The sequence below is a fragment of the Natrix helvetica genome, assembly GCF_964273705.1.
Source record: "Natrix helvetica genome assembly, chromosome: 2".
Taxonomy (NCBI): Eukaryota; Metazoa; Chordata; class Lepidosauria; order Squamata; family Natricidae; genus Natrix; species Natrix helvetica.
Window position 1 is genome coordinate 263,064,933 of NC_138552.1, and position 288,358 is coordinate 263,353,290.

At 39.8% G+C, this 288,358-nt stretch overlaps 1 protein-coding gene and 2 long non-coding RNA genes across 6 annotated transcripts; 1 reads left to right on the plus strand and 2 right to left on the minus strand.

Annotated features, from left to right (window-relative positions):
• Positions 1-14,580: 14,580 nt before the first annotated feature.
• BCL11A (BCL11 transcription factor A) lies at positions 14,581-207,519 on the minus strand. Of its 2 annotated transcripts, XM_081942360.1 has the most exons (4): positions 207,069-207,519; positions 200,182-200,511; positions 31,973-33,700; positions 14,581-18,713 (listed from the first exon to the last, which is right to left on the minus strand). In XM_081942360.1, the coding sequence occupies exons 1-4, from the start codon at positions 207,121-207,123 to the stop codon at positions 18,640-18,642; spliced, it is 2,187 nt and encodes a 728-aa protein (XP_081798486.1). In that variant the 5' UTR covers positions 207,124-207,519; the 3' UTR covers positions 14,581-18,639. The 2 variants fall into 2 exon arrangements, with proteins under 2 accessions (XP_081798486.1, XP_081798485.1); XM_081942359.1 differs by lacking the exon at positions 14,581-18,713 and having other exon boundaries at positions 27,522-33,700.
• Positions 207,520-223,279: 15,760 nt separating this feature from the next.
• On the minus strand, positions 223,280-229,868 carry LOC309386691. The gene is made up of 3 exons (XR_014174471.1): positions 229,789-229,868; positions 228,948-229,041; positions 223,280-223,523 (listed from the first exon to the last, which is right to left on the minus strand). It is a non-coding gene; the product is annotated as an uncharacterized lncRNA (long non-coding RNA).
• On the plus strand, positions 226,708-274,877 carry LOC309386690. 3 transcript variants are annotated; one of them, XR_014174468.1, is made up of 5 exons: positions 226,708-226,815; positions 228,731-229,677; positions 258,936-259,191; positions 266,054-266,134; positions 273,652-274,877. It is a non-coding gene; the product is annotated as an uncharacterized lncRNA (long non-coding RNA). The 3 variants fall into 3 exon arrangements; XR_014174469.1 differs by lacking the exons at positions 226,708-226,815; positions 228,731-229,677 and adding an exon at positions 232,071-232,185 and having other exon boundaries at positions 273,652-274,870; XR_014174470.1 differs by lacking the exons at positions 226,708-226,815; positions 228,731-229,677 and adding an exon at positions 253,405-253,558 and having other exon boundaries at positions 273,652-274,870.
• The last annotated feature ends 13,481 nt before the right edge of the window (positions 274,878-288,358 follow it).

A 288,358-nucleotide genomic window follows, 5' to 3' on the forward strand; every position in this document is an offset into this window, starting at 1 on the left:
TCGTTTTACCATAAGCAAAAGGAAATGCAACTTATTTGCGCTTCCCTGCCCAACCTTGTTATACTAGAGATAACCTGAGAATTTTCCTCTTACCATTCCCAGATGTTTGGCTATAATAAACATTGCTGTTTCAATTCAGTACATTAGTTTATATAAATAAAATTATTTGGAGAGTATGTAATATGTAACGGATAATGGGAGATTGTGCTTTCTTTCAGGCTTTTGCTTACTACTATTTCTTAGTATAAGTGCCTAGATTTTAAAAAATCCTCAAAGAACCCAAGAAGCTGCAGTGTTTGACTTATTATTGAATTATACAACAGTATATTAGAAAAATAGGAACCACCTTGTTGGGAAGGTAACAGTGCTCTGTGCACCTTCAGTGTTTAGTCATGCTGGCCACGTGACCATGGAGACATCTTCTGACAGTGCTGGCTCTTTGGCTTTGAAACAGAGATGAGCACCAGCCCCTAGAGTCGGGAACAACTAGCACATATGTGCGAGGGGAACATTTACCTTTACCTTTACCTTTTAAGAGGACTCCGATTCAGAGGATGAGCATCCAGTACAGCCAGTACAGTGGAAATTGATCTTAGTAATTGCCCAATTCTATCTTAGAATCCAAGAAGTTTCAACAGCCTCAAGGAAGGATTGCTCTTAAGTGCCAGGTTGGTATGTAATAATACCTTCCTTATCCATGATTTAATTATAGATGAGACCTGACATGCATAACAACCTGATATGCATAAGAAAAACCTGGATCATTTCCACTCAAAGAATTGTCTGCCTCAGTTTCAAGTTTGGCATCAGCCACAACTTCAGAGAGGGGCAGTTCCCATCCAGGAGACCTTGAGGACTTTTGAGGTCCTTTTCCACAGGCATGTCAATGTGAAACTCAAGTGGAAGTTGGGTTCTAGCGAGTAGTTGGATTTGTTGCTGTTGCATTGGTCTCCTTGTTGTGCTGAGATATCCTTGCTGAGCTACTAAGTCTCATTACCTTGTTGGTGGTGGAAGAGCTGAGGCGTATGGTTCTTGGGCACTTCAGTCTCCCATTACGTGACACTGAGTTTTGATTAGCTGAAGAGTTCCTACCTAATATGGTGACCATGGACCTGAGTCAAGTAACTGAGAGCTCAAAACATACTAGAAGTTACATTCTAGATCTAGTTTTTATCTTGAGGCAATTGCGACGTGATATGGATGTTGAAAATATTACTATCAATCCATTGCTTGACAAATTACTCTCTAATTGCTTTTAATTTTAATGGTGCCACCTTCCCCTGCAGGGAGGACCTATTGCACTAGATTATTTTTCTCCAGGTGACTAATAGATTCTGTTAGATTCCAGAAGGAACTTCTCCTGAAGTTTTGATGGGTGGTTTGGCAGAAGTCTTGGTCTCAGCCTGTAATAGGCAAGTGATGATGGGGCCTTGGACAGGACTGCTACCATATGGACTCCGCCCTGATTCTAGATTGCTCCTTAATTTTCTATGGTTAGAGAGCATAGAATTTAGCGAGTTGAAGCACCAGAAGAGAAACTTACAGCACCATTGGAGAAATATGACAAATGAATCCAACTGAGCATGAGTAAGAAACTATAGGTAGGCCTCAACTTACAACAGTTCATTTAATGACCATTCAAAGTTACAACAGCACCAAAAAAGTGACATGACCATTTTTTACACAACCATTGCAGTATCCCCCTGTTGCATGATCAAAATTTGGATGCTTGGCAACTGACTCATATTTATGATGGTTGCAGTGTCCCGGGGTGTGTGTGTGTGTGTGTCACACAATCACCTTTTGTAACTTTCTGACAAGCAAAATCAATGTGGAAGCCAGATTCACTTAACAATCATATTATTAGCTTAATAACTACAGGGATTCACTAAACTGCGGCAAGAAAGGTCATAAAATGGGGCAAAATTCACTTAACAAATGTTTTATTTAGCAACAGAAATTTTAGGCTCAATTGTGATCATAAGTCAAGGACTACCTTTATATTAGGAATGCATCAGGATGATAAGAGCAAGTTATTTGTATTTGGTATGTAGTTTTATCATGTGCACATATAGCTGACTAATGGCCCGTTTTAAAATGATCTGTTCCTTTCTGCGAAGTCAGAAGGGCCATTGGGAGGAATATTGTACACATCTGGCAAATGAAGTGGCTGCAATTTGCCAACTGGGGAAGTCCTATTGAGATAGAAATGGAATATATGTATGATTAACTAGCATAAATTTAAGGCAGTAACTCATGAAGAGCTAAACAGGATTCTTGGATCTACCAACCAGACCACTTATTAGATCTGTGTTTTCCTGGTTGGTAAAGGCCATATGGGAAATGTAGTTGTGTCTACATTTGAGTATCAGCTTTCTTGGCAGGGATGCGTGTGTGTTTGTGTAAGTGTATGTGTGTGTATGTGTGTTCTGCTACTTAAAGGAGGTAACCTTTTAAAAATAAACAAACAAAAGATTGAATTTTATCAATTTTCTTTCCTAGGCAATCACAAAACTGTGTCTCACTTACTTTGGCCATGTCACGTGGGAGAATTCACTGAAGAAGGCAACTTTGCTGGGAAAGGTTAGTGGTAAAAGGAAATCAAGCTACCACAAAACATGATGGCTGGATACCATCAAATCTGACACCAGCCAGAGCATAGAAAAATTCAAAGAAAGGCAAGATCAGAAGATGTGGAGAGATCTGGCCCACAGAATCACTAAGAGTCGGACATGACTAAATGGATAAAATCAACATCATCATCACAGTAGGCAGTTCACTTGGAAGAGACTTACTGCATTGAGAAACTCAAAGTGGCCAAAGGCCTTCTGACTTGTTTCCACAGTGCCAAACAGGTGCTGCTTCTTAGAAACCCATAACTACTGTGTGAAAATATCCCTCAGTTATTCTGCATGAATATATTCAATGACAGCCAGCTCACATTTCTAGGCAGCATTCAACATACAGATTGCCACCAGACCAAATGGTCTGAGCGTACCAGAATATTAGCTCAGAATTGGGTGATTTCTCCATGCCCTCATAATAAAGAAAAAGAGAGACAGAAATCCGTGCTGGTGCAAAGAAAATGTGGGATTTGTGCGAGCAACAATTTAAAATGGCTTCCTCACAATAGTTGTTTAACAGGTCACCAGTCCTAAGGTTTGAATAGTAATTGTTTTCAAAATTTGAAAAATAAGGCAAATCAGGTTTGTAAATTGCAACTTTGATTGTATGAGTTGGGCATGAATCCACAAACAGACCAAAACTCCGTTTGAAATAGGGTCCCTGATATCCGTCTTTGAGGTAAAAAGTTGAGGGTTTCTCCTCTTTTCAACAATCTCCCTTCCCCATCAATGATGTCCTTTAAAAAAAAACTTACTAGAGAAATGTGAGTTCCTTAATCTCTAGCAGGGGTGTGAAACTGGAGGCCTGCAGGCCAGATGCATTACGCTCAGAGCAACCCATCCCAGCTCTGTGAAGGGAAAAAAATGTCATGAAACATCACATGACGGCAATGTAACCCCACAACTTTGATACCCCTGCTCTAAAGCAACCAGCTATTTGTCTCTTGTCCCTAACTATGTGCAGGGGTGTCAAACTTGATTTCATTGAGGGCCACATCAGCATTGTGTTTGACCTCCGGAGGCAGGGTGGGGGTGGCTAGCTATACGTCACTCATGTCAATAGTGCCTGTGGTGGCCCGAGAGCTCTGCCAGCGAAAAAGGGCTGTTTCCAGGCTGGCCCTGTATGTCAGATCTAAACACACCACAGCCCAGATCCGGCCCCCTGGCCTTGAGTTTGTCACCCTTGGCCTAGGAGAACCCTAGGTAGATTTTTCCCTTTTCCCCAGTACTCTTTTAGAGCAATTCTTGGCTTTTCAACTCTCTATGGAGCCCAGGGGTGTCAAACTGGGCCGGATGCATCACACACAGGCCACACCCACCCCACCTCCGCGAAGGGAAAAACTGTCACGATACGTCATGTGATGGCAATGTCACACCGCAAGTTTGACATCAGTGACATAGACCAAACAATTTCATACTCTCTTTATTTCAGCACTCTATACCTTGTATCCTTTTCCTTCATACTTTGGCCTTCACTGTTTGGCAAACAATCAAGGTCAAATGCAAGAGACGGGATTATGTTATTTTATAATGTTTTTTTTTTAAAAAAAAATATTTACTGGTCGGCCCTAAGAAGGACCACTGCCTTGCCTCCTAGTATAGCTTCCTTCTTATTTACAGAATATCCCTGATGAAATTAAACGCTAGAAGCACCAATAGGACTTTCAGCAGAATCATGATATTTTCCCTCTTCTTCAGGCTTCCTGAATCATGTTCCAGAAACAGCTGCAATTTTGCACTACCCAAGGCCATCCCATCCCATCCCAATGAATAACACAAACAGCTGTTCGAATATTGAGAGCTCTTACCAAGCAGATCCTCCACCTCAGATTTCTCTTAATTTGTGAACTCCAGATGTTTAAGATATCAACATTCACTGGCTGGGGCTGATGGGAACTGTGATCTAAACATCTGGGGAAATGTACTGTAGATTGAAGTATCTACTCCGCTCACTCCTATCATTACTACTTTGGTAGATTAAAATAATAAGAATAATGACAATAAATGACAGCAATTACTTTTACATAATCTTTCTGTTCTTGCATAGCCTGTGCAACTTTATGTAATTTCCATAATTTCCACAGCTCGCAAGATTCTGTTTCTTTCATTCCCAGAATCTGAAGCACTTTGGTGCAAAATCACCATTGTTTTAAAGCAAAGCAGCTAGTCTGTCTCGCAATTACCAAGAACAAAACGGATATCGGAGCACAGCCTAATTACGGGAACTTTTAAAAAGGATAAAGTCTGGTAGAACAGTCTCTTCGGATGGGAGAGGACAGGGATGTGTTTCTCCTCACTGCAAACCCAAAAGGCTGTCTGAAGACAAGCCCTCCATATATGGCATGCGCCTATGCACAAAAACCATACCCAGGCCAGCTTGAGTGTTATTCCCACAAGAAAAATTAAACACTCCTAATGCTTTTTTGAAGTGAATTGCGCCACCCAACCCCTTCATTTGCATCTTATAATAAGGATGTTATCATTCTAGTTTATAGCTCAGCTCTTTAGTTGCTATCTCTCGGGGGCTTAGATTGCTCCTCCAGAGTTCAATATCTGTCTGTGAACGAAATGTAATCTTTTGAAAGCACTTTCCTTCCGTATTAACGTTACAGCTCTGATGAGTTAAAGGTTTTTCACTTTTCCAAGGTGTACAAGGTGTTTTGCTATTCCGGAGCGAGCCCACCAGATAATGGACTTGGTTGTACCACCCTCATTCAGCAGACGCGCTGTGTGAGCCGGCTACGAGCTGAGAAACCCTTTTCACCTCTTTATGCTGAGCCATAATCTCCAGTGTACTCAGTCTCTTACATTTAGATTAATTATAAAACCTTGTCACTAGGATATTAAAATGATGTTTAATACACAAAAGGGAATAAAGGAAAGGAAGGGATGGGGGTGGAAAAAGAATGTATTATTTTGGCCCCATGACCTGTTTCACCAGTTGCATGCAATATTGGCTTCAAGTTTATTTTCTTCCTGCATTTCTGTTTCATAACTATTCTTTCAATGGCACTTCGAATAAAGGGCTTTTCCCTTTGAAAATGCCCAAGGCCACATCTACCTGAAGTGTATGTATATGCTATATATAGTCTCCATACCAGCAGAGGTGGTAAATTCAAGAATAACTAACCCCTGAAAAGGAAACCATACAGAAAGGTTATTCTCCCCTCCCAACATCCACCGCTCCTCTTCTCTAAGAATAATTACCTTGGCAAAATAAGAATAATAGTAATAATAATAATGGAGCCCAAGAACATGACCTCAGAGAGAGAAAAGGGGCCATGAGCATCCAATAGGATCTGCATTGAGCGTTCAGCTCTTGCTCTCTTGCTCTCTTTCTTTTCTTTTCTTTACAAACCCAAGTTTTCAATGAGTCAGGTTAAATACTCCAAATGAATATTCAGGAAAAATAATGAATATTCAGTGAAATTGTGACAGATCTCTTCATAGTTTCATTCCAATTTTTTTTACTTGAAATCTACAAAACATCTATCAGAAACTCTTCTCCCTGACCCATCCTCCTCCTCCCACCCCCACCTAATTGTGAACTTGCCTGAAGTTTACTTTGATACCTGTTGGTTTAAAGCCTACCATGATTACAAAAAAAGCAGATTAGCCTCTATGGTGAACAGCAGATAGTCATAGAACACATCCCTCCCATGATTGTGAAAATGTACCTTTGTGTAACATATGAGAAGCTGTTAAGCTCTAATGGTGATTAAATCTAACTAGCTATTCTTAAATCCTTAAATCATGACCACAAAGTCAATGGGTGCATTTATTTCTGGGTATGATAAATAAATGACCTGCCTCAAAGAGTTCTTCTGAAAGTGGATAGAAAGAGAGATGCTTGAGAGAAGATGATAGGGGCAAAATAAGATACATAGACCATTGCCATGATCACCAACAACACTGTCATCTAAGTAAAGAACTATATTTGTTTGTTAAATTACTGGCCCACCCTTCAGTACAAGCATTCCCCAAATTCATGCAAAGTTACACAATTAAAAATAATTCTAATATTATTTCCAACAATATTATATAGTACATAAAACAGCTGTGATAAAATCAACATTATGTTAAAAACTAAAAGCTAGGGGAAATATAAAGGAATTTGCCAGAGTCTAGGATACTATAAATAAAGTGGCACCACTCAGTGGTGTATTAACCATTAAGCAGACTAAGCATGAGCTTAGGGCACCAGGCCCAAGGAGGCACCACAAAGTTGAGAAAGAAAAAACCCAATGAAGATTTGTACAAAGGAGGGGGGCACCAAAATTTGTCACTGCTGAGGGCCCCAGTGAGCCTTAATCTGCCACTGGCACCATTAAACAGTTGCCTCTGCAACTTTGTCATTACCTGGTGGAGGAGGACATGTTTCATGGAAGTAAACACTTTTTTGGTAACCAAATCCCAACAGGTGAAGAGTTTTAAAGATACGGTACATTTCAGTAGTTTGTATTGTGTTTGAGAATGGGCCCATAAACTATTTAGAGATTGATCAGACACATTTCAAGCTATTACACTTAGCCCTTCTGGAGTTGAGGTCTTAATGGAAGATCCTCCCATGCTGTTTCATAATTCACCCCATCCTCCAGCTCCTGTTGCTCCTATGTCCTGTTCATTCATTATCCTGGACACATGGTGACATAGGTGTACAAAGTTCTGTTATGTATAATGGGCTCCCCTGTATGTACACAGATTTAATTCTTTATGAAGTGTGACAGAATGATTCTTGTGTGTGCTCCGTGTGACCATATACATCAATAATATATACAACTCTTTGTATGAAAGCTGTTTATGTGAACATCCTGAAGATGTGCTTAGTTGCAAAACATCTACTTTCAAAAGATATTTCAAAAGATACAGGCATTTGTCTTTCTATATAACCGGTATTGTGTGGAGCAATAGGGACCAGAACCTCTGCTCCAACTTCTTGGCCTATATCCCTCATCCCCTGCTGCCACCTGGCTACTCCCACGTTGAATGATGTGGATGGGAGCCAAATGCTGGACTTGCTTAGACTTCACCTTGTGCAACTTACAACCCTGATTTTCCAGCTTCAAAATAATGTGAGGAGAAAACTTAAGTACTTGTGATGGGTATCTGGGCAAGCAATGTTGTTAACTCATCCCTTATTAACACTGCAGAAAATCACATGGTGTGCTAGTACAAAATGAGCTCCAAATTCATCTTGTAGCAGCCACTCATTATTTTTCCCAAATATCCAAATATTATGAATTGAAACCATGGATGGAGGGGGAAATAGCAGTTTATTTCAGTAACCTTTTGTGTTTTAACTAATTTTTATTACTCTTGGATGAATGATAGTGGTAAGGGTAGGACATTGATTGAATGGTGCCCTTTGCCTTCTCCTGATATTCAGCTGACAGTGAGCACCAACTGAGCCATGGTTTTTCTTGCATGTTTGGAGTGTGTTAAGTTCAACAGAACAAAAAAAAAAAAGAATGCAGGTTTGTTTCAGCTAGCTTTGAGATGTGTTAAGGAAGGGAGCCGCATAACCTTATGTGGCAACAAGTATTAATGAGTAATAATATGCAATTAAAAGAAATTTAAAAACAATGTGGAAAATGAGAAATGCTCATCATCCTTGCCACCTTCTTCTCATCTTACCAATGCCCCCAAACCTACCCCAAGGTTTTGGAATGCATTCATTTGTTCTGAGTCAGAAATTTGGCAAATCACCAGGAAGGAAAATTCCAGAGCTGTAGGGAATGTCTCTGTATGATGTCAAGAGGTAAAAGGATTTATGCCATAGATAAGAGACACGATTAAATTTTATAACTTTGAAATCTGATGCATTTTAAAACATCGATTTAGTCTTTTAAAACAATGATTTTTCTGTAATTTCTACACTTGTATTTCGAACTATGCAAAATGTCAACTCCCACCACAACACTTTTCTAGTAGATGAGCTATATTTATATATAATACTAAGCCAGAGGCAATCAATGTTTTGCTGGCCAGAGCAGCAGGAGGTGGAGGGGAGAGATGCAAAGGGCACCAGTAGGCAAAGTGATGATGACAGAATTGAGCAGGGCTCTGTCATGGAAACACAGGTCTGGTTTTTCTTGCATCGGGGAAGGAGATATTTTATTTATGTTATTTATGTTAAAAGGCTATTTGTAAACTTAAATTTCTATTTAATTCTACTTCCTTCCCAAAATGTGAAACAAACCAACTTGCAAATGGACTATCCATGGGTATATTTGGAGAGGGGGGAGAGGGAGGAGGAGAAGGAGAAGAAGAGAGAGCTTTTATGTCATCTGTAATCCTTCAAAAAGGCTTGGACTTAAGGGAATGTCTGCATGCCCTTAGTAGAGATTCTTGGCTCCTGGCTCCTTGGGTCCCACCAGAGAAATGGAGACATCAATTCCAATCAAGCCAGCTTGATTAAATAAAAGAGTTCCAATGCAGAATTGCTGGCACACCAGTATTAGGCGTTGGGAAAGCAAAAGAAATGTATTGTCTTAGCACTGGTAGAAAACTAGCAGTGGCTTCTCTTTTACTTTTGAACAGGAAGAAAAGATGTGTGAGGAATTACAGATCTCAGTCAGTGCAAGAAGTCTGACAGGTGAACATTTATTGGCTGATAGTTCTTCGTGCTCAGCTATTGGTCAGAAAAGGCAAATATTGATTAATGGGTGGTTGTCTGCAAGCATTATTCAAAAAGATAGAAATGTGCCTGTGCTCTTAATGTTCTGGATTTGAATGAATTGGAAATAGTGAAAATACAATATATCTTGTCTTGCCCTCAGGTGCTTTAGAGAATAGCTTGACTCCTTCTTCTTTGTGGAAACCCTTGAGATATTGGAACACTGCTATCATGTCACCCCTAGTCCTTATTTTCATTAAAGCAGATTAGGGCTGTCCAACTCAATTTCAAACACATCAGGGTTGTGTTTGACCTTGTGGGCAGAGGGGTGGCCATGGCCAGGGTGGCCATGGCAAGCTCATTGTCACTCATGTTGAGGTTGCCCGTGGTGACCTGAGTGTTCTGCAGAGAAAATGGGCTCCCAAGCTCTATTTTTGCCTGCGAAGGCTTCCTGAAACCCTGTGGCACCACAGGCCAGTCCTTTGCTGTTTCCAGAGCAGGCACACGGGCCAGATCTAAGCACCCCATGGGCTGGATCCAGCTCCCGGGCCTCCCACCTAGACATACCCAATTCTAGTAACCGTTCTTTTATGTTTTAGCCTCCAGTCCCCTAATCGTCTTTGTTGCTCTTCTCTGCACTGTTTCTAGCATCTCAACATCTTTTTTACATCATACTAACCAAAACCAGGTGTGGTATTTCAAGAATGGACTTACAAAGGCATTATAAACTGGTATTAACACTTCACATGATCTTGATTCTATCCCTCTGTTTATTCAGCCTAGAACTGTGTTGGCTTTTTGGCAGCTGCTGCACACTGCTGGCTCATATTTAAGTGATTGTCCACTAGAACTCTGAGATCTCTCTCTCAGTTACTATTATTGAGCAAGGTACCACATATAATGAACCTGTACATTTGGTTTTCTCGTGCCTAAATGTAGAACCTTACTTTTTTCACCACTGAATTTCATGTTGTTAGATAGTGCCCAATGTTCAAGTCTGTCAAGATCCTTCTGTATCTTAAGCCTATCTTCTGGAGTATTGGCTATTCCTGACAGCTTAATGTCGTCTGCAAATTTAATGAGTTCCCCATCTATTAGTTTCAGTGAAGGCTTCAGTCCAATGCTCACCAAAGCACCTTCACTAATAGTTGCAGCATTCTATTTATTGTTGGTTGAGTGGAGCACTTGTGATGCTTTGTTTTGGCAAAAGTGAATTTTACAGAAGCTGCTTCTGTAAAAAATGAAGCAGCCAATGTGATCAATGACTTGCCTCCACTAGCTCTTTTGCCATTATGAACTGATTGATGCACTTCACTGAAGTGTATTGATTGGGTTCCACGTCAACCTGTGCACTGTCACAAACCACCCATTTTTCAGAAGGCATCTGGTGAGGAAGCTTGCCCTCTTGTTTCTTCCACCCTTGAGGCAGGTGGGAATAATGGCAAAAAAAGCATTCAAGACTCAGTTTGGAAACAAGTGTTATGTTGGAGAGCAGTGCCTCATTTTCAGCATGACATCATTTCCCCATTTTACAGAACTACAAAAGAAAGTAACTGCAGAGGAGCAAGAGAAGTGGTGATGCCAAAGGAGATACTGATGCCAGTATTGGTCCCCATGAGATCTTGTATTGCCTTTACTGCTGCTGGTGTTGTAGAACTTTATCTAATGAATCTCAATGCTGGTGACTCTATGTCTTTCCCAGAAATTTTTCCTACAAACCTAACAAGGAGACAGACCTTCTGAAAGATTCTGGAGACAATTTTTTTGAGCAAGCACACAATATTGTCACTCAAAAACTATTGAATTATTGAACTATTCAAAAAAGCTTCAAACTTGTAAGTCAACTGTCATTAATTCATGTGAGTCCTGTATCTAAGGTCTGGCTTCAGAACAAACTGGACAAAGGTATTTGTCCCCTTACTATAGTGGGTATGGACAAGTGGGTAAGATGAAAAGTCTCTGTGGTATCCATGCAACCATTCTCCCCATCCTATTGTTTTCATCCCACCAGCAAGAGCTTTGATTGCTAGTTTGCAAGATCACAGAATTATTGGTTAAGCTGGCAGGCAGCTCTTTTTATCATTGTTCCTTTTTGGTGTTTCTGATAAAGTTCTTGTAGAATCAGATGCACTGACCGGCTTCTAAGCTCAACAAAAGCCTCTAAGCTCAAAAAAAAAAAAAAAAAGCTCAACAACAAAAAAAAAATAAGAGAACATTTCCCACAAGGAGACCGTTTCTCAGATTCAAAAGCATTTCAGATAAAGCACTTTTCATCAAGAAAATTTTGAAAAAAAAAACCCTGTAATGATCTGTGTTCATTATGAGGAGTTAAAAGTAGGGCTTATTACTCAAACAATATTAGGTTTTACATCATGGGTCAATGCATTTTTCAATGTTATAGAAGTGTTTGCATTTTAGTTTTTCATATGGATGGTTTGTGGCTTTGCATTATGATCTCCTGACAAAAAACGAAACATACAAAAGAATTGGAGGAGATGGTTTCTTGGCTCCATCCTCAAAACTGCCACTTCTCTGTTCCATCCTCTGTAACATCTATAATTTAGGCAGAGAAAAGCTTTTATAAGTATTTCACATATGGAACCTTTATTCCAAAAGCACGAAATGTTACTTAGAGATGATAAATGTGTGTCTTCAGACAGCCATATTTCCAGAATATGCTGTCCCACCTTTAAAATCAGTAGTTAAGTATGGACTGTTGTAGATGTTGCTGAACTCAGTAGTTCCAATCAATATGGACATTTAACAATTCATGATACTACACAGCCCAATCAACTAGTCAGATGAACCCTGAAACACCAGAATCTATGTATCAGTCTTTATTTCTACTCTGGGACTTCCTTGTCATTTCAGGTCACAGTCAAAATGTTGGTGGTGCAAAAACGTTGGTTCCTGCTCTATCTCCTTATGAGCTATTGCAAATATTGCATATTTGTGGTATGCATGGATTTGAGAGCTTGTGGTTCTTATTATGTTCTTCTGGAAACTGGGACCAATACCTTCAGGTCCAAAAATGTTGGTTCCTGCTCTATCTGCTTATGAGCTATTGCAAATATTGCATATTTGTGGTATGCATGGATTTGAGAGCTTGTGATTCTTATTCTGTTCTTCTGGAAACTGGGACCAATACCTTCAGGTCCACCTGGCCATTTTCTGGTACCTGCGTTTGTTGAGACCTCAGAAAAATATCTGTTGCAAAACCATATTAGCTGAAGTCCTCAAAATGATGTCCTGTGTTTCTGTGCAATAAGATGCATGGTTTTTAAGGTGTTATGGTTCCTTCTCACATGTGAGAATAGTCCCAGCAAGGCTGCCTTAGGATGGAGCTGCAGAAGCACGGAAGTGGCTTCCACAGTGGTCTGTTGGATTTATAAATTGGGAGACTTTGGCATATAATGAGGGCCAATGGCATGGATGTTGTCCACTTGAATGATGAGAAAGGTAGTGAGTCTTTATATTTCACAAAACATCCCTCAAGAGAAGAGACCTCCCTCCCATTGGAGAAAAGTATACCTGCCATAAAATTCTAGCATGCCATGTGGTCAAAAACATAGCAAGGACTTACTTTAAACTCCAAGAGTGCTTAATAAATGACACTTTAAGCAGAATATTTAAAAAAAACCAAGGAAGGAACTCATTTCAATTTTCCCTGTGTTAATGGTCACTCAGCACATTGAGAACTAAATATTCTAACCATCAGGCTTCAAGACTTATTAGGTATTCAGGTTATTCAACAAGTTCCAATGTGAAGCTGGCAGAATAATGTATGTGGCTATGTATCTTTCAAGTTCCTGTTCTGGAAATTCCTTGTGAGCAACTGAATTCAGTGTGCTTTAATGAGCAGTCTGCTGTTCTATTAGAATCCTATAAAAATTATATCAACCGCCAACAGCTTGTGATGACTTAATCAATGGAATTTTTAAGGTGGGGGTGGGTGGGAAAGGAAAGTGTCACAAACAGTTAACTTTTGCTATATTTTATTGCTAAGAGACTCGGTTACTGCATGTAGAGACAAGGATTCTAGAACCAAGGTAATTTAATTAAAGAAATACAGTGGTGGTGGTGTATTAGGGGATGGGGGGGAGGCTGCCAATTTATTTTTATTTAATCTTTCTGAACCTTGTTGTGAACTGACCAATTTGGGGAAATGAAATAGATATTTAGGACCCAAGATGCAACAAGATGTGATTGCTATTAAAAAGGGAAAACATTATGACTTAAGAACTTGACATGTAATAAAATTTTGTCAATGTTAAAGTACTTCTTTTCTTCTTTCTTTCTTTTTGCATATTTACTGTGCTTTTTCTTGTTTGGGCAGTTGTGAACCAAACTGATTTTCTAATGAAAACAAAACCTTTCAATAACGTTCAGTGTAACTAGTTAAAATGCTTTCCCACTCTTTTAACTTGATGAGCTTAACCATGCTTTGATACATGTTGCAAGACCAATGTGTCTCATTAAATTTCTTATGTTTTTTTTTTCTAAATTTAGAATTGACTTGGATTAGAGTTCTATAGCTTCATCCCCCATTGCTCCAGTTAGCTAGTTGTGTAGGTAAAGTTGTGTAGGTAAAGTAACGTGGAGAAATCCATGCTTATGAGAAAGTGGATCAGGAAATTGCCTTGGTATAATTCCCTTCCCATGTGATTCCACTCACCTTCATTTTTTAATGGAATTCTGCTAATGTAGTGATCTATGTGAGAAAGACCTGTTGCCCACGTTGCTCTCCTAAAAGAGGATTCAATTCATTTCTAAGACAATAATTAAAAACCTTACATAAGGCAAATGGGGCATTAAAATAGGAAAGGGGAGTTGTCCTGTCTGTAGCATATGGCTTGGCTTATTCCAAATAACGTTGGGTGTCACAGAATCTCTTCAGCCACATCAATAGTTTGGTCCAGAATATGTAGGTCAATTGGCCTCAATTAAAGAATGTAGGTCATTCCAGCACCAATAGTTTCATTTTCCAGATCATTCCTTCCATGTTGTCCAGTTTCATTCAGGCTCATAAGAATTATGTGATTGTTTCCCTTCATCCCTCTATTCAAATCCCAAGGTTTTAGGTTACTAATATAATCAAATTTCCATATGAGAGTGTCTAAGCTAGCTAGTATTTCTTATCTCAGTGAAAACTTTTTGTTACTTTAGTATTTTCCTTGAATAGTTTTAGCTTCCTTGATAAAATAGAGAGGGACTCTAAGAAGTATATTAATTTTCTTGTCACTTGTTTTCCCCCAAAGAACAAGTTGTACAATCACAGTCTGACACAAACACCTCTTAGATTTCATTTGTTTGTTATTTTTCCAAACAAAGTAGCCCACCCATCCCACTGTCCCCCAAAATACATACTTAAGCAACAGAAAAGCAATACATCACAATAAGCATCACTTAGTTGCACACAAATAATAAATTAAGACAGTTGGAAATCCCACACAGAATTAGGCAAGAATATCAATGTGATGACTAGAATATGGAATTGTAATAATGATTTTCAATACTTCTGCAAACATATGCTGTCTAGAGCCGTAAATTGGTAGGATGGGAAAATATAAGTTGTTTCTGGTTTAATCTGATTTTAAAAACTTATGATAATTTAGAGTCACATGGCTAGTCACATGGCTCATAGTTCAGTTCTTGGTACTTTCAGTTAAAAGGATTAGCATTAGATTGGACCTCTGGAGGAGAAACACAGTCACTTAGCATAGCATTGACAGTAATCAACATAAACCAATGAGCTGGCTCAGTATAAACCAACCAGACTCCTTTACCTCCCCCCAATTGGGGCAACGATCAGTTACATTCACAAACCTGGCTTAGCAACCCATGCATATACAAATTTTTGAGGGAGGGCATATATAAATCCTGTGCACATCCCAAGCCCTCCTCTGACACTAAAAACTGACAAGCATGGATGATAACAAGAAACATACTGTAGCCTCATTTCCTCTGCTGTGACATCCCCTTATTTATCTGCATGATCTGAAATGGAAATGTAGCACATGTAGCTGAACTTAATTATAAAGCTTTCACTAGCAGAAATTTTGATAAAGTTCCTGATCATGCAGTTCAGCTGAATACCCAACACATCCATTTGAGATCTTTCAGATACACATACTGGAGACTGATGGTGATTGGGGGAGGGGGGGCACAGTATCTTTTCCCAGCATACTCTGTGTTCACATATCCTAACACTTATCTATCACTCCTGGTCTTGTGTTGGAGGACTGTTAAAATTTCGTCTCCATTCTCTCTACAAGTTTGGTTCAAAAAACAGTAGATGGGTGCAAAGAAATCACTTCCAGAGAGGGGAATATTTGTGCCAGATATACTTTTAAATAATTTTATTCTCTCCAGAATTTTTTTAAAACTACAGTGTCTTTTAGGCCTATGTTATAGGCAATTATGTTAAGGTTCACCAGGTTATCAACCAAGGTAACTGGCTCCCAAAAAACAGCTATTGAAGCTGTGCAAATACACTATCCAGAGATTTAATTTGGAAATGGTTCTATAAATTTAACTTTGAAATTGAATACCACGGTTGACTCAAATTCATTTTTCAGATTGGTTTAAAAGTTTGAATCCAATCAATTTGACCTTTTAGAAGTAAGAAGTTTGAATCAGCACAGGGTTGAATAGCAAATTCCTGATGCTACTATTTGCATGAGTAGAGAACTCTCTTTGTTACCAATGGGGACCTCCTTCTTAATATAAACAACTGCCAATGGCCTTCTTCAAATCAGGAGAATGGCATCAGCAATGGATTAATCTCTTTCTCCTGCCTATTTTTTTTTAAGCAACCACAAATTTAGCAATGGTATGGATTGCTGTAAATCTGTTTTGTGCACAAATCCCTTTCACAAGAGAAACTGAGTGTCTGTTTGGAACTGGTACAGAGAAAAAATAGAAAATCCTAATAGTTTTTCGAGATGAAAAGAATTATGTGTCTATCCTTCTCTAGACCCCATGTGCTATTTTATCATCTGTCAGAACTATCCTTTCCCCAATTAATTTAGGTTGCAGGAAAAAATAGTAGTAATGACCCAGCTTCACTTGTCCTTTGAAAGAGCTGCCCTCTGTGGGAAAATTAACTGCCAGAAAATAAGATTTGAGTATACAAAATTCCTTGCTTCTTTCTCCAGTACTCAATCCAGACTCTTTGTAGACCCTAGGCATGGAGTAAACATGTACCAATCAGCTATAACCAAGAGCAAGCAAAACTTTGAAGTAGTAAATTTGGGAGGATCTCCAGATAAAGTTAAGAGAGACTTCCTCTGAAATGCCAAGTTACGTTGCCTGTCAATATAGCATAGATACCAAAATTACTGGATCAATGATAGGGATCAATGATTTGTAATTAATAATAATTGGAATTCAAAGCTTAAGGACTATCAAAAGAAGATAGAAAAGGTATATTCCATGTTGGTCAAGGCAGCACAACAGACTTATCATGGAGGATGACAGATTTCAGTTCTACACTAGTAAAAACCTCTTGTCTTTAAGAGAAGCTTGATAATGGAACCAAGCATCTGGAAGGTTAGTGTTTCTGCTTCACTGGAGGCCTCCAGATAGAGGGGAAAATAATCTGCAGGAGTTACTTTGGCTCATAATTTCTTACATCACAGGAAATTGAATTAGTTGAAGCCTTCCTTCAAATTCTCGGATTCCAAGCCCATTTTATTTCTGTCCATCTATTAATTTTTCAACAAGGGTTGACATATTGCTTCTCCCAAATATTTTAGCACTTCCTATCAGCAAAGGATGGTGGGAATTGTAATCAAAAATATTTAGAGGACATCAGCTGTCTTCCCATACCAGTTCATGCAAAGAATTGGTATGGGAAATGATACCATAAGAAAAGATCAGGCTCCAAATGTATTTCAGACCCCCAGATGTTCAGGATTTGTGCCATTGCAGTGGCTGCTTCTGCCAGCTTTCTGCTTCTCTTTAAATCTCTTCTTGTTCAAACAATTTATAGCACGTATCTTATGGGAAAAGCAAAGCTATGGGGCTTCACTCGAAGGAGGAAAAGCACTCTAAAGGGAGTTGCAATTCAAATATTCCCTTAAGAAACACTGGGATGTATTCTGTGAAAAGAAGATGGCCATTTCCATGATTGGACTTAATGTTTGATCATATTTAACTAACAGGCACTTGATTAAAACTTTCAAAGAGCTAAATAATAGTATTCCACTTCTACTAGTTAGGGAAGACATGTTGCACTATGACATGTTGCTTTTACATTGAGTTTTGGCTAGTAGTATGCACAAAATAAACCAGCAGAAATCAATGGGAGCAATTGTTCCACGTGTGACATCAACTGGCACACCATTATGTCATTGCAAGCATTGGCTATGTTAGATGTTGCCACAAGGGTTCCTGTTTATTGTGCTCTCCCTTCTGCCATTCTCCATTAGTGAAGAATAGGTGTTAAACAAAGTGGATAAAAAGTTCCAGTCAGATATTCCTAAAATTGGCCTTGAAATATTCAGCATATACTTTAAAAAGAGAGATATCTCTTTATGCTGTAGTAAGTAAGTCAAAGAAATTATTTTATATTGAACCAGACCTCATAAAATTAATCTGTCCAAGTCTTGCAACTTTTCCATGGCCAAGGACCGTGGTTTTTACAGCTGCAGTGGATTGCGCAGTAACATAATAGCATCACCAGAGAAGAAAGATTTTCTGTTGGTGGGAGGGGCTAGGAAGGATAAAATTTGATCAGTGCATTAAATCCATCAGAAATTAATACACCTATTTTTATGAATTCTCATTGAGAATTGGCACCATCATTATTGGTAGTTTCCACCAAATGTTGATTGTATAATCTTGACAGACTCAATAAATTGCAAAAAGTGGACTTGGGAGTCACATGCAACCCATAGGGTGCCCACCCCAACTCAACTACAGTCTGCTCTGTGACTCATGTAGAAGTTCAAAGGTCCAGAGAAAAAGCCTTCCTGAACTTTAAAGGTTTTTAAAATGTGTGTTCTTTCAGGCCTTGGACATCATAAATGAGAAATGTAGATGTGCCTGAGTAAAAGGTAATTTGATTTAATAACTCCTTGTTTATTGGATCACTCTATTATTTTAGGTGGCTTTCCCATTGCCATTCTAGAAACAAAATGGCATACAAGATTGTCAAATAAAAGGAATATATATATAAGAAAGCCCTTGATGAAAGATTTTTCCCCAATGATGTGGTTTGCTATTTTGTTAAAAATATATAAATAGAAAGTCTTCTGGACAGGTGGCAGAGGGGTGTCTGCAAAGATCCTGCTTTTGATGCTGTTCAGTCAGGTAGCATCACAAAGCTAACCAAACAGCCAACCCCAGTTGGATGTCACATACGTGGCGCAAATCCCCATTGCGTTTCAAATTCTCTCAGAATTTAAGCGTCCTTGAGCTTCCATCCGGAATTTGCCATACATCGGGAGTTCCCTGGGCACTACGCCAACCTAGAAAAAAAATGGGGACAGAGGAAGGAAAAAAGAAAGGTGTAATATGGACTGAAAGTCAAAACATTTGTGTTTACAATTAAGAGGATGCAGCACACTAGGCAATACTTTACTTGATCACCTTGCACCTCCCAAGTTAACAATCTCCTATATTACCTAAGCTGAAAAATACAGTGCCTCAATCCAGCATATGTACCTAGTCATTCACAACAAAAGATCACAGATCAATATGGCCATTGGTCAATTTTGTAAAGAAACACATTCAGCCACTTTTATGGCCAGAGCACATTTTGTGGTTTATGCATATGGATTCACCACAAAGAAGCCTGTATTCATGGAGCAGTGGTGGCACAGTGGTTAGTATACAGAAGTCCGGGCTAACTCCCCTAACTTTTGCCAGGAGTTCAATCCCAACCAATTCAAGGTTGACTCAGCCTTCCACCCTTCCAAGAAGAATAAAATGAGAACCCAGATTGTTGGGGGCAATAGGTGCCATAGGTTTATAGCTCTTAGAAAGTGCTATAAGAACTATGAATCAGTATATAAGTCTAAGTGCTATTGCTATTCATACCTGAATCTCCTTTGCTGGATCAGGGCATTTAAGTCTACCCTAACACATAGCATAATCTCATGACAACACAAATTGTCATCAAACCAGTCCTTTTTCCTTGAGAAATGCTGACATCCAAGCCCATTAGCAGTTCCCATGATGTGAGACATGGGCTTACATGTTTGTGCCCTTCAAACTTTGCTGACTTTAGTAGAAGCTGTGGATGTAGAATCCAGAATCGGAGAATTCCGTCCATTATTATGGTTCTTGTAAATGATGCTTTTACTGTTCCCCCACCCAATAGATTGGTTTTATCCAACGACATTGGTGTAATCTGATGCTTTGTCCATAAAGATCATCCGACTGATTGTACCGAGGTGGATACTTGGTTATGTATTAGATGTGTTGGAAGCATGGAATGTTCTCCACTCATAATGCTGGAATATACAATGAACTGCACCAGAAAGACATAGCTGATCATGTGTGCTGCTTCCCTTATTAAACAACACATAGCAGTTCCTTACTTAAAAGAGAAATCTTATGATACATTCTCATATCTTAAAGTCAATCACAACAATGTGTTAGTGTCTATTACACAGGATATGATTCTGATCAAATACATGAAAAACTTTGGTAGTTCTGATAAAGACAAGCCATTTCTTTATGATTTTAAGGGGCTCTTCAATATCATTTCTAGCATGAAATTTCAGTGATATAGTTTTGAGAGTTGATAATGATATAATTTCTGCACAGGAGAAATACTTCAGCAATAATGTTATGCAAACATTGATATGTATTTTGTATATAGGATCATACAAGTATGACTTCTATTCTGCAGCATGAAGTGATATAGCCCAACTGAAATGTATCTGTGGGAATCAGGGCTATAGCATAAAATCATTTTCATTTGAAAATTGCAGTAGGATTGACACAAATTTTCTGAGAAATGGCTTGCCTTTCTGAGATTCAATGCCTTTCAAATGTTCACAAGTGACGTTATTATATTATATATCCGCCCACTTGAACCACATTGTTCATTATTTAGTGGAAGTTTTTGCACCAGAAATAAATATCAAAAGATTTATTAAGCCTGCCAGTCAAGCTTGTATAGAATGTTGGCACAACTTCAGAATGCATTATGGCTACCATTAAAATTTGCTTTCAGGAATCTAGCAAATATTAAGTAGCCTCAATAGTAATGTTTTTATAATGCCATTAATTCATCACACTTCTAGAAAATGTCACATTTCACATGACTTTTTTTTTTTTTTTTTGCTTTGGCTTTCAGGCCACAATACGCTGTCTTACAAAAACTTTTATTATTCTACTCTGCTTGGTTCCTATCGATCAGCTTCCTTATCTTTTCTGGTTACTTAAATACTATGAGATCTTGAAAATGCGGACTTAATTTCCACGCAGCTTATACATGGGAAGCGAAGTCACAGTATAGAAATTCCATGCCAGATATGAATTGTTCTTTAAGTCTTTGAAACTGGATTTCTAGATATTGCTGAACAATTTTAGCTAACACAGCTAATGATTAAGGAAGCTGAGATTTGAAGAAAAACATCGAAGGCTCACAGCTGTTTCAGTCTGTTTAGGTGGCATTGTGCTGTTGTTTTCCATTGTCTTATTGTCTCCAATAGACCTAACCCTCTACATCATGAAAGTAATTCATAACTGACACAGTAACCGTATTTTCAGATTGTGATATACAAAAAAAGTATGACTGAAATTTAAAAAAAATCTTCATTTTAACCACATTCAGTGTTTGAACAGTGTTGTTATTATTCAGGTGTGCACTGTGCAGATATTAGTATCCTATCCAACGGGCTCACAACCCAACTAATAATAATAAATGACTTGAAGAAACAAATCCTGTTATTTTACTTTGTAGTGAAGGTTCTACTTCTTGTTCTTAAAAGTTCTATCATGTAGTCAAACTGAAATGACCACAACGCTGGCTGGCTTCACTTATCCATTAAGAATGGTAAAGGCTACTTCAAATTACATTTAACTCCTAGTTAACTATGAAGATGTTCATGCAGTTGTCCTTCCAACAGTAGGAAAGTTATTTACTATCCCCTTCTGGAATACTTTTACTTCCCAGAACAGCCTACAGTGATCTCCCAGTGATTTCTCATTTAAAGTACTAACTAGAGTTGCCCCTACTTAGCTTTCACTGAATCAGCCAAGGGCACTAGGTGTTGTCACCTGCTGTACTTACATATTCCACATGAAAACAGCAGGTTCTTTAACCTTAGGTACATTGTGAATTTGCCAGGTTGTCTTTAAATTGTTGTATGGCTCTGGGCTTTCTACTTCCCTGTGCAAACTAAAACACAAGAATGGGAGTCACTTTGTTAAGGTTAAGTATGAGAAATCTGAAAGGCCCTTGGAATTCTAGTTTAATGAAGTCTTTGTAAGAAAACCTTTGGGAAAAATTATTTTGTTAAACAACATAGAAAACAATGGTGAAGGAAGAGGAAAGTGCCTTGTTCCATGCAGCCAAGTTAGCGTGTGATGGATGAGACGAGAACCTAAATGAATTAACTCTTGTGGAAGGTCTGAATCCTGAACTTAATGGTTTTACGCTGCCTTCATCAATGATACAAAAAGAGGTATCATTGAGATGTTATCGTAATTGACTTGGCTTGGAAAATTATAAGAGTAAAACTATAGAGCAAATGTGAATGTTATAATTAAGCTTTCAGGATATTTAAGATATGTTTATATTCTCGGATGGTCCAAGCCAATTCTCCTATTTGAAGAAAATATGGTTGATTAATTATTTCAAGGCATCATGTTTACAGATAGTTTTAAAATATATGCTATACATACATACATCAATTAGCCTCAGAAATGAAGACAAGACATACAGTTTGACAGTTTTCTGTATCACATTCTGTACATATGCAATGTGCAAAGTAATGGAAACTGAAATAATGGCTGTTTCACAGCAGATGACCAATGAAAATCTTTACATTCATAAAAGCCAGTACAACATATCGTTGAAATCTTTAATACTAGTACTAAAAATAGTAATAGAACTGATCAGTACTGAAGTCTTCAAAGAGCATTGCCATTTTGATTTCAGTAATCTGCTAGCACTCAGATTATTTTCTTTTTGAGGTGAAGCTAAAAACATGGTTCTGTGGTAAAGTCTGAGACAGATATTCCATACTGAAACCTGACCAACACTTCTCCCTCATAAAGTAAGGAAATTATGCAGAATTAATCTCTGTATTAAATTCTGAAGGGAATCTGTACTATCATACCTTATACATTTAGTGAAGGAAAACAGGATGTTACTCTTGTGCTGCAGTAAAGGCCTATTTTTCCATGTCAGGATTACACACAATATTACCTACCTATTTTGTAAAGCCCAGGTTAAGAGACAGTCAGTTACATATATTCCCTATGGCTTTCATACAATTTACTAAGTGTCTAATCCACCAAACATGAGTAAATTGCAGCGCTATTAATCTCCAGCCTCTTTTCTTCAGGCTCTCAGTGTGCTACAAATAAATAAATAATACAGGGGGAAAATATAAGCAAGGGATCTAGAAACATTTGTAAGCCTTTGCAAGGCTAAAACAGCAAGCAGGTCACCATATCCACGTCTTCATTTAATGGTCCAATCCACTGGTTCTCCAGTCTTCTGAAAGTTTCTGGTCTTGTCAGTTTCAAATTCATCAGGCTCACCTTAACACCATCATGACAGTTAAGCTAGCAGAAGTCTTAACTCCATAAAATAAATCATATGCAATTACTCCCAATTTTTAATCCTCCCTTACTTCTCCATCATTTTCTCCTTTGTTGCTCATCCCCAAGTTTCTAAAGGTCTGTCTGGTCTGCAGGATTAAAGACAATTTGTACTGGAACCAAAAGGATACAAAAAACATTTTCCCATCATTTTTGGGTAAAGACTTTGAATAATCTTCAGTGAATGGTGTGGAAGATCTATAGGTTCTAACAAATGCATGATGTAACTCACAATGCAGGAATAAGCACCATTTGGCACTGCAGGAACATGAGTGGATGAGTCAACATCACAAATGGATCCTACAAAGAACTTTTATGGACAACACCTGAAAAGAGTAATAAAGACATTCCACCCCCAAATCCTGCAAAAGATGTCTCAATCAGAATAGAGACTAACGTAAGACCTAGTGTTTTCTATACCCACGTTTGGATCAAATCTGTATTATTTGTTTGGATCACAGAACTGGATTAATTCTGCACTAACATATGGAAATACAAACTTAGATAAATCTTAAGATTCTGCTGTAAGTAGACATGAAAAATATAGTCTGAAAATGTCAAGAAGGTGAAGATAAATTATGCATCATTCTAAAAGTCAGGACAAAATAAAACTACTGAAAGTTGTGCTAATAGAAGGGGGAAATTCAATAGACTTGATCTAACATAGTGGCAAGATAAGTGGAAATAAATATTAGCCTAGAGATTTGAGGTGGGTGTAAGGTTACAAAATTTGTATAACTTTCAAAGTTAGAAAAATTAGGAAGAACAGAGGTTGATTGGCTTGAATTGAGAAAAGTAAGAAAAAAGAAGAGAATTATTTTTTGGCTACCTAAAAGTGGTTTTAGGAATTCAAATGTAAAGTGCCAATTAGAAAAAACAAAATTGATATAGGGGAAGGGAAATCAAAATACAAGAAACTGGATAGGTAAGAAAGTCAGAAAGACTAATCAGCCAGAAGCCCAATAAACCAGCAACAGGAAGAGGATACCTTGAACCGGATTAATGCCCAGACAAGGGGAGAGTATAGATTACATTTCTGAAAACCTGTAAGGCTTGAAGATGAATTGATGGAGAACCATTACTGTTATCAGTGACTAAACAATACCCTGGTTTTGGCAATTGGCTTCCCTATGTAAACATTGTGTTACTTAGTATAATTTACTATGTCAATCAAGACTGTCACCTTATGTTTACTTTGACCTCAACCTGCATCAATGTTTAGTGGTTGGGGAGATACCCAACGTATGAGGATATTGTTTTGATTCGCTTGCCGAGTTACTTTTAATTCAGATAATTTGCCCAGGAACTAGGGATGTCAATAGTTGCTGGTGAGCATTACATTAATCACTTTCCACTTGAAGACCTTGAAAAACAATTAAAATAGAATATTAAGCAACAGTAAATGAGACCATTTTATTTTTTTTAATGTTAATACAGCTTTGAACATGTTTTAATTAATGTACGAGTTGAAACTAAGTAATATATGATAAAGAAAACATATCAGGAAATTATGGTTGTTATTAATCCTCTAAGCAGTGCTCCTAACTACATGACACATGATTTAGCAGCTCCAAAGTGTCTTAGGATACTACAAGTATCTGTGAAGAATTTTGTGCCGAGCTAATGATGTTTGCTTGCCAGATCAGAAAAGGGAAAGTAGGAATAGGAAAATTCATGGCTTCAGTTTAGTACCACCTTCCTAGAAAAAATAATTTTTGGATCCTGCATGTTAAAGGAGTCAGCAATCCAATACAGAACGGACTGCTCTGGTAACTCTTGTTGACATCATCAAAATGTGTCCTTCATTTCTATAATATATGCTCAAATTTTGAATCAATAACAGCTCAATTTTATTTACCTCTCTGACACACTCTAATCAACCTTTAGCTACCATGCTATAAAGGTGAGGGGAAAAAACAAGATAGCATGAAATTAGAAAAGCTTAGCATTCCACTCTAAAATGGCAATAATGGTATACTGAAATTGAGAATAGAAAGATTGATCAAATTTAGAAAATGGGGGAACTGAAGGGAACACTAGAGAAAAGTTGAAATATGCCGAATGGGACCTTTAGGCTACCACTCCTGGCCATGCCTCCTTCGCCTCCAGCCATCCGTCTCAGCCCATTCACAGCCAGTTTTTATCCTCCACTGGCCATCTCCCAGCAATTGTCCCTGGCCAATGGGCCTCTGACCCTTCAGCTAAGCCCATTCGCTGACACATCATTTGTCCTGAGAGTTTTGTTCCACAGGACAAAATGTCACCAGCCAATCTGGTGGCAGGCGGTAACAATGGAGCTGGGAAGGGTGGCCAAGGGGGCTGTGATTGGTGACAGGTTACGGAAGAGATCAAGCGAAGGCAGGCAGGAAAATGCTGCTTACGTGCTGCTCCGGGGGAGGGGGTCTGGCTTAATATCAAACTGGTAGGTCAGTTTCCCCCCACACTGTGCACACCATTTGACCCCAGACACACCAGCAGCCCCTGATGCCCTGCCACCATCCCTAGGCCCACAGGAGTAGCGCACAAGCATTTGCCTGCTTTTTCCTCCCAGCACCAGTTGCACACAGGAATTTTCCTGCCTGCCCTTCCCCCAGCCCCCCAGGAGCAGCATGCAGGCATTTGCCTGTTTCCTGCTCCCAGAACCAGCACGAGCCGTGCACAGGCAGCATTTGCCTGCCTTCCCTCTCCCCGTTGCTCTCTTCCGTAACCTGATATCAATCACTTCCCACTTCTAGCCCCTTCGGTCACGCTTCCCAGCCCCATGGTTGCCATCTGCCACCTGATTGGCTGGTGGCCTTTTGTCCTATGGAGCTAAACTCGGCCAAGCCAAAGGGCAAGAGGCCCATTGGCCAGGGAGAATCACCAGGGGAGTACCAGCAGACGAAGTAATCTGGCTGTGAATGGGCTGAGCCGGTAGCTGGAGGTGAAGGAGGCACGACCAAGGGTGGGAACCTGAAGGTCCTAGACCCGAAATTTGAAGAGAGAGATTGAAGAATGAGCAGCAGATAACTAAGATACTGGAAGATAAGTATGGTTTGCTCAACTACGGTTTATGAAATAACAATAATATGCTAAGCCACCCATAGTGATTCATATTAGCATGCATGTACAGTATAATACTCACTGAAATAAAACTGTATTGAAAACCTGCCTTAGAAAATTGGTAGTGGAACATGTTAAGGGAAGCAGCAGAGGTATTAACTAACAAGTCTTTCAGTAAGATGTAATACAATATATCTGTAGTTCTTCTGTACTTCTGCTAGCAACAACCTTTCTCAGTTCTCACAACTTCTGAAGTCCTGTATAAAATTACTCCAGTACATATATGGATTTCTGAAACTAGTTTAGTGTGATGGTTGGAATTGTAACAGGTGAAGTCCTCGAGTGAAACTCATGCAGTTATCAATTTTATGTAAACCTTTTCTAATTCAAACCTATTCTACTGTAAGATGCAAGATCACCCCATCCTGTGAGTCACCAGGATGTGAAAATAATAATAATTTTCATCACCATCATTAATGCAGTCTCCTGCATTAATAGAAATAAAAACTCTATTATTCTCTTCCATGTCAGGGCACCATACTATACCAAAAATGGAAGCATTAAGAACTCTCCTTTCCCAGCAAAGAACAGCAAACATTTATGCTTCAAGTATACCTCACAAATCCATAGGGTGTTAGATCCATGCTTATGTGTATGGCTGGACTTTGATTGAAAATTTCAGCATGAACTGTTTTCTCGCTATAAAACTTAAGTCTCTCTGGCAGATGTTTATGTCTGGCAGGTGTGTATGTATGTACTGAGTGTGTATGTGAGTGTATACATGTATGGGTATGTATCTGTGTGTACACACACAGAGATACACGAACCTTGTTTCAAAACTGTACCCTTGCATTCTATATTTCTCTCTTTATTAAAAGCAGCTGTTGGGTTCCCTGAAGTAGCACAAATCGGAAAAAAATATAATAGTTGGCAAGCTATTTTATACTTCGGAATCCGAGTGGAGGAATCCCAGGTTTTGATCTTGTGCTGCTCATTGGTGTCATTTGAACAGCTTGATAGCAGAGTGATACCTGCCAAAATACAACTGATCTGGGACATTAAGAGTTCTTAAAAGTCCTTTAAACATAGGTCATGGGCAGTTTTAAATTAACCCATGAAAAATCCCTAGTGTGAGCTTTAGGGAAATTAGTTTAATAGTTATTTTAAAACCAACATCTCAAGGATTTAAACTAGTACCAAATTGCTAATGAACTGACACCAAAGTAAGCTTTAAAATAAAATTTAAACAAAAAATATACAAGAGATTTGTGTAGGAAGAGCAAGAGACAGTATCACAGAGGTATGTGTTTTTAATAAAGCAAATTGATGCTGCAACATGCAGTATTCGTAAAACTTATATATATATATAATTAGAACCAGAGTTCAGATATTTAAAGACAATATATATATATACAATGTATTGATAAAACCTATCAACTGTACAGTCTATATAAAAAGAGCAGCTCCTATCCCAGTCTGTTTTCCAACTGGAGAAAGTATCACAAAGCAATTTTCCAAAATGTTGAGTCTGGAAGATGCAAACTTGGAGGGTCTAGAATGTGCACCCCAGTACGTTTCAATGTGCATTCTTGCACATCCTTAAATGTTATTGCCTTTGCTATATTAGATTGCATAGCAGAGACCACATATTTCCAATTCATCTATCACATGGATCTTCAGTTGATTTTAAAGTTGGGAAAAAGAAGAGGGAATTATGGGAGGTCACCTTACAGGGTTGCATGACGTTTTATAACTTGGTATGTTAGTGATTGTGTGCAACAGTGCAAAACAGAAAGGGGTATGGGAGTGGCCACTATGATAGACCCTCTCACAGACAAATATGAGCATCACCAACTTGCTCATCTTTTAGTCTTTAGCTATGCATTCTTAGGAAAAATCAGAAAGGTGAGAAGGAAAACATCTAGATGGAAAATAAAATAAAGCTCTCCTCATTTCTTTAAAAAAATTCATCGTAATATAAAACCGAAGAAGCATTTTCTCAGGGGCAAAATATTTTATTGTAGTATAAATAGGAAGCTTTCTGGGTCTTTAGGTTAGTAATATATTAAAATGCCCTGTGAAGAAAACCCACTGGGCTTCTCTTAAAAGTTGCTTCTCTCACTGAGGGAAATTTACAGAGTGTGTCAAATGAGGATACGCAAAGCTTATGGTATGTACTTTAAGCAATTTTTTTTTATTTTTTTTCAGTTTAGGGACAAAATGGGTGAATGAACAGGGTAATGCAGACAACTACCCAATTAAAAAAGGCCCTCCCTCCCAAAACACAGACAGTGGTTTTCCCAATAGAACTTAACAAAGACAAAGGAAAAAAATACAATAAAAAGCCAGGTTGCCAATGACCTTTGGTCATCTAAATAATAAAAAAAAACCAAAAACAAAGATCAAATTTGACGCCGCTGTTCTCAACAGAGCGTGTAAGCAATAATAAATAGTGACTTCCATAGTAAAAGATAAAATTTCAGGTTACGACAAACAGCTTTCATTACAGGAATAGAAAAGGCTGATAATAACAAAATATTTTGCATTGCCATATACAAAAAAGGTATCGACTCCAGCGGGGCACTCTCTCACTCTCTCTCTCTCTCTCTTTAATATGCTTTGCATATGAAATTCTTTCCAATCTAAATATATAAAGCACCATTTTAATTTATTTTTCTTTTTGGCAATGGGGAAAAAAGCCTGCAAAACTTTATTTTTTCCTTTCATTCTATTTTTTTAATTTTTTTTTCTTTTACTGCATATGAAGTTTAAGATGCTGGAATGTAAAAGGGTAAGAGAAAAAAAAGGGACCAGAGCACACTACAGAACAAACCAACATCATCACCTTGCATTACTGCATACAATATGGCAGCAAAAAACAAAGAAACCCCAAAAGAACTTTGATATGTACAACCATCAGAGATGCTCATTTAGTGTGACATTCAAACAGGTTTTTGTTCCCCCTCCCCCAAAACAGCCATTATATGGCCTCTTATCTGTACAATGTCACACTTTCCTTGTCATTATTTTTTGAAACATACAAATATTTTGCACTATATTATCCTGCCAAATTAAAAAAAATATATACTGTGGCAGCCTATTTGTTTTTTGTTTGTGTGTATGTGTTTTTCCACTACCAAAAAAGGTAACTGATACCCTTTTTTTAAAAAAAGAGAAACAAGCAACAGTTAAAAATACAAGCTTCATTATAAATACTATAGTGCCTACTCTAGGTGAACATTAAATTCAAATACCATTCTAAAAATTACAGAAAAAAGAGACCATAAATGTGTTTTTCTTCTTTTCCATTTGTTTGCTTTTCCTCTTCTTAGCATAGGAATCAACAGGAGTGTGCATTTTCCTATATTTAAGTATTATATATTGTTAAACTTTTTTCCAATGTATTTATTTTACAACCTGAAATGTTGTCTGTATATCCAAGGCTTTTTAACTATTGGTTTTCAATGAGGAACAGGTCTTGTACGCCACCAAGACAATGAATTCTAAAATACATTTTCCCCTAAACATAATTAATTTTTTTAAAAAAATCATAACATTTATATTTTTAAAAGTTTTGTACAAAATAACCACTTCTTTGCACTGTAGGAGCAAGACCAATCTGGGTTTTTTTTAACATAACTGCAGGACTTGTTCCCATTTACAGCGCCATAATGTTATGTCCCACTCATTAGTCAAGTAAAATGGCAAGCTGGCAGAATTATTTATATGTTTATCATGAGATCATGCTCATTAAAAAAACATTAATCTTGCAATTTTTCCCTTTAAAGTATAGACCTGTAAACTGGGAAAATTGTACAGTGCATTTAAATTGTCCTATCTGAGCAGTCTTAAAAAAGTTTTTTATACTCAACCTGTGTACCTCTGATTAAAAGAAACAATACAGACACAACAGGCAGAGTCAAGTGCTATGTGAACTTCCCGCGGGGCAGATGCTAGCTTAATCATAAAAGCAATGAATCCTTTTTTCTTGTCAATACAACTAGCACATAGCATATGATTAAAAAAGAAACAAAATGAAGAACAACTTTTAGGGAGCACTACTACTCTTTCTCTCTCTCTCAGAATGTCATACATCAAGGCAAATCTTAATAGCTCATAGTTAATCATCATATCAATATTAGCTTATAACCTGTTCTTAATTTTAAATGGCAAACAGTGCTAATAAATCACTATATATATTTTTACACTTCAGTAAAACATTATTGCCAGACTGTTTGTTTATATACCTTTCCTTATAGAGAGGGAAATCATAGATTGATATATGATACACACGTTTGTGCATTATTAATTTGATTGTCAAGTTGACAATCAATTAGACCTGCACTTAATAGTTTCTGTTTTTACTGTTAAGTTTTATTTTGTGCCAGGATCACTAAGATATATTTTTTAAAATCTTTATAACGTGAATTTTCTCCTCACGTATTTAATCATCTTCCAAGGCCTTCTACACAAGTCACATTCTTTTTATCAAATAAAATAATTTTAAAATGGAAATGAGGGGGAAGAGAAGGGGAAGGGGAGGGACTGATTACAGGTTAGTAATATTTTAACCTGAGAGAGAAGCATTCCCTATGATAATGATGATTGCTTTAAACTCTCCTAGAGCAAAATAAACTTCAGTTGTACGATCACTCTTTTTTTAAAAAAAGGTGGACTGAGGAGGGGATCGAATGATGATTAACTCGGATTGGTTGGGTTTCTTTGTTTTTGTTTTTAGGTAGCCACTGTTGTGAAAAATATAATACAGAGTTATCGGCTAGGTCCTAAAGGACTCATTTACATTGCCCAGTGCGAAAGTTGTCCTACAAGTTTAGAACAAGTAGTTGCCACCAACATGGCTTAAATATATTCAAGGCACTCAGATTTCCATTTTAAACCAAATGATAGTACAAATTTATCTTTTTGCTCTCGTTTCCTCATTTTTCAATTAAAGACTTATCTCCCCACCAAAAATTAACTGATATTGTCAATGTTTTAAAGACAGAAATCAAAGTAACAAGGAATGTTTTCCCCTATTCAGTGTTATCTGTCTATCCATAAAGGGTTAATTCAAACCACATTTTCATTTATCTGTTAAAACACAAACATGGATATGATATATTACAGAATGTATGCAGCATGGTTGGTTGTTTAAAAATACTTGTTTTGCTTTTCTCTCTCTCTCTCTGTTTTCCTGGAACATCACTGGAAACAGCCATGGTGCTGTGCATGTGTGTGAGAGATCTTTTTGTCTGTTTGCTCAGCAACGAATTTTGGGGACATTTTTTTTTAGAAAAACAGCCATAACATACCATACATGCTGTCTAATTTTTTAAAAAATTAATAAACATACACAACATGTAAATTATTGCACAAGAGAAAGGCTCAAAGTTTGCGTAGTATTGCCCCAATACAGATCATGCATTCAAATGATGAAAACAGAAAAGAAAGGAAAAAGAAACAAAACAAAAAGGAAGATGAAAACAGGTGTGCTGGTGACAAGCACTTTCTGAATATCATTCTTAGCTTCCAATATTTTACTCACAAGGGACTAGAAAATCTCTACACAGGGGGCCAGGAATAAATTGGGGGAAGGAAGGAGAAGGGGTCAAGTTAATATACCTCTATTCAGTTTTTATGTCATTATTCAAGACTCGATCACTGTGCCATTTTTTCATGTGTTTTTCCAGGGTACTGTACACGCTAAAAGGCATCTTACAAATTTCACATTTGTAAACGTCCTTCCCCACCTGACCATGCGTTTTCATGTGCCTGGTGAGTTTGCTACTCTGGGCGCAGGCGTAGTTACACAGCTCACATTTATAAGGCCTTTCCCCAGTGTGGCTTCTCCTGTGGACAGTGAGGTTACTACAGTTCTTGAAGACTTTCCCACAGTACTCACAAGTGTCGCTGCGTCTGCCCTCTTTTGAACTAGGCCTTCCAGGGCCTGGACCACTAATATGCGGGGTGCTCCCTCCACTTCCTGTACCGCTGCGGCCTGATATCCCTCCATCCATCTCCCCGGGAGGCGTCGAGAAGCGTAAACTTCCATTTTCAGAGGAGTGTTCTGAGGAGGAAGCAAAAGGCGATTGTCGGGAGTCTCCAAAGTTGAGGAATGGATCTTTTAGCTGCCGAGAAGCAGCATACCCAGCTAGCCACTGGGAGTAAACATTTTCAGTGTTAGGCATAGCTGTCGTGGGAAGGTCAAACTCCTTCTCAAGTTTGATGCGTTTAGAAAAAGGACTTAGGGAGCTTGGGCTACCCAAGAGCAGCTTTTTGGACAAACCTCCGGAGGCAGATTCACCAGGGGAACACCCCCGACCATTAATAGCACCATCATCGATGCGATCAGATTCACCAGCTACTGAGTCTTCATCACATGTATCTCTATGCACCTCAGATTCAGATAAGAGCCCTCGTTTATGTTTCTCACCAAGAACCTGATGGAAAGCCTCACTGAAGTGCTGCATGGAACTCAGGACCATCCCTTGCATGACATCCGGGATAGAACGATTCTCCTCAATAGACCGGGAATTGTTTTCATGGTGCCGAGCTGCTTCTAGATTGATGCCAAACCCATAGTCTGGCCTTTCATTTTCAGTCAAATCCTCCTCCTCTTCTTCTTCCTCCTCTTCCTCCTCCTCCTCCTCTTCTTCCTCTTCTTCATCCCCATTTTCTGGAATAATATTGGAATCATTCTCACTTTTAAACTTAGCCACGACAGATTTGAGGGCACTGCTAGCACTGCCAACAAGGTCACTGGTTCCGGGCTCTGGGGAACTGGCTGTTGAGAGGCCATCATCTGACTTCACAGTCATTGGGGAGGATTTGTGCATGTGTGTTTTCATGTGGCGTTTTAACTTGCTTGCTTGAGTGCATGCATGGTCACAAAGGTTGCACTTGTAGGGTTTTTCTCCAGTGTGGCTTCTACGATGGACAACTAAGTTGCTCTGAAATTTAAAGGTTTTCCCACAAAATTCACAGGACTTGGATTTGATAGGAGGCTGAGAAGGAGGAGGAGCAGACTGAAGAGGAGGAAGAGGAGGTGTTGCCAGAAATGGTGGCTTGCTGCCTGGTTGGAATGGTTGTAGTAACCTTTGCATAGGGCTGGGCCGGTTCGGTGACAATGGTGGACTAGAGGTGTTTCCAGCTAACTCCCTAAGCCGCCTGGAGAAATCCATAGCAGGAGGCTCCATGGCCATGGGGTTGAGTCGCAGCACCCTGTCGAAGGCACTGGGGTGATGGGTTGCAAGAGCCATTTCTTCAGCACCTAGGCGTTCTATGCGATGTGGATCCAAATGATGTCTTGGAGGGGGACTAAACAAAGGAGGTGTGGGAGGGAAACGCCCTTCTCCAAGACCTGATGCTTCTCTCGCGACTGACCCAGGTATTCTAAGAAGATTAAAAGGATTATTGTCTGCAATGTGAATCCCATGGAGTGGTGGCTGAGAAGGGCATTCTGCACCTAGTCCTGATGGGATACCAACCCGCGGTGTCAGAGGACTTCCATGTTCACTTTCTAAGTAGATTCTTAATCCATGAGTGTTCTGTGCATGTTGCAAGAGAAACCAGGCGCTGTTGAATGGCTGTTTACATGTTGTACACGTGTAACTGCTGGGTTCATCTTTACCTGTAAAACAACACAATGGTAACATCAATCTTTTAATTATCAAATTATTTCTAATATCAAAACAGAAGTTAATTTTTGATGAATGAAATGCTAAATTCATCTAGTGTTTAATTCTGGAATTTGTAGTGGCTATTACGTTACCTTCAAAGCTATATACTGCTATAACTGATTCCTTTCAATTAGACAAATCCTCTCATATGGATTTGTCTAATTTTGTTCTAAAGCCCCTGAAGACAATGACCATTTACTGAGGCAACAAATCCCATCAATCATTCTTCTGACATTTATGAGAGAAAAAGTCACTGCTTGTTTTCTGTATATCCTGCATAATGAATAACTCTGGTTTCATGCATCTAATGATAAAAAAATTAGATACTTATCTCCTTAATACATTTCTTTGTCTACACTGTTAAAAAATATCAATTACTGAACCAAAGGTGCTTTTTCAAGAGGCAACTGGATTTTCTGATTTTTCTTTGAAGTCGTTTCACTTCTCATCCAAGCTTCTTCAGCTCCAATAAGCTTCTTGAATGAGAAGTGAAATATCTTCAAAGAAAAACCAGAAAGTTCAGTTGCCTCTTGAAAAAGCACCTTTGGGACAATCATGACCCGGATGACTGAGAATCTCCATAGAGATCAATTACTGAATACTCTATACAACCATCAACATCAATGATTAAGCTATTTGTCCTAGACCAGCATAAACGGACTTATCGTGCATACAATCCTATATACCTGAGAATAAGTTTCTTATACTGGAACTCACATGTTTGTGTAGCATTGGATAACACTACTAGGGATTGTAGTCTAAGCACAAAAATAGCATTAATTCAGCTACATTTTCAGTTAACTTCAAACATTTTAATGAGACTAATTCAATATAAGCTTTACACTATAAATTTGGTTGTGCATTGCTACAGATTTGGTTAGGAAGAAATATTTTGGATCATCTCATTAAAACAGCTGTGATTTATTCCAGGATCACATGACTACTGAGGGGACATTTCTACCATAATTGTGCAATCCTGCAAGCAAACATGGCTACATTAATTGTGACTAAATGTGTTGCTCTGGCTTATTCTGAAGCAATTTTCCCCAGTCAAATCTAAAATATTGCACAGCCTTAACTACAAAGCTTACTTTAGAATAATTTACTATTATTTCAGTGAAATGTTGTTTTAAGTTTACAGATGCAGCCATCTGCACTTATGCTTACCTGAAACTATGTCCAACTGTTTTCAGTGGATCCTACTCTTGAGTAATTATGTCTAGAAATAATTATTGCCTATAGTTGCTTTATAAGCATATTGATTTTAAAACAAATATTTTTGAAATAATATAGAACTAAATTCTGAGAGTACAGATTGTTAATGACATAGGACTAGAAATTAATTACTTATCAGTATTCTTTTGCAAACATATGAACATTAAAAAATAAAAATCAATTCCATTAAAATATCCCCTTATTATTAAGAGTGATTAAACTGTCAAAATAAAACTGTTCAAAATATATGATACAATAGAAGGTTTTTTTTGTTGGGGGGAGGGTGTTGAATTGATCTATAACATAAACATAACCTCTGATAAAAGGGCAAATTACATATATGCTAGGAATTTTGAAATGACAAATGTAAGTAAAAATATATTTCAGGTAGTTCAATTCCCACATTTGACTGAAAAATTAGTTGTCTATCTAAATTTAGTGAGGTGAACAAAAGCAACTATTGAAATTGCAATTTTCCTAGAAAATATTTGAGACTGTAAATGTGAATTTAATATTTTAAAATAGTTTCATATGTTCTTTAAATATATGAGTTGTTTCAATAAACATTTTAGTGGGCATCCCTCTACTTATTCTTTTTAATTTCATTTTTAATCTATTGTCCTATAAAGGATTCCAAGTGCTCAACAGTTCCCACCTTTTATATTCAGAATAATCCTGTTAGATAGATTAGGTTGAATGAAGGTAGCTGATGTAATATCTTCCACTAATCCTTGTGACTGAGAAAAATTTGGACATTTTAATGCCTGGTCTAATATCTCCTGCAAGCCTAGTGGTTCTCAATCTAGAGCAGCTTAAACTATCAATTATTTTATAGATGTGTGTGTGCACACACGCGCACACGCACATCCAGCATCAACAAGATGTGTATGTGGTGCTCCTGTGTTTATATGCAAGTCGCTAAAATAAAATGATAAAAGACTGCTGGCTTGTAATCTATATCTATGTCTCTCTGTCTGTCTTGGGGCACAATGGCTAAGCCGTTAAAGAAGCTGAGTTTGTCAGCTGGAGAGCTGACAGCCAGGATTTGAGACCCAAGCTTTGTGCAACAGAGTGAGCTCCCTTACTTGTCCCAGCTTCTGCCCATTTAACAGTTCGAAAATCAAACCTGGCAGAAATAAGAACAACTTCATCCTTGATGAGTTGATTTAACCCTTGCATCTAGCTTGGTAGTTTAGTTTTCTTGAAGTTTTGGGTAGTTTTCTAGGAATCTTTTTGATATACTCTAACTTTTCTGCCTTAAATTATTTTACCACTGTTTTCCTAGTATTTCTTATACTGTAGTGAACAGGCATCCTTAAATACACCAGTGCAGGATATGGAACCTATGGTATTTCATAAACTAACAATTCCTCTGGTAAGGAAGAGATTAACAGGAGTCCAAAATCTTTACAAAGATTGGGGGAGAGGTGTCAGAATATACAGTCCCATATTTCCAACAAATTTATTTTGAAGTAAAAAAATGAAATCTGCTTCTACTGATTTCATTAATCTTGTCCAGTAATGCTGAGGACACAGTCCACACACAAATATTATGAAACCCTGATATACAAACTCAAATGGCTAAGAACATGTGTCTTACTTTACAGGTTCTCTGAAAAAAAGGATTGCTGTGTGAACATAATTGTCTCATAAACATAGAACTGATGGAGCAGAAAAGTGAAGCCTGAACAAGGCCAACTCCATCACTTTGTAAAATGAAGCAGATATTTGAAGGTGCAGATGGGCAGAGCCTACTTCCCACTTCCTGTTCTCTCAACTGGCTGCCCACAATAGTCCTTTCATTTCGTCTAAGACAGGGGTGGGAAACTATGGGCCTTTTTTGACTTGTGGACTTCAACTCCCAGAATTCCTGAATCAGCCATAAAGGGATCATAGTTCCCTCTCGTCTAAGACAAGTAGATCTCGGGAATGGTTTACTGTCCTACTAGTTTCCCTTTAGCCACTACTATAAGATGGACTTCAGAATGACATACAAGAGGCATCTGTAGTACTTGTGGATAGTCAACGTGGCCACCTCACAAGGTCACTTGGAAGACTCCTTCAAAATGATGTATAAAGAGCAGTTGGTCCTGGGTGCAACACTGCTGCTAAGGAAGAAGTCTATGAGTGCAGCAATTTCTCTGTTTCAGGGAGTAGGTCTTCTGATATTACAACTGAACCCAAAGGCTGTACACATTCCTCTGCTTCTGCAGGATCTGACTCTGCAAACAACCAGCATACAGTCCCTGGCACTGCTTCCCTATAGCAATATCCATCTCAACATGAAAAAGGGTCCCCCAATTCTGTAGTTATAAAAATGCATCTGATTATTAGGGCATAGTCCAAAATCTATTTTCCAGCAATTCTCTATAGTGTAAAGAATTTGCATTACAGGAAACACCTTGGCTGAAATCGTTGAAAATATGCTAGTCAGGAACAGAGAGTGTTGAGCAAGACATGCCAACAGTTAAAATCTGTATAAAGTTGCATTATATGAGCCGATTGTGAAGTTGATGACTGGATTGTTTTAATAATGCATAAATTGCCAAAAGTTAAAAGGTAATAGTGGTGGATTGCAGGCGGTACGCCCCGGTATGGGCGTACCGGAGCCTGTCCGGAGCACTGGATACCATTCCGGTACGGTGCTCCAGAGGCCTCACCCGCCCTCACAAGCTCCTTACCTCTCCTTTAAAGCCTTCGGCGCTTCCACGCACAGTGTGTACACCACCTGCGCGACACTCTGACAAGCAGCTAGACCGTCGCGGAGGCTTGCGGAAGCGTCGCTGGCAGCTACAATGCATGCACGTGCCGGTTGGAATGGGATCTAGAACCCACCACTGGTAATAGTGTATGTTCGTGTGAGGAAACAAGAATATGTATTTTGTTGAATGCCCCTACAAATGCATATTGTATTAATTTTTGAAGAACAAACTAGATTTACAATGGTATTTGACTGCAATATGTACTTCTGTAATTACCTCTAATTTACTTTTTATCAGTACTTATACTAGCACTCAATATAGCCCACTCATAGGCAAGATTAGAGAGTAAATGCCAAAATGAGGTTTCCAAACACATGCTTAATATATGTGCAGGTGGAGAAGAGGGAGAAAAGCATGAAGTGGATGTATTTGATCTTCATTGTTCTTGTTTTTCTCCTTTCTTCCATGATGAAAAAGCAGTTTTATAAGGGGATTTTCATTATGTAAGGTACTGAATAAATAACTTTGGAAAATGATGGGCAGGCAGCATTACAGAAACATCTACTGCAACTAAGACTGTGTGTGTGTCCCCCCCGCCCCCCAAACCTTCTTTAAGTTTCAGTTTCTGACAATTTAAATTAGGTGATTTAAAAAATGAGAATCAGGCACTGCTGGCAGGTGTTTAGCATTTTGGTTGCTTAAAAAAAGGTTTTGAACAATATTTAACATTTCATTATTTTGCCAGTGCCAGCATTTTAATGAACCATGTGTGGTGTTTAGCACAGGGGCATTGGAGACCCTGGCAAATGAAAGGATACATCTTCTGAAAAGAGAGGAACATGAGTGTGATTCCCATAAGCTTGATGGTAAGATTTGGGCAAGGCTCTAGACCCGTGATGGCGAACCTATGGCACGCGTGCCACAAGTGGCACGTGGAGCCATTTGTCAGGGCACACGAGGCGCTGCCCTGTCAGCTGGCCAGCGCGCATGCAGGCGCTGGCCAGCTGACTTCACCTTTTTAAAAGCTATTTTTCGCCTTCCCCAGGCTCCAGAGGCTTTATAGGAACCTGGGGAGGGCGAAAAGAGCTTCCCCTGCCCCCCCCCCTCCGAGGCTTCAAGGACTGTCCGGAGGCTTCCCTGAAGCCTTCGGAGCGCTTAAAACCACCCTCCGAGCAAACCGGAGTGACTTCCGGGTTGCTCGGAGAGTCGTTTTAAGCGTTCCGAAGGCTTCAGGGACCGTCTGGATGGCGGAGGGAGGGGGGACTCTATAGCCTTCCTGCCATGCGTCCCGCACAGGAATCCATCCCCTCGGGGCTTTGTGCGGGTGTCGCAAGGATTAAGTGGAAAGGGGGGGACGGGGAAAGCGAAGGGGGCTTTGTTGTTCTTCTTCTCCTTCTCCTCCTTTCCCCTTCTGGCTCGAACGCGGCGCCGGGGCCCGGCAGGCAGCGAACGAGTCGGAACCTGCCGACTGGAGGAAGAGGGTGAGAGGCGGGTCCTGTGAACGGCGGCAGCAGCGGCGGCAATAGTCGCAACTCGGCGGCGGGCTGCCCCGGCTGGGAGACAAAGGAGCGGAAAGGCGGCAGGCAGCCGAGTTGCGACTATTGAGCGCGGCGCCGCCTGGGGCCGGGATCGAGGCGGCTGCGTGGCCTGCCTGGCGTAGCGCGGCTAGAGGAGGAGGAGGCGAGGGCGGCGCGGCCGAGGCCTGACGGACTTCCCTTCGGCCGAGCCCGTCCTGGCGAGTGCGCAGAGGCTGGGCGGAGCGGCGCAAGGACACCGGCCCGAGGCGCCGCGCGGCAGAGGCGATCCAGGCCCAGGCGATGGAGATGCACGTCTCGTGCCTGTTCAGGGACTGTCTCGAGGCTTCCCTGAAGCCTTCAGAGCGCTTAAAACGACCATCCGAGCAACCCGGAAGTCACTTCCGGGTTGCTCGGAGGGTGGTTTTAAGCGTTCCGAAGGCTTCAGGGAAGCCTCGGGACGGTCTCTGAAGCCTCCGGGGGCCGGGGGAGGCTCTTTTCGCCCTCCCCAGGCTCCTATAAAGCCTCTGGAGCCTGGGGAGGGCGAAAAAAGCATGCAAAAATGGGCGCATTGTGCGCGCATGCGCACTGGGGGGGCACATTGCATTATGGGTGCGGCATGCCCGCACACGACTCCCCCGCGCTCCCCCCACTTGTGGCACGCGAGCCAAAAAAGGTTCACCATCGCTGCTCTAGACGAAAGTAAGAAGAGCAATCTTAAAATTAGGGAACACAATGTAAAGGCAATGGGCAATGCAACTAATTTTATTTTTCTACTGAAAACTAGTTTCTTTTTTAAAAAAAACCTCTTACAGCAAGTGATGCCATTAGCCTCCAGTCTACTAACAATACAATATTCTCCTGCTTAGCTGGTTTATGTATTAGTTCAGTGGAAATAGCACTGTGTCTTATAATGAGGATACAACACAGTTTTTGTAATTGCATTTTAGCATTCCCATCAACTAGATATTCTGGATCAGAAGGGCAGCTGGTATAATCATAATGTCAATGAGAAAGGCTGTTACAGCAGAGAGTAAAGATTACATGGGGGGGAAAAAGCAGCTTTGAAACTGGTAATTATTACCAGTCCACTAATAGCAAATGATGCATTACAATTTTACCGTATAATCTGTATTTCATTCAGCTTCTTGTCAGGGCAGTAGATTGCATTACACTGTTCACAATGCCAAAATTTCTAACCTACAGTCATCAATAAAAATGTTACGTTTCATAATTCAGTAAATGGCTTTCTTAACAACATATTCAGCTGTTCTAAAAGCTAAAGTCAATTTTATATCACATTTTTAAAAAGTGCCACTTATTTACTAGTTTAAACATAAAATATATTTCTTTAGTTGCTCAGATTAAAAAAATTCTCATATTTTTTTTGCCATTTCTGCTTGGTGAGGGAGGTTTTTTTTGGGGGGGTAGAGTAGAGGAAGAGAAAAAATATGTAAGTTGGGACAGCAAGGCAGTTTAAATTCATGGGTGATTTACCACCTGCTTTGAAGAAACACAATTTCTAATTTGTCTATTAGTAGTTGATTAATTATGAAAGCTATTGACTGACCATTTTACCTCCTGGAGATATCTCTACCAGTCAGTGAAGGATTTCTAATGCATTAAAGATTAGAAGAAAAATCCAGCTAAGGCAAATGCAGCAAAGTTAGCAAGTTTGCACTAGGTTGAAGACAAGGTGCAGCTGCAATGTTTTGTTTGCACCTCTTTTAACTTTCCATGCATGTGCAAAGTACAAAGGGACAAAATATTTGAAGGTTTATTCCTCTGTTCATCAAATAGTAACTCCACAATCCTCCACTCCAGTGAGAAACAGACACAATAAATAAATACTAGAATTTCTCAGCTTTGGGGAATTCTGGGAATTGAATTCCACACATCTTAAAGTTCCTGAGTTGGAGAAATATTGCATTACATAAGGAACACAACAAACTACGCCAAAGGGTAAGATATCAGAAAATAAGAAAGTCAGAATGAAGATATGGGCAGCGCCAATACAAAGATTAAATTTAATACATTCCAAGTTCCATTAAATCAATTTAAATATGTAATATAATTATTGCCCAAGAAAATAATATTTTCTTTCTTTTACATTAACACTTGTACCTAGAGGAGCCCAGTGAATTTTTGGGGGGATAGTATACATGCAGCCCTAAGGTCCCAAGTGAATATATCTGCTATAGGTTCATGGAAAGGTATAGAAAAGACTATAATACTTCTGACTAGCTCCTAATGAAATTCTACAAATATCAGAGTTACACAAACATAACAAATTGCATGGCATTCCACAAAATTTTTGGTATGTACCGTATTTATAAAGTACGAGGAAAGTGGTCTAACGATATTTGCACTACTGGAAACCCAAGTAGCAGCTTAGATAAATGAACACCATCATGAATACCATCAAGTTTGCAATCTCGCCAATAATTGTCAGGTGACATATTCAATAGGACTCCCAAAAATTTAGCATCTGAAGGTATTTCTGGTTGTGAATAATAGGTCACTGGCTTGAAGACTTATTGAAGGAGGTGTTACCTAGCAAAGGTGGCTGTTTCAGAAAATGTACCAAATTTTGTCCCATTTGGCTGACAGCCAGCCCCCTCTAGTCCCTGAGTCACTAAAGTCCAAGCTTGGTCAAGGTCCACTGCACAATTTTAAATTATGACATAACTTACATAAAATCCTATTTAAGATTATCATGGCTTCATGTTATTTGTATTCTAGCATCTGTCGTAGGTGAAAGACTGAGTCAAAAGCTGGGGACTATTGGTAACAGAGGCGTGTCTTCACAACTCTGACAGACTCATCCCAATCAGCTAGGAGACGAGGACAACCCATTTCTGGATTCTCTCGTCAGCACACTGGAGAAACGCATCCATCTCAATAAAAAAATAAGCTCCTAATTATTTCCTGGAGTAAAGGAGTCTTCTATACTTTAGTACACAAATTTGAGGTATAATTTAAAGACAATAAATTCACTGCAGTTATTATGAGAAAACGTATACATAGGCAAGTACTATTTGGACTTCCTTAGCAACACCTTAGAACTGCTTCAAACTGGCTTGCTACCTCAGATATCTCAGACAAATTAAACACAGGAGATATAATTAAAATGATACTCTTAAATATACTTCAAATATATTCAGCTTATAATTGACTTCTCCTTTGGAAGGAAAATATATGTGGTATAAATCAAATTCATATTTGCATTGACAAATTCCTTGGATCCTTGGTGAAAACCTATATGAATTTGATTGCCAACATGCTAAACAATAGAAGCACTCATGCTTCCACTGCCTCCACAGAGCAGTGTCTTTTTTTCAGTAAGATTTTTGTGGCATAGATGTATACTCAGACCAAGTGACAGTGTATTGTCGTTCAACAGAGGCTGTATGTATGTGCAATACATGTACACACACACACACCCATGATGAACTAAGGAAGGATAGTATGCATATGCATTTCCATGTTCCTTCTTTTTCCTTATTACCATTACTTGTATTCAACCATCAAGAAGACCTACACAGGGTTACTGACAGAATATCTGGGGGGATGCCTGGTTGAAAAGCAACAACCACTTATATTCTCCATCCTTCTGCTCTTGAATTAGATATAATCTCAATGCAACAGTTTATTTTTTAACTAAAAGACTTTTTGCATCGTTAACATACTGATCAACAGGCCTCTGTATTTTTTACAGTTCCATGTAGGGGGCAGAGAAGCCCTGGAAGTATTGGATTCACAGCCTGGGCGTTTCAGCTTACCTTTAACACAAGTAAGTTTTTATCTCTTAAGGATTGGAGAGATAATTTTGAAGAATTAAGTCCCAGAATTACCAAGATAAATTTCAGAGTTTTTAATACTTAAAAGGCTTCAGTACTTTGCATAGTGCCTTCCAACTTTCTCTTGTAAGCATGGACCCTAGTCTAGACACAAAATATCATCATTTGACATCAAATTTATATTGCTCCATTTGGTATTTTTTATGCACTCAAGCTATGAGCCCAAGATGATGTTATAGGCAACAGTTTCAAGATAACCTTCAAATACTAGCGCCTTCAAATAACAGTGTCAGCACTGTGTGGTATTGATGTCATTTTGCTCAAGTGCAGAATTTGGGAATGGGCCAAGAATTCAGTACTAGTCCATAAGGCTTCGGAAGCCAACTGTGAAATTTTTTTGATCTACGAGAGGAATTATATTACAATTTCAGAAGACTATATGTTCTCACTTTTAAACCATTTGAAGCTTTTTATACCCCCCTGGAATGGTTAGAAATCATTTGGGTTAATGGGGGGGGGGTCAATGAGGATTTAAGCAAAAAGAACAAACATATGGACATTCGCTTGTTTTATATAATTTAAACAGACTGAAGGATTCAGTTTTTCTTCATGCACTGTTGAATTATCTCAGCACATTTTTATTTCATTTGATTATTATTTTTTAATTAAGCACTCACATACACAGAGCCCTAGGAAAAAAGCAACCTAAGTTCCTTAACGCTACATGTGCAGTGGTGCAGATTATTCCACTATTTGAAAATAAAACAATAGGTTACAGCTAAGAGACAGCTGGAACAAACCCAGCACAAGCATGATCGAAGACTATCCTATTTAGCAAAGCATGCTAATTTAGCCAAACTGAAGCACTGTGTTGCCAAGATTCAACAGACCTTTACTATGCACTACGGATGGAACTTTTTCTAAAGTGCCTCAAAATTGCCACCAGCATGAGGTTTGGCTTATAAAGAAGCCTTTCCAAAGTCTGTCAAGGAAAAAAAAACAATTAAGTGTCTTTTATTTATTTTATTTGTTAGATTTATATCTCAAGTTGGTTTCAGGAGCTCTTGGCACCATACACAGAGCTCTCTCCTCCCATTTTTCTCCACACAAACCTGGGAAGTAAGTTGGGCTGAGACAGTGTCACTGGCCAGCAGTAAGCCAGTTATTTTATTGGTTCGTCCAGTGAAATTCTAAGGATAGATCAAAACCAAAGTCTCCCTGGTGCTAACCCAATATCTTAACCATTATTAAGCAATCACCCTAGTCCTCTGAATTCTACTAAAAAATCTCCTATATGTATCTAGTAAGCCTGGTTCTCACAAAGAACAGAGCAGTGGATCTATCTGCATTTATTCTATCATATTACATATCTGAACAAATATATCAGTCCTGACTGGGGTAGGAGAATTTATCAAAGAAAATCCCAGGCTATATTCTATAGACAAATTAATGTGTTAGCTTTAGTGCAGGACTCATCTGAATCACTGCTCGCAAATACAAAATGGTGTACTTGAAATACAAATCAATTTCCTCTTTTGCGAACATGTTAAAACTGCCTGTAAAATGCCTATATTTGCCTTTCAGCAGATAATACTCTAACCTAATATTTATAAGCTCTCTTTGGGGCTTGGGAACAGTGCAGCTCAATAAGAAGACAGTTTTAATACCTTCTCACTTTTTAAAAAAAATCATCCCATGCCAATTATTCACTCTTCCCACCTGAATTCAACAATATAAAGATTGCTTTCATCTCAACATAAATGAGAGCAACACATTAAGGCGTTTAATGTGAGCAAAGGAAAGTAGTAAAGTGAGCTTCAGCTGTCATTTGTAATTACTTAGACTTACTTTCAGCACATTCAACATAGATACTCCCCTCCACCCCTTGCATACAAGATAGAAATGCAAAACAACTTTGAAAGGGTGTAAATAGTTAAGTAGTGCATATCAAATCCTAGTACTACCAGTTTCTTTGATTCACTCTTTAATTTTCATCCCTTACTAAAATTTGCAAGTACCATGAGTTAGCAGATCCAACTTCTGAATGCAGGTACTGTAGAGTACAATGTTTGACTGAAGCCAAGTAAGTGGGAGCAACTATCAAACTAGGCTACTTCTAGCATTCATGTCACATGGCTGCACTGTTCTAGCAAGACTGGATCAATGGGCGAGAGCCACCTGGTTTTTTTCTGTGCCCTGCCAAAGTACCAGAAGGAGGAGGGGGAGAAACACACGGTGTTTGCTCCTAAGAGCCAGGAAGGAAAACAAGAACATGGAGCAGAGAGTGGGCCAGACAGAAGGGCCCCTACTGTGCCACCTCCTTCCCTGCCCTGCTGTGCATACAGACCTGCCAATTCTCTGACTTTCAACACAAAATACAAGTTTTAGAGTATCTCCCTCCCTCTCCCAAACTTCATTGGTTTGCCTTTATTCTAATATGTTTTATCTACATGAAACCATAATCAGTTCTTGGACATTAAGTTTTTCAATATATTTTTTTTTGTTTTCATGTTAAAACAAAACAAGCATTCTGCAATTAAAACTCCTACATTATCTTCTCAGGGCTCTGAACTTCCTTGCAAGTTTAAAAAGTATAATAATGCTGTTAGGACAGATAGATGATAAAGTTAAGAAACATTGGCATCTCACTTAATGATAAATGGAACCTGTACTCAAGTTTCTAAGTTTCTTCCTACTCACACAGACAGGTCTGCAGACTGCAATCTGAAGTGGGAATTGTGGCAGAGTTGTGATGTGACAGTAAAATTTCAGAGAGTGAGAAAAGAATCCTTTTTCTACATTAAAGGGGAATGGGCACCTATCTTCTAAATAATAGTCTTTAAAAATAAGAACATGTTTTAATTGAGCTCAGAAACATTTGTAATCAGAATAATTTTTCCAGTCATTTTTTTTCTATTTGTTTCCAATCAATGGTTTAACTCCTGTATTTTATCTGAAGAGTCAGAATTTGAAAAAAATACTGATTTTGACCATTTCGGACAGGAGTGATGAATGGAATAACATAGGAGGATGAATGTATGACTAAATGATACATCATTAATAAATGGGTATGGAGAAAGAAATTCTGACAATGGGATGAATCTACTTTTCTGACACACAGTTTACTATCACTGGATTTTGTAAAAAGAGTTTGTATTGGAACCTGCATGTAATTATGAAGACAAATAATCTCGTAACAAGATCATTTTAATGAATGCACAAAATAAAGCAAATTCAATTGCTAGAATGCATCATCTTCTCAAACATACTATCAGACCTGATTGTTTTTACTACTTTAACTCATTTATTTTTTATAACAGCATTATACTCATTTATTTTATAATAAAAGATTGACACCACAATACTATTCATTGATCTCAGTAGGGCTCTTTCCAAATAAGTTGCATGATGATCACATGCAGCTTCAATTTGCTGTCATGTCACTAAACTCGGTGAGATGTTTGTCAGTAGATATGTATAAAATTATCCAAACATAACATTCGATTCAGTTTTACTCAAATGACTATTTCATTCAGCTTCTCTAGACAATTCCATGCATTATTCTTATAATGACTCAATAGGCCTAATAAAACTTCAGTTGCTTTTCTGGATCTGGGAAAGCAGGCGTAGTCAGAATTAGCCAAGCATTTATACAAATTGTATTCGGTTTTGTGGGTCACAATTGTGTGTGTCTTTTTCAATGATCAAATAAGTGAAGAACTAATCCATCCATAGCCTTAAGAAGAGATTAAAAAAGAAGAATAGCAGTCATTGGTATAGCTAGAATCCATAGCAGGGCCAGCTGGGAAGAAATGATACAAATTACATGCCATGGAAGGGAAAGCTATGGGGATGGAAGTGAGAGGGTAAAGTATTTAAGCACTTAATTCTGCCAAATCAGTAATGGAATGATATGTTCGCCAATGTGCTAATAAGCTTTGTGAAAGCTTTCCTTGTTTGTAATAGTAAAGACAATGTCCAAAATATTTTAGTATTTGTACACAATTGGTGTTTTAGGAGAATTAAAAATGTAGCATTTCTACTGCTACATGGCTTCTGTTATGCTAGTCCAGAAATGTCAGAGTTCCAACCTGTATAGAATGAATCAGAGAAAAGACTTGTACCAATGTGTGTCCTTCTAAGAAGTGAAGGAAATGGGAGTAGGAAACTTAGTCATGAGAGCAATCCAGGTTACCTTACTAAGAATATGACTGTATCTCTAGAAGGCTGAAGTATATCTATTGCTATTGAGGCTCTGTCAGAATTGGGTCCAAAGGTCTTTCTACCTAGGGTTCAGGGGACAAGCATGTTTTTCACTGTATAAACCACAGTTATAAAGGAACTGTGATCAATTCCTTCAGCTGGAAAAAAGAAAGAGGGATAACCCTAACCCTAACCCCAAATCCACAATCTCAGAAAATTAGAATATTACATGCAATCAATAAAACAAGGATTGTACAAAGAAAAATATCGGACCTCTGAAAAGTATAAGCATGCATATGTACTCAGTACTTGGTTTGGGCCCTTTTTGCAGCAATTACTGCCTCAATGCGGCGTGGCATGGAAGCTATCAGCCTGTGGCACTGCTGAGATGTTATGGAAGACCAGGATGCTTCAATAGCGGCCTTCAGCTCTTCTGCATTGTTCGGTCCCATGTCTCTCATCTTTCTCTTGGCAATGCCCCATAAATTCTCTATGGGGTTCAGATCAGGCGAGTTTGCTGGCCAATCAAGCACAGTAATCCCACAGTCATTGAACCAGGTTTTGGTGCTTTTGGCAGTGTGGGCAGGTGCCAAGTCCTACTGGAAAATGAAGTCAACATCCCCATAAAGCTCAGCTGTGGAAGGAAGCATGAAGTGCTCCAAAATCTCCTGGTAGACGGCTGCGTTGACCCTGGACTTAATGAAGCACAGTGGACCAGCACCAGCAGATGACATGGCTCCCCAAATCAACACAAGACTGTGGAAACTTCACATTGGCCTTCAAGCATCTTGCAGTGTGTGCCTCTCCATTCTTCCTCCATACTCTGGGTCCTTGGTTTCCAAATGAGATGCAAAAGTTGCTCTCATCAAAAAAAGAGGACTTTGGACCACTGAGCAACAGACCAGGTCTGTTTTTCTTTAGCCCAGGTAAGACGCTTCTGACATTGCTGTTCAGGAGCGGCTTGACAAGAGGAATACGACATTTGAAGCCCATGTCCAGGATCCGTCTGTGTGTGGTGGCTCTTGATGCACTGACTCCAGCCTCAGTCCACTCCTTGTGAAATCAAATCGAATAGATCCAACATCGTAATAAAGATTGCAGATGACACAACAGTGCTGGGGCTTATAACTGGAGGGGACGAATCAGCACACAGGGAAGAAGTCCAGAAGGTACCCACATGGTGTTCAAAAAACAACCTACATCTAAATACTAGCAAGACAAAGGAGGTGGTGCTAGAGAGAGGAACCTGCCCGATTGTATATCAGGGGGGGGGGGGGCATGTGAAGAGGGTTTCTTCTTTCAAATTATTGGGAGTGCTCATTAGTCAAGATCTCACCTTGGAAAACAACACGTCCCTGGTGGTTAGTAAAGCTCAACAGAGACTTCATTTCCTTAGAGTCCTGCAGAAAAATCAGGTGGAACAATGGCTGATGACTTCTTTCTATAGAATGTGTCCTCATATACCGTATAACGCTATGGTACGCTGGTTTAACAGTTGCGGACAGAAAGGCATTACAGGAGAGTGATCAATTTGGCACAAGAAACCATTGGTTGCCCTCTAACATCACGGGATGACATCGCCAGGTCTCGCTGTTTCAGCAGAGTAAGGAAGATACTTAGGGATAATTCACACCCTGGCCAATGTCTCAGAAGACACTGAAGTATAGTCAGCTGGACAAATAGGTTTAAAAACAGCTTCTACTCATGGGCTGTCAGACTCCTAAACACAATCACAATCACTCCATATGGAAACTTATGACTAGTTTTTCACTCCCTCCCCCCAATTACTTGTATAAGGATTATTTCCTATACTATTTATGTTGTCTTGTGTTTTCTGTTATGGATTGTACCATTAGAGAGTAAACCAATTTTGTTGTATACCTGATGTACAATGACAATAAAAGCAGCTGCTGCTGCTGCTATTATTATTAACCACCACACAGGAAAACTGATAGATTTTAAATGAGAGAGAGAGAGAGAGAGAGAGAGAGAGAGAGAGAGAGAGAGAGAGAGAGAGAGAGAGAGAGAGAGGAGAGAAAGAGAGAGAGAGAGAGAGAGAGAGAGAGAGAGAGAGAGAGAGGGAGAAATCATGATAAAATTAGAATGAAGAATTAATGAGTAGGTGAAAGAAGTCTTAGCCATTCCAAGGTTAGTAAAAATGTACACTGGTCAGCAAATAAAAATTTTAAAATGTGATTTGATTAAAAAGACAAGGGGTTTCAAATTTAAATGAAAAGATATAATGAAAAATATTGTCTTAGTTTGCCAAAACTAAGAATAAAATGTCATTAGCTGGGTTTAGGTAAGCAGACATGTTATTTATGTCAATTTATAGATAAGATTATTAGAATATAGTCATTTTGTAGGGCCAAACCAGAAATTGGTATATTTAATGTCAAAGCCATAAAAACTGCCTAAAAGGGATCCAACTATGGCTGTCAAATCTGTCTCATATCTAGGTAATGGGTTTTGTTTCATTCTAGGACCCTCAACTAATCAACATTTGAAAAATGAAAAATTTGTAACAGTTCTTTGCTAATGTAATTTCCTAATTGCATCCATCCTTTCCTTGATCATTCTGTGGATTCATACCTGGTTCTTTAATGGGTATGGGTCAAGTACAACTTCCAATGAGAGTTACTAAAAGCCTTGTTAAGACAGATGTGCAGTCTAGCTAAAGTTAGTATATTATTTCTTTTTGTGATATGCTTGATATTCTAATAAATGTGTTTCAACATTACTTCTGAACATGAATCTCCTAATCTTTTACTTTATTTTTTTTAGGAAAGTAAAATATAGCTATTATAAAAAACCTTCAAATGGCAGAAATAATTGCTAGAGGGACCATGTTGTAAATCTGACATAGTGAGACTGTCCAAGATATTTCAGATTTGAAGCAGAAACTTCAATGGCACCTTTTCACACTAAAATGTAAACTGAATAATTGACAATCCAATGTCCCCAAATCTGAACTACTGCAACCTGTCTAATGTTAGATCTGGCTCCTCTTGACCTTTTGCCACTTAAAAATAATTATATGGTTCTTTTCATAACAAGGTTATAATTTTATTTACTGCTCCAGAATAAAATTTTGTTTCTGTTGTAAACTCCCACACAGCATGTGTGCATCTTTTGTTACTAGACACGCCTGCACAAATTCAAATGCCAGGGAATGAATCCTCCTTTCCTTCTCCTTTCTCTTGCTATCAGGAGAAAAAATATATTGGAACAGCAGTTCATAGCTAAACTAGGAATTTCTTTTTTATTCAACTTAAATGTCAAATGAATGCTTGTCTTCAGACATGACAATATTGAAAGCAAGGCAAAGTGAGGAAAACAGAATGGGAGAATAATTAATTGTTACCACTTGCTCTAAATTCCCCATTTTCTCCATCTGGCCTGTAAAAATGTGCACAAGGGCCTAATCCAGCCAAAGCTAAATGCTTAGAAGTCCCATCTATTTCATTGGGAGATAATTAAGAATGTGCTTAGTTTTCTAGTTTAAGTTATAAAAGCTTAATTTTGGTCAGATAAATTCCAAAATATTTTGCTACCTTAAAAAAATTCATCTTCTTTGCTCAAGATTAAATAAATGAAATTATATCTGTTCACTTGCCTCTTGCATCCTTGTCAGTTCTAATGTTGCTTACTGAATCCTTCTTTCCACCACTATGTAATATTAGTGATTAGATAGCCCGTGGAAGTGGATAGCCCCTGGAAGTAGAATTACTTCCAAAGTTAACATAAATAGCACTAACTTCTGTGAAAAATCTCAGAACAACCAGGTAGCTTCCAAAACAAACAAAAGAGACCTGCGAAATTCCAAAAATAGAGCTCACTTCAGTCATTCACAAAAAATAGACTTTGTAGCCATAGGAAGCCCTGCTCACCTTTTAAATTAACTAGTTTATTGTTAGACTAAGAATGAGGAACTGCAGAGCGCCCTCTTTACTTTACTTTGACCAGTAATACCAGGTTTTTCATTCATGGAATGTTGCATATTTCGCAACTTTAGCTGTTTCTCTTTGTCATATTGTGTGGCTCATCACATGTAAATAATAAGACAACAAAATGTATGATAAAGTTGTAGGCAGAATTTTATTATACACACTGAAATATAGAATATTAATATAAATAAGGAAATAAATGCAAATATGTTTGAAAAATTGATAAAATAATAGGATTAAAGTACAAATGAGCTGATATAGATTTGATAGACACTCAGCTTTAGAACAAAGAATGTTCTCTCCATTCAACTTTGTAATAATTGTTAATTAAAAGTGTTTCTCATCTGGCTATCAATCAATACTCTTTGGATGTATTGTCACTGCTTTTTAAATTGTGGGAAAGAGATCCAATAGTTTATGTGAATGCTTGAAGAGCTTTATGATTTCATTGTATTTATTCCTGCAAGAAACCAGGAGGCAAGATTTGGTTCGTTTAATTTTTACTTGATTCACAGTGGTTGTGGGGTTACTACAATGCAGTGGTGGTTTGCAAGCAGTTTTACTAATGGTTCAGGTGTGCTCCCACGCGTACTCCCACGCACATACAATATATATTGCATATTGTATGTCTATATATACATGTCTGTATATCTCATCTAGCTAAAGACAGGTTCATATACTTCTCAAAAAAACCACATATGTAGTCCAGTATTGTTGCTCTCCAACAACATATATTCAGTGTCATAATATGTCTGAATCCGGAAATTCCACACAGTGATCAGTTTTAATCACTGATATAGCCAATCTGCTATTTTTGATTTTTATATTTTTATCCTTATGAAAGTGGGTTAAATAATAAGCCTCTACAACAACCAGCAAATCTAAAAACAAGAGGGTAATAATTAATGTATAAAATTCAGTTCTCCTGAATTGAACAATTAATGATATTATTTTGTCAGCATATACTAGACAATACTCCTCTGTGTAAGTCTTCCTTGTAAGCAAACCATGCAGATCATTTGGGTGCTATGCTTCTTTTATATTCCATGTCTGCAATATAAGGCCCAGAGTAGATCAGAGTAATTATTACAACATCTATTTCAATAGCAATAGCACTTAAGACTTATATATCACTTCATAGTGAAGCCCTATCTAGGTGGTTTACAGAGTCAGCATATTGCCCCCAATAATCTGGGTCCTCATTTTACTCATCTTGGAAGGATGGATGGCTGAGTCAATTTGAACCACTCAGAATCAAACTCCTGGAGTGAGCAGTGAGTTAGCCTGCAATGTTGTCATTACCCAATAACTACCATGCTATGCGGCAAGTGAATTGACCTTCCTTCCTTCCTCCCTGGGCCATTGTACAGAGTACACATTCTACCCATTACAAAGCTCTGTCCCTGAGATAAATTATTATTTTTTATTTATTTTAATCACATTTGGTCTCCCTAGTTCAGGCACTTTTTGTATTTTAAGAGAGGCTACCTGAAATTTTAAAATAACCCTACCTGCCCAGCACATGAAATACTCCCTATATTATATACTTTTACTAAGAAAATATATCTTAAATATATCTAAAACAAAAATGGAGCCTGCGGTGTCTGATCCAAAATCACTGATATATCATTTTAGCAATCATTTTAATGTAGTTATAATTAATAATTCTGAATTATAGCAAGAAGATTATGTTTATCTTTAAATAAAAAACTTCAAAGACCAGTTTGAAGCCTCTACCCTCATTTTATGACAACAGCTAGTCAACCCGTAGGCTTCAGACTGTCTACAACTAAATGATCCACTGATGCACATATCACAATTTTTCTGTGTGTCAGTTGCCTCTGAAGCAATCCATAGTAGCTATTTAGACTATTCTGAGCTTTACATCTCTGTTCCTAGTTTAAAAATCACACCTTGAGGATTCTGATAGAGTAGCAATATTATAATTAAACTAATTCAGATTTATTATCAGATATGCCCTGGTGTGAACACAGCTTCTTTATTCATTAATTCACATATTCAGATTCATAAAAAAACCTTGACACTTTTAAATAAGCCTGTGGTTAGTCATGTATGTGCTGCTTTTGATACTTATATAAACTTCAGAGAGTAGGTACAGGAGGGAATATCTTTTTATATTATTTTTTACTTCTAAAAAACATCTACTAACAGGAAACAGTTCTAAGCTTGGCAAAACAGAGATGGATTGTGCTGTCCCTCAGAAGTCTAGCACAGCTGCCAATCAACTGTCATTCTTTTATTGGACTTCACAGAGTTTGGCGATCAGCCCCCCTCCACAAACTTCTGTCTTCAAGTTGGCAAGTTAATTTGTCAGTCTGGAAGTAATTTTTAAAGGCTTAATGCCAGGATGTGGAAAGTAAGTTAAAAGCTGTCCCTTTTGCATTTGAACCAGACTATGAGAAAAGAATTGGAAAGGGCTAAAATTGGTGGCAAATGTTCAGTATTGGATTCAGTTCTTGAATGAAACTCTCCAAACATAGGAGAACTGATCACACAGAAGGATGAAAATTTTAACTAATCAAGAACCTTCCTCCTATTAATCAACAAATTCATAAATAAGAAAAAGAGGGGGGGGTGTTTGTGTGTGTGTAAAATGAGATTTGCAGTTAAAATGTGTCAATGGTATAACAAAAACTGATTTAAATATATAATAAGCATCGTACCAGAATAGTTATTATGTGGTAACAATCTATACCTGGACATCATATCACCCTCCCCCCTTTCAAACTTCTTTGTTTATGATCTCATAGACATGATAAGCAACAATCCCTTAAAATCTTTGGATTAAGGGCATAATAAACTATTCAGAACTACTAGCTACTTAATGGTAAAGCATTATGTTTTACTTGCAGGAAAAATCTCATCTCTGCTGCCATCAGACTTTTAAAAACTACAAGAAGATGGCAGAGACAATACTCCTCACAAGTACAAAATACCCTTGAAGCAAATTTTGATTGCTGAAACAAAAAGAAAAACCTTATGATTCACCTAGCCATCTTTCTCATTTCAAAAAGTTTTGTACTAAGAATGTAAGTGACAAGAAGTTGCATGATTGATTCTCTATGATGTACTCATTTTATACAGGAACAGCTACAAGAATCTTCATTTTTGTGCAGAGATCCAGCAGGGGGAAGTAGTGTGTTTAACCCATTTTCTAGCAGTTTTTCTTGCTTTCAAAGACCCATTCTCTTCCACCTTCTGTTTATAGAAAAATATATTTAGAAAAACTGCTCTTTTGATCTGAAAATTCTGATTAAAAAAAAGTTGAATAAAGCAAAATAGCCTTTCCACATGTCTCCCTATCTCTTCTATGGTAGCCCTCAGTTTAGAGGAAAACATACACATATGAGAAAAAGAAACAGACATATTAACCCTCTCAAGTTAGTTTCAACTGTGATCAAGCATTAGAATGACCGTTTAAAACCACTGGCCATATCTCCCTGTATGAGTCATCAAACCTCAAACAATTACAGCTAAGATACCAGTACACATAATCCTAAAACAAGAAACTACTTCCTTTGGAACCCATGAAGGTGTGTCTCTTCCTCCACCCCCAATGTACATTCTGACCTCCGGTCATTGACCTCTTCAAGCTACAATGTCTCAGCCCAGCTATGACCTACTAGATCAAAGGTCTTTCAAAGCAGGTGCCCGACAATTCAGGTAAACAATAACCTTGTTTCAACAGTCCATAATTATGTATTTACCTGCTGGCCGTTAGGGACAATTGAGTTAATCATTCACCTTATAAATGCAGTCAGTAATTATAGAGTGCTAGAGAGAAGTTCAGAACTACTGGCAGTGATTCTCAGGCACTATTTTTCAGGTTACCAATTGCTATTTTTCTACCCAAATCCATTTACATATAGTGATTTTTATTCTCTCCCTTTTTCTTACACTATTGGTGAAAGAGGGCAGAAATGTGCCAATGCAGAAAATAATGAATATAAAGTATTCTTCAAAGAAAACATTTCACTGTCATGCATTGCAAGAGTGAGTTGGAGATTTAGGTATAGGACGTGATGAAATTCACCACTCTGCAGCTTGACTGCAGAGTGGTGCTGTTTAACTACTCTGGCAATGTGGTTTAAACATCTTAATGTCTGTGGTTGTGATTCTCAGTCATCCAGGTCATAATTGTTTCAGAGATGCTTTTTTCTTCAAAAGGCAACTAGACTAGTTTTTTTTTTTCTGTTGAGGAAAAAGAAGAAAACATTTCACTTCTCATCCAAGAAGTTTCGTGTGTATGTGTAAGGATAGGTACTGATAATTGAGACTGGGTGGTGGTGGGATGAATATTTCTTTGCAGTCATCTGGTCGTTAGCACTCTCTAAGTGCTGCTTCTTCATTTCTTCTTCCTTAAGGGAAAAAACAGTCCTGTTGCCTTTTGAAGAAAAAAGGACCTTTTAGACATCTTAGTACTTTGGATGCTAGGATCCACAGTGCAGTCTTTCAACTACCAAAGAATAAAGCAAACCAATAAAAACCCTGTTGGTCGTACATAAAAACTCACCCAGAGTTGAAAACTCCTCTTATCGTACATATTTTGGAATCTACCTTTTTGCATCTCTGCAGCAAAATGTCATTACTGCCTGTCCAAATCATTGTTTATGCATGACACTGCTAGGTGTTTCAGCTGGAACAAGAAAGCACACACTGCTTTCATAATGTGTGACGGAACCCTTTCAAGCACCAAGCCAACAGCTAGAGCAACGTATCATCTCAACCCAGGTTCCTAAAAGGCCTTCCAATAGCAAGAGTAGAACTACAGACAGTCCGTATATAGCAACTGATTCAGATAGCACATTTCTCAGTTACAATAGTGATGAAAAAGTAACTTTGTGTCTAATGCCCACATTTATGATCTTTGCAGCATCTTTCTTTCAGTCATCTTTGGCAATATAGACAGTTAGTACACAATATTGATTGTCTCTGTGGTGGAACACATCCCTAAAAAGGGCTAACAGCAAGTTAACAAACTCAGCTCTGTGACTTTAATTAATTGCTTACATTTGGGGGGGGGGGGGGTTGGCTGCCTGAAATGGACCATACTATAATCAGTTTCACACTAAAGGCCTCTATTTACCTCCTAACTGGTTTACTAGACAAACAGCCATTGCTATTAGATATCTTTGGATGTGTATTCACCATTAATAATAATAATAATATTTAATGCTTCTAGACCGCCCACTCTCCCGCAAGGGACTCGGGCGGTGTACAGTTCATACAAAATATAACAGGATACAATAAAATTAAATTAAATATGTACAGTTGACAATTGACATGGAAGAGGTTAAAATGTAGTTAAAAGAACTGTACAAAGCAGATATAAAATAAATTCAAACCCCTAAAAACAAATACAGTAAATTAAAAAGCCCCTAAAATAACCAGATATAATACATTTGCCAGGAGGGACAGTTGAATTATGCCAGGCCTGCTAATCGGAACAGGTGGGTCTTCAGTTTTTGCCGGAAGGAGCGGAGGTCAGAAGTGGTTCTAATGTCGGGGGGGAGGTCATTCCAGAGGGTTGGGCCCATCACAGAGAAGGCCCTACTCCTCGGTGTCGCCCGCTGGCATTGCCTAGTGTGTTCTTGCTTCTTCTCTTGTAATCCCTTTCTCTCCAATGAATGTAAATACAAACAGTTCTCTTTTTGCTAATAATTCCAGCAATAGAATGAGTATCCCAAAGAGTAGGGAGTAGATTTTTTTAAAAAGCTATAACATTTGCCCTTTTACCCAGCTTCCTTATGAATCAAGTTCAGAAACCTTCCCTACCATTTGAGCACATCTAGCTGGGGACATGTCCTTCTGACACTGAAAAGCAAAGAAAAGCTGAAATAAAATCATCAATATGGTCATGGTCACAATTTTTCACTTAATGACAAATTCACTTAACAAGCAAGTTGTTGGTCCCAATTGTGGTTGCTAAACATGGGCTACCTGTATATTTAATTTCCAACTGGACAATTAGTTGCAATTGATTAATTGATACAAACTAGAAAATTAGAGCTTTGAACTCAAACATAGGGAAATAAATTTGTATATTCCATATATTATTGGTTTAAGGTTTGAACAAACATTTTTCTCACTCTGAGGAAGAGGTAAAAAATAGAAAGCTGACAGTCATAAGCATTTCCTCATAATCATTTCCCAAGGAAGCCTGAAAGAGTTGCTTATCCAAACTGAAGCTTTAAAATAGATCAATACCTTACTATTAATAAGGAAACCTTATTTCTAACATTCTGTCACATAATTTTTTTGATATACTGGTAACTAGAAATCAAATAGGACTTTGCAGCAAAAGTATAGCCTTAATTCTGGATTTATCTTTAATTGCAAATTCTCTTCATAAATGTGCAGTAAATTGTTTCATACCAGAAACAACAATGTATTGCCATGATATCCTGAAGTTAAAAAACATGCTGTGATAAGAATTCTATAGAAAAATAGGTGACTCACTAGATGTCAGTGGAGAAGCAGGATAATTTATAGTGAGAATTATGTACTTGTTTGTTTGTTTGTTTATTCAATCGTATTCTATAGCCATCCATCTAAATCCAATTGATGGGGAGGGGGATATTTTTTTTCTTGTTGGAAAGTGAAATGTTGAAATGCCATCCTAACATCAAAAAACATGTACAGTATTCTGTCAAATGCTATTTACCGTAGTTGCCCTTTATGCCCTTTGAGTTCAATAATCAAGGACAAAATGGAGATGGTCTTACCTTTTCTGTCCTGAAATAATCTCTGAATGATTATTTTGATAAATAAACTTGGTTCCTGTCTCTTGTATTCCAAGGCTAAGGTTCTCTATAATTGGCTACCAATTCCTAGACCATAGTCAAGAAGTGTAACAGGCAAGTTTCAAAAAAGCTTTTTGAAAATATCAGCACTTGATCCTGCTGACATTTTTAGAGTTCTCTGAAAGTGACAACAGGTAAATGGATACAAGTGACTGCTTGCAATGCAAACATTATTTACTTAAGGGTTACAAAAGGTCTAAAAAATGCCTCCCTTGTGTAAAAGCAAGCAAATATAAGGATACATAGAGAAGTTCTCTTATCAATCAGTAGCAAGTTGAAAGAGAAAAAGAAAAGAAGGAAAACCTGCAAAGTCTCTGAAGGATCCTCACTAAGATTCAAACTTGTTTATATCTGGAATACTCAACAGTTAAATCTTGATATATCCAAATTTCCTGACAATACACCAATAATGTAGTGTAGCTGAAATAAAAATTAATAATGAACAGTTTGTCTATTTGAACTGGCGCAATGGGCTTCAATAGAGCAAATTCAAGTCAATGCAAAGAAGTGTAAAGTAGTGCACACTGGGACTTTAAAAAAAGCTTATCTGATTGGCCATCTCTTCCTGGTTAATAACCCATGCACCTTGGGATTATGATGGCAACTGGGATTCCACTTACTAGTGACGCAGTCCCATAACATCGTGCTTTTCGACCACATGGCATAGTAACTGCAATCCCAGTCCCAATTGCAAATTTATTTGCTTTATAGCCAAATACTATAAGGTGATCTAATGTCAGCTAAGATATATGAAGGGAGCTTGTCCATCTGTTTAGAGGTTTTTCCTCTTAATTTGGAAATTTAATATAATTACTTGTGAAGTACGTTTCTCTGATCAACTACACTTTGGATGTTTTTCATGAAGCTATTTCTATGAGCTCATAGCTTATTAACTGACAGTCTGGGGCCCAGATTTCATGAGCGTTAGCTCACAATTTCAGACTTGAGGAAAATGCCACAAAGAAAGGAATTGGACATCATTTACTTCTTGAGATTAACTAACTATAGATGGAATTTTAATCTGAGTACCACACTAACTATAGTTTTCAACATAGCATATTTGAAAGGAGTGGTTTTATGAAAAAGAGAGGTAATTTACAATGCCTAGTCTTATGTTGTTGATGTATTTCTCCCTTTTTTATCTAATTGCAATCATTTGAAACAAAAACAATGGTTTAATTTCAAGAGATGTAATTTTCTTGAAAGTAGGCTAGTTTACACTAAGTTAGTCTAAAGTAGTTTCTAAATTTCACCTTTTTATATAAGTTAATCATTTAAGATTGTATGTTACAAAAAATGATCCAAATTCTGAACTACAAAAAAAAAAAAAGAGTTAGCTATCCTATACAAATTATGATTATACTACAATTAGTATAATTAGCTATGACACAATGTATTTTTAATTTCCTACCCCCATCCGCAATTCAGTTAAAGATGAAACATAACTAGTCTTTCAGTGCTGGGTCGCAAATTGACCATTGGCTTACCTGAAGGGTCATTTTCTGTGTGCTGTGAGGAGAGTCCAAGCATGGGTTAAACTCAGCCAATCTGCCCAGGACTGAATTGAAACTTTAGCCATGCCTCTGATGTTGCCTTGACTTCCAGTTTTTTCAATGAAGGTGTGGAACCGTTGCACGTTGAAATGTAGACCAACTAAGTCCATAAAAACAAAAGGTGTCAAAAAACAAGGTCTGTAAGTAATAGTGGAGAAAGACCCCAGGATGGGGTTAGACTCTCCTCGCAGCGCACAGAAAACGACCCTTCAAGTAAGCCAATGGTCATTTTCCTGTGCGCTGCTTGGAGAGTCCAAGCATGGAACATACCCAAGATAAATGTCACCAGGGTGGGAAGATGATGAGTCCAGGGTCTTTCCGCTGGTATGAATGCCCTGAAGAACTCGCCTCCCAAAAGCCCCCTCCGCAGAAGCAAATTTGTCCAATTTATAATTCCGAACAAATGGAGATAAGGAAGTCCAAGTTGCCGCCCTGAAGATCTCCTCTATTGGTGCCTGGGTAGCGATTCTTGTAGACTGTGTGGTGATATGGTGCGGCACTGGTTTGGATTGCAGGATGTGAGCAAAGGCAATGCCAACTCCCGATAGTAGATGAAGAAACCTTGCGGCCTTGGGATGCAGGTTGAAAAGACACGAAGAGCGACTCGGAACATCTGAACGCTGCTGTGCGTTTGATGTATTTGCGTAAAATTCTCTGAACATCGAGCATGTGCCATCTTCTTTCCTTTGATGTTTGGGATGCGGACAAAAGTCTGGTAGGATGACCTCCTGGGCCCGGTGAAACTAGGAGTTGATCTTGGGAATGAATGCCAAATCCAACTGAAGGACAACCCTGTCAGAATAAACTAGGCACAATTCCTTCCTTACTGACAAGGCTGCCAACTCTGAGATTCGCCGCACAGAAGTGATGGCAATTAAGAAGGCGGTCTTGAATGTCAGATGTTTCAGACTCGTGGACGGTAGTGGTATCTATGAACGACCGGGGGTCTCAGATGGGTGGCGCCCCAGAGAAAACTGACTGATGGGATGGCGACCAAGGGACAACTGTTCTTCAGGTGCCAGGATCATGGACAAAGCAGCCACCTGAGGCTTGAGAGTGTTAGGTGCCAGTCCCTGATCGAGTCCATCCTGTAAATAGTCCAGTACCTGCGGGATGGTAGTGGACATCACACACACTCCCTTCGATGTGCACCACTTGTCGAAGGCCCTCCAGGTGGGGTCATATATCCTGGTCATGGATGGATGCCTGGATGCCTGAATGGTCTGGATGACCTTGGTAGAGAGGCTGCCCCTGCTCAGGAGGTCCCTTTCAAGTGCCAGGCGGCCAGTTGTAGCCACTGGGGCTCCGGATGTGGTAGAGCCCCCTGGCTGAGAGAGGGGGAGAATGCGCCATGGCGGATCGACAAAGAGACTCACAAAGTCGGCGAACAAGGTTTGTCTGGGCCAGAAGGAAGCCATGAGCAGGAGTGCTGCTTCCTTCGTCAGGATCTTCTGAATCACCCTGGGGAGAAATGATGGAAATGCATATAGCAAACCAGGTGGCCAGGGACAGTGAAGAGTGTTGACCTCTTCTGCTTGCAGGGAGTGGAATCTGGTGAAGAACCTGGGAAGGTGTGTGTTCTCTGGGGTCGTGAACAGATTGACTAGCGGTCGGCCAAACTTCAGCGACAGTTGGTGGAACAGGTCTGGATGCAGACGCCACTTCGAGTGGTTGACAGTGGCCCTGCTTAGCCTGGATGTTGTTTACCCCGGAGATGTGCTCCACCTGAATCGAGCACAGGTGCCTTTCCACCCACCTTCCCAGGGAGTCGGCCTCCAACATCAGGGATCTGGTGCGAGTGCCCCCCTGGCGGTTTATGTGCGCATTGATAGCCACATTGTCCATGAGTACTGTCACGTGATGTCCCTGTATGCTGCTGTGGAAGTGGAGTAGAGCAAATCTCGCTGCCCTCAATTCCAGCCAATTGATGCTGTGTGCCGCCTCAGCTGCCGATCACCTGCCCTGCGCTATTTGGTTGTGGAAGTGAGCCCCCTAGCCGAAGAGGCTGGCATCCGTCGTGATGGTCAGATGGTCCATCTCCTTGAAGAGGGTGCCCTTCACCAGGGTGGAGGACACCTACCACTGGAGGGAACAATGCACCCAAGGGGGGACCAGAATCAGAGCTGGCGAGTTGCTGTTGTTGGCACGTTGGTGCGGTAATAGATGCCACTGGAGCTGCTGAGAATGAAGCCTTGCCCAAGTTATGATGGATAGGCAGGATATCATTTTGCCTAAGAGCTGGGACAACTGCACAATCGAAGCTTGACATGATTGTTGTACTTGTTGCACCAGAGTCCTGATGCTCGCCATCCGCTCTGGAGAGAGAAAGACCTGACAGGTCAGTGTCTATGATGGCGTCGAGATGCTGCAACCTGGTGGTCGGCTCAAGATGGCTTTTTTCTAGGTTGAGAGAGAACCCGTGATCTCGGAGGATTCTCATTGTGTACTGAAGATCTTGAGTCACTTTTTGGCGGGACAACGACTGGATGAGAATGTCGTCCAGGTAGGCTTGCTGCCGCATTGGACGGGATCTGAGGAATGCTGCTACCGCTGCGAGGATCTTTGTGAACATTCTGGGGGCTGATGACAGGCCGAACGACAGAGCCCTGTACTGAAAGTGCTGGCCTGCATAAAAGAACCTCAAAAACCTGTGGGGAGCCCTGCAAATTGGGACGTGCAGGTATGCCTCTTTAGATCTATGGAGGTTAGTAGATCTCCCGGCCTAATGCAGCCTAGAATTGACTGGAGGGACTGCATCTTGAACCTCTTGTATGCTAGATGGTAATTTAGCTTTTTTAGACCAGTATTCCCCTCCACCACTGAGAGTTCTTTGGGACAAGGAATAGAATGGAATAAAACCCTGTCCCCTCCTGACCAGGCAGAACACAGTTCTATGGCCCTGATTTCCCTGAGATGAAGGATCTTCTGTTCCATGAGAGCCTCCTCGACTTGGCAGGCGGGGGTTGGGTACCGGATGAAATGACGAGGTGGAGGTGAAATGAATTCTAGTGTCAGACCTATGCGAATTGTGTGTAGAACCCACTGGTCTTACGTGATTCACACTCATTGGGTGTGGAACAGTTGAAGACCCCCTCCAATGGGAGTCGTCCATTGGTGGTCACTTACACTGGAGGGGTCTGGAGCCCCCCGCAAAAGGGGCACTTGGAAAAATTATATTGAAGGCCTCTGTCCCGAAAGGACTGATGGTCCTGGGGCCTGTCAGCACCCTGGGAATAGGGGTGCTGGAAGAAGCCTGCCATAGAGGGCTGCTCTGAGGAGCAAATGGACTGTTTCCTATAAAAATTGGGACCCCTACTCTCTGACCTTTTAATGACCAAAGTCATGACCTTCTTCTTGTCCTTGTTTTCTATAAGGACGGGGTCCAAGGCCTCACCAAAGAGTTTGTCCCCCTTAAAGGGAGCGGACATAAGCTCATGTCCACATTCCAGTGTCTAAGCCATACAAGACAACGGGTGGTGACGTTGGAGGCTAAGGGCCCTAAACCCAAACTTGGCGGCATTCAACGTGGCATCAGCCATGTATTCTGTCGCTGCAATGATCTTGTTGACATCCTGCCTAAGCCTGCTGTCCCCACTTGGAAGTTTGGTGAGTAACTGTCTCATCCAGAGAAGAGAGGCTCTGGAGAGAAAAGATGTAGAAGCGGATGTCTTAATCGCCCAGGCAGCCGCCTGATGTGTTTTGTGGCAGGCCATCTCCGCTCTCTTGTCTTCCGCCTTGAGCCCCTCAAGGAGATCAGGTGAAAGGACAGAGGAGGATGTGAGCGCGTCCACGGCGCGTCCACAGGAGGCAACTTTAATAAGTCATTCAAACTAGCATCTACAGTGTACAGCTTCCTGTCACTACCACTGGGGATGACAAGGGTACCAGGCTGCGCCCACTGCCTCTGCGCTACATTGAGGAACAATTTTGGAACAGGCACTATTTCCTGCAGTTAAACCAGTTCCTCAAGAAAGACCTCACTGAAGTCCGTGGGATCAGGAGCTGCCTGATCAGGGGTGGAAGAACCCAAGCAGGTTAAGGCTTTAGCCTTACCTAAGATAGTCTTGAAGTTGGTGTGTTTGAACAAACCAGCAAATGTGGGTTTGTCAAGGACAGTCCCCATATCCCCCGGAAAATCAGGTTCCGGGCCCGGAAGGACGTCCTCCTCCCAATCCAAGAGGGGAGATACTGGTCTCTGGTCCTGGTCTGCATTCTGCAGGTCCAAGGGACCTGGGGTAGACCTAGGGCGATGTGCGCGCTTGGTCTTGTGCTGCATGCCAGCCTCAATTCTCTGAGAAATGGCCCTGGCAATGACCTCCTACAGCTCTATGGAGAGCTCGGGGCCCCAATCCTCCACGGGGCAGGCCCTTTTCGGCGGCAGGGGTAAGGCCTGTTGAGGAGCTAAGAGTCCCGTTGATGCCACCTCCTCCTCTGCCCCCAGATGGCAATCAAAAAGATCTACATGCTCAGTCATTGAGGGTCTGGGGGAACCCGTTGTGACCCAGAAAACCTCAGGGGAAAACTCCTATTCCCCATCCTCTGAGATAGGTGGAGTGGGCCTGTCCTGATCTCCTGGAGAGGCCTCTCTGGCAGGCTCCTGAGGAGGGACTGTAGCCTGTCTGGGCCTTAGAGAGTTGTTTCTCTAGTGCCTTCTGGTGACAGATGGTATCTCTGTCATGACTCTGGGCCTGCATCCTCCCTGCCTGGAAGAGGGCAAATTAGCCTTAAGGGCCTCCCTAGCTGCCCTGCCAGCTTGCCTGGAGAAGTCCCTGCTGGTAGAGTGGCCCAGCTGCTCTAAAACCTCAGGACCTTGCTCTGCCATCTCACTCTGGTGGGGCTCTTGCAAGGCAGTAGGTAGACCAGGGACTGAACCACTCACCACCTGCTACCACAGCAAATATGAGGCAATGGAAATATTGAGGCCACAGGGTTGAAGCAAGGCCAAGGGCAGTCCGAAGGCAGAAGGTAGGAAATAGACCACTCCCAGCACGAGCGCAGAGGAACTTCTGAAGGGGTATGACCAGGAGAGGCCAAAAAAACCCTGTCGCCCAAGTTGTTTGTCCGGGCTAAGGAGCAGACCCGCCGAAAGGATCCAGACAGGAAAGCTCCCTGTGGCAATCTGCGCAGAGCTAGGCGAGCTAGTAGGCTATTCACAATAAAACGCGCCAAAAAACATTAAAATAGCCACTGCTGCAAAAAACGACTCCAAATGTCTGTTGCGCCAAAAAAGAGACTTTAAAATGGCCACCACGCCAAAAATAAGGATTCAAAATGGCCACCACACCAAAAGGAAGGCTCCAAAATGGCCACCACCAGCAAAGGAACCTCAAGGGACCCCTGATGCCAGCAGCAACAACCTTTAAATTGCCACCGGCAGAGGCTACAACCTCAAAAACAGCTGATTTAGAGTGTGGGGGTCCCACAGCATGGAGCACACTCCTCGCCTCCAATAGCCTGCTGGACAGTAGCAGGCACCCAAGTAACCACAGGACACCTGAAACCGCATTGGTGAGAAGAGAAAAACAACAAAAAAGAAAACTCACTAAGCCTGCTCTCTGGGGAAGGAAAAAATAAAAAAGAAGAAAAATTTACAGTAAAAAACACAAAAAAGAGTTCAAGCAATCTGCCAAGTACTGAGAGAAAATGAAAACGTTTCCACTGGGCTTTGACTGAATTGAAAAAAAAAAACTGGGAGTCAAGGCAACACCAGAGGCGTGGCTAAAGTTTCAATTCAATCCTGGGCTGATTGGCTGAGTTTAACCCATGCTTGGCCTCTCCAAGCAGCGCACAGGAAAAAAACAAATTCTAATTCTAATAATGATGATGATGTTCAGAGAAATTTATTTGCAAAATGCCTTCTTCTATTGGCAGTGCTTCAGAACATGTGTGTATGTGTTCATGTATAGTGTATCTCTGAGCAACATGATGAAACATTTTCCTTGCATTACACTGTAACTCTGCCATTCCTGGAAAAGTTACTCTTGCTTTAAGATGCTGCTAACAGATGCTATATGAGCATGTTTTCCCTTTCAAATTTATTGCTATGCACAGCTAGCCTTTTCACATGGCCTCCAGAAACCAATACAGATCAGATGTAACTAAAAGACAGTTGGGTGTCATCAAAGCTCAAATATATGGATGACTTTCACAGTACATTTATTTGACAAAAACCCTAAAAGTTAAGGGAAAATTCTGCAACATCCAATATACCTCTTGCCATTAAATGAATCCTTACTTTCTTGAAATATTCCTCCAGGAGGGAACAGAGATACTGAAAAAAAATTCTGCTCAGTCAGTTTTGATTTATGGATGGAAAACTATAATTATATCAAACTAAGGATACTACAGAAATATGAGGAGTAGAAAAATGCTTCCCAACTTCTTATTAATAAATACTTCCCAACTTCCTATTAAGTTTCATAAAACATTTTCATTTGAACCCAACAAATGAATTTTAGGAATGAAATTGGTGCAACTTTTACAGCATTAAAAAAAATAAATTTTCAGATTTAAAACCATTGTTTGTTCTCAGCATTTGATAACCACACACTTAAAATTTATTACTTTAGTTCCAGTAGTTTATATAATGATAGTGTTTGTACTTCAGCATTTTTTTTTACTGGGTATTTATGTATGTGCATTATACAGTGCCTAATAGGATTATTTAATAATGGATACAATGAAATATATATAGTTCTTACAAATAACACAAACAAAAAATAACAGCAATTAATATGCAGAATATGACTAAATTGCAAATATAAAGATAAGACTGCTATTATGGTTGGCTATTGTAAATTTCAGATATTATAACTGTGAGAATGAAATCTCAAACCACCAAATGCATATGTAAGTCAGATAGATAAACAGAAATAAATATAGGGATGGAATCAAGTATTCTCTCTCTCTCTCTCTCTCTCTCTCTCTCTCTCTCTCTCTCCCCTCTCTCTCTCTCTCCCCTCTCTCTCCCTCCCTGTGTGTGTATGTGTGTGTGTGTGTAGAACTTGTTTGGAAATGTATCTTTTCTCTATTGTTTAGATGTACATCCTACAATGCCAGAACTGGCTGCAGTTAACTGTTAACTTTAGTTTGCCTATGAGCATTGCTTCAAATGGCCTACATGGTATCATTAGCATTAAGATTAATCTTTCCCTAACTCCTGTTAAACTGACCATTACCTTGCCTACATGCTGGCTAATCTGAAATTCTACTGTTTAAATTGCACTTGTTTTACTCGCATTAGTTCTAGCGAGCTTGCTGGTTGCACATTTGTATAATGAAATGTGCTGTGATGTTATTTATCTAGGGTTGGATCTAATTGCTCTTGGAAACTAATTAAAAAAGGAAAAGGTGTGGGAAGCTTAAGAAAAATATGCCGCTTATAGATACTGAGAATTGTTCTAGGATGCACTTATGTTGTCCCTCCTTCCGATCAATTCCTTACTGATTGACTGTCCAACTTGCATATCCTGAATCCTATAAAAACTGTAAACAGACTATATTAATTTAGCACTTAACAAAGTTTATTTATTTCAGAATGCAAATCCAACAGTAAGCAATTGGTCATAAGTAGAGGATTACCTGTATGTAAGTCCTGCAATTAAAAATAAAGGAAGATGAGCAAAATGTACATTGTGATATTCTGGATTTGAGTTACGGTACTGTATTCTCCTCCCTGGGAAAAAAGGGGGAGGGGCTATTCCTGCCTTTCCGCCCTGTAACAAAAAGGTATGTTACTTCACCCATAGGACAACAGGCAGAGAAACTAGATATGTCAGAAGTCGTATAAAATTAATCTCCAGCTTAAGACTGCAGAATTATTGGTCTGCTGGTTTACACAGATGGAATATAGCCATTTGAGAACTAGAAAAATAATACTGCACTAACAGTCTTTTCTCCTGTAGGTGATGTCTTTTAGCGTCAAGTTACTCCTTAGCTGGCAATCTAAAAACTCAAAGTTTTTAAACATTCCAGTACATCAGGTTAATTATTTCATAACTACACTCTCACATAGCACTAAACCAAAGCCTAACAAATTCAATTATGGATTAGCGCAAGGTAAAAATCCTGTCAAGCCCAAAACCAAGAATGATATGGTGATTCTTTCAAGCTGAGCTTTTTTTATTGTTTTCACACCTACCGACAAAATCTTGCCAGACTTTAAGACTCTCCTATCTGCATCTACAATATACTCTGCAAACTATTGGGCGAAGGGTTGTCTTCACCCTTTTTCTCTCACACATAACATCCCAACTGAGTTGCCTCTTACTCCTCTAGAATGCATTCCTGAGAATCCACCTCCTTACTACATAACATCACAACCCACAATACACGAATGCTACCTTTTCCTACAAAGTGATATCATCAAACTGATTTTTTCCTGTACCCCTCCCATACTAAAATTGGAAAAGCATGAACAACATGAAACACCCAAGCAGCATAGTTTTTTCCCTCTCATAAAAGTAATATCTGATAAGGCATTATTTTTATGACAATTCTTCATCTCAAGAACAATGCCCACCTTGTTGTAAGGCAACAGATACATTTCTTAAACCACACTGCAAATAAAAAAACCAATTCAATGATTTGAAACTAATCCACTCTTTTATTAAGCTTAAACTGACATGATTTTCTGTACATAGGAGCTAGAAAGAGGAAATCTGAGATGCTGAAGATGCTATCAAATAAATGTTGTAAGGCCTGAACCAATGCAAAACTATTTCCTCGAGAGTAATCTAACTGATTTAGTAGACTTACTCTGGGATATGAGATTTAGCACAAAAGCTTGTAGGTTTTTTTAAAAAAATTATGATCATTTCCTTACAGTCCCCCATGTAATAAATCAAATAGTAAATAATCAAACCAGGGCTATTTCTTGCTGGTGTGTGCACATGTTGGTGGCCAAAGCTTTCACAATGATAGATTTATCTGCATGTTTTTAAGGATATTATTCTTGCAACCTGATTCCTATCTTTGGTTACTGGGCCATATGGCAAGGGGTTTAAAAACAATTTACAAAATGCCCAAGAATATATTAACTTTGCTGTAACCAGATGATACATTGAAGCATAAATTACATTTCCCAGTAAGGTCCTGCCTGACCCAGAAGAATTCATCCCAAGGGATGCCAGGCTGAAATAGCTTGACTTACCCAGTGGCAAAGCACACTCTTCCAATCACTGAGAAAAAAAACCTGTTATATATAAGATGCAGCACTTCATCATCCACAACACATGCAAATTATTACTTTCCTGTCATATATAAAGGTAGAATGTTGTTGGTAGAAAGTCAGAAAAAATGGAACATCTTATTTGTTTGGTTATTGTAATTAGAATCTGCTTTTCACTCTAGAATAATGCTTAAAAAAATTAATAGGTTAAAAATGCAATAAGAAACAAATTAAACAAGCAAGATCTATATCATTAAAAAGATCTACCTAACTCAGCAGCCAAACCAGTTTACACATTCAGTCTTCTTGAACAGAAACATTTTTGCCTGCCAGTGAAAATATAAGAGAGGACCCTAATCAGCCAAACTGGATGTTCCAAAACCAGAAAAAGGTGCTCTCATTACTTCCACCAAAAGTGTGGGATAAAAAGAAGGATTTATTTCAAAGTTCTTAAAACATAGCAAACCTATAACAAAAAATACAATCTTTTAAACTGTCTATTATCAAGCCCCACAGGCCCTGCATTTTAGGATATCGTATCAATTTTCAAGACTAGAATTAAATAAAAGAGTTTACCTCTAGTCCTGATAGTAATCACAACTAGATCAGCTAATTCTACTTTACTGTAAAGCTAGATTGACAGAAACTTGCAGGTCCTCCCACTCCATCCAGATCTCCTTTCCAACCCAAAAAGTTAGGGTTGCCCCACCCATTATCCAGTTGAGGGCTAGGCTGCCTCTTATCTGACTATTCCCTTGGCAGCATCTCTGCCCAGTTTCTCAGTGATACTGAAAGTAGAAATGGGAAACAGATAGTACAATTGTTTATTTTTGTACTTCTATTTCTTTTCAAATTTCTGCCTTCTCCCATTCTTGTTTCCTATATATTTCAGACTACCAAGGAAATTGGGGTCAATAGATATCTAGCATGATAAATGTGGAATGGAAAAGAGTCCAAAGAGAGGACATTTCTACACCTAAATACGCAGGATGCACCTATTTTTCATTTAAAATTATGAGCATTCATGGATTGATTAAAAAGAACTGATAGCATCCCATCAGGGGCAGTAGGAGAGATGTGTTGTGGATTCTGTCCACTAGGGAGTTCCATCTGATGGAACCCAGAGAGACAACCCTTTTCTGCTGTGGTGCCTCAACCCTTATTGCCTTCCAGAAAGCCCCCAACTCTGTATGTGTGTGTGTGTTTATCAAGCATGAGAATCCCTGACATCAAAGAGTCCATCCATTTTATGTAACCCTCTCATAATCAGTTTTATTGATTATTTGTTTTAATAGGTTTTTATATTAGGTTTTAATACTTGCTTTTATAGTACACTGCCTAGAACCACCTTGTATGAGATGTCCAGTCATATAAATTGGTAACTGCATACATACATATGCAAAGTCATTTGGCAACACAGGTTACTAACTCTGTATCAACGAAATAGTAAAGTTCTATTGCTATCCAATGCAACTCTTAGAATGATGGGAAAGAAGCAGGACACATATCTAATACAACTTTGTAATACAATTAATTTAAAGGAAATGGTTTTTGAAAAGGAGGAAGCACAGATATATCTATCCCTGACTATGCGATACTGGAAAGTGATCTTAGCTTTCGTTAGCCACTGCTAACATTGTTAGTGTAAAAACCATTAAAGAGATATCTGCCTTTATACACTATTAATAATTTGACCATTGCTAACAAAAGCTAAGTGAGCAATATACACAAATCCATCAGGTGCTTCCCCATTGATCCTCTGGTGGGTGAAAGTCACAGCTGGTTTTCCAGAGGAAAATAATTGCCAACAATTGCCGCTCTAGGACGCCGCACTTGCTCTACTTAATTGCCCAGGCTCTCCCTTCCCATTCCCATGACATCACAAACAATTGATGCTGTAGGACAGTGATGGCGAACCTATGGCACGCGTGCCACAGGTGGCACGCGGAGCCATTTGTCAGGGCACGCGAGGCGCTGCCCTGTCAGCTGGCCAGCGCGCATGTTCACCCTTTTTTAAAGCCATTTTTCGCCCTCCCCAGGCTCCAGAGCCTTTTTAGGAGCCTGGGGAGAGCGAAAAGAGCCTCCTCCCTCCCCGAGGCCCTCCAGAGGCTTCATGAGCTTCCCTGAAGCTTCCGGAGCGCAAAAAAAAACCCAGCCCTACGGGCAAACCGGAATTTCAGGAGCGGACTTCCAGTTTGCTCGGAGGTTCGTTCTGACTGCTCTGGAAGCTTCAGGGAAGCGTCCTGAAGGTCCCTGAAACCTCCGGAGGACTTCCGGGGGGCGGGGGGCTGTTTTTGCCCTCCCCAGGCTCCTATAAAGCCTCTGGAGCCCGGGGAGGGCAAGAAAAGCATGCAAAAAATGAGGGGTCGCACCTGTAGTGCGTGCATGCGCACCGGAGGGTCGCACATTGCATTATGGGTGTGGCACGCCCGCACACTACCCCCTTGCGCTCCCCCCACTTATGGCACACGAGCCAAAAAAGTTTTGCCATCGCTGCTCTAGGATACTGTACTCGCTCTCCTTAATGGACCAGGCATTCCAGGGTTATGCTGGAACACACACATAGATACAGACACAGACACTAGAGTTGTCTTACACCCCCACCCCAGTATTTGTTTCCAGAGGGTAAGTCATCTCAGTACCGGGTTTGGTTGAAATTGCTATGCTGGAACATACATACAGCCATATATATATATATTTATATATATATAAAGGAAGAAAGAAAGAAGAGAAGATGAAAGCATTGCCTATCTCCTTCTGAAATATATCTCCATAGAGGAGTGTGCTATGTTGCTGTATTACTTCATATATTACAAGATTTAGTGCGATCAGAGCTCCACATTAAGTCTGTATGCAGCCTCAGATTGCTTTTCAATATGGGTGAGTCTATAATAAGAATTTTGATGGAAGTACAGGTTACATTAGAAAAAAAAATACTTGTGATTGATACATAATTAGATTCCAGGTAAAGTTTTGGAATCTATTCTACATTAATGATTTGATCACCTTGATATCACCTATAGTTTTACATTGAAAAGACATATACTTACATAAAAACATATTGTAAGACCTCAGTTAACAGACTAAACAAAGGAAGTGGCAGATTAAATCCGAAATGTCTGTCACATTGGGTTAATCATCTGTGAGATATATTTACCTTGTTTCAATGTATGTCATTTACATAATTTTATATTTTGATGCAATATTTTTTTATTTCATTATATATTTAAGTGTCTTCTCTAAACTACTTTGCTGTAGCAAACCTTACCATTATATTAGGAGAATATAATGTTCAGAAATAATTGTCCAGAAAGATATTTTGTCCATTATATTCCCCTATGCTAAATGGACAGCTGATGAAAGTGTTAACTTCTGTACAGACAAAATTCAAATTCTTCAAATATTACTCATCGGACTCCATTATTCAATAGACTATTGAAGAGCTCTTGAGCAATATATTTACTGAAAATATTTTTCCTATTAAGACCTGGATTCAAAATCAGCCTATTCATCTACCATCTAGAAGGTTAAGGAAAGAAGAAACACAAGAATCAGGAAAGGGGAATTCAAGGGTCTGACTTCTGAATGCCTAAAGTAAAAAAAAAAAGAAATCCTATTTTTCATTCTGCTATATCTAACTTTCAGTAGTGATATGCACTGGGAATGCATGGGATTTGTGGTTCTTCTTACAACCATACTTCTGTGATTGGCCTTGTGTATATGTGAAAGACATCTGCAAAAACAAGAGGAAGACCTTCATAATAAAAAGGAGGGCCTTTTCAGCATCTGTTACTTTTCATGAAGTGCCCTTTACATTTACCAAGATAAGTGTTTCGTTGGAGGGAACACACACTTCAGCGTGTTAATTGGCAGCACTTAGCTATCGGTAAGAGCCTTTATATGAAAGCCTAATGCACAAATTAATGAAGTAATCCTCCTTGCTATATAGTGGGCCAGCTCCTGAAATTGTTCCTTATAAAGTGAGCTCTTAATGATCATTCTGAGGTTCATGCTGCTAAGCAATATGAGGTGCAGCAAAAAGATCCAGCTACTCCTGTTAACAAGTTTGAGATTATGGAGGAGCCCCTGAAGAGCATCTATACTATTTTATTTATTTTGCTTCTCCCTGCTTCAATTTAAAGGGGGTTAAATATAAATAAAAACCCAATAATAAATGATGTCAAATGAAAATAGTAATAGTCAGAATATCGATACATTAAGAGATATAGGCACTGGTGGCCCTGCAACCCATCCTTGAAGGCCCTCTAGGAGAGCAGGTCTTACTAGCTTCTGAAAGTTATAAGAGTGGAGATTATAATGCTTCAGTGGGCATTCTGCTCTATAGAAGTCTTCTATTAAAAACACCTGCTGTTGTACCCCCTCTTGGTAGGTGGAAATACTTTACCATTGGCAGCTTTGTGCATACTGCTGGGCCTGTAATCAGCCAAGACTTCCCAGGGAATGGGATGGGGGTAGGCCAGGGCAGCAGAAGCTTTGCATATGCTGCTGGACTGGTTGATCAAGCTGGGTGAAATGGGGGCTGTTACAGCACTCCTGCAGTTGATCATTAGGGCGGATATACTACCAAGTGCCTAAATTTTAATCATGTGGCCACAGTGGCTGCAAGGATTGTAACTGCAAGTCGTAAGTCACTTAGTTCAGCACCATCATACTTTTGAGCAGTTGCTGAAGGAACAGTATTAAGCCAGGACTACCATAACTATTTTCATGTAAAGACCACAACTGTTGCGCCAATTAAAGCTGTGCAAAGTTTTGAGGAGCCAAGAATTTGGAAGGAACCTCAAGTTGCAAACCTGCACTGTCTATGGGAGCACAACTCCCTCAAACATCAAAGTTAGCACTATCATGAGATTAATAGACTTCTGAATTAACAGATATTCTTGCTTGCTTGTTTTGAGTCCAAGTACTGGCATCCAAGTGCTGACATCCTCCAAGAGTCCAGTCTTGCATCATATATTTCACTAGATCTAAGGGTGAAGTTCAACTGAGCATCATCAGCATATTCTGAATATTTTGCTCTGAACCAAAGGGTTAATTAATTGATTAATTGGCCATTAATTTTAATGATTTTAACAAAGCATTGACAGTGTCCACCAAGAATGACTCTAGCAAATCCTTCATTTATAGAGTGTACCAACAGTCTTTATCTTTAAGGTCTTATATCTACGATCAAGCTGCTGTGTTAAGACAAAAAATGGCCATATGGATTTCTTCAAAATTACTATCACACAAGGCTGTATTCTATCACCACACCTGTTCCTCAGGACCCTCGATTGTTTTGCGATGAACATTACACACCAGGAAAAGTATTTATTATTCTGACCAAGACCCTCTTGACAACCTGGATTTTGCAGATGACATCGCCTTACTTGAGGAAGACAATATGAAACTACAAATGACAACTGCCTTAGATGAAGAAGCAACTTAAATTGGCCTCAGGATAAGTGCCGAGAAATCAAAGATCATATTTGTGAGCTCCACCACACAAAATTAGGGAATCACACTCAGATGGCAGCAACTTCAGAAAGCAGAAAGGTTTACCTATTTGGATAATGTAGTCAGTTGAAATGGAGATGCAGAGATGGATGTTAAATGCCGCATTGGGAAAGCAACAGCTGTTTTCCAGAGGATTAATGAAATCTGGTCCTCAACATCTATATCACTGAAACTTAAATTCTGTTTGCCTGCCTCTGTAGTGATCCCATCAACCATTTATGCCAGTAAGACCTGGAAGGTGTCAGTGTGTGTTAGCAAGAAACTCGATATCATCTAGCCTTCGCTGAATTTTAAAGATTCACTACTTCGACCGTATTACTAATGAAGAAGTGCTCCAAAAGACTTTTTCCAGCCATTACATAACATTGTCATATGCAGAAGATTCCAACCTGCAGGTCATATTATCCGTATGGAGAACAATCAAATGCCAATGAGATGAACCTCCTCCCAACACCAAACAAACCAAGAGGACATCACCCAAAATTCATGGCATTGAATATTCATGGAAGACTTCATGGAACTTAGCCATCCAAAAATACTGATTCATTCAGTGAGTTGTTTGGGCTCCAAATGGACATGGAAAGTGATAAGACTCTTCAAGATAATCAACTTTATTAGGGCATTGGTTATCCTACTAAGGATTCCATGAGTGATTTACTGCACAGACTAACATGGCTCTTCCCCATTATTTCAAGGCAGGCAGGCAATATTGGCAGAAATTGCAAGCATTTTTTATGATGAATCTAAATTATGTTATCCCAGCAACTGACACAATGGAATTTACATTTCTTTTCCTTCAACTTTATTTTTACACCCACTTTATTCAAGCTCTATTAAACATACAATACTAACTCTGCAATCTCCATGTAATATAAGTAGCAAATTGCGCATTACAAGGCTAGGTTAAAATTCACTATGATTCATTCAAATAAGGCAAAAGCTCACAGAAAATATTTATATTAATTTCTATATATGTAATTAAATGTAGCTACATTTTTTTACCACTGTTAGTAACAGAATCTTAGTCTTGAAGGAACAAACGCTACAAGGTTGCAATCTCTTAAACTGCATGTCTCTTTTTTTAAAAAAATAATGAACAGGTTGTAAGGGACCAAAAGGGCTTCCCTGGTAATTCAGACTTAGCTAGTTTACCAGATTTAGTTAGTTTACCATGGTATATGCCAAGACACACACCATGAAACTACAGCAAAATGTGGGGGAAGAAATTTTCTTCTACTGTTACAGAATAGCAATTGTCTGCTACTATTGCTCCTGTTGTTCCGTAAAATGCTATCCAGACATAGGCAGTTGTACTGAACTTTTTAAATAATTCAAATATAAAGTTCTATAGTTTTAAATACTGTTCCCCTCCCCCCCCAGAAGGTTTGTCTTACAAAATAATATTAAATTATGATTCATTCTCAGTTCAACATCCACAAAAAATTACATCACTGGAAAAGCCTATTTGCTTGTTGGTTCTCCATTTGTTGGTATTTTCTGTTCAGAGGAATTTTAATACAAGTTCTCCATGGGGCCACAGAATTGGAATGTTGTGAATGTTTAAAGAGAAAACCACCATAAAGCAATACCTGAGTGATAACTTATTGATAATTTATCAATAAGGATGAATTACATTTTGTTTCTCTTAAAATTTTCTTTATTTTTTTTTAGCTAGCCCCATAACATGCATCAGTTTTATTAAACAACTGGAATAAAATTCTAAAAAAGAAACTTGTGATAATTTACAGATAAATAGGTCAACTAACTCTTCAAGGAGATTTATCAAGGGACTCTGCCTGGAAAATTCATCAGATATTTGCTTTGTTTCAATGAATTTCATTTTACTCACCCAAAAATGTTTTCAGAAATGAAGGCTATTGAAAAGAAATCCCACTTTGGGATACCTGTTATCCTACAATTCAGTTCCTATTCTCAACAATTCTCTCAGATCTAAGAAATTACAGACAGTAGAGAAGAATATTCAGTTACGTATTTATAAATGACAGAATGCAACTACGACTGGGATATCTATAGCCACCAAAAGCCTGACGGGCATGCATTCCAGATTTGACTTCCTAATTATACTGATCAATAAAGATATAACTTATGCTGAATGTGAAAAGCTGTGGCAATGTTATGGATAAACTCTTTTTTAACTGTATTACTTTTATCATCATTCAATTTTGTCTAAGCCCAAGAGGTCATAAAGATGTGAAATATATATTTCACCTCAACAGTTTCTTCTATAATAAACTGTGTGTGTCTTTATATAGGAAGTGCTATGAGAAAAGGTAACAACAAACAGAAAATAGACATACAGAGAGATATATTGTACTGGAATTACTATTGGATTCACCTCCTAGATGCCTTCCTTGTGTCCTTGGCAATCCAGTTAAGATCTGACAGTGGTTAAAGATGACAGTGCTTGAGGTAATAGAACAGTGCCATAACAGGATTACAGGAAAATATAAGGAAAGGGTATACAGATGTAATGTCATTTTAGTAATAGCATCTCTGTTCAGTTTGGTTTTCCTTGCTTTCCGTCCTTTTTTAATTTTTTGCTGGCAAAGAAGTCAATATCACTTGCACCATTCTTTTAAAACTGCATTACAGCCATAAACAGTTTACTTTGGACAGAAGAAAATGCTTCAATTATATATTATGTCTCTGTGAAAGAGGTATAAAAGGCTCCACAATTTCTAATGTTATTTAGAACTATTGAGAGAAATACAGCAGCTACAACAGCAGCAGAAATACTTAAATGGTGAATCAGGAAATCTTTGTTCTACTCTTACCGCTCTAATTTTGTCTATTTGACTTTTGAGCAATTTGTTTTTCCAGTACGTGAGTGTTCAAAATGATGGACAACATCAAAATGTAAGTTATTTATACACACTGAAGCATTTATAAACTTTAAAAATTGCTAAAGGAATAAAACAGAAATATCTTTCCAAACACCTTCCCACACAAAAACTTCAAAAACGTATATACGAACTAGAAAATAAAATTAGGAAAACAAGCAAACATTAAAACCTCTTAAAAGGCTATCAAAAATTATACCAAGATGTTTGTCACAATTCCGAAGAAAAATAATTCCAAAGTGAGATAGCCACAGTGTCTTAATCATATTTCTATTCATGGCAATCAATTCCCCCGGAGCACACAGAGAATGACCGTTCAGGTAAGTCCAACAGTCTTTCCATTCAAGATGATCCAATGGAACCAGAGGAACGTCTACCTGATTACTATGAAGACTACTTAGGACATTTGTCATTCAAGCTGGTCTCTGGCTGTGCAGAACCAATGGAATTGGGCTGTCTAGCTTACTTATTTGAAAACAATGTCAGCCTCTTGGTCCTAAGAAATAAAACAGCATTCTCAGAATAATAAGCATGGCCAATAGGAAGTAATATGTAGTTCAGCGATGGCGAACCTTTTTTGGCTCACGTGCCATAAGTGGGGGGAGTGCAGGGGGGTCGTGTGCAGGCGTGCCGCACCTATAATGCAATGCGCGACCCCCAGTGCGCATGCGCGCACTACAGGCGCTCCCCCGCCCATTTTTACATGCTTTTTTTGCCCTCCCCAGGCTCCAGAGGCTTTATAAGAACCTGGGGAGGGCGAAAACAGCCCCCCCCCGGCCGCCCCCCGAGCGCTCAAAACGATCCTCCGAGCAAACCGGAAGTAACTTCCGGTTTGCTCGGAGGGTCGTTTTAAGTTTTCCGAAGGCTTCAGGGACTGTCCGGAGGCTTCCCTGACGCCTTCAGAGCTCTCAAAACGACACTCCGAGCAAACCGGAAGTCACTTCCGGTTTGCTCGGAGGGTTGTTTTAAGCGTTTCTGAAGAAACTGAAGAAGCTCAGAGCTGAAGAAGCTTTTTGGACAAGAAGCATAATGTAAAAAGTTAAGCTTTAACCTCGGTTTTGCAGGGTTCTTGTGGTCTCCTCCTATCCCCATTTAAAATTTAAATGAAGCAGCTGTGTGAGCTCATCTGTCAGCACAAGGTTGGCTATATCATTAGTATGCTGATAGTACCCAATTACAGATCTCTCCAGCCAATCAAATGATGTTGTCAAGGATCTCTCTTATTATGTGGAAGCTGTGGAGACCTGTATAGGGAAGAACAGGTTTAGACTCAATCTTAATCTAATTAGAATGCCTAATTTTTTGTATGTACATTTATTTGAAGACCTGAAAACACAGAGGAAGAAGTAAAGACAACTACAAGTCAGAGAAGAAACACCACAGATAAGATACTTTAGTTTGAGAAAGAGATACATAGTAATTCTTAATTACACCAGGAATAAATTAATTTGGAGAACTGCATTGGCAAACTTGAAAGATTCTGAAGGGCTGTGGGTTTTATCTCCCACCACCTGGAGATGTAAAGACTTATATATGACTTATTTAAAGACTGAACCACTTTAAATACTCCCCAATTTAAAGAAAATCTCACTACATCTAAAACTTCAATGCAGCAGATGTTTGCAGAGTTTTCTTCACCTTGCTAATTTTCTGCTTGCAAGGATCATGAAAACTCATGATCTATCTTTAGTAGTCTTCTGTATTTTATATTTATTTGTGCTAGTTTAACAAAAACCTTAGTTTACTTGGTATATAAATTAGATAATTCTTTTTATGGTAGCGAACACAGTCTATCTTTAAGAAAGGACATAGGCGAAATATTTGACTACATATATACATAAAACACAATTCAATTATCACAGGAAAATTTGGGGAGATATGCATACTGCCATAGTATTCCACATCTCTTGCACATATTAATCTTCAACAAATTTCCTTCCTTCATATCAGTATGCTTTGCTAGTAATATCATAGTTGCCCTTGGCTGTGACACAAAGAGCTTCTTTCTTGTCTGTCTCCCCAAAAAGTTTTGTTACTAGCCAAATAACCAAATATAAACAAAACTTTGTTTGACTAGCACTTGTTCCGGAACAAAGTTGCAGAAGGAAGTGCTGGAAAAAAGAAAATATTGCTTTATCTTCAAAACTGCACAGTGGAACCCAAATTTACAATGTGTTCCTGAGGTGTCCTGTTGAATTTTATATTCATTACCTCTGTTGAATAAAAATCCTAAAATAACATACACTTGAGACAAAATATGCATTATTAGCATGTAAAACAAGGCATTGGTTAAGCTATAGTCCAGGGAGAATAGCTAAATTTATTGTTCTACTATAATTCATCTCATTCATTTTACTATACTGCTATTTCACATTTTAATTGGTTTGTGATAGTAAATAATATTGGATTAGATAATTAGATTACACAAAACATGTATCTGCATTATCATTCATTATTCCCAGGTACTTAGCTTCTTGGTTTGTACTATTATATTTTAACATAAATTTTATCCAAGTATATATAGCATAGTATAAAACTTACTATATACTATATAATCCAATAAACTGGTATTTTATGTAAACAATGAGAGTGTATTGTACTTTACAAGTCTTAATATCATGAATATTCCACTTTATACTTTTATGTAGATTTTAGTGAGTTCACAGCATTCTGACAATAACTCTAATCTAGCTACTTTTTTTCTAGCTACTTTTAAGTTAGATAGATTATCTTATAGGATATAAGAGTCCCTTCGGGGAGAGTCCCTTCGGGGAGAGGGGGCGGTCTATAAATCTAATAAAGAAATAAATAAGATATGCGTTATGCTGTTAAGTGACTGTGGTTATTAAAATATTTTATTGCATTTGAAAATTTATATAACCAACTATTGAGATCTGAAAAATAGTCTATATACAACTGAGTAAGTCTTATTTAAATAAAGCCACACTGGAGATGGCTGCTGAATTGATAGCAGCCTCGACCTTCCCCCCACCATTGCTCTCTGTTCTCCAGTTGTCTGTCTTATTGGTTCATATTGATGTATTGTTGTTATGTTCTTTCTCGTTAATTTCATTGTTCTATTATTTTACTTCGTTTTTTGTCCTTTTTATTAATGTGAGCAAAGCAGCCCCATGGCAAAAAAAAAAGCCAGAAATAAATTTAACAAATAAATAAAATAAATAAAGTTACTTATAAAAAAAGATAGTAAGTTTACTTATTTATTAAATTTAGGCACTGCTCATCTGCTTATTGAGGGACTATGGGCAATTTACAACATCAAGTTTATAGTTTCTGGACTATTTATGGCTATTTATATTAAAATAAAACTGTTTAATACCAAACATTGCTGTAGCCTTCCCATTTTCCTTTAAGTAATTTATGAAAGAACATTCAATGTGCAGAACATCTTAGAGTCAGGGTGCATAATCTTTTCCAGACAGGCTACACTTTTGGGAGGAATGTTCCCAAAAGGAGAAGGAGGGAGGACAAAAACAAAATATGATGTAAACTCAATTAAAATAAAAACAAGTGTGGTTACCCTTAATGTACCTTTCTTCTGCTAACATATCAGAAATGGCAGAATGGCAAAAATGAAGTTTTTCAGATGGATGTATATTAGGGGTTGCTAATTTTTGCCTCCCTTTAATGTAAACTTAATGTAATGTAATTTAATGGAACATCTCCCCTAAAATTCCAAACATCAAAAGTGAAAACAAAATGAACAATTAAAGCAATGCAATGAAACTTTGAGCAAGGTGTATTTATTGAAACAACGTGACTAAAAGGATCTTCCCTGGACTCTGTCTCCAAGAGAGGCACAACTCACAGTTTGGTGGGTTGTATGTATGATGTATATAATACTTAGGTGTATTCTTGAGTTTATCAGTTTTTCCAGGGTTTTGGACAGATATGTTTAAATTCCTAACAGGAATGGAAATTGCAAACTATGACACTAAGTAGTCATTGCCTCTGGGCTTATGTATACATAAAATTTATTATCTCTTGCAAGTAACTTTCTTTACCAAAAATAACTGACGTACATAATAAATAATGCAGGTACTAAGTATTTCAACAGACTAACAAGGAGAAAATGACAGTGTACCTTCAGGAGACTCTGACTATCCATCCATCCATCCATCCATCCATCCATCCATCCATCCATTCCTATCTATAGAAGAAGTAGATTAAACCATATGGTTAATTAAACCATATGGTTAACCATAGGATACAAAAAAAATGCATTGTCACCCACAACTCTTCTAAAAGCACTCACTACACAAAGTGAATAAAAGCAGAAGGAACAAAAAAGCTGGTAGAGATAAGAGAGAATTTATGCACCATGTGCTATTTATCAGAAGTAATTTTATATCTGGTGGTAATCATTAAAATACTGTATAATACATCTCTTTTATTCCCTATTTTAACCTTGATTATTGGGTGTATGTATGATTTGCATATGTGATAGGGAAAGAACAGATGTCACTAGTGAAGCACTAGTCAGCAGTGAAATAACTGGGATTCATCTAATCAATTCAAGTTCATAGTCTAAGACAGGGGTCTCAAACTCATGGTATCATGTTGTCGTCACGTGACATATCACAATTTTACCCCTTTGCTAAAATGGGGATAGGGATGGCCAGCACGTGACGCATCTGGTCCACGGGACATGAGTTTGACACCCTTGGTCTAAGAGATAATGCATCAGGATTGTTTGCATGTTTTTAGCTATTCTGAGAAACTGTGGTGTTTTCTGATCTCTGAATTTGTTTGTAGACATTTCATTACCCAACAAGTAATGTCTTCAGTGTGAATGAATGAGAGGTTATAATACTGCTTGTTTATAAATACTAGCCTGCCCTGCCAGTTTCTTCTGACAAAAAGTGTCACCATTGGCAGAAGGGGTTGGATTTCATTTGATTGGCTCAAATCACTGGCCCAAGTGCCATCAATTTATTTATTTTCCCTCCATTTCTTTCTCCACAGATGTAGGATACATCATGACCAAAGAATGATTTAGATTCTTTTTCTGCATATTGCAAAAAATTGTTGACACTTATGGCCCTTCCAACTCTACAATTTTATATTCTTGAAGTCCTAAGTAGTAAATGGCATACTATATTTTTTGAAGCCAGGGTTATAACAGCAAAATCCACAAGAACCTCCAGACAAATTTATACAGTATGTGACCAGCTTTCTGCTTCAATTATGTTTCTTTACTTTTTCTGAGAGGGAAGCTTTCCTTTCTGCTGTTCTTATTACAGAATAAACAGAAATTATTTTTAAAAATGACTGATCACTGCTGATCATTAGAATTATACTAGGAGACTATAATCAAGTCCTAGAGTCACTGTCCAAATCCCAATAAAATGTTTTAGAATGATAAAGTTTTTAAAGTTAATGCTAAAGAACATTCTTATATACAAGATGAAAACATTTTGAGCCTGTGTAGAAATTGTTATGCCATGTTTGTATGAAGGGACACTGTGAATCAAATATGTGCTATGACATCCCAATGCAAGATCTGTATTGCAAGCATTGTTAATGCTGCACATAAAGAGGTAATTTGTATTATCACACACTTGCCTGCGCTTGTTGCCCTCCTGAGGAGACCTGCTATATGTGAAGGGGAATTCAGAGGGGGGGGGGACTATACGTACATGCCAAATAAATACAAGTTTAACATATGCATTTGGAAGAGTTTTTTTAAAGCCAAATTTCATTTGGCTTAGAAAAAGCCTTGTGTCAAATTTCTTTCTTGCAAAGCAGTTTTGGGCGAATTTTTTTTTCAATTTACAGGAGCCAAGGAATTTCTATCTCCTTAGGACCAGACTGAGAGGAAAACTGGGAGCCAAGGGAAACAGTGAGAGGCGTGGCTAACAGAATTCCACTCAGTCTCTGGACCAATCAGGACTTGATAATAACTCACTGGTGGCCCCTCCCGCAGCATCCCTGGAGAATTATAAGAATTTTATAAGACTGAAATGCATGTTTTCTAAGTACTCATGTGTAGAGTTTTAATGCAGAATTTTAAAAAAATTCATTTCAGGGAAATCAGATGTTCAAGTATCTGTGGATAATTTTTAATCTTTTTATTATTACTTTTTCTTTTTATTAAAAACATATAGCAGCAACAAGATGTCTACGCCATTTAATCATGCCCAAATATTCATGTCATCCTCTTTAACAGTTGCTTTTTAAGCTTGCCAGCATATTATGACAATAAATTCACAAACAGATTGTGCACTGAAACATGTTAACTGCTTGTATTTATTAAGGTGTATTTCTTTCCTTGTTATCCAAAAGTTTTCAGAACAAATTCCAACACGGTATTTTTAGATATTTATCAAGACATTATAGAGGCACAATACTATGTGTTACCTATTTTTGCATAAGGAATTAAGCCATGCAATAAAAAAAACCCAAAAACCTCAAAATGATACAGGCATTCAACATAAAATATATTTGGGAAGGATGAAAATCATGAATATTAAAAAAACTCATTTGCATTGTGAGCCAGACAAAAACATAGAGAGTTTATTACAAACATATTTTTCTTACTGAATTAAAGGACTATAAAATACAACTAATTCAGAAAAATGGGAAGTTGCTGTACTATTCATTTACTGCACTAATAATATTAATTAATTCCGATGTTTAGTGGCTTTTCAGCAAGAATGTTATTGTTTTGGATGATTATGTGGTTTTTAAATTTTAGATTATTGACAGCTCACTAAGTAATACTATTAGTGACCTACGGCAAGTTGAAGAAATAGCTTTCTTTTCCAAGAAAAAACTGTTAACAGTGGATCCAACGGCTCACAATGGATGCACAAATATTTATACAATGTGAAAGCCGTTTGCATTATGCTATTATGCGACACAAAACGCTAAACTTTCCAAGGTTTATTACAGAACTATAGTCTTTTAAAAACTGGGACAAAAGCAAAACATATTAGATTTTTTGAGGAAAATTAATGTGAGATGTGATGATAACAATTTATATAAAAATTATATTAATTTACATTGTGATACTGTATACTTGGAACTCTGTAAGGAAAACCCTATCTAAAGGAAAAGGTTGTTTTTTTCTCTGTTAGGGACCTTTGAGTTTACATTTTAACAAAAGTGGAAGAAAAAAAGTAGGGAGATATAAATTTAAGCAAATTCAGACTCTTTTCATGTAATCTTTAACTGTATACCTATTACTTCCAGGACAAAGCTACTGGAAAAAGGGGAGAAGCAAATAAAATAAACCCTATCCAGGGGGATTTTTTTAAGGTATTTTGTTTCAAAAGCTGACCATAAAATACATGGTATTCCATGGCCAACACACTGCAAGCATGTCCTGCTTTCCATTGCTAGTTCCAGTACACACAGGCAACAGGTTGAAAAACACAAATCAATATCTGGGAGCTAACCCATATTTTCCTACATTCACAAATTGTTTGCAGACAATGTTGTAATAGGTTCACAATGGGATGAATTGTCTCCCATTGCCTCCTTAGACCCAATTTACGTATCCATCAAAATAAAGCACAGACAGTCCTCGACTTACACACTTTATGTTCTTGAATGACAATCTGGAAATGTGATGGCTTTGAAAAGGGTGCTTTATGGCCTGTAAACCACTTCCATCCATTGCAAAGGATGTTGCAATGGAGAAGAGCTGAACGGTCTTCTCTGTGCGCTGCAAGAGAGTCCAAGCATGGGTTAAATTCTGCCTAATTGCCCAGGACTGAATTGAAAATCTTTAGCCACGCCTCTGGTTTTGTGCTAGAGTCAGTTTTTCAATGAAGGCGTGGACCTGTCAAACGTTCGGTAGTGATTTCCTCTCATATCTTCAAAAAATGAGTACACAAATATGATGTTGTCAGCTGGTAAGAGACCCTAAGGTGGGTTTGGACTGTCCTGCAGCGCACAGAGAAGACTTCATGTAAGCCAACCCTCCTTATCTTGTGCGCAGCTTGGAGAGTCCAAGCATGGGACATACCCAAGATAAATGTCACTAGGGTGGGGAGCAATAAAGTCATGGGTCTCTGTGCTGGCAACAATGAAGAGTGTTGACCCCCTCTGCCTGCGGTGAGTGAAACGTGGAGAAAAATCTGGGAAGGTGTGTGTTTTCCAGGGTGGCAAATAGATCTACTACTGACATCCCGAACCTCAGGTGTAGTCTCCATTTTGACTGGTCGATGGTCTCCTGGCTCAGCCAGTCTACTCGTGTGTTTTCCACCCTGGAGATATGTGACGCTTGAAGGAAGCAGAGGTGTTTCTCCGCCCACCTTCCCAGGACCTCCACCATCAGGGATCTGGAGCGGGTGTCCCTGTCGGTCTATATGTTCCTTTGTCGCCACATTGTCGGTGAGAATCCTGACGTGATGACCTTGTATGTTCTGACTGAAGTGTAGGAGGGCGAGACGCGTTGCCTTCAGCTCCAGCCAGTTGATACTGTGTGTCAAGTCCTCCGGGGACCACCTGTCCTGTGATTGTGCAGGTGTGCTCCCTGGCCGAACAGCCCGGCGTCAGTCGTGATGGTGAGGCAATCTGGTTCTTTGAAGAAGCTGCCTTTTGACATGGCTGGTGACTGCCACCATTGAAGTGAGTTCCAAACATTTTGAGGCACTGGAATCAGGGATGCTGAGTTGCTGGCATTGGCCCTCTAATGAGGTAGGAGGAGCCATTGCAGTTGTCGAGAATGGAGTCTCGCCCAAGGTACTATGGAGAGGCATGAAATCATTTTGCTGAGAAGTTGAGACAGGAGCACTATGGAGGCTTGCTGTGATATTTGAACCTGGTGCACTACTGCCCTGAGGCAAGACGATCTGGCGACAGGAACACCTGACAGTTCAAGGTGCCGATCATGGCTCCGAGATGCTGTAACCTTGTCATGGAAACAAGATGGCTCTTCTCCAGATCGACGGAGAACCGGGCTGTTGAAGGGTTCTCATTGTCATCTGGAGGTCTCGTGTCGCTTGTGCGTGGGAGGATGACTATATAAGGATGTCGTCCATGTAGCATTGGAGCTGCACTGGACGAGATCTGAGGGAAACTGCTGCCGCTGCAGGGCTCAATATTGGTAATGGCAACCTGCATAAAAAAATCTCAGGAATCTTAGATGCGCTTTGCGGATTGGGACGTGGAGATACGTTTCTTTGAGATCTATGGATGTTAACAGATCTGCCTGTCTGATGCAGTCCAGGATTGACTGTAGGGACTGCATCTTGAAGTGTTTGTATGCAAGATGGTAGCTGAGCATCTTTAAATCTAATATCGCCCCCCACCCCACCCCCGAGTTCTTTGGGATGAGGAAGAGAATGGAGTAAAACTCCAGTTTTTCTTGGCTAGTGAGAACGGATTCTATGGCCCTGATCTCCCATAGGTGAAGGATTTTCTTCTCCACGAGACCTTTTCACTGGGCAAGAGGGAGTGGGGCAGAGAATGACAAGGGGGAGAAGATGAATTCCAGAGTCAGACCGAGGCATATTGTCTGTAATACCCATAGGTCTAAGGTGGTATGCTCCCACTGGGCCAGAAACAGCTGTAGCCGGCTGCCTATGGGAGCCATCTGTTGCTGGTCACTTGTAACGGCGGAAAGGCTTAGAGTCGGCTCTGCCGTGAAAGGGACACTTGGAAAAGTATTGCTTACTGCCCTTGTCCCGAAAAGACTGCCCATCCTGAGATCGGTCTGCCCCCTGTGGATAGGAACGCTGAAAGGCAGGAGCACTAGAAGTAGCCTCGGGTGTCCAAAAGAGCTGTCTCTGAAAAAAGGAGTGAGGTCTGCACTCTGTTTTCCTAGGGACCAAAGGCAAAGCCTTTTTCTTGTCCTTATTCTCGATAAGGACTGGATCTAGGACCTCCCCAAACAACTTGTCTCCTTTGAATGGAGCAGACACCAGCTTCCATTTGGAATGCACGTCTGCATTCCAATGCCAGAGCCACAGAAGGCAGTGAGAGTAACATTGGATGCCAGGGCCCTGGATGTGAATTTTGTAGCATTCTGGGTGTCGTCAGCCATATTCAACTGACACAATTATTTTATTAATGACCTGCCTCAATCTGGTGTCCCCTGCAGGAAGTCTGATCAAGAGCTGTCTGAGCCAGAATGGGGATGCTCTAGAAAAGGAGACCGAGCTAGATGCCTTAATGGCCCAGGCAGCCGCCTGGTGTATTTTATGACAGACTTTCTCAGCCCTTTTGTCCTCCAACTTTAATCCCTCAAGACGTTCGACTGGCCAGTGAAGAATGGGGGAAAAGTGGTTTCTGTTCCTATGCTGCTGAACGGGCTGGGGCCCGGACCGGGACCAATCTGGGTGGACGGTTGTCCTTCTGCTTCAGGCCTCAGCAATGTCCTGAGAAATGGCCCTTGCAATGACCTCTTGCATTTCTGCAGAAAGGTTAGGGCCTATCCTCTGCTGGACAGTTCCCCGTCACAGCCGGAGCACTGACTGGTTCAAAAGTCAGAGGCCTCTCCTGAATGGAATCAGCCTCCATGTCTGAAGGACAATCAAACAGCCCTGCAGCTTCTGCTATGGATGGGGCTGGAGATCCCTCATTATCTAAGGTGATGTCAAGGGATAAATCATGGCCTTCCTCTTCACTCTCTGAAATGGGTGGCTTACAGACTCCTGAGGTACAAAGGGAGTTCCAGCCTTGCGCAGGACCACCCAGGAAACAGCAAAGGACTGGCCGCAGTACCTCTGCCAGCACAAATGGAGCTTGTGAGAGCCACGTGTGGTCCTCCTGAGCTCTGTTTTCACTGGCAGAGGGTTGCGGGTAGCCGTTGCAGCTTGGGAGCCTGTTTTCTCTGGCAGAGCGCTCAGGCCACCACATGTGCCCCTGACACGAGTGATGTTGAGCTGGCCAGGCCCACCCTGGCCACACTAACTCCACACACCCAAGGTCAATCACAACCCCCAATGAAATTGAGTTTGAGACCCCTGAACTAGAGTGTTTCCCAATCTACATAGTGGTACTCCAGGATGGTTCTATTTCCATTGTTATCCAATACTGCAATAGATGTTATCATGAGAAACTGAAGGAACTGAATTGGCCAGGAATAGTTTGTCACTGACTTCATTTATGAGAATGGCACTACAATCTTTATCAATAACAAACTGGAAGCCACTAATATATTCTGTGCCATCTGGAGGCAGCACAGCATTTCAACAGGTTTATAGTGGGAAAAATGAAAGTACTCCTCGGATGGTTCACCAATAGTCAGACAGCTAAGAAAAGTATAATTAGAATAAGTAACAGAATTCAAATATTCCATAAAAATTCAAATGGCTCCATAACATAAGAAGACTGGGTATGTCTAGTTTAATGAAAAGAAGGACTAGGGGAGACATGATAGCATTATTCCAATATCTCAGGGGTTGCCACAAAGAAGAGGGAGTCAAACTATTCTCCAAGGCACCTGAGGGTAGAACAAGAAGCAATGGGTGGAAACTAATCAAGGAGAGAAGCAACTTAGAACTGAGGAGAAATTTCCTGACAGTTAGAACAATTAATCAGTGGAACAGTTTGTCTCCAGAAGTTGTGAATGCCCCAACACTGGAAGTCTTTAAGAAGATGTTGGATAGTCATTTGTCTGGAATGGTATAAGGTTTCCTGCCTAGGCATGGGGTTGGATTAGAAGACCTCCAAGATCCCTTCCAACTCTGCTATTGTATTGTATTGTAAGACTGCCTTAACAGCTAAAGTGAAAAACTAACTATGCCATCACAATTGATACTCCTGTGCATTTTTTGGAGAATCCAAGCATGGGTATAACTTCCGCCTATCTGCCCAGAGACCCAAAGATTGAATTTGAAATCTTTGAACATACTTCCTTGGCTCTGCTGCTTCCAGTTTCTAAACTCAATCTAGCCCTGAGAGAAGTGTCCAACTTCTCTCTTAGCTTCTGAGCAAAAATTTGGAAGTTCTTCTCATAAAAACCCTTTCAGATTCTCCAATCAATATAGGCAAGTGAACTGCTTAAAAAAAAAGACGTTGCGGCGGAGAGCTCCTTTGGAGCGCCTTTGTGGCCATTCAGCCCAGATGTGGCTGACAGAGTTGGAGGATTCCAGCAGGGACTAACATCTCCGTCACTTTCCTCTCCTACCGAACAACTTTGGTGCCTGTCGGCCCAGAAAGACCAACCAGAGCCAGTAAAGCACACTCCCTCTGCTGGAGCGTTTTTTCTTGTGTAGCGTGCGTTAGCAGCGAGGAGTTGAGGTGCTTAACGGTCGGCTTGCTGGCTTCACGCCTAAACCGTTCCTCCTTAATCGCCACCACTTCATGCCACCTTCACGATCAGCCCCCAAGGTTCTGAATTGACTGGCTTAGCATAGTCAAAGGATCTTATCCCTATATATTATCCACAAAGCCACTTATCCCTATATATTTGTTGGAATTAGAATTCCCAGAATTCCAAGATAGCAAGTCCAAAAAAAAAAAAACCCTAAGAAAATTGTATCCCAACAGGTATGGAAATTCAGGTGGGAGAGAGTGTAAAAATTACAATCAATCAAATGAATAAAATAAATTCAGAAAAATAATGCAATCAAGAGAGATGTAGTGTTTGCCATCTCTGACTTCTTTGTGCTGAAATAAAATTTCATCCACTATAATATTATTTTAAAAGTGAATATCTCAGAATTATCTTAAAAATCCAGAATCAGATTTTGTATATTTGCTAGATGAATTGCAAAAACAATTGTTATATTTTAAGTAAGCAAACTGGAAATGGCATACATGCAATACATCTACAGTGATCTCATCATCCTTTCTCAGACAGAACAGATGACTTCTGAGTTCATAATACTGAATTCATCTGCCAGTCTTCCCATTTCTCCATTACTGGGTAGGACCTCCATTGTCCATGAATACAGCAATGGAGAAAAGGAGGATACTGGACTGCTGGATTGTGAAGAAAACAAAAGTACAGTATTACCAAATTATTATTCACACTTACATCAAAAGAAAAAAATGAAAAAGACTTTGGTGAGTTAGGTTAGAAGACAAAGAGAGCTCAATACAGTTAAGATCCAATTTACTATTATCATGTAATTAAATTTGTTTAACTATATCTAGACTTCTAGGTTTGGCAACGTAACGGGAATAGATTTTTAAAAATGGCTGAAAAACACCTTCCAGATCCATTGTGCCCTCACTATGAAAATATTTACTAATCCTAGGTTTAAATTAATTGAAAATGCATGAAATAACACATTAAAAAATCTGTTAATCTCAACCTTTAAAATTCATTCTTCAAAAATACAATGTACCAGAGGCACACAGGGGCCATTCTGTGTCACTGATGCATGAATCTAGCACTGGCAGGTGTGTGATACTGTTTGGTCCAACTACCTGGAATCCTTCCCAAGCAAGTTGGAAACTGTATAACCAGTTTGAATGAGGGTGATTGCCTGGAAGTGACAGCTATAATTTAAGTGTATGCTGAAAACTTTCATTGTAATTCTGTTTCACATGCAGCCATAAAAATAGCCCACAGTAGTCAAAATTCTTCACATTTGATACCAGATAGAATGGAACTCTTTTGCAACTCTTAATGATAGTCCTAGGTATGTGCGATAACATGTTATGGGAACCCAGCCACTAAAAAATAGCCACCATATTAAGCAATGTTTGTATGCTTGGAACAGTGGTGGATTGCAGGCAGTACGCCCCAGTACGGGCATACCGGACCCTGCCCGGAGCACCAGGTACCGTTCCGGTACGGTGCTCCGGAGGGTGCACCCACCCATCCAACCTCCTTACCTGTCCTTTAAAGCTTTTGGTGCTTCCGTGCACGGCACGTCACTCCGCCGAGCAGGTACTCTGCTGAGGTGGCTTGCGGAGGCGGCGCTGGCAGGTACGATGCATGCGCGCGCCTCCTGTGTTCATGTGGAGGACGCTGGGCCCCGTTGCAACCATACTAGTTGCAAAGGGATCCGGAACCCACCATTGGCTTGGACATAATGGAAGCAACTTGCTGTATTTTATTTAGCAAGAGCTGAATGCTTCTTTAGGAACATATTTGGAATTCTGAGAACAAATGATATAGACAAAGGGGCTATCCATTTCATGGAAAATGAACTACTGCAACCAACCACTATAGGATTCAAACGTATTCTGATACATTAACTGGATGTTATAGAAGGGTGATTTGTTTTCCAGCACATTTGTTTCCTATTTGTATTTAAATTTTAAATTTATTTTTAATAAAGTCAGTTGAGGAAGGACTTGGGGGGCATCAGTCCTTAATCTGTCATCCCCAAATTTGTGTATAGTTTACATGCTTTGATAGGTGTCAGCTCTACCAGGTAGACTAGAAGGAAATATCACCAAATGAACTAATTATTCTTTATTGTAAAGCTATATTAAAAGAACCTTGCAAAGTAAAATTTTCCTGTTTCCTTTACAGTCGAAGCTAATTTGGCATTTTTATTAACCTATTGTGCCTTTACCAGGCTTGTTATTAAATTTATATGCTGTCTGACTCTGATTCTGGGCAGTTTACAATTTGGTAAATATATTTAAAACAAAAGATACAGAAACAGCAATAGAAAAAAACATCAGTGGCAAAAAAAAAATCCAAAGGGGAACAAAAAGGAAGAAGGGGAACAAGACACCCTTTCCAAAGGCCTGAGCAAAAAGCCAGATCTTTAGAGCTCTATAAAATACCAGTAGGGTATAAATAAATAATAAATAAATAAATATATAAACTCTTATGTAACTAATGCCTTTATTAAGATGAATCAAGTAACATAAAAATTCTGTTAGATTTTTTTTCTTACTCAAAAAAGAGGTTATATTAAATATTCTAAAATATACACATATGTATTATAGAAATATAGCAATTTCATTACTTAGGTAGCTACTTTAGCTTTTCTCTGACACAAGGATTGCTTACTATAGAAAAAAGGAGTGTAACATTTCCTAGTTCTATTTTTAACAATTGTATCACAGGAATCTGTGTAGCAAAGTCAAGATCATGATGCAAATTTGAGACTTACCAAGCCTGATATTTTGATTCAATACCAAAACACAGGGAAGAAAAGTCAAAATTTTCAATGACATTTCTATATGCCAATAGAAGATCAATTTAAGCTTTTCACTATAACAATTTGTGCTATAGAAATTAAATATTTCTGCATACCCATCAGTTAAAAAGATGTAGACCTGGAGAGTTAACAGTAATTTCAGAGACTGCAAATAATCATATAGAAATTTATCACTGATCAATGCCCTATTGATTCTTATTGCCATGACTACTTGAAGTGAACCTGCTCTAGAAACAAATTCATGTCCACATGTACCCTTGAAATCCTTAACACTAGTTTGTACTCACACTTACATTAGGTATAAGCTGGCTGTTGAGCATAGACCTTTTCAAGATTGAGGCCTTTTCATTTTCTGTCAGACAGGGAACTACAAAGGAACAGCTTGCCACAGAGGCAGAATAAAGGAAATTGCAGTGAAACTCTCTGTGTGGTAAGCAAACAACTGTGATGGCTACTAGTACTGGCCCGAGGTTGTAGTGGTAGCTACAGCATATTGTTGCGGCCTCAAGGTACATCTCATAATGGAAGTCTCCTGTGTGAAGTCTGTTTATTCAGGCTTTTTGCCAGGACCAGCATCTAAACATATGGGCCTTGTCTACCCTTGGAATTTACCCAGCTTTTCAGCCATTGTTGCTGACAAACGGGGAAACCACATTTGGAATGGCAGCAGAATTTCCCAGCAGGCCTGAAAAATAATAGCTTGGTGTCATGCTTGCCCCACTTTGGAGTCCTTATTATACCCTTGCTGATCTGCTGCAGATTATTCTTCAAGATCAGGAGGTAGGAGGGCAGAAAGATCCTGTTGTGAACTGAGGATTTGTTCCAATCATAAAAAGGCAAAATATCATATTCCTCACATGGTAAAATGCAGTGTAACCAATAAGGGCTTTGTCAAAGTGTAAGGTCTTTATAGATTACAAACAGACAAAAGTATACAAGTCCAGTTTATTCAAAGAGCTGACTATCGGTCTTTCTAAATGTGTGGCAAACAAGTCTACTTGTGGAATACCGAATCTCTGGCATATCTTCTGGAACAGTTCGGGTAGCAGCTGCCATTCGCCGTTGTCGAGAGTCGCTCGGCTCAACCAGTCCGCCTGGTGGTTAGACTCCCCCAAGATGTGTTCCGAGACCAGGGAGGTGAGGGGTTTCTCTGCCCAGGAGCCGATCCTCAGAGCCTCCAGCCGGAGAACCCGGGAGTGAGTGCCCCCCTGGCGATTGATGTGTGCCTTCATGGCGACATTGTCCGTCAGCAGTAGTACATGTCGCCCTTGGATCAGGTCCTTGAACTGTCGGAGGGCCAAACGCGCCGCCCTCAGCTCCAGCCAGTTGATGTTGTGCCTGAGATCTGAGGTGGACCAACGGCCCTGTGCCATCCTGGAGCCCATGAGGGCCCCCCAACCGAAAAGGCTGGCGTCTGTCGTTACAGTCACTCTGTCCGGCTCCCAGAACGAGCAACCTTGTTGTAGCACCGGTGATAGCCACCACTGGATGGACGTCCGGACCTCTGCTGGAAGACGGATGGACCGGGGGGAGTTGCTCATCCTCTTCTTCTGGAAGGGGATCAGGGACCACTGGAGAGCTCGCAGGTGGAGACGGGCCCACGGAACTATCCCGATGCACGAACCATCTTGCCAAGTAGCTGAGACAAGGTCAGGATGGAAACTGACCAATTTCTTCTGACCGTGGCTGCCAGACTTCGGAGGCTGGCCAACCAATCCAGGGAGAGCTGGACTGTGCCTGACACTGAATCTATCACTGTCCCTAGGTGAAAGATTCGCGTGGATGGGGAAAGGTGACTTTTGGCAAAATTCACGGAGAACCCCAGGGACTGTAGGCATTGGATGGTGAGCTGGAGGTTGGCTAACGCTAGAGGACGGGAACTCGCCTGGACTAGGACGTCGTCTAGGTAGCACTGGAGTCTCACCAGTACCATGCGCAGATGAGCTGCCAACATCGCCAGGACCTTTGTGAATGTGTTGGGCGCTGAGGCCAACCCGAACAGGAGGGCCCGGTACTGGAAGTGGAGGCCCCCGTGCGAGAACCTCAGATACCTGCGATGTGACGGAAGGATGGGAATATGGAGATAGGCCTCAGTCAGGTCTATTGATGCCAGATAGTCTCTCCGCCGGATGCCCTGGAGGATGGACTTCAGAGAAGACATTTTGAACCGTCTGTAAACCAGGTACTGATTGAGGCGCTTGAGATCCAGAATCGCCCTCCAGCCCCCCGAGCTCTTCGGGACCACGAACAAGTTGGAGGAGTGGCCCCACCCGTGCTCTGCGGGTGGTATAGGTTCTATCGTCTGGATCTCTAGAAGATGTGTTATGGCGAGATCCATCAGAGGGAGGAACGTTCTGAAGAGCCTCGGGGGGTGGGGGTGGAGAGGAACTCTAGCCGAAGGCCGTGTCGAACGGTGGCACTGACCCATGCATCGGAGGTGATCTTGTCCCACTGATCCGCATAACTTGCCAGACGGCCGCCTATGGGAAGAGATGGGTTCGAGTCACTTCCCCCTGAGGAAGGCGTGGCCGCCCCCTCCTCGAAAGGGCCGTCTGGTCTGACCTTGGAATCTGTTGCAGTTCTGATAAAAGGGACAAGAGTACTGCCTATCCGATCTAAAGGAATTGTATCTCTGCTAATGGTCCTGCTCAGGAGCCCTAAAGAATGATCTATGGTAAGAGGCTGGACGGGCCTCCGCTTTCTTGGCATTGGAAGGAAGGACCTTCTTTTTGTCCTTGTTTTCAATTAATACTGGATCCAGGGCCTCCCCAAAGAGGCTCGGCCCCAAACAGGGGGCCGCTGTCAGGCCCCACTTATTGTCCATCTGCCAGTTGCGGAGCCACAACAGGCGACGGGAGGTGACAAAGGTGGCCAGGGCACTGGAGGAAAATCTCACCACATCCAAGGTTGCGTCTGCCGAGAATTGGGAGGCAGCTATAATTTTGATTATGTCTTGATGTAGGCGTTCATCCTGGATCGGAATGCGATCCTGAAGCTGGCAAAGCCACATCACTGTAGTACGGTTAAAGTAGGAGGCGGGAGCCGCTGACTTGACTGCCCAGGCGGAGGCATTAAAATTTGTGCGTAATGTTAGTTCCACCCGTTTGTCTTCCGGCTTCATCTTATCAGCCACATCTCCCGAGACTACTGGGGAGGAAGAGACCAGGGCTGCAATAGGGGTGTCAATGTTGGGCAGCTGGAGCGCCTGGGCGAAGGCCTGTTCTACATTGTAGAAGCGGCGATTGTTACTGCCTCGGTTAGAAAAATTAGAGGGACGTGCCCACTGGTTTTTAACAACCTCCAAGAACAAGGGAGGGGCTGGAATTTCTGCCTTGTTCGTAGCTGTATTAGAGAACATCGCCATGTCGGGATCCCTGGAGGGGGGGGAACCGTGGGGTCCCCAGTCCCAATCTTAGTGGTCTTCCTTGCTTTGTGCAAGAGTGTTTTAAACATTGCTGGTGGAATCAAGGCCGAGGTTGAGGGAGGATCCGTGGGGGGTGGAATCCTCATCCTCAGAAAACCCCATGTCATTGTAATTATCTTCCCCTCGGGTGGAGCCCTCGGTCACAACCGACGGAGACGAGGCTCTGGAGAGGTGGTGTCTGAGTAGCCCCGAAGCCCTGGGATGCGGGGAGGCTATCTCTTTGTGCGATGCCCCAAGAGATGGCAGCTGAAATAAGCCTCTTAATGCTTTCAGGCAAACGTTCTAGATCTTCAAGGTCCTCCTGGAAGGGACCAAGATCCTGAGGAGCTAATCTGGTTGTACGATGAAAAGATCTAGAAGAACCCTCTAGTGGATCTGCCTCCTCCCCTCCAACTGGATCTGGAGAGGCTGGGGGGAAGGAGATACTGCCATCCTGGGATCCCTAGGTGACCTAACCGGGGAGACCGAAGGAGAAGATGGACTGAATCCCCTAGGGGAAGAGCCTGACTGGATAGGAGGAGGCCTGATTGGGGATCTGGATCTAGCTCTGGGCCTGGAAGCCTGTGCCTGCTTCTCTGCCTAGCCACAGCCTTGTCTAAGGCCTTTTGTCTCCTCAACTCATCTCTAGTGGTTGCCCTAGAAGGATGCTGGACAGCCTGAGGCCTGGATGTAATAGCCCTGGTTCTGGGCCTGGTCAACTGGGCCTCTCCACCCTCCATAAGGGCCTCCTCTGGAGCCTGCGAAGAGCCTGCTGCAGGCTGAGCCGCCATCACCCCACTCATGTGTCTGAAATACTTTCTGCTGGTTAGAAAGCTGAGTCTCCGCGTTCTGATCTCCAACTGTTGAAGCTCTTTCTCCATGAGTCTCTGTGATGGGAAACTCCCACGTGGCTGTTCGCAGCCTGCGCACGTGGCGCGCTTCAAAAATGGCCACCGGAATTAAACTGCCTCAAAAGAAAAAACCTCCTGGGTGTTGCCGTGGCTTGATTAGAACACCGCGGCTTGAATTTAAAGCCCCGTGGCTCCTAGAGATCTGCTGGGGCTTCTGCCGATCTTTCCGAGCCCCTGTAGGTTTCCAGCTTGCTGCCGCGGTCCCTTTAACAGCCAGCGGCCGAATTTAAGGCGGGTGGCAAGAACGGGCTCTTCACACACTTCCACGGCGCCTGCAGGCTATTTTAGACATGGCCCTGCGAGCCCCAAGGCTGCCCTTTTAGAGGCCGACACCCCCGCACACCCGGGGACCAGTTTGGACTCTTGGCCCGCGGAGGGGGAGGAGAATTGCCCCCCAGAGCCCTCCCCAACCGCCCGGACAGGGAGACTGTCTCCTGGGCCGCAGCCTCTGAATTTAGAATTTGAAATATCCAATTACAACCGAATTGAATTAGTAAGATCTGATTAAATATTTTAAACAAACTTTTCCTACTTAGGAGCCAAAAATACAGTGCCAAAAGACTGAGAGGAAACTGGGAGCCAATGGGAAAGGAGGAAGATTGAAGAATTTCCCTCAGTCTAATGGACCAATCAGGCTGTGACAAAACCCTCATGTGACCCCTTCCCTCTACTCTACTTGAAAACCAAGATATATATCGTTTCATTTATCTCTAGTATTTTATTAGAGAATTGTTTATGCAGAGGATTAGGTCAATATCTAAAAGCAGCCCAATTCATTTAGAAACTCTCAAGCACTCAAGCAAGGAGAGAGAGAGAGAGAGAGAGAGGGGGGGGGGAGGGAGGGAGGGAGGGAGGGAGGGGGAGGGAGGGAGGGAGAGAGAGAGAGAGTTAGTTTATCTTTCTCAGAACCATAGACACAAAAGTATTTTGCAGATACTCTTTCAGGAAGAAAAGCATGAAGGAAAGAAAGAAGGAGAGGGAGAATTTATCCCAAAGAGATCTCTTCAGTGTTAACCTGCATGTTTTAATTCTTCTCTTTAAGCAAGATTTCAATCACTTGATCATGTTTCTAGCCAACAGTCAAGTTTTGAGAAGAAAAGACTTGAATAGTTAATTGTAAACTCCTTGGGTTTACAATTAAGTTTTACCTTTTAGTTTTTGCTTTTATAAAGTAAAATCTTGAAAGGGGGGAAAAGATAATTCTAATATGGTAGTTGTAATGCTGGTGACAGTGACACTATCATACCACTAATAATGGTAAAGATTATTCATTAATTAATAAATCTTCACATGTATGATTTTGCAGTACATTCCTATGCTTCTCACAATACCCTTTACCATCAGCACAAGAGGTATAAAGTCAGCATGAATTTATCATTAGAATCATTGATGCTCTACAAGAAAGAGAAAAATAAGAAGTGGACAATCACCATTTATTAACCTTTTATTTTAATAACATTTTCCCTTTTGACTTTAAGCTGCTTTGGCAGCCCTGTCACTGAAAAGCCAACTGAATATGCTTTAAATAAATGCAGTTCTTCCCAACCTTGCATCTCCATGCAAAAATTTCTTTATATATAGTACATTTATAGAATTACTGCCTCAAGTCACAGTGATAGTCCTAAATTCAGATAGCTTTTAGAGGGGACTACTTCATACTTGTCCAATAAGCTAAATGGATTACCAAGTTCACAGCACATACTACAAAGGGTAGACAACCAAGATTAAAAAACAACAACATTAAACGGTTGTGTAAGCTTGAGAATAGAGACACTTTAAAAATACCCCATTGAAATATGGGAAAAAAAACATTCAGAAGTTGCATTCAGCTATTCCTATAATGCAAAACCTGTTTACCAACTAAGTATGATCCTCAGGAACCAAAAAAAGAGTGCATGGATGGCAATTTAGGAGACATATCAAGCCTTTCTAGCCATGATTATGATCTTCTCAGAGATACATGTGCCCAAGAGAAGGCTGCATTAATCAATTTTTATCCTGATCCACCAAAGCCCTTCCGATTAATTTGTATGACGCACTTGCACTTAGAATCATAGAATGAATAACAAATGAAAATGAAAAACAAAGACCTCATTCCCTGGAGACCAAGCAGAGAACATTGTTTTCCCTCCTGGTATTTCTTTTCATAACAACCTGTGAAGTAGGCTAGATTGACATAGAGAAGGATTGACTCAGGGCAACCCATGCATTCATAGCTGGACAAAAAGAAAATCTGAACAATATAACAGCATAAATTCTAAAATTAAACATACTATATAGCATTGTAAAATTTATTTTGATTTTGCTAATCAAGGAAGGAAAAGATGTTATATGGCAGTGTTGGCTGGTGCACATGTGCACGCCGGAACCCGGAAGAGCAATGGGCAATGGCTGGCGTGCTCGGAGAGATGGCTCTGTGTGCCACTTCCGGCATGCGTGCCATAGGTTTGCGATCACGAACCTGGGATCTAAATTCCTTACCATATATATCCTACATTCTATTTAAAATTTCACAAATCTCTTTAGGGCCTGTACTTTGTTTTTGCACAATAACAGTGTATTTGTAACTTAGATCTAGAATGCTTCACACATCGATAAACTCAACTATACAGTATATTTTATTTGCGAATAAAATACAACTTGGGAAATTACTCAAGTACAAAGCCTAAAAGAGCTGATGCCAGCTAGACAAATATTTCACTTATACTAATACATGTGAAACTGTTCTGCCAACTCACACACCCTCTTCTTCCATTAATATTCCAACCAACACAGTATTCAGGTGGTTGTTTGTCAACTTTGAGACTGCATCCCGAGTGTACAAACTACTTCCCGGTGAGCTGTGGACATGTTTGGGGGATTCCCTGTCCATGCCACACACAATAATAGCTTTTGTATTCAGAGCTAAGACCCCTCAACATTTCTCTTTAGCAAAGAAATTAGAAAGTAAATATCGTACTTTTTGGAGTATAAGACACACCTTTTTCCCTCAAAAAAGAAGCTGAAAATCTGGGTGTGTCTTATATACTGAATACAGCATTTTTCGCCTCCTGAAACCCCGCCCCCCCTTCACCAAAATGGCAGTGCATAGCCTTTAGGAGGCTTCCAGTGCTCCTGGGAGCTGGGAAGGGCAGAAATGAGTGAAAAACGAGTCAATGACTGAAAAACGAGTCACGAATTTAGCCTTGATGATATAAAAAGCCCAGTTTTTGATAAGGGTATTTATCAATCCCTAATTGGAAGTTTATCTCATCTTAGCAATTAGTCTAGACTAGATATTGCATATAGTGTTAATCAATTGGCCAGGTTTAATGCTGAACCTACTGAAAGGCACTGGCAAGCTGCTAAACGTGTATTGAGATATCTTAAACAGACAATACACTATGCCTTATATTTAGAGCCTAAGGATGAATTGATATTAACTGCATACGCTGATGCAAGTTTTGCAACTGACGTGTCTACACGTAAATCCACATCAGGTATCACGATATTCTTAGGAAAGGCGTTAATTGGATGGCGGTCTATTCGTCAAAAACATTTAAGTTTATCAACAATGGAGACTGAATTTTCATGTTTATCTTTGTTATGTACCGATTTAATTTGTTACAAGCAACTCCTGATAGATATGGGAATTAATGTACCGGAGCCTATTGTTGTATACGAAGACAACCAAGCAGCGATCCAGATGGCATCAAATCTCGCCGTAAAGACAAGGACAAAACATACTGACTTAAGATATATGAATGTACGGCAAAGTGTTAGTAGTAAAATGATTACACTAGAGTATTGTATGTCTGAAGAAAACATTGCTGATCATTTTACCAAAGCTCAAGGTACGGTAAAACATAAACATTGTTGTGATGATTATGGATTGAGAATGTGACGTTGGGTGTAAATACATTGACAACCCAAGAGGGGAGAATGTTAGGGATATAACTCTAATCTTGGCTTGGCAATGTATATAAGCCATGATTGTAACAAATATATCTGTTACTTTAAATGCTAGAGAGAAGTAATTGGTTGCTGTTATCTCAAGTAGCCATAAGAGGGAGCCCGTATGACTGTTAGCTCTCTGTTTGTTAGACACTAATCGGATAGTGTATTGTGAGTTACTGAGTCTTGCTACTGTTAGCTACTTTGTGTGTTAAACTGAGAATATTGATAACTGACTGACTGAACCGTGTATGACTTGGACTATAAACTGAACTCTGAATACTTCTCTATTCCCACATAGTAAACTACTATATTTTATACTATTCGGTGTATCTGTATGTTGGTTTGTGTGTGTTATTCCATAACACTCTCATTACGCTTCTCTGCACACTTGCTCTCTTACTTAATTCTTACTTACTTAACTCTAGGACTGAGAGAGAATGACTGGGTCAAGGTCAACAGCTGGCTCCATGCCTAAGGCAGTACTAGAACTCACCCTCTCCTGGTTTCTAGTCTGAACCCTTAATTACTAGGCAAAGCTGGCTCTTCCATACAGAAATGAAGCAGTAAATGACAGATCAGCTAATAACAGCATAAGTCACATTTTACCAAATCTAAGTAACTTAGGTCTCTGAAGTACAAGAACTTGTGACATATTGACACAAAACCATACACCACTGAAAAGTGCAGTTTCCTGAATGAAAGTACAAGTGTCCTAGTCTTAGCTAGGTAAAACAAAAAATCCTAAAAAATTGTTGTATTGCAATCTTTCACTACATGGTATCTAATGCATTTGCTGAAAATGATAGATTAACAACCTATACCAGTGATAGTGTCATCGTGTGCCCACACCCATAATTTAATGCATGCATGACACCCCCGTGTGCCCTGTTCCCCTGTGCATGCATGCACGACCCCCCCCCCATGCTGTCACCACATGTGCATCTGTGACCCCCCCCAGCCCCATTTTGGGCCTAGCAGGCCTCTCTGAAGCCTCCTGGGACCAAAAAGGGGGCACAAAGGGTGCATCTCCCGCATGTGGCCTGCCCCCCGTGCATGCACAAGAGTCCTGAAAATTAGCTGGCCGGTGGGAGGTGCGCATACGTGCGCGGTGGTTTTGAGCTGGGGCAAAGGCTTGCGTGCCCGCAGAGAGGGCTCCACATACCTCCTGTGGCATGTCTGCCAAAGGTTCACCATCAAGGACCTTATCATTCATCCATCCATCCATCCATCCATCCATCCATCCATCCATCCATCCATCTACCTAATTTAGATAGCCACCCTTCTCACACAAATAACTCTGTGTGGTGTACAAGATTAGAAGTAAACAAACTCCCAAACATAACATCATGGAAACCAAGAATAACCAATTAACTATTAAACCCCTCTATAGCACAACTCTTTAGCACACCCAATGCCTGGAGGAAGAGCCAGGTCTTCAATGCTTTGTGAGAGATTCAGAAGATTGGAGCCATCAAAATCTTGGAATTGAGAAATAATAAGAAAAAACATACCCTAGCTTTAGCCTTGTTCTGGAGGGGCAAGGTGAGACCCAGCTGTTGGATGCCATCTGCAATCCCCTGTGATATCGCCCGTGCAACCACCTCCTGCATCGCTTGGGATAACTCAAGAGTGGTCCCAGAAATAGGTCCAGAAGGGGGAGACTCCTCCCCCATTAGAGAGCAGGCCTCCTCCATATCCAGGGGGGATGCCCTGGAAGGGTTGGGAGAAAAACCAAAGTCCCCTTCGTCTGCCAGAGATGGAGAGCCCTCCCGTGGAATATCCACTATGGGGATGTCTGCAGGAACCTGAGCTGGTGGTGTTTCCCTGACTTGAACAGTTTGCGCCTGGGCACTAACTGCCTTTTGAAACTGTCTCTCCAGGACCTTCTGTCTCCTCTCAGCCAACCTTCAGCAGCCTTTGAGACCTTCCTGGCTTTGGGCTGTTTCCCCTTTGCAGGGCATCTTGCACTGTCCCCTTTAGCAGCAGGGTTGGGCCTGCTGCACTTGTTAGAGGTAGGTTCAGTTTGATCCCTGACTTCAGCCACTCTCTTGCTGGCCATGGTACACTTCCAGCCCTATCACAGCTTGGTTGTAATTAGTCCCTGTATGTGATATAGCTTTGGATAATAGGCCCTTTAATTCAGTCCAAGTCCTGAGGAAATGGGATTCGGCAGAGATCAATAACAGTGAGTAATTTTTTTGGCGCCAAAATTGGAAGACCCAAGGCGCTGCAGATCTGCGCTGGAATAAGGCAGGGAATGGCCAGAGAAAAGCCAAACTCCCTGCAGCCGCTCTTAATAGTCTTCCGGGGGGGGGCTGCCTGAAGCCCCAGAGCAAGATCCCAATATTAAGAAGCCCTCCCAGCGGCGATCTGCTGTGGAACCAGGCTGCGGCAATTCAAACGGCTTGAAAAATAAACCGCGCCACTTTTTTTCCTTCAAAATGGCGCCGCAAGCTTCGGAGCACACTGGGGAGCTGTCAGCAATCCAGAGGGCTCAGTAGAGCCTCCAGGGCTAAAAACAGTCCTCTGACAGCTTTTGGGGGATCCCTAACCTACCTATCTGCCCCCAGAGCTCACCAGCTGCTGCTGACGAGCCTCCTGGTGGTGCCTCGACCACGATGGTCGCGGAAGGCAACCGCGCTCCAAGCTGCCTGTTCCGCGCTTCAGAAGACTATAGCAAGGAAGTTTTCAATGGAAAGGAGAAAAAAAGAAAACCTGACGCTTCCTAATCTACACTCTAAACACAAAAATAAGAAAAGAGGCTACACTAAGCTGTTTGGAGAGTCCAACTTGCTGTCCAAGGACTGGAGCTCCCCAACTGCCTCCTTTTAGGGTGACTGAGTTTTTTAAACTGAGCCTCTGAGGGGAGCAGGATGCGTGGCTACACAATCTTTGAACTCAGTCCTTGGGCAGCAAGGTGAAGTTAACCCATGCTTGGACACTCCAAGCAGCGCCTAGAAGAACAATGCATGAGAAGCTGAAATAAATAACAATAGCATTTAGACTTATATACCACTGCATAGTGCTTTCCAGCCCTCTCTAAGCAGCGCATTACCTAAAGAACTCATTTTGTGATCCAGTGCCCAAAGCCAAACCTTCTCCAGCACCAATACATGTAGGCATATCAATGCAGGCAATAAGTACACAGAAACTGACATTTACACAAACAAGGACCGCTAGTCACAGAGCCAGATATCCACAGCATGCACCTTATAAAACTTATGTAATAGTGAAGTTATATGACAGCTAAGAAACTTTCAAAAGAGGATCATCACAAACATAACTGGGAAACCCAGAAAAAATTATATTTTTCAAAAGTCATTTATAAAAAGAAAGTGGTGAACTGAAAATGTATAGAGGAAAAGGCTATCTAATAAATGCTGGCTTTTCTATGGTACAAGGACACTGGATAAGTACTGAAAAGTGCCATTAATCTACTAAAATGGAGAAACTTGATGTTTAATAGACATTAAAGCAAAGATTTACCAACTATTACCAACAGTCAGGTCACAGAACTTAGCATGTACATTTGTGTTTTAACTATTTTTAAATTTTACTTTCAACAATTAATTCAATAGGCCAAATGATTGTAAATCTATTAATTAACAGCAGTTGAAGCTTATCCTGAGTACCAAGTGAATTTCTTTTTCAAAAACTAATACTCTGCCACCTCCGCCATAAAAGTTTAGCAAAGAAGAACAAAAACGACAAAATACTGTTATTTTCCATAGTCTTCTTAAAAATTGAGTGTGAATGTGCTACATAGCTCTGCACATTTGGCTATTGAGATAACACTGAAAGCTGAATAAAACCAAATTTGAAAAAAGAAAAATCAAGTTTAAAAATGAACTGGATTTTCCCAGGAACTGCAGAGAAATATAATTTTAAAAAATTAGAAAGCATCTATTAGGGGAAGGCAGTTTGAAAGCATCGGAGGACCATTACAATCTAACCCATCATCCAGAACACAGCTACTATATGTATATGTATATGTATATGTATGTATTTAAAAAAACTAGAAAACAGTAAAAAAAAAATTAAAAAAAATTACCAGGCATTTATTCTTATTTATTTATTTATATCTTACATTTATTATTTTTATAAATATCTCAAGGCAGCAAACATATCAAATTCCTCCTATTTTTCCCACAGCAACCTTGTTAGGTGGATTGGCTTGCGATGAGTGACTGGCTAAAAGTCATCCAGCTGGCTTTCCTGGCACTCTCCCATGTGGCCTAGAATATATTTAAATTCCCATGCAAACCTGATTCTAACCAGAAAACATTAACAATAATTTTTTTAAAAATGTTACAGAGAAAGAATGCCTAAATGAAAAGAAATTACAAGCTATTCTTTTTTGCCATACATTCCTATCCACTACTGGTCTGGTTTATAGAAACCATCAATTGCAATTCTCATTTCACAAGTACACCTCAATGAGTTCAGTGGGATTCACTCCCATATAAGTTTAATAAAGTGCTACAGCTTAAAATCCATACTGAATATATAATAGGCAATTCCATGGCCTCCTTGCAGATACTTTTAAAAATATTTTCTACAGAATCATAGCAGATTGCCATGAAGTGATGCAGACTAGAGATTTAACATTAAATTGCCACTTCTGACTAGGAACAGCTCACCAAGATTTCCAGCAGAATTCCTTTCTAAATCAGTTGCCAAAGATGTATTCAGCTAGAAATGCCACAGACTGAACCTGGGACCTTATATACATAAAGCATGGAACATGACCTCTTATTTTCCCACTTGATCTTTTAAGTAATCAATAACATTTAAAAGACAAAGCAAAATAAAACAAAAGCTGGCAGGTGATGCTGAAATAACATATAGCCAGATGAAACCCTCTCCCTCATTGTAATTGTTCTGAGCATATTTAATGTTCAACTATGCTGAGAATCAGATTCATTTTATCATTTTTGAGATCTTTTGAGGCAGAAAATAGGGTAACTCTTCTAAGTACTGTTCTGTTTTTCAGCCAAATTTTTACAGTGTGGACTTCCGCCTCTAGCCATTCTTTTCCCCCCAAAAAACCCTAATGTGTGAAGTGAGTATTACATTCTCTATAGCAATTCCTGAACTCAGGAACAGGACATAATTCTAGATATTACAGTGCCAGCATCAATATCCAGGCCCTCCAATTACAAGTTCAGTAGTTTTAAAGAATTTAATATTTTTAATGCTCAAGAATTCCTGAAATCCAGGAGCTATTTGACTATACTGGATTCAATATTATATTTAACCAATGTTTCCAAACAGAGTTTGATCCTGATCTGAGATCATGGTTTACATCATTCTTGCCCAGAATTGCCAGTTAGCTTGACAGTATTATAAACTTCCAGAAGTATATTCCTAACATGTTTGTTGGAGAATACTAGGGTTGTGGTTTTTTTTTTTTACAAACTATTTCTTTTTCTGGATTTGTAGGAAATATTTCTTTAGATAAATACTCTTTGAGCATTTTAATTATACTGGTCTTTGACTGTAATACTTCATTGATTTATTCAATGAATCAATCAATGATAAAAAGTCATGGATCTAGTTCAAGTTAACGTTTTCACTTTTGACTTCTATTAATATTTTAACTCTTCAGAAATAACTCCAGAACAGAAACTGGAATTGGAATTATCCAGTTCTGGATTATGACTACCATATGATTGCCTTCGGACTAACTAACAAGACATTTACTAGTAGTTCAATTATCCAGATACAGAAGCATGTGTGCAAGCACATGACTAGCAAAACAAAGGGTTCTCATTGCAAGTAATACCTGCTACAAACAGCTGCTGAGAAAAGTTCTTTTGCAAACCACATTCAACTAGACAACTTCAGAAGATACAATAAACTATATTGTAGGAAAGTCTGCAGGCCACTCATGCTTAGTCTCTACACACTAGTTTATACTCTTGAAGCAAATTTGTATTATCTCTTTTCCTAGGTACCAAATCTAACTTGTTTACTTCTGTTTTTACCATATATACCGACTTATGTGATTTAAGCTGAATCAGGATGAAGTTTTATATTTCACTACATGTGTTCGTGAAAAGTTGCAATTTCCCAAAATCTCAAAGAAGGGTGGGGCAAAACATGAAATCAATGAACGAAATTGTTGATTTGATCTTTAGCCTGTGGGTAAAAGCCTGATGCAGACTTCATTGAAACCAATTACAGGGTAGGGCTTATTGCAAAGAAAATGTTGGTAATTTAGCTAATGATATAGACTGAAAATATAATAAAAATGTTGCTGCTGAAAAATGGTATTTAAAAAGAAAAACCTCATCCAACAGTAAAATTTAAAGGTCCTGCTGAAATACTCCAAAGTTAAATCTGAACCGGTGGGGGGTTTTTTTTGGCTTTTTTTTTGTGTGTGTGTGTGTGGTTTTTTTTGTTTTGTTTTTTTTGCATATATAAGGACACCGGGTAAGGTATTACTGCTTTTCCTTTCTTTTGGTATTCCTGATAGTTCTGACATCACAAAGCAGTATCATATTCTTTATATGCTGGAATTTAAAGGATTAAACTATTGGATTGAAATCTTGAGAACTCATGAAGGCAGATTTATTATAGCTATGCCTTAACCATGGTAATGTTTACTCTATAGTAAACATTATACCAATAAAAATATTTCAATTCTCTGCTTGCAACCACATTAATATAACAATGCAAGTTTTCTAAATAGTAAACCTTTAAAAATAAAACACTTAAATCTCAAGTAGAATTGCTATTGTTTAATCTTAATGCAAAAGTGGACTTTGAACACATAAATTGCCATACATGATACATAAAGATGCTTCAGCTACTTCTGGTACAGAGACAGCAATTCATGTATTTGGGGGGGGGGGGGGATCAAAAGCAATCCTCCTGCATGGGAAATTCTGTGGTGCAATATTTTTTTTGCAGAAGATCTATGGACACTGATGCAAAATGGACAGCTTGAGTTCAGTGGAGATTTGAATACCGGAACGTTGTGAGAAATGATTTGCAAACAGTATTTCTTATACATATGCATTTTCTTCTTTCTGATGATATTCATTTTTCCCCATGTAACTTCACACAATCGGACAAAGTACAAAATACTATGTGAGTTAATAATATATTCTGTGTTTAATAATGAAAAAGCATTTTCTACAATATCTATTTGTCTGGCTTCAGAAAAAGCACCCAAAAGTTACTATTTATGCATGACAGAAGTATTGGTGGCTTGCTTATTAACATTGGTCATAACGCTAGTGTTTTGTTTCCTTTTTTTCCCCAAACGGTTTATCTGAAAAGGAGCTTTAATAAGTATTTTATATAGGAAACTTTCACAGAGGTAGTGTTAATATTTTAAACTAAATCTGAGTAGTAGTCCCAGTGAATCTCTCGCTGTGCTCTCCACGTGGCTGTGCTTAAAATGGCCGCCGTGAGATGTCTGTGCTGGAGTTTCAAAATGGCCACCACACCTCGCCGCGAGGATCTGGAGCTTCTGCTGCTCGTCCTGCTGCTCCAAAAGCCAAACAGCCAAATTTAAGGGAGCCTCTCAACCTCCGGGAGTCCGGAGGATTCCTCTGCTCCCTGAGGCCAGTCAGGCAAGGGACTTTCCCTTGTGGGGTTAGTCAACTCATAACACAGGAAGCCACGATAGACTGTCTCTCAAGTCACTCCCAGTAATTTAGAATTTGATTTATCCAATTAACCTGATTTTAAATTTGTTATCCAAAGAATGAGAAAATAATTCAGAAGTGGAGCCAAGGAAAATACTTCTTCTCTTAGACTAGACTGAGTTAAACTGGGCCAAGGAAGAGGAGAGTCATAGGTGTGGCTTCTGAATTATTGACTCAGTCTCTGGACCAATCAGAACATGAGAATAACCATTCCTGAGCCATCCTGCTAGATCCATGGAGAATCCAGTGAATCTCTCGCAGCTCAACCCACTTCACAGAACTGTTCTGAGACAGAACTCTATATAAACTGCTTTAAGCTCCTGAAGAAAACATATGATAAAATGCTGACAAATAAATAAATAGCAATAGCACTTACACCAGTGATAGCTAAACTTTTTATTGTTGCGTGCCCACACCCATAATGCAATGCGTGTGTGACACCCCATATGCCCTGCCCCTCTGTGCATGCATGCACGACCACCCCCACAACCCCTTTTTGGGTCTATCAGGCCTCCCTGAAGTCTCCTGGGACCACAAATGGGGTGCCAGGGGGAGTGGTGCATCCCCCTGCAGTGCATTTTGGGCCTAGCAAGCCTCCCTGAAGCCTCCTTGGACCAAAAATAGGGCGCAGGGGGCAGCCCTGTTCCCATTTGACACCCCTGCGCAAGTGTGTGCACATCTCCCACATGTGCCCCGCACCGGTGCATGAATGGCAGAGACCTGAAAATCAACTGGCCGGTGGGAGGCGTCCGTGCATGCACAGTGGATTTGAGCTGGGGCAATGGCTCCCGTACCTGCAGAGAGGGTTCCGTGTGCCATCACAGACTTATATACAGTTTCATGGTGCTTTACAGCCCTTTCTAAGTGGTTAACAGAGTCATCATTTGGGTCCTCACTTTACTGACCTTGGAAGGATGGAAGGCTGAGTCAACCTTGAGCCAGTGAAAATCGAACTGCTGGCAGGCAGCAGAAGTAGCCACAATGCTGCATTGTAACCACTGTACTTCCACAGCTCTTCAAATATCTACCTAAATGGTTCATGATAGCAGACATCTTTTTTCCTCTTTTTTTTTCTCCCAGCTTTTTAGTTCCAAACACTTCTAGACAAAACTGCTTATTGAATATGGGATACTACTTAGCATTACTAAATTGGTTTTAACAGATACAACAAAAATGTTCATTGTAATGATGAATTTAACCTATTGTATAGTTGGTTCTCAATGTTAAGATTCCATTTTATTTAAATGGCATGCTGGGATATTATTACAGATCCGCTAACAATGACAGTATAACCAGAATTATTTATCAGTTCATAGATGAGGATGATGAGTTGAAAAAAAGATGGCTTCCTTAACGTCACCTAATGAGCTCAGATCAGAGAAGAAAGCTTACTGCAAAGATCTATTGTAATTTGAAATACATTATTGACGATGAAATGTTTTATTACCTGTAACTGTACAGTAAAAACACACTGCATTGTGTTGTTTACTGAAAGGATTCTGATTTGAAACTTAGCTTCTTAGCTTTCCCAACTATAAAGGCACAATTTGAACTTAGACTTTCTAGTTGAAAGGTCAGTGCTTTTGAAAAATTCCCAATGCAACACAGCAATTTTGAGGGAGATGAACAAATGAGCAACAAATCAACATTTACTACATTTCATGTTGATTACAAGGAAAGTACCTCATGCTGTTTTCCATAAACTACAGGAATTTCCTAAACCTTATCAGAAATTCTTTCATGAGATTTGTAATTTGCTTGGATGAATTTACCACACTGATAATCGTATAAAGGCAATGAAAGTACAGGTAGTCCCCAACTTACAATAATTCATTTAGTGACTATTCTCCAGTCTCATTGTTATATTGGCACTGGGAAAAAAATGATTTACAACCTGCTTTCACACTTACAAGCAATCAGGTGATCAAAATTCAGGTGCTTGACAACTGGCGGTATTTATGACAGTTGTGCTATCCCTGGGTCATGTGATCACCATTTGTAACATTCCTGGCCACAAAAATGACTGGCCTAAGGTCACCCAATTGGCTTCATGCCTATGGTGGTACTAGAAATCATGGTTTCCTTGTTTCTAGTCCGAGTCTTTAAAATTACATCAAACTGGCTCTTCCATGCAGAAATGAAGGAGCAAAAGACAGATCAGCCAATAACAGCAGAGGTCACATTTTAGCAGCTCTAAGCAACTAGCGCCTTTTGATGTACAAAAACTTGACACCAAACCATCTGCAATAGAACCATGACATTTTCTGGATGAAAGTACTAGTGTTTTATGCCACTGTGATAAAGATCCCATTTTCAATAACTTCCATTATTTCCAACTGTTCCATTTTATACTGTATCTTTTCTGGAATACATACAATCCCCAGCTTAAAACTGCTTGAATGGGGACAGAACTGCTTCTTTTTTTCATTTATTCCTGATAAACCTACACTTCAAGAACAGAAGTATTAATTCAGAAATGGACCAGCTAAAAGGATTTTGAATATTAGTTGATGAAAAGGCAATAGAATAAGCTATCACTTTATTTCTCTTTAAGATTTTTTTTTTTTCGTTTTCAGGTCCTGAATTACAGTACTATAAAGCCTGCTGATATGCCTAAACTGTAGGATAATCTTTTTGAAGTTGAAGCGGTCAGTTCCTTCCCTCCTTAGACCTCTGTGCATTAAGATAGGGATAGAATCCCAGTTCTAAACACAAATGATGCATTTTTTCTTGGACTACAAAGCAAGGTGGAGGTGGTATAGACTGATAAGGCAGGATTTCCCTGCTCAAATTTCAAAAGATTCATACCATAGAAACCAAGTAAGAGAGGGGAAGAGAATAATCCATTTAAATTCTTGAATAACCATAGTCCACGCCTGAAAAAGTAGAGGGATAGTCTCTTCCAGTCTCTTGCAGTAATCCAGATAAAAGATACAATGGAGACTGACCCAATCTCTTAGCATCCTAAAATTCTAATGCAGACAAGTTCACTCTCAATGTTATGGAGCATTTTAAAACAAAGCAGATACTAAACAGAATCCTGTTTCTAGAAAAAAAAATGGTCTACCAAATTTAGAAATGATCTGAAAATTAATAATAATGGGAGCAAATTTTATTCAAAAATTCATGTGTATGTTAGCTCCCCACATATTTTCTGCAGGGATTATGCTGGCATAAACAACATTTTACAATTACATTATAATCCAGTTCCTACGATAGATATTACAACTTTCTCCATGTTATGTTCCTCATTACCTGTCAATGAAAGCTAAACACAGGAAAAAAATATTCATGATGATGTAACAGCACAAGAAAAGTAACTTATTTTTTTTAAGTATTTGACATACAGGATTTGTCTTTTCACTGACACCCTGTTCCTCCATAATTTATTTAGAAAAAGTAAAATAAAATGTTCCTAAAATCTTTCTTTTTAGCTCCAAATCCATTTTACTTCTGTGACAATAACACTGGAGTAATGTGTCACTGCCTTCTTCTGAGATATTTTCAACTTCTTATCATTTTTGCAACATTGGATTTCCAAATGATCACTCATCCATTGATTAAGAAGATGCAAACCTGTTAAGATTTTGCAAAATTAGTCAAGGTTAACTAAGTGCTCCCATCAGTGGAACCATTTCTAACATTATCAACTGTCTGCAGATGCCAAGCACCTTAAAAATGATTTTAAAAACTGGTCATTATTCTAGCCACTCAGAGAGGAGAAATGAGTAACAATTGTAACTTAAAGAATGAGTATCTAAATATGGTCCCTTCTCATTTCTTTTCTCTTAGCATTTAATAGATTATAAATAATTTAAGAAACTACCTTTTTTCTTTATTTAGTTGTTTTATATGACTCATAATCACTCTCATAAATAAATCTACACAAATTATTAACTCACAAAATATTAAGTCTAAATCAGATTAAATCTGCAATTCGATTTATATTTACCCATACATAAACCCAATAAACCCAATTGGATTTACCACTTACCTTTGAATATCAATTAAAAGATACCATTGCAAATACAACAGCAAATATCTCTGCAAATTATCTTCTAATCTCCTAGAATGGGTATTATTATCTGTAGGGAAAACATGTACCCTCTAATCAAACTTTTTGAGGTTTAAAGTCTAGCTGGCCTTTGGCTGAAAACTTTTGCAAACATTTTGAGGTTCCCCTAAGGCTTTTAGTAACTAGATCAGCTTCATGATTTGGATCCTTGATAGAAGAACTCCTATTTCTTTATAGCACAAATTCTACAAACAATGTTACATTTTATACTCCAGCAATACAATGGCACAGATAAAATTCAAGGAGTTTGAACTCTGAAATGCATGCAAAGTTGCACTCATCTAGAAAAAATAAAGTTTCTCCTGCAGGTTAAGGAGATTAACTTCTGCTTGCAATAAGGGAATTACTGAAGCTTTTCTCATAATTTAAACCTTAAACTATGTATTTCCGGAATTTATATTCTTCCCTTACCCCAACCCCAAATCTCTCCAATATACTGGAAGGTGTGCTGAGTATCAACCACTACACTGAGCTTTTACAATTGGGTCGAACTCTAAAAACTTCAAGTAGTTTTTAGAACTTTCCCTGCTTTGGGGAAACATTTATTAATACAACATAAAATATTTATTATTTATTTCCAACACACACTACTTCCTAGACATAAAAGATGGCAAAGTCCCTTCTTCCAAAAAATAAAATAAAACAAAGGATAAAAAGAAAAGAAAAAGTGAACAATGTGAGCTGCCAAATTTTCTAGCATAGCAGAAGAGACAGAAGAGTGTGTGCTTTGCTATGCATGGCCTTTAGAGTAAAATTTGCACTGGTAAAAAATTTGGAACCAAGAAATTGTATCAACAAACGGAATAGTAAATCCCATACGTTGATAAGGTCAATCTTCTGGTAGATTCAGTATTTTTGAAGGGTGAAAGGTAAGAAGAGAGGACAGTTATACAAAATGAGCGAGCTTGTTAAGCATTAAGACATACATTTATTTTTGTTGGGTAACATGGAACCTAGCTGAAATATGTGTTTCTATATGTTGGAGAACACAAAAATGAAGTTTCAGTGGTTTCCTGATATCAGTAGGGAGAAGTTGAGCTGACTGATATAATCTGGTCCCAAAGAAGAGATGGGTCCCTACCGGTTCAGCCAAACTCGTAGTAAAAATCAGGCCAGGCTCTCCGAACCGGTAGAACCGGCAGGCTGGTCCCCCGGTCGCTGCTTGCTCTCCCACCTGACGCGTCCATCGAACGGCAAGCTGAGCGAAGCTGGGAAGCAGCTGGGTGGCAAAAAAGCCTCTCAACCACCTCTTTCAGTGCCGGATGATCGGAGGCTTCTTTACCACCCAGCCGCAGGGCACCGAAAAGTCCTCTGGCCGGTGAGAAGAAAGCTGTGCATGCACGAAGATGGCTGTAGCAACCGGAGGTCTTTTCGGTGCCCTGCGCCAGTGGCTGGGTGGAAAAGATGCCTCTCAGCTTCCAAGTTCAGCAACAGGCTCGGAAGAGGTCCTCAGCTGTTGCGAAGAAACGGCAGTTCTGTGTGTGCCACGGTGACTTCGTTCTCTTTCAGAGCCACTTTGCAAACAAGTTGCAAAGCAACTCTCAAAAAGAACAAAGCGGGCGTGGCACAACTAGAGCTGCCACTTCTTCACAACAGCCAAGGGTGGATGAGTTCACTCAGGACCGACGCCAGCAAGGAAGGTGGCCGGGTTGGAGGGAGGCATAGCCTGAGCTCTCTGGGATGGGTAAATAAATGTGGGGAGGTAAAGGGGAGAGAGAAGAGAGAGCTCTGGGCAAAGAGCAACAGGAGGAGGGTGGTGGCTCTTCTTCTACGTCCCTGCTCAGAGAAGGATGCTCCCAGCATAAGAAGACAGAGAGAAGGAGGCTCAAGGGCGGGGGTTGCTCTCGCCTTCAGACAACAACTCTGCCTCCTCCCCTCCTCAAACCCGGCAAGGAAGCCTGCTCCTCCCATCAGACCCACCCAAGGAAGGAGAGAGAGAGACTGACCTGGCTGAGCTGCCTCTCCCCGAGATAGAAGCAGCAGCATCGGGCTGCCACCCCTTCTCGATTAGCCTTAAACTCCACCCCACACTGACTGAGAAAAGAAGCTTTATTTTCTCACTCACACCAGGGAGCATCACGGTCTCTGCCCTTAACTGCTTCTTCTGGCTCGGGAAGAGGCAGCTCGGCTGAGCAGGGCTCTCTCTCTCTCTTCAATTACAGAGGGAAGAGGCGGGGAGGTTGCTGGGTGGTGGCCAGGAAGGGTGCATCAGGTCCCAACTCCCGTCCCGTTCCTTCAGATCCTGTGGGCAGCCGTTTTGCCAAGCCGCCCTGAGATCACCCTGAGGAGAAATCCCACCATTGTCAGCAAAGCAATGCATCAAAGGGAGCTCCTGAGGTGAGGACACACTTCCCTTGCTCACTCTAAGCAGCCCCCCTGCCCCCTCCAGGCTTGAGAGATGTCAGCTGGGGCAACCCACATGCCCTTGAGAGCCACAGCTGGCTCAGAGCATTGGTTCTTCCTCGCCTCGTTGCCTTTGTTGCCATTTCGTCCCCAGCTGAGAGCGGATGGTTTTGCCCTGCTGGTGCTGGAAGCAGTCGTCGTTGAGCCCTCGCAGCGATCGGCTGCTCTGCCTTCCATAAAGCGGGCGGCTGCAGCAGCATCCTAAGGGCTCCAGATCCGTTGCCATCAAGGGAAAAACTAATGGAAAGTTGTGCGCCTTTGCAGCGCCTGTAAAGGTGGCAGCAGAAACTTCCTCTTGGACCGGCAGAAGGATTGGCAACCCTAGGTGAGCAAGCTTCTCCCTGGATCCCGGGCTAGGAAATCTCTTGCGGAATCTAGCAGCCCCATAGGGTGGGGAGTGGGAAGAGGCGTCCTGTCAATCTTGGGAAAGGAGGTGCGTGATAGCAGAGGGCAAAGGCTACCCCTTCGCCCTTGGCAGCGGAGGCTGCTTTATTGCACGCCTTTCTTTCTCCGGCCCCTCACCTTCCCCCACTTGCCCTGGCAACACCCCAGTGGTAGCACCCGAGCGAAGGAAGGAGGTGCGTGATAAAGCATCCCCGGCCACCAAAGGCAAAGGGGAGTGGCTTTTCCCTCTACTATCATGGCTCAGGGCAATGGACTCAGCCCCCCCCCCCATGTTGCATCCCCTCCCAGCATTTGGCTGCGTCTTCATGCTGCGGCAGGGACCGGTCATGGCAGCCCAGCAAGCTAGACACCCGAAAATGGCGCTGAGGCGCAGGGGAAGGCTAGGAGGGGGATGCAACATGCGTGGGGCTCTCCACAGCCTCGGTTCGTATGGGATGCGGCTGAGTCGTCTCCCCTGAGCTGGTGGAGGAACGCGCTCACCATGCCCTGAGCTGGCTCTTTGCTGTCTCCTGGACGGCACTGGGGGCTAGCCGAACAGCCTGCTCTTGAAGTGATGGCAACGGTGGAGTCTGGCACAAGGTTAGCATGCTCCCAGCCATGCCCTGCAGATCCTCTGCCTGCTCAGGACAGCGGACTCAGCTACGTCCTATATGTAGGGTGCATCTGGGAGCACGCTAACCTTGCCCTCCTCGAGCGCCGGATTCCACTGTTGCCATCACTTCAAGAGCAGGCTGCTTGGCTTGCCCACAGCACCGTCCAGGAGACAGTAAAGAGGCCCGAACTGTCACGCCCTCCTTTTTGCCCAAAAATTTCCCCACCATTTTGGTGGGCACGGCTTGGTGGGTCATGTGACTGAGTGTGCATGAGTGATGTCAAGTTGGCTACACCCACTCAGTCACATGCCCCCCACTTAGACACACCCACCGAACCGATAGTAAAAAAAATTAAAACCCACCCCTGTCCCAAAGTTCTGAAAACCTGAAGTTACATCTTGCTTTTCTTTTTCACTATAAGCTGAAAAAAACAGCTGCTGTATTTTCAACATCGGGACACCTCGAAGATATAGCACCAAACTCCGTAACTTGGATTACCTCCAGAAATAATATTGCCTGCTTGGTGAGTGAAGAAAGGGGTAATTTCTTGATTTATAATGAACTATACTAGATGTCAGAGGGGAAGTAATCCTCATTGGAAAATTTCAGTGTACTCCTCACAAATGGTTTTGTTCTTTTGCACTGTTCCAAGTAGCTAATGTATTCTCTCACTTCATTCTTGCCATCGATCTTAAGCATTCCTAATGGAGCTCCTAAATGCTGACACTTCGGGAAACAGTCTAAAATCTCTAACCTCCTACACCAGTCTGCAACAGAAATGGTCAAGGGTGAACATTCAGGGTCTCATATAACAAAGAAGAACCTCATCAGTCTTTCCTCCAAACACAACTGGATAGAAGTACTGACTTTTTTCAGAAAAGAATTTATATTGAAATGTAATCTAAAAATACCAGTTAACGCTTGGGAAGAGTGAGGAAACAAAAAGTGACGTAAGGAAAAGCTCTCATGAAACTATTCAATCCAAGTAAAACTTCAATATCACAAAGCATGAGTGAGTGACATTATAACTAGTCCTCAACTTAAACCATTCACTTAATGACCCTTTGAAGTTACAATGACACTGAAAAAAGTGACTTACAACAGGTCCTTGTATTTATGACTGTTGTAGTAAATTTGGGAGCTTGGCAACTGGCATGTATTTACAATGGCTGCATTGTCCCAGGGTCATGCAATCACCATTTGCAAACTTCCCGGCTTATGACAAGCAAAGTCAATGAGGCAAGACAGATTTACTTAATGACTGCATAATTAATTTAACAACCATGTAAATGGGTGATAAAATCCAGCATGACTCACTTAACAACAGTCTTGGTTAGCAACAGAAATTCTTGCCCCAATTATGGTAGTAAGTCCAGGATTACCTGTAAACCTTAATTTTGTTTTAAAGTATGAGACAATTATCACAACAGTTGTTTACCATGGTAGATGAACCTCCATGAATAGGGATTTCTAAATATTAGAAATCAGAGGTAATAAAGGCATTTTCCTTTATTCTGAAAAGCATCTGTCTAATCACTGCTGGAAGCAAAACAAAATGCTGAGTAGATATCTCTTAAACAGATTCAGCAAGTCTTGGTATATGTGTATATCACTTCATTAATCTACTTCTATTTTTGTCCATGTTAGACATAAGTTGTGTAACACTTCTTCTAGAATTATACCATATCAAGGGGTGGGAAAGACAATAAATATGCAAATATCCACCACCCACTTCCACAATTCCACATGTTGAAGGTCAGGAATTAGGCTCTAATTCTTTTCACTTCATATTCAGTATTACAGAAGTTGGTGACCATTTTGAAGCACCATTATCCTGCATAGTGCTACTTAGCTAATTGGTGTAGCATAAGAAAAAATGAGCTCTACAGGCAACAGTTATTACAAAATTTATAAATTACTCATATGTCATTTCCATATATGTATCTATGCAATCATAAGAATTCTATTTATTGTTTTGTTTTATATTTTAACTTTATAAAATGCACCATGTTTTTCTAACACACGAAAAAAGCTCTAAGAATGCTACCTAATGTCTTTTCAATGAACAATCACAGTAAAGGCTTTCATTTAATTCACCTATCTGCTGTTAGGAGGAACATGACAAGAAGACTTTGAAACTGCCAGTACCAATAACGGAACAGTATAATTAGTTAAACCAATAAAAGATCAGCTATTTTATAATTCTCTGAATGTAAAATCTATACATTTGCATGATGTGATAGCCATTTGTCTAAAATAATAAAAATAACTAAAGCTATAAAGTAATAGAAATCGTGGAAGAAGAGAGATTGATAATTTCATCATAAGAGTACATGGCAGCATCTGACATGTGTTGCGTGCCTCCTCTTCCAAGTAACCCTGCATCAATTTCATCTCCTAAAAACACTCAGCAAACATTGCTACATTAGACTGACAGAGGAGGAAAGCTGCTCCTTAAAACATGTTGGAACACTTCCCTCGCTTGGTGCCAAAAAGGTGTCTGCCTCTCAAACCTGTAGGTAGGCGGATATGGGTGTGGTATTCCTTTCATAAAGGGAAACCTGGCAGTTGAAAATCCAGGCGAAACTTATCTTGTGCTATTTTTCTTCCCTTGTGGTATGGGGACGGAAGATCCAGTTGAAAGGATGTCCAGGAGGCCACTGAAACATAACGAAATATGCCTTTTCCAACTTCATAAATTTAGGCTTAGGAAAGTCCTATTGTTTCAGCAATTTAAAATTGCCTTGTTTAGGTTTCTAATGGAGGATTTGGGGGGGGGGGTGTATAACAGTCATGCTTACTGAAGTTTTAAAGGTTTGGTCATTCACATTTATAATTCACCCAGACTCCAAGGTGTGCTTCAGAATTTTTTTATGGTGAGTTTTTGCAAATCTCTGTTCTGACATGTTCCCTGCCTCCCCCCTCCCCCTGGAGTTTTTTTCCTTTAAAAAAATGATAGTCAATGGTTTTATTCAAAGTCATTCAGGAAATCGTGTCTTCTGCTGAAGCTAATCCTGGAAACCTAACACAAAGATAAATCACTCATTAAACTCTTCCAATAGTGAAAAGCTCAAGCTATGTCACCTTACCTTCTAGTGAAAACAACAAAAGATTGCATTCTTGTGGAAGGGGAAAAAAGCAGCAATAAGTTTACTAATGTGAGGTAATTTGTGGAGAACAAAGGAAATTTTCTGGAAAATGCCCACTTTTGAAGCAATGTTTGCCCAATGTATTGCCTTCTTTTTTATTTAATCAGATTAAAATATATTCTTTGATCTGAGGCTATTACAAATTAAACTACGGGTATTCCTCACTTATCAAGGTATCTCATAGAACTTATCAAGGATGTTCTTTATATCTCTTTGATTTAATCTGTAATGCTGCAATAAATGATCTGTCTTTTTTAAGACATTCTGCATGTAAAATTAATTGGAGCTGTACACAAATTGTTGCTAAAAGACTAGTGATATATTATGTTGTATTCATCATTATTAAAATTCTATTTAAACCCTTAATCTTTTTTTTAAAGATTACAATTAACATATGATGCTGGGGGAGGAGAAATTTTCCTGACAACCAGCTTTGGGCAAATATCTTGCCTTCTATTTCACTACATTATCTAAATTTTAAAAAAGGCAAAAATCTACTAAAAGCACAATCAAGAAGTTATTATGTGACTGCTTTGATATCATAACAGAGGCTTGATTTTTTTAGTCAAGATTATACTGCATTTCCAAAATGAAAAGCTATGAGGCAAGTTTGGCAATTTTCCTGCAACATTAAAATCACTTTTGGTGAGATAGATGGCTATATAAATTTGATAAATAAAAAAAAAACTATTAAGACAGAAGTATAAATCTGATCCTTATTCACAGATCAACACATTAGGGCTGTGATGGCGGACCTATGGCACGTGTGCCACAAGTGGCATGTGGAGCCATATCTGCCAGCACACGAGCCATCAGCTTCAGCGTCCATGCATGCACTGGCCAGCTGATTTTCACCTTCTGGAGGGCCGGGGGAGGCCGTTTTCACCCTCCCCAGGCTTCAGGAAAGCCTCTAGAGCCTGGGGAGGGTGACCAACAGCCCAATGGGCCTACTAGAACACTTCCCAAGTTGGCCGGTTGGGCACATTTTTCGCCCAACCGGCCAACTTGGCTTTCCTGGAGCATGGGGAGGGCAAAAACAGCCTCCCCCAGCCCCCCGGAGGTAATACCAAGCTCAGCTTGGAGGCGAGTAGTGCGGCGCACATGGGGGGGGAGCGTGGGGTGTGTGCCCATGTGTGGGTGCACTTTGCATTATGGGTGCTGGCACACACACACACAAGCTGTCATGCACACAGTCTTGCATTTTTGGCACCCAACAACAAAAAATGTTAGCCATCCCTGCACTAGGGGAAAACATTAAAAAAAAAAACCTGAAAATCAGTTCCTCTTTCCCCCACTTTTTATTGGAATTCATAGGCTAATTAACAGGGAAGTATTTTGGATCATTTAATTGTCAACGAAGTTTGTAAACCATTTTTAAAAATTAAAACAGAAGCCATGGTGGTGCAGAAGTTAGAATGCAGTATTGCAGACTAAAATGCCCACAGTTAGGATTTCGATCCTGACTGGCTCAAATTTGATTCAGTCTCCATCCTTCCAAGGTCAGTAAAATGAAGAGCCAGATTATTGGCGGCAATATGCTGATATTTGTAAACCACTTAGAGAGTGCTGTAAAACACTACGGAACAGTATATAACTCTTAAGCGCTATTGCAATTGCTAAAACTGCGGAAGATAGCATATTCAATTAAGGCATCTCTGATTCCACAAGTCAGGCACTCATTCTAGTAACATCTAAAGCTCTCTGAGTTGCTATTAGCACGGAAATGTATAGCATTTTTATAAACAATTAAAAATATTACAAGGCTTTTAAAAAGCATTTTAAAGCCTAATTTAAGCTCTTTAACTTTGAAACAGGGAAGTGGAATATTAACAAATCAATATTTAAGGATCTTAAAGAATATTAAGTATGTTTCTTTCTTTCTTAAAATGAGATTAATTCATGTTTGTGGGACATTTCTAAATGCTTTAAAGAGAGTTCATTATACTGGAAGTATAAAAAATGGAGGGCATGTTTATATATATGTTAATATGCTAGTCGTTTAAATGCTACAGCACCATTTGCAATTTCAACTGCAATATACAGGTAGTTTTCAACTTACGACTGTAATGGAGCCTGCCTAATATGGTTGTAAGTCATAATGGTCATTAAGTGAGCCATGCATGTGATCACCTTGCCTAATAATCACAATTTCAGCTCTCTGCTCTCACCATTGTTGTCATTAAGTGAATAAGTGTGTTGTTTTAGTGAAGCACAGGATGACTCAGGAGGTCGAAGAAATCTTGGGATGTCTGGCACAGACCCAGTCCCACATTGGAGCATCTCCCCAACTCACACATGGTTGCCTTGGGTCTCCCCAAGCATCTCCAAGGATGCTGTGCTCCACTTTCCACCCTGCTGGGTACCTGCAGGCCTCAGGCCTGTTTTCCACCAGCACTGGCTCTCACAACATTTTCCCAAAGGGTGGGGGGGGGGGAGATTTTGTTCATATGATTGCAGGAGATTGCAATGGCTGGATCTTTGAATTCAAGTCTTTCAGCACCATTGTAATTGCAAACACTCATCGTACAAGCAATAGTTAGTCAAGGACTACCTGTATTTTACATGGTTGCTCCTCTGGATAGCATCTTAACCTGAACCCGATCTGCAGATTCCTCAGGGTTTCCTCAATGTTTTCAGAAAGCCAAGGCCCCTAGAAGAGCTTCCCATTAGGACAGGACTTCTTTCCTGAGATAATTATCTCCAAAGCACAGCCGTTTCCTGCCACTCAGATGAGAATCTAGTCCCAAAACCTTTCAACCAGTTCTGTTATCTTCTACACAACAAATTATGCTATTATTATTGTATCTAGTTTTATAGAAGTAAATCTATGCCCCCCTTTTTGCCATTTTTGTATATTTTTGAATTAAGTTTTTAAGTAGATAAAGCTCTGTGTTTTATTATTTATGATAGTGGTAAAAGGGCCTTTTTAAATTTATTTGTTATAAATTTTAGGTTATAGAACTCTTGTTGGGCCACTTCTGCAGAATAGTAAAATAAAATAAAATAAAATTGTATGATATAACATAAAATAGTACATGTATTTTTTTCTTTTAAAAGGGGAAATTTTGTTTCTGTAAACAAGAACACCCTAGGATAGGATTAAGAAAGACTAAATTTTGTTTTCTTTTAATACTAATATCCAAATAGCAGCTAGATTCTATCATAAGTCAAACTTAGGAGAATGCTTATTTTGAATAACTAGTTCAATTCCAAGTTACAAAATCCTGTTTTCTGTACTTTTACTATCCAATGTTTTCACACGTTGAGCTTCAGTTCTATTTCTTCAATAGACAAAAACATATATTTTAACTTTGTAAATGAAAATAAAGTTCTTCAGAATTATTTATGAATCTAATTTCTGCATGTACTCACACAATGTACATCTTAAAATATTTCCTATACTTTCAAACTGTATTCGAAGTATTAATTAAATATGCAATTTGTCATCTAAAAACAAAGTAATCAAAATATCTCAACTTTCAGATAATACTTTATGTAGGGTAATTTCATTACCCAATTTTAACTCCCAGAGAGAACTGTGTAAAATTTAAAACATATTAAAGTTTTGTTAAGCAGAAGTGATTTTTTTGTTTAAATGAAGGCAAAATATTCTAATTTGTCTGAAAACAAATATTTTTACTAAAACTAGAAACTGTCAAAGACTGTAACTTACAATAACAAAAAGGTAAGCCTACCCAGAGAAGAGCCAACATTTCTTTTATGTTCACTATTATTACTACTGGTGATTGTTATGATTACTACACTAATACTAACTGCAGCATATTCCCTAGCTATAATAAACCACAATATAGGTAAGATTGCCAATTTTACCAGAACAATACAAGAATCATTGTGACACAGAGAGAAAATCAGTATATGTCTCTCAAATATCCATTACATTTTTATTTCATTTTAAAACCAGCTTCTACATACTATATAAATGACTGGAAAATATAATAAGTCTATCATCATTCAGCACCGAAGATTTTACCTATCTATTTTATAGCAATCCTATCTAATTTTAGAATTTGCTACTGAAAAGCATTCCTAGTCTGGTTTAATACTCTCTACTATAGAAGTAGTCAACTTTCATAAATAGCATAAACTATTAGCAAATAAATTATAAAAGGATTATAACAGCAATTTCAGCTAACAAATGCTTAAAATTAAAAAAAATCCAAGTAACCCCTTTTACAATTTCAATACTCTTGGAAACCAACAGCTGCTGGATTTTAACTATTATCAGATGCAAAGGATGAATTGCAGATATGGTGATTTGAGTGCATATTAGAGAATTCAGTATAGAATTTGATTACAGCATTTCTCTTAGCTATTGGAGAAGTCTGAATTCAAAACTTTAATGACAACCCCCAAAATGAAACAAATTTATCAAACAATAAATTACTTTCCCCATCCCTTTAAATGATTCCTATTGATGTAATTTGTTTTGAAACAGTACTCATCTGTTCATTTGTTTCTATCATCTTCATAAACTTGGGAGTTCAAGAGACTCAAAGAAAGAAAGAATTGGCAATACAGCACAAGAGTCAAACTGGAGTTGTGTACAGCATGCCTTTATTTCAGAACGGCTTGCTTGGATCTTCTCAAACTTAGAAAATGCTGTGCATTTTTTCTTTTCTTTTTCTTTTTCTAAACAATAAATGTATTATTTGCCACAGCTGGAAAATATTTATTTTGCTACCCAACATTTTAATGGATAATGGTGGCTAGATTTCTGTACTTGTCATTTATAAATTTCATCTGACTCTTATCCATGACTTAACTACCATGTTTTTCCAAAAATAAGACAGGGTCTTTTTTTATTTTGAACCCTGAAATAAGCACTTGGCCTTATTTTCAGGGAGGTCTTATTATTTTTGAGGTTCAGGAGGCAGCAGGCATGGTCACCTCATGGCTGCTGCTGTGTTGCAATATTTTGGGAGAGGGCTTATTTTAGCACATGCGCTCAAAAGCCCAATTGGGCTTATTATCCACAGAGGTTTTATTTTCAGGGAAACAGGGTATATCTTTACTGAGAAAAAATGAAGCCATATGTAGATTTATACCCAAGGATTAAATTCTAGGTCTTTTCTTTCTGCCTTTGTTAGTCAAGAGATATTTGGCTATTCTCTTGATGGTCGTGGAAGGCACCTAATTTCTGCAGACCACAAGTTCCTGCTTTGCCAATTATATTCCTTTTAACCTGGCCTGTTGATTACTGGTATGTGGTTAAGACTAGCAGGGAGCTCCTATCCCCAGTGCTTCCCCTTGCTGGCCAAGAATCAGTGGAGCGCAATAAACTGGAGCACGAAGCTCCTGAGGCCATACAGTTCGTTGGTGGTTAGCTGTCAGAATGAAGTGCTAAAGGCTCCTGCAGCCTACCCGCGTTGGTGCACAGCTGGCAATTTGGAGCGTGATAATTCCTGAGATGTGCAGGCAGATGCAGTGACTAGCGGGCTTGAATTGAGTGACCAAGTCGGCAATGGTGCTAAAATGGAGTGTGGCAACTCCTATGCCAATCTGCACCTAATTGCCCCTGCAAGCGATCAAGTGAAGCTCGAAGCTCTTGTGGCCACAGTCGCTGCTTGAAAAAAAGGTGCTGGGGGAAATGTGGATCTTGAAATGCCTTGCCTCAGAAAATGAAAGTTCTTGCGCCGTAATGGTGTTGCCAAAGAAGTGGCACTTGCAAAGTTCAAGGCAAGCCACGATCCCCTTTATTGTAATCTAGCATCTGACAGCTGTTTAAAAATGGCAGGAAGGCTTGTCACTGCGGGCCAACATTTCTTAGATGAGGGCCAGTGAGCTGGGAGTCAGCCGGATGAAAACTCACAATTTAATGGTCAAATGTCCAAGTTCCTTGTTTAGTTCAGATCTGTCACAATACCAGGAATGGGAGAATTTTTTGACGTGTCTGTCCTCGCTGAGTCGAAAGCTGGGAAGCCCTAGCAACAAGGGAGTGTCCTAACAGTTCTGACAGACTCAGTCCAATTAGCGAGCAGATGAGGTCAACCCATTCCTGGATGCTATCTCCACCAAAATGGAGAACATGTATTTTCCAGGGATCATATAGGTAACATGACTTTTATAACTGATTCAGCCAAGGATTTCGGCTGGTGGGTTCCAGAAGAGCTTTCTCTGTCATTGTACTGTATTCTGGAACATCTTACTCTACCCTTCAGACGTTTCATAAGAGCCTTAAGGCCTGGCTTTGTCAGATGGATTGGGGACCCAATGAGGGAGATTCCTACTGGAGGTGGTTGATTAATTAAAGCCTCCCCATGTGTCCAGTCCCCTCCTTTCCCGTCTGGTATGAATGATTTTATTTGTCAATGATTTTAGCCACTATGTTCTGAAATTGTTGATTTTAATATTTTTTTTATTGTTTTAACATTTTTATGTTGTAAACCACTCAGAGTTTTATATGAGATGGATGGGAAATAAAATAAAATAATAAAATAAAATAAAATAACAAGTACAATTTCTTTAAGGATGTGCTAACAGGTGCAGAGTGCATATTCACACCCACTCCAATGCAGTCCTTTTGCATACCATCCAATTTTTCTGTTTTTCCCTGCCAATTTAGCCCCCTTCCCCTGTTAACCCCATCATTCTCATCCACTTAAAACATAACCTGAAATAAGAATGCAAAGAGAATAAAACTTTGGTTAAAGTTTTTATGCATTATGAAGAACTGCCCAGTTTCCATAGTTTCTTTCTCTCTCAAATAGCTTGAAAAAATGAAAGTTATAATTTATATATAATTATAATTTCTTTGCCAAGTGTGCCATTTGGAAAGATATTTTAATGTTTAACTAGATACAACATTATTGAAGAAACTGTATGAAAAGTGACCAGTAAAGGGCTTGCCTGTCCCGATTACCGAAAAAGCAGTTGTCTAAGTTCCAGGTTGTAAAACAGAGCCGTCTCAGTTCACCCCAAGGATAACTGTGTTCATTAACTAAACAAATACAGTATTAACATTAAATCAGTAAATTATTATATATTGATATATCTAAATCTATCCTTGCTCCTCCAACAATGTGTTGATTAATCTGCTGCTGCCAAAAAAGTATTGCAAAATCAAGAATGATGATCTGATTATATGAATTACAAGTTACAAAAATTAACTTTAAGTCAGAGATAAATCAGAAAGGAAAGATGGTTGAACCCAAATTACCAAAAAGAATGGGTCACTAGTTTCCTAAGACCTGGACTGCCACTAAAAGCAAAACAGAAAAGAGAGTATATCCATAAGACTGGATGTTCTTTTTTAATCTACGAAACTTAATATACACAAATTATTTACGTTAGATAAAGTAAAGACTGTTAGTGTCTGGAGATGTGTTACCAATATCTAAAAGTCATGATAATTTACACAGGCTTACCAGATATATTGGTTTGGCTACTGCAAGAAACATACTGGAACACTAGACAAACCTTCTGTCAGAGTCAGCACTGTAAGAGTCTTTTGTTAAATTTTTATTCTTCGATGGATTGCAGCGAATTACTCTATGCACAAGAAGGTTCTTTGTTCTCAAAGGGCTGGATAGACCATAGCATAGCAAACCTATACGAACTGTACTGCAAATTAACACCTTCCTCAACAACAAATTATTGCTCTAGGTCCATGATGGCGAACCTGTGGCACACGAGTCATATCTGCCGGCACACGAGCCATCAGCTCCAGCATGTAAACTACGGCCAGTTGATTTTTGGCTTCCGGAGGGCCCAGGGACCCTGTTTCCGCCCTCCCCAGATTTCAGAAAAGCCTCTGGAGCCTGGGGAGGGGAAAAATGGCCCCAACAGGCCTACCAGAAGTTCAGAAACGATCTGTTTCCAGCTTCTGGAGGGTCTCCGGGGGCCAGGGGAGGTCGTTTTCAACCTCCTCAGGCTTCTGGTTGGCTCATTGGGCCCGTTTTTCACCCTCCCCATACTCCAGTCTTTCCTGGTGCCTGAGGAGGGCAAAAGCGGCCTCCCCCGGCAGAAATACCAAGCTCAGCTTGGAAGTGAGTAGTGAGCCGCATGGGGGGGGGGTGAATGTGGAGGGGCTGTATGTGCATGCACATGTGGACTTTGCATTATGGATGCAGACATGTGTGCATGCTATTGTGCATGTGCTCTTGTATTTTTGGCACCAACAACAAAAAGGTTAGCCATCACTGCTCTAGGTCAACTCACAATTCTAGGCTTTGCAATGTGATGCTGTCTTTAATACTTATTTTTAATATTTAGTTCAAACTAAAGTTTTAAAGCCTTTAAAGTAGCATAAAACTTTTGCCCTTTCCCAAACATTATTACACTAGTTGCATGCTTCACTGTGGATGCCAAGCTGCAATCAGGACTTCCACCTGGATATAATGCTCAACATAGCTTGTGGTCCTGGCAGTTGGCAGCTGAATCAAAGTCCTCTTGCCTGCTTGTAATAGCTGTCAATCTTCAGATGTCACGTCCGCTTCCCCATCTGTATATGGCTTGCTATCACCTTTCCTACTATACAGATCCCTCCTTCCATTCTGTCTTAGCATTTACTTTGGTAAACTCAAAAGGCTTCGGTGGGGTGAGGCTACTTTTAGACATTAGCACATCCTTGAAAACATCAGGGTGTGGTTCATTCAGCCAGGTAGCTGAGACACCAGTTTGAATGCCTGTGAATAAATGTCTGAATGCATGAGGGGGAAAAAGGGGGGGGGGATTTATGCTTGGCTGCAGTTGCTTTTCTAAAACACAGAGATCAATTCCAACTTCACTCATTGTATGCAATGGGGGCTTTCAAGTAAGTTGATACAAAAAGTGACAGTTCCCAATGAAATTTCTTATTTCACTTATTGTAACTTGTAATAAAATGTATACTATTTTAGCACTATAATATATTGATGCTCATACTAATTACAAATTATGTGAGCTACAAAATTCATGCCTTATACAGTTAATCTGGTACACCAGAGGTGTACTTTATTTCTTTTTAATGGCTATCATAGGAGACTGTATTGAAGTTTCAAGCTTTTCCTCTTCCACAGCAAATGTAGTCTTGTTTGTAACAGTAAAATATGGTTGGGTTCACACAACAGTAATCTCTAAAACTGAAATGACATAATGCAATTGCTGCGTACATTTAGCATGCTATGCTCAAATAACTAATACCATACTATTGATTTAGATAATAACCTGCTTTACTTAACATGCTATAACAATGCCTATTTTCCCCAACACAATGAACCACAAATGCTATAAATCTATTTTAACTTTAACTTTAACAACTTTTTGTAGCCTAATATATTAACTTCTTACATTTTTTAATAAAATGGACAATTGTTCCATTGTTTTGCATTGCTTTTTCACCTAATTTCAGTAGCACAATCTTGAAGAATTGAGTTGAAGAAGTTGCATAATTTAGGACCCAAGGACGTATAAACCAAACTTTTCCTATTGTGTTCTATAGTTACCAATGCCCACCTGATTTCCTTGTTCATACCAAATTAAATCTAGGGGAATTATGGTTTCAATTTGCGATTCAAAACTGAAGTGGAAACTATAGTTGAAATGTAGTTTCAAATGCTAGTTTAAACGTCATGTAACAGCTATAGTTTGTCAACATGGATGGGACAGTTTCATCATATTTTGAATGAAATTTGGAAGGTACAAGAGGAGAAAGTTAATCTGATTTTTACTCACAAAATATCGATCATTTATTCATTCATTTAATAAATAATGGACCTGAACAGGATTCCCCCCCCCCAAAAAAATCCATAAAATAAATAGAACAGAGCCTCCCCAATAAAATATATTAACCCTACACTTTGAACATCACATGTCAACTGAGATAAGTCCAGTTCAAATTATTCTATATGATATTAGCATTTAGTAAGCCCTTTTCCAATGAGATGTGATGGCTCAGGGGCTAAGATGCTGAGCTTATCGATCAGAAAGGTCGGCAGTTTGGCAGTTCGAATCCCTAGCGCCACATAACGGAGTGAGCTCCCGTTAGTTGTCCCAGCTTCTGCCAACCTAACAGTTCAAAAGCATGTAAAAATTCAAGTAAAAAAATGGGAACCACCTTTGGTAACAGCATTCCATAAGCCTTTGGTGGTTAGTCATGCCAGCCACATGACCACAGAGATATCTTTGGACAGAGCTGGCTCTTCAGCTTTGAAACAGAGAGGAGCACCGCCCCCTAGAGTCGGGAACAACTAGCACATATGTGCGAGAACCTTTACCTTTTACCTTTAAGCCATTTTCAGGCCTTCATTAACAATTGTATGCAAGCATAATAAATAGCAAACATAATGTGGAATGGGAAAAATAGGAATGGAAGAAGCATGACTTATATGGGAATTATTCTGTATCGATGACATTGGAAGCAGGGCAGTGGCATTGGGGGTAAGGTGGCAGTGCAGCAGTAGCAAGCAAGTTGGCCGCATCAGGACACAGGACTGTGGTGGGCTGCCACAACAGTCCCAATTTCTCAGGTGGCCCATTTGGAAAATTAATTGCCCACCCTTGCTGAAAAGTAACTCACATACAAGGGGTTCGGATTTTGTTAGTTACATTCCTTTGCACAACTAGTTTACTTCTTTTCAAAATGGAAGCTCTTTATTCTAATCAGACCCCCCCCCCCAAAAAAAAAAACGTTGGTCAGACAGTGTGGTGTAGAGGGTGATATTACTGGTCCTGAATTATTCCATGTTAAAATTGGAATTATTTTGAAAACAGAAACTAGTTTAGACAATAAGCTAAACATTTCATTAAAGAGAAAACTAGTTTTAGTTCAGGACCTAATTCATACTGGGGATTATTCATTTGGTCTCATGTAGGGCCCTGATTCTTAGAACCACATTCCTTCTATTACCCAAAGGACTTTAAAAACTTTTTTCTACCTCAGTAATCAGCAATGGAGGCGTCAGTAAGACAGTTTTCAGATTTTTATTAATCTAATCAAAATATTATTGAATTGGACAAATTGTCCCTAAGAAGATTGGGGGGAGGGGGGAGCAGGGGAGGGTTATAATTTGGCTTCATTCTTATGACAATGAAAGATAATGTTTCTGAAGAATGAAAAGAATTTGCAACCTAATTTATCCTTTTATTAGCTACATGACATACTTACAATTTAATAATTTGTGGGCTTTTAAAAAATAATCATTCAATAAATTTCAATTCAGCTTTTTTCAATGATTGCTGATTCCAATTTTTCAGAGTGAATTAAACCTCTTGTTGCTACTTGCCTGCCTTTATCATAGGGTACCTCACAGATTTTTATCAGTGCATTATGAGAATGAAGAAATAGTCCACCTTTTACTTCAGCACCTGACCTTTTGCCAAAGATATTATCCAAAACTCGTGTCTATAGCAGCACACTGACACCACTCCTTGACCATACCAGCCATCTTCTGGCAAATGTTGCTATTTCCCTTTTAACGACTCCTAAGTCAGTGATAGGATGAAGCTGGACAGAATATGTCCTCCAAGAGTGTCTCAGATATACAGCTGAATGGACGTGTCAGTTATATTCCAAATAGGCTCCTGCAGGTCAAGGTTCTCCTGGCATCAGCAGTGTATGCTATTTTTAGACAGGATAAGATCACGCTTTTAAAGACAGTGGAGTATACAATAAACCTATTGATCAGACTTTAGAACCAGTGCTCTAGACCAGTGGTCGGCAAGCCGCGGCTCGCGAGCCACATGCGGCTCTTTACACCCTTTAATGCGGCTCTTCTGTGTGCCGGGCGCCCGCTCCCCTCCCTCCTCTCGGGCGGCCGCCCCAAAAGTCAGGACTCTGCAGCTAGCCTCTGTAATTGCGCCTATGTTTTCCACGGCATGGAGCAGCGGCGAGCGATGATTCCGGAGGCCATCAGTGGGGGGGAAGGGTCCCCCCTCGCGTTCCTCATTTTCCCGGATGGCCCCCGGAATCATTGTTCGCCACGCAGAATCTCGCTGCTGCTCTACGCCGTGGAAAACAGGCGCGCGCGCACAGCTCAGAAAATTACAGCCTCGGAGACTTCGTAACGGCAGGAACTTGTTGTCACTCGCCCGGGCTTTTGCAGAAGCTTCCCTCCGAAGCGTTCCGAGGGAGGAAGGGCCAGTTGGGAAAGGGGCTTTGCTCCTGCTCCGGGCTGTACGCTTCCCTCCGAAGTCTTGGGATGTTCTGAGGAGCCCCCCAAGGCAAAACGCCGCTGCCAGGTAGTTAAAAGTACCACTCTGATTCTGTCAGACTCTGTCAGTCTCTCTCTGATTCCCTCTCTCACTCCCTCTCTCTGTTCCTCTGTCGGTCTGTCTGTCTGTCTCACTTAAACACACACACTGTGGTCACCTTGTTGAGTGTTCCAATCACATTTGAAACACTCAACAACTGGCCTGCATTTATGGTATTTTGCAGCATTCTGCAGTCATAGGACCAATTTTGGTCCTATGACTGCAGAATGCTGCAAAATACCATAAATGCAGGCCAGTTGTTGAGTGTTTCAAATGTGATTGGAACACTCAACAAGATGACCACAGTGTGTGTGTGTGTGTTTAAGTGAGACAGACAGACAGACAGAGAGAGGAACAGAGAGAGGGAGTGAGAGGGAATCAGAGAGAGACTGACAGACAGACAGACACATACACATACACACACACACAGAGACAGAGAGGGGGAGGGAGGGAGATAAAGATAGACAGACAGAGAGAGAGACACACACAGAGTGAGTGATTAAGTGAATGAGTGAGAGACAGACACACCCACATACACAGAGTGACAGAGAGAGAGGAAGGGAGGGGAGAGAGACAGAGGGAGAGACAGAGACACATACACACACACAGAGTGAGTGAGAGACAGAGACACACACACACAGAGAGTGACAGAGATGGGGGAAGGAGGAAAGAGAGAGACAGAGATACAGAGACAGACAGACAGATAGACACCCAGAGAAAATGACAGTGGGAGACAGAGAGGGAGGGAGGGAGGGAGAGAGAGACAAAGAGCCAGAGAGAGAGAGAGAGAGAAAGAAAAAGAAAAAAAGAAAGAAAGTGGGAGAGAGAGATGAAATTAAAAACAACAACATACAAACCTGACTTACTCAAACTATCCAAGGAAATGCAAGGCCAATGTTCACATTAGTGGTTGTGACTTTGTCAGTCATTGTCAGGATGTAATTTTCTCTACATTGTAAGGCAAATTTTACGGAATTTAACGTTATCGATAAATAATATCATTCTAAAGTTTTTGTTTTATTAGTTGTGTTATTTGTATCCTCCCGACCTATGTGGATACTTGCATGCAGAATATTCTCAATAAAAACTTATTGAAACTAAAAACAGTGTACCATCCTATGTATTTTCGGTTTTAAAAATGTGGCTCTCAAAATAAATTTCAATCGTGGTTTTGGCAAGATTTGGCTCAGTTGAAAAAAAAGGTTGCCCACCACTGCTCTAGACAGAAATGTAGACTGAAACAAAACTTGCCTGGCCATTTTCTTCATGGCTCAAAGGTAAAAAGCTCAGAAGACTTCATGTGTTTTCAGGATCCGCATACACTTAAGCACACTCTTGATTTTTTTCTAATCCAGCTAACCAAATACAAGATGTGGGAAAAGGAAAAGGGGAGGGGAGTTAATTAAGAAATTAAATTATACTGCAGTCCTAGTGAAATGTTGTAATGTGGCTATTCAGTGACAACTAATGAAATCATTCAGACACCAAGGCAAATGAATTCAAAACATTACTCAAAAAGTGTTCATCACCATGCTGTAACCATATTTTAGTCTGCCCCATACAGACTGTGAACCAACTCAGAAGCCATAGCAATTACAAACCTGCTGCACAAAATCCATCAATCTCAACAGAAAAGCAGGAAGAAAGTGGCTTACACTCACAGGGTGGTAAAGCCTTTTTAACCTGTTTGCACTTCCAATCTAGGAAGTACCAATACTTCTGCAAGTTTTCTCTTGTACCAAACAATTGAGCTATTACTCTTTCTGGGATACTTCCTCAATAATCACCTAGAACAGTGATGGCTAAGTTTTTTATTGTCACATGCCGAAAGTGTGTATGTGCCCGTGACAACGTGCACATTTGCACCCATAATGCAATGTCCACACAATTTCCCCATGTCTCCCCCCCCCACCCATGTGTCCTGCCCCCCCCCCATTTTTGGCTTCCAGGTTGATGCAGGAGGCTTTCCAGGCCCAAAACAGGGCACAGGGGGTTTGCGCGTGTACCCCCACTCCCTGTTTTGGGCCTGGAAGGCCTCCTACACCAACCTGGAAGCCAAAACGGGCCACGGGGGTGCTGTGCAAGGCCCCAAAATGCAATGAGATCCCCCATGCATGTACCCCACACCCCCATGCATGCGTCCCCCACATGTTCCCCGCCCTCCTGATACAGAGACCCGAAGACCAGCTGGCCAGCAGGAGGCATGCGCATATACCTCACTTTAACTATATTTAACTTTTAAAGTTGAAGTAATTGAAACACAATTGAAATTGTTTTTTCTCCTGTCTCCATCTCTTGTTTTTAAGAATGAAATCCTTCACACATTATTCAAATGCCACAAACCCTGATGTAGCTGGAGGGGAAATTGGAGAAATGACTGCAGCTCTTTTTACTTCCCTCTTAATGTCAATTTTTAAGTTCTCTCTCTTTGCCAATTTTCTGTAACAAATTACGATAATCTCCTCCCAAGATAGCTTTATATACTATATCAGGACCTAGTATGCTGCATATTTCATTAGATTAGATTAGATTAGATTAGATTAGATTAGATATATTTAATATGGTATTACAATTGGAACTGTAGAAATTGGGGAGGGGGATCACCTCACGAATAATTTCATACAATAAACACTGCCTACAATGGGCTTCTACTGTGAATTTGCATATTTTTCCCTAGATTTCATTTGGCAAAAGTTATGCTAATACTGGAAGTCATGAGTTTATCTCTGTTATTACAGCACATTTTTTCTAATTTTTGTTAGTCAAAGAACATCTTAAATAAAATTATGTAACATATTCCCAGCATTCAAAACAATAGATATGAACCTCCTACTTTTATGATAATTTTCTACCCATATGTATGCCTCAAAGCACTTTGTTACTCCATAACAGACACTGAGACTTCAGAAGAAGGGACAAGGGGTGAGAAAGCAGTGTGTATTTTTATTTATCAGCTGTCTACTTTAGCAATTTAACTTGTTGTAATCCATATATCATACACTGACATGACTGACCCCATTAACTAGTCAAGGCCATCCTAGTAAGAATGGCTGACATTACATGGACAATACAATGGGTCAGATAAGTTAGAATATTATCAGGAAACAGAATTGTAATCACAGTAATCTATATAAGTAGCAGAAAGAAAACTAAATAGCAGAAGTTTTCATATTTGTATCTGAGTACATTGAGCGCTAACCTAGCCTACTCTCTATTCATTAGAATTTTATCAAAATTCAACTGGTAACTTGCCATGTACAAACTAAAGTACACATAGAATGGCTTTGTTTAATACACTCATGGATGTTTATTTTTCATAATAAATATGACAGCATGTAAAGTATGTCCATGAGTATGCATCCCAATCAGAAATTCTAAATGTAGGAACAATAACAACTAGCTATATATTTAGCTTCAAAGCAGTACAATGAAAGAAAATATAAAAAGCCACACCCACTTCAAAAATGTATTCAGGAGAGTAAAATATATTCCTCTATTACTTTTTTTTTAAAGAAATGAACCTTAATTTTTAATGCTACTTCTACTTCCTACTCGGAGTCCTTCTCAAATCCTTACACATTACAACTTGGCGTACAATAAGAAACATGGAAAAGGAAAAAAGAACTCTTAAAGAGACATGCCAATTATTACACACAGAGACTATTCCATGCACAAATATGTATAGGTATTCTTCAACTGATGACACAACTGGGAGTGAAATATGGTCATGTAATGGCATGGAGGAATCTCTACAATGTTTTATGATGGCTGGAAGTGCTTTGTAAGACTTCAGAGTTTTTCCTTAGCCCAAAATATATTTGTAAGTGATTTTACAAAAACCAATATTCTCACACCTCACCCAACTATCTGTAGTGGGCTGGTGTATAATATAGACTTTTCTGAGAAGGTTGGAATAAAATTACTAACTATAACGGTGAATGCTAATCTTTTTGTCGTTGTGTGCCAAAAATGCATGTGCATACCTATAATGCAACCCCACCCATGTGCAGGATCCCCCCTGCATGTGCCCCACCTCATGCATGCACATGTAACCCCCGTACTCCCCCCATTCCCCATGCATGCACACCCATGTCCCCCCTGTGCTGTGCTGCACTGCGCCCCCTTGCACATGTGTGGCAAAGACTCAAAGACCAGCTGGCCAGCGGGAGGTGCGCGTGCATGCACAGTGGAGCTGAGTTAGGGTGACAGCTCACATGCCCGCACCGAGGGTTCTACGTGCTACCTATGTAATATAATATACTTTAAAGAGTAAAAATATTCTATAAATATCAAATAATATTACGATAAAAAGGAAAAAGAACCTTCAAATTAAACCTAATTTCTGAGGATTGTATCGAATGTCATCTTCTTGGCTATCTTACAAAACTAGTTTGCTACTGACTCTTATGAAACTTTTTTTTCACTATTCAGATTTGTCAAAGTCCTGAAATTCAGTTTTAAATTAACATAATACCCATACTATATTTCACTTAGCTTCTAAAATCAGCCAAGATGCTGCCACCAAACAATGTTATTTTAAAAATGTAAAGCAAAAAAATAAAAGCAAAAAAGCAAAGCACCCAAAATCTAACTTTCTTCCTCATGACTTTATGCATGCAATTTTTTGACAGTCACAAAATGATTTGCCATTTCATTATTTTGCATTTTTTAAAATGTCCCAGTCTAGCCAACACCTGACAAATTCTAACGTCTTTCCTTGGCAGGCTACCAGCACAAGAAGTTGTCAATAAAACCTATATAAAAATTGAAGAAATTTCTTTCAATGACACTGTGACACTCTCTAACCTCAGTAAGATAAAAAAATGGGATGGGCAGATAATAAATGAATCTGTCATCTCAAATATATGTATGTATTGTTATAAAAAATAAGCCGGGGAAAACTTAAAAATCTAAAATTTGATGCAGGGAAAGAACTGTAAAGAGAGAGAAGGAAAAGCAAGAAAAAACAGGGAAAGAATACACAACTGTTTCAGTCACACACAATTCTGTTTTGGTTGTGGAATAAGAAACAGTATTTAGGTATCAAGAAGGAAGCAACAAGTGTACAGGATTCAAGAGAGAGAGAAAAATTAGCATTTAATGAATTTAGAAGATTGTGTAGCTAAAATGAAATCACATTTGCAGTGATGTAGAGTATGATAGAAGACAAATTCTTTTCAATCAGAGGTGTGAAACTCACGTCACGGCAGTGTCACGTGACGTATCAGGAGTTTTTTCCCCTTCACTAAACCGGGCGTGGCCAGCGTGTAATGCGGGCTGGGAGTTTGACAAGCCCTGTTCTAGATGACACTGAATATCTGAATCCTCTCAAAACTGGCTGCCTTAATTTGGATAAAATTAAAGGCAGGTGAAAAACATGAAAAGGGTTATGATTCTTGGTAGTCAGAGTACATTAAAGTTAGATAATATTTACTGTTGAATGTTGTCTTTTTTGCTATTCATTATTGGCCATATAATTGTGTGTGTGCATCAAACAAATAATTGTGTGGTCATAATTAATAACAAAAATAACAACATTCAGCTGTAATTATGGGATGGACATTTATATGTATATGTGTATGTACACATACATGCATACATACATACATACATATTTACTCGCACAAGCACGAAGCCGAAAACACCAGCCTGAAGATGGCGAGTGGGACCTTGCCGAAACATTGCCAAGACAATCTCAATATATAGATATGTGCTGCTCTTGTTGTATTCGGGTCTTTTCCCGTGTAAGATTGAGATTGTCTTGACAACATTTCGGTAAGGTCCCACTCGCCATCTTCAGGCTGGTGTTTTCGGCTTAAAGAATGGTTGGAGCTGCCGTCTTTCTATAAATCTTGGTGGGAGTTCTGGCTTTGTTTCAGTAAATGGATTGATTGACTGTGTGGTTGTATCATAATTGGTAGATTGGTGCTGGTTGTGTGTCCATTGTTGTTTTGTGTTGTAACAGCCTGGGTGGTGGGTGGGGCTCGTTTGTTGACTAGGGCTGGTTTCCAGATGTCTGGTAGGCGGGGGATACCGTCACGTTTATTCATGTTGTGGGGGTGTTTCTATATTTCAATAGCTTCCATAATTATTCTCTTATTGAAGTGTTCAGTTTTGGAGCTTAATTTGGTTCCTTCAAAATTAATGCCATGTCCTGTAGCTTTAAGGTGCTGGAAAAGGGAGGAAGTTTTTTCTTTTTTTCTTACTGCATTCTTGTGTTCCGCGATGCATGCATTTATTCTCCTGTTCATTTGTCCTATGTTTGGTGCAGGGGCAGATTTTGCATTGTATTTTGTAGACTCCTTGGTTTTCTAGCTGGATTTTGTCTTTGGGGTTTCTTAAGATATTGGCTATCTATTGGTCAGTGTTGGAGGCTGTCTTGATATTGTGTTTGTGGAGAATTTTGCTGATTTTATCTGTGGTGCCTTTGATGTAAGGGAGGAGGGCCAATGCCGTTGTCCCGTTCTGTGTCTCGGTTCTTGGGGGGGAGTCTCCCTTTGGATTAGGTTGGTAATTGTTTTTCTTTGGAATCCATTGGAGATTAATATGTTTGTGAGAGTGTGTAATTCAGTTTTCAGTGATCTTTGTCGGCTAGGAGTTTGGTTCTGGAGATCAGGGTCTTGGCTACAGAGTTGATCTGTGCAGGGTGGTGATGGGATTGTGCGTTTAAGTAGCAGTTGGTGTGTGTTTTTTCCCGGTAGATGGTGTGTCCTAGGGAGCCATTGGGTTTTTTGTAGATTAGGACGTCCAGAAAGGGAAGTTGGTTGTTTCCTTCTATTTCCATAGTGAATTGTATTTTGGGGTGTAGGCTGTTGAGATGTGTGAGGAAGTTGTCCAGTTTTTCTTTCCTGTGTGGCCAAATCACAAAAGTGTCATCAACATATCAAAACCAGAGTTTGGGTTTGGGTTCAGATTTATCAAAGGCTTTCGTTTCAAAATGTTCCATGTATAAGTTTGCAATGACGGGTGAGAGGGGTGATCCCATGGGTGCTCCTTCTATCTGTTTGTATCTTTGTCCATTATGGATGAAGTATGTGTTGGTTAGGCAGTGGTTGGTCAGGTCCAGGATGTGTTTAGGGGGGGTTGTGTTTGTTCTGGATAGCTGTCAAGGCTTCTTTTATAGGCACTTGGGTAAAGAGGGATATGACATTGAAGCTCACGAGTAGGTCGCTGGGTTGTAGGTTTTGTTTATTGTTTCTAAGAAGTGGAGTGAGTTTTGTACATGTGAGGTGATGGATTCTGTGTAAGGTTGGAGTTCTTTGGCGAGGAATTTGGCAAGATTCTGTAGAGGTGAGCCTATGGAGCTGACTATGGGTCTGGGTGGTGTTCCTTCTTTGTGTATCTTGGGGAGGCCATAAAGTTTGGGGCATCTGGAAGATTTCTCTCTGGGGATGATTCTTTGCTGAATCTCTTATTTTGGATTTGGTGGTTTTTTCCAGGTAGGTGGTGGGGTCTGTGTTTAGAGGTTTGTAAGCGGGGTCTTGGAGTAGGTTGGATAGTTTGGCTTGGTAGTCAGACGTATTCATCACCACTGTGGTGTTACCTTTGTCTGCTGGGAGAATGATTATGTTGTTGTCTTTCCTCAGGTTGGTGAGTGTTTTTTGTTACTGAGTTTGAGGTGAAGAGTGAGTAGGTCCCGGTTGGTTTGGTCTAGTAAGAATCTTTTCCTGTGTTCATTTCTGATTAGGGCTAATTCAGTTCTTTTCAGGATCCTTTCAGTGGCTGAGGTTTTAGAATGGAATTTTAGTTGGAAGCATATGGGGATCGGGTTTTGTCTCAGCAATTGCGTAGGAATGTGAAGTCACATAAGATGGTGGCTCTTCGGACTTCAAGTTTCTCTGAAGAGCCACCATCTTATGTGACCTCACATTCCTATACAACTGCTGAGACAAAAGCCTTTGCACAACGATAAGATTCCCCAAACCTGGACCCATTACCCAAGGTCAACATCAACAAAGAGAATGAAACCAGCCGAAAGTGACAGTTTAGGTAAATATTCCTTTCAGGATACCAGAGATTGCACCTTTAATAAATGAAAGACCCCATTCCTCTGACTGCCGCCTCCAGCTGCAATGTTAATCAAGAAGAAAGCCAGTTGGTCTGTTAAATGTGCGGAAAAACTTCACAGGCTCAGCAGGATGCCTAGCCACCAAGCACCCCCTTTTGGCCATCCAGCTAATTACAGTTTCCGATAATTTGTAATGGGCAAGCTCTGTTCCTGGGAGCAATAAAGGAAAAGTTATAAAGGTAATCACTTGACAATTGTAACCATTGTAGCCTATTTTTCAACTGCTGCATGGCACATTATACTGTCATCTCTGCTCCAAGAAACTTGCCCTGTGTATTCTATGGAGGACCCAGCATAGATTCAAACACAGAATTTTTCTTCTAACAATCTTCTAATCTTTTTCTTCTTCTCTATCTTTAGTGAAAGGGTAGTACAGTATCTGCCGCCTTATAATTATCATGAGAAAATAATTAGTGCACTTGCTGGTCCTATATATTGGGTCGGAAAGTTTGGGACTTGATTAGTTTCCCAAATTAAAAATGCTAGACTTCCTGTATGTATACAGAATAAAGACATAGATCTCCATAGTCATGGGTACAGATATAACAACCATAATCCCACTTGTCTGTCACATAATCAAAATTAGGTGTTTGATGGATACTAGTGCTACATTGCTGCAAACCTTGATTTTAAACCAGCAAATCGGGCTCAATAATTTTTATTCCCTCAACCCACCTTCTCAGAGTGAAAGTGTTATTATCTTGTGAAATGAGCATATGAGATAGATAGAGACAGAGACAGACATTTCCCTTCTTTCCCTCATTAATGTAATCATGGTTAAAATCATGGTTACAAGTATCCCACACAAACCTCAATTCTTTTAAATCATCTAGTTTGAAGCAGTTCCAAACCACAGAAAAGAAAAGGACATGTTTAGCATTAATCAGACTTAAACTTAGGGGATTTTATTACTATTACGGTTTATCACATAATCAGCCCAATGTTTAGACTGGATTTGGTATTTTTATCCACCTAACTAGTCCTTCCCAAGAATCTGGGATAGGCAGATGTTCTTTGATGGTATGTATTGTTATAGGATATAAGCTGTTTTAAGTAAAATTGTGAGGTGTGTTTGCAGTTGACTCATGGGAATGTTGTCAATGCCAATGGTATTCAAATGGTGCTTCAGTTATTTTGGGATTGCACCAGTGGTGGGATTCAAATTTTTTTACTATCGGTTCTGTGGGCGTGGCTTGGTGGGTGTGGCAGGAGGAGGATACTGTAAAATCTCCAGGGGAAGGTTACTGCAAAATCCCCATTCCAGCCCAATCAACTGGGACTTGGGAGGCAGAGATTAGATGGGGGCAGGGGCCAGTCAGAAGTGGTATTTTACTGGTTCTCCGAACTACTCAAAATTTTCACTACTGGTTCTTCAGAACTGGTCAGAACCTGCTGAATACCACCTCTGGATTGCACCCAAGGCACCCAATTGCTACTGGTGCTATCTTTGCTTTCTTTCTGGAAAATTGGGGTGTTCAGGTCTAAATAAATTTAATATTTCCAGTTACTGAGGAACTTCTTAGGTATTATTCCAAAGGCTCCAATTACTATTGGTATGATAAATTTCTTTTTTTCATAAGCATTCACCTTTGATTTGCAAGTCCTAGTATTTTGTAATTTTTCCATTAACTATTCTATCTCTTCCTCTTAATATTGCTGAGAAAAAAGTATATTTATTGTAGAAATTTGGATCCCTGGTAAAAAAAAAATCATAAATGAGACAATGAGATTCTATGATAAAGCTTCATCTGAAAGATGAAATATCCAAACTGTATTACAGCTCAGCTTCCAAAATAAATTTGACACTTCTTCCTACATAAACACGAAACATACAATATGAAGTATCTGACATATAAACTTGCAACTTTATTAACTAACATGCCCAATTTACTTTAATGGCAGCCAATTCCAATTGTCTGGTAGAACCTGAAAAATTAAAGGTCTTTCTGAATACTCCTTTCAAAAAGAGACTGTCAGCAATATAAATTTACCTATTTATTTTTTTACAGATTAAATTATGGTTGATATTTTTAGCCAAAACTTAATTTAAAAATTGACCAATTAATATTACTTTTGATGCATAGTTCCTCAATTGGAAAGCACATTCATTGCATTAGAATAAGGCTGTCTTCCTTTTTGGAATACTAGCTGATAAGCTGGTGTTGCCTGGGTATTTATAGATGTCGAAGCATTTGTCTGACAAGGAGCCATTGAGAGGGGCTTTCCTTCCCCATATGCACATGCCCATCATCCCTGCCCTCTCTCATGCGCTACTCTTTCCCATCCTCTTTCTCTTCCCCATTGGTCCACTGGGGGTGAACGTCATGACTGGCTTTCCAAAGGAAGCTGGGAAGGAACTGACATCACAAACAACTGCTGCTCTAGGACGCCACACTCGCTCTCAAGGGCCCAGGTGTTCCAGAGTTATGCTGGAACACACAGACACACACACAGACACACACCAGAGGTGTCTTACCCCCCCACACACACACAGTATTTGTTTCCAGAGGGTACATCATCTGTGTACCAAATTTGGTTGAAATTGTTCAAGGCGCTTCAGAGTTATGCTGGAACACACACACACACACACACACACCAGGGGTGTGTAATCGCCCCCCCCCCCAAGTATTTGTTTCTAAAGTGTAAGTCATCTATCTACCAAGTTTGTTTGAAATTGCTCGAGGCGCTCCAGAGTTATGCTGGAACACACACACAGACACACAGACACACACACACCAAGAGTGTCTCCCACCTCCCTCGTATTGTTTCCAGAGGGTAAATCATCTGTGTACCAAGTTTGGTTGAAATTGCTCTAGGCGCTCCAGAGTTTGCTGGAACAAATATACATACATACAGCCTTTCTATATATATATATATTAATTAATAATTATTATAATTATTAAAGAAGATATAGAAAAAAAAGAGGATACACAGCAGAGCTAGCTAAAACAAATTTGAAAACAAATTCTCATTTAATATTAAATGCATATTCATAATTCACTATCATATCTCGATTTGCCTAAAGATAGCATGGTTTTTTTCTTCAGTCTTAGATTATAAAGTAATATAGTGTGTTTAAAATTCATGGTTAGGTGTATGCCAGTATGTATTTAAGAGACAGAGAGAGTATATTGTATGCTAAGGAGAGACCTCCAATGAAAAGTATTTGACAACACAAAAAAATCCTATAAATTACGTGACAACTGTGTAAAAGTCACAATGAAACAAATAAACAGCTGACCTATAATACATCCGATTCATTGTGGCAATCAGAACTCTCTAGTTCTGATGCCAGTGCAGTAAAAGCAAAAATGCTTAGCATGGAGAGAACTGTAAATTATTCAGAGTCAACAGTATTGATTTTGAGTCGACATTTCAATCAGTTTGAACTAGAAATACTACACCGTTCATCCAACAGCTCTTAAGTGAAGCTGCTTCCACCTCTCCGGAGCCTCTTCCTTTACTTACAGCGCTCTTTAAACCCTCCCCTCCCCCATGTTTCTACAGTGCAGTATTTATTGTGGAATCTCCAGACCCAGGTACTTGACCTAAAGGTCACCAGTTCATCCCCCGAGACATTCTAAGTTGACTTTGCTGGGGCCTGAAATTCACCCAAATGTTTTTTAAAAAGGAGTTCTTGAACATGCTTAGTCTGGCATACCCCCCCCCCCCTCTGAGAGAGGGAAAAAGCATCAAAGTACACCAAAAGCCTGAATCACTTCTCACAGAGTTTACACAAATGGCTAGCTATACTAATTTCTCAGAGTTTTGTGTTCACTTCTTTTTTATTTTGAATTATTGAGGAAGAAAAGAAAGCACCCAATGTTAAAGCAGATGGCTTTTAAAGTGTAATGAATGATATCAATCTCTACATTTTGATTGGGTAAAAGCATCTGTTCAATCAAATGAAATAAACAGTGTAATCTTCTGGAACTGTCATAATTTAAAGTCTTTTCTATTCAGTATACCAACTTATAGCAAGACCAAGATTACCAACAGAGAGAAAATTTGTGGCTCATGGTTGAAATGAGGATTTCCTTGGTGCTCTCTGAGCTTGGTTGTTTCCTTGCACATATTTCATTACCTAAACTAGGTAACAACATCGGTGCTAGTCCTGCCAAGAAAAAGAACATTGGTCCTTACCTGAATGTATCTTTTCAGTAGAGTGGATGGGGGGGGGGGGGCTACAGCTGGATTTTGTCAAAGCCTGATTGGTTCAAAGACTGAGGGAAATTTCATTCCTTCCTGAGGGAATCCTTCCTTCCCTGTTGGCTCCCAGTTTCGAGGTGGAATGACAAAAACTACAAGACACAACAGAAACAGACCACCCGACCGCCCCTCACCCTTCCTGACTAGCTATACATGTTGGGATGTAGCCCTTCCCGCCACTCTACTGAAAAGATACGTTCAGGTAAGGACTAACATTCTTTTTCCAGTAGAGATGGTGAGAGGGGTTACAGCTGGGACGTACCCAAGCTAGGTCCCAGGGAGGGAATTAAGACTCCACGGAAGGAGCGGTCGCCACCTGCTGGAGAACCCTGCATCCAAAGGACACCTCCGCCAATACAAATATATCCAGACGACAGTGCCGGATAAAGGAAGTCGGGGACGACCAGGTGGCCACCCTACAAATGTCCTCGAACAAGGCCCTGCTGGCCCACGCCACCATAGTGGTGGCACTCTAAGTGGAATGGTCCATGATCCCTGAAGCTGAAGCAATGACAGATTCTTCAGAACAGCTCGGATAGCAGCTGCCACTCGCCATGATCAACTGTCACGTGGCTCAGCCAGTTGGCCTGATGGTTGGCCGTGCCTGAGATGTGCATTGATGTTATTGATGATAGGTGTTTCTCTGTCCAGAAGCCAAGTTTCAGGGCCTCCAGCACTTGAGTGTGTGCCCCCCTAATGGTTTATGTGGGCTTCATGGTTACATTGGGTGTCAGAAGGAGCACGTGACAATCGACAATCGAGTCCTTGAAGTGTAGGAGGGCCAGGCAAGCTGCCTTCAGCTCCAGCCAGTTAATGTTGTGGTACAGGTCTGAGATCATCCAACTACCCTGTGCCAGCTTGGAGTTCATCAGGGCCCCCCAACTGTACAAGCTTGCGTCCATTGTGATCGTAACATGATCTGACTCCCAGAATTCCGACCCACGCCATAGGGCCGGACACAGTCAAGTGGGGCAGGAACTTCCTCCTTATCCGTGGTGGTGTTTGTGAACATGGTCAGGTTCGGGTCCCTAGGCTGGACATTGGGGGATATCTTAGTGGGCTTTTTAGCCTTATGTAGAAGGGTCTTAAACATAGGAGACGGAAGGAGACCAGGAAAGGACGGGGGATCAGGAGGGATGGTGTCTTCATCCTCAGAAAACCCCATATCCTGGTGTATGTCCTGCCCTAGAACGGATCCCTCGCTGACCACTGAAGGGAAAGGCGGCCTAGTGTGATCATGTCTAGGGGAAGAAGATGGGGACCTGCAATGCCGGTAGTGTGTGAGATTCCTCTCCTCCCCCTGGGATGCGCGATCATGTTGGGAGAGGCCTGATGCAATGCCTTTAGTAATGGCTGAAGATATGAGCCTTTTAATGCTCTCAGGCAGGAGATCAGCTCCTCCAGCTCCTCTTCAGAAGGCCCTGTGCCGAAGGACCCTGAGGGGCTAGGTTAGAGACCAGAAGGAAATCCTGAGATCCACCTTCCAGGGGGTCTGCTCCGTCCCTCATGTACGATCTCGGAGACATGGGTGGAGAAGGGAACACCACCTGCCTACGAGGCCTAGTAGGAGAGATCGAGGGAGATGAAGGACTGAAGTCCCTAGGGGGAGATCCTGACTGTTGAGAGCCAGGCCTAACAGGGGACCTTGACCTGCTGGGGGAGCTGGGCCTAATAGTATGAGTCTGCTTCTCTTCCCTGGAAATTTGTTTCTCCAAAGCTCGTTGTCTCCTGAGCTCATCCCTAACAATGGCTCTGGAAGGGCACTGGTCAGCAGACGGCTTGGAGGTCGCAGCCCTGGTTCTGGGCCTGTCATCTCCCCCTTCCCTAGCTTTGCTTCAGGCCTCTGTAGGGGCTTGCACTGAATCTGGCTCTGTTGCAGCCATCCCTTTACTCACGTGCGCCATGAAGTTGGCTTTGGGCCCTGGAAATGTCTGCTGGTGTCTGGCCCTTTCTGGAGGCTGAGGACTGAGCCTGTCGTTCTGTGGCCTGCCGGCCTCGATTAATGGCCGCGATGCAGGCCCGCAGAACACTCAAAGCTGGGTCGAAAATGGTCACCTCCATCTGTGCTGTTAAAATGGCCAATTGCCTCGTGTGGAGAGAGAAGGCCGCCCCTAGCCTCAACGGCCCATGCTCATCTTTTGGCGCCGCAGCTAGTCTTATCATTGCGCGGCTCGCCTTCCTAGCCACCTCATGCTCAGCTAAATTGAATCCAAGCCCCAGCTTGTGTCTCTAAGCCGCGACACTCCTTTGAAGTCATGGTCGCTCTCTGCAAGCCACGGCACATCTTTAAAGCCATGGCTGCTGTTTTCAAGCAGCGGTGCGGTAATTGAAGCCGCGGTAATCTTCGAGCCACGGCGCGCTTATTGGAGCTGCAAGACTTTCAGTAAACCGCCACCCATGCTGGAGAGCCTGCAGTTGCCCCCTCAGCTGCTTCAAAGCAGCCTGTCACCCCCGCATGCCCAGGGACCAGACAGAGCTCCCCAAGACCCTGAGGTAGGAGAAGCCCAAAGGCTGTCCTACCTCCTCACGAGACAGAAACAATGGTCTTGGAATATTGGAAAGGCCAATTAATCTAATTAGATAATTAAGAACAAATTAGAATCACTAACAATATACCAAGAATGGAGCGAAAGCTAGTGCTTGGACCAAAGACTGAGAGGAAACTGGGAGCCAACAGGGAAGGAAGGATATTTAAAGAAATTTCCCTGTCTTTGGACCAATCAGGCTTTGACAAAACCTAGCTGTAGCTCCTCCCACCATCTCTACTGGAAAACAACCAAGCTCAGCATGCACCAAAGACCCCTCAAAACCAAGGTTTTTCAAAATAGAGGCACAGGGTCAAAACCACTCTCTTAATGATCCCAGCAAAAACACCTATGGTTATGTTCTTCCAACTATGCCCATAAATAAGTCCATTAATTTTATTCATAACATCATATTATTTTATGTAAAATTTGTGATAATTGCTTATTGAATACTGCTATATTTTGTAATGTTGTTGTTACAATTGGGTAGTATTTTAATTTTGTATACCATCTAGAGCAGTGGTCACCAACTGGTGGTCCGTGGACCACTGGTTATCCATGAGAAAATTTTGGCAGAAAAATTATTTGCATTTTTTTATATTGCACTAAATCAAGGCTCCTCAAACTACAGCCCATGGGCACGATACGTGCAATGAATGTTTGTGTTGCTGCAGAGTCTCCCCCTTCTTGTGCGGGTCGAAGGGGGGGGGCAGAAATTCCAACTTGGGGTCTGCTTCAGCCTCCTGGTGCGGGGCTTTGGGTGAAGGCTGGAGGGAAGCGCCACTGATGGTGAAGAGCCAGAGGGCCTTGTTCCAGTGGTAGTGCATCATGGCCTGGAACTGGCTGGCCATCTCAACCCAGTGAGCCTCCAGCGCTGGCATCTGGTCTTTCACTCCTGCAGGTCTTTCCTCTGCTTCAAAAGCCTATGATCGTAGTCCTTCTGCTGAGCCTCCTTCTCAGTCAAATCCAATTTGAACTGAGACAGCGTTGCCAACGCTTTCTCGTGGTGGCTACTTAGCTCCAACATATGCTTCCTGTTGGGGCCCTAAGAAGCCTGGGTGGGGAGGCAAGGAGTGGCTGGGAGGGGAGGGGAGAGTAGAGGCCAGCGAGGAGGCGCCCCTTGACATGAGTGACATCGAATTAGCCATGCCCACCCAGTCACATGACCACCTAGCCACGCCCACCCAGCCGGTCATTGTGCAAATCATATTAGTTGTCCGCGGATTTAAAATTATGAATTTAGTGGTCCCTGAGTCCAGAAGATTGGTGACCCCTGATCTAGAAAAAACATTTGCATTTTATAAACTAAACATATTTCAAGTAGAAAAACCTACATACTGTGTGTGTGTGTGTGTGTGTGTGTGTGTATTGCAACCAGAGACTACAGGTGACAAGGAAGTGACATGGTCACAGGAGACCAAAGCAAAACATCTGCCCTTTCTCCTCCTGCCTTTTGGCATTTTGGGATGCAACAAAGCTTTTTTTAATGTCAATTAGTGTTAATATAGTTCATTATGAAATTACCTATTGCAAATCAAAATTTAAGAGATTTTGGATGACCTGTGACCAATGGACCACAAATTAACCATCTTTGTAAAATTAAGATCTTCAAAATACTCCCATAACTGCCCTTTACTTACCAAGAAGTTGTCAATGTTTAGCAACTATTCATTATGATGCCCAATACCTGCTCTATTTCAACAAACATTCTCAAAAACATTTACATCTAGTACAGGCATAAAAAAAAATCTCTACAACTATGATTTGCGCATCAAGGTTTAAATTCCCATCTCTTCATTCAGGGACAAATAATGCTTTTCTTTGTCTAAATTATTTATTACTAAAATATTAAGACTTTTTGTTTTTAAAATTTATACACATTCGTCTCACAAAATATGTGTAAATTCTCTCATAATCCACTCGTAAAATCTGATTAGTTTTAACTGTAGATGTCAAAACCTGTGTTACATTAAACTATGGTGAGACAAATAAAGCAAGAGAAAAGAGAGGAATGTACAACAAGCAAGAGGTGTGAAAGAATACTGAATGTAATAAAGACTAGTTATCATTTCACAAATAGCAGTTTTCAGAAAATCAGTGTTATGTCTGAACCAGTTCAAAGATACATTGAATATTTACACCTGAGCGCTCTAAATTCTCCACAAAAACAAACCATCAATTTTCTACACAGTACTCAGTCCTGAATACACTTTCTAGCTCCATTACTAGGGTCCATTGCAATTTTGCAAAAAAATGTGAAAGGCACTTCCGGTTGCTGCAGATTGTTATGCCCCCTAATCATATGATCACATTTTAGGAGCTTGGCAATTGTCTCACATTTATGACCTGCTGCAGCAAGCTGTGGTCATATGAATGCAATTTGCAACATTTTTGTTGGTTTCTGATATTTTTGCCAGTTTTGAGCAAAAAACACAATTCAGGAATATGGATTTAAAATGGACTTTAAACCATGTGATTTGTTTAATGGCCACTATAAAAACTGTCATAAATCAAATTCAGTCACATGGGTGCCTCACCTTTCAACCAAAATTCTGGTACTAACTGCAATCTTTGGTTGACAACTATCTGTACAATCATTACAACCATTCATTCAGTGATTATTCAAAATTACAATGGCACTGAACAAAAGGACTTATCAACTTTATGAAGTTAGGGCTACAGTCTCAAAGTCACATCATAAATATTCAGGCACTTGGCAGCCCACCTGCACTTACAGGCGCTACTATTCCCCTACTCACCTATCTTCCCTCTCCCATCTATGTTTTTTTAAATGCCTTGCATAGCAGCACTTAGCAACAGCAGCAGCACCCAAAGTGAGGTTGAAGTAGGGGCCCCTGGGCTTTTAGCATCTCAGCCAGTTGCCTCCAGCCCCAGCCCTCAACCTTCAGCTCTAGGGCTACAAGTGCCACTAAGAAATGAGGTGTTGGTCTTACATGACACGTTCCTTCTGTCAATCTTCTGGTCATGCCTCCTTTGCTTGTCCGTGCCCAATTTTGGTGAAGGCATAGCTATTGACTTGACACGTATCCTGTGCTAAACCTGACCCCTCCTGGACTCTGGACCCAATGGTCACCAGGGTGGGGTTAGATTCTCTCAAAGTACACCAAGAAAGAGCGTGTCAGGTAAGACCAACAACCCTTCTCCAGTGTGCTGAGTAGAGAATCCAAGGAATGAGACATACCAAAGCAGGTAGTCCTAAGGGAGGATAAAGAGAGTCCCTGAGTCTGTATGCACTGCAGCTGAAGCAAAGGCATCCAGTTTCTAGTGCCTATGAAAGGGAATGGAGAGGACCATGTTGCTGCTTGACAGATTTCATCGATGGGGGCCTGTGTTGCACATGCAGCCGTAGTTGCTGTGCTTCTGGTGGAATGGGCAGTCACTCACTGAGGTAACGGGAGAGCCTGGAGCTTGTATGCCTTGCCGATGCAGGCCTATATCCACGGGCCCACAGTCGACGGTGTGAACTTGTTGCCCAGAGTAGAAGGCTGGATGGACACAAACAGGAACTCTGTCTTTCTGTGAGAGGAAGTCCTCTTAATGTAAATGCGAAGGGACCTCCTAACATCCAAGGTGTGCCACTTCTTCTCCAGGGCATGGGTAGGGCCTGGGCAGACGTCTGGCAAGATTATTTCCTGTGCCCTAGGGAACAAGGAATTCACCTTGGGGACAAAGGTGGGATCCAATCGCAAGACCACACTATTGGAGTGGAATATGCACAGGTCCTCCCTTACAGAGAGGGCGGCCAGTTCACATATCCACCAGGCCGACGTGATGGCCACAAGGAAGGCTACCTTGCAGGTAAGGAAGCCCACACTGGCCGAACAGAGCGGCTCAAAGGGAGTAGAGATGGGCCTTGGTGGCCACATTGTCGTAGGCAAAGGGCGTAGATATGGCCTTGGTGGCTACATTGTCCATTAGGACAAGTACATTGTAACTGAGATCGTGTCCTGGAACTGCCTGAGGGTCAAGTGGGCTGCCCTGAACTCCAGTTAGTTGAGGTTGTTGCTCAGGTCTTCCTGAGTCCACTGCCCTTGTGCCATCTGGGACTGGAAGTGAGCGTGTCCCAGCCAAAAAGTCTGGCATCCGTGGTAATGGTCAGGCAGCAGGGCTGCGTGAAGTTATAGCCCTTGGTTATGACCCAGGATATCCACCACAGGAAGGATTACAGTATATGTGGTGGAACCTGAACCCTGGCATGTGAGTTGCTCCTGCAGGCGCTTTGGTATGGTAGGAGAAACCACTGTAAGATTCTGGCATGCAGGTATGCCCAGGAGACTACTGATATGCAGGACACCATCTTCCCCAGGAGTTGCGAGAGGAGGGCCAAGGACACTGTTTGGTCCTCCCGGATCCACTTCGCCAAGGTCTTTATACTGATCTGTTCTTCCTGAGACAAGGAAACCTTACATGACATGGTGTCTATGACTGCACCTAGGTGTAGCAGTTGATAGATCAGAGCCAAGTAGCTCTTGTCGAAGTTGATAGAGAATCCATGAATTGCATGAATTTGCTAGTTGTCTGGAGATGTTTCTCTCATAGCCGGCCATCTGGCAATGGTCCAGAGAAGAGCAAGAAGGAAGGGGGGCTGTTTTCTAGAAAGAGGGGAGGAGGAAAACGGCCATAGCTCCTTCACATCTTTCTCCATCCGACCTTTTCTTTTCCTGGGTGTACATGTGCCTCCTAAGTGCCTTTGGCTTGAAAAATGGAAGCAGGCGAGATCTCCACCGGCTTCTTTCAAGTGATTTTGGCCATTAAGACGGGCCACGATCAGCTTTTCTTGCCCATTTCCTCTGCCTTAAAGGATGACATGGATGTGTACGCATGTGTGGGCTCATGCATGAATGCAGTTACTTCAGGTCGGCAGTAATAGTGTATAGGGTGCACAACTTCCCAGAAAAAGCCCCCCCTCCTTTTTGGTCTTCTCTGGACCTGCATCGCCAGATGGCCGGTTCAACTTCAGGCAGCTTGCAAACGCCCTGCAGCCAAGCGCCGCCACCTTCCTGGCCCCTTTCTCGGTGATTCCCACTTGGTGGAAAGAAGAGGCAAGCAGGCTTTTTAGACAGTTATCCTCACCCGTCAGCAGCTGAGAGAGCCCCCCTGTCAGGCCACCTCTCCCGCAATGGAATGGGAAGCTGTCTGAAGTTGAGCTGGCCATCTGGCGATGCAGGTCCAGAAAAGAGCAAGAAGGTGGGAGGTCTGTTTTCTGGAAGGAGGGGAGAGAGGACAATAGCCATCGCTCCTTCACTGCTCCTTCACTACTTCCCTCCCGCTGCTCCTTTCCTAGCCATGTTGGACTTGCTTGCCCCCAACCATGCTTCGTTGCGCTGTTTGTTTTCATTTAGCAGCCATTAGAACTGTTCAAAGTCCAACACGGCTAGAAGAAGGAGCAGCGGAAGGGGCAGACAGCCACCAAGGCAGCAAATGCTGCCTTGCTCCCTTGAGCGCCCGAGCCAACCAGACACTCTTGCCTTTCCCCCTGCCGCTGCAACTGCCCTTCTGGGGCAGCAGAGCTGCGCAGGAAGAACGCTGGAGAGAGAAAAGGAAGGATCATTGTGCGCAGGACCACCACCTCTTCTTTACCATCCCCCTCTCTCTGCCCAATTTGGAGTGAGTCTGAAGTGGTTTGTGTATGGGGGGGGAGAAGTGTGGCCCCAGAATTGCAGCAGCGATAGCTGCAGGCGGAAGGGCTGCTCGGGTGCATGGGGCGGCAGCGAGGGAGGCACATGCAACTGGCCAGCTGCTCCTCCTCCTGCCAGCCTCACTCTGGGCAGTGTCCAGCATGGCAAATTTAAGGGATTTTCAAGGGCTGAATTTGCAAAATAGTGCAAATGGTGTGGCACTGTGCATGTGGTAAGGACACAGTCGAGCTCGGCTCAAGCTGCAGTGCTCTGAGATTGCAAACCGCCCTGCTGTTACTTGGGACGCTGCTTTCTTCACTGGCCCTGCAGGGCAAGCCAACTTGAAGTCCCTCAGGGGGTGGGCTGCCTGGGCAGAGTGAAGCATTTCTGTAAGGATGGCATGCCAGCAGCAGGCTGGGCGGCTCACTCCTCTGCTGTCCTGCCGGCTGGCATGGCTGGCTGGACAGACGTTGCCCGAAGTGTGAGGCTGCCAAGAAGAGGAGCTGCTGCCATCTCTGCAAAGGCAGGCCATTTGTGCCGGGAAAGGTTGGTCCAAAACGGGGGGGAGCATGCGCGGTAGGTGTTCACACATTGGTATCGCTATGAAACACACAAATAAAAGAAATGGCATTTTTGAGACCCGTTCTTCATTCTAAATGAACTGCAATTTTCACATCATCTAATTTTCAAGCATGTTCAGAAGATACAATTGCATGTCTGGGAGAGTTTATTTAAAAAAAGGCCAACTTAGCCATGTGCCTTTTAAATCACTGCTTTTAGAAGACAATACAATACATAGCAGAGTCATCTGAAAGTCATTGTGGAACTCTAAAAATATAATCATCAGAGACATCTAAAAAAATCTAAACTTGAAAAATACATTTTGATTAGTAAATGGCTGGAAAAAATGTTAGTGCATATCTCAAGAAAACAAGACAAGTTCAAGTTATAACTTTCTTTTGAAGTTTAAAATGATTTTGTGTGGAAAAATCAATGTAACTATATTTAGTCAAAGCATACATTCTACCTAAATGCATTAATCATATAAATGTATATATGTAATTTTTGTGGGGGGGGTTGTTTTATAATTTGAGTTTTTTAATTCTTATAGGAATGATGCAAAAATTGTTGCTGTTATACTTAATTTCAGATTGTTAACAACATATATGAAACACAAATAAATGTTTTATTTCCACATCTTAAACTCTTGTACTTGGCATCTATTTTATTTGGCATGCTCCTGCTTTACTAAAAGAAATTCAACTAATGTAGCTTTATTTCTGCCTTCCTGCATTACTTCATGGAGTAATTAAAAGTACAGGAGCCCTGCAAGAAAAGAAATATGGCAATCATATCTCTCATAGCAGTAAAGACAAATATGTCAACATGTTTAAATATGAAGCAGAATACAATAGTGTCAACCACATTCTATTATTATTCATGATGACAGCACATTTTTAATCTGTGGTACAGGTAATCCTCGACTTATAATAGTTCGTTTAGTGACTGTTCAAAGTTACAACAGCACTGTTTTTCACAGAAACCATTGCACATCCCCATGGCCATATGATCGAAATTGGAATCTTGGAAACTAGTTCATATTTATGATGGTTACAATGTGTCAGGATCACGTGATCACATTTTGCAACCTTCTGACAAGCAAAGTCAATTGGGAAACCAGATTCACTTAACAACCATGTTACTAACTTAACAACTGCAGTGATTCATTTAACAACTGTGGCAAGAAAGGTTATAAAATGGGGCAAAACTCATTTAACAAACGTCTCGTTTTGCAAAATAAAATTTGGGCTAAATTGTGGCCATAAATCAAGGACTACCAACAGAAAAAGGTAATGTTGAAATAACTACAAATGTATGGTGATATCACACAAATGCCGTTGTTACATACTTGCATCCTGACATCTGACACAAGTATGAGGTTGTGATATTTGTGTGTCTACATCCTTATGCATATTTTATAATTTCCCCTTCTCCCAATGGACTTCTACTATATATACTAAGCACAGATAAAGTATTGCTTTTAGGAGGGCAGGAATTGAAACCACATTATAACTTTCTGGGAAAACAGGCTAACAATCCTGCCCAAACTGTTACAAAAGCTATGCATCAATCATCACTTGAAGCAAAATGGATTAGAAGGATTTATACTAATTTCTGACTGTTAAGAGAATGTTTGCCTTATTGTTGCTGCTGCTGTTGTTGTTAGTTACGAACTCGTGTCCGACCCATCGCAACCCCATGAACAACGTTCCTCCAGACCTTCCTGTCCTCGCCCATCCTCTGGAGTAGTCCATTTAAACTCACGCTGACTGCTTCGGTGACTCCATCCAGCCACCTCATTTCTGTCGTTCCCTTCTTCTTTTGCCCTCAATCTTTCCCAGCATTAGGCTCTTCTCCAGTGAGTCCTTCCATCTCATTAGGTGGCCAAAGTATTTGAGTTTCATCTTCAGGCTCTGGCCTTCTAAAGAGTAGTCAAGGTTGATCTCCCATAGCACTGAGCAGTTTGATCACCTTGCAGTCCAAGGGACTCACAGGAGTCTTCTCCAGTACCATAATTCAAAGGTCTTAATACTTTGGCAGTCAGCCTTTCTTATGGTCCAACTTTCACAGCCATATATTGCAACTGGAAAAACCATTGCTTTGGCTGTACACGCTTTTGTTGACAGTATAATGTCTCTGCTTTTTAGTATGCTGTCCAGGTTTACCACAGAGCTTTCCTCCCCAAGAGCAAGCATCTTTTAATTTCTTGGCTGCAGTCCCTATCTGCAGTGATCTTGGAGCCCAGGAAAAGAAAATCTGTCACTACCTCCATTTCTTCCCCATATACTTGCCAGGAATTGAGAGGGCCCGATGCCATGATGTTAGTTTTCTTAATGTTGAGTTTCAAGCCAACTTTTTCACTCTCCTTCTTCATCCGCATCAAGAGGCTCTTTAGTTCCTCTTCACTTTCATCTGCATATCTGAGGTTGTTGATATTTCTCCCGGAAATCTTAATTCCAATTTTTGATTCATCTAGCCCTGCCTTTCTCATGACGTGCTCTGCATATAAGTTAAATAGGCAGGGTAATAGTATCCTTTCCCAATTTTGAACCACTCAATGGTTCCATGTCTAGTTCTCGCTGTTGATTCTTGACCCACATATAGGTTTCTCAAGAGACAGATAAGATGGTATGGTACTCCCATCTCTTTAGCATAGTCAATGAAGCCGAAGTAGATGTTTTTCTGGAACTCTCTAGCTTTCTCCATGATCCGGCGTATTTTGGCAATTTGATCTCTAGTTCCTCTGCCTCTTCAAAATTGTGCCTGTATAAGTTTGCCTTATAATATACATTAATTCAGTCTGTTCAAAGTTATTTCTCAAAATCTCCTTTTCAAATTTTCTTTTAAATAGAAGTAAAATGTGCATATACTCATTCAACAGAAAGCATTCTCAGTCATTATTTGAGACTATTTTTCTCATGTCATCAAAAAGACAGCAAAAAAGCTGTCAGTTCAGATGAAAAAAATCTTTCTCCATATTATTGTTAAAGTGTAGACCAGTGGTAGTCAACCTTTTTCTACCTACCGCCCACTAATGGATCTTTCTTGATGGAAAAATTTCCTTACCGCCCACCAGTTTTGTCCTTCGACTTCTCTTCCTCCTCCTCCTTTCCCCACAACCCCACTCCCTTCTAGCAGTGATGATGTTACCTAGTGTGGCAATGAAATGTCTGTAAGAAAACCACCAAGCTCAGAAAGCAGCAAGGATCCCACTATCTCCCACCTTCTCTTTCTCCCTTTCTTTCTCCTTTTTGTCTTTTCTGCTCCCCCCCCCCCAAGCTCAGAAAGCAGCAAGGATCCCACTATCCCCCACCTCCTCGTTCTCCCTTTCATTCTCCTTTTTGTCTTTTCTGCTCCTTCCCCCCCCCCCCCTTCTAGCACTTCACCAGCTCAGGCGCGACCGGACAAATTTCTCTTCTCAGAAATGTCTTCAGTGGAGCGGTGGCAGCCTGGCAGGCTGAGCCTGCGTCCCTTTCAGGAGCTTCACTGAGGGAACTTCTCCGGTCGCGTCTGAGCTGGTGAAGCGCAGGCAAGCGCCGTCCCATCGCCAGGGAAACAGTGAGTGAGGTGAATCGCGTGGTTGCTCAGATCACACGGGCGCAGCCCGACGGGAGAAGTTTCTCTTCTCAGAAATGTCTTCTCGGGCTGCGCCCGTGTGATCTGAGCAACCACGTGATTCACCTCACTCACTGTTTCCCTGGCGATGGGATGGTGCTTGCCTGCACTCCACCAGCTCAGGCACGACCAGAGAAGTTTCCTCCCCTTCCTCTTCCCACGTGTTTGCTTGTGCACGCGCTTGCGCTCGCCTGCCCACTTGCACAAAAGGAGGTTTTAACCTCCGAAATCCCTAACGCAAGCATTCTCGCGCGCGTTAGTTCAAAAGGAGGTTTTAACCTCCGAAATCCCCACCGCCACCTGGAATCCCAAACTGCCCACTAGTGGGCGGTAGGGACCAGGTTGACGACCCATGTTGTAGACAAATGACTAAAGTGGCTCCACGCAGCAGCTATAATGCATGTGCAAAATCTCTGAGAAAAAACTGAAAGGGAGAATCTAGAATATCTAGTTCTACCACATAGAGGCCTGTATCTTAGTAATAAATCCTGGTGTATTTCACTACAGTAGCTAGCAACATGAAGAAAGAATAATGCTCTTAATGTTTTAGTGAATGTATCATAATTGTACTTCTATCTGGATTTCCCTGACTTTCCCTAACTCTGCCTAAAATGATGTCTCCAAACATGAATTAAGTTTTTAACTCTTTTATTATCACAAAATTAACTCATGTAACAGACCTTGTGAAACAATTACAAATATATTATAATGGGATTTTAGAAGGGGTTTGTCACCATATTCCATTTCTAGATTTGCTTATGCCTTACACACACACGAGCACACATCACACTCTCTAATTTAAAAAAAAGCCATGCATATAAAACTATTGTACACCAAATACATGTTTGGGCTCGCTAACAGTGACATAACCAACTTCAATATCCTTAGGGGCTACTCCATTACAGCAAATAGCAGACCAATAAATTCAGCACTACTTAGTAGTGAAATTTCATATACTGTATTTTTCGGACTATAAGACGCAGCGGAGTATAAGACGCACCAAGATTTTGAAGAGGTAAATTTTAAAAAAAAAGTTTTTGCCCTCCCCAGTCCCCAGGAGCACTCTGCAGGCCTCCCAAATCGTCTGCATGCCCCGCATGCAGAGGGTGAGGAAGGACTGTAGAGTGCTCCTCGGGGCTGGGGAAGGCAAAAACTGGTCAGTTTTTCTGAAAACGGGCCTAATTTTTGCAAAAGAAAAGGGTGTGTGTGTGCAGAGGGTGTGGGAGGCCTGTAGAGTGTCCTGGAGGCTAAGGAGGACAAAAACTGAGCAAAAAACAGGGCATGAAGAGAGTAAGGACAGCCTGCAGAGTGCTTCTGGAGGCTTGGGAGGGCAAAAAACCTGGGCCCATTTTTTGCTAATTTTTGCCCTCCCCAGCCCCCAGGAGCACTTTACAGGCCTCCCAAACCCATTTTTGCTAAAAACTGGATGCGCGGGGCGGGATTTCAAGAGGCCAAAAATGCTATATTTAGTGTATAAGACACACCCAGATTTTCACTCTCTTTTGGGGAGGGGGGGAGAGCATTTTATACTCTGAAAAATATGGTAAATAGAATATAATTGTAGAAGAACTGAGTGCAGTATCAAATCAAGCAATAGGCAGAACATTCAAATAAGGATTATCACTCTCTCATATCTTTTCTTTTTTATGAACAAAACTGTGAATGAAAGTCATTAGAATTTGGCAGCCTTGTTGAAGATCAGAAAAAAATATTCACAAATAGGATCTAGTAAACTGACTATCACAATCTTTGGTGTACATGATACGTGATTCTCCTCAAAGAGATGTATTAAATATATATTATAAACAAAACAGGAACAATTCTCAAACTACATAATATTATACAAAACTGGATAGTCCAGCAGAAAAAAAATGCTAAAGTGTTTAAATGCACCAATTACCTGCTATACTATCCTAGTTCTGGAAATCTCTTTAATTATGGAAAGATTATTTTTATACTAGAGTGCCTCCTTTTTCATAAAAGAAATGGCTTGGTTCAAACATAAAGTGAATCCAATACAAACAACCACATTAGGGCTTAGTATTGTGTGAACCAGACCTTTGTTGGCAAATACAGGTCACAAGATGATTGCTTGTAAACTAATCACAGGATGTCACATTTGTGACATTTAGAGAACTGTTATGCAGCAATTTTTGGACATTGCTTCTCACTAGAAGAAAAAAGCTACTTTCAATAGCTCTGTACAGTAAAACAGAAAAAGACTTTTCCAAGACAAACTCAACTCCTTACGACTTCATAGGTACATCCATGTAATTTTCTTGGCAAATACTAGGTAGCCCTTGATTTACAACCACAATTGAGCCCAAAATTTCAATTGCTAAGTAAAACAGATGTTAAGTGAGTTTTGTTGCATTTTATAACCTTAGTTGCCACTGCTGTTAATTGAATCACTGCAGCTTGACTTTGCTTGTCAGAAGGTCTTGCCAGTTGCCAATGACTATGGGAGGCTGCAATGTTCATAAGTGTGAAAAACAGTCATAAATCACTTTTTTCAGTGCCATGTAACTTTCATTGATCACTAAACAAATGGCTGTAAGTTCAGGGCTACCTGTACTCTGGAAGGAATTTGTCACTGCCGTCATCAAGGATTTTTTTAAAATTTCTAATCCACTGTACACTCCTACTAGTATGTACTTCATATACTAACTAAGTCTAATTTTTGAGATCATCTTAGGTTGACTAGTTACCATAACCCAGTCTTATTATACCCACTTATGGATAGAACTTTATAGCTCAGAGATATACTATATCAACAGTGCTGCTCTAACAAATGATATCAAACACTATTCTGCACTAAGTTATTTTAAACCATGTAGATATATATATATAAGAAACTATAGACTCAAACCATTGAACTCATCCTACTGCAATCATCCTACATTAACCTATAGCCATCTAGGGGCAAAAAGTATATTATCAATTAAAATAAAAATGGTGAGTTAATGAAAAATAATAAGTTAATGACAAATAACACCTAGAAATTAATTTGAGGAGGAATGCCACTGTTTTCACGTAATGTTTTAGCTATCTTGCTAACAATCTCTGTCTGTGTTAACATAAAACAAAATCCATATTTTTCCAGCATCAAATATGTCTTCATTAGCAAATCTCAATTATAGTTCATCAAACCTTTCTCATTCTGTAACACAGAATGTGTGTGTGCATAAGCACATACTTTCATTTTAATTTTCCTCTTGGGAGAAAAAACTGAATTCTTTTTGGCTTCGGCCTTTAGGTTACTGGAACTAACACAACTTCTTTTTACATTTCTTCTGAATACCAAGCCAAGAAAGATGATAAAAATCGTTTTTGTATAGCCAAAAGACTAGTCTCAACTGATTTTTTTCAGAGGGAGGGGGAATTTAGATGCATTCACCTTTCCCCACTTTCCTCTCCTTTAGCCAACAGACCTATAAGCATTTTATGTACAGCCAGGAAGCATTAAAAAATATTGAAAAAGACCTAAATGCTCCTGGGATGTCACACACTCATCACACTCTGGACTTCATCCAAGTTCATCCGTTAATAGGCAGCTACAACTATGGTTTAACCCCCTCCCATTTTCCTCCTCTCCTTTTATTCCCCCACCCCCACAATTCACCCTATGCTGGCCCTTTTCCCTGACCCCTCTCAGTCCTAAAAAAACTAGACATCGATTATGTCTGCGCTTTTCCCTTTCCATTCAAGATAAACATAACGCTTCAAGTCCAGGGCACACCCTGGGACCCTTCACAAAGCCATCTATCATTCTGTCTGCCAAACCAGTCTGGCCACACTAAGGCACAACAAAATAATGATCTCAATGTACAATTTTCCCTTTGTTGTGCTTGCTCTCCTACAACTAACCTCTTTGCCTCTACCACTTTCTCAGGAGCAGCTGCTATTGACCACAAAATCATTTTCTCACAAATGCATTTTTTAAAAAAAATTAAGGAAATTAAGTGTGAAGGCTTTTATGGATTTTATTCTGAAAGCACATATTTTCCCAAAGTTCAAGGTGATTAAAATATTTTAAGTTCAACGTGTGTGTTTGTGTCAGTGTGCACAGGTCTACATGTTTTTGAAAATGCTTTGCAAATTGTCACTATTTTTTATTTTTAGTATTTACCACTTTGAAGGCTGATTAACTGCTCCAAAAAAATTAATTGCTCCAGGCAGAAAAGAAGCAGCAGCAGCTAATTTTAACTTCTAAAAAAAAAAACGGAGCAGCATTTCTTGCCAACCTTTTTGATAAAGACTAAACTGCAAATGGTTCAAATAGAACAATTGATCCAAGATAAAACAAAGTCTACTGGGCTGTACCACTTTTCCTAGAACAGAACCACTGAAGCAAAAATAGTATTTACAGAGATGTGGCTCACATCGCAAAAGTCCAGGTTTTAAAGTTGTCTCACTGCAACTATTGTTTTGCAAAAACAACCAAGAATCTTATAGCACTTAAAATCAAACATATTGATTATACTATATGCTTCAATAGATATATGTGCTTTAATAATATAGTAATAAATAAATAAATATAGTAATATAATAATAAATTTCAAAACTACATTAAGTCCTAATTGCTTTTTTTTTAAAGAATAGCACAGCCAACCTTCTGGTAGCTATTTTAATAATAGGGTTGTCAAACTCAATTTCATTGAGGGCCGCATCAAGGTTGTGTTTGACTTTGGGGGGCTGGGGGGGCGTGGCCAGGGAGGTGTCCAGCTCAACATCACTCGAGGCTCCATTTTCAGCCGCAATGGCCTCCTTCAGTTCTGCCAGCAAAAACGGAGCTCGGGGGGGGGGGTGCGCATGGCCGCCCCAAGCTCAGTTTTCGCTCACAGGGCTGCAGAAGACCATCACGGCCAAAAAAGAGCTCAGGAGGGCCACACAGAGGCACACAAAGGCACAACAGTCCTTTGATGTTTCCAGGGAGGCCCTGTGGGCCAGATCTAAACACTCTGAGGGCCAAATCCAGGCCTTGAGTTTGACACCCCTGTTCTAATACAACAACTCGGATCATAATCCGAAAGAGGGAGATGACAGTTCAAAAATGTGATCAATAAACAGATAAATAATAGAATAATTATGAAGAATTAAATTCCATCTGATTCAACAGGGTTAATTTTCCTGAAAACTCTATTATATTTATATAAAGATTTCCTTCATGACAATCTGCATGAATAGTTAGAATTTAAGTGATTATGTGCATTCACTGCACTCCTATTATCCTGCTAACTCCTATTATCCATTTGACTTGCTGAAAACACAACTCTCTCCTCTATTTGATGGATCTGCCCTTGTGACCATTTCAATTTGAATTGTGGGAATGAATACACACCTCTCTTTCACAAATATCTACTTGAACAGCATCTTCCAAAATGCTTGCCATAAGTAAGTTCCTTATGAACGTGGGTTTAGCAATGTTCTGACAGACGCTAGTAATGTTTTTTAAACATGAGTCTATCACTATCCCTTTAGTGCACAGGTATACTTAAATCTGGAAAAATATCTGGCTCTGCCAATAGGGTTGCTGGTTGTTACTGATAAGTCCATTACAGATTTTCCATCTCTACATTACCACTACATTAAACAAGTGGCTTTGCATGGTTGCTCCTTTTACTATATTTATTACTTTGGAAGTAACATCATGATGCCTATTTTAACTCACAAGTCACAGGTATGGAGGAGGAACATAAGGTGAAACAGGGGACCTTTACCGGTGTAACAAAAAAGAGAAAGCTAAACCTGACATCCAAAGAACATTCAGACAATATACCTGAACTCTGAAAGTTGTTCCTTCTCCAAAAGGCAAGGATGGTATGTGATCCCTGACACACAACATACTAAAAAAGAGTTTAGGTTTTGTATGTCTGTTTTTGTGCCTTTGAGACATTCTTGACCTGGACAATTCCAAGCAGTTTTCCTGGTAAATTTTCTGAAGTGGTTTGTCACTGCCTTCTTCCTAAGGCTGAGGGAGAGCAACTACAGGTAATTCTCAATTTACAAGAGTTCATTTAGTGACCGTTCAACGTTGCAATGGCCCTGAAAAAAGTGACATGACCATTTCTCATACTTATGACCATTGTAGCATCCCCATGGTCATTTGATCAAAATTCAAACACTTGGCAACTGACTCATATTTAAACTCATATTTCACAGCAGGGTCATGCGATCATCTTCTGATAAGCAAAGTCAATGGGGAAGCCAGATTCCCTTAACAACCGGGCTATAATACCTGCTGTAATTCACTTTAAAAGAAGAAAGGTCATAAAACAGGGGGAAATCCACTGTCTCGCTTAGCAAGTTTTGGGCTTTATTGTGGTTGTAAGTCAAAGACTTATGTCTTTGGCATAAGTCAAAGGGGAAAGAAAAAATGAAAATATGTGTTCCCTTGTTCTCAATCTCAATTTCATATTATGTGTTTGCCTGTACAGAACGTACTTTTTGTTACTCATGTGCCATCTCTTCATATACTGAGTGTGAATTATATGGTTTACTTTCTTCATTGTATGTTTACAGTCAGAGACACATGACTGTGGGAAAATGTAATTCCTCAATTTTTATTAATAAAAAACACAGTATACTAGCATAATATTTGCTGTTCTGATGACTAAAGCCACCAAGTAGGATTGCCCTACAAAGTTTAGTGTGAAAGAAACTTTGGGTGGATTCCCGTTTTCACAAAAAAAAAGTTACTGGACATAAAGCTATAGCACAGTAATTTAAAATACAAATTTCAAGAATATTATCATCTCCCATAAACATGGGACTCTACATACACTGCTATTGAAAGTGATTTGGGTAGAGTAACCCAGGGAGGCTGCAGGAGAAGAGGCCTGAAAATATTCCCTCGGGCCCTGTGGGGAATTAAACTGCCCTGGGGATCCCTGAGGAAAAACCTCTTGGGCCTGGGGTGAAGGGCTGCCCAGAGGAGATGGACAATTTCCTGGCCCTCTCGAAAGTTTTTTCAAGGGCCTTGTGTCTGCGGGCCTCGGCCTTAGACAAGGCCTTGCCACCTCTGGGGTTTGGTGTTCCCTTCCCCTTGGAATCCTTCACCTGCTCCACCTCCGGTGGATCTGGCCTACTGCGTTTCACAGCGTCCACGGCTTCTTCTGGTGCTCTCTTGGACTTCTCTGCCATCTGTACTCTTGAACAGGAGGCAGCAGATCTGGAGCTGCAGGCCAGTGACAGGCGCGAGTGCTGTTTAATGACTGCGAGCCTCTCAGAAGTGTCCAAAAGATGGGAGAATGCCCCAAGGGGTCAAACCTCTCCCAGGCCGCTGGTGCTTTCTTCGGTGGGGAGGAAAGACCTTGCCAGCGTCCCAATGAAGGCCAATCCACCCCCATGGTGTCTATATGCTGAGGGAGAAGGGGCGGAGCAAGAAACAGCCACCAGAAAAAAATGCGCCAAAAAAAGCATTTAAAATGTCCACCGCGCCTCTCCGGAGCTCGCTGGAGCCATCTGCAGCATTCCTAGCCTTCGTTGAGGCCTCCAATCGCTTCAATACGCCGCAGAACAGCTGGAGGGTGAGGAAGCCTCCTGCTATCCCCCGCGCTCGCCAGCAGTCGCCGGACAAGCACCCACATTGCTAAGCTTTTAAATATATTCTCTGAACTCCCTCAGCAGCAATGGGACGATTTAAATAAAAAAACTGTTTCTTTTCCCTATCTAGACAACAAAAATAATAATAATACTAGCTAAGTTTGGAGAGTTCAATTTATTTGTCCAAGGACTGAGGAACTCCCAAAAACACATCCAAACTGGGCTGGACTGAGTTTTTGAATTGGTCCTCAATGAAGAGAGGAGGAGTGGCTAAAAGAATCAACTCAGTCCTTGGGCAAATAGACTGAATTTAACCCATGCTTGGACTCTACAAGCAGCGCATAGGAGAATAATATTGTCAACTGCCATCAGTATATTATCAGCAAGTTCAAGATGACTCTCCTACATTAAAGATGAATATCGGGGGGGGGGGAGTTCGTCCTTCCAGATATGCGCATTTTTTTTCACAATCTGCTCCTTGTAAGGTAATATCTATGATTTTAAATTGGCTGCCAATAGCTGGCACTTATAAGATGTTTTTTTTTTCTCAAAGTGTGCCTACTGCACTTTTATGGACAACCCTTTGTATCCCATGAGAATGAGTAAATTTCAAAATATCCTTTGCACACTAACATTCTCACATTCACTTCCTATCGTTGCCAGCCTCAAACCTGAAAAACTGGTTGCCAGTCATTGTACACAATACTAAACTAAAAAGATCAATAATCATATTCAATGCAAGCAAGCTTCTTACCATCCTATCTCAAAACCTTAGAGCACCTACATCTGTCCATTTGAGTCACATTTAACTGGTAGGATCTAAATAGGTAATTTTCCCTTAGGTAATTAATGATATTAACATTAATTTGTACATATTTGGGATACTATTCCGCATATTATTTGAACAATATTTTGGTTATTTATTTAGAAGAAAACCGTCTGTACCATTACATTTTTCTAACTTTATAACATATCCCAAAGCAATAGAATTGACCTTGGGATTGTTTAATCCTCCCATCCTAATAGGTCAAATATAGGTTCTATGGAAAAAAAGTATTCTAAAAGCACATAGGACTAAAGAAGAAATTATGTGCCAAGAGTTAATGATTCCACATTCATAAGTAAGCCCCAACAGAATGGTTAGTTCCTATCTTTTCCATACCCTTCCCATCCAATATATTGTCTTTCAGAATTTGCATCCTTTATAGTATTTATTAACCAGCATTTGGGGGGGGGGGGGGTAATAAGGGGAGGGGATTCGGGTAGACTTTTTTTCCTTTCACTACATCCTTTGTTTCAGCAGAACAGCTGCACGCTGTCAACACCCCTCCCAACTATCTTCTCCAAAAGAAATAATTAAATCCAATTAAAACCAGAAAATAATTTACATTTTAGTTGAATATAAGACAAAAATAAGGATGAGATGGAATAATCAGATAAATATTTTTTTAAGTTTTAAAATTTTACTTTAAGGAAGTTCACTTCTTGTACATTATACCAATTCCAATAAAATATTCATCTAATAATAGTCATTCAACAATTAATTCTTACAAGAAGAAAATTTTGGTTAGCTATTTTATTTTTGGTTGTGCGCCTTTCTCCATGGTTCCTTTGAATTGAATCTACTGCATGAAATCAGTGAGTAACATAATTTTGGTATGTGAATGGCAAAAGGAAATTCCTTGGCATAGAAGTATGTTTGCCGATCAAATTTCATTTCATGTGTCTTTCATTATTGTGGCTTTGCCTCAAAACTGTTTGCCGTGATTATGTGGGTTGGCCTCAGACACTGCCCAACTCTTGTGGAAAGCTTTGAAATGAAAAAAGAAATTGCAGAGAGTAATATTAAAAGGATTCCTGGCTTCAACTTATACTAAGTCTGATTCCAAAACTTGCTCCTTGAAATTAAAATAATATTTTAGACATGGAGTCTAAATATATAATATAAGAGTAGCATTATATCAACATAGAAATTTTATGCAAGCATTTTGAGAGACTCAGGGTGAGAAACAGAAGATGGGAAAATGGAGGATAAAAACGGAAATAAGAATGGGAGAAAATAAAATTCAGGTTTTTTTAAACTGACGTTTGAACAGTTTCTGTAGTGTCTCAAATATACTAGATGTTACATAATTGTACATTTATTCAGAAACAAAAAATCTGCTTACACTTACTAGTGTTTTATTGAGAATATCATAATACTTCCTGAAACAATATTGTACTTTTTATTTCAAGACTACTTGAAGAAATACAATCCTTCATTCCACTTTCAAAGACTTTATACAATTTTCGCCATTCCATTTCAGCAAATAGCAATCAATGCTTACATATAAATATTCTACACGTTACAAGACTAAAAGCATTACATATCTGCTTCATAAATGTTGGGGAAAAGAAATGTCTGCATTTTGTAAGGTTAGATTAGTTGTTTTATGGCAGAAGGAAAATGATACATATTTGTTTTAGATAAATAATGGAATTACTTCTATTTTTAAAATTATTGTTTTCTTATTAACATTTGGTATTTAGCCAGTTTATTCATTATAGTAGTTTTATTTTCATATCTTATAGATAAATTACATTATGAAAATGTTTGCATATATGAAACCAACTACATATACATTTGGATGCTATCTGAGGAATGGTTAGGAAACCAGGAAGAAGAGAATGGGCATTGGTCTTACCTGATACGCTAGTTCTCTGGGCGGTAGATAGCATCCAGGAATGGGTTAACTCCATCTGTCATCCACTCAGACTGAGTCGGCAAGTTGTGATGACACACCTCCTCTGGTAGCTCCTCCCAGCGTTTGACAAAGGCGTCGCTGCAGTCTGATGTGTGATGGTGAAGAAGTTGCCCCTTCCGACACCCTCCAGGATAGTCTGGAGCAAATGCATTTTAAACCGCCCGTAGACAATGTGGCGGGTTCAGACGCTTGAGGTCTAGAATTGCCTGCCAATCCCCCGAGGCCTTTGGGACAATGAACAGGAGGGAGTAGAACCCCCAGCCCTGTTGCTCCTCTGGAACCGGCTGGATCGCCTGGATCTCCAGTAGATGTTGAATTGCTGATTCCACGAGGAGCCGCTTCTCCCGGTCCCGTGATACACAGCACCTGATGAAAAACCTCGGGGGAATGCAGAGAAATTCCAGGGAGAGGCTGAATTTCACCATCTCCCTGACCCAGGCGTCCATGGTTATCTCCTTCCATCGGCTGGCAAAGAAAGCCAATCGCCCCCCAATGGGAAGGTTCTCTAGGCAGTCACTTTTGACACCGAAAGGGGCGACCTCCTCCACCCCTGAAGGAACTCTTGAGTGGGAAATGCTGGCCGCTTCTACCTGCCCTATTCTGCTGCTGACCCTGCCTGGAGGGGAGTTGTCTCTGCGAACGGGGGAGGTTGAATCCATTGTCCAACCCTCAAAAAGGAGAGCATCGATAATAAGGGAAAGGGTGGGGCTCAGCCCATTGATAAAGAGATAGCAATACCTTGGGCTTATCCCTTGATTTGACAAGGAGGGTCTCTAGGGGATCCCCGAATAAGCAGTCCCTTAAGAAGGGGGCAGATGCTAGTCTCCACTTATGCCTGGCATCCGCTTGCCACTGCCAGAGCCAGAGGCAACAATGCCTAGTTGCCACCAAAGAGGCAATTGGATTTGGATGCAAATCCAAAGCAAACCCTGAGGAGCGTTCAGGGATGCATCCAAAGAGGACTCCATTGCCGCCTACAGTTTATTGATTCCTGGTGGAACCTAGTGTTATCTGTGGAAATCCTTTCCTGTAATTGCTTCAACCAGAGCAATGAAGCTCTGTTGAAGGAGGTCTCTGTGGAACCTCTTACCACTCAGACGGCAGCCTGGTGGCTGATAACCAAGGTCTGCTCTGAACTTTGGTCCTCCGGGTGGAGGGCTTCTTCTGGAGCACCTGTCAAAAGAGAGCAAGTGGACATGGCCGTCAAAGGGGCGTCTAGAGCCTTGGTTAGATCTGGGCCGATATAAAGGTGTTTGTCCTGGCTGTTTGGGAAAGGTCCCAACCCAGGGGAGGTCCACTGCCTTTGTACTATGTCCAGGAATAGCCTGGGGGATGGGACCACCTCCTACTCTACAGTTGGCTCAGAGAAGAGAGGGTCCGCCAGGTCTCCCCACCCAGGAAAAGCCTCCTGCCTTGGTTGACTGGTTCCCATGTTGGCAACCTTTCTAGCTTTGAAAACAAGGGATCTCAATAAGGAAGGCTGAAAGAGGCCCACAAAGGCGGGTTGGTGGGGTCAGTCCCTCATCATCCAACAGGTCTGAGTCCCTGCGAGTCTCCTCCTCTCCTGACAGGGAAACCTGACTAGGGGATACAGAGGGAAGGTGCTCCGGAGGGGGCAAGAAGTCCTGGGGTTCCCAGCCTCTGGGGGAACAAGGGATTCAGCCTATCTGATGCCTCAGAGGTGGTTCTGTGTTGCAAGCCTGCAGCAATACCTTGTCCAATGGCTTCAGACATAATGGCCACCATATTTGGAGGAGGAATAGTCTCTGCTACCTGCTGAGGGCAGAGCCCCCCTGCAGTCAGAGTGAAGGTGGCTTCTGAATTGGGGCTCCTATGCCTGGATTTCTGTTTCCTGGTTGATGTAGTATTACAAGAAATCCCCACTTTCTTTAGGGTGATGGGATACAGAAGGGGATGGCAGCTCCTCCTGTCAGGTGACATTTCGGCCTGCTGAGGGCTATTGCAAGTGAGGGGCAGTTCTCCAAACAGGTTGCGGCTGACCTGCTCCATGGAGCACTGATCTGAGGCCCTTTTGGCAGATTCTCTCAGAGAATTCATTTGAATTCTTGTCAAATTCACGGTCTAAGGCCCTTTGGTGCAAGCTTTCAGCCCATTCCATGGCTTTAGAGGCCTTCCAAAAGCGCCCTCTGGACCGTGACTCAGGGGCAACTCGCTTCCTTGCAGGTCTCAATCCTGAGGTCCCCGCGGTGTCCCCTTTATGGGGAGAGGAGAGCTGAGGGATTTAAGTCGCCGTGGCTGAGTCCCCATAAAAAGGTGGCCACCATTATTAAGGTGTCACATGACAAGGGCACCCAACAAAGATAACTCCTGTCACCCCTTTTCACCTGAGAAGTGTCTAAAGGGGCAGAAGGCAGCGGAGCACTCTGCCTGCGGTCAAGGGCTGAAGTAGGGTCCATGCGGTGTGAGCTCTCACCTGGCTCAGCACCGCTGCAAAATGGCACCTGACACTGAGATGTTGCCCAAAATGGTGTCCGCTGCCTTCATGCATCTTCAAAATGGCTTCCATCATCTTCAGTGAGGCAAAATGGTGCCCGTTGTTGTTGGAGGTCTGGAGCTGAAGCCGCGGAGTGGAAACTCATGAACGATGTCCCAGGCCTCATCGGGACCGCTATGCTATGTCTTCTGCAGTCCTAGGGTCAGCATTCCAGAGTGTTGCTTGTGGGCGCTGCCCTATCTGGCTGATAGCCAAACTGCTGCCTCGTGGCCTTCAGCGAAACAGGGCTCAAAGCCCTGTTCGCTGGATTGGGAGGTTGCTCTAACCTGTTGTTGAAGGGAGCAAGCCTCAGGGTTTGTTGATTGTTGTTATTTTTCCAGGAGTGGAAGTAAAGAAGAGAAAAAACACGTCTTGTCCTAAGATAGATTGAGTCTAAAAGCTGGGAGGAGCTACCAGAGGAGGCGTATCATCACAACTTGCAAACTCAGTTCGATTGGATGATAGATGGAGTTAACCCATTCCTGGATGCTATCTCCACCACTATGAAGAACCATTGCATATCTATCCACAAAAAAGAGCTGGAACTCACAGAAGGACCCCATTGTTTCATTTTATAATCTCAAAAGTTTACATTACTTGTATTCCCCATATATACATAAAATATACTCACAACTGAATATCAGCAAATATTAATTAATGCATTTTTAAAATATGGCTAGGAGTCCCCAAAAAGTGACTTGTCAAACAGCAAATTTATGTTTTTTGCAAAATAGTCACTCCTTCTCACTTTCATTAATTGTTCTAGACCAGTGACTCCCAACCTTTTCGGCACCAGGGACCGGTTCCATGGAGTGAGGTTTTTCCACGAACCGAAGGGGATGTTATTTCATGTGCTGTCTGCACTGCACTTGTTTGCTGCCGACTGGTGCCAGTCCACGGACCAGAAGTTGCGGATCCCTGTTCTAGACCATAAAAATATTTGAACTTATGATCAGCAGAAAGTGTGGAAAAACCAAAAGAAAACTACTTGATATGGTAAATGACGGAAGATCTATTCAGTAAACAGATGAGTGGACTCATCCAGACGCTGAAGAGACTTTCTAAAAGTTTTATTAAAGGCACACTGTAACAATTTTTTAAATGAGATGTTAAATCTGTTAACTTTAAACTTAAGTGTCCAAAGATACATTTAATTTTTTTCTCTTTAAGAGAACAAATATTGAATAAATAATCCAATATTCTGCCCATTTATCCATTTCTTCTATTTTTTCACCACATGAACCAATTCCACTTAGGTGTGATCAAGCAACTACTAGGCTTCAAAAATTTTATCAAACACTGTCAAAATCATTTTATTTATTTGTTTGTTTGTTTAATGTATTTATTGTCTCTCTTGCTACAAGGCAACTTTGGGCAGTTTACAACATTAATGCAAGTCTAGACCAGATCCTGAGTTGTGAAGTACCCATTTCAATACCTTCTATAGCAGTGATGGCGAACCTATGGCACGCGTGCCACAGGTGGCACGCAGAGCCATTTGTCAAGGCACGCGAGGTGCTGCCATCAGCTGGCCAGCGCGCATGTGCATGCTGGCCAGCTGAGTTCACCCTTTTTTAAAGCCATTTTTGCCCTCACCAGGCTCCAGAGCCTTTATAGGAGTCTCGGGAGGGCGAAAAAAGCCTCCCCCCCCCCCGGAGGCCCTCCAAAGGCTTTATGACCTTCCCTGAAAGCCTCCGGAGCGCAAAAAACGGCCCTATGGGCCCACGGGAAGTTCGGGAACTGACTTCCGGTTTGCTCAGAGGGTCATTTTGACTGCTCCAGAGGCTTCAGGGAAGCGTCCTGAAGGTCGCTCAAACCTCCGGAGGGCTTCCGGGGGGCGTGGGAGGCTGTTTTCACCCTCCCCATGCTCCTATAAAGCCTCTGGAGCCTGGGGAGGGCAAACAAAGCATGCAAAAAATGGGGGGGGACTGTAGTGCCACACACTACCCCCCTGCGCTCCCCCCACTGATGGCACGCAAGCCAAAAAAGGTTCACCATCGCTGTTCTATAGCTTTCTTTTGTTTTCATATGATGAACAGGAGTATAATATATTTTGCAAAATAACTAATAGATAATATTTGCAAATATTTATTTATAGGTTGCAAAATTCAACTTTTTTGGCATGGCACTCTAAGCAGCAATAAAAAATACTCTAAAGATTATTCTATATATAAACAGAATCTTACATAAAATTCAGTACAATAAATTAATAAATAAATAATTCTGGAACATATGGCTACTGATTTATATTGAAAAACTTGATAAAAAAATTCAAAACTAGAAATTTCAGGCACATTTTGAATGTTATATATCAGCAACTCAAAGTCAGCAATTTATAACCAATCACAACTTACTACTCTTATCAATGTTAACCTGGTGTTTTCAAGTTTGTATTTCCAAGTTTGTATAGGAAGAAAAATTCTACACACTTTAAACTTAACACATGACTGCATAGACATTTACCTTCTTTGCTTCCATTTCTGCTTTCTTGTATAGGTCAGAAAATTAAGAACTTTTAAAGTGGCATGTTAGGTCACTCTCTTTATCAATCTAGTAATTTTTTTAAAATTCCAAAAATGGCAAACCACTACTCAATACAAATAATTTCTTGTAGGGATTGCTACACTCCATCTCACAACTCTTCTCAGTTCCCACTTCTTCCACCTCCATCCTTACTTTACCCATCAGCATTCTTACTTTAAATACAGTCCACGGCATAAATATTTCAGCATCTGAATCCTAGAAGCAGAACAAACTAGACAAAAATATGCAATTACATGCAAATCTAACTAATTTCCATAATTTTGTCACAGCATCTAGTTCTGATTTTCTTGACGTGAAATTTTTATTTTGTTTTTAAATTCACTCAGTTGTAAACTGGGGGGATACGGATAGGAGGAGATTTATTGTTAACAAAATGTTGGAGTGGATTCAAAATATAAGCCACAGTTAATTCAAAAGCACTGGCATTGATTCATTATTATTTTAGTTACACTTATGGAAGTTCTAAATTACTAATGGAAAGTAGATGTTATAACAATACCGTAAGTATAAAAATATGGTCTCTTTCACTTTTGTATTACAACTCCATTTATCCCAAATCAATGGCAAAACTGGGAAAAGGAACCACATTCAAAGCTATCAAAGCTAGAAGTATTAAGTTGCCTATCCACTTTATTTGTAATTACTTTACAAATTTCGCTTTCCATAAAAACTTTGTGGTGTTGACAATATTTTTCAAGCATATCAAGAACTGAGCAAAAATTATATGGAAAAAATAAAAAGACAACACCAGTGCAATGGAAAGAAGAATTTAATTGCCTATTCTTTCTTGCATTAACATCTATAATTATTCCTCAAACACAGAACAAACCTTTACTTACTCTTCACATGTATCCCATTGTACTTTACAAACAACAAGAACCTACAATATATTTTAGCATTCATCCCTTTAGTTAAGTGCAACATAACTGCCACTTGTTAGGTGCTGGGGCATCTAGAAAAGCCAGAAGTGTTACTCTTTGGCATAACCCAAAGTGTCTATTTTGTAGTAAATAATGAATGAACAAAATAAATATCAAGTGGAATTAACTTAAGTAATTCAATTTTTGAAATTCCTAGTTCTTCACTTATTTATTTAAAAGTTTACTAATCAAATTTATAAATCACACACACACACACACACACACACACACACACACACACACACTTCTTTCTGAATAGATTTTCCATACCAACAAAAGTTTGATAGTTTATACCCAATCCTGAAACAGTATCATTTTCTCGGGGCTTAGATGCTGGATGCACTGAAGAAACACCTTGTCTCTTATCCACTGTGACGAAGGAAACAGCTTCCAACATATAATAAATATATATACATAGCCGGATTTCTTCTGAAATGATTAGTACAAAATATCCAGACTGGATAGCACTCTTTGTTTCCTAACTGTAAATTCATAAACCTGTGATCTATAAACATTCTACATTGTCTACTTTCTAGGAATGCTTTCCAAGATGCTGTAGCGAATTCTAGGAAATGATATAAGATTGTCACATAGATCATGTGAGCTGTTCAGTTTCACCACCATCACACAACTGAAAATATTTCTGTTAGGCCAGGATGGGGGAATGGCTGTAGCTTAACAGATAATGAAATGCTCTGCATAAAAACTGTCTCAGTTTATTACTAAGCTAAGAAATACTTCTTTAAACCCTTGAAAACTATTGCCTGCCTGCCAGAGTCAGCAGTGCTGAACTTTATCAGTTCCCTTTATTTTTCCTACATCAGTTCTTTGTCCTTGGTAACAAAGCACTGAACAGCAGCAAGCATCAGATTTTACAGAAACTCAAATGCTATTACTGATCTTCTCAACTGAGGAACATCAAATACAGACAGTCTTCACTATTCCCATTCAACAATCGTTTTAAAGTTACAAAATTGCTGAATGAATGGCACTTACACCCAGCCCTCAAATTTAAATCCACTGCAGTGCCCATATGTTCACATGTTCAATATTTGGTTGTTTGACAATCTGCCCCATTTACAATTGCAAGATGCACTTCAAATCCCACCCACCTGCCTATCTCTCCTCTATCTCGGCCCTTTTGGTCACCCTGCACTCCACTGTCCTATTATCCTGTGCTTTGCCCTTGGTCTTGGTCTTTAATTTTGGGATCCAGACACAACCAAATATTTGCAATATTTTGGAGGGGAGACCCATTTCACTCCCACGAATTAACAAGTTCCCCATTTTACATGAAGGTAGACTCTGGTTCACCAGTTTAGGCTATTTACCCCTTCCTATATATAAGCCTATTCCTTATTTCTTACAGGTAAGCCCTAAATCCTGGATGCAGAAAGAAGAGCAAGAAAGAAATGCAATGCACTGCATTCCAAATTTTATAGTATAACATCTCCGCATTTGCAGCAGCTAAGATTTTAACATATTATAAATTAAAAAAAAACAAATAAAAAAGAGAATGAATTTTACTTCTTCCAAGTTACTCAAGAGGGAAAGATAGTAGGTGTTTTCATGCCAGTGTACCTTTTTCACAAGAGAAAAGGTATGTACATGACTGTATGGAGATATAGCTAAAATTTGTTAAAAGAAATGTCTCCCCCAAATGGGAGCAATTTAATTCTACACTTCCACAAACTGTACTTAAGATTAAAAGAGAATAGCTAAAATATACTTAATTACTCCAGGTTACACATCTAATTCCTCAATTCACTAAAGGAAACTTGGCAAGAAAGAAGGCATCATTTTGTTGCATTCGACTAGAGCATCCAAGGGAGAAGAGCTACTGAGGCAGCTAATACACAAAACATGATCAAAAGTGATTAACAACAGCTTCATATGCAAATTGCATTAATGAAGGAGTGCAAAGTCATCATGTAAATTAAATATGTCAAATCTCTTGGTGAACTTTCAATCTTGAGGAAGGGGGTGCTGAAAACACTGCTTTAATTTTTTTTTCTACATCATCAATTTTCTGAGTTTGAAAAAAAAATCTAAGAATCTTGGTGCTATAAACAATTTTCACCTTTTCCCCCTCCCCTTCTCTCTCCCCCTTTCCTTCAGCAGCCTGACAGTTTGGCCTGATGTGTGCAGACTGCACATGTTAATAGGCCAATCAAAAATGCAAAACAATTCGCAATTACTGCAAGGACCTAATGGTCATTAGAATTTACAACTAGGTAATGAACTAAAGTCTGCCCACACCATGCATATTCATAAAGCAATTTAGCCTTTGAAGATTAAAGAAGTGCTTAAAATTCAAATGAGCTTTAGCAAATTATCAGGAAGATTCGTCCAAAAAGCAAAAAGGGGGTTTCTTCCTATGATTTTCTTCTTCTTCTCCTTTCTTTTAATGCAAAATCATTCTGTCTTCCAGACTGCAATACAACTTCAACAGAGGCCTCTAAGCCAAGCTAAAGGCACTGAAGAGAGAGAATAAAAACAATTCGGAAGATATTATTCAAAACCCTAAACCCTTCAGTGCCAATCATGCTTTTAAACATGGTAATTTATCAAAAGCAACATAAACAGCTTATGAGTGATATTGTGAGCTACTTTCCAAAAAAGATTAAGAAAATTTCTGCCACCTCCACCTCCCACCAAGTTATTCTCCCTTCTAGCTGCATTTTCCATGTAAATATTAACTGTGTTATAAAATTACTGTTGATGTGCACTGGCACCAATTTTAAAAACAAAACTAGAACAAGCTTTCTTCATTAGAAAGAAAGCAAGGCAAATTGATCTAGAAGAGACAGAAATAAAGACATATGACTATAATGAATGACATTTTTAAAAAATAAACATTTATTTTTGGTGAAAATATATTAATCATCAGCAAGAAAGGTTAATCAGTTATATGCTCTTATGATACTGGGTTCTATTACCTAAAATAAAAATGAATCCTGTCAATATTTAACAGCAGATGCTGATAGATACTTCGCAAGCTGCACAACGGAAGGCAGTTATAGTATTAGCACATATATTGCTCAACACAGATCTTGCTCTACAAGTTCCTTTAAGTTTTTAAACCACATATATAATTTCTTCTGTTTGTTCCAAAATATTGTTTTTAATTGTTAAATTTCTGAAGCAATGCTATTTGAAATTTGTTATAATTTCACCTAATGTAACAATAGATTTCTCTTAAAATACAAATCTAAACCTTAAGCCTCTTAATAATGCTTCCCATACATTAAATAGGGATTGTTGGGTCTTATAAAAAACTTTTGACAGTACTCAGAATTTTCTACACTGAACGTGAAAGATCTAGTTCAAACACTATCCCCCAAATAATTCTACTAAACAGGGGGCCGAGTCATGTTTTTTTATTATTATTATCAGTCTTCTCACTGAGTTTACATGTTTATCACTAATGTCCTCCAGTGACAGAGAGGTTAGTAATAATTCCAAAAATATTGTATTCATCAACAACTGAATCTAGATGAAAAAGCAAATTCAAATATCCGTGGCATATTTCACTACAAGAGGTGTCCCGTCCCGTCCCCCCCCGCCAAGCAGCATGCGGCTCAGGAAAATCCAAATCTTAGCATTTTCTGAAGCAACACAAGGTATTTTTATTTCAACAGGTGTTTGAAAGTAAAAATATCAATGGAAAATTATTTTAGGATTAATCCTTTACAACCATATGCTATATTGAAGAAATTTTTATGTTGGAAGAACTCACCTTTTCACAAATTAAACAATTAATCAATTAAATACATGTACTTAAAATAAAAGAAAAAAAATAAGTGCCCTTTTGAAATACTGAAGGAATTATAAAAAGTTTAATGAACACATGCTAGGTTAGTTTTTGTCTATTTTCATTATGTTTTAAAGTACCCATCATATTATCATCAGTTTAAGCTAGTTTTAAAATAAGAAACCAAAAATACTTTCACTCAATTAAAATTACATAAATTTATTTAAATTTTGTCTTCTATTGTTTGTCTAAAGGTTTAGGCAATTAATCTTTCAATTAAATCAATTCAAAATTTAAGTCCTAAAGTATATTGGTAGTTAAATAAAACGCTTCACAAATAAATGCATGTGTATGCCTACTCTTGTCCTACAAACGAGAATGAAGCAAACTTCTTTTTTTTTCTATTTTAATCCAGGTATTTTAACTATAGGTAGTCCTTGATTTACCACCATAACTGAGCCCAGAATGATGGTCATAAATTTTTGCAGTCATAAGTCAAGGCATCATGTGACTGGACCTGATTTTTTTAACATACTTGGTGGAACTAAGCCAACACCACGGTTGTTAAGCAAACACTTCAATTGCTAAGTAAATCCATTTTTTCTAATTGGCTTTTTGTGGGGGGAGTACTGTAACTTCAAAAATGGATTGATGTTTTTTGAGGATCAATTGTAACTTTGAACAGTCATTAAGCAGATGGTCATAAATCAATGGCTAAAGTCAATATGTATCAGCACAATAATTTCTTTATTATCCTTCTGCATAATAAATAGTACTAAATCAGTAAAGGGTTAAAAAACACTGGCTTGCAGAAATGCCCTCTAAATTAAAATGGTAGTTTCAGAGAAGACTCACAAAATACTGCTCTAACATTAAGGTAAATGTGATATTGTACCCCAAGCTCAAGTTTTAAGCGACATGTTATGAGAAAAGTTGTTTTCCTTCAGGGTGAACTGTCATTCAGTTTATGCTAGAACCATTTAATTTATAATTCCCAGTTCTTTCCCATATAATATCAAAAAGCCCTTTTTTAAGGATTGTGAAGGAATAAACTGTAATTGGATTAAAAACAAAAGTAAGACACTTGCAGGGAGATGTCTGGAGATTCTTTCGAAATTTCTGAAGTTGTATCCATATCATATTTCTTTTTGGAAGGCTTCTAGAGTTTCTAGGATATTTCTTAGAGGCACGTATCTCCCTGACAGAGAACATCCATCATGATTCTATGTACATAGTAAGTTTTCTTTACCCCAAAAAAGTATAAAGAAAACTGAATACTATGATTTCAATATGGTTGTTAGCTTTTTTCCATATTTGCTACTATTTTAATAAGCTTTAATGGTTTCGTGCAGTGATGGCTAATCTTTTTGTTGTTGGGTGCCAAAAATGTGAGGGCGTGAATGCAACAGTGCATGCGCATGCCAGCACCCATAACGCAAAGCATGTGCATGCGTGCACAATCTCCCCACTCGCCCCCACATGTGCTGCACTACTCGCCTCCAAACTCAGCTTGTTATTTTCTCCGGGGGGGGGGGGGGGCGGAGAAGAAAAGCCTCCGGAGCCTGGGGAGGGTGAAAAACGGGCCCAAGGAGCCAAGTTCGGAAACATTTGGCCGGTTGGCCCATTTTTCACCCTCCCCAGGCTCCAGAGACTTTCCTGAAGTCTAGGGAGGGCGAAAACAGCCTCTCCCAGCCCTCCAGAAGGCAAAAAAGTAGCTGGCTGGCAGTGCATGTGCGCTGCAGCTGACGTCTCACGTCACAGCAGATATGGCTCCACGTGCCAGTGGCACGTGTGCCATAGGTTTGCCATCACAGGTTTAGTGTTTTATTTTTGGGGAGGTCTAAGGGCGAAAGACAGGGAAAAAATCCTACCACTGACCTCTACAAAAATTATTCATAAAGATTGTACTAGAGAATGCCTAAATATCTCAGGCAAATCTTGACATGACCCCATTTACACATGTATGAATTTTGTTTAAATTTCAAAATTAAATAGCAAACGTCAATAAAATGTTTTACTGTATAACCCCCCCCCCCTTCTGCCAATATAAATGTGTGAGATAGACAACTCACTCATGCTAACCCTGATTAAAATAAAGCTAAAGACATTTTGAATGGTCACCTTTACATACTGAGGTAAATATTTCAAGGATATTTTTCCCAGCCACCACTTAGCTACCACTAAAAATAGTATGAAATGCTAATCCATAACTTCATTCCTTGACCATCATGAGAAATTTAAAAGCAATTTCCGTGAACAAATTAGTTTTCATACAGTAATCTTTTTATCTCTATTGTCCAAATAAGCATGTTTGTGCTAACTTGTTATGCCATCCATTTATATGCAGAACAATGTAGATTTTTTTTTATTACTATAATTTTTGGTCCCTGCTATCAGTCATAGAAGCCTCAAGATCAGAAGAACTGTATCCCTTAGAAGCTCCTCAAATGTTGAAGTTTAAAAGGACAGCACATTCTAGAGTCTATTTATCAAAACTCATTGCTTTTCTTATTGATTATTTCCTTTCCCAGTATTATACAAAACTTACTACTAAATAAACAGTATGCTTTTTATTACAGGGCAATTATTTCTCAGTTAAGAAGAACACACTATAATTCTTAACGTCTAAAGCCACATTTTGTTTATATAGGGGGGAAATGACCTGTTTTATGGAGTGTGTTTAGAGCAGAACCAACAGCAAACAACTGTGTTCAGTCAGAAATACAATTTACATTATTATAACCTAACAGCCAAATTGCAAGATGCCCCTTTGCCTCTTTCTCCAATTTTTTTTAGATTTCCCCCCTCTTATGATCCTACTTATGTTTCATCTTTCCCTATACATTCTGGAAATCCTCAACACCAACTGAAATTAAGCCTCTAAATATTTAAGTGTTGGATATTTTTCACATTATTCACATTACAATTTGCTCCCTATGAAAATGGAGGCTTAGTTTATATTAATAAAAGGTTATGAAAGTCTCAATAATTATTTAGTGAGGAAACAGTATAGCTAAAAATTCTTCTTAACAAAGACATCACATTTGATCCAATGTGACCAATTTTAATTTTGTTGTTCTGGGTGAAGAAGGAACAGAATTACACAGAAATTTTGAAAGGCAGCATATAATTAAAATAAATAAATCTAATGGCCTTCACTGAAATACCTTGTAAGAATATGAGCCTAAATTGACTATACATATTCTGTGACAAAATATATGATACAACTGCAAATATATTGTAAAAATAAGCTATTTAGCTTTTCAGAAGCATGCAGAATCGTTCATACTGCAGAGAAAGAACGTTGGTCCTTACCTGAATGTTTCTTTTCGGTAGACGAGAGGGAAGGGCGACTCCTGGGATATTCTCACAGCCTGATTGGTCCAGAAGACTGAGGGAAATATCTTTTAACCTCCTTCTTTCCCTGTGGTTCCCAGTTCCTCGAAGCAGTATGAGTAGAACTGTCAAACAAACACAGACAACAGACAGGGGACAACCTCCCTCCAGCCCCTCACCCTGACTGACTACCAACTTCGTCTTAATAGGATCGGGATATAAGGACCAATGTTCTTTTTCTGGTAGAGTCGAGGGAGGGGCGACTCCTGGGACATACCCAAGCTCAGTTCCTGGGAGGGAAAACTAAGACTTGGGGAAGGGGGCTGTTGCTACCTGTTGTAGGACCCTACGCCCGAAGGATGCCTCAGCTGATGCCAAGGCATCCAGCCAGTAGTGGTGGATAAACGGAGTCAGGGAGGCCCAAGTTGCCGCCTGGCAAATGTCTTCGAATGGAGCCCTTGTGGCCCACACTGCTGTAGTAGCGGCACTCCGTGTGGAGTGGACCGTGATCCCCAAGGGGGGAGGCCGGCCCGAAGACTCGTAGGCCGTGGAGATGGCCTGTCGTAACCACCTGCCAATGGTGACCCAGGAAACCCTGGCACCCAAGGAGCCCGGTTGGAATGAAGAGGGCTTCAGATCTACGGAAGGAAGAAGTGCATCGGAGATAAATGCACAAGGCGCGCCGCACGTCCAGCCGGTGCCAAAGTCGCTCCCTCTCATGGGAGGGAGTCGGGCAAAAATTGGGTAGGATGACCTCCTGCACTCAATGGAAGGGCAAAATGACCTTAGGGAGAAAGGTAGGATCCAACCTCAGAACTACTCTATCCTGGTGGAATTGGCAGAGGTCGTCCTTAGATGACAGGGCCCCTAACTCGGAGATGTGTCTGGTTGAGATCACGGTGCCCAGGAACACCACCTTGAGAGATAGAAATCTAAAGTGAACTGTGCATAAGGACTCAAAGGGAGCCCCCATCAGGGCCCTAAGTACCAGAGGCAGGTCCCAGGTTGGGAACCTATGAACAGGGGGAGTCCATAAATTAGAGCCCCCCTTAGGAACCACTTGACAAAGGGGTGTTAAGGCAAAGACGAGCGACCTTCCCCTGGCAGTGTTGAGGCTAGGGCCGCTACCTGCCGCCGTAGGGTGTTATGGGAGAGCCTCCCCATCCAGGCCTTTTTGTAGGAAATCCAGAATTTGAGCGACTGAGGCTTCCGTCGGACACATGTGAATGGGCCGCACCACTTAACAAACGCAGCCCTTGTGGAGTTGTATATTCGAGTGGTGGACGGGCGTCTTGACGCCTCAATAGTTGCTATAACTCATGAGGACAAATTGGCACTTTTCAGGAGGCACCGCTCAAGCGCCAGGCGGTCAAGTGGAGCCACTGGGGCTCCGGATGGATTAAGATGCCCTGGCGTAGGGAAAGCTCCTCCCGGGGAATACTCCACGGGGGAGAGATGGAGAGCTGGACGAGGTCCACAAACCAAGGCCATCTGGGCTAGTAAGGGGGGATCAGAATGATGACTGCCCTCCCTACCACTACCTTCCTCAGGGTCCCCGGGATCAGAGGGAGGGGGGGAAGGCATACAACAGGCCCGGAGGTAGAAGCTGCCACACCCCGTGGTCGACAGTAGTGCGGCTCAACCAATCGGCCTGGTGGTTGGCCGTGCCTGAAATGTGCTCTGACACCACTGACGCCAGATGTCTCTCCGCCCAGGAGCCTAGTTTCAGTGCCTCCAGCCAAAGAGCTCTGGAGTGAGTCCCACCTTGCCGGTTTATGTGGGCCTTTGTGGCCACATTGTTCGTCAACAGAAGAACGTGACGGCCCTCTATCGTGTCTCTGAATTGGTGGAGAGCCAGTCTGGCTGCCTTCAGCTCCAGCCAGTTTATATTGTGGCGAAGGTCCAACCGGGTCCAACGGCCCTGCACCATGTCAAAGTCCATGAGCACTCCCCAACCAAACAGGCTTGCATCTGTAGTGATGGTCACTCGATCCAGCTCCCAGAACTCCGATCCGCGTTGAAGGGCCGGGGACAGCCACCACCGCAGAGATAGTCGCACATTCGCTGGCAGGTGGATGAGGCCCGGGGAGTTGCTCAGGCATTTTTGCTGGAACGGGATGAGGGCCCACTGCAGAGTCCGTGAATGAAGCCATGCCCAGGGGACAATCCCTATGCACGACATCATCTTGCCCAAAAGGTGGGACAAGGTCAGGATGGAAACTGACTGCCTTGCGCGAATCTGTCTTGCCGGGGCCTGGAGGTTGACCAGCCGATCTGGTGATAGACAAACTGTGCCCTCTATGGAATCTATCACCACCCCCAGATGTAAGATCTTTGTTGTGGGCGAGAGGTGGCTTTTGGGAAAGTTGACAGAAAACCCCAGGGTCTGCAGGGTTTGGATGGTTAGCTTTAGGTCTAAAACAGCCCAAGCATAAGAGGGGGCTTACACGAGCACGTCGTCGAAGTAACATTGTAGACTTAGTGGAACTGAGCGCAGGTGAGCCACCAATGCCACCAGGACCTTCATGAACATGCACGGGGCTGAGGACAACCCAAAGGGGAGGGCCCTGTATTGGAAGTGGAGCCCGTTGTGGGAGAAGCGAAGGAACTTGCGATGAGGTCCACTGACGCTAGGGAGTCCCCCCACCTGATGCCCTGCAGAATGGACCTGAGGGAGGACAAGCACCTCTACACCAGAAAGCAGTTGAGATGCTTGAGGTCCAGTATCGCAAACAGTTCCAGGCGGCCTCCTATGGGAATGCTCAGATTGGAGTCATTTCCCTTTTGCGGAAGGGGCGGCCACCCCCCGATCGAAAAGGCGATCTGGACTGGCCCTGGAACCTGCCTCTATCCTGGTAGTAGGGCCCCTGGAAAAACCTGATCTATAAGGGGCATATCTCTGTTGTTGATTTTCTGGTTCAGGGGCCCTGAAGGACTGCCTGCGGTATGAGAATGGATGATTGTCGGTATTCTTGGTGTTGGTTGGCAAGACCTTCTTTTTGTCCCTATTCTCTATGAGAAGGGGATCCAAACATTCACCAAAAGGTTGGGTTCATAGTAGGGTGCAGCCGCCAAGCCCCACTTGGATTTATTATCAATCTGCCAATTGCGGACCCATAACAGCCGCCTAGAAGTCACCGAAGTGGCCAGGGCTCAGAATGAGTACTTTACAGCGTCTAGGGTGGCATCCACAGAGAACTGCGTGGCAGCAATGATCTTTGTAATATCCTGATGAAGTCTCTCATCCTGGATTGGAATGCGATCCTGCAACTGACGAAGCCACATGACGGCTGATCGGTTGAAATAGGAGACAGTTGCAGCAGACTTTATTGCCCATGCGGAGGCATTGAAATTTTTACGAAGTGTAAGTTCCACCCGCTTGTCATCTGGTTTCAACTTATCAGCCACATCCCCTGTCACTACTGAGGAAGCATTAATGAGGGAGGCTATAGGAGGGTCGATGGTAGGCAACTGGAGAGCCTGGGAAAAGGCCTTCTCCATATTGTAGAAGCGGCTGTCGCTGCTCCCGGGATTGGGAAAGATAGAGAGGCGAGCCTACTGATTCTTTAACACCTCTAGAAAAAGGGGAGGAGCAGGAACCTCCTCCTTATTGGCCACTGTATTAGAGAACATGACCAAGTTAGGATCTCTGGGAGGGGGAATGGCAGGATCCCCTGTACCGACCTTAGTGGTCTTCTTTGCCTTGTGCAATAAAGGTTTAAACATGGGGGGAGCAAAGAGATTGGGGAAGGCCAGAGGATCCGGGAGAACAGTGTCCTCATCCTCCGAGAACCCCATTCCTGGCACGAATCCTCCCCTAGTACTGAACCCTCACTAACTACTGAGGGAGAAGGAGGCCTCGCAGACTGGAGTCTAAGATCAGAGGAGCTTCTGGCCTGAGGAGGCCCCGGGGCCTAGGCTCCCTATAGGATTGCTGATCCTTCAAGGAAACTGCAGAGGCAACCCCTTTTGAAATGGCAGAGGAAATAAGCCTCTTAATGCTCTCAGGGAGCAATTCCAGATCCTCAAATTCATCCTCTGAGTGTCCCGGATCAGGGCCCTGTGGAGCTAGGGTGCAGGGAGGAAGGAATCCCCTAGATGAACCCTCCAATGGATCTTCAACCACCTCCCTTGAGACAGGAAGGGAGGGGGAAATTTCCATGCCTTATTGCCTGCATGCCCCAACAGGAGAGATAGAAGGGGAAGGACTGAATCCCCTGGGGGGAGAAGCTGAATGAGCAGATACAGGCCTTAACGGAGACCTAGATCTGGAAGAAGAGGGCAACTTGGCTTGTTGTTCTGCCCTAGCAATTACTTTTTCCAGAGCCTTCTGGCACCTGGTCTCATCCCTCTGGGTAGCTCTGGAGCGCCGCTGGGCTGCTGTAGGTTTGACTGCTGCTGCCCTGGTTCTGGGCCCTCCCCTCTCCTTGGGCACGTTCTGGGCAACCCCGAGGCCATTTAAGTGGTCTGCCTGCTCTCCGCCATTGGAGCCACTTACGTGTCCTGAGGGTGCTGTTGCCCAAAGTCACTTGCGGGAGGAAGGATTGGGCTGCTGAGGCTAAACCTGCCGGCCCAACACTGGCCGCGATGCAAGAGGTAATTTTCGGGGCTTACAAATGGCCTCTTCCACGTGCGTGCCTCCAAAATGGCCACCCCCACGTGCTGCAGCCAAAATGGCCGATGGAGGACTCTGCAAACCCTTTTTTTTTCAGCTGCGGCTTGAAAAGCGTTGTTACCAGGTGCGGCTTGCAAAGCTGAAATTAATAGCCCGCAGCCTGATCATAGCCTCTGGCCAGCAGCCCTTCCGGCGGAGCTGCGAAAGGAAAGCCTGACACCCCTGTAGTTCCAGGGATCAGTCAGAGCTCCCGAAGACCACAGGAGGAGAGCGGAGCCAATTTTGCTCTCCCCCCGCCTTGCTGTGAGACGGAGGACTCTGTCCCTGCAAGTGGCAGCTCAGACAATTTGGAATTTAGAATAGCCAATATATATATCTAATTAATATAAATTTTTACTCACTCTGGGAACTCATACCGTGCTTGGACCAAAGACTGAGAGGAACTGGGAACCACAGGAAAAGAAGGAGGTTAAAAGAGATTTCCCTCAGTCTTCTGGACCAATCAGGCTGTGAGAATATCCCAGGAGTCGTCCCTCCCTCGAGTCTACCGGAAAATGTGTGTGCCCAGGATACATAAATGATTGTGGACAAAAGCTAAATTTAATTCAAAGTTAAATTTAATTAAAATTGAGCAATTAAATAGAATTAGTGTGACTTATCGTGTGTTCAACAATCTTCTTCAACTGCATTACAAATTACACTTCAGCAAAACTTTGGCAAGGGCTCTATCATGCTACATTCAGAGCTTTTAGGAATAGTGTGGGATGCTTGATGTTTGTATTATAGCTTCTATACTTCTACTATAAATAGCACCTTCATGTTGATTGTATGATTGTTATAAACATGTTTTTAAAGAACCTTTTCTTTTCTGCTCTGATATTACACACACAAACACACACTCCTGTATATGTATTAAGGGTAGACTGACTTCTATAGTTTATTTATGTTAGAATTTTTATCGGTAACAATGAATATATGATATATACGGTATATTTAAAATCTGGTATAATCAACAAAATAACCATGTGCTAACTGATCCAAAATATGTTTACATTTTTTTTAAAAAAGTAGTTTGACATCCGGTTTTTTAAAACTATCTTACATGCTACATATTTTACTCAACATCTTTTTCTTCATTCAACTGTGTCCAATTCTCAAAGACAAGTCCCTGCAAGGTTTTTCAGAAGTAGTTTGCCATTGCCTCCTTGCTTGGGCTGAGACAAAGTGGCTAACTCAGGGTCGCCCAACTCCATTTCTACCTTAGTCAGGACTAGAAATCACAGTCTTACAGTTTTGTTTGATATCCTAACCTCTACACCAAACTGGCCCTTAAAACATAATTTACAGTTTTGTGTATGAATATCAGTAAGTTGTCATTTGACATTTGAAATTTAAAAAGGCATTTTTCACTTACCTATTTTTACCTCATGAAGAATGAATTTAAATAACAACCTATTAAACACTATATATATTCATAGAAAAACTGAGTAAAATGTTTTTGTGAGGAAACATCAAAAGTGACAGGCAGCTTCTCTTAAGAGCACTTTAATTTCTTACCTGACATAAAGCCCCTAATATACCAAGTTGGGAAACAAAACTTCTTTGTTTCTTATGGACCAAATTTATGAGACTAGCTTTTTGAATTGATACATAATACATCAAATATACTAATAAGATCTGCTAACAAATACTAACAAATTATGTTCTTTTATTTCATATTAGGTATATGATATATTGTATTCTTTTATCTATTATATTGTTTTGATCTATTTTATTATAAGCCACCCAGAGTCACTTATGTGTGATGGGTGGTTTATAAGTCAAATAAATAAATGTCAAGCAGTATTTAAGGTATCCTTCTTCTGAGAATTTCAACTAAATATCCTTGATCTAAATTCTTTGCATTAAGTAAAAAGTAATAAAATTTAAATCTGAAAATAAAACTTCTGACTATCATACAAATTGGAATGAAGAAAAACCCAACTATGAAGTTTAAGACGCTGAGTTTGTCGATTAGAAAGGTCAGCAATTCGGTGGTTCGAATCCCTAGCGCCGGGTAACAATGAGCTCCCGTTACTTCTCCCAACTTCTGCCAAACTAGCAGTTCAAAAGCATGTAAAAATGCAAGTAGAAAAATAGGGAGCATCTTTGGTGAGAAGGTAACAGCGTTTCGTCCGCCTTCGGCATTTAGTCATGCCGGCCACATGACCAAGGAGACATCTTCGGACAGCACTGGCTCTTCAGCTTTGAAACGGAGATGAGCACTGCCCCCTAGAGTCAGGAACAACTAGCACATATGTGCGAGGGGAACCTTTACCTTAAACAGACAAAATTTAACACTGTTGGTAATAAAAATGCACCCCATTTGAAATTTCCACAACTTTTTTGTATCATGCCAATTAATTGATGGGAATTTAAATTTGTGATTAAAGCTTCTATCGATTACCCATACTGATTCATCAATTAAAGCTAATTTATATTTTATCTTGTTAATTAAACTGAAAACTGAAACTCCCAGGGCAAAAAAAAAAATATGTGGAGAAGGGGGACTCTAAAATGTATGTCTTTTAGGAAACCTATATTGGAGATGTTTATTTTCAGATGCTTTTTTTGGTTCAATATAATTTGAATTGTGGAATAAAGGATCAAGAATTTAAGCAAGCTTTTAAATTGTGTGTGTGCGTCTATGTTTCTTTTCAATTCCAAAGTTAAATTGTCAGTATAACCTTTTCAATAGTGGCACTAAAAAAACGTAAGACCATATAAACAAGTGTTCATTGTTTATAACTGACCAGTTCTCCCTGGGCATCCCTTTGTCATCATCATCAACACTGAAGTATTCCAGGATGAATTCAAAGACTGCTGCCTATCTGAAGCAAAACAACATGCTGACAATGATAATCTATAAAAGCACCAGCATATTCCCATCATAATTCTATAGAAAGATTAAAATTTGATTGCTTCTTGATAGTTTGTGATATTCTATCATGAGTGAAAAATAAAGATGTTTGATCCCTCTCTCTCCCTCCCTCCGTGTGTGCGTGTGTGTGCGTGTGTGCATATACATATTCCAAATTTCAACAACACTGATTCATTCAGCCTACAAAAGCACATTTGCTTAAATCAGTAAACTGTATACGTAAAACTTCCAAAAGGATTGCATCAGATTACCTAGGGGAGCTAACAGACACCTTATGCACAATCAAGAAAATACAAAATCAACACCTACTCAAAGATAGGGGAGCTATTCTTTTTCATCCCACTGTTCATGCATTTCATTCAATTTAATTTAACTGTATTTGACAGGTGTTTCCATGCATTATTTTTAAAGGGGAAGGGAGAAACAACCTTGTTCATTCCCAAGTAAAAGACATGTTTAGAGCTTTACTATACACCAACAAAAACAGGGAAATGTACCAACAATTACTTCTGATAATAAAGGGGGAGGTTTATATTTGGCTAGGAAGAAAATAGACCACAAAGGTAGCAATGATAGTGTCCTCTTTGTTTCATTCAATCAGATATATAATTGTTGCCTTTAAAAAATAATGTATGGCAATTCTTAGGTAAAACTTATTTCAAACAAGTATCTGGAAGTATTTCTTATCCTATTTTTATGGAAATTTCTACAGCAATTCCTTAAATAATTAATGGGGATTTAGAGAAAAGCCTTAATTCTATAAAAAATAGAAATGTGGATCAAATTCCTTTTATTCTGGAAAATCTAGCATACTGAAAATTTTGCTATTGTTTTCATTCTCTCTAGGCGATATCAATCTTCTACAATTCCCAAAATAGCTTCCATATTAATCTGCTGTATTATTGTATGGTGGTTAAGGGAAATTAATATTCTTTGGATTGCGTTTGATAAAACATGGGCCCATGCTCAAACCCAAAATCTATTCTGCAGCACTCTAATGGTGAGGACAAATGAGGAGCATATAATCCCCATAGGACTTAGAACTAAACCTCCCTACAACATTAATAGACAAATATATATAGGCATGCATATCTCGGTTCCTTTCCTCAACAGCCTGACTCAACATCACCTTGGAATGAGGAATGTACAGAAAAGGCTCTACCGCAAAGAATTCCTTGAAATAATTTTTTTAATGCAGTAGGAGCAAAGAAAACAACCATTTTGCAAACTCCAGCACTGCTCACTATAAGCATGGTGAAATGGTTGGGAGGTTATGACAGAGGATATTCCTAATCAACTGCCATGCATACAAAAGGAAAGGGTTTATATCTCTTATTCCCATCATCCCACTTACAACATTTTGCAAATGTTGTTGCAAAAATATTGTTGTCTAATTTAAAACTTTCAATGGAGAAAGAATCATTTTGCTATACATTCTATCATATATCTGTATCTAGTAAGACTGCCCAGCGCTTCAGACTAGAAGCAAAATGGTGTTTCAGAACATTCAGGAGCCAAAAAATAACTCCTTTGCAAATACTTAAAGCAAGTAAACCTTTTCCCAGGATCATACAGCTGCATTCTACAGCTATTACACTCTAACCAACTCTTATATAAGGCTGGAGATCTGAAAGGGGAGGCATAAGTTATCAACCAAAAAAGCTTCCTCCTAGTCCAAAAACATCCCTCTCACATACTGCAAGTATTAAAGAACAAGACCAAAAGGCTGTTAATTCTTGTCCTGCCTTAGGCAAGAAAGATAGCTGGGTGACTATGGACCAGTCACATCATTTCAACCCAACCCACTCACAGGGTTGTTATTGTGGGGGAAATAGGAAAAGGAAAGAGCATTTGATGTCTTGAGTTATTTATGAAAATATTAAAGGCAGAGAAAATAAAATAAAATAAAATCATACACGCATTATGTGTTCATACAAATTTAATATGACAAATGAAAAGCTTCAATGGCAATTTAGTTATGCTTAAAATACAAGTTTCTATATGTAGATCCCATCATTCTAGTTCAGGAAAAGGAAACTTTACAGGAAGTAGCTAAAGCTTGTTTTAATTAAATTTAGGATTAAATAATTACATTTTAAAAATTGTTTTTATTTTTAAACATATTTTATTATCTCTTGTAGCTATTATTTTATACCTCAAAAAAAAAACTGTATTATGTGAAAAGTAGACAAGAACTTCCTTCCGTTATCCCAGAAGGAAAAAACTGCATCTATTTCTTTTTACATTGATCAGTTGAAATATTCTGCAGTGAAAATTATCTAATTGGTTGCTAAGATGCTATTAAATGTAGTTTACTGGAGGACAGATTTATGATGGGGCATAAAGGAATGTAATTAGACAAAAGGAAACAAAGGAGTACATGATACATAAGTGAAAAAGGGACAAGTAAAAGAGTAGAGGTGTTCTCATTTAAAGCAATCACAATAACCAAGGCTGTGTCCTAATGCCTTACAATCAATCTGTTGAAATTAACTGGATTTCAGTTAGATAACTGCTACTGATAGCACATGTTGACAACCTGATACTGGTAATCATTGACTTACAGCCATTTGTTTAATGACAGTTCAGAGTTGCGATGGTGCTGAACCAAGTGACATACATCCAGTCCTCACAATTACAACAGCAACAGAATCCTCCCAGTCATGTGATGAATATTCAAATGCTTGACAACCAACATATTATATTTATAATGGGTGCAGCATCCCAGAGTCACATGACCATTATTTGTAACCTTCCCAGCCAGCTTCCAACAAACTAAGACAATGGTGGGAGAAGGATTTACTTATTCACTTAACCACAGTGATTTGCTTCACCACTGCAGCAATGTGGTCATAAAAATGAGCACAGCACACTTACCATTTGCAATAGAAGTTCTGATTTAACCTAAGATCCAAATCAATATGTATAGACCTGTACTTACTCCTTAGTCAATTTACTGCCCTCAGACACACAAAACAATACTCCATCATCAGTAATGTGATGGAAAGAAATGGCCAGTTCAGTTTGTTCACAGAAGGTATGAATTCATAGTGTGACCATTTTTAGGCTTCAAGTGAGATACAAACCTATTCCTTAAAATCATTTACAAAACACGGGGGAATCAGTTCACACCTTATTTTGACACCAAATAAATCACATTATATCTTAGCACAGTGTATGGTCTGACTGCCTGAGGCTGCATGCTTTGGACCAAACGAAACAAAGTCATTCAATTATTATGGGAACAAAAACAAGAATTATTGGTTTGTATTTTTTTAACATATATGTTTAGACAGCCAATTTGGTGCTATGGTTAAGGCATCAGGCTAGAAACTGGGAGGTCCTGAATTCTAGTCCTGCCTTATAGACAAACTGAAGCAAGTGTTCTTGGACTAGTCATTTTCTCTCAGCCCTAAGAAGGAGTGAATGGTAAACCACTTCTGAAAAACCTTGCCAAGAAAACTGCAGACACTTGCCCAGGCAGTTTCCAAGAATCAGACATGATTGAATGGAAAGAATAAAAAATATATATTTACAGGGAGGGAGAAGTTTCCACCAACAAAATATACAATCCTGTTGCTTCAAGATGCAAAAGGACAGATATTCCCAACACATCATTTACAATGTTCATGTATTTCTATATCAACTTATAAAACATAGAGAGAATCCATATTTTCTAAAAATTACAGCTTTTTAGATTAGTCAAAGACTAATAAACAAATACACTATTCAAATATTTATCACTCCACAATTTATTTTCTAGGTCATATCCTTAAGGATTAGAAATTCACATATCCTTTTTAAGAAATAATAATAATAAATATGATACCCAAGATGTTGATGAGAGCATGAAAATAGAAAATATAAGAGCTTGGGATTGCAGGACATATAACTTGGTTATACTATGTTTAATGTGTAACCATAGTCAAATTACAGAATATACAAATTAAAAATGGTAACTGATTTTTTAAAAATAAAAAGTAGCTAAGCACAAGATAAATTTAAAATTGGATAAAGTTAGTTGAATGGTTCAGCAATTATTGCCTTCCATCTAAATAGGAAATTGGGGGAGAGGACGGGGGGGGGGATGAGGACAATAAATTATGCTTTAAAAAGATTCAATAAAGTAAATAAAAATGGCTGAACTCATGTTCTGATTCAAATTTCAATGTTACAGTAACATGACCAAAGCCAACCATCCTATATTGTGCACAATACAATAAATCAGTCAGATTTCAGACTCTTGTAAAGCATTTTGATACATTTCTTTTTTAAAAAATAGATTAAATCTATTTTTTTCAAGAGTATATTCAAGAATTTAATTTTCAGTGAGATGCGCAAATATTTGGATTATATTTCTCTATATAGATACACTTCTCAGGAAAGTATTATGGAGTATTATGTAAGAATAATTGCATTTCTTCTTCTAGTGTAATATATGAAATGTAGCATAGTAAACGTTCCATTAGTGAACAATACACGTCTTGAAGCAATTATTACTGAAAAAAAACATACAAAATAAGCATTATGCTTTTTGTTTAAAAACAAAATAGCACTGTAATCAGCATTACAGAGAATGAGTTTTACTATCCCTGCACTGTACATAATTATACGAGGCTTTGAATTTTATCCAAAGAAGTTTACATATCTTAAGTGAGAAATGCATATATATTTCATGTAAACTGTTCACTATTACCACATCACTGTGGTTCTCATTTGTGTTTGAGAAACAGACAAAGAGAATTTTGTTTTATTATTAGAGAGCTGAAATCTGTTCAAAAATATTAGGGAGACCTCCAGGAAAGAATAGTTCACTTCCTCGTACTTTTAATCTGAAATATTTATCTTTTAGCACTTTACTCCTCCCTAATTCCAGGACATTGCACATGAGTTCCAATGATATCCAGAACTCATGCACATGCATAGAAATGTAACTCACTCTCTCTCTCTCTCTCTCTCTCTCTCTCTCTCTCTCTCTCTCTCTCTCTCTCTCTCTCTCTCTCCCTCCCTCCCTCTCTCTCTCTCTCTCTCTCTCTCTCACACACACATATTCTAGTATTCTAACATTCCTGCTGAGAATCTACAAATCAATCTCCTTATTGTCTAAGCAAGTCCAGCCCAAAAGACTGGTGTTTATTAAATTATTTCCTTTGCAGTATATTCTTGCTATTCAAGTCAATTCTGTGCATTCAGGGGAACTTCCGCTCATTGGGAGAACCTCAATCAAGCATCACATGCTGCCAGGGAAAAAGAAAAAATATGTGTAAGGGGGGGAAATCTCTATATCCCAAATAATATAAAAGCTGGAAGCAAAGTAGTAGGTTAGTTCAAGGGACTCCAGCTCGCATAAAACCTCCTTTGGAGGATCAACAATAAAGGAGCTTTTTCTCAATGCTTCTGAATAAAAGACTGAGGTATTTGAAGTAAAAACTTACTTTTATATCATAGGTTTGAGGAAAACAAAAAAAAATGGAACAATCACTAACTGCAGGCAAATTCAGATTCAGAGATCTTTCTCTAAATTAGTAACTTCAGAAAAGAAGTCATAAAGTGCATATTCAGCAAGTTATGCCATGCACTTATTCAGCTAACTCGAATGGTACAATTTCAGAATATTTTCTGAAAGTATTCTATTGCATTGGTAAACTGCCAGGACAATGGCAAGGAGAAAGTACATTTTAAAATGTTTCAATATATAAGTCAGAATAAAACAGAACACTGTGATTGCCTCAGCCAACGTAGTATCATTCTTTGCCTGTCAAAAATACATTTCTATCCAAGCAAATCTCTGGATTTAATTAAGCTTTCCAAAGTCTTCTAACAACTATCCAGCAACGAAAGGAAAAGCACTTCTCTAGCTCAATTGTACAATTTTGTGATGGTTCCCTTTACAATTTGTGTTGGAAAGAGTTACTCAGATGTTGTGCATTGACCAAACAAAATAAAATAAACTTAACAATTTGCAGTCTTTCCCAATTCTTATTTATAAGCAAAATTCACATGGAGAAGGCAGGAAGGACTCAAGCTCAAATTTTCGGATGAATAACTATTTTGAAATGCAATGTTATATTTTCTTGAGAAAACATGAGAATAAATCCAATTTAACTCAGTGGGATTTTACAGTATACAGTATTACTCAAACTGTAGCAATCTCCATTGACTCTTCTAATTAAGAAAAATGGATTTCATCTACTTCTCATGTCCCATTTGCCCAACCAAAATGCAATAATTAAATTATATTTTTTTGAATTTTCAATAGTATACAATTACAAACTAAAATCTACAAAGCACAAAATTAAAAGAACAATTGGTATACTACACTTATTCCATCTATTAGAGATAGAGGCAAGCAAAGCAACTATCTTATAAACCTTATACATATTTAAACTCTAAAATGAAATTAATTACGTTATAAGAAATATATACTATTATTTGAGTTCCCATTAACACAGTTTACAGCTTATATGTGTACACATGCACATGCAATACCTATATAATGCATTATAAATCACAATGCTTAACAAACATTAAAATTACATTTCCTTACAACCACAACAAAATGTATAAAAACAAGTTGATATCTGCCTAATATAAAGAAGCAATTATCAATACTAAAAGTTATAATATCACATTCACTAGTAATAACTTAATTATCTACTTTTCAGGTTAACAAAAGCCAATATTCCTTTATCATTAAACTGTTGCTAAATCACTGGCAAAAGATACCTTATAGGACAAATATGCACAATCATGAAGAATGCTTTCATTTTTTATCAATTTTGTTTTATTACAGCAATTGACCTCTAAAATTACTACATTGCTTTAGACCCTGTAGAAAAGTTAGTCTACATTGTTACATTATTAACAATGCACATGCACTATTGGGGGGGGGGTATTTTTTTAATATGGATTCCCAAAATTTCACATCAATATTCCTTTTGAATTTCCTTATTATAAATCAAGATGAGAAAGTGAAACCAACAAGTTAAAGATGTATCATCTGATAGTATGATGCAATAACTTTATCTTCTATATCAAAGCAATGAACCCAGAATATTATTTATCTTAGGAAGATAGTCTTTTATTATAACACATTTGATTATTGACTAGAAAATGGCTCAATGACTTTCCATATTTAATATATAACAGGACAATAATCAAAGACTGTTCCTGTTACAGTCTTAACAGAACTCATTATTTTGTTGTTATGAAGCATTTTTTTCCAATGGCATTTATTATGATGAATTATATTTTTCTTCCACAGGTTTTTCAAATATTAGTTTATACCACTCATTACTAGATGCATCCATCATTCAGAATGCCATACTCAGTTGTTTTATTTTCAAGGATTATAAGATGTTGTTAAAGCTAACAAGCCTTAAAAAAAAACCAACTACTTTGATTGAGCAGTCGCTAATTCCAGAAGTACTTTTACCCAAAAGAAAGAATTACGAAGAATCAATTTTTGTTACTTCAATTTTACTGAAACATTAGTTTGATAGTATGGTACATTTTATCCTGAATTTATGTAAACTGCCAAAACAGGTACAAACAAAATGAAAAAAATAATGGAAAGAACTATTTTATACAAGGAGAGCATTTTATACCATTACAGATCTCCATAGTTTATATAATCTTTTTATGAATCTGAAAAGATGCTCTCTAACATGGAAGTCACCCTAAATTGTCCCTCTTCTAAAAGAATGTACAAAATGCAGTGAACCTAACACTAAACTTTTGTATATATCAATAACGAATGTATTATTCCAGGACATTGCACATGAGTTCCGATGATATCCAGAACTCATGCACATGCTTAGAAATTTAAGAATCTTGGATCAAAACCAAGATTCATCTACTTCATCTTCCTGCTCCCAGCAGTGTCACACCAAATGCTACAGGGAAGTGTACTTCTCTACTATAGACTGCTACGCACTAACTAGTAATTAGTGATATAGTGATCAAATGTGCTAAACATGCTCAACTGACTAGATTCCCTTTCTGTATTGAAATGAAAATCAAATTGCTTTTGAACTTTAGATTATAGAAAGCCATTCATACTGGCAATCATTAGAACTCTACAAATTTGTCCTACTTCTCTCTGAAAGTGATTGAAGTCAGTTGCTGTCATCACATCTTGTAGACAACGTTATTTCAGGAGCAATAATAACCCACTTCAATAGCATCCTTAAACTACACGTGCTCCCTGGGCGGTGCTAAATGAGTGACAATTACCTGATGCAGCCACACTGCTCTTTTGGGCTTCACGGTCATGACAAACAGAAGTGGATAAAATCAAATAGACCTTTGGCTACAAGTAAATTACATAAATTAAATAACAGAAAACTTTCTTTTGCTTTTGCACTACTCCTATGAGTCAATACAAAGAAAAGTATCAATGAGTTACTATAAAATCTATTACAATCTTTTTCACATTAGTTAATCATTCTGGTCCTAAATTAAAAATGGTAACCGTCCTATTCATTTCAACATAAGGGACAGATAAGCAGCATGTAGAAATAACAAACAATGCAAGCAAAAAAGAGCACCCCTATCTCCCACATTCAAAATAAAACAATCAGGCTATTGTTTATAAAGCAAACCAGAGAAATCAGTGCAGCCAGTGGATTGATAGGTTTGGGAGATCAGTAGTCCATGTTTATAAGAACCAAAGACCTGTGAAATGTTATCTCACTTGTCTAACTGAAAATGAACATTCTGAGTGCCTGTTTCACCTGTCAATTCACAGGGAAAAAATGGTGTGGCAACATCTACCATAGTATGAGCAAACCTAGTGTATCCTTAAAATTCTTCTTCCAGGCTCACTCCATAAATATCTCACAAATCCTTAGAAGAGACCTGGAGGGTAAATGTGGGAGAACGTATGCAGGAAAAGAAAATCTTTTTCCCAATAGAATCCATTTCCTTAGTGGATGGAAGTGATAGATTTATCTCACGAATTATCTTGCATGAAATCCTAAGGAATAAGTAACAGTAACTTCCTTTAAAACATCAACTTAGCATGAAGTTCTTGAAACCCTTGTACAAATACGCACCTCTAACCAAAATGAAGTCAAAGTAGCTGTATTATATTTGTTCACTTTCATAATTTGTTTCCATCCATTGCCCACCCCTCTCAATTGTCCCATTTTCAAATTTTAGTTTACATTTTTCTCAAGACAGAAATAAACCCTTTTAACATTGTTGATTCTACACAAATTCTAAATAGGAATTCCTTGTCGACCTCATCTGAAAAAAATGGGTTTCTCATTGAAGCAACAGTCTGTCTACTTGACAAGTTAAATATAAAAACATTTCCATTTTATTAAGTGTGCAAGGTGACTTATTCACTAATTTAAAAAATCCAATTCCATAGCAAAAACACTTTGTGTTTCTCTTTTTCATTCCTGATTACAGTACCACACCAAAATAAGAATCACTTCAAAAATAAATTTGTATCAATGATAGATTAGCTAAAATTCAGTTGATTCACTTTTTATTTAAATTCATTAATCTTGAACAGTGCTAAATTTAGCAGTTTTATTATACTTTAAATATAATTTTAAAATTCCATCATCAATGGTCAATTCTATGAACACTCTAAAAAGCTATTTACACCTATTTTGTTAGAGAATAAGGCATAATTTAAATGCCTTTAAATACGCACAAGACCCCTGACTCTTTTTCTACTAAAATATGAGAAAATGGATTTCTTTTTTGACATTTCAATATGATTCTTATGAATAGCTAGCAGAATATAACTTCCTGTTTCCCAACTTTATGCCTTCCAATGCTTTAAACATAAGCCCACAAGTATGTTACCTAGGAATTTGGTGCTGTAAATATACCTGCTGATAGCAGAATGAAAATAGCCCTGAACGGAGGAAGAGATTAATGGTGGCAAGGTATTCCAAATATATATTGTTTTCATTGCATTAGGATCAATCTCCATGGCTTCCAAGCAAATTTGTCACATGTAACTGCATTTATACTGAAGCATTAGACATGAATGTAAGCTCTTTTTAAAGAACAAAAAAATGGATGGAACAAGTTTCTTACAATAAATGGCAATTGAATGAACTTCAAAACTATATTCATCTAACTGTGACAGACATCTCTCCCCAAATTTTAGTCTAGGTGAATGCCAGACTTAGGACAAGAAAACTTCAGCTCAGGTATCTTCTCAGCAATGAACTCACTTCATTATTTTGACACATCTCTATGGCCTAGCCTCAATCTTACTTCAATCCCCAAGCAACACAGTGCATTCAGTTTCTCTTGAAAGCAATACATTAACCACACAAACCATAGTTTGCCAGACTTTGGTAGGATGATAATCCAATATGCTTTTTGTATACTGATCGACTTGTGCCAGCAATACAAGAGAGTCTGAGTTTGGCAAGGCAGCAGCAATGCGCTGGGAAAAAAAGCTATTATTTCCCTTCTCTCAGTTTTGCTCCATCTTAGATTAAGCAACCTATCTAATATCTACAGAACGGGCCTTTTAGCTCATCCTCCCCCTTAATTCTTGCTTGACAGATGCTGTGTTTAGTCTTTGAAATAGAGATGTTTAATATGTAAATAGTGCATTATATCACAGAAGGGATGTTCCATATTTGGCGATTTAACATGCATGCAGTACACAGAAGATCAGAAAAACCTTTCTTGAAAGCTCTGACTAAACGAACATCCTCCTTCATGTTCAGAATGTGAGCAGCACATGACAGTTACAATAGCTAGGATACATGTTATAAGTAAGATAGCTGTGTTCCAGTCCCGTCCCCCCCACCATCACTTATGCATACACTTCCAATCACATGTCCAGGTAACATATATTTGCTATTATTTTAATACATATAAATTACTCTTGAATTTATCTAAATGACTGGGAGGAACAAAGAATGTCTAATATAATTTTGGATCAATGGCAATGTTGTTTCTGCACTGTAACTCTAAAAGGAGTTATGCAAGAAACCTGCTATAATTTCTAACATAGATACAAACTGCTCAAGCTCAGAGAATGGAAGCTGGCCAATACTCTATACGTAGGCATATAATGCCATGCTTGTATAAAAAAGCTGTCTAAAATTCTGGAGGTAAAAAGTATTTTTTTAATAACAAGTAACACAGATATATAAAAGGAATTACAAAAGATTTAAAATTGCTGATAACTTGATAAGGGTACAGCACTAGCATACTTCTAGTAGGACAACAAATTTTAAAATTATGGATATATAAAATAAATTTCCACTTTTATACAATAAAAATATATGTTTCCAAGCAATTCAGTATCAAAATAATGCCTTATCCAAATTCAAAATTCTAATAAACTGCATAAAAAGGCAGTATTACCATCATTATTCTCATCTTCCCTATTACCTATCTCCCTACCTTCTTATGACTATAACTTTGTTGCTTATCACTACTGTTGTATGTACATTGAGAGCTTACGCATCGGAAAAAAATTCCTTATGTGTCTAATCACACTTGGCCAATAAAGAATTCCATTCTATTCTGTTCTATTCTATTCTAGATTAAAAAGCTAGATATTTTGAGCTCAAGAATCACATTTAGAGCTTTTGCTTTATTTTCACCAATAAAATGACTTAATTTACAAGAAGATTTATGAAGCTTATGCATTTGCAAATACAGTAGGTAACTTCCACCAGCAAAATTAAAATCCACCACAAAATCTACTGACACAAACCATGTCTGTATTAAAGAGTCATCTGGCTAAACCTGAATTATAAAACTGCACAAAATACAAAATTGCCAAAGCAAGTATTTTTAAAAAGAAGTCAAATTTGATTTGTTCCAATTATATCAAGGCTACTACCCACCTACCGATCATCTTTCTTTCTGTGTATAAATACATATATATTTAATTTAATTATTTCATTTTGAACGAGGCAAGATAAATATTCATCACTTCCATCAGCTGACAAGTAAAAGCTAGTTTTAGTCCACTTATTCAGCTGCAGATCCAACAACACTGACAGGATCATGCCGACTGAGGTAGCTTGTGAATTGCCTTGTTGAGATCATTTGGGGGAGGGAGGATTAAACACAAGGCAGCATGTGACTTACATACAGTGTCTCATAATGCCACAGCACCCCCGAGGCTATTAAAACAATAGCACAAGTGATACTTTATGCTAACCATTCTGGCCTTTCCTTACCCTCATCCGATCTATGTCAATTTTGGTAGTGCACAAGAAAACCAAAAGAAAGCAGTTTTGTTTGCCATCTGGATTATGACACCAAACACAATTCTTTATAGTCTAGCAGTATTAGCAGACCTCTCCACATCTGCATTAACTTCAAACATCCTTTCACTTCCTTTATAAAAAACATACAGACATGCAGGCAGTATGCGGCCCACCCATTTATTTATTATTTATTTTATTTATTTGTTTGTTTTTTGTTGCTGATGTTGCTTATGACATCCATTTTTTTAATTTTATATTATTTTTAATATAGGTGACATGTGGCAGCAGAAAGCCATAGAAGAAAATCAAGACATATCTGTCAAAAGCACATCAGAGATAACAGACAGTATTTGGGGGGGGGGGGATTATCATTTAGCTGAAAAGGCAAGATTGCAGAGAGCAACCTCCTTCTCTGTCAAGCCAACCTTTAGAAATTTCTAACATGCTCTTAAACTTTTTATGTAAGCAAACCTACACACCTTGGAAACTGCCCTCTCTACTCTGGCCTGGGCAGTGAAAATGGCATCTGAAAGTCAAGGTCAGCCATGTCACTTCACCAAGGGGCTGCCTTTAATTACAGTCCATGCAATGATAGACAAAATGGAACAGGGGGTGTTAACACCTCTTTCATATTTACACCACAGTCTGCAGAAAATTATGATTAAAAATAAAAATAAAAAGGCTACACAACCAATTCCATCAAGCACCAGGAATAGCAGAAGAACTCTAAACTCTGCAGCTGGCATATTGCATTTCCAGGAGGCTTTGGTGCCCTTCAATGACCTATATACAAAGACTTGTATAAGAATTGGGGAAGGAAAAGCTACCCAGATTTGGGTTTTGTCTCCATTTTACACATTGATTCGATCAACTTTGAAATTTGAGAGAAAGGATTCTTCTGAGAAGTAAAGCTTATTTTTGAATGACTTAAAGGCATTGTAGGGTGACACTTTCCCGGGTCCTTTCCATCCTAAGAACCAGAATAAGAACTAAGCAAGAGTAACAGGCAGGCATAGATGCTTTACACTTCATAAGGAACTTGCTTTTATGATTGTGGTGGGATTCTACCTGCTACCTGCAATAAATCTATGAAAGCTAAAGTGCACAGACATACACTAGGAACATATGACAGAAAACAAGAGCCAATCAAATCTACACTCATGAACATTCACTGCAAAGATAGGGATATCCATCTATCCATATTTTATTTGTTTCTTAATACCATAAACCTATGACCTATGTTAAAACATAACAGTAAAGTATGATGTGGAATTAAAGTTGCTGTGATGTCATTTTTGCAAAGTAAGTATAAAAGGAGGAAACAGTGACTTTTTAAAAAGCTGCCTAGTTCTCTTCTGCATCCTCTTCTTTGGGTGAGCACAATTTGGTAACCCAATGTCAAAAAAATGTGTAGAACATGAAAGATGTGAAAGAGAGCAGCTAGAAAGTTATTCTAGGATATGCCATGAGTTTTACGCTTCTATGGATAACTGATAACGCTGGAGGTGTGCATACTTACTATAAATAGAAATAATGAAATTTTAATTCATGAATTTGTAAAATGAAATGTCAAAAAACATTTTTTTACAAAACAACACAATTTCAATGTGTAGCCTGTAAGCATGCCATTCCTGCCTCCCCTCCCCCCATCACTTTGATTTACCTGCTATATGTTCCTGCTTGGGGCAAATTCCTCTAGATGACGTTGACAAACAATCGTCATCCTCAGGTGTGACCTGGATGCCAACCTCCACAGGATTGGAAGTTTTTCGCAGCTCGCTTGGCAAGGGCGAAGGGGGCTTATCCACAGCCTTCTCTAGGCAAAGAATGCCATTGCATTGTTTCCTTTTGTGCTCAATAAAAATAAGAATATCCCCCAAAGGGAAGTTCATCTGACACTGGCCACAGGTAAGGAGGTCGTGGTCGCCTTCTGGAGCTCCCAAAGTACCATGATCTGGTTCATCATCTGTAAGAATGGCTTCAATAGGTTCAGCTGCAAAGAAGGAAACAAAGGAAATCAGAAATTCAAATACAGATTAAGAAATAAAAAGAATTGGGGATGGAAAGTATATTTGCAGAGTACAGCCCAAACTTTTTTTAAAAAATCCCAAATATTGGGTAGCAGTACTAACACACTTCTAATCTAGCATTGTGCTGGGGTGCCTGAACAAAAAAAAAGTGGGGGGGGGGGAGGGAGCATCCACAGAAGTATTTTACTTCAACAAGAGACTTTCTTAAAACAAAATGCATTACACATCCCTATTTTTACATGACTGTATGTTTTATTATAGTATTAGTTTTAATAGAAAAAATTATGTCACTCCTGTCCCAAACCTAAGGAGTTTCTCCTTTATAGGATGTTGACATGCTATAAGAAAACAAATTTATCAGCAATGCCAAGCGATTGTATGTGAAGGAAACCACCTATAATGCTAATAACTGAGGTGAGAATTTCACATTCTTTCATAGCTCAAAGAACGAGAGAGAGAGAGAGAGAGAGAGAGAGAGAGAGAGAGAGAGAGAGAAATCTGTTATTTACAAATGAGCAAATTAAATAAAAATACAAATGTCTCAGAATTCTTACCTTTATTCACCTCCTCCAAAAGTAAACCTCAGAACTATCTATCTATAAAACCCATGGATTTCTCTTTTCTTTTCACAAAATAATATTTATTTTCTCCTGTCAGTGTCATATGCTGGAATGAATATGCTTACTTTAGGGTTTACTTATGCATACAAGTGTTTGGACATGCATACAAAAATATAAGCAACCATAATCACACAATTACAAAAAAGATTGCTTGTGTCCACCCGCCAGTTGGCACCCATTACCTGAACAGCCCGTGGTTTTTAAGTATGTCCCTATGTTCTGTGTCATATATATGCAGATGCACACAGAATTTCCTAGAAGTCTTCTCTAAAATGATCAAGCAAACAGCAAAACAAGATAAATCTGCAGTATTTTATTTATTTATCAAGTATTATTTAAAAAACAAGAATAACCAAGCATTTCATTTACAAAATATAAATATGTATCTTCAAACTACCGAAAATTTCCAGTTATAATTAAGATGCTTCTGAACATCTAGGAAAATAAACCAAATTAGTCCTTTTCCCCATTTAGGGGAAATGTGTCCCATTTATTCAGAATGTATTAGTAATGAGGGCCTTCATAAGGTATAAATATTAGTATAAACATGACTGAATTTTAGCATTCATCACCAAAGTCCTTTCTTTACAGCACCTTTCTTAATGTTGTCCAAGTTGATTAATTTGCTGAACAAGCTCCAGAAAGCTCCACAAAAATTATGTTTATATAGGCAGTATACTAATACGTATTTTAATAAGGTAGATATACAGCAGTTAGCTTTTTCTCCCACTATTATTTTCTATTTAAGTATTCGTGCAGAAATTGTTCATGATTTCAGTCATCCAGATTGAAAGAGAGGAAAAAGAAGAATTCATCTTGGGATGTAATTTCATTACAACCGTACAGTACTTTTACTTATAAACAAGCATGAAATAGCATTCTTGCAAAATATCAAAGCTACCAGTTAAGAAAAAAGTGAAAGGACATAATACCTTAACAGTTAATCAACTTGACCTTCTTTAGTATATGACCAATTTCACATTTAATGAATTTAAAGCCATAGAGAATCAAAAAATAGATTTTAATTTGACTGAGTTATATTGGAAGAGATTTGATATTTTTTTAAAATATACTCAGATTAAATTTGTTTCCGAACTATCTATATTAGTTAAGGGGATCTCAAGAAATTCCCATATGTACAAGGGAACATAATTTTAGGATGTCATAGCTCCTTCTAAACAACGATTCTGCAAATCTCTGCTTTCACGTTATTTTTTGTCTCCCAAGTTTACTCCTAAATGTAGAGTAATAATGATTATAGAAACATGAACATTATATTTACATTAAAATATTTTTAATCCATAGGTTCCGCTTAAGCTCTCTTGACCAAAAATAATGCAGTAATACCAGTTAGTGATTAATAGTCAAGGGGGAAATTGGGACTATGGTGATTTTACGATATCTACTTTCTTCTACTATTTTTGGGTGAGCAAATATCTAGTTCTAACAAAATGGCAGGCAATAAATGCAAGAAAAAAATGTTTCAGCACACTCTATTTTGAAAATATTTAAATACTGGAAATATTTTTCCATGCAAGCTTCAAAGCCCAATCCAAGAAGCAAAGTATTTTCTATAAAACAGGAAGTTCTAAGGAGTAATTAGTCAAACTATAAGACTAGGGCCTAAAACAATTGTGAAATCAGTAAGTTGGTTTAGCAAGAAAATGCAAAACATTGGTTTCCTAAGCAGTTAAAATTTATACTAAATAACAGTTGGGAAAAATGATTTCTTATAAAGTTGGCTGTAAATTGGTCTTGATTTTCACGAAATAATAGCAAATCAAGTAAAAGTAAAAAGTATTGTTGATTGCACCTTAACAATTCATCCAATTAATTTTATAAGAGGCAAGGTTCTTAAGAATAAGATATTAAAATGTACAGATATAAAACCCACACCTTTCATATGTTTATGCATTTAATATAAATGATTGCTAATCAAGACTAATGATAAGACAATAAATGAGCAAGAGCTAGCAAGTTTGTTTAAAAAACGGTTTCCTAAAATACAGAATGCAGGGCAAACGTGTACTGCTGTTATTGTAAGTATGTCTGCAATTCAAAGAGCTAATGTATTATCATCCTTGCTGTTGATTATTTGCATGGTATGCTTTGTTTCTAATTTATTGGGCACCATTTTTTGTATTTTATCTGTCTGATATTTCTGTTTAAATTAATACATCATTAATGGAAAAAGGAGACTTTATTTTCTCTTTTAAAAGCCAACCTAAAAGGAAGGTGGCATTTTTAATTAAAAAAACAAAACATTAGTGCCAGATTTTCACTTCTTTACAAAGAATAGGGGGAAAAAGAAAGAATACCGAAGCAGAAATGCCAACGGAGGCATTTTCCAGATTATAGTAGAAAACATGTCTTTCATTTTGAAATATGAATTAGGATGGAACAAGCAATCAAACGGGTCAAAATAATCCAAAGCAATTAAAACATATATTTCTCCCTCCCCATCCGGCAAAATAGTTAAACCTAAAACAACAGCTCAGTTTCAACTTTGCATTCAAGTGGATTAGTTTAACAGAAACTGAGGGAGAGGAGGGAATGATGTTCAAAAAGAGAAGAAAGGAAAAAAGAAAATTTAATAGTGTTTAGGTGAATGAACATCTGGATGGATGTAAACTTCGGAAGGAGCACAAAACACAATTGGGGGGGGGGATATAGGTTAGCCTCATAAACCTCATCAAGTAACACTTGCAAGGGAGCCAAAATATTTGCTTGCCTTTTCAGCCAGCTGTTCTCTTAGAGATCTACTTTAAAAACAAAATAAACCAATTGATTTTCAAAAGCAACAATAAGCTTTCTAATAGGACTGAGACTGAATGAAAACAGCCCTCACCAAGCCACCCAAACAAAAGCAGATGCTCTGTAAGTCAAGCCAAAGCACCCAAAAGTCTTTGGAAAGAAATTTAATACCCTTGAATTTTTGTAGTTTTTCTTTATCAGAAAAATTAGGTTCTATCTAAGAAATACTATTTCTAAATGCTAAGAGGGGTTGCCTTTCTCAATTTGTTTTGTGTTTTGTAGATAAATAAATAATCAAATACTATGTTGTAGTGTACTTGGTCATGTAATAATTATTTTAATGCTGTTTTTCCAAACAGAACTATTGCTGCTGGGGGGGGGGGGGGGGGTAATGACAAGATGAAAAGCAGTAACTGTAAATGTTCTATATGGGAGGGAATCTGGTAAAAGAATAATTTGAATGTTACAGTCCTTTCCCAAAGATTAACACAGGAAACAAAATTAAAAGCAAAAAAGGAGGAGCTGAATTACAGAGGAACAGTGGGAGATAAAGAACGGAGAATATCTGAATACATACACACAGCATTATACATAAATACACAGAACTCTCACCCCACCTTCCTATGCCAAATGAAAAATATAGAAAATTAAAAATGTGTGAGCAAGAGGATCAGGTTCAAGTTCACTAAGCTTTCTTGATCTCACTCTGCCTCCTAGTGGCTAAAATTCACATTTAAATTTTAAAAAATACACAGAAAGGGAAAAAATTGTTTTAACCCAACTCATATAAATTGCCCTCTCTGCTATAACCTCATTATTCCCCATTCTCTCATTTTGCTCCCCAAGACAAGGGATAGAAGACATAAAAATAAACTTCTATAGAAATTCTACTTATCCCTTGTAACACACCACAAATCTCTATTTAAACAAAAACTTACACTTCTCTGTATATTTATTTTTGGGGCTAATTTTCAAGTATTCTGTGGGTGAATGTGGAGTAGACAGACTGGAATATAGTTACAAATCTTGTCTTTATATTGGAAAAAGGGGCATATTTTCCTCCAAACAGCCACTTCATCTTCCCCACCCCCCCTACCTCTCAGATAAGAGTCAAATTAGGTTATCAGTTTGGTTGAAGGAAGGGAGGGAGAATAAATCTTGCAACGTGTTTGGAAGGTGATAGCAGCATGTTCAAAAGTGTGTCAGTTATGTTGCAATAAACATACGGTTTTGCATTTCAAATAACAAAAATAATTGTAGGAATGGGCAGAAAAGCAACCTGCAAGTTATTTATTTGAAAAGACAACTATAATCCATGAAATTGGGGGGCAGCGGATGTTTCATTTGTTGGCTATTTTAATTAAGCATTCGTGTTGCTAAACGATACTATTTTACATTACAATCCAAGCAGCGATTATTGGGAGAAAGAACCACTGACGGCTTAAATGCAAAGTTTTGCAAAACCAAAAGAAAAACCAATCTTGAAAATTAAAGACGAGAATAGTAACACAACAGCCCAAGGAAGATCACTTATTTCTCTTTTGCAAATATAACGTATACATTTAATATCTTCCTTCTTTCCTCCCCCCGCCCTCGACTTTGCCCGCCCGCCTTCAACCATCTCAAGTCCAGACCAGACTTCCCTTTTGTGTTTGCAAGCAAGCACGGCTTTGCTCGAGCTTTTGTATACCGAATGCCTGGAAGGCTGAAAGACGAAACCCGAGACATTGCATGAATCCCTATTTTGTTTAAATAAAAAAGGAAATACAACCTTTACATCAAAATGCAATTACTGGGGTGGAAGTTCTAATTAATTGTTTAGGGGGAGGCTGATGCTCCCTTTCTTGTGATCAGAGCTAACACAGCTGCACCTAAGCTTGTATTTATTTTTATAATATCTACAAAACATTGCATGTGTGCATGTATATATGTTGCACGAATTTCTTCTCTTTCCAATACGTTTGTTCTTCTAGCCTGTTTTGCTGGCAGCGACTCCGCAGCACACGCGGCGCTTGTAAACAGTCAGACACGAGATTTTTCCCAATCAAAATCCACTTCCACTTTTTTTTTTTGAAAATCTTCCAAAAAATAGTACGAGAGAAAGGAGGGGAATTCCACATGCATGCATATCCACACACTCCGATCCTTCTTACATTTTTAGCTGTACGCAAGCTAACCCAAGTTTCTGCAAAGCAAGAGTTTGGGGGCTTAACGACGGAAAGAGAAAAGGAGGGGGTAAAATGAGGCTGGTAAGTGTAGGCAGTTGACGGGGGGAGGGGAGAAAAGCTAATCGTGGCGGCGCAAGAAGAGAAAAGCAGCCGATCTCCGGCCAAAAACAGACACCACGTCTGCCCCCTTCCTTGCCCTTTCCCGGTGCGGAGTTGGAGAGGAGAGAGAGAGAGAAAGAAAAAGGAGCGGGACATGCAGAAAAGGGTGGGGGTAGGCGATCTCTCAACGCCACTACCCCTATCTTGATAGTGGAGACAAAAGAAATGGTCCCCCCTTTCAGCCCTATCTAAAAAAAAAAGAGATTTGCAAGGAATGAGCAAAGCGGATTTGAAAAAAAGGGAGTCGTCACACGACAAGGCGCTCGGAGAGCACCTAATCTGTCCGCGTGAAAATAAAAGAAAGTGCACCGATTCAAACACACACACACACACACACACACACACACAGATCTACCGCTTTCTTCCGTACTTTCACCCCCTCCTTTAAGCCGCCTGCTGTCCTTTGCAAAAAAAAAATGTGTATCTTTGCGTGCTTTCTTAAGTTGCAATTCATTTGTAAGCTGCAGGCGCGCGCACCCAGACACGCTGTCTTCCGGCAAAATATCTATAGAAGAATCAATGGGGGGGAGGAGAGACAAATGGAACTTTGAGCGAGAGCAAGCGGCCGTAAGCGCCGAAGAACAGAAGGACCTTCTCTGAAAAGTACTGAAGGTGCTAGCGATGCAAAAAAAAAAGGGAGGGGCGAGGGGCCTGAGTTTTAAGGTGAGTTGCTTTTTTGTCTTCCAATGCATTAAAAAGACGCATGCACAAAGAAAGATTGAAATGTGCAAAATATAAAAAATAGTTGAATTATGATTGTTAGTTTGCAAGCGAGCGTGCTCAAAGGTAAAAGGCAGAGCGGCAAGGTAGTTTACTTACGCGAAAATTCCCGTTTGCTTAAGTGCTGGGGTTTCCCTTGCTTGCGGCGAGACATTGTGGTGTTGGTTGCTCGGGCGGGCGCGCACGGAGCTCTCTCGCTCGGATCACATCGGGAAGCGCCGGGTGAGCAAGGAAGGAGACTCCAGAGAAAATACCTTCATCAATGTCTTTTGACATCCAAAATAAATTAGAAATAATACAAAGATGGCGCGGGGAAGATGAATTGTGGGATAGCAGTCATGGCTTTTTCTTTTTCTTTTTTTCCTTTCTGTGCAAGAGAGGGAGAAACAGTCAGGGGGGGAAAAGAAGAGAGAGAGAGAGAGGGATGAAAAAAATGGCAAAAGCCCCCCTGAGCTGCAAGTTCAAGTGCGGACGTGACGTCCCTACGAACTTGAACGTCAAGCGGCTGGATGGACAGAGACATACAAAACATGGGCAGGGCGAAACTGGAGGAAAGGGGAGGAGGGAAGCTGTGCGCCACGCCAATGGACAGTCATCGGGGGCTGGACATGATCAAGCAAAAGAGTGAGGGGGGAGCCGTAGCAGGGCAAGCCAATGGACAGTGGTGGGGGGAGAAGAGGGGGTTACCCTCCTAGGCACCAGGCACACGCTGCTGCTCCTCCGGAGGGAGGCGGAGTAGTAAAAGACGCGGGGAGGGAGAGGCGTGCGTAAAGGCGCGCAACAGCCCAGGAGTGACCGCAGAAAAAGGAAAGGCACGCTGGAGGAGCAAGAAGACTTGATACGAAAGAAAGTATTCTGTAAGCCTTTAAAAAAATCAATTAGAGCCAGGAGGGAAATTTAAAGAGGAGGGGCGAGCAGAGAGAAAGGAAGAGACCGTAAAATGTAACAAGTCAAATACCACTGCAAATGAGTGGTCTTCATAGTTGCTAGTAAATTGCCGCACAATTAAAAAGCAAAGCAGCGGTAACGAACAGACAAAAGTGAGTGCATAACTACCTCACCTTTTAGGAGGTGAACACTTAAAAAATGTTCAAACAGGATCAGGCCCAGAGGTTATGCCATTATTCTCCGGACAAGCAATTACATCGGAAGGAACCGGTATAGAACTATGGGCAACGCTGATTATATGTCTGCTTTTAGCAATAGAGGTACACTGCCTCGAATCATGGAAGCTCTATTTGATTTAGTATGGGTTACTATAGCTAAGAATAGAAGCTGGTACATTTTTCTTAAGATTAAAAACACCGTAATTCCTAAATGTTCTGTGGATTAAGACTCCCTTTTCCCCACGGTTGGAATCCTCGCTCTATAAATCATACTAGTATATAACCAGAAAAATGTGTAAAGATTCAACTTTATCAATTATTTGAATAGCCCTCGTTGAATTCGGTGACACTCTTGAATAAACAGGAGCACACTTGGGTTGTAAGAATGTAATCCATTGTAAATAAATACAACTCTGTTACTAAGATCTAAGGGGGATTTTTCATTGGGCGCAGTGGAACTTGCTTCCAAAGAGATTGCACAGGATCGCAGAATTCATTTTGCCAATATGCTTGCGACCCTGGTCCTTTACAATTAATCTAGGCAAGCTGAAGGGGAGGATTGTATAACAAGCTATTAAACGCGCTGATCCTGCCTGTTAGAAAAGCTGGAACTGGGGTCAGAGAACGGAGGTTCACCTGTTGCTTTTCAGGGGGGGTTCCTCCGACGAAACCTAGAAGATAGCTTTGGAGACGGTGGCAGGTCTTTTATTATTAAGTTTGTGAAAGAATAAGTTACTATTAGGTTTGTGAAATAAGTAATCCGAAGCTTTTAACCCACCCCCCAAACCATGCACTGTCCAAAATATTTTCGGAATAAATTTAAAAGTGGGACATTTTTTAAAAGACGGTTGTCCCTTACAAAAACAAAGGGGATGTTTACGATTCTATCTAGAATGTCCTGAAGGGGGAACAAACTGGGGGAGGGGGGATAATTAGTGGTTTGTTAAGGTAGAGGACATATTAGCAACCATGAAGGTCTTGGATTTGGGGCTGGAAGGGGGGAAAACATCTCTAACTCCAGATCACAATATGCAAGAGAAGGAAAGTCTAGAAAAAGGCTCCCAAGTAAAAACACCCCTTCATTTTAAGAAAAGTGATGAGAATTAGCCCCACAAGTAGTGAAAGGGAAGGACAGTATAGGAAAGGTTTATTGAGTTTTCTCCGTGGTCAAAAAGGCCAAGAAAGAATTCCGCGAAGGTCTGACACACATTGAGCTGATTGAGGCTCATTCTTAGTTAATTGGCTATAGACGGGCATAGCCTCGTCTTGAGGAGGGCATGAGGGGAGGAAGAAGAAGAAGCAGACAAGGGAATGATAACCGGCAATTAAAAACGACCACCGCCCTAATGTACGTGTGAGAAAAGAGTTCCTCGTTACAGTAAAGAGGGTGGGAAAGCAGAAAAATCCCGCGCTGGGGAAAATGAACTTTCTGCTGTTCACCTTCCAACCACAAAAAGAAAAAGAGAGCCGCACAGATAAGAGAAGGCTAAGCGTGGCGGCGGAGGGTGGATCGGTTGAAGAGCTGAGGCGGGCTGGGAGACACGATGGGGCGAGAGGGTTCGGCGCCAGGCTTGGGCGACGCGAGCTGAGCAGAGCGGACGGCGGCGGCCCCGTGCGTCCTTGTGGTGGGGGAGGGGCGTCGCGCGCGCGCGGGCCTTTTCCAGACTCGGCGAAGTCCGCGCGGGCTGAAGGGGCCTTTCCAACGCTCCTTTCTCTGCCCCCTTCGGAGAGAGTACCTTTCAAACCATTCCGTTGAATGGCAATGAAGGCCAAGAAAGAGGAGTGCGAAGGTGAAGCCAACGGCTTGATGTGACTCGTGCGATGATCGATTGTGTGGTGGTTTTGTTTTGCCTTTTCTTTAACGGTCTTGAATGAGTGGGGGAGGGGAAATCCACCTAGCCATTTCAACTTGGGAGGGGGGAGCCTGCTGCCACGCGTAGGGCCCTCATCAATTCTCTCCCCCTGAAAGAATCGAACTTGGCAAACACGCGCACAGGCCACCAGCCGGCCAACGATGTGCATTTTTCGGGTCTTTTCTGATTTCTAGAGGAGAAAAGTGCCTGTCGAGTGCGTTTCCTCAGAAGAAAGTTTTGGTATTGAGAGCGTTTGCGGACAGGAACTTTTGAAAAGTGCTTCAGAGGCCGTTTAAAATCTTTAATGAACGATTCTCCATTCCATTCCCCCACTCATTCTTGGGCCGAATTTGTCTAATCTGCTCCCACTTGGGGCGCTCTCCTTAATACGCGCCTCACGCTCAGGTCCATCTTGGGGGGGGGGCTACCCGAGTAAGACCAGCGAAGGTCAGTGGGGCTTATTCCTGAGGAAGCATGCCCAGGATCTCTGTCAAATGCCTTCCAATAGGCACCGCTCATCTTTAAAAACCCAACTTTTACACGTCCACGCGCCGAAACAAGCTGCGTCCAAACGAGTTGCGCAGAAACAAGCGCGCTTCGCCTCATTCTTGCACGAGCCGTCTTGAACGAGCTTCCACGCGGACTCGGACACACGCGCCCACTTTCTCAACAAGCTCTTGGTGCAGCAAGCTGCTTGCTGACCAGACAACGGGCAGAACTGCCACCCCTCTCTGCACGCTACTACAAACGTTTCGACTGCAGATGTGCCCCGTTTTGAACCGAGTGTTTTCTCGCGACTATTGACTCCACTTAACAGAATTTATGAGCAGTTGGCTTAGGATCAGGGTATAATTCTTGCTGTCACCCCCAACAGAAAGATGTTTTCTTTCATCCAAACGCGTACCCGAAGCTCAAAACACCTCTTCGGTGTTCCCCTTCTCGGACACGCCTGCACAACCCCGGCCCTCCCAGAAAGGATTTCTGATCCGAACAGGGAAGGAAGAGGCGCTCAGAAATCAGCAGATCGATTCTCCCGCCTAGCACTTGCGGGGCTCCAAAGCATAAGCGTTTTAGCCTCGGCTCCGGAGAAAGGCAAATGACGAATTTCCCAAGGAATCGAACAATCCCCGGGCGAGATGGAGTGGCAGTCGGCAGCGGCGGCGCCTGCGAACTAGTTGTTAATGACGCTGAATGGAAGGGGGCTCGAACTGGCGCCTCTCCACCCCCTCCACAAGTTTCTTCTCTGGTCAAGGGAACTTCGGAGAGGAAGACTGCTGCTGAATTTCGGGCGCGCACCTGTACCTGGGGAGGGGGGGTGAAGAGGAATCGTGGCGATTTTACTGCCAGGGAAGCCACTAGCAGCCCGCCATTCCTCGGAGGTCATGCCAAATACGGCTATTAGAAAGTTCATTGTCTCTCGTTGACCTTTGTGCAATCGAGTTACCGGGTAGATAGACGCATTGAATTCGGCGATTCCTCTGTACCGGGGGTCTTTCCGGGCAAGGGGATGTTTTGGGGGGGGGCACTGCACCTGGCAGGGCCCGAGGTGATGCGCCTGCTGTGGTCTGTCCTGCAGAGTGATGCAGGCCTGTGGCTGCCAGTGGCTGAAGTCTGTTCTTGAGACTCGGCTTCGCGCGCCTCCACGTACGACAAGGGCTCCCCCTAGAACCGGCAAGAGAGATATTGCTGTGGAGAGAACAGCGGGAGGAGGCAACGCCGGTTTCCTAGGTTCCCTTTGCCAGCTTTCTGTCCTCCCTGGGCTCAGCAAAAGCCACAAGAAAAAGGCGCATTGAATGGGACAGCGAGCAAAGAGGTGCTCCCCAGCATCAACAAAATGCCCGCTCCCTCCTTCCTTCCCATCCCACCGCAGCAACTCAGGTCTCCTTCTCCAGCACTACGTTCCTGCAGTCAACCTGGGTAGATGGCGGCGGCTGAAAAATGATACCACTTGGAGTTACCTTAATGACAATCTGTGAATGTTGAAGATGAATAGTAAGATTAGATGGCAGCGAGGGGAAAAAAATCGCCCTGTAAAACGGGGCTGCGATAAGATGAAAAGATCCGAGAAAGAAATCAAACCTATAGACGGGTAGTGAGATACATCCGGTAGAAAATAATGGCAAGGGGAAACAGGTGGGGAAGGATTTCATTGTGAAGTGGGCAAGAGTGTGCAGAAAATATGACAAACGCAGCTAAATGCACAGCTCTGTGGTAAAGAGAAAAAGAGGGAGGTAGTAAAGCACAAAATGCAACTAAAGTTATCAATGAACTAATATAGAAATCAGCCCCGAAGAATCTAAACAAATTCTTGCTTCCAACTAAAATAGCTTCAACTTCAATGTTAGATGAAAGATCTTTTGATATTTTTTTCAGCATGTTTGTCTTGCAAGCAGGCATGCTTATTTGGAAAGAAATCTTTTGAAGTCAGTGCAGCCTACTTGGAAGAAAACTGCTTTGAATCAGATGCAAAATGGGTACTCCAAAGGAGTATATGTGCAAATGAGAGTTAAATCCATTTGGAAGTACATTTAATATACACCATTATAAAAGCAGGCAAATAATTCTGTTCTTAGGCTTATGTCTGAAAATATGCTTGAAATAAGGAGCATGTGCATATTTTTGTCCTTCTATCTGGAATACTAATCCAAAGCAAGTATGTTCCTTTAAATAAAATTGAAAAGAGGAGCTACTTTTGCTTAGACCATGTATGGGGAAAAAGCCAGAATGAATTTACACTCTAATTGTGTTTTGAAACATATTTAAAATATATATTCAGTGTGCATGAACGCAGATTTTCTTCACACTCTTGACTTACCTAGAGTTAACCTGGCCATGCATTATGCATTTAGCCCAAGTTTCTGATTGCTAAGATGCCCTAAACTAGCCATGCAGGCAGGATTTGCCAAATCACTTGGGTAAAGCTGCCTGGTTAGTGATACAGTATGTCTCACTAACCTAGCTATGCAATCTGGAGCTCTGTATCCTGACTGGAATCTAGCACTATTTGTGCTTCACTAAATTTTTCATGTTAGTAAAACTATCCATATTTTCTTTTCTTTTCTTTTTTTGCTTTGTGTTACCTGTGTCTGTCTTTAATTCCCAAATAAATGCCACCTAACACCCCCCAAAAAATCTTATTTTCATTTCTTTTACTGTAGGAAGAAACAATTAGAACTGAGGCGTGATTGGCAAGAAAGGAAAAAATAATGTCTTATTTGGAAGACAAAATTAAGAAGTCAGTTGCAGAGACACCCCACACACACACCTCTCAGGGACATGCTCCAGACACCTTCTTTCTCTGTTCTACAGATATGATTGAGACAGATTAGCATTGATCGTCCTTATTGTGATGCGTTACAACTGCCACCATCCCACTTGTTGGTTGTGCTAACCGAGACTGAGTACAACAATATCTTGCGACCAGAAATTCCCCAACCCTGATCAAGAGGCAAAACTGAGTTTAATATGTCTTGGGTGCTGCACAAAGAAATCCATCACAGAAACAAATGTCAACTTGCAAAGAGGAAATGTATACATCCATTTAACCCCTTTATATCCAGAAGTCTTATCTCTATCAAGCAGGAAGTGAGTAACAGGAGCATTCAGCTATTTTTCTACATTGTGAGAACATGCATAAAATGTATGTGTTGAAAATAATTTACTGAAACAGAAAAGTTGCAGTAAAATCAACTATGAATCTTGTAAGATCTTTAAGTCTTGCCACATTCAAGGAAGGAGAAACTTCTGAAGGGTAATAATTTCCATTGAACTCATTGTGTATCACTTCTGAATAAACCAAATGGCATTGGACTGAAGAATGTTTGTAACTTTAGGAATTCCATTAAGCAAAGTCCTCCGCTATATATTCCTTTATGCTCTCAATAGGTTATTGGGTCAGATTCCAAAATTAATATTGTTTTTTGTATAGAAGGAACCTGCCACAGCATGCTGAGTAGATACACCCTGATAGGTTGCCCCCTCCCCTACATTCTACAAGTCTATACATGTCCTTTCTGCAATGTGTGCATGGGAATATTTTAACGTTTGGTATATATTGTGCACACAATGCCTAGGGAGAATGCAATCTAGTCCCAAATGATGGACTTCTTAGATCCCTTATTTTACTGGGAGATGTGACACCATTGAGCTTAATTCCCTGCAGGCTATGGATAGATAGCATTTATGATCCCCTTAATATGGGATGTCCAAGCCACAATATTTTCTCAGTCTGCAATGGAATAACAAATGTCTCAAATGTATTTTCTAGGAAAGCATTTAAAACATGACTTTTCAAGACTAATATATGAACTGATTAAAATGCACTTTTAACAAGTGCCAGGTGATTTCCCATCTAACCTCCAGAAGTCTATGATTACACATCTCAGCATTGGGATTCCAAAATCCATCTAGGTTTCTTTTAAGTGCTGCCTTTTATCAGAACCTGTTTGCAGAAGGAGTTCAAATAAATTAAAGACACTGTAATTTCAGTATTCTTCTCCCTACCCAACACTACCATTGGAAAAAAATTTCAAATGCAGTCTTTTACTTGCAAGCACATCAGCTTTCTTCTCAGATTTGGCTGGCTTACAATCTTTTTAAAGGTCCACAGGACTGAAACAAATGGTCATGTTGATTTGGAGTACGGAAAAGAAGAAATTAGTATACTCTTACCTGTTACCGTTCATTTTCTCAAACATGAAGATTTCTTCCTAAAAGCTTTGGTCTTGATTTCACCTGCCTAGTAAACAAGCTCATGGATCACAGCAAAGTCTAGGGAACCCAATTCTTATCTGTTGTTCATTCGTGAATCCAAGTTTCCTAAACCTATAGTTCTATATGTGGTATTAAGACTTATCTAGAATAACTGCAAAATTTAGAAGTTTACTTCTGAGGAGAGTTTGAACTCAGATTTTCAGAGAATAGGATTGAACTACTTTGGAAGAAATAATCTTGTAATATTATTTCATATCTGTGTGCAAAGTTAAAACAAGACAATGAAGAAAGCATGAAACATCAAAATTAAATTTCCCACCCCAGTGCCCTCCAAATGCACCAAACTACAGTTCCCATCATTGTCAGCCATGTTTGCTAAAGCTTATGAAAACTACAGAATGACATAGGGAAGAGAAGCAGGATGGGGAACTTTAGTTAAATTCCAGAACAGCAACAATGTGTGGACTGCAGAGCTACTTCAATAGCTGACTTTGCTATAAAAAAAGCATCTGGTATACATCTGTACTGGGAAAATCAATACCACTTTCAGATTAACTGGCATAGCTTTCCCCTAACCCATTTTGGAAGTTATAGCTTGGGAAGAAGAGAGAATGTGTGTGTTTTCTACTGGAAATTCCTCCTCTTCACTTTCAGAAGGGTGTGATGGCTAATCACTTCCTTTCGCCAGGGTGAACCCAGAGTCTTTTTCTGATAAAGGAGGAGATATTTAATAGCCAACTGTCTTGCAGGATTGTTGTGTGAAAGATAAAATACATAAGAACTTTACTGTTCCCCCACAGTGACAGTGGACTGCCATAAGAGGGTAGAGAAGAAAACCATATTCCAGCGATGGCGAACCTTTTTTGGCTTGAGTGCCACGAGTGGGGGGAACGCAGGGGGGTCATGTGCAGGCATGCCACACCCATAATGCAATGCGCGACCCCCCAGTGCGCATGCGTGCACAACACGCAACCCCCATTTTTACATGCTTTTTTCGTCTTCCCCAGGCTCCAGAGGCTTTATAGGAGCCTGGGGAGGGTGAAAAGAGCCTCCCCCGCCCCCCGTAGGCCCTCCAGAGGCTTCAGGGACCATCCGGAGGCTTCCCTGACGCCTTCAGAGCGCTTAAAACCACCCTCGGAGCAAACCAGAAGTGACTTCCGGGTTGATCGGAGGGTCGTTTTAAGCGCTCCGAAGGCGTCAGGGAAGCCTCCGGACGGTCCCTGAAGCCTTCGAACACTTAAAACGACCCTCCAAGCAACCCGGAAGTCACTTCCGGTTTGCTCAGAGGGTGGTTTTAAGCGTTCTGAAGGCTTCAGGGAAGCCTCTGGACGTTCCCTGAAGCCTCGGGGGGGGAGGCGGGGGAGGCTCTTTTCGCCCTCCCCAGGCTCCTATAAAGCCTCTGGAGCCTGGGAAAGGTGAAAAATAGCTTTTAAAAAGGTGAACTCAGCTGGCCAGCACGCACATGCGCGCTGGCCAGCTGACAGGGCAGCGCCTCGCGTGCCCTGGCAAATGGCTCCGCGTGCCACTTGTGGCACGCGTGCCATAGGTTCGCCATCACTACCATATTCTTTCCAAGCAAAGATCCATGTAGTAGAAACTTTTTATTAAAAGATAAAAAGATTTTATAAAATAAATCTTTTATTAAAAGTGGGTAAGCAATTTGGCAGGAAAAGTTGGAGCAAGAGGCACTGGAGAATCCCATGCCTGCATTAGGGACAGTCAGGCCAGAGGTGAGCAGCTCTGGTTTGGGGGCTCTGGGAGTAGGTCCTTTACCAGAAAAAGATTGCTGTCTCTCTTTCTTTCTGAGGATTGTTTTGCCCTCACACAGCAAACTCCCTCCAAAAACAAACACTGAAGGGAGAATCCCAAAATGACTTTTCTGAGCCTTGCTTAATGGAAAGAGAGGAATCCATTATCCTGATTGAAAATGCAACTGGAAGAGATTTCATTACTAGACATAAATTCAATGGAACATCTTTTGAAGGGTCCTTGGTGCACTTCTGAGCTTGCTTGTTTTCTTGCAGACATTTCATTACTCTTAACTAATAACATCATCAGTGCTAGTAGTAAGGAGTGATATTTGCTGTCACTTTATTTTCTGGTGGCTGGCCTGTCTGGGTTTTTTGCACATGGCAGTTTCAAACTGGCTTTTATAGGGCATGACCCCATCAGGATGTTTACCTAAGATATTTTAAAAGCTGTTAAAGCTGCAGCATGGAATCCTAAGGCCTTGCTTGGAGGAAAGCCAACCATAGGGAAGCTGGTTTTAGGATAAACATGATGAAACATAAACCTGTATTTATTGTTGATTTTCTATTGCAACTGGTCACTTGATCATTGGAATAGGAAATTTTGCTAAATTCAGTAAAACTTTTTGCTAAAGTTTGCAGTATTCAGATCTGATCCAGACAGCATCTTTCTGTGCGTGAAGGAGATCTGTTTGATTTCAAATGGAGACTTCCTCCCAAGCTAGCCACTGGCAAGTTGGCTGCTGCAAGTTCTCCCAGACCCATTTTGCAGTGTAAGCAACTATTTCCAAGATGGCGATTTTCTGATGTTCCAAATCCACTTTAGCCATATTGGAACACTGTAACATTTTCCAGCCTGACAGAGCTGACAAGAAAAGGTTCTGGAGTTTAGAACTTGAAGCTAGTCAGTGGACAACTCTATATTGAAAGGATATATGCCTCCATACTACATAGCTATGCTTAAGGAACAGCCCCACTGGTTCAAACTGCCTATCGTTGTGGTTTGCCATGGAAACTGCTTCTGAAGCTGATTTATCTATAGCTAATGAATTCCACTGAAGGAACCATCAGAAATCAAACATCACAAGTGCAACTTTCATGGCAACTTTTGTGCAATTACATTTTTTCAATGGACTATCCTTTTACATTCTTAAAAAGCAGCTTTCAGCACATTTTGAGAAAGCATAATTAAGTTTTTATCCATCATAGCACTTTAATGGCCTAAACAGGAAAAAAAAGTTATATTCTGGAATAAAGTTATCAGCAGTATACCATAATAAACAAATGAGGTTATTGGGGTTTTTTCAGGGTCATATATAAGGCCAGCATACAGTGATCAAAGAGTGTCTGGTTGTCTATTCAGGTATAGTCAGGATGATCTGTGCAGGTATAAATAGATAAGAAAAGGTCCTTGCCACTTGATCCTTTCACTGGAGATTACAGTCACTGAATTTCAGAATACAAAACAAGTGCTCCTTTACTGAGCTATTGTGAGATCAGTTCAGACATCATGCTAAGGTGTGGTTGGCCTAATCCAATTATTGAGTAAACCATAAGGATGCTCACAGCATGTTAAATCATAAACCCTGGCTTACAATAGCTAGGTTTATGTCATGCAAAATCCAAACTACATTTCAGATTGGAAAATCATGTGAAACAGATTTTTAACAAATTTTTTAAAAATTTAAACAAAGAGCTAGATTACAGCTGGGATCAAGGAGGGAGGTTGCTGTTTCAGATAGCACTGAAAAGAGAACTGTGTGGCATGTTTACAAAGCTGCTTCTAAAAGTAATGGGTCAGAAGCTGAGCCATTATTGGCAATTCATTTGCCAGTTCAATCAGCTCTTATACAAGGGAGGAAAGCACAGAACCATCTTGTCCTTCATCTCCAGAATTCAAGTTGAAAAGCTTCCCAACTTTGCATTTGCTTAGGTCCAAGGAGCTACAGGAAAAACAGTTGACTGAGGGAGATACAATTGCACTTTTCAAGTAACTGAGTGGTATCACCTAAAAGAAGGCCACTTGCTTTTTATTGTTCCAGGGAACCAGACAGGAATTGTGGTCTTTAGTTTCTGGACGGCAGTTTCTTGTTAAGCATTAAGAAAATCCTCCTATTAAGTAATCTGTTAATGGAACATATTACTAAAGGAAATGGAGAGATCCCCTTTATTGCATTTCTTCATATGGAGACTGGGAAGCCATCTCCACCGGAAGCTGTGACTGGGATTCCTGTACAGAGCAGGAGTTTGGGCTAATGAAACAAACAAAATGTTAGAAAGTTAAAATATTTATTTAATTACTTATCAAGCACATCTAAATGATATTAAAGCAACCAAAATATATTTACAATCCCCAAAGCATGTCACAACTTTTGAGCACCCCTAATGTTTGGAAATTTAAAGTTGAAAAATTTGACATGCCCTAAAACATTAACTAACTTTTCCAACTCTGGGATTCCTGGGCAGTGTTAGTTCTAAATTAATAAAGAAGTACAATACCAACACAAACTCCAGTATTCTAATGCAGTGATGCTACCCAAGCCTTTAGGTTAGTTTTTGTTTTTTGGTGTAGGGTTGTGCCTTTACCCACTATGTCCCCATAATGTGTTTGTAAAGTAGATTGAACTAAGAGATAGTGGCTAAAACCCATGAGTTTTATCACTGAGAGGGAATTGTATACAGCAGGGGTGTCCAAACTTGGCAACTTTAAGACTTGCGGACTTCAACTCCCAGAATTCCCCAGCCAGCAGAGCAGAGCTGGCTGGGGAATTCTGGGAGTTGAAGTCCACAAGTGTTAAAGTTGCCAAGTTTGGACACCCCTGGTATACAGGGTTTTCTACCTTATGCCTTACAAAATTGTTCTGCTCTCCAGGCACATCCTTTGATCCCTATCAGTAACTCTTAATAAACCCAGTGCCAAGGAATTGTAGGAAATGTAGTTCAAAACGTGGAAAACACCATGCTGCCAGTCTGTAGTATACTATTCAAATGCCCAACACTTGGAACTGCCTGTTTGTGCTTCCATGAAATCTATCTTAAAGAATATTGTTTTTATTACCTCAATATCAAATTGAAACTCAGGGTGATAATGTTGACCTCACTTACTCAAGCAGAGATTTAGAATTCTCCCTAAGTATTTGTTCCTGCAACAACTGTGCACTGATCTTATAAAAATAGTGCAATTACATTTATAATGAAAGAATATGCTTAGCTGCCTTTAAGAAACAGCTATATTTCCAAATTCTGTTGTTTAAAAATGGACTGGGTTAAACCTTTAAATGTGTATTTAAAAAGAATGCTGACATACATGTATTACAATTAAAAGTGGTAGTAAAAAACATTTTATGATATATGAGTTGTTTCAGGCTTCCTTAAGTTGGTTCCATTCAGAGGTTTTTGCTTACAATTCCCATCACACCTAATAAGGCTCATGAAACTGTACCCAAAACATCCAGGCAGCTCCTGGTTCTTAATACTGGCAATTGGGGGGGGAGGGTGGATCCCACTTTTTAACATATTTAATTAGTTCAGTCTGATAAGAAATTGCCACAGAAAACTTTCAATTGTATAGAGTGCTGTTAACTTCTTCATAGAGTTAAAGAGTATGATGTAAAAGAAGGAACAGTTGATTATGGTATTCCAAATGTTGAATTAAAGAGTCCTTCTACTGGCTGTACTCCCTAAAAACATCAGCAACTGTAGTTTACCAAAGTCTGAAATACCATAGCTTGTGTTTGCCTGATGAATGGGAATTTCTGCAGTTTTTTCAGTCAACAACTCTTTTCCATGTGTCATAGGTCAAAATGCAACTAGTAAATATTCGCCCCTAACCTGGACATCAATTGTAAGAATCTAATAAAGGAGAATATTTGTAGCTTAGGGTTGACATGAGGGGTCCTTGGTCCTCTTTGAGCTGGGTTGTTTTCTTGCAGATTACCCAAAGTAGGTAACATCATTAATGCACTGAAGATGTTACCTAGTTTGGTCTACAAGGAAACAACCCAGCTCAGGGAACACCAAAGACCCCTTATTGTGAGAATCATAATAAATCAATTCCCTCCCCCCCCCCCATCCACCTTTAAATTTAGGTGGTTTTTTTTTAAATTATTAGCCACTCTAAAACTAACTAGGTTATCAATCATTAAAGGATTCCTTCAACAAAAGCAAAATTGTGCATTATCTTCTGATACACCCCTGTGAGGTTGTTTATTCACTGGGCTGCATGGCTGAAAATTTGATGCAAATTCTCCTAAATCAAAGGCCTGATGCATACGACCAACTTGATTGGCTCATGAGTGGGCCGCTGACAATTTCTTGAAAGCAGGAATGCACAGCACTATCTTCTACTTGCCGGAATGTTTTCTGGCTTATGCCAACTCAAGTAATGCTTGCTACACTTCATTTCACTGCAGGCAGGCCTCTCCATTCCAGCTGTTGGGAGGAGGAAAGGTACCCCCACACCTCCTCTCAATGGTCACTGCCTCTGCAGTGACTTTTTTTTAACATTCACAAGTGGAACAATGAAAAACTGGACTTTTCTTGTTTTGTACAAGTTCACTGATGGAACAAATAAAGGATGGACTTTTTTAAAAAAAGTGACAGAAAAAGTTCTGACAGGAAAAAAGGCAAAATAGAAGTCCTTTGATCCTTTTCTTTTAAACCTTCCAGGGGAAGAATGTTTTAAAAAACAGGAGCTGCAATAATGGCAGCCTGAAGGCTGTTTTGAAGAGAGAACATCAGACCTTCACCTTGGCCAAAGCTGAGGCAGAGTTTGAAATCCAGAAAGGGGTTTCTTAAGCCAACCTCATTTTCAGCCAGTTTATGCATGGGAGACAAGCAGCTTAAGGCTGCAGTGCGGAAAAGCTTTAATACCAAAATTCTTGACACTCCTGGCACTCAACAGTTGTGAAAAATTATTCAGTCTCTAACCATAGAGTAGCTTTTCTCAGATCTCTGCAGCAGTCTGAAGCTACAAGGTATACCTGCTTCTATTTTTTATTTTTAAATAATTTTAAACTATGTTTACTTTATATGTTTGTTTATTAAATTTGTTTGTCGCCCTTCTTGTTGCAAAGCAACTTTGGACAGCTTACATCATCATGTTGGCTAACCAGGGCCAGAAATTTGAGATGGGTGGCCATATAAATTAAACAAATAAGAAAAAATATGAAAAGGAATTGATGCAAACATGCAACCTGTTAGAATCCAGTAACTTCTTACAACGATAGTTCTAATATCATTGCAAAAAATAGGTTTATAAATCCATTTGTGGGTCATTATATATAACTAATGAGTTATGTTCAGTTTTTATTTAGTTTTTACTCCTCTGTCACCCCAGTGAGTAAAATTAAACTGATATGGAAGTTATTGACATTAGAAGAAATCTATTAACTGTAGGAAGTTTTGTTAATAAAATGAATAATAAAATTAAAATATTAGAAACTATAGTTTTTAATGTCTAGAGTGCTATGGGCTGCCCATCTAATGTAACTTTTCCTCATAATCTCTTTCATCAAATTATATCTCCCCCCCCCCCTTTCAGTTCTGCAATAATCTTAAAATATGACAGGATCCTACATTTCATCAAAGGTATTACAATATTCAGGATTTTATTGTTTTTCCAGTGTCCAACATTTTTTTTAGTAGCAGTTGCTCAGCAAATCTTTTTTTTCTTCTTCAAGTAATCCGCCCAAATTCCAAGATTCTTGAAGAATAGATTTACTTTTTAAGTGCTTCTTGCCTGCAAGATGACTGGTAGAAGAGAATTGTCAGGTCAAGGGAGTAAAACACCCATACATTTAGATTACATTTTCTACATTTAGAAATTGAAGCTAATCTATGTTTGGAGACAAGGAGGGTCTAACTTTGCTTACTAAGAACTGCATCTCTGTAACTTTTCTTTGTTCAAGGAAGCTGAGCGCTTGCCAGATATGTTTGTAAGTACACAACACGTTTTTCAAATTACAATAACCAGATTTGCATAAATTGGTAAGGCAAAACCAACAGTCCTCATTATGGCTTAGTGCATAAATCCTGCTAAACTCTGTGCATGTAGGGGTTTCATTAAGATGTGTGGCCTTCAACTCAGAACTCACAATTGAAAGACCACATACAAAGTTGTCAAATTTGAAAAACACTGCACTAAAATATTTAGATTTAAATGGAAGGACTAAAAGGCCAAACAGGTATCTACCACTTCCATTTTTTAAAAGGCTCAATTTTCCTTTTGAGAAAGGGAGAGCGGGATCAGGGACAATATGTAATGGCTCTTTTAAAAAAAGCTCCAAGGGGCAAATTTCCAAAAATGCAGCTTTTCTCATCCCTGTGCAATATGCTGCTCTTAGCATCGTAAAACTGCTTCTCCTGGACTAAGTGTGACTTGGACACCCGTTTTTGGCCAGTCATCCCCCTCCCAGCATTGTGGGAATCATTGAGGGAGGGGAAAGAGAATAGCAAAAGCAAACTGGTTTGGATCTTTTATCAGTTAGGATAAAACCTGAATCCTACACTTTAAAGAGGACAGAATTGAAGATTTGCTCGGAGTAAAGGAGAAATTCTACTGAATTTGAGAAATCTTCATGCACATGGCAGACTAGAATTCTGTAGCTAAAGGCAAACAGCACAACCCCAGCGAGCAATCTCTGTCAGATGCCATTTCTTTTCTTCTGGGACTGCAACCTCTTTAACATTTATACACATATGGAATGTGACTGGGCTAATTATCGTCCTGGAAATTCTTGGCGTTTGTTGCATGGCACTTTTGGCAAAAATCATGCACTTCGGGTTTCAGAGCTCTTATCTACTGCAACTTCTAATGCAAAATGGAGCAGAGGGAGATGCTTGGTAAATAAATTTCATGGCGCAGGTTTTACAAAGATTAGCAATGTATTTGAGCAACTGCTTGGGTATGATCTCTTCATTTTTTTTTCCTTTAAAGCAGAGGATCTATATTTTGCAGTTACCTTTCCTGACTGTAAAGCAATCACGGAAAACTGCAGGAGGCCCCATAAATATGCAAATCGCCGAGAGATAACTGGTTTCAATGGTTCCGCCTTCAAGTAGAAGGATGCCAGCCAAAGCACTTCCATTCTGAGTAATTTATATGTCAGTGGTGCCCCCTGCTGTATTCACAAGCTGTCCACGGAAAAGGAGGCAAAGCATTATGTGAAAAAACCTCTTTCAAATCTAAGATCCATCAGTATTTTTGTCACAAAATGTTATTTTCAGAAGGAACAGAACATAAGTATAAAAATTGGCTTAGACCAAAATTCTAGGGAAGTGAAAAAGTACAAAGAAATTTACCAGAAGGGGATCTCTACGTAGTATGAAGTTATGTGAGGCAACTAAAAGCTCTTATTTAATCTATCCATCCTCTAATGTCTTACAAAATTTATTTACAAGCTAATTTGCATTTATTTTAAAAAACATGTCACTATATTCAGATCCACGGGAAAGATCTATAGTATATTATGATTGCCTTTAAATTACAGGTTCGGGCAATATATTTGCATATTAACCTAGTCACTTTTAAGGTTGTCCTCGCTGTCCAGCCCTTCAAAAAATAAAACTTCTTCCCCTTCACTCACTATTTCTTCTCAATCTCTCTCTGTCTAATGTACCTGCTCGTAAAAATGTAGCTGTATTTGCCGATGGCGCCATAATCTCATTACTGCTAAAACAAATTAAAGGCTATATCTTTTTATTTTTATAGCCCAAGACAGGATTGGTTGAGTTTGGTCATTTGCTCTTGTATTAGCGAGAAATTTAAATAACACTTCTGTTTGTTGCCCTAATGATGTGCATATTGGAAGGATAGAATATAAACAAGAGACAAAAATTCTGAGCCATTCCCTTTCTGTGCTTTCCTCTGGCGAGCCATTAATAGAAGTTTGTTTGTCAAAATAAAATTCTGCAGGTCATTATTCCAAAAGATTTGGGGGGGGGGGGGGGAATGACAACATTCACACAGCTATCTTATCTAAGAGTAAAGTATATAAGCAGATTTGCAATGATTTTTGTCTCTGATGCTCTATAGCACAGTGCTCTCCACATATCAGAGAGTATCACAATATCATTCACACCCTTGACGGTCTATTGAAGACATAATATCCATTTTAAAAATTGCCTGAAATGTATTAACATGACACCGCCATCTAATGGATCAGGAGGCATCCTCCTCTTTTATCAAATAATAAAAATTGTTATAGGCCAGTCTATCATGTCATCTTACACCCCCATCTAGGAGGACTGTTTTATGTGTGGATAGCTTTAAAAAAAAACCCAACATTACAGCTAACTACAAGACTGGAAAAAAGGATGGAAAGCAAATGACATCAGATACTTAAATATTTAACTTCTAAACTCCCTAATGAGAGCATAGGTGTGAATGGGACAAAGATAAAAATAAACACTGAAAATTCTGAGTTCTTTTCCTCTTCAACTATATATATATATAGTTGAAGAGGAATATATATAGCCTTGTTCACTGTTGTTTGCTTAACCCTGGTCTGAGTAAACCACAATTGGCTGGAACTGCACAATAATAATCTGCACACTAAGCCACAAACCAGTTAATAGGACTCCAAAACACACCAAGCCAAAACTAAACAAGCCACATAATATCTTAATATATACATAGGCCTAGCTTGCTTTCTGAGTGATGGATAAGATTGAGAGACTCCACAATTCTGGCTCCTCTTTGACATCTACTGTGCTTCTTAAAAACATTTTTCTATTAAAACAAAAGGCTTTTTTTTAAGGGAGCATGAGAATCATTCCAAATATAGTATTTGGTTTTCATGTGATGCACCGCTGGATTCAAGCAAACACCACTAGAATAAAAGGGTCAGCAAATTAAAACACCATTGGGTAGACAACTGTGCATAGCTACAATTATCATTTATATGGAACAATAGGTTCATTTTTTGTACCATCTCAAAACCAGCATCATTTAATGTATCTTCTAAGATGATGCTCACCAAGTGATATGCATTTCAAATATTTTTAGATGGCTTTTTAGGGCTCTACCATCCCAAAGCCAGAGAAAACGTACTATTAAGTGATTATATCAGATGTTAAGAATTACTTCATACACAAATTCTCCAAGTATTATGGAAGTCCTGCAGAAGGATGTTCTATTGATTCAGGGCATTCAAATAGCTTCAAGATGATTTAGTGTAGCCAAAAACAATTTATAGTTTTTTGTACTATTTATTTGTTTTTGTCCAGATCTTGTAGTATAAACAAAATTTATTTGTTTATAGTACAAGACCTGGACAAAAACTGTCCCAAACTTTTCCAAATTAGAACTGCTCTTGGAATAAAGTCCAAGATCTATTCTATAGAATGTTTCCTCCCCCACTCCAAAATATCTGGTCTTTTTAGAATTTCTCTGTTATTTATTGCTATTTTTATTGCAGATTTTATGCAGTATTTATTGCAATTTCTACAGCAAATTATTGTTATTGCCTGGTTTATTGTGCTTTACCTCCTATTGGCTTTTACCCATTTTAATTAGGATCAATGTATTCTGCCCAGAGAAGCATGTTTACTGAAGACCAATAAATAAATACCAATACCCAGTATAACCATTGTGCAACTAAAGTTATATGAACTGGTTTTGTTCTGGTTTTTACCACTCTTGAATATGTGGACAGCTGCACTTTGTCTTAGCTTCAAGCATTTTTTATTTAGAACCAAATAAAGCAGAAGCACACTTTGGAGATAACCATAATGTGAGAAAAAGTAACTAAGTACATTCATCAAAAATAGTTAACAATTAAAAACATCATAGTTTTCCAAATTATTGAAAATGGAATGGCAAGATAAAATCCATTAGGGCAAACAAAACATGATTGCCCTCATACCTACATTCCAGATGGATCCCCTACCTCCATTTTTTCATCCCTACCCCAAGTTCCATTGCAAGGGATGCTTTTTAGAGAAAACAAACATTGCAAGTTAGAATTCTCAACCTCTTCCTCTCCGAAATAATGCCACCTACATCCTGTCCCTCACTTTTCAGAATTGCATACAGCTATTTAATCTGCTTGATATTATCTGTATCTGTGAGCTGTCAGTGAGGGCTGCATATTAAAACATCTGAGCAGTTCTATCCAGCTAGGATGATCATTTAATTCCAAATTCATTAACCCCTATTATGCACTCCTCAAATCTAACCTACAATGGCTGGCATTTGATCTTAGAAGAGCTAGAAGTCCTACTTTGGAATTGTATCCGGTCTGGGAATTTAAAAATATGTTTCGTGTAAATCATTGCAGTTGTTGATCTGTACATTTGTTCATGGGCAGATGGTATTAAAAATGGGTCTGCTTGCAAAAATCCAAGATGGAAGAGGCAGAACAAGGGAACTTAACTGCATTCGAGTGATGCAATTCTTTCACAAACCTGAGTCATATTACAAAAGGTAACTAATTGATTGAAATCCTATGTATGCCATAAAAGGAAATCAGCCTGTACAAGCCAACTAATTATCATCTAATTGAAAACATTCTGGTTGATTTATTGTATGAATTTTAATGAAGATTGTGACCTGGCTTCCTCTTATCTTGGAATAAAACTGGATTCACACAGTTAGGTTGCAAGACTTTTAATCATTGCTGTTGCCTAAACCTCACTTTCCTTGTTCCATACCTCCCACTAAACCTTTAATCATGGTTTATAAACCATACTAGCTAAGTTGACACTGCGACAAGAGAGACCCAAACAAACCACATTATGACATAGCATAGTCTAGAAATTCCAAAAGAAAAGTGAGAAGTAAATCTAGTGAATAAATACATGAAGCCAATCTAAAAGCCTTGCAAAACACTATGGCTGTTTCTGAATTGACATGTGCAGGCTTTTTATGTGCACAAATGGGTATATGAACAAATCAATAAGGAATCTTATTTGCTAGCAACATTTCACACGTTCATGGAAGAAGTTATGCCATAGTGTAACAGGTTCCTTTGGAATTCTCAAACCCAAACTTGTGCAAGAATGTACTCTCTGCAGCTAAAGCAATGTAAAGAAAACTTCTCATGAGCAGAGAAGTCTATCATACGTTAGTATAAAAATAGAACTCTTCCATTCTACATATTCGAAGGTAGTATTATATGTTTAACCTATCCTAATTACTAAATCTTGCAGACATAATCCAAATCTAAAATGACCAATAACTGGTGCCTAAGAGGAATCCAATTCATAAATATGTGAATTGTAACAGAACTGAATTGTACAAGTATTTCATACAGTCAATGTTTGTTTCCTAAGAATCTTAAATCTGATCCTTCTATACACAAAACACACCCTTCTTTGTCATTCTTGCAACTTGCAGATGCCATCAACATATTCAATGTGTGTGTGCAAGTGTGAGCATGTGCACACAAGAGAATCCTTTTTTTCCCAGGCACACTGCTAGAGAGAGATGTGAGTGGTCTCTCCCTCCATCCTTCCCCTCTCATTCTGTCTCTTTAATGTAGCCAAATAACAATTTTAGCATTCAGATGAAGTGATTTCATTCTCAGGCTGCTTTTTCTATTAGATTTGATTTTGAGAAGCCCCAGTGGGTGCCTCCAAGGCAAAGAACTATCTTTGAGGCAGCCACAGATTCAATAGCAGCCTGAGCTAACCTTGACCTTTGCCTCTAGACCCTGTTCCATCTGGTGCAAGCCTAGGGTTTTCCTTCCCCCAGGCCGCAGAGTCCTCCTCCTCCTCCTGGCTTCACAGTCAACATTGATCAAGGCAGAATCCAATGCACCCCCCTCTGCTTTATTCCTCCTCTCTCCCCTTTCTTTTTTCCAAGGGCTCCGGCAATGCGTGCAAAGAACACCACATTTCAATATATGGAAATGATCCAGCTTCTTATGCAACTATAAATCTACTTGTGATGTGATCTCCCCTCACCTCTGAGAAATCTTCCTTTCTACCATTCCTTCCTCCCACAACCTCCCCCCCTCCCCTTAGGATTTGGTATTATAAGCTATTCATGACATACTTCCACCCCATCACCACTCGGGAGACAATAGCAAAAAGCTTTTTGGCAGGCAGAATCCACTACTGTCCAGCAAACTGCATTGCATCTCATTGCATTCATCCCACCTGCTCTAACCTTAAAGGTTTTTTGATATAATTCCACCAACTCTACATTGTTCTTAGAAATGTTGCTTGCTTATTTGTTTACTTGTTTTAAGAACTGGGAACGATAAGAAAACTGTGAACCAGTTTGGGGGGGGGGTATTTAAAAATTGCAAATTATTTATGCAGTCCAATATGATGTGGGCTCAGACTAATGAAAGTCTTGTTTAAATGCAAATGTTTTTTTATCAACTTGCCAACAGGACTGCATTTTCAAAAGGAAGTCTTCAGGACAACCTGGCTTATCCTCAAACAAGTATGCAGAAGGCGTGTACTTTCTTTAAAACCGTGCCCACTATGTTTATGTGTTTAGGATTTCACTTGAAGACAGACTGAATGTGCAGAAGTTCAGCTGGGCTGAATCCCAGGTAAACCTGTGCAGAGAAGGCAGCAACAGGATGAAAATCTATTTACACTTACCTGGGAATAAGAGCCATTGAATTCAGTGGAATTTACTTTCAAGTAGACACACACAAAGCCGGACATTCATGTAAATAACAATTTAATAGTGAATCTATAGTAAAAGAATGTTAAAAATTAAATTTCTAAAATTGTAACTCTACTGGACTGTAAAAAAAAGACATAAAACACTTGATGCTGCTAAATAATCGTTTGAACTCCTGTTGTATTTCCACTGCCACGCAAGAATAAGGTAAGGTCAGACCCGGGAAAAGGGATTTTTAAAAAAAAAATAACCCAAGTCCCAAAACATTCTGTATATGATTTAAAAAATCCCCATACAGCTCAACTCTCATTTAGGAGGGGTGAGAACGAGAATAAACGGAACCAATTCACGAGTAACGGGCGGCCTTTAAACGGTGACCTCGCACCCTGCTCAGAAACGAGCAGCACCCGCGTGGGGCTCCGCAAACATCGGGCTCCCGATCCTTGTTCCCAAAAGAAATGCGCCCTGGCCTATTTGAAACCAAACCCAGCCTTACTCCCGAGGAAACGAGCAGAAAGCTCGCAGCCGTCCTTACACGAGGATCCTACCCTAGCTTTAAAAACCCGGCGGCCGCTTCCAGAAGCAACCGGCGAAGCTCGCTTAGGTTTTACTCGCGAGTAAAACCACTGCGCCAGGCTAAAGGCGCCCTCCGCCCAAGGTCAAATGGCAGCGACTTCTGAAGGGCTTTCTTCCGAGAAAAGGCGGGTAAGCTGGGGCTAAGCAAGCTCTGGATTTCTCTGTGCGAAAGACACACAAAGGAGGACGGGCGAAGGAAGGTGGGAAGAAATGTACAAGCGGCTTTCTTGACGAGCCCACCTGTCTCCGCCATTGAGCCTCGGCCCTCCTCCTTTCCGAGCCTCATTTCTTCGGCCGCACGTGAAGTTAACCCCACCACACTTCCTCCTGGGAAACCGTGGTGTAAAGATGTAGTAGAAGAAAGGAAAAAAGGCGTGGGGGGGATGCGATGTCACGTGGGAGTCACCCTGGCCAGGCGCAGCGGTGGCGGCGGCTGCAATAGCAACTCTTGGAAGAAAATTGCCTTGCTGGCCGCTTGGGCGTATTTCAATATATGGAAATGACCAGCGGCTTCTGCAATAAATCAACACTTTTGCCATCCTCTCCACCCCCTACTCCCATTTCTCATTCAATTTCCTTATTTTCCTTCCTCTCAGATCTTTCCCGCGCTCAAACACCTTTCTCTTTCCCCCCCCCCCCTTGTTTTTTGCTTTGCTCTGGAATTGCAGCAGCCGGATCTTGGTAATCCCAAATTCCCATTTAATTCATCTTTGACTGCAATTTGTTGATGCTGAATGTTCAGAGCCGTTTTTATCGCCAAGAACGCGCGGCTATCTTTTATAAATAATTATTCTGAGATTGCATTGTTAGACGCGAGAGTTGCTGGTCCTTTCACAACTGCCTTAATTGCAAAACTTGGCGTAGGGGGTCGAGCTGCAAATTGCGGATCCACAACCGCAAGCAACAAAAAAAATCAGTTCGTTCCCTCGTCTGTGTGCGTCGCGTTTGCAATATTTGCTCTAACATTCCTGCGCAAGAGAAGCTTTTCGGGACCATTTTACTCTACGGATGAGTCTTACGTTTGGAGTGCGCATTTGTTTGCATGCTTTGAAGCGGAGGAAGGAGGAGGAGGCGCTCTTTTTTTCTAATTGCTGGCGCGCTACACGGCGGAAGACGGCAGGGACTAGGGCACTCTAACTTTTCCAACTGCAGTAAACGCAGTCAGCGTTTTGAATGGAAACGCTTTTCTCTGATCCCGGAGCCGCCTTAGATGAGTCGTTCATGCTAACCGTTCGGCTCCTCCCCCACACCGCGTACTTAATGTTTAACTTGCTTTCATGGTTTCTGCTTTTCTTCACCGCTGACGCGAAGGCAATCATTAGCCGAGGCAAGGCAGAATCGCGCGCGATATAAAGATGTTAATTTGGATTGGAAAGGAAAAGGACAGCATTTTAATGACAGTTGGGCAGCTGTTCAAGAGAACAGAGGGACGTTTTAGATAAATAGGATAAGATAGGATCGCTGGAAGGGACCTTGTAGGTCTTCTAGTTCAGCCCCCTGCTCAAAAACCTGTCCTATACCATTTCAGATAAGTGACTGTCTAGTTGATGGAGGGTTGAAGGAGCGCCCATGATTTCTGAAGGCAACCTGGTTAATTGTCCTCACTGGTAGGAAGTTTCTCCTTAATTCCAGGTTGCTTCTCTGGTTGATTACAGTAGTTTCCAACCATTGTTTCTTGTCCTGCCCTCTGGTGCTCTGGAGAATAATTTGACCCTCTCTTCTTTGTGGCAGTTCTTCAAGCAGTTTGGTGTACTGGTAAAAGCATCAGCTAGAAACGGTGATGCTTTAGGCACAATCACTAGGAGTCAACACTGAATCGAAGACAATCCCTACCCCACCCCAAAAGATTAGACTAAGGGAACTGTGGGAGCCAAAAAATTTCTGCTACACATCAAAGCTAACCTAGGCCTTACTTGACATGATGCCCTCTAGATATTTTTGAATACACCTCCCATTACCCTCAGCAAATACAAAAAATGTTTGAGGATGAAGGGGCTGTAATCTAGAAGATCTGCAGGAATTTACATCTACTCTGTTGGAAGACTAGACAATGGCAACTAGAATAAAGAAAACATACTAAACTCTGAATCAAGGCTTGCTTTATATATGCATGTCTATATTTAGAATTTCTCTCCAGTCTTGATCTTTTGTAACTGGCAACTAGGAATGTGCATCTGGGACATTAAAACTATAAAGGAGATGGAAGGAACTCTGTTTAGTTGCAAGAGAGAGATGCTGGAGATGCACCCGAAGCCTTCTGGGCTATGGTTTTCTTTTCCAGACCTTAGAGCCTGTTAAAAACTGTTAGTAACGGCAACTGTGACTTGCAAATTGATGCTTTGCTACACAATTTTCAGGCTTTGCCTTTTTGACCATTATTTTTTTAATGAAATTGGGTACACAAATGTGACGGGTCAGTGAGTGCTGCTTGAAGGACTCGGGATGTTATGCAAAAGATGTTATCCCATCGAAAAGCATTATGTGCACATATTGTAAGTTTTGCAACTGTGATTTTAGATTGGAGTCCATACTGATGTGCAGTTCAACCTAGTGTCAAACATAGATTTGGCATGTTGGGAACATACCCCACTTACCTACCAGTGTGAGAGAGAAAAGAAAGCTGTGCTGTTGCCTAAGGTGAGGATTGTTCCTTGTCTGCTGTGAACTTGCACGAAACAAAGCCAAGGAGGGTGTCTACTGAATGATAGAACTGCCATAGTGTAACTGGCCAATGGTTTGGAGGCTGCCTTGGTCTGCTGGACTAACAGTCTTAAACAGACTTCCTGTGTGGTTTGTGGCTATCAAGCATCTGCTTTTCAAACTCTCCATATGGGAATACCTCAACAGAAGGAAGGGATTTCATTTAATGGCTGAGCACGTTCCTCATGAACTGATCTTTTAAAACTGTCGGGGAACCCTTTTGACCGAAAAGCAGAGTAAAAGTTCTTTACAGAAATGACTTGCTTGTCTAAACATTACAGGTGGCCTAAGAGGGCTATTAATTTAGGTTTACAAACTACACTGAACAATCAAGTGGTTTACCTACTTTTGGGCTGTGTGGTGGATGAGCCCAGACCGTTGTGTTTTATTTAACACCATGATTTGCCCATCTAGGCAATGCATGAACCAAGTTGCATTTATGGAGGACTGATGTGTCAATAGTTATATAAAACTTTCATTTACTGTATTAAGCCACTGAATGCCAGGTACTTGAGAACAACTAGGAATGGTGGTAGTTCTTGTGAGTCTTCCAAGAGGTTTTTTTTGGGGGGGGGGGGAGTGCTAGATGTATTTTTGGTTTGTTTTCAGGTGTTCTTATTTTCCATGTTTTGCATTCAGAAAGTGCCAGTTGCAATACCCGGCAATTCCTGACAAAATGGTACCTAAGAAAGCAAAAGGCTTGAGGAGCTCCCATTAACCTGAGCTTGAAAACACACTGCTGGAAAGAGAAGCACTGCTGAGTTTGTGGTCTTGGTTCTGTGTTTTCCTTCTTCCTTTCCAGGTGCTCATTGTAATAAAGCAATTGAATGTCTCTCACTTGGGCAAATTGCAAATTAAATAAATGATATTTAACTTGAACAAGAGAAATTTGTATCCCAGTTTTTATTCTGCAATGGAACTCCAATGTTGATCTGAAGTTAATCACTTCTCCGGATAATCTTTATGGTGCTGCTTTAAGCATCAGATAAAATCATTTTACATGCTTGTCTTTGATGCCTTTTGGAGTAAAATATAAAAACAACTCTATATACACTTAACTCTTATACTGTATAACTCTACATCTGAGTTGGGTGAGTTCAGTGGGAAAATCATCTGTTTTGCAGTGCTGTGTTTATTTTGGGATTTGTTTATTTCCACAAGATATCCCCCAAATTATAGTGTACATTTTCTAATATACTTGTATTGTTGGTAGAAATGCTTTAAATCAGTGCTTTTCAACTCTGACAACTTTAACATGCCTGGTCTTCAATTCCCAGAATTCCCCAGCCAAGTCCAAGCATCTTAAAGTTGTCAAGATTTAAAAACACTGCTTCAAATTAAACAAGGTGCTAGTATTTAATGTATTTCTGCACACTTTTATTTGAACCCATTTTAAAAATGTTATTGTACATAGATCTTGTTTTGTCTTTTGCTTTAGCGCTAAACCCCGGGCACAGGGCCAAAATAATGCAAGAATGCAGATGAAATGTTCTATTTTTTATTTTTCCAATGTGTAAGTCAATCTTACTTAGATGTATTTGCAATTTTATATGAAAAACTGTTTGAAAATATATACATATTTTCTGCACAGATGCCCTAATTTTTTTCCTATTAGTACACATTTTGCAAAAGATTGTCTTGTATTTTCATTGTTTTTGTGCATTATTTTCAGCAAAAGGCATTTTTGTCTACTTTTCATTAATATGCAAATGTCCATATTAGTATTTTTATTCCGAAACTTGTGCTGCAAAACCTGGTCAAATGAAAATACTAAAAAAAATGTTTCTGTCCATATGTAAGTCTATATAATGTAAAGTGATTCTGCATTAAAATCTCCAACCTTAAAATTCCCCACTCCAATCCTTTCTGATAGAAAAGATGCCTGGTCTAGAAGGGTGTACCAAGTTTCAGCTTCATAGCTGGTGTTGAATTATCTTAATCATTTTAGGTATTTTATGTCACTGATTTCAGAGAATTCTGTATCAAATGTCAGCTTTCTTACTGGTGAAGATCTCTTACAATTTTTTGTTTCATGTGAAAAATCATGTTAATCAGTCCCTTGTATTTGTACGTGTAAGTAAGCATACTGACTGCCATAAAAATAACTGATCATAATTAGCAATGTCTTGTAATCCAAGAAATCTTAACCAATCATACCTTCTTCATTAAATCTACAAAATTCAGATATGGTACAGTAAGAGAAAATATAAACGATTCTATATGTACACACACATACACATTTAAGATACAAAGGAATGCCTATTCAAACATGTCATCTGAATTCTTACTAAATGCTTGCATTAAGACTTCTTTCAATGCTATTTTCCTGCTAATTATGTACAGTATTTTTATTCAATCAAAAGACTTTTAACGTATTGGTTAACTGATTGCTCAGTGAAAAACTGAATTCCTAAGTAAACAAAAAAAAAACCAGCAATAGGTAAAATGTAGCAATAAAAATAAACTCCACATATTTATTTATTTATTTATTTACTTAATTGTTTACATGAATAGGCTGTACCTTAAATCTTTAAAAGTCTAGTCATAATAACAGAGGCAAAAGTATTCAACACAATAACATTGAAAATTTATTTTAAAACAGTACTTAAATAACTATAAATAATAATAGTCACCAATTTGACTATTTGTGATATAATCACCAGAAGGAATAGCAGAATATTTTTAGGAAAGTAATCTTGATTCAGTTTGCATTCGGTTTAATGTAATTGCTCAATAAAGTAAACATCTGCCATTTAAAAAAAAAAATAAGAAATTACAAACACTGAATAGAGAAAGTCTACACATTCCTATTAAAAATGCGATGTTTCTGGTTTTTTATTTTGATTTTTCCCCACTAACCAATTTCAGTTTGTTTGTTCAGCTTATATGTTATGTTAAAAAAAATCTGAACTTATTCATTTTGGCCTCATTTTTTTACATCTCCAAACCCTGGCATTTTTTAACAGAGGTATTTAGACCTTCTATGTCCACTGTAGAATATCCTATAGACATGGCAGAACATACTGGAAAGATGAGGCCTTCTTTGATTTGATTTATTCTTAGCCATGGCCCATGTCTTTTCACTTTTGAGTCAACTTTGACTCCTGGACTAGTCTCTGCTGTTTTTCTTTACAAGATTTCAGAAGTAGTCTGCCATTGCCTCCTTTCTAAGGTTGAAAGAGAGTGACTGGCACAAGGTCACCTAGCTGGCCTCATTTTTTCAAAATGACCATCAGATCATTAGTATTTCCTATATTATTATTAATATGCTCTGATGCTAAGGAGTAAGACATTCTACTCCCCTCCCGAACCTGAAAATAACTCTTCCAACTGCCACTTGGGCGTGACTCATCTGGCATGCTGGCTGGGAGTTTGGAGAGGAACCTGAGGGAGAGAAGGAATAAGATAGGAGAGACCTCTGTGGGGCAAGCCTGAGGGAGAGAAGGAGATAAGATAAGAGAGGCCTTTGTGGGGCAAGCCTGAGAGAGAAGGGAATAGGATCAATGGGGCCAGCCTGAGGGGGAGAAGGGGGTAAGATAGGAGAGACCTCTGTGGGGCAAACCTGAGGGAGAGAAGGGATAGGAGAGGATCAATGGGGCCAGCCTAAGGGAGAGGAGAGGAGAGGCTTCTGTGAGGCAAGTCTGAGGGAGAGAAGGGGAGAGGAGAGACCGATCATAACTACTCATTAATTTACAAGCTGTAAGTGTCGATTTATAAAGCCTGATCACATAGTTTCATAGCAGAGCAAGAGTATCCAGCTTGTTACATTACATTAATAGTAAACATTTATATGAACACAATACTGGGCCATATACTGTTAGTTCTGTACATTAAGAACTTAGAAGCTAAGGGTACACATTGTGAACTCTTGCCGGAAGTAGAAGAAGTTGTAATATTGGCCTACCTTACAGGACAGAGAAAAGGATTCCTGAAATACTGTATGTGAAAAGAGCTAATTAAAGAATGTTTAACTGAACAGCCATCTGTCCTTTAATCAAGTTAAGCACAGACCTGTACTGTTCCACTATGCCAGCTGGATTCTGTCTAAATTACACCGGCATCGCGCCAATACTAGTGGGCTGTTTTGCTCATCAATTAAGCAATTACATTTAAACTTTATGTCTCAAGGGAACTTCAATATAGATGCCTTTTTTTAACCATAAAGGACATATAAGGTGGTTGATAGCTTCTTCCGATATATATCAAGTTACAAGTAAATCTGGAGTTTATTCTCAGTTAAATGAGGGTCAAAGATACAGGTGTGAATTTTTAAATGTTAACCTCATGCTTTATATTAAAAAATCATTTCCTATTACAATAATGTATAAAACCAAATTATCTTATATAAAACTGCCTTTAATTTCTTAATTGAAGATCCAGATTTACTCATGGTTGTGTTCTTCATTCTACTTCCTGTGCTTTCCTAAATGCAAGACCTGTTTTGTTATGGCCCATAAACTGCCCTCTTGTTGGAAGGACCATGGAAAATGGGCTTTCCTTAATCAGAGAATGAATCCATTTCATTGATCCTGAATGTAGATGTTCCCATTCTTGCACCTCATTTTCATCGTTTCTTAAAATGTGGTCCTTTGAAGTCCCCCATAACTCTTCAGGGATGTGTAAAATCAGTAATATTTGCCAGACTGTGTTCAAAAATAATACAATATTAAAAATCCATCAAAAACTATTGAGAAGCAATAGCAACAGCAAATGCATTCATTTTAATTTTGAATATGGTAAATATTGATAAATATAACCTATGTGAAGAAATTATTTTGGGATCCCCGTAATTTTTAAAAGTGAGAAGAAATTCTGAGAGAAAAAAGTTTTAAGAAATACGGTGCTGGAGAAAACTCCAGGCTGAACTCCCAGGTACATTGACTTTACAGGGGGAACTGCAAAACACTTTATATTGTGAATAAACGTCATGGATAAGTGGATAAGCCCCCACAAGGGCCAATATGTCTACATAACCTTTGGAATGGCTATAGACTCCCTGCCTTAACCGATGTGGTTTTTTTATACTGCAAAACAAAACACCACCTTTCAGCATCTTTTTTTCCCCCAAGAATATCTCCCAAGTTGTACATAGATATTCTAGGAAGATTAGAAGGCTGGCTGGCTGCAAGTTGGTGCCTTCAAAATGTTGCTGCCTAGTATACAAAGCCACTAGAAGCCACAGGAAACATCTGGTGGGAGGCTGCATGGAGTGATGTGAATCAATTATTTTTGCATTCTGATAAACTTTTTTTTAAGAGGGGGGGACTTGGTCTTTCCAACCATGACAGCCCTTTGAGAGATGGGCCTTCCATTCCTCCAAACGGCTTGCTCTTTCTTTATACATTCAGGTCAGTAATCAATGTTTAGTATAGTATTTCTGGCTGGGGAATTCTGGGAGCTGAAGTCCAAACATCTTAGAAGCCCTTGAGGTTAAGAAATATTGGTCTAGGAGAGGAGGACCTGATGTCACAATGATACGGCATGCGAACTTGGAGCTCCAAGATCGCAGTCGATACTTTTGCCGCTGGACGGTCCTTTTGGACCTAAACCGTCCCGAAGAGATGGTGATAGGGAAGAGTACGTCTGCTGATCTCAGGGACACCGCAAAGTCCTTGATTGATCCAGGAGAATCTCTTTTTGCCGGCGACAGAAGTGCAGCCATTGAAACTGCTGAAGTTGGGACAGCTCTGGAACGGGAGGAAAACAAAGAGAAAGTATGTCCATCTGGTGAGAAAATATTATTATAAAAGAGACTACCCCCCAAAAAACATTAAAGCTAAATTACAATTGAAAACAGAAGAGAACAAGCGGCAAAATTAAGCTACATTAGACTGTGTTATCCTTTTTTAAATTTTTGTTTTATGGATGGAACTTTTGCAAATGTTTCCTATTCTTTAAATTGAACGGATTAGTTTTTCTTCTACTACTTTTTATATTCCTTTTTTTATACCTATGGATTAAAATCTTTTTCTTTGTTTTTATAATGCTGGATTGGATGGTTTTTTCTTTTGCTCCATTTAAGAATTTTGTTTTCTTTAAGCCTGGAATATAAAGAAGATATAAAAGGAATACAAAGAGGGCTGTAATAACACAGGGAAAGGAAGTAACACTGCCACTTGGAGACTGGAGGCTTGGAAAGCTTGGAAATATTGTCTATTCTTTTTTCTCTTTGATCATTTGATTTTGCATTTCAAGGTTCCTCAGCTTGTTTACAGAGAGTGAAAGTGAGAAGAGCACGGGTTGTTTATACAGGTGCTTCTCGGGAGTTTCGTTGGCAGCTGGAGTGGAGTGAAAACAAAGCCTTGTCTTGAAAGATTATAAATGAACTTGTTTTAAATTTAATAAAAAGTTTGAATGCCAGAGTGACAGTGTTTACAAGTTGGAAGAATGGCGCAACATGAAAAAAAAACTTTAACATTGCAAAAGATTATGTTTGAAATTCAAAAATTATTAGAAGTAACAGAGAGAATTGAGAAGAGATTGGAGAACATAGATTTTAGAACAGCAAAATTTGATGGAAAAATTGAGGATGCTCATCAAATGAAGAAAGTGGAGGTCAGAGTTCTAAAAACTGAAGGAAAAAGTAAACAAAGAGACAAGAAAATTGTTGATACTGACAGTGAACTGAGCATGGTTGGAAATGGAAAGAGTGGAATATGGAAAGGGGAGATAGATGGACTGGAGCTCTACTCCAGATCTCAAAGTATAGAAGAAGAAAAGAGAGAAGAATTGATGGAACTAGGGGGAGAAATTTTGTCAGAAGCACTAGTGATAACCAAAGATAAGCTGATCGAAGAAGCAGATGGAGGATTTCGAGCTTATACAAGATATGCAATAAGCAATAAATTGCAAAGAGAAGTCCATACAAAACTTACTAAGGAAATAACCAGAATATTAATGCGACAAATGGCAAGATACATAAGACTGCACTATTCTTGGAAAGACATAGGTTGATGTAATGAAAGCGTATAATAAAAAATTAAGTCAATTTAGTTAAATTTAGAGCATTATGTATAAAATGAAGTGATAATGGATACAGTTAAATAATTGATTGATAATGATTATATGTATGTATGTATGTATGTATGTATGTATGTATGTATTTGTGTTACAACCCCTGGTATGCCCAAATATGGGAGGAAGCTCACTACTCCCTCTTTCTGTCCTTCGGCTCATCACAGAAAACCATCCAGGCAGAAAACCATATTTTTATTTTTAATGTTTCCTTTTTATATTTGTGTTGTATTTGTGCTGATAAATAAAGGGAAGCAGTATGCTCCCTCCCATATTTGGGCATACCAAGGGTTGTAACACAAATATATATATATATATATGAGGAATTTTGATATAAATTGCAAATGGTGACTATGAAAGGAGTTTAGACACTCTGTTATTAAATATAACCATTTTTATATAGAACATGTTATAAAGATGTAATGTTACTGGATGATATTGGGAAGAGTTAATAGAATGCCATTATGTGGTCTTGCTTTAAATTTGGAATATTTTATATAAAAGGACGTAAAAACAATTATAGTCAAATGAAGGTTGAGGTATGATGATAGTAATATATATAAATATACTTGATTTAAAATATATGATTTGATCTGAATTGTAGGTGATGACTGTGGAAGGGATGCACAGAGGTTTTTGTAACCAATCGACACACTTTCTACAATTTGTAACGGAAGATGGTTTTGTGGGTTTTTGTGTGTGTGTGTGTTTTGTCTGTGTTTATTCAAAAATAAAACATTCTTTGTAACAAAATATTGGTCTAGTAAGAGCTGAAAAAGCATTAGACATAACTACCTGTACAATTTTTGCAAAGGTACCTAATAGCAGCATTTTTCTTGGTTTAGAGGAATTTACTATCATTTAGATTTTGTTTTATTTTCAAAAAAAGTGTGAATAATTCTATTACAAATGTGTACCCCTGCGTGCTTGAATGTTACAATAGCTTTTTTATATGAAGATTGAATATTTGTGAAACTTTCTGGTACAAAATAAGGATATGTGTAGCATAAGGTTAGTTTGGAAATCTTGCCAACACTTGCCAGAAAAAGAGTGTCAATTAATCATAAAGCTTTTCTTTCTTTCCTTTCTCTCTTTTTTTTTATACTTGTGTAAGTTAACAGATTTTTTTTTTAGAAAATTGCTGAGGCGGATGTGTTAGTTTCTTTTCTCCTAGCAGAACTCACCATTTTCAGCCTAAGACAACGCTGCTTTAAATAGAACTGTTGAATTTCTCTGCTTCCTGAAAATGCCATAGCACATTTTAAAAAAATTTTAATAAAGAAATATTCATTTAATATAAAAAAAACCCATTGGTCATGCCAACCAGCAGCTACAATACTATCTTCTAAACTAGCTATGCTATGTAACTAGAGGCATCCAAACTTAAAAATATTTTAGAAAAAAGCAAGAAAACCTGGAATTTTCAGCAAGAAACAAATGTTATAAGGAATAACCATGTTTTGAGTAGCAATGTTGTAAAATTCCATCCCAGATATCGTTAAGTTGATTTTCGAAAAGAAATACAAATGAGATAAGGAAAGAGTTATGTAATTCAAAACATGGTAGTATCTCCTAGATCTAGAGCAAATAAAAGTTAGCATCTTGAGACAAGTTTTAAGTAATGTTTGTAGAAATTTCAACTCAGTATATAGATTGTCCAACCCCAATTGTTCAACAAATTTCTTCCTACACATGTACTAATGTTTCCTGCACTGATGTAATTATAATTTTAGGCTTGCATGAACTAATAGACCATTGCAAATCTAAATTCATATGTCTCCTCCCACATGATGATTCTTCTTGCCAAGTGTCTGTGGATGAATCAGAGTTTCTGATTATCTAAGTTAAAGCAAATGTATAGTGAAGTGAATAGTAGTATATTTGGAGTAATGGGAAATTTTTCCGTTATCTTTGGGATCTTCTGGCTCATTCACATAACCATGGTATCAGAAAGCAGCAAAATGAATTGGAAATGTTATTTTGGTTATACTGTAATTTTTAGTGTTCTTTTAGTGCTATTGCTATTGAAAGAACATCAGAATGTTTCTGGTGGCTAGATGAAAGATGCAACTAATCCACTGCTTATAACAGCAGTCAGTGATTCTTCCCCTAGTCCTCCTCTTCTATTGATTGCCCAGGCAAGGCTGGAAAGCCTCAGTTTCTTCCTACAAGATGAAGCATACAATGGTGCTGGGTTTTTTGGTAACTGGTAATGTAATGATGTAGTCATCATTAATTCACGTGAGTTAATTTGTCTAATATTGTAAGTAGTCAACTAAATGAGTGGCTAATTACCAGTTGTGGCTGAGCATTCTATAGAGGCTCATTTTTTTATGTAGAGGATCTCCTTCTGATTGTTGCATTAGATCAGGGGTATCAAACTTGGTTTCATTGAGGGCCACATCAGGGTTGGGTTTTACCTTAAGAGGGGGGGCATGGCCAGCTCGACATCACTCGTGTTGAGGGCACCTGTATGGCCCAAATGCTCTGCCCCCCCCAAAAAAAAACAGGCTCCCAAGCTCTGTTTCTGGCTGCTAGGGCCTCCTGCAACCCTCTGCCAGTGAAAATGGAGCTGGGGGGGGGGGAAGGACACATGGAGCCCTCCTAAGCACCCCATGGGCCAGATCTGGCCCACAGGCCTTGAGTTTGACACCCCTGCATTAGATGATCATGGTCCTGATCATTGGGGCTTTTCAATCAAAAGAACTTTGTCAAGTGATTTGAAACATTAATTTAAACATTCCTCTGAGGTTTTTTTTAATGCTACACTGATCTGTTCTATACAAAATTGTTTTTTCAACTATACCAAGAAATTGTTGCAGACATTATCAAATATACTAAGAGAAATTCAATAAAATAGTATGAGGGGAGATTTTCTATCATGTATGATTTTATCATTTTCTATCATATTGCATTTTAATTACCTTTTTCCCGCCCAGACTAAGAATTTAATTTTCTAGATCACAGCATAGTTTTTCTCTCTATAAATGCCTCTTGTAGTCACATAAATGTATGGAATTTAATTTAACATTGCCTTTAGCAAATAACTCACACCTGGTGCCTTTCTGGTTATATTACTGCTATGAGTTCTACATGGGGCTACCCTTGAAGAGTATTCAAAAATGTCAGTTGGTGGAAAAAAGCAGCAGCTCAAGTAATTAATGTGTGTTTCTGGTGGAATACATGATATGCTTATGTTTTGCAAGCAGCATGATTACCAGTTTCTTACCAGGGTCCAATTCAAAGTCCATGTGTTGACATTTAAAGCCCTTTACAGAACCAAGTTATTTGAGGAATTTCTATCTTACCATATTCAGCAGGGAGGGCATATTATGTGTTCTGTCACCTAGGAAGCTACATATGATGGACCCTGGGTGACGGTCCTTTTCTGCTGTAGCTTCTGCACTATGAAATCTTCTCCTTGAGGTGACGTGAGCCTCGTCACTGTTCGGCTTCCGGAGGACCCGCATGACTTGGATATGCCAGCAGGCCTGGGGAACCTCAGAGTTAACTATTTTTAACACCTCTTCATCTATCTGTATTTTTTGTTTGGATTTTTATACTTTTAATATATTTATTAGCTGTTTTCAACTCTATTGTACACCAGCCAGAATAATTGTTAGTGAGATGGGCAGCTATTCAATAAATAAACCAACATTGGTATTTGTCCACATCAGGGCAAAGCATAGAAATATTAGCCACATAATCTATGCCCTAACCCAGCGATGGCGAACCTTTTTTGGCTTGCGTGCCATAAGTGGGGGGAGTGCAGGGGGGTAGTGTGCGGGCGTGCCGCACCCATAATGCAATGTGCGACCCTCCAGTGCGCATGCACGCACTAGAGGCGCGGACACCCCCCCATTTGTGCATGCTTTTTTCGCCCTCCCCAGGCTCCAGAGGCTTTATAAGAGCATGGGGAGGGTGAAAACAGCCTCCCCCGCCCTCTCCCGGAAGCCCTCTGGAGGCTTCAGGGACCTTCAAGAGGCTTCCCTGAAGCCTCCGGAGTGCTCAAAACGACCTTCCGAGCAAACCAGAAGTCACTTCTGGTTTGCTCGGAGGGTCATTTTAAGCGCTCCGAAGGCTTCATGGACCTTCAAGAGGCTTCCCTGAAGCCTCCGGAGCAGTCAAAACGACCCTCCGAGCAAACCGGAAGTCCGTTCTCGAACTTCCGGTTTGCCCGTAAGGCCATTTTTTTGTGCTCCGGAGGCTTCAGGGAAGCTCACGAAGTCTCCGGGGGGCCTCTGGGGGGGGGGGCGGAGGAAGCTCTTTTCGCCATCCCCAGGCTCCTATAAGGCTCTGGAGCCTTGGGAGGGCAAAAAATGACTTTAAAAAAGGGTGAACTCGGCCAGCGCACGCATGCGCACTGGCCAGCTGACAGGGCAGCACCTCGTGGAGCCTGACAAATGGCTCCACATGCCGCCTGTGGCACGCGTGCCATAGGTTCGCCATCACTGCCCTAACCAAACAATATTGGACTCCAGGCCGCCAGATTCTCATCTCCAAATTAAATATATTGCACAGAATATTTAAATGATAGTTGATGCTGAATGATTTGAGTGGCATGTTGGCCTAGTGGTGAAGACTCGTCTCCTACTCGGAAGGTTGAGAGTTCACTCCTAAGTAGCAGCAGATATTTCTCTCTAGGGCACAAAGAAAAAAAAATCTGCTGCAAACTCTGTGTGGCATTAGGAACGGCAGACAGCCAGTAAACACTTTGCACCATCTAGTCGCCCCGACTGTACTGCGAATTAAGGGATTATAGTGTCATAAAAAGGGAGTTTTATTGATGCTGAATGATTTCAAAAATCTTTGGACAGGAGACCACCAGAAAGAATTAGGATAGTAGGTTAGATTCAGAAGTAAAAAAAAATGAACTTTGAAAAATAGAAAAATAGATTTGTCCATCAGGAGGGTATTTTAAATGGAATATATAATTTAACTTAGGTGCATCATTCCATAAACCAATCTCCCATTTCCTATAAACACAGTGTGTGTTTTTACTAGAATATCAGAATTTTAAGTGTACTTGTAAGCCTCAACACTTTGTTATTTCTTTGCAAAGAATTCATTGAATTGGGGAAAATGGATGCTACTCTGTGATGAATAAATGTCAATATACACCCATTATCCCATTCAAAGATCTCTGCACTTTTTTAAAAAAATAAAAACTTTGGAACCTGAAAAAAGGAAAAGGGACCAAGAATGTAATATTTTAAGAGAAAATTCAACAATCCTTCTTTAATCAATAAATTGTCTGAATTTTTCTATGCCTGTGGAAGGCCTACAAGCCATATTATAATAAAAGCATGTCATGTTTTGTATATCGTTAAGCTTTTTTCACTTTTTGTTCTAATTCAAGAACTGTACCTCTTAGTTTGTGAAAATGTAACAAAGGTACATCTTTACATATGAGAGGAAGGCTTTCTTTTTAACATTCTGCCATCTGAATCAACGTATTACCATCAGTGGTAATTTGAGAACAAGATGAGAATCTTTTTCTTTGGCTACTAAGAACATGTCAGGAGAGAAGATATACACACTACAGCAGCCGTCCTGAACCTTAGGCTTTTTCATAATATCCAACTAGATTGGCTTCCAGATGGAGATCCAGCTGGAGGGCCTGGGGCCCTTAGATACCTTTGCCTTCAAAGGTGAGGTGTCGGATATCGTTAATTAAGGCTTTCCCCCAGGGGGCAAAAGAGGCCCATAGGTCTTGATAATGCTGTGGTGGCAGACTTCTACACTTTCTCTTCAGACATATCTTTTATTGTCTTCATCTCCCCCTCACGTATAACGTGTAGTAGTTAAGATGTAGGAGAAGAACTGGGAAAACCAAAATTTAAATTCACCCTCAGCTGTGGAAGTCCATGGGGCAAGTTTGAGTTCATGTCTCTTAATTCTAAGCTAGCGATGGCAAACCTTTTCTGGCTCGCATGCCATAAGTGGAGGGAGCGCAGAGCGGGTTATGTGCGGGCGTGCCACACCCATAATGCAATGTGAGACACACGCACCCCTGCGTGCATGACAGGTGCTCCCCACATTTTTGCATGCTTTTTTCACCCTCCCCAAGCTCCAGAGGCTTTATAGGAGCCTCGGGAGGCTGAAAACAGCTCCCCCACCCCCCACCCCCCCCGAGGCTTCAGGAGCTTCCCTGAAGCCTCGGGATGCAAACAACCAGCCCTATGGGCAAACCAGAAGTTTGTAAGATCTCCAGAGCCTTTAAGCCAGGGGTGTCCAAACTTGAGAACTTTAAGACATGCTGGCTGGGGAATTCTGGGAGTTGAAGTCCACAAGTCTTAAAGTTCCCAAGTTTGGACACCCCTGCTTTAAGCCCTCCGGAGCCTTCAGGGACTTTCAGGAGGCTTCCCTGAAGGCTCCGGAGGACGAAAAACGACCCAACAAGCAAGCCAGAAGTTACTTCCGGTTTGCTCGTAGGACCGTTTTTAGTCCTCTGGAGCCTTCAGGGACCTTCAGGTGACTTCCAGTTTGTCCGTTGGGTTGTTTTTTGTCCTCTGGAGCCTTCAGGGAAGCCTGAAGGTAATACAGTACAATACAATAGCAGAGTTGGAAGGGACCCTGGAGGTCTTCTAGTCCAACCCCCTGCCTAGGCAGGAAACCCTATACCATTTCAGACAGATGGCTATCCAACATCTTCTTAAAGACTTCCAGTGTTGGGGCTTTCACAACTTCTGGAGGCAAGCTGTTCCATTGGCTCCGGAGGGCTTAAACCAGCCCTACAAACAAACAGGAGGTCTGTTCCTGAACTTTTGGTTTGACTGAAGGGCCAGTTTTTTGCGCTCCGGAGGCTTCAGAGAAGCTCCTGAAGCCTCCGGAGGGCCTCCAGGCAGGGTGGGGGAGGCTGTTTTTGGCTTTAAAAAAGGCTGGCCAGCTGACAGGGCAATGCCTCATGTACCCTGATAAATGGCTCTGCGTACCACCTGTGGCACACGTGCCATAGGTTCGCCATCCCTGTTCTAAGCACAAGGTTTTTGATTGGAACGTGGATAGAAGTGGAAGCAGAAAGTGTGTGTGTGTGTGTGTGTTTATATCTATCTATCATCTATCTTATCTATCTATATCTATATCATATATATCTATATCATATATATATATATATATATATATATATATATATATATGTATGTATGTATGTATGTCTGTCTGTCTGTCTGTCTGTCTGTCTGTCTGTCTGTCTGTCTGTCTGTCTGTCTCTGTCTGTCTGTCTGTCTGTCTGTCTGTCTTGTTTTGAGTTTCTGGTGGGGCACAAATCTCAAGAATAAATTCATTTCTTTCTTTCTTTTTTAAGTCTAACAAATATTTATTCCTTCAAATATTTCTCCAGATTTAGCAGTTATCTGCAGTCTTTGGCTTCCACCCAAATTCTTTATCCTTCAAATACTCATAACTGAATTTGCTCACATTTATCTCTTGTGATTTTTTTTTTACTTCCCCAATTTTCTCCAGATTTCTTGCAAAAGAAATATTTTACATCTTTCTTCATAAGTAAAATATTTAATGATTAAAGCTCAAAAAATTAGATTAGTCTCTTTCTTGGACTTGTGGTAAGGGAGAAAAATGGGTAATCTACCAACCTATTCTAGCCTGGATGGGCCTTCCTCAGCTGTTGAAATAAAAAAAACCAGCTATTTATTCTCCTGGTGCTAACACCTATAAACTATTGCTGTGGAGAGCTTATAGCAACAGCTCCATTTACAGAAATAGTATATTCATGATTTTAGGGAAAAAATAGGGGGGGGGGGGAAGATTCTATAAAATGAAATAACTAATTTTTTGAGCTCATCTGGCCATTGCTGTTTAGCTCTACTTGTAAAATGTACACAAACCAGACAAAAACTTAAGCGTCCAATTACTCCTGTGTGTTTAGTAATTTCCCCATTTAAAAAATTACAGCTGGTGGCAACTTTTATAACACCTCTGTGGCCGCATACTGTAGGTCAACCACTCACCACTATGCTTAGATATAACTGAGGAAGGCAATGTTGAATAGACTGGAGGAGGCTTTTATATTTCATTCCATGGTCACATTCGTGGAGTACATACTAACAGAGGGATCTAAGCCCACTCCTTTTCTCTCTCCTTTTTTTGCTAGGGCTGGACAGCTAGTTCAACATACTAATTTTTTTGGTCTCCTGAGACTGTACAATGTGGTCCCAGGGGGATATCATAACTTCACCAAGGTGGGTGCACCCAACATTTTCAGCATTTGAGGAGGAAGGTTTAAAAACTATAGTGTTCAGAGCCTTAAACTTATTCATGGGAAATTTAGCACAAACAAACAGATGGAAGTTCAGATGCACTAACACAGTTGTCACCTTGACTTTTTTTATCGTATCTTACAGCCCTAATGAAATTGCTTAAATACTATGGAGGATGCTTTACAGGGTGGCATAATAAATAAATATACCATTTCGTTTTAATGAACCATTAATAATTAAATACCAAGCTCTCACCAAAGTATTTTAAGCCAGTAAAATATGTTTAGCAATCATCCCACCCCACAGGAAAATGATTTAATGCTTTAATTGTCCATTCACAGGCGAGAAAAATATTTGAACCAAGGAAAATTCCTGTATTTGTAGGAAAGGAAGCCCAACAAATTTGTCTATTGTTCTTACATTGGTCAATACATATAAACAATAAAAATAGTCAAACCAATGTCTGCATTTATCCTTATATATTAGTCATATGAGTGAAGAATTCTGGAAATGATTTTGTTTTATGAGTGACAGACTAACGTGTTAGTCCGCATGAGTTTTCATTTAGATAAAGTTTGAAGAAGAGGAAAACATTTTTATTGGCTTCAGGTGATACCTGCAAAAGTTTAGACATCACAGTAGAGACTTGCATGAAATATAATGTTTCTGCTACAATAGCACCAAATGATTTTATACTTGTTTTATTTTTTTTAAACCTGCTTAAATGTTTATTTAACATATGCCTGATTAGGAGAGATTTCAGTTGATAAATCTAGCCAATTAACTGATGCAAATATTTGCTATTCTAGTTATTTCATATTGATTAGTAGGTTAAATACTAGATGTATGTTTCTTTTAATATGTGTGTTTATATTTAAAACTTAATAAACATTGGAAAGCTGGACATTGAGGGGCCAGGCTATAAGATTTCTGGAGGATTCTGGAGAATAATGTGCTCCAAGCAAGAAAAGCCAAGGGTTTTAATTCCTCTAACCTCTGTCAGTATGAAATGATAATGTGCCCTCTCTTCGTGCAGAATAGAAACAAAACAGCGTTGACTCAATGTAGAATTTCCTCCTTAGGGGTAAAAGAAAGTGAATGCATTTTGTGAAGTAAATAAATAATTAATAAATCCCCCGCAGTGGCTTTTATCAATAAGATAAATATTTTGGTGTGGAAAAAGAGATTGGGAAAATTCTAGGCCTGCTTTTCTTAACCTCTTTGTTCAGTTTCTAATAAAGCAGGTTCTTACAACAAATAGAAAGAGAGATTGTCAGTAATTTGCATGAGACAAAAATTACTCACTCACACGCCATCACCCTGCATATTTATCCTGTCCTGACAATTATTTTTAAAGAATCTCTGCTTTACTTAGCAAGAAAGAGAGAGATCTTAAGACGATGGGATAAAATGCTCAGCAAGGTTTAGCTTTATCATTTGTTCTCATTTTGGGGGGAACAAATTGGTGGAAAAGCTCCTGTCAGCAAACTGCGACATGGGTTTCTGTTCATTACATTTTTACAAAATACAGTGCATTCTTAAGGGTCAACTCATAGATTTTATTTTATGGGAAGATGCTATAAACCCCAGTGCCTAGCACCAACTAATGTTTTTGCAAGCTGCTGTCACACACTAGTACATGATATACTCTTGTACATGGCCAGGGTTCTATGAAGCAACAATGTTTAGGGCACATTTTCTAACCCCTTCCTCTTACTATGGAGGTGAGCAGTGTGGTTCTAAAGAGTGCTGCTCAGTCACTCAGACGCCCAATTCAGCTGTTGCTTTGGTCAGCAAGAAGATGACCATTAGACCTGAGTCGCCTGTGTGCAGGTCCGAGCTACAGCTCATGGACAAGGTGCCAGAGACAGAAGTCCTCTCCAGAGCAGGCCTGCCATCTGTTCACACCCTGCTGATGAAAACCCAGGCACACTGGGCAGGCCATGTTGCAAGGATGCCAGACCATTTCATTCCCAAATAGTTCCTCTATGGTGAGCTGTCTCAAGGAAAGCGATCGCACTGGGGACAAAGGAAGTGATACAAAGACATATTGAAAGCTTCCTTCAAGTCCTTGGATATTGACACCACCTCCTGGGAAACCCTGGCTCAGGATCGATCAACATGGCGCATGTCGATCCACCAAGGCTGCCGGACATCTGAAGACAGAAGAACAACCATAGCACAAGAGAAGCGAGCACTCTGCAAAGCCAGAGCTGCAAATGCTGCAACAATGGTGCCCACACATGTCTGCCCGACATGTGACAGAACATTTCGTGCCCATATAGGCCTTACCAGCCACCTGCGGACACATCATGGACAGCCCACAACCTGCTAGATGTCTTCGAACACAATGGACGAACATCATCATCATATTCTGCATCTACTCTGAAACCTCAAATCCTGTTCCAAAAGGTAACCTCACCGATCCTTGTATGCTATCACTGAAATGTCAAATCAATGTATAGCAAAACCAACAGAAGAATGTTAAGGAAGAAAAGCTGCAGTTTTTCCTTTATTCTGGGTCTCATCTCTTGCTCCTGAAACATTCTATTGGGGTTTGAGTGACCATCTCCTGTGTTATATTCACAAAGTCATGCCAAAAAGTATCAATTTAGAAAACTTTAGGTTCGGTTTCCCAGAAAAAAAAAAAAGAAGGGCTAGAAGGAGAGAATGAAATGGTTAGGGTTAGGGTTTACATAGACTGATTGGGGTGGAAGAATAGTGGAAATTATTTCCCTGAAAACTGTTTTCTCTAAATGGTATGTGAACTTGATACTCAAGTAATTCTATTCGTTGATTGTATTAGGTATTACTAAAGATGAACATGCAGGGAGAGGGAGGGATGTCAAATGCATCATATCACCATGCGAATGATGTACAGAATTCACATTTTTGTGCAGTGAAATCATGATGCATGTGACAGCATTGTGGCATCTCTCTCATACATGGTGCTTTACAGAAGACAAGATACCTTAAAATGAGACAGCTACATCTGGCAGCAGATTTTAGCTGACAAAAAGGAAAGAAAACGCTTATTTAATTTGTAGTTGAATTTTTTGCTACTGGAGTACAAAACAGACACAATATTTAGTTAGTAGAATAACTGAATGGAATTGGTATCTTCTAACATACTGTTCTCCTAAAAATTCTCAAGTTGGTGGCCTGCTGGCTGGGGAATTCTGGGAGTTGAAGTCCACCCAACTTAAAGTTACTCAGGTTGAAAAATACTATAGCGTGCTATGCAAACCTATCTGTGAAGCTGTCCCCTGTAGTTGTCAAAACAACTTACCTCCTCCAAAGCAGCGAGTATCGTAGGCAGACTCAGAGGAGAGGTTCCTGCTCTGAAGAATGTATAACTGAATTTTAGCACTGGGGAGAAAACTGGGAAATGTGGCAAGGGGAGATAGGGGTGCCGATGACGTATGTAACAGCTTAACAGGCAGCCTGTTTTAAGAACTAGGGCTAGTGGTTTAACAGCAAGATTGTAAACCTTGCAATGTTGAGAAACCACAGCACTTTTATGATTCTGACTTTGATACTATGCAGTTCTGGGAAGTGGGGTGGGGGGGGGTGGACAATAACTTCCGGAGTCTATGGGAGAAAGTTAGCAAACAGCTAGAGAAAACCCCCAAACTTCAGTTTGTTTGCAGTTGGTCAGAAATACACATTCCCCTGTTGAGAGTGCCTGGCTTCAGGAAAAGCCAGATGGAGAAGCCAGAGCTTGGGTCAGTCCGGCCTTTCCTCGACCTACCAGGGAGGATTAAATGTGCTTGACCTTGTTGTGAGGGCTAAATTATATCCCTGGAGCTTTCTTCACCCTTTACTCCTTCCTCTCCCTTCCCAACTCTCAAATGATGCATCTTTAACATGTCGCAGCTTTCTGTTCTAAAGGTATTTTGGTAACCCCGGGCGTATTTTGTCCAGCACTTAACTGTTTTTCAGCTGGAGTTATTTAGTCTAGCATTTATCTATCCCTCCCTTTCATATTGTGTACAAAGAATGCTCAAAAGCAGCCAAACACAGATGCAGAGAAACGGCTATTTTGATCAAACTGATAGAGTAGAGGAGAAGAAAAGGGAGAAAGGGGAAAGCAATTGGTTTGAGGAAATTTTGGAGAGCAAGAATCAACATCTTAATTGGAATGGGGGTGGGGGCATTGAAAAAAGCAGATTTTAAAGCCAGAAATATCTTTTCTTCTGATTTGAAAGTTTTCCAAGAGAAACAAGACAGTATGTTAAGAGTTGTTAGCACCACAGTTTGTTTTAGAACTCACTAATGAAGGCAAATATACATGTCAGAGGATAGGGTTTACAGGATCCAATCTAGGTCAGTCTCTGGGACCAGAGCTTTAGTCTTTTGAGTCTTGACTCCAAGACTCATGCTGGACCCCATCCTCAGGGAACTCTAGCAGAATGATCTAGAACTTTCCATGATGAAGCTACAATTGGTCAATTTATGAGATCTCATTGTGTTTCTCAGAGTTAAACTGTTTTATCTTGAAGCTTTTAAAGGCAACTTGTAAAAGAATTTATTTTGCAAGCTATTTATTCTCTATTAATCTCCATCCTGCCAAATCACCCACATATAAATATACTCTGTGAAAAGCAAAAATCTAGATTAAAATATTATTTAGAGGTAAAAGCATCTTCAAGGTGAGTTTGACTTGTTTTTATCATTATGTTGGCAATGAAATGGAAATGGTTTGTATTTGATCCTTTTTCCAGGATATTTTTTTTCCTTCAAGTCTAGAGTACTCTGCAGGGATTTCCTAGTGGTCTCCCATCCCATGCCTAGCCAGGTCTAAACTTAATCAAAATTTTGAAATCACCCAAGGAAATCTTTTTCTTTTTTCTTTTTGTATATATAATTGACTCTATATAATTGATTCTACTGCTGATTGAGTATGAACAAACCTTGCACAAATATCTGGAGACTGTTAGTTAAATGCAAAAGTCACTGACTACCAACAGATGTCTCTCAGAAGGGAAAGGAAATCTGTTTAATGTAAGCACTATGTAGGAAAAATATGCCAAATTAATCTTCTTTCTTAATATCTGATCAGTGAAGATATCTTCCAAATTAAATTTCACTGGAATAATCTCATGCATTTAGATTTTTATTTTATTTTATTAATGTACATCCTGCCTTTATTGTTTTGTACATACCTAATATTCCTTCCTCCATCTATTTTCTCCACAACAATTCTACAAGGTGGCTTGGACTGAGAGTGTGTGACTGGCCCAAAGTTTTCACGTCTAAGGCGGGACTAGAATTCATAGTTTCCTGTTTCTAGCCTGGTTCCTTATCCACTAGACCAAAGTGGTCCTTTTCTTATTATCATTATTTATCTATTTTTTCCTATTAATTACTTATTCATAACTGAAATAATCTTTCAATCTTTTATTGCTATCTTATAGAAAAGGAGATTTGAAAAGGAGATAGTGTTGCAGGATCCAATCTGATTTAATCACTGGGATCAAAGCAGCGGTGGAATTCACTTACGGTACCTTCCCTACCGGTTCACAAATGTGAGCACATGTACCACATTACATCAGAGCGGGTAGATGGAGCCTCCGGCAGCTGCTGCTACCAGTTCGCCCGAACTGGAGAGAACCAGCTGAATATCACCTCTGGATCAAAGGTTCATTCTTCCAAGTATTCGGGCTCATGTTGGAACTCATCATCGGGGAACTTCTTTCTCTCCAAAATATGCAGTGGCAACAGGCATATATTACAACTGTTGCAGCATCCCAGGGTCATGTGATCAGATTGAAATAAAAGGTAAAAGGTAAAAGGTAAAGATTGGATCCTGCAACATTATCCTGGGACATGTAAATTTACCTTCATTCGTGAGATTTGATAATGTTTTACTAGCTGATATTAAAAATACCTTCATAAGAAATTAGGACAAGAAATTTGAAAACTCTGTTCACTGCAGTCCTGCCACACTACAGCTCAAGCCTCTATGCTAAAATGCTTAAGAGCATGCTCTCATGGAGGGGGTTTGCATGCCATCATACTGAGTACCCCTCCTTTTACAAGATGGTCTCTGGATGCACAGAAACATTTATGGACATGAGGTATGTGGATTAAAGGCCAGAACAAAATTATGAAATAGGAGAGCGAGCAAAGACATAGCATTTCAGAGCAGATAGTAATATAGCTGGGGAGAAAAATTATAAAATAGCTTATAGCACAGATGTGGATGGTTCATAGTAAAAGTCAGCATTCTGTGCTTCCTTCAATCATAAGGGAAGGCATCAAATGAGACAACTTGGACCTCAAGTAAGATAGCCTAAGCAGATTTTGGCAGTCTGGTTTCCCCAAAGATAGTTACATATAGGAGCTACAGTTCTTAATCTTCAAAAGTGGAAATGATGAGAGTTAAAGGACGTTATAGGAACCTAATTACCTTCCTTTGCTCTATCCTAATGATGGAAATTTCTGTATCAGTCTGCCAGGAAAATAGATGTGAAAGGCCATGGGAGGGAAACAACCCCCCAAAAACCTGTTATGGAAATGCTTTTAGCATTGTAGTTAGGATTCTTAAGAATAATTTTAGCAGTGTTATCTGTATCAAAGATACATGTATTGTACCATATTCTTTCTAACCATAAAAGATGTCAGGAACAAGAAAAAAGGGACTTAAATTAAACAAGGTAATTGATAAATTTACCTTTTGATATTGTTGAGGTTTGATATCAGAAACAGCCTTTTCAGGGGTGATGAACCCAGGAACTTCTGCCTGCAGTATGGGGACTGTCTTACTGAACTCCAATTAAATTCTCTAAATGTACTACAGACAGTCCTTGACTTACAATCATTCATTTAGCAACTACTGGTATATGAAGTTACAATGGCATTTAAAAATTGATTTACAATCGATCATCACACTTACGACCATCACAGCTTCCCCACAGTCATGTGATCAAATTTGAGGGGTTTGGCAACAGGCACATAACAACAACTCTTGCATCATCCAAGTTTCTATTTGCAACTTTCCCAGGTGGCTTCTGACAAGCAAAGTCAGTAAGTGAAGCTGGATTCGCTTAACAACTGCACGATTCACTTAAACAACTCCAAAGATGTTCGTTACAGGCTTGGCAAAAAAAGATAATAAAAGCTCACCTAACAACATTGCTTAGCAATGGAAATTTTGATCCCAATTGTGGTCATAAGGGTTACCTGTAATAGAAGTTTGTCGCTTGGTTTTTTCCAGTTTAAATTTAAAACTGGGACATGTATTTGTAGATATGAGTTTGGGGGATACATGTCAACAATTTCTAAGCCATTTCTTCCTATGGTTTACGCAAGGGGTACATCCTATATGCCAGGACAGTGCCAAGCTGACCAACTACGGTAGCTAGGGAACATATTGTCCATTACCTAGGTGCTTACGGAAATGGGAAGGTAAAGTCTTTAATCAGCAGGTGGAAACCATCAAATATAGGGATATTTAATGACAGAATTGCAAGAAACTGAAGGTGGTGGGAATGAGATGGATGTTGTTTAACATTCCACATATGTGAGACTCAAGCTGAAAGAATGAGAATTACTCTAAAATCCCTGCTAAACCGTTCTCTGCTTTCTGGAGGCAATCTCAAACTATAGCAGTTCAGAAAGATTCTCTGGCTGACAATTAATATTAATAGGTAGATTTTGCCATGTGGCATTATCACACTGTGAGATGGGTGGGCATACCATATGGGTTTTGGCAGGTATTAGATGTAATCAGAGGGATTACTGGGCTTGGAGAGAAAACAGAAAAATCTTGCACTTGTTTAGTCTCCTTTTTCCTTCGTGTTTAGATGCAGCTCTAGATACAATACAATACAATACAATAGTAGAGTTGGAAGGGACCTTGGAGGTCTTCTAGTCCAACCCCCTGCCTAGGCAGGAAACCCTATACCGTTTCAGACAAATAGCTATCCAACATCTTCTTAAAGACTTCCAGTGTTGGGGCATTCACAACTTCTGGAGGCAAGCTGTTCCACTGATTAATTGTTCTCACTGTCAGGAAATTTCTCCTCAGTTCTAAGTTGCTTCTCTCCTTGATTAGTTTCCACCCATTGCTTCTTGTTCTACCCTCAGGTGCTTTGGAGAATAGTTTGACTCCCTCTTCTTTGTGGCAACCTCTGAGATATTGGAATAATGCTATCATGTCTCCCCTAGTCCTTCTTTCTCTTAAGCTAAACATACCCAGTTCCTGCAACCGTTCTTCATATGTTTTAGTCTCCAGTCCCCTAATCATCTTTGTTGCTCTTCTCTGCACTCTTTCTAGAGTCTCCACATCTTTTTTACATCGTGGCGACCAGAACTGAATGCAGTATTCCAAGTGTGGCCTTACCAAGGCATTATAAAGTGGTATTAACACTTCACGTGATCTTGATTCTATCCCTCTGTTGATGCAGCCTAGAACTGTGTTGGCTTTTTTGGCAGCTGCTGCACACTGCTGGCTCATATTTAAATGGTTGTCCAATAGGACTCCAAGATCCCTTTCACAGTTACTACTACTGAGTAAGGTATACTGTACCTGTGCATTCCGTTTTTGTTGCCTAAATGTAGAACCTTACTCTTTTCACCATTGAATTTCATTTTATTAGATAGTGCCCAATGTTCAAGTTTGTCAAGATCCTTCTGTATCTTAAGCCTATCTTCTGGAGTGTTGGCTATTCCTGCCAGCTTGGTATCATCTGCAAATTTGATGAGTTCCCCATTTATTCCCTCATCCAAATCATTGATGAAGATGTTGAAGAGTACTGGGCCTAAAACAGAGCCTTGGGGTACTCCACTGCATACTTCCCTCCACGTAGATGCAGTTCCATTGAGAACTACACGTTGAGTGCGGTTGGTCAGCCAGTTACCAATCCATCTGGTGGTGATGCTGTCTAACCCACATTCTTCTACTTTATCTAGTAGTAGGTTATGGTCTACCTTATCAAAAGCCTTACTGAAGTCCAAGTAAACTATATCAACGGCATTCCTCTGGTCCACTAATTTTGTCACATTATCAAAGAATGCAATAAGATTAGTCTGGCATGATCTGTTTTTGACAAATCCATGTTGGCTTTTGGCTATTACTTTGTTTGCTTCTAGGTGTGCTTAAGCATTTTTTTCTGACAGTCCTTTTGTTTCGCATCTTCTCTGAGTTTTCATGAGGGTGATCAGGAGCTACAGACCAAGACTGATTGTCTAGCTTTGGCTCTGGCTTAGCTTAATTGCACCATTTTGACTCAGCCTGACTGTTTCAGGATCCAGCTAGCTGTCCTGGGCATTGGGGCAGGGACTATGCCAGTGCCTCCCCCTTCTCTATAGCTTCCCAGGAAGGAGCAAAGAAGGCAGTCATGTTAAGTATGGTTTTTTGGGAAGAACAGAATAACAGAGTTGGAAGGGACCTTGGAGGTCTTCTAGTCCAACCCCCTGCTTAGGCAGTAAACCCTACACCACTTCAGACAAATGGTTATCCAATATTTTCTTTAAAACCTCCAGTGTTGGAGCATTCACAACTTCTGGAGGCAAGTTGTTCCACTGATTAATTGTTCTGTCAGGAAATTTCTCCTAAGTTGTTTCTCTCCTTGATTAGTTTCCACCCATTGCTTCTTGTCCTGCCTTCAGGTGCTTTGGAGAATAGCTTGACTCCCTCTTCTTTGTGGCAGCCCCTGAGATATTGGAATTTTGCTATCATGTCACTCCTAGTCCTTCTCTGTAGTGACAGATTTATTTTGAAGAAAAAGCAGTAGCTCTGAACTCCAAACCAGATTGGAAGAGTGGAGTGAAACCACTGGTTTGTTTCTGAAAACTTCCATTACTATATGTTCCCAAAAGCATAACTGCTTGAGGGATAAATTGCAGGAGTTTTAAATGGGTGACTGACTGCCATGCTTCTAATTAGGATCCCACTTCCCTATTTAAATATAACTAACGGAGTAAGGCACACTTTTAAAAGCACGTATAAAATAATTTGACCCAAGGAAGCATGTAGCAAGTATGATGTCATTCTGATTTGAATTGCTAGATGGGGAGGCAGAGCCCTGTGAATTTCTGTAGATACAGAAGTGGTAAATATTCATCTGCCACTTTAATTGAGTTTCAAAAACTCCTTATTCAGTAAAGGTTTCTTAGATTTAAGCTGCAATGTGCAACATGACAGGACAATATATTAAAATAACCACCCCATATCAGCAATGGGTTTCACATTTTGTTTCCACCAGTTTGCCCCGTGTACGCCCGTTCGCTTCACCCTTCTGTGCATGCACTTTGCTCACACACACACCTTCCTCATATGTGCCCGGCCTCAAAAACGTGCCGAAATAGAATGGCATAGAGCTGGGGTGGGGAGTGAGCTCACCCGCAATTTTCATTGCTGGTTCGGGCAAACCGGTCTGAACCAGCTGAATATCACCTCTGTCTCATATGTTGTCCCAAAGGTGCTTTTTCAGAAGGCAACTGGACTTTCTTGTTTTTTTCTTTTGAAGACATTTTGCTTCTCATCCAAGAAGCTTCTGCAGCTCTGACAGGATAGTGGGGAATGGGAGGATTTATATTCCTTGCAGAGAACTGGTAATCTACATCCTTTTAGAGCAGTGGTTCTCAACCTTCCCAATGCCGCGACCCTTTAATACAGTTCCTCATGTTGTGGTGACCCCCAACCATGAAATTATTTTCGTTGCTACTTCATAAATGTAATTTTGCAATTTTCTGATGGTCTTAGGTGACCCCTGTGAAAGGGTCGTTCGACCCCCAAAGGGGTCCCGATCCACAGGTTGAGAAGCGCTGTTTTAGAGGGTCCTTGAAGCACTTGGGGGTTTATCTGTGTCCTTAGGGTGTGGGAGTAGGAATGGATTTCCAGAGAGGGGGGGGAATTGCAGGCTACAGGAACTAGGAGCACCCTGAGAACACAGATAAACTTCCAAGTGCTTGCCTCCTGAAAAAGCACCTTTGGAACAACCATGACCTGGATGACTGAGAATCTCTACAGACTTTTACCCCATATGTTATCAGTTACCTTCCACCTTTCATTGTCATCTTATTTTTAGGGCTTACCTTCAAACTGGCATAACCCTTTCACCAGTCCTTCTTCTCCTAGTTGAGGCAGGTGGAGACTGAGGGGGGGGAGGGGGGTATTCTTTTTGGCTTGTTTGGAAATCTAAGAATATCATGTAAGGGTCATACTGCTTAGACCTAGCAAAGCTAAACTGCAAAAGTCCAGATAACCAGCAGGTTGAATTAAAAGTATCCTGTATGCTGCTATCCATCAATCACCAAGATGTTTGCAGTTTAAATGTGGTATACCTAACATGGCTTATTCCACATTGAGGCAATTCAGATTTGGTTTTCAAACTGCTTCTGCAAAATATTTTGCAGCAGTACTGTCCTAGGCTGCTCCAGCTAGCAGATTTTAAAACCACAGTAAAGAGATTGTTATTTACTTGATACTTTATGCACTTTTATTTCCAGATTGGGATGGAAGGTTCATAAAATTGGCAAAACAATTCCATTGGGACAAGGATGGGCTGCTCTGCCTTGGGCGAGTTTTGATTGATACTCTTTTTATCTCCTGCCTGAGGGTCAACACTGCCTGGATAGCAGCAACTCCTAGTCTTTAATCCTAGTCCCCATCCATACAGGAAAACTACATATGGAAACCCCTGAGACTGGAAAATCTAAAACCACTATGGGACATTCAACATTTCTAACTTTTGATAGCTTGAAGGTAATCAACCCTGTTTCTTCTTATCTGTGTTGTGAATGCAATCAAATCATTTTCATCCCTTTGCAGCAGAAAGGGCTCCTGTTCATAGTTGCTGTAGTTAAATTTTTAATATTACACAGAACCATCGGTAGGATAATGAAGCTGCATCCCAAATCATCATACAGGGAACTTCAACCAATGTACCCAACAAAAGATGGGCTTCAAGCTAAAAGGAAGCAGGTCAAAGAAAGAACCAGAAGATCCTTTAAGAAAAGCCATAGCTCTGGGAGTGGGTGAGAGAGGGAGAACTTTTACTTGGATTTTTAAATCTGCAGCTCTGTTAGGACCAGCCCATAGAAAATTTCCCATCCATCTGCCACAAGAATTTCTGAAAGCCCATGTTGGAAGTAAAGTCTCTTCTGAATTGAGCTTGATACATAGTGACTTAAATAGACTCATGCCAGGGGTGGGATTCAGCCAGTTCGCACCTGTTTGGGAGAACCAGTTAACTTTCTAAGCAGTTCAGAGTTCCAGTTGTTGAAATAAATCTCATTTTGTGTTTTTTTTCCACTTTACCGGGCTAATCCTGTAAGGAAGGCAGGAAGGAAACATTCTGGTGTTGTTTCTAGCCTAATCTTTATTGCCCTGCTTACAGAAACTGCCTCTCCGGTTAACCCTTATTACATTGTCACAGCTAAGGTGAAGCGCCCATTGACGTGAGTGACATTGAGTTGGCCATGCCCACCCAGTCACATGACCACAGCTCCGCCTACCCAGCTGGTCATTAGGGCTGAAAAATGGTTGTTAAATTATTTGAATCCCACCACTTGACCCATCCCTGCAATTTCCTTGGCAACAGTTTTGAATGACTGCTAGTTCCTTCTTCCTGGATATGTCTTCATCTTCCTAAACTAGAACACAGCTCTGGTATTTCTTGGATGTCTCCCATCCAACTCACTACAGTACTGCTTCCCATTACCTGCTGTTGCTTGGATGTATTGAAACTATGGCTCTTAAAATTGCTAACCAGTCTGGACATTCACTCCCCTCAGATTAAGAAGCTACCAAACTGAGAAAGATGTAGGTAGTCCTTGACTTAGAAGAGTTCATTTAGTGACCATTCAGAGTTACAAGAGCACTGAAAAAAATGACTTATGACCATTTCTCACACTTACGACTGTTGCAGCATTCCCATGGTCATGTGATCAAAATTCAGATGCTTGACAACTGCCTCCTATTTACGACGGTTACAGGGTCATGTGATCAACCTTTGAAACCTTCTGACAAGCAAAGTCAATGGGGAAACCAATTCACTTAACCGTGTTACTAACAGCTGCCGTGATTCACTTAACAACGGTAGCGAAAAAAGGCTGTAAAATGGGGCAAAATTCACTTAACAAATGTCTCACCTAGCAGCAGAATTTTTGGGCTCAATTGTGGTGGCAAGTCAGCGGCTCTCTGTAATTTGTTCAAAGGCCCATATTTGGCAGGAACGGATAATACTTTGCAACAGAACTGGAAGTAATTAAGTATTCATTAAAATACCCTGCCAAAAGGTTTCTCAGGTAGCTTCAAGTATATTTAAAATGCAATGCAATAGACAAGCGGGGCAAAGATTTATACAAGTTTCCCCCTGACATGAGAGTTCCAGCTGCTTCAGAATCAGGCTAGATCTCAAAGGAAATGCTTTTGAAACAGTTAGACTTAAATCCCTCAGAAGGCAAGTTCTGGTTCTTTATAGCAAAGGCAAGATTTGGGGGTGGGGTGGAGGGGGGAATGACGGTGTTTACAACATTCCTCAGCAGTTCATACTGAGGCCCCCACTTCCACCTCAAAAGGCTATATGGGAGTAATCCCAGCAGTCTGGAAAATGGCTTCTGAGGAACTGAATATTCTTTCCTTCCAGATGTGAGTTAGATTGGTGGTGAATACCCCTCCCAAAATGCATTCATGTGAGCACTAAGGAGCTATGTAGTGCACAGCTGGCACCTTCATATACTACCTACTATTCAAAGTGTGTTTTGAGCTACTTTGCATAAATCTGGAGACAATTAATTAATTCTAGTTTAGGAATGGCTAGAGGTCAAGTTTGTGTGATGTTTTTTTTTTTTTTTTTTTGCTTTATTAAATGGTCTCTCAACCTGGGTAGATAACAAAATATTGGCTCAGTGGGGTCGCAAACATAAAGAATTAAGGAACAGAACTTCTACAATGCTAAGTCCTTTGGTACAGAAACCCATTTTTTATTTTCCCCTCAAACAATCTTTCAACAACCTTGTTTAAGCGGTTTAAGGGAAGCTTCTTAATGCTTGCTATTCCAAATTCCAAATTTCTTTACCCATGTCTCTTCTAGTTCTTTCCTTACAAAAAGGAGCAGGGGCTCTTTAAATCAGAGGAAGACATGGCCACTGCAGCCATCAATACTGCAACTATTGATAGGAGAGCAGATGGGGATTCTAAATGACTGCTAGTCTAGAACACTGCTTCTCAACCTTGGTGTCTTCGTGTATGATATATGATATGTGTACTTCAACTCCCAGAATTCCCCTGCCGGCTTGTAGTTGCTGAGAAACACTGGTCTAGAAAGATGAATTGTACATTAAAGAGCCAGTCATGCTTGCATCCCATGCAATATTTTGGCTTCACTTTTAATTTTCTGTACCCTACGAAAGCTATATCTAACTGCGTGTGCCTGGAGTAGTCCTCTATCTCCAAACCTCCCTCCTATTGGGGCAGGAGTTGACTTGCAAGACACCAAAGACAAGGGTGTTACCATAAATGTATAAGAAAACATCCTAAAACTTCATTGAACAAATGATTCTACTATTCCCTTGCACAGCTCCTTGGGCTCTTGATATTCAATACTTTCTTTTCTGCAATAAAGGAAGAAAATATGAGTGGAAAAAGATATTTGAATCACTTCCTTTGAGACAGCAGTTAATCGCCTTTCTTAAATATTAACAACATTAAAGGAGTGTCTCCCAAGCTGTTTTTCACCTTACCCATTGATTCTCTTGTTCTCCTACGGCTGCGCCTTTTTCCTTTCTAAGCTGTGTTACAGAAGGTGCACAAGTATAACTAACATCATCTCAACAGGTCACACAACTCTTTTCAACAGACAGCAGCAAACTGTGAAATCCCTTTGTTTAATATGCATTGCTGTTGCCAGGTCTGTTTTAACAGGTAATTGGCGCCATCTTGAGACTGAAAGGCTGTACTGTCTGCACTTTGGGGAAATGGGAAGCTATTTTTTCATACTTGAGGTTCAAGTACCCCCTCAACAATTCCAGTTTTTATAATTGCTGGGAACATTAGCATTAGCTATTTCTCACATTGTTGCTGATGGGAAAGAGAAAAATATTTCCTCTTGTCTATTTTCTTCCTCAAGTTGTCTCTACTATGGTTTTGTGACCAATAGGAAGCAAAGTTCAATTATATTTCTTTCAAAGCCTCCTCAGAATGGCACTGCAGAAATCATGTGGGGTGAAAAGGCAGCACCAATGCACCTCCACAGAGATTGTATAAATAATTTAAAAGCAAGCTACTGTTGTTAGGAGGAACAAAACCTCCATCATTCAGGGTATTTATCCTTTTCTAGTTCAGCTCCCAGTTCAGGAAACTCCTTTTCACTCATCACCTTAATCCTGAGCCAATGATACAGCCAGAGTAACTGCAGATTTCATGGAACTATACTTGAAAACAAGTGTATTGGAACCATTCTGTATGCTCAGAAGCATGTAGGTGGCACTTAGCAGTCCATACATTCATTTCTACAGGTTACAGATTGTAAAACAGAGGCATGTTTGGAAATTCAGTGCTAGTGTTATTCTGACTCTTCTCATATAATGTATACTATCTGATGTATGCTGTTCCTGCTTACAACACTTGCCCGGAGTTACGCTTGAGATGGTTAAAACTGTTTTCTTTGTCCAAGGGAATGATGGGCTTGACCAACTGGATCCAGAAAAGGAGAAACCCATCAGTTCATTCAGGCCAGCATCATTAAAGGCAAAGATGCTGGGCAGTGAGACTGATCAAGAATCTTTCTTAAGGTGGAACCTGATTGTGTTTGTTCTTTGGTAGGAGGAGTGGCAGTTTGCATTGTAACATCATGCCACAAACTCACCCAATCACATGTTTGTCTGCAATGTTGCAATACAAGTATGAAAAGGCAGAGTTAGTATTTTGACTCATCGTTTGAGTGTCATTCTGATAAGGAATAGCAGCCTGTGGTGGCCCTTGAATTGAAGGCCTTAGAATGGGGACTTTCAGAGTCTATAAACCCTACGTCTCCCTTCCCCCAAGGAACTCTCTTCATCTTAAACACTCCACCAAAGAAGAGGTAGAATCTAGAGGAACAAGGGCTAAAAAGACTAGAGTTTGCTAGAGGAGATTGCTTACTTGATGTTGCAAATATCAGTCTGCCCAGCTGACTCTGGGCATGGATAGAAGATATGCAGGGGTCTTGAAGTTTATTACTGATATGCTTAGGGAAAGTGGTTTATGTGCATATTTGTACACTCTAGGAAGTGGCTGCAATGAGCATTTGTTCTTTGAAATGTGTGGAGAGAGCCATCAGTGTTTCTAAGGGTGTTTTCCACATTTTGAAGTCACCATACTTTTTATGACTCCTGTCAAACATACAGTGTGAAGGGCAAAGATATTTCCTTAACTATCTGCCTAGAGGTTTGGGTATGCTTAAAAAAAAGATACATTCTTGTGAGAATATGTGTGCATTGTTCATGCTTTGTGTGTATTCTTTGGGGAGTATTTGGTGAATCTGAAGGAAACAACATTGCCTTTTGCAACTAACAACATAAGGAACAAGAACTGTCTGAGAATTTGCCACAGTTTAGAGAAGAGCCTAATGCTGAGAACAATTGAGGGCAAAAGAAGGGGACCACAGAGAATGAGGTGGCTGGAGAGAGTCACCGAAGCAGTAGGCGTGAGACTCCAGAGATGGTAGAGGACAGGCCTGGAGGAACATTGTCCATGGGGTCAGATGGGTCGGACACAACATTGTGATTAACAACAACAAAAAGAGAATCTCTAAGTTTCAAATCTTGGCAAAATGGCTAAGAAGAACTAAGTTGTAAAAACTAAAATGCTGGACTTGAAATGGTGAGAAATACACCCAGTTCTTTCTCAGCCATGAAATGTCCTGATTGGTTTGACACATGTTTAACCCTGAATCAGAACAACAAGCACAACTGCAGTATTCCAATATTTGGTAGGCTCAAACTAGAAAACCTTGTTATGGCTTAATATGGTGTTCTTCTTAGATCAACCTGCTAAGACAAGGTTTTGCTTCCCACAAGATGCTGAACTCAAAAGTTCCCAAATTCATTTTAGGCAACACTAGACTGCTGTGCAAATTCATCCCCAGTAAGGCTTTAGTTGCTAGGGGTTCAGTGTAACAGTCCTCCACAAAAGTAAAGGGAGAAATCATATGCATGGATTTGGGAGTTTGGAAACAGGTCAGCATTAGAACAAAATGCCAGTAAAGAGAGCCCTAGTCCCAAAACCAAACTGCACAATTTCACAAGATAGGTATTAGATCGTATCATTTCAGAACACAGGTAGATAATTCTAAAATAAAGCATAGGAAAAATTGTGAGGCTGTCTTTGTTTTGTTTTGTTTTTCTATATAGGTAGATGCTATCCTTCCATCTATCAAAACAGATCCATCTCATATTTTCCAACAAAGCGTAGGCACAGAAATATGAACATAGAGAGGTCACCTGCTGGTGACCTTTGAGGTTACAAATGGAGGTCCCAACATACTTGGGTGCAATTTCCTTCTCACTTCACCATTCCATTCTCTGCCTGAAATGGCAGGTAACCTGAGAGGAGAATGTGGTGTGCAAATTGATTTGGAGCCAATCGATGGTGTGGAGTGTGGCTCTGGCCAGCCGCTGTGTCACTGATTGCCTGCAGATCGATTGTTATGCCACTCTTGTTCAGCATGCCTGCCACGTCAGACCGAGAGGGGACAAAACAAGGGTGAGAAAGAGGCCATATGTTCTCCAGACAGCTTTGAAAGACACCCCACACACACACACACACACACACACACATGCCCAAATTCCAGGATGTGCAAAGAAACTTGAAATCTCTCCCTCTGCCATTTTATGGGGTCTTCCAGTATGACCAGGAAAAGTATGGATTGTCTCTTTATATGTGGAAATGATTCATTTGAGGATACCAGGGATTCATTTGATTATTTTTATCATGGTTTAGATCAAGAAAATATGAATAAAGCTACTATTATCTAATACGAGGAATCAGCACTGGATTAACTGATAGAAGATTACAGATTATAATATACATGATGAATGTGATCAAAGGAGGTTTTCCTCCATCCATCTCTTACCAAAGTAGACATTCTTAGTTTTGTTAATTGGTAGAAGTTGATTCTGGACAATCAAAAGAAAGTTTTTGAACAAAACATATCATTCATCAAGAAGAGATCTGGCAATCCATCATTCAAATTCATGGAAGAGGAAGATATACATCAAACCTGATTGCTCTTCTTCACCCCAAAGACAGTGGAGCCACCAGCTATAAATAAAAATTTCATAAAGTTCACATTCCAATCCATCCCCCAAAATTAAAGCATGATTTATAATCTGACAATATTATATACTTGCACCTTATATACTGTCCTTAAATACTGATCTATAATGAGAAGTTCTCCAGACATGAACAACATGAACTAAAAGATTAAGCCAAATCCATAAAACATAATATATCACAAAGATTCAAAAATAAAGGAGCAAAGAATTGATGGTACACTCAACAAGTTTACTAGATTGTAACGCAATGGTCAAAATAAGGCCAAATATTTTGTATTCATTGTACTTATTACATTGTATTCATTCAGAGTCTTTATGCAAAGACCCAGTTGTCTAGAAAGGTTCTAATGCTGGGAAAGGTGGAAGAAAAGAGAATGACCAACAGCAAGGTGAATGAACTCAGTTAAAATGGTGGCCTGAAGGACCATGTTAGGGACAGATTCTCCTGGGGGTGGGGGGGGCTGTGTGCTTACTAAGGGTTGACACCTACTTGATTGCATGACCTCTGTAGATGCCATATGCTAAATAAATAAATAAAGCATATTTGACGGCACATAATCAAATCAATGAATCATGGTCATATAATTATGCATTGAATCACAATGTTAACTTGTACTTGAGAATAAGTCCCATTCAATAAGTCTTTATTTCCCATATTAAGATGCATAATTGCTGTCAAATTATTTTAAAAGCCTAACGACATTTTAGTGCACCTTCATTAAAATTTAGTAAGGACATAAGTCAAAAATTATTTGCTTACAGATAGGCTGATATGCTTATCTTCACTCACCATTAATTTGTCTAATTTCCTTTGTAAACCATCTAAGTCAGCCGTGAGTTCTGGGGCAAAAGATAAGTTAATCAGACGCTCTGGCGGCTGCTGGTGGCTGCTTTTCAGATTCCTCTTAGCTTCAGGAGAAGCTGGTTTAGTGACATTATTTGCAGCTGCTTTAGGAGGCTTCAGAGAAGAAGCCTTGTCAGTCAAATCCTGTTTTCAAAATCGGTACAAGACAAAGTGATAGAACAGAGTCTGTTACAGATAAAGATTTTGCTGTCTTTATGTTCCCAAATCAGGAAGAGGCCATTTAAAGTTTAAAAAATGTTGGGTTTTTCTCTAAAACAGAAATTGTGGCAATAACTCCTGGATTATAAAAGGCAAAACACAAGGGATTTCTCCTCCCTGGATATATTAAAAATAGCAGTGGAAATTTCTTTCTTATAAGTTGGTAGAAGATGGTGGGATCTATTTCCTTTCTCTCTTTACCTCTTCAGTATAGTTCACAATTAGGCTATGTGAGAGGTTCTGTAAGAAACTACCTGATGCTATGTGACAAACTGTGGGAAAACCTAGTGCCTTCAGTGGCTGTGAACTCCATTTGTATTTAAATGACCATCTTTGGAGGCATTTAGATCAAAATTGTTCAACCTCTGTTTCAGATCTGTCCTTCATTCATCCAGATGGAACTTACGTTGAAACTATGTCCCAGGTACTTTCATAGGCAAATAGAATTCCTAGAAAATAAAAGAGGTTTATACTTATTCAAGTGAATTATCTTGAATGTAGTGAGATCAAGGAAATCTCCAGGGACTACGGTGGTGGTAATTCTCACTTGCACAGAAGAAGCAAGAACTGAACCTGATAGATATGGGATTGATATTTCTCCTTTTTTAATACAGCTAGTCCTGTATTTTGTTTAGTGACCATTTGAAGTTGCAATAGTACAGGAAAAAGTGACTTATCTGACTGTTTTTCACAAATTTATAACCATTGCAGCATCCCCATGATCACTTAATCAAAATTCAGACACTTGGTAACTGGTTCATATTGATGAGCCAGTTGCAATGTCTCAGGGTCATGTGATCACCTTTTGCAACCTTCTGACAAGCAAAGTCAATGTGGAAGCCAGATTCACTTAACTCCTGTCCCAGTCCGGCTGGCCGGCCCCACACACACAGTTTAACATGGTTATTCCACACTGCCAAGCTCCTTTTTTTATTCCCCAAATACTGATCACAAATGCAGTCTTTTAGGGATCTGCTTCCTGCAAAGTCAATGGAGTCAAAGCCCAACAAAGTAAATGAGTAGTCCAAGAGAGGAGGAAGTCAGCAGGTCCCAACAAAGTCTGTAAAAGTCCATAGGTCCAAAGGATGAGGAAATCACCATGAAGTCAAAGGGATCATGGCACAACAAAGTCAGTACAAATCCATAGTCAAAACCACGAGAAAAAACAGCACAGAATCAAGGAGTCGAAGCATGAACAAATCAATGGGTCCAAGGAAGTTAAGAGCACGAACAACAGATTGTAAATAGTTGTCTCTGACAACCCTCAGGCTCCAAACTCTGAGCTAAATAGGTCTTGACCAGTGCGACTCATTAGGAAGGGTGAGACTGCCTCCTCATGAGTAGAGTCACCAACCACCATTGTGCCTCCACCTGGCTCTGCACGCTCTAGGATCGTGTGGGGGACACAATTCTTCCTCCTCACTACTGATCAGCTGCATCTGCATCTCTTCTCCAGCCCACATGGACGCCTGGTCATCTTATGCTTACTAGCTGCAGCTGTGTTTCTCTTTGTGCCTGCACAGCCAATTGTTTAGGACAGGGGTGTCCAAACTTGGCAACTTTAAGACTTGTGGACTTCAACTCCCAGAATTCCCCAGCCAGCAGCTGGGAGTTGAAGTCCACAAGTCTTAAAGTTGCCAAGTTTAGACACCCCTGGTTTAGGAGATCTCTCTTTCTCTCTCTTTGTGTGTGTGTGTGTGTGTGTGAGAGAGAGAGAGAGAGAGAGAGTTTGTTTCCCATCTTCTTTGGTTTTAATCACTACTGACTAATGCCAGCACTATGATTTGACATGCCTGATGACACTAAGCAACCTTTAAAAGGCCTGAAAAACTGAAAAATACAGACTAAATACAAGGAGCAACCTGTTAAGCAAGTGTGATCTGAAATATAAGAAAACAGATATTTGTTTTCCCTATGCTTATATATATTACTGACAGAAGCATGCTATTTTACATGTGGAAATTATTATTCTTTAAACTGGAAAATATTTAAAACTTTTATCTATTTTTATTATCAGATTTGACCATTTTATAAATGTATTAATATTTTATAACTGCATTAAATATATTCCAGTATAGATTTTATGTATTAAACTGCTCAGAATTCTCTTGTTGCATTGTCTGTAAATTGGATTGACTGGCTTTGAGCAAAACTGCAAACATTCACAGAAATTCAAGCTCAGTTATTTACTGATGAAGTAATCCTAAAAAATGCAAAATGAACAAAGTGTATTTATGTATAGCTTGGATTGATTGATTGATTGATTGATTGATTGATTGATTGATTGAAAGAAAGTATTTGACTCCTGTACATATAGCTGGATTTTGAAAAAGTATGGAAATTTTGGGTGGTAGTCAAAAATATCCAAAATTTTGTAGAAACATCTATTAAAGGAAAATTATATTTCAAGGTAATTCATTATCAACTTTATTACTCAATTTGGCAATGATCAAAATAACTCAAAAAAGATATTCAACTCATAAATGAAACAACAGCACTTGAGCAAGCTTATAATTGGGAATCTTGAAAACATTAGAAATTTTACACAATCCAATAAAGAGAAAAATAAACTTAGGATATGGCAAGCAACTAAGGAAAATCCTACAGGCTAGCGCAAACGGTGGAAATACAATTCAGATCATTATTTTGAGGGCAACAGCAACAATTTGATATAGCAGGAAGTCAGAGGTGTCTTGCTAATGGGGACTAGCAAACCAGAAAATTGGTAACTAGAAATAATGCACTATACTCTCATAGTGATCTAAATATATTATATCTTCCAAAAAATAACTACTTTTACAGGTAAAACAAACTGTAGGGGTGGGGAAATGAGAGTTTAATGATTCTACCAACTCAAGTAAACAAACTTGGGAGAAGAACTTCAGAAAGAAGGGCTATTTGTAAAACTGGACTCTAAACATTATAAAAAAAACAACAGTTTGAAATGAAATTAGAAAATTTGGAAAACTAAAGCTCTCCCCCTTCCCGCCTCCCCTTCCTCCTCTCTCTGTGTGTATTTGAAAGATACTGACGGAAATCAGGCAACAGGAGTTCATGGCAGTGGCTTGCGAATAGTACATTAAAGAAAGGAAATAGAAGGAATCCTTTGTGCTGCCCAAGAATAAGCACTACACACAAATGCCATTAAGTCAAATAGAAATATACCAGTTCAAATAGTAAACATCAACTGTGCCAAGATAGATGAAACAGTTGACTATTTTAAGTGGATGCAGCAAAATCACACAGACTGATGGCAAAAAAAAAAGCATGATTCAGTTGGGAACAAATGCACTGGCTTTTATACAACATACATGGATTCACAGTCATTAAAAATTATTGGAAACCTGAAGTCATAGATAAAGTATTAAAAAAATTAAGGAATTCTAAAATTCAGACTGATCAACCTCTGGAGGATACCTTTCTAGATGTATTGTCATTGAAAAGAACTATTTTGAGTTATTGACATAGTAATTCCAGGAAGAAATAATGTTGAAGACAAGGAATTGAAAAAGATTTCAAAATACCAAGATTTACAAATGGAAGTCACAAATATTAGAGAAAATTGACAGTTATATAAATTATTGTTGTGGCACTAGAGGTGGACCAGAGGTGGGATTCAGCCGGTTCGCAGTTTTGGGCTAACTGGATGTTAATTTTACATCCAGTTCACCGAACTGGTAGTTGCAAGGACTGGCTGGCCCCACCCACCCCTCCCAAGAATGTCCATGTGACCCATTCATCATGCCAGGTAAGTTCAGGGCCCGCGCGGAGGCTCTGGGAAAAACGGGCCTACTGGAAGTTCCGGAAGTGTGGAAATGGGCTCATTTCCAGCTTTCAGAGGGCCTCCGGAGGCCAGGGGACACTGTTTTCACCCTCCTGGAGGCTCGGGAGCTGTACATATTTTAGCTGTACATATTTAATTCTATTTATTGTATTTTGTATTTTGATATATTCTTTACATGGACTGTACACCGCCCCGAGTCCCTTTCGGGAGAGGGGGCGGTCTAGAAGCATGGTAAAATAATAATAATAATAATAATAATAATAATAATAATAATAATAATAATAATAATAATAATAATAATAATAATAATAATAATCGGGGAAGTCTCCAGAGCCTGGGGAGGGCAAAAAACAGGCCTACTGAAAGTCCAAAAATGGCCCTGTTTTGGGCCTCCGGAGAGCCTCTGAAGCCTGAGAGAGGCTGTTTTTGCCCTCCTGGAGGCTCAAGGAAGCCTCTGGAGCCTGAGGAAGGTGAAAACACCCTCCCACTGCCATGGTGCAGGAGGCAAGTAGGCCACGCCCACCATGGTCATACCCACCCAGCAACCGGGCAGAGAACCAGTTGCTAACATTTTTCAATCTCACCCCTATTGAGAACCAGGAGGAAAAAGGAATCCCCTGAGGATTTTACTCAGCTACTCGTTGCCGACTACAGGAGGACACAACTCATGTCCTATTCAAGGCCATTGAATCAGCACTGTTAAGAAGACATCTCCCTAGTCATGTGGTCAGCATGATGTCATGGAGCGCTGTTACCATGAGAACTCAGAAGAAATGTGGATTGCTTAACTTGAAACAAATCACAGCAGCCCAACTGCATCGTTGGGCATCTCATACATAATTAAGTACTGTTGTATGATTCGCCAGCCCTATTAGGATTAGAACCCTGAATTGAACTTCTCTGAGAGCTTTCTATTAAATAGTGTACAAATTGGATGAATTGGATTTAGCACATGATTACATGAACAGTTCTTTTGACTATATATAGAAAGATAATTGGCTGATGGCTGATACTTTCAGAGATAAAGAAATCCTGTAAATGAAATTGAAACTGCCAGAGGTATGTCCTATTTGATTTTGTATGAATCGTGGCTTTTAAAAAAGTTTTTGAATACCTTTTGGACTATTTGCTGTTGACCTCAGGTTTTTTTCATGTACTTGCAAACAGATTTTGCAAAGGTTTGTCAAGCCCCAAGAATTCTGTCAATATGTATATTGTACATAAAGAAAGAGAGAGGTCAATATATATATACATATACCTACATTTTTTAGTATTGCCATTTGTCTTATATGCACTCAGCTTTCATGTTTGGAAAGAATTGTTGATTTCCCTTCTCCGTCCCACAGTTTCAGGACAGGTGTATCTGTCATTTTAAAAAATGCCTTAATTAAGATGGATTCATTGTGATTTCAGTGTAGTTTTTATGTAAGCTTGATAAATTTATCACAGACAATCCTAACAATCCATAATGAATTGTATCTACTCCAGCTTCAAGAGCAGGCAATTAATTTTCTATTTGTGAAATGAAAGCAGGAAATGAAATATTGTGTAGATGTTTAAAGTCAAAAGCAATCCTAATTAATGCCTTGGACAGTTCTCTGTGTATGGTAAGCTGCCCATGGATTGGTACCAATTTTTGTGCACCATCACTTCCTGCAAAGGAAGAAAGTTCAGTGCTTTTCAAGTTTCTATTAATTTTGCACAGAAAGAAAAAAAACACAAAAATCTGTGTTTAACATTTTATGTATAAATTTGCAGATTTGCCATAAAACAGATATCCAGAGAAAGGCCTGGATCAGAGTTGTCTATAGGGAATGGTGTCCAAAAATCAATATGGCAACTGTAACAACACAAGCAAATGCTTTATGTGCACTTCATTGTTGGCATCTTGACTGTTGTGACCATCCCTATCCCACATTGGATACCACTGACCTGCAGTTATATATTCCAGATGTCTTTGATCAATTGACAACTTTTCATTGATTCTCATCCAGTATTTCCCTCTTTTCCCATATACGTCTTTGTCCAAATCAGGATTGGTGCATCATTTACTCACTGCAGATGACAGCATCAACCCAACCTTGCAAAGCTTGAAACAATTAAGCAGGATAATTTCTAATTAGTGTTCCAATGGGAAGCACTACCAAAACCCAAGCAATAGGAGACCTGATTTTTTAAAAAAAAAATCCAGGAGAAGACATTGACGAGCTGCTCCTTTTTGTTTCTTAAGCAAAAGTACATAAATATGCCCAGAAATCAAACTCAGCTTGAGGGAGAATTTACATTTATGTCATTCAAACATAACTTCAAAAAGATTATGCTAATAATTTCCTAACCACTTCCATTTTCACAAAGAAACATCAACCTAATACTACATCTTCTTAACATCAGCAAGAATCAGTTAACAGGATAACAGTCAAGAGAGGTTTGGTCCTATCCAAATTTGGGCTACATACCCATGGAAAGCTATTAGATATGCCTAGAAAATACTTTATCTAATACTTTTTCTAGACATTACAATATTAGATATGTCATATCAATATTAAGAGTAGACAAATAATGAATATGACTGTAAATTTTAATTGTTATTGCACAAGACATTTGTACCCAGACAACACACTGCTTAATGGAAGATTGATTGTTTATATTAAAACAAAATAATAGAAAAGTAATTAAAAAAAGATATGTCTCGAGGTTTCTCTTAATTTCATGTAGTGTAAGAGCAAAGTTCAATCAAACCGATTCATCTAATTTCTCCATTGAGCTTCCTATGGAGGGTAACTGATTTAATTACAGTAAGGACATCTACCATTATACCACTCCAGAAGCAAATGTGGGGAGAACTCTAGTTTTAGATTCTGCTTAAAAATATCAATACAGGATATAAGCTAAATAGAGACTGTATGACTAACTGTAGCAAAAGCAAGCAAACATTTGATTTGGGAAACATATTGGTGGATTGTGTGCTTCAGAAAATGCATCCGATACATGGGCGTGGTTGGGAGAGGATTGGGGGGATGTCCAATATATATTAGTAATATATATGTTTTACTTTGCAGATTATATTTTCTTATTTCAAAATAGGAAAACCATCCCACCTCTTTTCAGCAATTGCATCATCAGCTTTTGGCTTCTGGGCTTGGGGTCAGTAACACCCTTAACCATCATGATGCCCATCCATATGGCATGGGGCTATACGGAAGCATCAGGACAAAACAATTTGCAGGCTTCTTTCAGCTGTTTCAATATCTTTCCTGGCTCTGTGTGTTCATGCGAAGCTACTTCACAACAGTCTCGGAGGGGAAGTGTTTTTCTCAACATGTCCATTCCGATGCAAATGACAAAGATCTTCAAAACAGCTACAACAACTCTTCTATAGCGGGTATTTTTCAAAGTTGGTAAGTTTAAGATCCCTTCAGCTCCCAAAACGCCTCAGCCAACATATCTTAAAACCATCAGGTATGAAAAATTGTTCTGGAAGAACAATTCTAAGAGGAATCCTGCACTTCTGCTAGTGTGCTTTGTGAAATACCTCATTTGGATGTTTTGCACAAACCTTGTGTAATTAGGATGTTATCCTGTTATGTTATTATAGTGTGTTATATGTCCTAAACACTACAAACAACTATGACCATTAAAAAATAGACATTTACTTAGCAAAGCTTCTTAGTTTGCCTCTAAGAGGAAAATTATTTTGATATTTGGCATTCTTCTACTGAATGTTGTTTTTCCACTTAGGCTTTCATTTTTCCTAGAATGGATCCAGAGATTCTAGCTTGTTTTCTGGTTTTCCCAGATGAAATTGTCATTCACACTTCCAATAGCAAAGTAAATCTGTACATCAGAAGCAGGGAGAAAAATAAAATATGAAAAAGAAATTAACTAAGACCCTAACAAATTTTGTTATTTCATACACTATTTTGCTATCCAGTTGCCTTTGTAATTTCTTTTGTTCATACTTATGAAGGCTACCTCGCAAATGTGGGGGATACAGCTATCTGAAGTTTATTTGCTCATATCATTCCATGAAACTTTCCCCGTGTTAAGTCTGAGATCATTACATTGACACCAGGAAAATAAAAAACGAAACCTCTCATTCTGAAACACAAGATGGTGGTCTGCAGCAAGAAAAGTTCTTTATGGCCTAAGTCATAGTATGAAAAGCTCTTATTAAATTTTTTCCTTTTTAATAAAAGCTTCTCATATCAGGAGTCCCTTTTCAGAACTGAATATTGCAGCCACTTCCTGCCCTTGTCTGCTATCTGACATTAACATGTCCAACACATTTCACCAATAATGAGTTGATTTAAACTTTTAAAAAAATAGAAAGTTAAATAAATAAATAAATAAATAAATAAAGCAAATAAATCTATAGCATACCAAAAGGGGAAATAATATTTTTGCATTCAGAAAAGCACTTCCTTTTTTAAATATTTACATTGTCATCAGCAAGAAATACCTGTGCACAGAAGTAGGTGACACAATAACCCAATGAATAGCTGTTGTCTGTCAGCCAGTAAATCTTCCCTCTATGTCTGAGTATACGTCCACAGTGTAAGAAAGAAACTAATGGAATGCTTCTTTGCAGGTTGCAGCTCCTCCTATCTGGGGCGCCAGCTGTTGCACTCAGCATGTTGTTGGCAGCTACAGCTTAAATAGCTTAAACATTTGCAATTTGTCCTTGTCCTCAGTTAGTGAAAAAAGCCTGATAAATGTGGCAAAAAGGACCTAGAGTTTTTATTGAAGTTTGAAAGAAACAACAATATCATTCTCATAATGCTTAGTTCACAAAGTTATCCCTGATTCGATTTGCCTAAATTAGCCTTCCCCAGCATGGTACTCACCTAGCGTACTTTTGTTACTGTCAATAGTTTTGAGTGCGTGTTTTTGACCCAACTTTAAGGATTGGGGGTAAGAGGCACTGTTTTGCCATGGTCCCCTTACTTGCTGTATGGCTAGTGTTGAAGAATGGGAAGAAATGGCCCATTACTTGTGGGGCACTAAGAATTCAATGTCTTTTCCTTCTGTTTAATGTTTATTTAACATCTACCTTAAATTACTGTCCAATGTGATCAAGCAGATGGGTGCCCTCCAAGTCCCATCTATTAAACAATGTGATTTTGCAGGACCTGGGAGGTACACCTACATGGTTGCAGCACCTGCCCTCTGGAATGATATCGTTCCAAAGAGTTGCATGGCTCTCACCCTTATGACATTCAGGAAACTGTTAAAAAATTGGTACTTCTCCCACACACTGAGATAGTATAGTTATAGAGCAAGTTGTTTAGCCTTGCTTAACTTAAGATTGATTGTTTGCTCTTCTGGTTGGCTGTGTTGTTTTTTTATATGTATTGCTTCATGTTTTATTTATAAACCATCCAGAGTTGTCCACAGGTTAAATGGCCTCAATATTTAAATAAATCAAAAATAAATACAAGTTCCATCATCTCCAGTCAATATGACCACAGTGTCCATTATTTCTAATCAGTGTCACCAAAATAATGTTAAATGAAGGGGATGGGCCCAGCATATCCGGAAGCACAAGAATGAAGGAACCTAGAAGGTACTGTATATGCCATAAAAGTTTGCTTCTTCAGAAATTCTTCCTGGAAGTGAAACATCTTAGCTTTATGGCAACAATGCAGCACATTAATTCTAAGCTTTCCCTGCAGCTTTTTATTATTTAAATCTGTTCTTAGTTTACTGGGGTGTCTGACCACAGATCTCTGGATAAATTACTTGTCTGCAGTTGATACCATCTGTGGTAGACTATGTTGTATGAACAGAGAGAATCAAATGTGACTGCAGGGAATGTTGGATACTTTCAAGGACTTACTCCACTTACCAGCAGCCAGGACAGCATTAGAAACATATGGATATACAAAGATCTCTTCTGTCGGGTCATATTAATTGCCTATTTAGCCTTTCCCCAAATGTCAATATTCAGATGCTATCATCTACCACAGCTATTGACCAAATTGAATGGGTTGATTGGGAGTTGTAATGATCTCAGCTAGAAGACTGATCTAGCCCAATATTGCCCACTGGACTTGATCTAAATCAGAGGTATCCACAACCTGTTGAAAAAGTCAAGACTGGAGCTTAAAGTTCCCCCCTTTGTTACGTGCAGTTGTAGCATCATGGCTTTCCCCTTGACTTTTTGAAGCACACTCTGTAGATACCCCAGGTCTAAATAAACTGAATGTGTATCGAAATCCGTGTATCAGAGTTACAACTAATGTGCCTAGTTTATGTTCCTTGCAAGTAAATGGAGAAAAGTGTTTAAAGAAATATTTTGGAAACTCGTGGCCTAAGAGATACCATGAGGACGTTTTGTGGTTTAGTTGATACCACAAAAGTTTTAATCAGAAAGAGAAAGCATTCAAACACTGTAAATGTGTGCCTGTTTTAAATCAGTACTGTAACAATAGACCATGCTGCTTTCCTTACTCTCTTCTCCCTCCCAACTCTTACAAAATTAATTTGGCAGAAGCAGGATATATTTTACATAGATTAGTGATAAATCATGTATTTTTAATGAATATCAATAGGAGAAACCCCATGACATAGGCCTGCTATCTAATTTGATTAAACTGTGCTTAAGGCAAACCTACCTCTCTGGCTAGGGAATACCATTATAATGACATTGTGAGGATTATTGCAAGCAGTTTTAATGATTTAATGAACTGCCTCTATATTTAGTTCAATGGTTTTAAAATGATTAGTGTTTCAGAAAAATTAGCTCACTTTGATTTTTATTCTGTTTGATGGTAAGTTTAAATAACCCAGCTCTTCTTAACACAGCTGAAAACAAAGAGAAGGATGTTGGAATCACAGCCAGATAGAGTTAAAAAATTGCTACAGCAGCTAAGAATAACTATTTGTCTGTACACTAGAGGTTATGACTACAGTAGATGGGCAATTTCTTTTCTTTATTTATTTTGTTTTCAAACTAAGTCATCCAAAAAGGTCAAACTTTCTTTTCCCCACTTTCTTAATACAGTCTTAGTCATGCACGTAACAAAGGGGGGAACTTTAAGCTCCAGTCTTGACTTTTTCAACAGGTTGTGGATACCTCTGATTTAGATCAAGTCCAGTGGGCAATATTGGGCTAGATCAGTCTTCTAGCTGAGATCATTACAACTCCCAATCAACCCATTCAATTTGGTCAATAGCTGTGGTAGATGATAGCATCTGAATATTGACATTTGGGGAAAGGCTAAATAGGCAATTAATATGACCCGACAGAAGAGATCTTTGTATATCCATATGTTTCTAATCAAAATTGGATGCTTGGCAGCTGGTACATATTTATGAGAGTTGCAGTATCCCAGGCTCACGTGATCATCTTTTTCGATCCTCTGATATCCAAAGTCAATGAGGAAGCCAGATTCTCTTAACAATCGTGTCACTAATTTAACAGCTGCAGTCATTCATTGTGCAAGAAAAGTCATAAAATGGGGTAAAATTCACTTAACAAATTTCTCACTTAGCAACATAAATTCTGGGCTCAATTATGGTCATAACTTGAGGACTACCTGAACGTCTTCTCATTAATAAGCAGCTTACTTATTTCTTTACTGTACTAAGAAATGCCAGAAATGGAACTTAGGCTCTTCTGTAGTTTTAGCAAGCACTTTACCTTTCCTTTATGCATCTTACCATTCCCATATTTCAGTCACCTGCACCTCCTCCTTGAAAAAAACAAGTACATTGTGGATTATATTTTGGGCCCACAAACCAGTTGGAAAGCAGCCTCCCACTCTGACCAAATTCCAATAGTGATGGTATTGTGCAGTATCTGCATCCAAGAAAGAATGAGAAAGGAAAGAGTGGGCAAGAAAAAAATAGTATTGATTTGATCAAGGAGTCCCAAGAAGAAGACATGTATGTCAGAGCAGAAGTCCCAAAAGAGTTAGGTAGAAAGATTGGATGGTTCTTTACAAGTAATTGTTCTGCTGCTTTTAACTGAATGGGATCTGCATGTTCTTTTCACACAGCAGGGGTGTGTGCTTATTATCAAATAGATCCACAGGAGAATAAATGGAGATCTTAGGATATAATGACCCAGACAAATGTTATTTCGTTATCATTATCCTTCCCAGAGACCAACTCTAAAATTATTCTGATAACTGGGAAGAGCATGGTTTCAAGTAGACATTTTTCTCAAGACCAGATCCACTCATCAGTTAGTATCCAAGCTGTTTTAGGAGAAAGGCACAGATATAGTGTACGTCATTGATAGAAAAACAAAATGCTTTCATTTAAACACATTTTCCCACCTATAAAGTAATCAAACCAATTCATTCATTTACTTACTTATTTAAATTTAGGTATTGTCCAGTGCCAAACCAACTCTGGGCAATTCACAAACATATATTTTAAAAAAAATACGGACAAAACAAGACGGGATCTGATCAGTTTATACACATACATAGACAGGTGCTCCATTCACCTTAACCAAATGCGTAGAAAAATGACCAGGTTTCAAGGCCTTCTGGAACATCAACAGGGTGGAAGCCACATGAATTTCAGAGGGTGTCTCATGCCAGAGGGCAGGGGCTGTGGCAGAGAAGGCACAAGTCTGGTTTTAAATAGATCAAGGGTATCAAATTTGATTTCATTGAGGGCCACATCAGGGTTGTGTTTGACCTTGGGAGCCAGGGTGGGCATGGCAAGCTTGACATCATTCAGGTTGGGGCCTCTGTGGTGGCCCGAGCACTCTGCCAGTAAAACAGGCTCCCAAACTTCCTTTTTCAGTTCCAGCGGCCTCCTGCAACCGTCTGCCCGTGAAAAAGGAGCTTGGGAGTGGCTCTCTGTGGCTCTCCCAAGCTCCATTTTAGGCTGTGATGGCCTCCTTGAGCCCTCTGCAAGTAAAAACGGAGCTCAGGAAGGCCGCACACAGCACTCCCGAGGTCCGTTTTCACTAGCAGAGGCACCATAGGCTAGCCCTTTGCTGTTTCCAGGTCCAAATTTAACCACCCGCAGGCCGGATTCAGCCCCCAGACCTTGAGTTTTACACACCTGAAATAGATGGCACTATTTAATCATAGGAACCTGGATCATGGCAACTCTGAGAGGATATATTGGCCACCTTATGCCACGTAGGGCTTTGTAGGTGATGACCATTACTATACATTAAACCTATGCATTAAACCCTATAATTAACTAAGCAGAAAACTGCTGAAGGGTTTTTATAAAAAATTGTTCTATCATAGCATAACAGTTCTCTTGAAGAAATAGATTTTTTCCCTTCTTGAAAAAGAACAGACTTTTCTGCAAAAGAATTTGGAAGTAGAACACAAATTATTCAGTTCATCTGAGTATGTCAGCTTTAAAAAATGTAAAAATTGATTAAAACATCATTATCAATCATTGGCTTTTGTTTTTAAAATTTTTCAAAAAATGTATCTTGAATGTGTTGCAAGAAATAATTGTGACTTTCATAAATATGTGGAAACAATAACTGTGAATTAAAAAGAACACTAGTTAGTATACTATTGACAGAAATATTTCTTTTCAATGAATTGTGAAAAGAGTATCCATTGGATGTTTAGAAAGTGTCATGAAATAATGTCTGTCTCTCTCTCGCATGCATGTACACCTGCGCGCACACATATACGCACATAGAAAGAAATACCTTTGCTGTAAAAGAAAAGAAGCAAATACAGAAAACTTTATTTTCTCAGTGCTGACCTATTTTATTCAGGTCTAACAGCTAAGATGCTCCCAATTCTTTGGAACATGGATTGTAAAGCTATAACACTCCTCAATTACTTCTTGTTGGCCAGACAAGCTAAACCTGCAATTTGACAATGCATCGTGATCTAAGGCAGTAAACTTTATCTCACAGGGGTCATGAGAAAATGGCCACAGGTACCTCTTGGTAACAATTATGAGATAATTTCTCACAGTTATCATCCAAGCACTTTAAAAGCATGAAAAGATATGTTATCTGCACGCTTGGTTTATTATAAGGTGTGGGTGACAATCTTCTACAAAGCCACTTAGAAGTAACTGTTGTATAATGTTCCTGCAAAAAGAAAAAAGAAAAGCAATTCGGAAAAATGGTTTCTTGACAGTGTAAGTAGTAGGAATAATAGGGCAGGCTCCAGTCAAGGGATTACCATATTCCCTGACCCAAATCTTCAGTTTCATTCTTCCCTGCCTTCAATGTTATCCTCAGAAGTACAGAAATCTATTCCTTTATAATTTTCTAGTGAAAATATCAGGTTGCTTAATAAAATGCTTTGAAATCAGTGTTTTAACATGTAGTTAATGAAAATGTATTTTAATTAACATAAAAATACTGCAGACCTCAGTTTTAGAAATGTTCACTTTTATTTTTAATAAGAGAAAGAACATCTCATAGCAACAAATGGCTATGCCATCACTGTTACACGGAATGACTAATTGCGAGCTGTGGACATGGTTGGCATATTCAGCAATGAAGAACTTGCTCTGATACAAAGATATATCAATCCAATTAGTTAAACTTTCCAGAACTCATATCCACTGGAAGGGTTTTTAATGTTTTTTTTTAAATGTGTAATGTTTAAAATCTAATGTGATGTTACAATACCCTTCACTAATGTCCATGAGCCCTGGTAGTGCTGTGATTAGAATGTAGTATTGCAGGCTAATTCTGCTGACTTCCAGCAGTTTGATCCTGACTGGATGCAGCCCTCCCAAGCTCCGTTTTCACTGTCAAAGGTACCGCAGGCCTGTCATTCACTGTTTCCAGGGTGGCCCCGCAGGACAGATCTAAGCTCCCTGCGGGCTGGATCCAGCCCATGGGCCTTCAGTTTGATACCCCTGCCATAGATTATCACTGGGCTGATGGCCTATCACTTTCATTCATGCAACCAGGAAAAAGAATGCCTTTCTTGCATTTGACTTGCATTTTCAGTTTTTGTACATCATTTAGAAATGGATATGATGCCTGTTGTTGCTGTTGTTCATCGTGAAGTTGTGTCCAACCTATCACGACCCATGGACAACGTTCCTTCAGGCCTTCCTGTCCTCTACCATCTCCCCGGAGTCCATTTAAGCTCACACCAACTGCTTCAGTGACTTCATCCACTGGAGACCAGATAATGAATCTGTCGCCCCCTTCTTCTTTTCCCCTCAATCGTTCCCAGCATTAGGCTCTTCTCCAGTGAGTCCTTCCTTCTCATTAGGTGGCCAAAGTATTTGAGTTTCATCTTCAGGATATGGCCTTCTATAGAGCAGTCAGGGTTGATCTCCTCTAGGACTGACTGGTTTGATTGCCTTGCAGTGCATATGATGCCTACTATTGTGACCAGTAGAGTCTCAGCAAAATCTGTGTCTGATCTATGTCAACAAGATATGTTTAACAGGAGCACAGAACAGATAAGTCAATGCGAACAATCAAATCCACATGTGTAGAGTTCAAACTGGCTACTTTAGTGTTTTCTGCCTATAATGCAGGAATCTTCCCAGACTGGCAGCTTTCACCTGGGAAAGACCAAATAAACTCTAAGGCATTCCACGTGGGGTGGGAAGGCTCAGACCTAGCCCTCTTGTGTTTACCTAGAGAGTCCAGGCTCATTCATTGCTTGAAACCTTCTTCCATTTGGGATGGTTGTTTCCAACATCCAGGTTGTCTGAAAACAATTGCATGATCAACAAGGATAACATTGACAACCTAACCCTAGATAATAATTATATAAAAATAACAATTCTTCAATTATACAATACAATACAATACAATAGTAGAGTTGGAAGGGACCTTGGAGGTCTTCTAGTCCAACCCCCTGCCTAGGCAGGAAACCCTATACCGTTTCAGACAAATGGCTATCCAACATCTTCTTAAAGACTTCCAGTGTTGGGGCATTCACAACTTCTGGAGGCAAGCTGTTCCACTGATTAATTGTTCTAACTGTCAGGAAGTTTCTCCTCAGTTCTAAGTTGCTTCTCTTTATCTTGGTCTAACCTATGGAAGGCATTGTATAAGCGCCTTGAATTTTGCTCAAAAAGCCACCACAAACAAGATATTTAATGCACAGAGGATAAAGGAGTCATATGCATTTTTACTCCATCATAACATTTTTCTTCTCTACTTTCATTTCATTCTGCCCTTCCTATCTGTTTGGTTTGTTCCCCATCCCAAAGGGAAAGAAATAACATTATCTGTCTAAATCTTTCTTTAGACAGGTCAAGTTTGGCCCTGGTGGGTCACCAGAGAAGTCACTAGAAGCAATAGCTAGAGAGCTCCCAATAGTCCTAAGAATGGGAAGTTTGTTTCCAATTGTAGTTATAAAATGATAGTGCTTCAACAAGACCTGAAGTCAACTGAAATTTCATGTAGGATGAAAAGACCAATAGTTTAACTGACCCTTTTTCCTTGAAAGAACCAAGTCTGATTTTTCTAGAGCAGGGGTACCAAACTCGGGTCATTATGTTGTCTTTACGAGATGCATTGTGACTTTGCTAAAATGGGTGGGGTGGCCGGAGCGTGATGCATCCAGCTTGTGGCTGGGAATTTGACACCCCTGTTCTAGAGTCTTTGCTTATTTACATCAATGGGGAATGCTTTGTACATTCAAATGTTTTTTAAATCATCTCAGGATGATAAAAAGCCTCAGTCAATTGACCTGAGGAAGATAGGAGAAGCTCTCCCCTTCTGGACTTCATGTTCATTTGTCCCTTACTTATGCTACTGTCTCTGGATATACCATATGACACAGCATCTATAACTACTTTTATGAAAACATGATTTCTTGCTGCTGGGGGTTATCTCATCTGCCTGGATAAATCTAGACCTTAATCAGAGAACCTTTGCTGTTGCTTTATGTATTAAGGATTGAACTTTGGGAATGTAGATAGAGCTGTGGTGGCACAATAGTTAGAATTACTGCAGACTAACTCACTGCTCACTTCAGGAGTTCAATTCTGAACAGCTCAAGTTTGACTCAGCCTTCCATCCTTCCGAGGTCAGTAAAATGAGGACCCAGATTGCTGAGGGCAATATGCTGACTCTGTAAACTGCTTTGAGATGGTTGTAAAGCAAATCACGTGAAGAGAATGCTATTAACATAAAATTATTTGAAATGTATTTGTTGTTTTAGATTCAGTAAAACGGGACAAACATACAAAAGGCAAGATCACTCTACATGAGTTAAATGCCATATTTATAAAAAAGATACTTCTCCAACTAGTTCCAGCTATAATTTAATGACGACTTGCAGTAATACAGGTATCATGAACTTAGCACATCTGTTATGCATTCATAGGTTGAGTTCAATTATATTTTACGATATAGCAGTTAAATCCTTATTCCACAGTTCTAAACATTGTAATGTTTCCAATACAATTAGAGAAATGTTTGGCTGTCATAGAGAAGCCAACTTGGGTATCTATTTGGCAAGTCCTATCATGGAATCACCATCCAGCAATATAAAGACCTATTACCACGTATATTTTAATCTAGATCCAAATATTAATAAACTCAGATGTGTACTTCTACATAGATCTTTGCACTTTATATTTTAAAACAAAACATTAGTTGAAGAAAGAGAAAATATTGGATAATTATATACACAGGGAGAAAGTATTGAATAAATATACAATAGTGGCCAAAATTGTGGAAACCTTTCAGGAAAAATGTATTTTTAAGTTTTGATGACTAATACCATTTTTTTTGCAGCAGTACCATAAAATTATATATCAATGAAAAGATAATTTAAGAATGTAATGCAACAAGGTTTGTTTAATTATCTGTATTCTATGAAAAGGTATAGCCAAGTACACCCAGCAATAAAACCTAGTTAATAGAAGCAAAATATTGATTTCACATTATAACAGCTGCAGAACTAAAAGACTTGGTTCACTCCATGGGAAGACATTGTAAGGCCGTAATTCATGCTAAAGGTTATCCAACTAAGTATTAACTGTCATGGTGATAATTTTTGTATATCTCATTTTTCTATAGTGATAATTTGTGTATATTTTTTCCACGTGTTTCACTTTTTTATAATTGCTATTCTAATAGCAAATCCTTCATAACAGTTATTGCATTACATTCTTGATTAAATTATCTTTCCATTGATATATAATTTTATGGTACTACTCCCAAAAAAGTGATGTTATTAGCCATCAAACCTTAAAAATACTGTATACTTTTCCCAAAAGGTTTCCACAATTTTGGTCACTACTGTATACACAGGTATTAGTCTCAATGAATAGAGATCATTAAATAGGATCCACCTGTCTTAGATAGTGCTTTCTCAGAATGGCTGAAGGAATGGTTAGTTTTCGAGAGTTTCCCCAAATAAGAGATGTTCAGACATGCAATTCTACTACCTATTATCTGGAACAATATGGTTCAATTTGCCATCTCATTTACTGTTCCTGAAGGACAGTAGTCTCTTCTCAGAATAAGTATGTCAAATGCACAATATAAAGAATAAGTCTTCTCATTCCTTATTCCTTGAGCATCAGGTACTTTACAGTTTGATATTTGGTTAATGCAATATGGAAAATCATGCAAGAGCTGACCTTTAATCTGCTGTTTTATTAGTTGCCCTCTTGTTACACCTTCCAGCTTCTGCTGCTTCTTATGGCAACTGGTGCATCTAATCAAATTCTGAAATGTAAATAACAGTCCAAATGCTGGGCAAAGTGCCTCAGTCAGAACTGTCCATTATAAAAATTGATGACTGACTTCTAAGGCAGTACCATATATCAGTTGCCCATGCTATCTCTGTCTCTCTTGGAAAACTAGGTTTATTCACCGCAAGATTTGCTGTTACAGCACTATTAAGAATACACCACATCTAAGATCTCTTGAATGTTCAACACCTCAATACTTTCTCAACTAAAATTTTCATAAGTAAATGCTTAAGTGTTTTATGTGTATTGAGGCTTGGTATATTTCATTTGAAAGTGATAGCACATTAAACTCAGCTGTAATATATATCAAACAGTCAGAAGTAGCAATTAAAATTTCAACTACAATTTCAGTTAGAAAGACAGGTAAAAAAGATGATATAAATTTAAATGTCTGGATAAAAAGAGTTTTCTTAACCTGGAGCTGAAAATGTGGTAAATTGGGGCAAGTTTTCTATAACCAAAGCACCAGCATAAAGAATGCCCCCCCCCCCTCAACTTCACAATTATTGCATTTCTGATAAGGGAGACACTCAGCAGTAGCACAGGTTTCACAGAGAATGTAAACACATGGAGAGGCCATGAGGATAAGACTCATGATTTGTTCTGTTTCAGTCTCGAGAACTATTTAATTTTTAAGTACCAAAACCTTGTGCTGGCCTGGAAGTAATCAACCAACATAGTTTTTATAATATCTGGATGGCATGATCAATTTTGGCAAGAGAAAATCCTGAAAAGAGAAAAGCCAAATTCTGCATCAATTGAACCTTTTGCATCATCTTCAAAGGACATCTCATTGAACGACCCAATAAAGAAATATCCGTGCCATGAATCTCTATCCTATTCTGAAATTATTATAGCTCAGTCAAAATAGAGATGGAAAAGAAGCAGCTCCCAACTCCTCCTCCCAGCAACCTCAATGAAAGATGAGGAATGTTGGGAATTTTAATCCATCAACAGCTTCCTCATTCATGTGATAAAAGATCTACCATACCAACTATTTATGTTTGTATTTCTATCTATTGATGTGTTTTATCTGACTGTACACCGCCCCGAGTCCCTTTGGGGAGAGGGGGCGGTATAAAAGTCTAAATAAAAGTAAAGTAAAGTAACTACCGCTCAATGGACAAACCAGGGGCATTTCCAAAAATTCCACCCATCCATCCATCTATCAACATTATCCGAAGCAGGAGTGGTGTAAAAGGGAAGGCTTTGGTTTTATTAGTCATGATGTCTGCAGCTGGTCCAATGAAAAACTGTACAAAAGAGATGGTTTGCACCCATCCAAGAAAGGGACTGAGTTACTTGGCATTAAATTCACAGATTTTCGACCTGGCCTATAGAGTGAATTCAGCCTATGCTAGAACACACAATGTCCCCAGGGAGGTACACATTAAATTTCTTAGGAAAAGCACAAGAGATGAAATCCTGAATGCACAAAGGGGGCAAGCCTTGACATATAAAGATAAGGAGATAACCATTCTGAAACAGATCCCCAAGAAAGTGAGGGAGAAAAGAAAATCTTATTCGCAATTGGCGAATAAACTATACCAGAAGGGGGTGTGGTTTCGATGGTTACTGCCTGAAGGTATGCTAATATTCTGGGAGGAGACAAGAGTTAGAATTAATACACCCATAGAGGCGCAGGCCTTTATGGAAAAAAATAAACTACTTCTAGAAAAACCAGAAGACACTTCAGTAGAGGTACAAGACACGGGAGGGGCCGGAGCACTGCCAGCTAGGGGAGATGGGGCGACATCAAGAAAGCTCAGATCACACAAATAAGCAAGAAAATCCACGTGATATAAACTGACCGAAATTACCAATTGAACTTACCACACTGACTATATGCTATTATGTAATATTTGAATTTTATGCAAATGTATATTATGAGTTTGGAGGGGGGGTGCACCTACCGCATTTCGCAGCTGCCAAAATTTGTAACCTTTCCCTTACCTTTTCCCTATGTAAAACATTAAAAAACCAATAAAAAACTTTGTTTAAAAAAAAATTCACAGATTTTCTGGATAAACATTTAAACTGAACAGCGGGGACAGAGAATTAATTGATACAGAACATTTCTGTCCCCAGCAATCTAAAATTCATAGGGTTATCAGTGCATGTAACACAGATGTTTGTGCGAGTAAGATTATTACTCCTGCTGTCAAGCAAAACCAAGCATTTAATAGTGAGTGTCATACCATGTGCATGAATCATACAAGTGGCAAGAAAATAGGGGTAGTCAGGCATAACACAGATTATGTAGACAGTAAACACAGGGTCAATCAAAATGGACTTAAATGTCTATACACATGCACAGAGTATGAGGAATAAACAGGGCGAATTAGAAATTCAAGTAAAAGAGGGCTGATACGATATTGTTGCCATTATAGAAATTTGGTGGGATGAAACTGACAAATGAAACATACAGCTAGAAGGATTTAAATTATTTAAAAGAAATAGATAAAATAAAACAGAAGGTGGAGAGGCACTATATATAAGAAATAATTACCTCTCTACCGAAATAGAGCACAACAATGATGAGAACTATCTTGAATGCATTTGGGTCAATATTAAAGGTTGAGGGAGAAATGACATTGCCATAGGTCTATATTACAGGCCACCGAACCAAGCAGAGGAAGTAGATGAACTTTTTGCTAGTCAGCTAACTAAGGTATGTAGGAAGCACACCACAATAGTAGTGGGGGATTTTAACTACCCTGACATCAACTGGGAAACAAACTCTGCACCAAGTGGAAGATCCAACAGGTTCCTAACAAACCTAGCAGACAACTTTGTTTCCCAAAAAGTAAAGACGGGAACAAGGAGATCAGCCATATTGGACTTAATTCTCACTAACAGAGAGGAAATGATAGAAAGTGTTAAAGCCACAGGAACCCTGGGGGCAAGTGACCATGCAATATTGGAATTGAACATTATGTAAACACAAGTAGTAGAACAAAGTGAAACTAGAGTCTTGGATTTTAAGAAAGCTAATTTCAATAAACTTAGAGAGAGCTTGGGGGAAAAAATTTCCCTTGAGACTCCTCAAGCGAAACATAACTCAAGAAGCTTGGGAAATTTTGAAAAATGAGATTACAAAAGCCCTGTCTAGCACAATACCAATGAAGAAGA

Coding starts and splice junctions, on each gene's coding strand:
- BCL11A (XM_081942359.1), bottom strand. CDS start 207,123: ATGTCTCGCCGCAAGCAAGGGAAACCCCAGCACTTAAGCAAACGGGAA. Junction 200,512..207,068: donor AAGCAAACGGGAATTTTCGC/GTAAGTAAACTA, acceptor CCTTCTTTGCAG/CTGAACCTATTGAAGCCATT. Junction 33,701..200,181: donor CAAGCAGGAACATATAGCAG/GTAAATCAAAGT, acceptor GTTGTTTTACAG/GTAAAGATGAACCCAGCAGT.